We start from the raw sequence: 209,075 nt of genomic DNA on the forward strand, positions 1-209,075 counted from the left end.
TGTAGCCAAGCCTGGTAAGCTCACTAGAGAGCAGATGGGCCAAGGGGAGGTGGGTCCCCTATGCTTTGCAGAAGCAAACTCTGGAAGCTGAAGTCAGCTGGAGTGCCTGGTGGGTGGGGTGACTTCTTCAAAAGAGAGACATCAGGATGGAATTATAGTTGTTCAGTATCTGCAACTTGGTAGCTGAAATGCAGTAAGATGGCAAGCAGGACAAAATGTTTAATAAACAGGAACCATAAAGTAGGATTAGAGCCATAAATTAGGATTAGGGACTTTAGGATAGAAGGAAGCTTGAAAGTCTATTTTAGGGGGCCGGGCAGTAGCTCAGCAGGTTAAGCGCACATAGCGCAAAGCGCAAGGACTGGCATAAGGATCCCGGTTCGAGCCCCCGGCTCCCCACCTACAGGGGAGTTACTTCACAGGTGGTGAAGCAGGTCTGTAGGTGTCTATCTTTCTCTCCCCCTCTCTGTCTTCCCCTCCTCTCTCGATTTCTCTCTGTCCTATCCAACAACGAACAACATCAACAACAATAATAATAACCACAACAAGGCTACAACAACAAGGGCAACAAAAGGGAGGGAAATGGCCTCTAGGAGCAGTGTATTCATGGTGCAGGCACCGAGCCCCAGCAATAACACTGGAGGCAAAAAAAAAGTCTATTTTAGGATTTTGAGCACATATATCATAGTGTGCAAGGACCTGGGTTCAAGGCCCCAGTCCCTATCTGCGGGGAAGCGTCACAAACGGTAAAGCAGTGCTACAAGTCTCCCTCCCTCTCTCTCTCTTTTAAATGCTTTTTAATCTTTATTTAGGTATAGGATAGAGACAGAAATCAAGAGAGAAAGGAGGGGTAGAGAGGGTGAGAGACACCTGCAGCACTGCTTCACCACTTGTGAAGCTTTCCCCCTGCAGGTGGGGACTGAGGGTTCGAACATGGGTCCTTGCGCATTTTAACATGTGCGCTCAACCAGGTGCACCACCACCTGACCCCCTCTCCCTCTCTATCTCCCCCTTCCCTCTCCCTTTTTCTCTCTCTCTTTTGGATAGAGACAGAGAGAGAAAACTAGGCTGAGTAAGGCACATGAGGAGGCAGGCAGGCCTGCGCTCTGGGAAGCAGAGGCAACAGGTATATAGGCCTGAGGCAGAGAGGAGCTGGGCTTCTTCCAGGAACAGATCAGGGCTGTGTGTTAGGGTTCTCCAGAAACAACCTATAGGCCATTCTCTCTCTCTCTCTCTCTCTCTCTCTCTCTCACACACACACACACACACACACACACACACACACACACACATACACACACACACACAGCTATTCTACACACACACAGCTATTCTAGACACACACACAGAGCTATTCTAGTCATTCACACACACACAGAGCTATTCTAGACACACACAGAGCTATTCTAGACACACACACAAGCTATTCTAGTCATTCACACACACACACACAGCTATTCTAGTCATTCACACACACACAGCTATTCTAGTCATTTCACACACACATATACACACACAGCTACTCTACACACACACAGCTACTCTACACACACACACACACCTATTCTAGTCATTCACACACATACAGCTATTCTAGTCATTCACACACATACACACACACAGATATTCTAGACACACACAAACACACAGCTATTCTAGACACACACACACAAGCTATTCTAGTCATTCACACACACACACACAGCTATTCTAATCATTCACACACACACACAGCTATTCTAGTCATTCACACACACACACACACAGCTATTCTAGACACACACACCTATTCTAGTCATTCACATACATATAGCTATTCTAGACACACACACACCTAGTCATTCACACACACACACACACAGCTATTCTAGACACACACAGCTATTCTAGACACATACACACAGCTATTCTAGTCATTCACACACACACAGCTATTCTAGTCATTCACACACACACACACACACACACACAGATATTCTAGTCATTCACACACACAGCTATTCTAGACACACACACAGCTATTCTAGTCATTCACATACACACACACAGCTATTCTAGTCATTCACACACACACACACAGCTATTCTAGATACACACACACACAGCTATTCTAGTCATTCACACACACACATAGCTATTCTAGACACACACACACAGCTATTCTAGTCATTCACATACACACACACAGCTATTCTAGTCATTCACACACACACATAGCTATTCTAGACACACACACACACAGCTATTCTAGTCATTCACATACACACACAGCTATTCTAGTCATTCACACACACACACACACAGCTATTCTAGTCATTCACACACACACACACACAGCTATTCTAGATACACACACACACACAGCTTTCTAGTCATTCACACACACACATAGCTATTCTAGTCATTCACACACACACACACAGCTATTCTAGACACACACACACAGCTATTCTACACACACACAGCTATTCTAGACATAGACACACACACAGCTATTCTAGACACACACACACAGCTATTCTAGTCATTCACACACACAGCTATTCTAGACACACACACACAGCCATTCTAGACACACACACAGCTATTCTAGACATAGTCAGACACAGCTATTCTAGAGACACACACAGCTATTCTAGTCATACACACACACACAGCTATTCTAGACACACACACAGCTATTCTAGACACACACAGAGAGCTATTCTAGACACAGACACACACAGAGCTATTCTAGAGACACACACACAGCTGTTCTAGAGACACACACACAGCTATTCTAGTCATTCACACACACACACACAGAGCTATTCTAGACACACACACAGAGCTATTCTAAACACACACACAGCTATTCTAGACATATACACACACAGATATTCTAGAGACACACACAGCTATTCTAGTCATTCACACACACACACACACACAGCTATTCTAGACATAGACACACACACAGCTATTCTAGACACACACACACAGCTATTCTAGACATAGACACACACACACACAGCTGTTCTAGAGACACACACAGAGCTATTCTAGAGACACACACAGCTATTCTAGTCATTCACACACACACACACACACACACACACACAGAGCTATTCTAGACACACACACAGAGCTATTCTAAACACACACATAGCTATTCTAGACATATACACACAGATATTCTAGAGACACACACAGTTATTCTAGTCATTCACACACACACACACACACACACAGCTATTCTAGACACACACAGCTATTCTAGACACACACACACAGCTATTCTAGTAACTGGCTACTGGCTCACACAGTTTGGGGAGCTGGGAAGTCTCATGATCTGCTGACTGGCTGCAAGCTGGGGACCCAAGGGAGCTGTGGTGCAATTCAGTCTGGGCACCCGGGGAGGCTGATGGTGTGGAGAGAGGACAGGAGAGAAAGGAGAGAGAGTCTGGCTCATGGAATGAAGGGGACATGCTTCTCTTCCCTCTTCCTCTTGTTCATTTGTTTTTTGTTAATTATCTATTTAAATGATAATTGGGTGGCTAGAATAAGTAGATAGAATGAATAGAGACTCAGAAAGAGTGAAAGAGATGGGCTGCATGGTGGCATGCCTGGTTGAGTACACACGTCACCGTGCACAGAGAGCCGGGCACGCCCTGGTCCCCACCTGCACAGAGAGCCTTGCCAGTGGTGACGGTGTCTCTCTCTAGCTTCCCTTTCCCTCTCGATTTCTCTCTGTCTCTATCAACTAACTAAATATTTTTAAAACTAAATAAAATGCTTTAAAAAGAGAGAGCTGAAGAGACCACAGCACTAAAGCTTCTTTCAATGTAGTAGTGGCCGGGCTCAAACCTGGGTCTTACACGTGGCAAAGCAACGCACCATCCAAGTGAACTGTCTCATGGGTCTGATAATTGGGTGTTTGTTTACAGCTAATCAACATTCATTTATTCTCTACATGTTCTTTCTTTTTTTAATCCTTGTATTGGGGATTTACTGTGTAGTTGTTGACATGTGGGTACAACCTCTCATCTCCCTGTGACGGGCATCTGAAACCCTCTGACCCCCAGTTTAGGACCTTTCCCACCATCAGGCACCAGGCCCTCGTGCCCTCTCCAGCCCCCACCCCCCAGCTCTACTCTCTCCAGGCCCTTAGTGGAGTGGAGCAGAGCTTCCATTGGGCCCCAGACCCCGTTGTTTGGACAGACACTTTCTGGAGGTGCTGTGAAAATCCTCACGGGTGGCTCTGTCAGTTGATTACCTTGGAGGAGAAAGTGGGCCTTGGCGAACAAGTAGAAGACCTTGTAACCTAACTGAGGGCTTTTTAAGAGAGTATTTTCGGGCCCGGGTGGTGGTGCACCTGGTTAAATGCACACATTACAGTGCACAAGGACCTGAGTTCGAGCCCCTAGTCCTCACCTGCAGGGGGAAAGCTTTGCAAGTGGTGAAGCAGGGCTGCAGGTGTCTCTCTGTCTCTCTCCCTCTCTATCACCTCCTTCCCTCTTGATTTCTGGCTGTCTCTATCCAATAAATAAATAACAAAAAAAGAGAGAGAGTGTATTATCCTGGTGCCAGGTGAGAGCATAGGATACAATGCACAAGGACAGGGGTTCAAGCCTCTGGTCCCCAACTGTGAGGGCGGAGCTTCACAAGCAGTGAAGCAGTGTTGTAGGTGTCTCTCTTTCTCTCTCCTCTGTCTTCCCCTTCCATTTCAGTTTCTCTAACAAATAAATAGTATTGCCCTGAGATTCCAACACAGTGACCTCTGGGTTCCTAAGGCTGTGGGCTGCCCTAAGATTTCAGGGGTGAGTGTTTAAAATCCCCCTCCTCTCTGTCTCTCATGGATGGATGGGCCAATGGTCAGATAGAAAAGATGAAGAGGGGAGTCGGGCTGTAGCGCAGCGGGTTAAGTGCATGTGGTGCGAAGCACAAGGACCGGCGTAAGAATCCCAGTTCGAACCCCAAGCTCCCCACCTGCAGGGGAGTTACTTTACAGGCGGTGAAGCAAGTCTGCAGGTGTCTATCTTTCTCTTCCCCTCTCTGTCTTCCCCTCCTCTCTCCATTTCTCTCTGTCCTATCTAACAACGATGACAACAATAATAACTGCAACAATAAAAACAACAAGGGCAACAAAAGGGAAAATAAATAAATAAAAATTAAAAAAAAGAAAAGATGAAGAGATGGGAGCCAGGTGGTAGCACAGCTGGTTAAGCGCACATGGTGCAAAGCGCAAAGACCAGCATATGGATCCCAGCGTAAGGATCCCAGTTCGAGCCCCTGGCTCCCCACCTGTGGGTGGTGGGGGTGTCACTTCACAAGCAGTGAAGCAAGTCTGCAGGTGTCTATCTTTCTCTCTCCCTATCTGTCTTCCCCTCCTCTCTAGATTTCTCTTTGTCCAGTCCAACAACAAGGACAGCAATAACAACAATGATAAACAATAAGGGCAACAAAAGGGAAAAAATGGCCTCCAGGAGCAGTAGATTCATAGTGCAGGCACCAAGCCCCAGAATTAACCTTGGAGGCATATTTTAAAAAGAAAAAGGAAAAAAGAAAAGATAATGATAGAACTAATACATTATGGAGATATTTAGTTATATGATGATAGAGGTACTACATATTCATGTGTTTATATATTTTTTATTGTTTCTGTGAGCAGAGAATTACTCCTCCATTTATAACAGCTTATGTTTGCTTGCCCTTTTTCCTCCCACCCTTCCTCCTTCCCTTACTTCTGACAGAGAGGTAGAGGGAGAGAGTGAAAGAGACCGCAGCACTGAAGTTTTCTTCAATATATTGAGGCCCAGCTTAAACCTGGGTCATGCATATAGCAAAACAGTGCACTATGCAAGTGAACTATTTCACCAGCCCTGTCTTCCTTATTTTAATGTGGTGCAAGGGATACAATCCAGGGTGTCAGGGATGTAAGGCAGGTTCTCTGCTGTGGAGCAAGCTCTCCCGCTTTCTATTTCTAGAACTGTTGCTGTTTCTCTGGATTTTCTTACTGATACATGTTTTGTTCTAGCCCCCAGGGTCTAAGACTCTAGAGCTAAAAGGTCAGTAAACCATTCGCCAGATAAAATGTGCGCCTTACCATGTAGGAGGCCCTGGGTCAAACCCTTGGCACCACATGAATGACAACAGGGGAAACTCCACCGATGGGAGAGCAGTTATGTGGGACTTCTCCTCTCCCTCACTTCTCTCTCTAAAATAAGTAAGAGAAACATTGGGCCCAGAAGGCCGCTCAGTGGTATCACGTATAAGTGAGTCCCCAAGTTTATTTCCCTACATCACTTTAAAGAAAACAAAACTCAGGCAGGAGTAGAGAGCAAAATAGAGATGCAAAGAGACTCTTATGCATGAGTCTCTGAAGTCCCAGTTTCAATCCCCTGCACCACCATAAACCAGAATTGAGCTGTGCTCTGGTTTTTTTTTTTAAAAAAAAATCTCTAGAAAGTGGAAGGGGGGTGGTCCGGGAGGTGGCACAGTGATAAAGTTTTGGACTTTCAAGCATGAGGTCCTGAGTTCAATCCCCGGCAGCACAAGTACCAGAGTGAAGTCTGGTTCTTTCTCTCTCCTCCTTTCTCATTAATAAATAAACTCTTTTTTTTTAATTCCTAAAAAAAAAAGAAAGAAAGAAAGTGGAAGGGGGTTGACCTTTTTGTATGTCGATTCTCTTGTCATTAAAATTAAGCCTGGGGCTAGGTGGTGGCGCACCTGGTTAAGCACACGTTAACAATGCTCAAGGACCCAGGTTCGAGCCCCTGTCCCCACCTGCTTTCCAGGGGGAAAGCTTTGAGAGTGGTGAAACAGTGTTGCAGGTATCTCTGTCTCTCTTCCTCTCTATCTCTCCCTTCCCTCTTGATTTATGACTGTCTCTATCTAATAAATATAAATAATTATTTTATTTTATTTTATTTTATTTTATTTTATTTTATTTTATTTTATTTTGCCAGAGTACTGCTCAGCTCTGGTTTATGGCGGTATGGGGGATTGAACCTGGGACTTGAGAGCCTCAGACATGAAAGTCTCTTTGCATAACCATTATGCTATACCCCCACCCTAATAATTTTTTTTAATTAAGCTCCACCTCTTCTGGGCTTGAGAACACTCCCCTATTTCACTACTTACCCCTCTGTCCCCCCAAAATCAGACTGTCCCGAAGAGCCACCTCAATCACCAAGGATCAAAGGCAGAGAAGGGAGCAGCCTCTCATGGCTTGAGCGCCCCCTGATGGTCACAGGTGTGGGGCAGATTATAGGTTCCAGGGGCTTGCTTGCTGGTGGAGGCCCCAAGGTGACCTCTGTCAGGTGCTGATGGCAACCCTTTGGAGGACTTGCATGGCTCCTGCCTTCTGACTGGGCCAGGGCAGCCCAAAGTAGCAGTGATTATCTGAAAAGGCTGCTAAGGCCAGATGATAGAAGGGTTCATTGGGGCACCCCTGCTCACTCACAACAGACCACATTCCTTCTTGGGGGCCTAAAAAACTCTGGAAGTCTTAGCTTTGTACTGGAGGTGGGAAAAATTCAGCATCTTTAAATTGAACTAGAAACCTTTAAAGAGCTGTGGGTACCCCTGCCTCCACATCCCAGCAACTGGCACAAGACAGACAGACAGAATGTGTGGAGTGGATGGGATGTCTGCTGAGGAGAGAAGGAGGTGACTTCGAGGGCAGTGACAACATTGTTCTTTTTTTTATTTTTTATACATTTTTATTTTTATGCATTCAAACTTATAGGAGGAAATTGAAAATAATGCAGACAGCTCTCATAAACCTTACTTCAGCTTTTCCCATTATTACTATCTTATAGAAAGTCTGGGGACAGGGACAGGTGGTAGTGCAGTGGGTTAAAAGCGTACATAGCATGAAGCATAAGGATCCCAGTTCAAGCCCCTGGCTCCCCACCTGCAGGAGGGTCGCTGCAGGAGGGTGAAGCATGTCTGCAGGTGTCTATCTTTCTCTCTCCCTGTCTGTCTTCCCCTCCTCTCTCGATTTCTCTCTGTCCTACCCAAATAACAACGACAGCAATAAGAACAACAATAATAATAACAACAATGGCAAACAACAAGGGCCACAAAAAGGACTAAAATAGCCTCTAGGAGCCGTGGATTTGCAGTGCAAGCACTGAACACCAGTGATAACCCTGGAGGAGGAGGAAGGAAGGAAGGAAGGAAGGAAGGAAGGAAGGAAGAAAGAAAGAGGTCCGGGAGGGAGGTGGCGCAGCGGATAAAGCATTGGATTCTCAACCATGAGGTCCTGAGTTCAATCCCCGACAACACATGTACCAGAGCGATGTCTGGTCCTTTCACTCCTCCTATCTTTCTCATGAATAAATAAATAAATAAATAGAAAGGAAGAAAGAAAGAAAGAAAGTAAGTCTAAGGACAGCAGCTAGGGAGATGGCTCACATGCTAGAGCAGTGCATTTATATGCCCGAGGTCCCTGGTTTGATCCCTGGTGCTGCATGTGCCAGAGCGATGCTCTGGTTTCTTTCTTGCATGCTCATATGTAATATATAAAATAAGTATTTTAAAAGCTATTTTTAATTTTTTTTAATTTTTAAAAATATTTATGTATTTCCTTTTGTTGCCCTTGTTTTATTGTTGTAGTTATTATTGTTGCTGTTATTGATGTCGTCGTCATTGTTGGATAGGACAGAGAGAAATGGAGAGAGGAGGGGAAGACAGACAATGGAAGAGAAAGACAGACACCTGCAGACCTGCTTCACCACTTGTAAAGTGACTCCCCTGCAGGTGGGGAGCCGGGGGCTCGAACCAGGATCCTTAGGATGGTCCTTGTGTTTTGCGCCACCTGCGCTTAACCTCTTGTGCTACTGCCCGACTCCCCGAAAGTTTTAAAAACTATCTTAATGAAAAAGATGCAAAGAGAAAGAGAGGGGAAGAAAGATAAAGGAAGACCAGAACACTACTCAGCTCTGGCTTCTTGTAGTGCCAGGAATTGAACCCTGGGACCTCAGAACCTCAGGCATGAAAGACTCTTAGAGAACCATTATACTGTAGCAACATCAGCTAAAGTCTATATTCAGTGTCCCTTAGTTTGTACCTGACATCCCTTCTGGCCCAGGATCTCCCACTATGCTTATATATCACATCTCCTTAGCAACTCCTGGCTGTGACAATTTCTCTGATTTCCCTTTGTTTTGATAACCTGCTGTTTCCCTTAACTGGGCAGGGACTTTTGTAAACTCCCCTCAACCGGACCTATCTGGGTGTTTCTCTGCTGAGTAGAATGGAGCTATGGGCTCTGGGAGGAAAAACACAGAGGGGAGGTTTCATGTCTGCTGAGGGCACCCACCATTAGCAGGTCTGCTTGTGACCATTGCCCATGACCACCGGGCTGAGGTGTGTTTGTCATGCAGGTCTCCTAAGTAATGTTGTTTTCAGGGAAAAACTTGGTCAGAATAAGAAAGCTGCCTGTTCTTTAGTGAGTTAAGTCTGATCCAATTGTGATGTTTGTTCTAAGACGAGCACATGAACAGCTACAGTTTGCTTCCCCTTGCAGGAAGTGGGACTAGAACATGACCTGGAGAACAAGTGGCATTGATTTCAGCAGGCAGAGCGCAGAGTACGGGGGAAGCTGGGATATTAAAGTGGCTCCTTCATCAGCAATGCCTTCACACTTAATCGACTCCAAACAGGGGCTGCCAGGCTGGTGGCAGAGCCTGGAGGATTCAGAGGGGCTTTGTGATGGTGGCTGCAGTGAGCTCTTCCCTGACAAGTCCCGTCCTGCTTCATGGGGGAGTGAACACTGCATCTCTGAAATTAATAGGATACAACTAGACACACAGGCGAGAGACATCAGGATAGAATGTTTCACGTTGCGTATAGATGTTGAAAATCCAGCAGGAGCGTGAGCTCCATCACCAGCCTCGGAGAGCCCTGCTGTCAAGTTGAAATTCTTCTTGCAAGCACAGCTCTCTCACATAGTCTCAGTTCATATTTCCAAAGCGTGGTAGCAGAATTAAGGAGTAATTCAAGCATTTAAAAAATGTCTTTATTTTTCCAAGGAGAATGATTATTCTCATTAACAGTCTCTTGCCATTGTGGCCAAGACTTTGTGGGGGGTTTTTGTTCCTTCTTTTTTTTTTTTTTTTACCAGAGCACTGCTCAGCTCTGGTTTTTGGTGGTGCAGGAAATTGAACCTGGGACTTTGGAGCTTCAGGCATGAGAGTCTCCTTGCATAACCATTATGCTACCTACTCCTGCCCCAAGACTTTGTTAAAAAATAAGTTACCATGGGGAGTCGGGCAGTGATGCAGTGGGTTAAGCACACGTGGCACAAAGTGCAAGGATCCTGGTTCGAGCCCCCGGCTCCCCACCTGCCGGGGAGTCGCTTCACAGGCAGTGAAGCAGGTCTTCAGGTGTCTATCTTTCTCTTCCCCTCTCTGTCTTCCCCTCCTCTCCACTTCTCTCTGTCCTATCCAACAACAATGACATCAATAACCACAGTAAGTTTCAACGACAAGAGCAACAAAAGGGAAAATAATAAATTTTTTTTAAAAGTTACTATGAAACATTACTTAAGTTGGATTTTTTGTTTGTTTGTTAGTTTGTTTTTGAGGCAGAGAGAGAAAAAGAGATCACAACACCAAATTTTTCTTCAGTATTGTAGAGGCTGGGCTTGAACCTGGGTTGCATACATGGCAAAGCAGTACAATATCAAGTGAGCTATTTTGCCAGCCCTGATATATATATATATATATATATATATATATATATATATATATATATATATGTATGTATATAAAACTATTTAAAATTATCCTTAGCTTTCAGGTCACACTAGACAAACAGCAGCCCAGATATGATCTGTGGGTGTGGTTTGCTGAGCCCTCAAATTTGTGACTCTGAAGCCCAAGAACCACAAATGTAAATGGGGAACTTAGCAGTGTTTTTTTTAAATATATATATTTTCCCCCTTTTTTGCCCTTGTTTTTTTTTATTGTTGTTGTAGTTATTGATGCCTTTGTTGTTAGATAGGACAGAGAGAAATAGAGAGAGAAGGGGAAGACAGAGAGGGGAAGAGAAAGACAGACACCTGCAGACTGGCTTCACCTCCTGTGAAGCGACCCCCCTGCAAGTGGGGAGCCCGGGGCTTGAACTGGGATTCTTAAGATGGTCCTTGTGCTTTGAGCCACCTGCTCTTAACCCAGTGTGCTACCGCCCAACTCCCCTTAGCAGTGTTTTTAATTCTGCAGGCTACTCTCCACTCAGGCCAGCTGGCCAGTCATATGCGTGCACGTACACACGTGTGTGTGTGTGTGTGTGTGTGTGTGTTATCTTCTGTTCCCTAGAATGTGAAGCTGCCCTGGATTTGTTTATTGAGTAAATGAAGAAAGAAAGGGAGCCAGGGAGGGAGGGGAAGAAGAGGAAGTGGAAGCCAATGCTCTATTGCTACTCAGTGTGATAACTGATTCCAGAAGCTTCTCTGTGGATCAGAGATACTTGAAGAAGGAAGTGATCAGATGGGGCTGGGCTAGAGTCAGGTCTGAGAATGGCCTGGAGTGGGGTTCTCATGATAAGAAAATGCCCACCAGACATCAAATCATGTTTCAAAAGCCTAGGGGGCAGGGGGGGATGGAGAGGGAGGTGTGTGCAACCAGTAAAGCATACAGGTTACCATGCCCAACGGCCTGAGTTCAAGTTCCTCGCACCCACCTGTAGCGAGGAAGTTTCACAAGTGTTGAAGCAGTGTTGGAGGTCTCTCTCTTTCTTCCTCCCTTTCTCTCTCTCTCTCCTTCCATCTCTCACCCTATTTCTGTCTCTGTCATAATAGAAAAGGAAGAAAGAAAGAAAAAAGAAAAGAAAAGAAAGGAAGGAAGGAAGGAAGGAAGGAAGGAAGGAAGGAAGGAAGGGAGAAACCATGGCCCCCTAGGAGCGGTGGATTCTTGTGCAGGCACTGAGCCCCAGAGATAACCCTGGCAAAAAAAAAAACCAGCCTGGGGCGGCACTGAGCCCCAGAGATAATCCTGGCAAAAAACAGCCTGGGGCATCACCAGATGGCTCCGCTGAGACAGTCAGGACCTGGTGTAGGAGCCTGGGATGCAGAGATGGAGAGGGGAGAGAGGAGCCCACAGGCAGCCTCACTTCTCAGTCTTGGGAGCCTTTGTAGATGGGGCCAGGGAGGAGCAGGATGAGACTTAGGAGATTCTCCTGGAAGTGGTGGAACTCTATACACAGGAAGGAAGCCTGGGCTCTGCAAAAACAAACAAACCAGTCTGAGACAGTTCTGAAAACAAAGACATTGGGGGCCAGTGTGGTGTGGTGTGGTAGTGACCAGTTTTGCTCCCCTCAGGAGCTACAGATTTGGAGTCAGCACAAAGGGGCTCTGAGTGCCCTGGGCAGGTGAGCAGGCTGTGCTGGGTATTAGTTAGGGGCTGTGAGACAGCATAGTGGGGACTAAGCAGCATGGTGGCATCGGCACCAGAAACTACACAGCCTAATGAGTGCATGTTCATTCTCACAGCTTGGGGCCCAGAGGCCTGCAATCAGGGTTTCTGCAGGGCTGCACTCCCTCTTAAGATGTGGGGTGTTGCACGTGGAGCAAAGTGCAAGGACAGGCCTAAGGATCCTGGTTCGAGCCCCCGGCTCCCCGCCTGCCGGGGAGTCGCTTCACAGGTGGTGAAGCAGGTCTGCAGGTGTCTATCTTTCTCTCCCATTGTCTGTCTTCCCCTCCTCTCTCCATTTCTCTGTCCTATCCAACAGCAACGACATCAATAACAACAACAATAACTACAACAATAAAACATCAAGGACAACAAAAGGAAATAAATAAAAGTAAATAAAAAATAAAAAGATGTGGGGTGTTAGGGACTGGGGAGACAGCATCATGGTTCTCCAACTGACAGGTGCATCTGAGGCTCTGAGGTCTCAGGTTCAGTATCCAGAAGCACCACAAGCCAGAGCTGAGTAGTGCTCTGGTAATAAATAAACAAACAAACAAATAAATGCATGTATGTGTGTGTACATATACATATAAATTTAAATAAATAGTGGTCTGGGAGGTGGCGCGGTGACTAAGGCAATAGACTTTCTTTTTTTTTTTTTTTTCCTCCAGGGTTATTGGTGGGCTCAGTGCCTGCACCATGAATCCACCGCTCCTGGAGGCCATTTTTTCCCCCTTTTGTTGCCCTTGTTGTTGTAGCCTCGTTGTGGTTATTATTATTACTATTGTTGATGTTGTTCATTGTTGGATAGGACAGAGAGAAATGGAGAGAGGAGGGGAAGACAGAGAGGGGGAGAGAAAGATAGACACCTGCAGACCTGTTTCACTGTCTGTGAAGCGACTCCCCTGCAGGTGGGGAGCGGGGGGCTCGAACTGGGATCCTTATGCCGGTCCTTGCGCTTTGCACCATGTGCGCTTAACCCACTGCACCACCGCCCAACCCCAGCACTAGACTTTCAAGCAGAAGGTCCTGAGTTCAGTCTCCGGCAGCACATGTACCAGGGTGATGTTTGGTTCTTTCTCTCCTCCTATCTTTCTCATTAATAAATACATACAATCTTTTTTAAAAAAAGAAAATAAATAAATAAATAAATTTAAATAAGTAAGTAAAAATAAATATAATCTGGATGTCTCTATGGATGCCTCCCTCCATGCTACATGGGACCCAATCCCCCCTGGTGACTCTTCTGCGGCACATCTGCAGAGATCCCCTTCCAGATGAGGTTACGCTCCCAGATGTGGGGTTGGGGCTTCAACACTCTTTTCAGAGGCCTCAGGAAGGATAAAGCAGTGACAGCTGGCTTGGGAGTGTGTATGTGTGTGCTGTGTGTGTGTGCTGTGTGTGTGTGCTGTGAGTGTGTGTGTGTGCGTGCAAGCGTGCTGTGTGGGGGGGGGTCTGTGCAGCTAAAAATGGTTGAGTGGCCTCATCAAGTGCAGCATCAGAAGTGGGGGTGGGGAGAGAGGAGGAGGGAGGCAGAGAACAACACCCTTTCAAGAAAGATTATCGGGAGACACAAGGAAAGGCAGAAGGGGAGGAACCAGAGTGGGGAGACCCTCCCCCCATCCTTGGGAACCTCCATCTGGTGACAATGATCCTTTACTATAAAGAGAAGCTGGATTTTCCAGGGAGACCCAGGGTGGGGGTGATGAGCCAGCCCCCCACAATGGTCCTTCTGTGCCTTGTCTGCACAGATGACTCTCAGTCCTCCCCTCCCCAGGAGTCTGCACCTCCCTGTCCCATTGCCCCCTAGATGCTACTGGGTCTGCCTCCCAGGGAGAGTGGCCAGAATGAGATTTTATTTCCTGGGGCCAGGTGGGTAGTGCACCGGTTAGGTGGACATATTACCACGCACAAGGACCTGGGTTCAAGCACCTGCTCCTCACCTGCAGGGGGCGACGCTTCAGGACCAATGAAACAGATCTGCAGGCATCTCTCTTTATCTCTTCCTATCTCCCCCTTCACTCTCAATTTCTCTCTGTTCTGTCAAGCAAAACCACAAATGGGGGAAAAATGGAAAAGAAAATGGCTGCCTGGTAGTAACCCTGGAGGCCATAAAAATGTTTTCATTTAATTATTGTTTTTAGAAGATGTATTTATTAATGCAAGAGAAAACCAGAGTATCCTTCTGGCACATTTAATTCTAGGGATTAAACTCAGGAGCTTATGCTTGTGAGTTCATGCTGTAGCCGCTGCACTGGCCACCCCGGGCCGCCAGCATGTCATTTTTTCATTATTGGATCAAGCAGCTAGATGGTCTAAGGACTAGTCGTGAGGGCCAGAAAGCTTGGAGCTCAGTCATGGTCACTGGGGTCCACTCTGTGTCATTGCCTCTGTGCTTTGGGTTGGAGCATTCCTGCATCTCTATAAAAGCAGATGACTTAAAGTGGAGTCCTTTCTTTCTTTTTTTTTTTTAGTTGAGTCCTTTCAATGCCATTGTGAGCTTCTAGATCTTGGGGAAGACAGTGGCAACCTTGGCAGGCAGCCACTGACCCCAGAAATCCATGGTAATACTCTTATTTCTTTTATTATTATTATTATTATTATTTTAATATTTATTTATTCTCTTTTGTTGCCCTTGTTGTTTTATTGTTTCTGTAGTTATTATTGTTGTTGTTGATGTCGTTGTTGGATAGGACAGAGAGAAATGGAGAGAGGAGGGGAAGAAAGAGACGGGGAGAGAAAGACAGACACCTGCAGACCTGCTTCACCGCCTGTGAGGTGACTCCCCTGTAGGTAGGGAGCCGGGGGAGGGGGGGCTCGAACCGGGATCCTTACGCTGGTCTTTGCGCTTTGTACCACATGCGCTTAACCCACTGTGCTACCACCCGACTCCTGATACTTTCCTTTCTTGTCAAGATGTATTTATAAGTGAGGGGGAGGAGGGGCCAGGCAGTGGCACTCCCGGTTGAGCACACACATTACCATGAACAAGGATCCAGGTCTGGGTCCCCAGTGCCCACCTGCATGGGGGAAGTTTCACAAATGGTAAAACAGTGTTGTAGGTGTCTCTCTCTCTCTCTCTCTTCCTTTCTGTCTTCCCCTTCCCTCTCAGTGTCTCTTTCTCTCTATCCAATATATATATATATATATATATATATAATATTTTAAAAAGGAGTATACCTTTAAAAAAGGACAGTGGAGGCCTGGCAGTGGTACACCTGGTTGAGTACACACATTGCAATGTGTGGGGACCCAGATTCAAGCTCCTGGTCCCTGCCTGCAGAGGGGAAGATTCATGAGTGATGAAGCAGTGCTGCAGGTGTCTCTCTCTCTCTTAAAAAAAAATTCGTGGGGGTGGGGAGATTGCGCAGCAAGTCAAACACACGTGGCACAAAGCGCAAGGACTGGCGTAAGGATCCCAGTTCGAGCCCCTGGCTCCCCACCTGCAGGGGAATTGCTTCACAACTGGTGAAGCAGGTCTGCAGGTGTCTATCTTTCTTTCCCCTTCTCTATCTTCCCCACCTCTCTCCATTTCTCTCTGTCCTATCCAACAACAATGTCACCAATAATAACAATAATAACTACAAAAACAATAAAAACAACAAGGGCAACAAAAGGGAAAATTAATTAATTAATTAATTTACAAAAATTTTGTGTGTGGTCCAGGAGGTGGTGCAGTGGATAACGCATTGAATTCTCAACCATGAGGTCTCAAGTTTGATCCCTGGCAGCACGTGTACCAGAGTGACGTCTGGTTTTTTCTCTCCTCCTATCTTTCTCATGAATAAACAAATTCTTTCAAAAAATTTTTGTATTATCTTTCTTTCTTTCTTTCTTGAATAGAGACAGTCAGAAATCAAGAGAGAAGGGGTGATAGAGAGGGAGAAAGACAGACACCTGCAACATTGCTTAACCACTTGCAAAGCTTTCCTCCCTGCAGGTGGAGACTGTTGGTTTGAACCTGGCTCCTTGTGTATTGTAGCATGTATGCTCAAGCAGGTCCACCACCACATGGCCACTCTCTCTTCCACTCTATCTCCCCTTCCCCTCTCATTTTCTCTCTGTTCTGTCAAATAAATGTATGAATACGGGACCAGGCAGTGGCACACCTGGTTAAGCACATACTTTACAGTCTATAAGAACTCAGGTTCAAGCCCCTGGTCCCTACCTGCAGGGGGTAATCTTCACTAGTGGTGAAGCAGGGCTGCATGTGTCTCTCTGTATCTTTCCCTCCCTATCTACCCCTCCCTTCTCAATTTCTTTCTATCTCTATTCAATAATAAATAAATGTATGCATATTAAATGAAAATTTGAGAGAGAAAGAGAACCTCCTAGCATGTTGAGGCAAAACTTACAGTCCCAGCTTCCCAGCTGGCTGTGTGGGAGCTCCTGTATGGCTCTAGGGTAGGCAGGAAGGGTGTCATGCTGGAGCATTATGGGAGGGCTGGGTCCTGGTGTGTGTGTGTGTGTGGGGGGGTGCTTTAACTGAGTGGAGTCAAACCTCTGGTGTTTGTCCATCTCTAACATGCACACCTGGAATCTGTAGTCTGGAGTCTTGGGAAGGAAGGCTGCCCTCTGCAAGTCCAGCCCACTCCAGGCAAGGCTGGACTTCACTATTTTAGAAAACTTATCACTACAGCCTGGAATGTAGTACAGTGGATATAAAGCATTGGACATACAAGATTGCTCACCCAGCTTTGATGCTGTGGTATCTCTATGTTTCTCTCTCTCTCTCTGCCTGAAAAAGTCAGCCTGGAGCTATGAAGCCCCAGTGGCAACAACAACAACAAAAACTCCCTGATGTTTGTTTGTCAAGCTTTTGCTCTCACAGACAGCGGTGTGTGCAGGCCACTCTTTCTTCATCAGGAGTGCACAAGGAGACCTGGATAATTGTATCAATCAATAAAAACTCTTCTGTGTGGGTGCAAGTGTCACCAACCCGAGAGACTGCAGTCATGGTAGGCAATACTTACCACCTCCCTACTGTCATCCATCATTCGCCTCTCACTCATTCATTCATTCTCTCGTGGGATACTGATCACGCTGTCAGTGGGAGCGAGGCCCCGTATGGGGACAGAAACGCCTACTCGGCTTGCCTGTTGCCTGTCAGTCAGGGAGCAGAGCCAACAGGAGTAAGGGCTTTGCTGCTGCCACCTGTGCACTCCAGAGACAGGAGGGTGAGTGCCACCTGGCTTCACCTAAGGCAGGTGGGGGTGGCCAGGGCTGAGCCTTTCCCTGCCAGCAGCCACAGCAAGGCTCCACTGTGTGCTTGGCTGTCAGTGGGCCCTAGGCCTCCTACCAGACTCAGCAGGCAGCACCCACGCAGGAAGAGGATGTGCGGGTTTGCCCTTTAGTGACTGTTCCTTAGCTGGTCAGTCATCTGGCTCTGCCTATTGGATCCCCAACACTTCTCTCCAGGGAACCTTTCTGCCCTCTGGAGACCAGCATGCTCTGCTCCTCCTCCTCCTCTGATTATGGGCTCTGCGTTCCCATTTTTCTTTCTTCTTGTCCTTCCTGTCTAATGGGAAAGTCTCAAAGTTCCCCTCCATCTCTTGCTTTTATCTTTTGTGGCCCCAAGACCTCACATATGTATGGTTTCAGGGTTCCTGGAATGACTTTTTCATTTGTTTTAAAATTGCCAAGCACTAGAATTCTCTCAGGTGTTGTTACACTCCTATATGGTGCCGGGGGCAGGCCCCTGGTAGTGGGCCTGGCAAGACAGACCTGCTGAGCTGTCTGCTGAACTCCCCCCCCCCACCTTTTTTTTGCCTCCAGGGTTATCCCAGGGTCTTAGTGACCACACTATGAATCCACTGCTCCTGGTGGCCATTTTTTCCCTTTATTTATTTTTTTGATTGGATAGGAAAGAGAGAAATTGAGAGAAGAAGGAGAGAGAGAGAGAGAGAGAGAGAGACCTGCAGACCTGCTTCCCTGCTTGTGAAATATCCCTCCTGCAGGTGGGGAGCCTGGGGCTCGAACTCAAATCCTTGCTTGGGTCCTCATTTAATGGATGCACACATACTACCATGCACAAGGACCCAGGTTTGAGCCCTCACTCCCCTAATGCAGGGGAGAGGAAGGTGCAGCGTCACGAGCAATGAAGAAGGGCTGCAGGTGTCTCTCTCCCTTTCTATTTTGCCTCCCCTCTCAATTTCTCTCTGTCCTGTCAAATAAAAGAAAAAAGAAAAAAAAATAAGGAAAACAATGGCCACTAGGAGCAGTGGATTCATAGTGCCAGCACTGATCCCTGACAATAACCTTGGTGGCAATAAAAAGAAGAAGGAGGAGGAGAAGGGGAAGGAGGAGGAGGAGAAGAAGGAGAAGAAGAAGAGAGAGAAGAAAAGAGTGTTGAGTTGCAGCGTATGGGGTTGACTTTAGTAATATAGCAGATTCTGATACAGACAGCCGCATGGCCCAGTTACAGGGCCAGGCCCGAGCTAGTCCCTCCATGGGGCTTCTGAAGGAAGCACAAGCTATGTCTTAATAGTCCTTTGCAACAAATGTCTAAACGGCACTGATGATTGAATAGTCTTTTCACGCCTCGCGATTTTCTGATTTCCTCGTGAATGTGAAATTTTGACAGGCTTAAGATAATTTACCAGATGGAGCTGAGCCTCCCATTTTAATGCTCCCTTGATTCAAGAACTCAGTTTGCTTATAGCTGCTCAGCCTTTTAGTCTCCATTAGTAAAACATGGCAGAGGGTGTGGCAGGTGGAGCATCAGGGAGGGGGTCTGAGTGTGTGACTTTTGAACCCGAACGCACCATGTGCTCTGTCTCTTCTCAGCAAGGTCGTGTTTTTAACAGGCGAGCATGTTCTGCCTGTCTGTGAGTTCACTTTTTCAACCAAAATGTACTCTAATTAGTTCTGAAATCAACTATCTTTGCTCTACATAAGCATCCGTGTGTGTGTGTGTGTGTGTGTGTGTGTGTGTGTGTGTGTGTGTGTGTGTGTGTGTGTGTGTGTGCTGTACTGACAAAAAGAAAAGCAGGGTTTAGGGAAGCGGGCGGTAGCGCAACGGGTTAAGCGCACGTGGTGCAAAGCGCAAGGACCCCCGTACGAGCCCCCGGCTCCCCACCTGCAGGGAGTCGCTTCACAGGCGGTGAAGCAGGTCTGCAGGTGTCTTTTCTCTCCCCCTCTCTGTCTTCCCCTCCTCTCTCCATTTCTCTCTGTCCTAGCTGACAATGATGACATCAACAACAATAACCACAACAACAATGAAAAAAAAAAAGGGCAACAAAAAAGGGAAAATAAAAATATTTTAAAAAATTAAAAAATTAGAAAAGCAGGGTTTAAATTCAATTTTCCTCTGACAACACATTTAAAGCTTATGAGCATCTATTGGGTTATTGGAAAAGTCATGATGTATTTTTTCTATGCAAAAATGCTTTTCCAATGACTCAATATGCTGTCTCCCCAGCTCAGTCCTGGTATTTTCTTTTCTTTCTTTTTTCTTTTTGCCTCCAGAGTTATCCTGGGGCTCAGTGACTGCACTGTGAATCCACTGTTCCTGGAGGCCATTCTTCTTTCTTTCTTTTTTTTTTATTGGATGGGACAGAGAGAAATCGAGAGGGTAGGAGGAGACAGAGAAGGAGAGAGAGAGACAGACACCTACAGACTTGCTTCACAGCTTGTGAAAACACACACACACACACACATACACACACCACAGGAGGGGAGCCAGGGGCTCAAGCCAGGATCCTTGAGCTTCATATTATGTGCACTAAACCTGGTGTACCACCACCTGGCCCCAAGGAACTCTATAAGCATTAGGCTTGGGGGAAAGTATTTCTAGAAGGGGAAAATCTCTTTCATGGGGCGTAACCAGTTGTACCCCATGAAAGGTTTAAGAATCAATGACTCCACTCTTTCCTCAGCTGCAAAATATTTGAGGGAAGCAAAATGCACATGGCACTGAATTTGCCTGCTATGCAAAAAGGAAGTGCAGAGGCATTGCTAATGAGTGGGAGCCCAACTTCCCTTGTTTGAGAATTTTCTGAGGTTTCCAAGGTCCCTTGCGCAAAAGGCTGTTGGTGACCACGGTCAGTGATTCATGTCCTGCTCCACTGTGGTGCTCCAATTCCAGGCAAGTTTGATCTTTTTTTTCAAGCTCCTCACATATGCCGTGAAAATCACAGGTGACCCTCTTGCCAGATCACTAAATTAGCAAACTGATTAACCAACGCTCCTCAGAAGAGGTTATGATTACAGAACTCTCAGAAACAGCTGCCCCCCAAGTGCAGTAAGATTGTATCTCAAGTCTAGCCTGGGGGGAAATAAGGCATTTTCTCCATCACTGGATCAATTAAATGTTTCTACCTCTTCTCCGCACACGTTCCACTTCTTCTCAGATTGCTAGGATGTTTGAAAATGAGCAACACAAGGAAACATTTTACAGCCTCAGTACTCCCTCAAACTAGTTTCCTGGCCTCGCCCACAAGAACTAAAGGTGCCCTGCACTGCCATTAGCCAGAGCTGAGCAGTGGTATGGTAAAATGTTTTTAAAAATTAAATAAAAATTTTAAAAATATTTTTTAATATTTATTTATTTTCCTTTTTTTGCCCTTGGTTTTTTATTGTTGTAGTTATTATTGTTGTTATTGATGTCGTCATTGTTGGATAGGACAGAGAGAAATGGAGAGAGGAGGGGAAGACAGAGAGGGGGAGAGAAAGACACCTGCAGACCTGCTTCACTATTTGTGAAGCGACTCCCCTGCAGGCTTGGGGGGGGGCTGGAACTGGGATCCTTACGCAGGTCCTTGAGCTTTGTGCCACCTGTGCTTAACCCGCTACACTACCACCCAAATCCCTTAAATAAATTTCTTCAATTATTTATTTATTAGTGAGAAAGATAGGAGGAAAGAGAGAAAGAACCAGATATCACTTGGGTACATGTGCTGCCGGGGATTGAACTCAGGATCTCATGCTTGAGAATGCGCCACCTCCTGGACCACAATTTAAAAAAATATTTATTTATTTTCCTTTTTGTTGCCCTTGTTGCTTTATTGTTGTAGTTATTATTGTTGTTGTTATTGATGTTGGATTTCTTCCTGCTAACATTTCTCTCATCTGGGAATATGGACCAAAAATTTCTTTGGGATGCAAAAGGGAGGCATTCTGGCTTCTATCATTGCTTTTCCCCTGGACTCGAACATTGGCAGACCACTCCATATCCAGGCAGAGCATCTTCTAGAGACGTTCTTCCACGGCATTATGGCATTTTAAAAAGGAGGGCTCAGATGCTGGGAGATGGCTCCCCTGGGACAGTGCACACTTCACCATGGGTAAGGACCTGGCTTTGACCCTGGCCACCATGTGGGAGTACCATGTCCATGAAGAAGCTTCATGAATGTCAGGTAGGAAGGAGCAAGCTGTCCCTGCAATGTTCAAATGAACACTGGCCAAATACAACTCATAAATTCCCTGTATTCCAGGAAACCAGACCAGCTAATAAAATATCCAGAGCAGCCTGATGTGCTGGTGCTTGGCTGTAGAGTACAGCACCCTGGGCTTCTGGGGCACTTCCATTTTCTACTCACTTCCCTTCACTGTCCTGGGGTCTGTGGCTGTATTAAGGGCAGGGGTGTGTGTGTGTGGGGGGGGAGGGTGACAGGGTTCCCTGGTGGGCCCTCAAAGGGGCAGACCTGCGAGTCCTGCATGGTAACACTTCCGCAGCACCAAGAGATGCTGTGACCCTGCCTACCCCAGCCTGCTGGGGTCTCGAAGCTGAGTCCACGGCCTTTCCAAATTTTTTCCAGCTGAGTGACACCCCAAATCAGGCCAGAAAAGCATTAAGAGGTCTCGAGGCATCTTTGTCACTGCACCATGCCTGGTACTGGCGTCTCAGCTCTGAAAGCTGTCCATCTGTCTGTCCATCCTGCCCTCTGGCCCTGCATTTGCCTCATTGCATCCCCTACACTGACCCTGCAGCCGCAGGTCTCTGCTCCAGCCAGCTCAGTGGCCGAGGGCTCCTGGTCAGAGTCGCTGAGCTCACTGAGCCTGTTCCTTTCTCTCTCTCTGGTCCCTCCACTCGTCCACTCTGTCATGTCTCCAGTGTCTGGCTCTAGCACCTGCTCCTCCTCCTTGTCTCTCTGCTTTCACACTTGTCCCAGTCAGAGGACTGTTCTCTAGCCAGCCGTCCTGCCACCTCCTAGGGGTCCTGCCTGTGCATCCCCATCAGGTCACTTGGGGCCATGCAAGCTCTGATCACAAATTCCTGCAGGGCAGGGACTGGCCTCTTGCTCCACACATCCCTGCAGGAATGGAAGGCTGCCTCCCTCTAGGCCATATTAGTCTTGTCTTTTCTTTCCTTTGCTCTTCTTCCTCTCCCCTTCCTTCTTTCCTTCCTTCCTTCCTTCCTTCCTTCCTTCCTTCCTTCCTTCCTTTCTTTTCCCCTTATTGCAGGGACTTCCCTGATTTGGGCTGATTTCTTCATATAGAAAGAGAAAGATAGTGCAAAGCACAAGGACCGGCATAAGGATCCCAGCTTGAGGCCCCCGCTCCCCACCTGCAGGGGAGTTTCACAAGCGGTGAAGCAGGTCTGCAGGTGTCTGTCTTTTTCTCCCCCCATCTTCTCCTCCTCTCTCCATTTCTCTCTTTCCTACCCAAAAATGATGACATCAATAACTACAACAATAATAACTACAACAATAAAACAAAGGCAACAAAAGGGAATAAATAAATAAATATTAAAAAAAAAGAAAGAGAAAGATAGGGCAGGGGAGATACTGTAGTGGTTATGTAAATTCTCATGCCTGAGGCTCTGATATCCCGGCTTCAAACTCCTGTACCACTGTAAGCCATAGCTGAACGGTGCTCTGGGATTGCCCGCCCCTCCCCCCCCCCCGTATTTTTCCCTCTGTATCATTTAAATAAAACAACTAACTTATTTAAAAAAGAGTGAACCTTAACAGAAACTTGGATGGAAGGAAGGAAGGAAAGAAGGAAGGAAGGAAGGAAAAGACAGAGGCAGAGAGAAAGATACCACAGCATCAAAACTTCCTCTGGAGTAATGATGGACTAGGCTTGAATCTAGGTCATGCACATGATGAAGCAAGTACACTGTCCAGGTGAATTTAAAAGGAAAAATCCATTGGCAAAGATTGAAAGGGGAGGAGAGAATGTTGTTAAAATTCGGGAAGGCTCTGGCTGGCCGGGCTAGCTTCACGGTGGTGAACAGAGACGCGGAGACAGTGGCTGGGCAGGGAAGCTGTATTTCTTTATTCAGGAACAACGATTCATAAACTAAGACAAACTAATCACCAAACACTCTCTCTTTTACTCTGGAACTCAGGAACTCTCCAACTCTGGAACTCTGGAACTCTCATACTGGGGAACCCTCTGAAACTCTTCCACTGTGGAACTCTCTCTTACTCTGTAACCCTGAAACTCTCGAACTCAGGAACTCTGTCACTCTCGAACTCTGGCTAACTCTGGCACTCTCGAACTCAGGAACCCTCTCCCTTCCTCTCGAACTCAGACACTCTCCAACTCATGAACTCAGGAACCCTCCCTCAGGGTTCCTTGGGGCGGGGCCAAGCAGGCCCGCGAAATTAATTGGACTGATCCAATTCTCTTGGTTTGGGGAGGGCTAGAACAAACCAATGTAACGCATACGACAAGAGAAAATCACTGTGAGTGGTGGACTCTCACTTCAGCAGGTCAGCGCTCCTAGTGGATGTCTTGGAGGCCTGTAGCCAATCTGGGCACCTTGGCAGATTCTGTCCAAGCACCTTGGTGGACTCTGTGACCAATCAGCCCATGCCCTCTTACTCTTTCTTTATTTCTTTCTCTCTCTCTCTCTCTTTTTCTTTCTTTCTTTTTTTAAGATTCTATTTATTATTCGTGAGAAAGATAGGAGGAGAGAGAGAGGGAGAAAAACCAGACATCACTCTGGTACCTGTGCTGCCAGGCATTGAAATCAGGACCTCATGCTTGAGAGTTCAATGCTTTATCCACTGCACCACCTCCTGAACCACAACCCTTTCTGTCTTGTCTGTAACCAATCAGCTTGTGCTGTGCCAAGTATGGAAAGGATAAAAGGCAGAAAGTGGTTCAGGCCTGGTAGGAATTGACCCAAAACCTAAATAAACTTAACTACCTGCCCTCCACACCATCCCAGTCTCATTCTAGGCTACATTTGAGCTGTAAAACATGAGAGGTGAAACACATTTTTTTCCCTTTAACAAGCTATCTTTCTGGCCCATCAATGTTAGTGTTTGTTGCAGGGAATGCAAAGAGTTATAGTGTCTTATAGAATACTTGGTCCTAGGGGTCAGGAGGTGGCACACCTGGTTGAGTGCACATGTAACTATGTGCAAGGACCCAGGTTCAAGCCCCTGGCCCCCACCTGCATGGGGGAAGCTTCATGAGCAGTCAAACAGTGCTGTAGCTCTCTCTCTCTCTCATACTCTCTCTCTCTCTCTCATACTCTCTCTCTTCCTCTTTACCTTCCCCTTTCCTTTCGATTTCTCTCTGCCTCTATTCAAAATAAATAAATAAGAAATGAAGCCTGGTCAAAACCCTGATCCCAAAGGAACAGGGCTGTGGGTTATGGTCCTAAGGGTGGGTGAGGGGTGAGTGGGAAGAAGATAAGAAGATTGATAAGTCTGGGCTGAATTTGGGAAATAAAAGGCCAGTGGTCAGTCTCACATCCCTGCAGAGCTCCTGCTCTTCTCTGTTATTGTCTTCCTGATAACAAAGGCTAGCTGGGAAGTGACTCTGGGCTTTGTTCTGGGAGGAAGTGCCAGGAGCCCCAGCAAGATCCAGGAGGCAGGAAGCTCTGCAGAGCTGCAGCCCCACCCCCTGCTGTGCCCACCAGCTCCTGACTCCTCACTCCCCTCCCCTCTGCAAAAGTGGGGGAGGGGGTTGAAGGAACACCTTTCTTGTTTGTGCAAAAGTTGTGGTGACAGTGTCTGTCTTGTATGACACCTTACTATGTGTTCCAGTGAGGTGTCCAACTTCACCTTCACATGTGACCTAACCCCCTCCAGGACCCCTTTGCTCCTTGGCCCAGTGGGAAACAGCCTGAACTTCTATCATTCCCTTAGGTCTGGGCATTCTTTGTTTCTCTCTCATGCACTTTCCCCTCCCTCTGGGCCACTTTTCCATTCAGAGAGAGCAAGAGCCATCATCACACTAGAGCTTCCTCTGGTGCTTTAGCATCTCCCAAGTGGTGTCAGGGTTCCAAGCTGGGTGGTGAGTGCTGTGGCATGAAATGATAAGTAAGTCTTTTGCCAGGCTGAAGGAATATAAACAGTTCAGAGCTAGGCCAGTGGAAACATTTACAAGTGCAAAAACTAGTAGCCACCTTTCAGTCATTCCAAATAACAAATGAAAAGACTTCCGTTCCTGGCAGTTGACTAGGACAGAAATCTGCCTGTGCCAGGGTGGCTACTGACAAATTCCTTCATCCCAGGAAACCCAATTTCATTCTTTTTTTTCAGTATTTATTTATTTATTCCCTTTTGTTGCTCTTGTTGTAGTTGTTGTTGTTATTGACGTCATTGTTGTTGGCTAGGACAGAGAGAAATGGAGAGAGGAGGGGAAGACAGAGAGGGGGAGAGAGAGACACCTGCAGACCTGCTTCACCGCCTGTGAAGCGACTCCCCTGTAGATGGGGAGCCAGGGGCTTGAACCGGGATCCTTTTGCTGGTCCTTGTGCTTTGTGCCACCAGCGCGTAACCTGCTGCGCTACTGCCCGACTCCCAGTGACTATTTCTTAATTTGTTTATTCCAATAAACTTAAAAAAATTTTTTTCCTTTAAAAATTTTATTTATTTATTTAAATAAAATTTTATTAAAAATTTAAATATAATTAATTTTATTTAAAATATTTATTTATTTATTATTGGATAGAGACAGAGAGAAATTGAAGGGGGAGAGGGAGATACAGAGGGAAGGAGACAGAGAGACACCTGCAGCCCTGCTTCACCAATGGTGATACTTTTTCCTTGCAGGTGGGGACCAGGGGCTTGAACCCAGGTCCCTGTGCACGGTAATGTGTGCACTTAACCAAGTGCACCACCACCTGATCCCCCAATAAACTTTCTCTAACCTTAGCTATATGGCTGCCTTATGCTCTCCTGGATTGTCTGTGCATTGCTGGCCAGAAGGGCCAAATGTCTCCAGTGAGCTGGCAAGGCATGCACCCTACGTGGTGAGCTTCCCATCAGTTCCTCAGCAGAGGGCCATCAACTGGGTCCTTCTCAGGGCTTCACTGCACCTCCTGGCCACAGCACGCGGAGGGCACCTGCAGCCCTGAATCAGCCCAGGAGCTCACATCTTCACGCCCTCCAGTCTCCCCTGCCCCCTGCTTCGAGCCCCTACACTCCAATCTGGTTCTGCTCCGCTACCAGCCTGTGCAGGACCCCTCATGTCAGCGCTTCCTGCGAGAGGAGGAGATGCGGATAAGGGGCTCACTGGGGTGCTAATTCCTCAGCACAGTCCACTCTCCCAGAAGATCCTGGGTTGGGGGTACAGCATAATTGGTTTGCAAAAGACTTTTGATGCCTGAGGCTCTGAGCTCCAGGGTTCAACCACCTACACCACTTTAAGCTGAAGCGCGCGCACACACACACACACACACACACACACACACACACACACACACACACACACACACACGGTGGAAGCTCAACCAATGACCCGAGACATCTGTGCCATGGTTATTGATGTCTCTCTCTGCAAAGTGTGGGGGCTCAAACGTGAAGGCCTAAGGTGGCGAGTGCGCTCCTGGAGGCCTTCCCGGAGGCGGCGGCCCTGCCCGAGCCGGGCCGGGGCGGGGGCGGCCAGGGTGGGGGCGGTGCCCTGCGGCCACTCCCCGGCGGCGACCCGGCGGCCGCACTCGCTCCCATGTCCTCCGCTCCGCGCTCGCCCGGGCCGCGGCCGCCCAGGATGAAGAAGGACGAGTCGTTCCTGGGCAAGCTGGGCGGCACGCTGGCCAGAAAGAAGAAGGCCCGGGAAGGTGAGTGACCCGCGGCCACCTCCAAGGGGGTCCTGGGCTCCCCGGCCCAGCGCCATTCCGGCAGCAGCCGCCCCAGCAGTCACGGGGCCCGGGGAGCAGGGGTGCGGGTGGGGGGCAGGACAGCCAGGGCCGCCCAGGAAAAGGAGCCTGAGAAAGGTCCTGCCGCCTTCTGCATCTGGGGCGGTTCCCGAGTGGCTGGGGACAGGCTGCCCGCGGCTAGTTTGGCTTTGAATCTCCCGCGGTGGGGGCGGGGTGGGGCGCTGCGTTTCTGAGGGTGCTCTTTGTTTGGGCCCCAGAGTCCTCCCTGGGTCAGATTCTGGGCTAGTGGGGTTAGGGGTGGGTGGAGGGGCGTGGGAGTGCTGGGGCTAGGTCATTGACAAAGAAAGTTCTCAAGTTGAGGTGTGGAGAGTGATTTTTTAAAAAAAGTATTTTATTTATTTAAAATATTTTACTTTAATGAGATAGACACAGAGAGAAAGATAGAGTGGAGAGACCAACCAGAGCTCAGCTCTGGTTTATGATGGTGCTGGGACTGAGCCTGGATGCTTAGAGCCTCAGGCATGAGTCCTTTGCATAACTATTTTTCTGTCTTCCCAACTTATTATTTTACCAGAGCACTGCTCAGCTCTGGTTTATGGTAGTGAGGGACTGAACTGGAGACTTTGTTGCCTCAAGCATGAGTCTCTTTGTGCTATCTACCCCCGTCCTATTTGTTTTATTATTTATTTATTTAATATTTATTTATTTAATATTTATTTATTTTCCCTTTTGTTGCCCTTGTTGTATTTATTTATTTTTAATGAAAGACACACACACATACATTCAGAGCACTGTCAGCTCTGGTTTATGGTGGTGCTGGGGGATGAATTTGGGCGCTCAGAGCCTCAGGCATAAAAGCCTTTTGCAGAACCATTGTACTGTCTCCTCAGCCCAAGTAATTTCCTTAAAATATAGAAGCCTGATTAGGCCCCTGGAAAGTCAGCTTGTACCCCCAGGAGAGAGGCATGTGCTCCCTGGGTGTGAAGGAGGACCCCTACCCCCAAAGGCCCAGCCTGTAGGTATGCCCCACTTCTCTCCAGGGGGTTGTGTGGCTGGGGTCACGCACTAGGCCTGGCCCATCTGGGTCACCAGGTCCCCCCACCCCCCGCCCGGTTGCCCCTTGAGAGCAGTCTGAATTCCCAGGGAGAATGGCAGCAAAAGTCCCAAGCTCAATCCCCCATACCTCCATAAACCAGTTGAGGAGTTCTCTGGTAAGAAAAAAAAAAAATCAATGGTGGGAAGACACATAATGGTTATGCAAAGAGACTCTCATGCCTGAGGTATCAAAGGCCCCAGGTTCAATCCCCAGCACCACCATAAATCAGTGCTCTGATTTAAAAAAGGAAGAAAGAAGGAAGGAAAGAAAGAGAGAGAGAGATTCAGCCAGGAGATCAAGGACTTTTCTCTAAGTGCCCCTTTCCACTTTTTCAGATGTCCCAGTCAGTCACTATTCCATTTTTGCCACCATGTGGTGCCACTGGCCTCTCTACCATCACACGTGAGCCTTCATCATCCAGGACCACTTCCTACATTGCTCCTCTCCACCCCACCCCTGCCAGGAGATGTGCTTGACATGTGTCAGCCACACACTTCCTAAAATCAAGTCTCCCTGAGGGGACAGGACCCTCACTCCAGCAAGTCACTGGCCTGTCTGTCTGGGTGGGGCTAAATGACCCGAGTCTGCAACCTCCCCAGCTCTAGCAATCCTGTCCCTGTCCCAGCAGCCCCCATACCACCCCCCACTGCCCCTCCATCCACAGCCTGGGCTCGCTGTTGTTTTTCTTACAAACAAGGAAATGAAACCCACTGAACAGCTGCCAGTGGAGCCTCCAAGTGGCCTGGGGGTGTGTGCTTGGGGGGGTGTCAAGGGCAGTCTGGGCCAGGAGCTCCCAGCTGGTGGGTGGCAGGCTCCCCCAGGTTCCCACTTCAGATTCCTCCCCCTGTACCCCAGAAGACCAAAGGGAAGCTGCCAAGACTGGTCTTGCACCTGCACCCAATCAGTGTTTTGGGTCTTTATTTGCATGGGGAAGCCCTAAGGTCACCAGGCACTCTGACAGAGAACCGAGGAAGGGCCAGGCCTTCAGTTAACACACAGAACAGCAAGGCCAAGAGCAGCTCATTTGTCCAGCTGTTTCTGTTGTTCTAAGGGGGGTGTGTTTGTTATTTTACCAGAGTACTGCTCAAATCTTGCTTATAGGAGTTCTGAGAATTGAACCTGGAACTTCAGAGCCTCAGACATGAAAGTCTTTTGCATAACCATTATGCTGTCTCCTCCACCCACTCCTGCTGTTTTCATGTCAAGTCTAACATCATAGGACGACTGGGATTCTTGGTGAAATACACTTAGACAGTCCTCACCTTCAAAGGCACCCACTACCACGTAAAAGCAAGAACAAGAAGCACTTACTTTGGAGCCTGACAGTAGCCCATTATTTGAGGGAACATTCCAAAAGTATGTCACCTGGGGTGGAGGGAAAGCTCAACCCAGAGAGTTCTCTCTCTCTCTCTCTCGTCCATTTTATTTAATGTGTATTTATTTCATGAGCAAGAAACAGAGAGACAGACAGACACCAGAGCACTGCTCAGCTCTGGCATATAGCGGTGCCTGAGAGTGAACCTAGCGCCTCTGGGACCCACAGCACACAAGTTTAACATGCTACCACTGTGCTGTCTCCCTGACTGGTCCTAACTTTTTTTTTTTCATAGGCTGCCGCAGCAGGCACCCCTGAGCACACTGGGAAGGGAACAGTCATTTGGTCATAATGTTGGAAGGCACTAAGAGGAACAGTAATTTTGAGTGAGAGTTCCACACACCAGAGAGGCAAGGGAATAAGCAAAGAGAAGGTGATTGTCACTTATGCCTTGGAGGAGATTAAAGCAAACTAGTTTGAATTCTTAAAATGTAAAGACAAGGCTGGGGAGACAGAATGGTTATGCAAAATGTCTTTTATGCCTGAAGCACCGAAAGACCCAGGTTTAATGTCCAGCACCTCCATAAGTCAGAGCTGAGCAGTGCTCTGGTTAGTAGTAATAATAATATAGATAAAAATGTAAAGAGAAACAGAAGAGTCTTTTTTTGCAGAATCATGAAGCTATCTCCCTAGCACACTAGGTCTCTGGTTAAATAAAGGCTGTGGGTCTCTCAGGAGCAACTTACATGAACCCTGGTTTGATCTTAATCAAAATCTGAAGGACTCCATCCACCACACATGGTCCCCTTGGGATTATGGAGGAGGAGGGGCCCCGCCTGTAGACTAGGGGGCTGGGGAGGGGGGTGCCCCAGAGACATTCCAGTTGTGTGTCCCTTCCTGGTAGCCGGTCTTGACTATTGGGGCAGTTAGAGTCCATCTACCCACGTGCCCTGAAGCCCGAGTTCCGCTCCCGGACCTCCCCTGGGTCCACACTCCAGTGACCAGTATGGAAACTGCTCTGGAGCTCACCGGCTCTGAGCACCTGCCCTTGGTTTCAGAGGAAAACACGGAGGAAGCTCCTGTTTCCTGGTGAATGTATTTACAGTGCACTCTTAGACTCCCATTTCCTGCTGACTTCTGATATGGGGCAGCTTTTCTCCCCCCCCCCCACTTTTTTTTCTTTTTCTCACTAGAGCACTGCTCAACTCTGGTTTATGGTGGGGGTGGGGGTGGGGTGGCAAGGGGGGAATTGAACCTGGGGCTTTGGAGCCTCAGGCATGAGAGTCTCTGCATAACCATTATGCTATCTAACCCCCTTTTTTTTTTTTTTTTTTTTTTTTTTAATCTGTAACCAGAGAGAAACAGAAAGAGACCAGAGCATTGCTCAGCTCTGCTTGACGGTGCTGCTGGGGATTGACCTTGGAACTTCAGAGCCTCATGCCTGAAGGACTTTTGCAGAATTAGCATGCTGTCTCCCCAGCGTGTTTCACAAATCCTTGATTAGGCCAACCTTCTCCCCACACTTTCTCCCCATCTAGGGCTTGTCTGCCTGGTTGCTTTGGCCCTTGTGGTCTTCCTGGCATTTGACGCAGAGAGTGATTGTCGGCAGGGCTGTAGCCTTGTGGTGGAGAGCACAGCTCTGCGTCCAGACTGTCATGCCCCAAAATGATGAACGTGCAGGATGTTATGGAGACCTGGATCTACAGAAATCAATAGGTGGCTGTGACCTTGGACTGAAGGTTGTAGGCGCTCAGTTCCTCTGGTGAGCTCTGAATAGCTTTCCGGGGAGAAATCTCTTTTAAATGCTGAAGCTCCCTGGCTCACCCTGTGACCTCTCACCTCAGTGCTCAGCATTGCTCTATAATAAGGAGCTTGGATCCAGGCACCTGGCAATTGAGCCCTTCAAGGTAGAATTTTCCCCTCCTAGCACTTACCTGCAGGGCAGGAATCCCCTCCTTACCTCTGAGGTAGCAGTCTTACCCTGTAGTTTGTAGTCAAAGCCAGTGGTTCTGGGGACACTCTGGGTGGTCACTCAGGGGGTGGCGGGGTGCCTGGCCTTATGGATGGGGGCCGGGATGCTGAGCCAGGGAAACCTTTTCTGCTATCCCTTTCCTGTTCAACCCTCAGAGTGGAGTGACCTGCAGCTACTCCTGCCTCTCTCAGGAGTCTCATTTCTCTGACTCCACCTCTGTGAAGCCCACCTTGCCTGTCTGCTGTTGTTGTGCAGGCTGCGGAGAAGAGAGAGAGGGAGGTCCGGAGCGAAGAGGGAACACAAATCTTTATTTGCGCTGGCACCTCAGAGTTGGGGGCTAGAGAGGCAGGTTGGGCCACGTGGAGGTAGCGAAAATGGCCGCCTCACGCAGTAACCTTTCCTGCGTCTGAACACCGAAGTGAAGCGCCGGCAAGACAACGAGGTGCGGAAGAAGGAGGGCTTTTATAGGAGTAGCTTTCACGAGAATGGGAAGGGGGAGGAGTAACCATAGCACTCTAGGATAGGATGATAACTCTCGTGAGAATGGGAAGGGGGGAGGAGTGACCAAAGCACTCCAAATATCGTGGGGGGGGGGGATTGACAATGCCCTGAGGGCACAACATGGCGATGCAGGAACTAGCAGTAGCCTGAGGGGACAACATGGCAGATGTGACTGCATCTGCACAATATCCCAGCAGTATCTGCCTCTTGACACTCCTCCCCAACTAGTTCATGCTCCAGACTCTGAATGCTCTAAAGTACCAAACTTAAGGTGGGCTGTCTTGTTCTTACCCAAGCCTCCCCAGGTGCAGTGGATCTGCAAGTAAACATTTCTGCTTAAGGAGTCTTGCACAGATTAGATAAAACCTGCATTCTCCAGGGGGCTGGTGCTCCTGGATACAGGGTGGGGTGTCCTGCTTCATTAGGATACGTCCCACAGAGGCCAGAGATGGGACAGGAACAACTCCTCAGAGGTTGGACTCAGGGTCTCACACCTCCTGAGGCCCACCTGCTTTGTGTTGTTTAGAATGAGAGGGAAGGGATGGGGCGGGGGGAGAGAAGCACTTCTTACCAGCTCTAGGGTTCTCCTTGCTGATCTCCTGTGGTGCCAGGGATGGAGCCCCGCACATAGCACAGGTGCCCCAATGCTGGGCCACCTCTCCAGCCCCTGGCTGTGACTTTGAAATCACTTCCACATAGTGTTTTGCATCAGATGTCAATGGCCCCTCCGATTTACCTTAAAAAAATGAAAAGAAAAACTATTGTGTATGTCAAGATCCTCCCCGTTCCACAGGGAATACTCCTTGATGACTGGAATCGCAGGTGGCACCAACCCACACGATACAGTTTCTTTTCCCTCTCTACTTACCCATGGTAAAGTTTGTCTTTTTTTTTTTTTTTTTTTTACCAGAGCATTGTTCAGCTCTGGTTTATGGTGGTGCAGGGGATTGAACCTGGGACTTTGGAGCCTCAGGCATGAGAGTCTCTTTGCATAACCAGTATGCTATCTACCCTTGCAAAGTTTGACTTCTAAATTAGGCACCCTAAGTGCAAGGATCCAGGTTTGAGCCCCAGGTAGTGGTTTCTGTGTGTTAGCACCGTGACCCAGTGATAACCTTGGAGGCCAAAAAAAAAAAAAGTCTGTGGAAATACTCTTTGCATTCATTGGACCATAAGGTTCTGCATGCACCCTGCTGAAGAAGTCTGAAATGACTCCAGACTCCTTCCTCCTAACACCCCTTCTTTAATCTGGGGCGCTCTGCCAAGGGAAACCGCTCTCGCATGGCTCTTAATAAGCTCAGGGCCTGCAGGGTGCTCCTTATGGAGGCTGGGTGGAAATCACTGGAAATCTGTTTTGTTTCCTATCTCTGGCCAAGAGGAAATGACCTTGGGGTATGGGGTAGCTGGTGTGGCTTTGTTGCACTTCCTTTAATTATTGTTCTGACTACAATCTTAGAAGCCAGCATTTCTCATTGTTTTTTCCATTGTGGAGCTTGGGGTGGGGAGAACAATTAAGGGAGAAACCCAGAGTCAGGTCAGCTTGTACCCAGATGCTTTTTTTTTTTCCTTGACAACAGCCTATTAAGATCTCCAGAAAACTTTGCTTCAGTAGTGAGTGGGCTCAGTTGGGCCCTGGCTTTGGAGCCACTTACCTTCCTGAGCTGAGGTATCTCTGGCGGAGTACCTTGCCCTGTGGTTCCAGCACCTGGGTGCACCTGCCTGGTCCCAGGAGAGCCAGGTCACCTGGCAACCCTGCGCTCATTAGCCAGCTCTGCTTTGGATTCTGTCTCACCTGGGTGGAATTAATATTTATGGCACATCTGGGAGTTGCTTCCCTGTCCAGTCGCCAGAATAATTAAGGGATGTTTGTAAGATGTAAGTCCTGACTGAGAGCCTGCTGAGAGCTGGTTTAAAGTGCTACTTTGATCGACTCCCCCCTGCTGTGGTAGCCTCAGGCCCCTGTGCCTTCACCCTGCCATCTTCTTGTTTCAGAATGTATGCTTCCAGCACATAAAAGATGTACTGCAAGGATACATCAGAGGTACCCCAGTAAGATCGCATGTTTTCTTTCTGCATGGATACACTTTACTTTTTTAGGTTTCCTATAGAAAGAAATGGTTTACTGCCTAATGAGTGTTTCTGTTACTTATTATATTACGTTGAGAGACAAACAACATGCTAGCAGTGCACTATAAACTGTTATTGCTGCTAGGTGCTCATCTGTGTGTCTGTAGAGGTTGTTGTTGGGGCAAGAGCCTATAGCCAGGAATGCAGTCAACAAATTCTAGGACTTGGGGTGTTGGTTGTTTCACTGACATACATTGCTGTTTGGTGAGAAAGATTCAAAGGAGAGACTTTGTGGCTCTGAGAAGAAATGAAGTGAGTTAGGGGCTGGATGGGGGCACACCCAGATGAGCACACTCATCATCATCCTCCAGGATCTGAGTTTGAGCCCCCACTCCCCACCTACAGGGGAAATACTTCATGAGTGGTGAAGCTGGTCTGCAGGTGCCCATTTTTCCTCTCTCCCTATCTTTCCCTCCCCTCTCAGCTTCTTTCTGTTCTATATAATAAAATAGGGGGGAAAAAAAAGGTTGAACACAGCTTTAGAATAACGGCTTAAAGACTATACTTTCAGGGATCATTTCTATAGTTTGTTACTAGAATAACAGCTTAGACACTTGAAGCCATTGAGAAAATCGAAATAAAGCACAGATGTGGAGTGAGTAGCTGGCAGGCCTTGTGCTCCTGGATGTGGGGTTGAGGGCTGTCTGAGGTGGAGCTCTGTACCAGGTTTGGACTCTGGATCCTTGAATTGCCGTGTCATCTCTCTAGGCATCTCTCACGTTCCTTGGGGACTCCAGTGGATCCTGGTAGTTCTTGCCCTTAAGTGATATGAGGATGGTCTTTCTTTCTTTCTTTCTTTCTTCCCTCCTTCCTTCCTTCCTTCCTTTTTTTTTTTTAATTTATTTATGAGTTTCAGTTGGAGCGAGAAGCAGAGCATCACTCTGGTACATTCAATACTGGGGAGCAAACTTGGGACTTTGTATTCCGTAGTCTAATGCTTTATCCACTGTACCACCTCCCAGGCCATGTGAGGATGAAATCTGAGGCAGGATATGAGACCATCAGCAGCTTCCAGGGACCACTCAGGTGTTGGTTATTGATGCAGAAAGGGAAGGGGCCTCTGGACTTTATAGTGGCTGTGGGGGAGTAGGAAGGCAAGGTGGCTTTCAGCTGAATTCTTGGCCCTAGATTGCTCTCAGCCACTAAGCAGGGAGGTTGCTCCTTTAGGGCTTGAGTCCACTGCATCTGATCAGAATGTGGGGTTTTGCCGTGCGAAGTGCACAGGGCAGACATATCTCAGTGCATGATTTGAATAGCAGCACAGTGTGTGTGTGTGTGTGTGTGTGTGTGTGTGTGTGTGTGTGTGTGTGTGTGTGTGTGTGTGTACCAGAACCATCTGAGGCAGCTCAGAAGACTGCAGCCCTGTTAGTGACTGAGAGAGGCAGCATGTCCCAAGCTGGAGTGCCTGGCAGTCTTTGCTGGGGAGGGAAGGTCTTCATGGGTGTGGTGTCCATCACTCAAGCTGGCCCAGTTCTCAAGCTGTGTTTGTACTTTGTTGCCAACGCATGTTATCAGGTCTACTTGTGAATTTGAATTTAGGTGGGGCCTCTCACTGAGGCTTTTATCTGTTCATGTCTTATGCTTGTCTGCGTATCAGCATTTTTTTCCCCCCTGTTAGAGACAGAGCAGAGCAGAGGGAAATATACCACCACAGCACTGAAACTTCCTCTGGGCTTGAACCGGGGTTACTCACATGGCAAAGCAGGTGCACTGTCTGCTGAGCTGTTTTGCCAGACTGTCTGTGTCTTCGTCACCAGGTGGTTGCTTTCGACTGATAACTTACATCTCTCTGTTGCTTCCACACTTCGTTGAGTCAGGGCTACCACTCCTTCTCATGTCAGTGCATGTCATATCTGTCTGGGTCATTATAGTATCAGTAAATAGAATAGCAGTTCTGATCTGAGAACCAACTCATCTTCCCCTTTCCTTCCTTCCCCCTTCCTTCCTTCCTTCCTTCCTTCCTTCCTTCCTTCCTTCCTTCCTTCCTTCCTTCCTTCCTTCCTTCCTTTCTATCTATCTATCTATTACCAGAGCACTGCTCAGCTCTGGCTTATGGTGATGTGGAGGATTGAACCTGGGACTTGAGAGCCTTAGGTATGAAAGTCTCTTTGCATAACCATTATGCTATACCCCCACCCTCATATTGATTTCTAATTCCAGTCCTTTGTTAAGAAGGAATCTTTTTTGGGGGGCGGGGTAGATAGCATAATGGCTATGCAAAGAGACTCTCATGCCTGAGGCTCTGAAGTCCCAGGTTCAATCCTACACACCACCATTAGCCAGAGCTGTGCAGTGCTCTGGTATTTCTCTCTGTGTCTTTCTCTGCATCTCTCTCAAAAATAAAATAAATAAAATATTTAAAAAATACAATGAAAAAAGGAATTTTTTCAATCTATATTTTTAAATATTTATTTCTTTATTTCCTTTTTTGTTGCCCTTGTTGTTTTTTATTGTTTAGTTATTGATGTCATTGTTGTTGGATAGGACAGAGAGAAATGGAGAGAGGAAGGGAAGACAGAGGGGGAAGAGAAAGACAGACACCTGCAGACCTGCTTCACTGCCAGTGGAGCGACCCCCCTGCAGGTGGGGAGCTGGGGGCTCGAACCAGGATTCTTACATCGGTCCTTGCGCTTTGTGCCACATGCGCTTAACCCACTGAGCTAACGCCCGATTCCCAAGAAGGAATCTTAACAGTGCCAGGCAGTGGCACACTAGGTAAAATGCACATTTACTATGAACAAGGACCTGGAGTCAAGCTTCTGGTCCCCACCTTTTAGGGAGGAAGTTTCATGGGTGGTGAAGCAGTGCTGAAGGTGTCTCCTTCACTTTTGCTCGTAATTTTTCTCTCTCGTTTAAAAAAATTTTAATCAATTAATTTTTTGCCTCCAGGGTTATTGCTGGGGCTTGGTGCCTATACTATGAATCCATGGCTCCTAGAGGCCATTTTTTTCCCCCCATTTTACTGGATAGGACAGAGAGAAATTGAGAGGGGAGGGGGAGATAGAGAGGGAGAAAGACAGACACCTGAAGCTCTGCTTCACCGCTTGTGAAGTGCCCCCTCCCATCCCCCCTGCAGGTGGGGCTCGAACTGGGATCCTTGTGCGGGTCCTTGCATTTCATACTATGTGTGCTTAACCGGTGTGCCACTGCTTGGCTCCCTTAATCTTTTCTGTCTCTATCCAGTATATTTATATTTTATCATATTATATTATGACCACCAATATAAACACTAGCGGGGATTAAATTATGTGGAAAACTGAGAAATGTTACGCATGTACAAACTATTGTATTTACTGTCTAATGTCAAACATTAATGCCCCAGTAAAGAAGTTAAACAGAAAAGAGGGAGGAGGAGGAGGAGGATGACTCTGGGCTGGGAGGGAAAGAATGCTGAGACCAGCCAAGCCTGCAGGGTGTCTGGGGGTGCTAATTCTTAGTGATTGCCAGCTCTTGAGTAGAAGCCTCTTCTCCATCTGCTCCTGCTTTTACTCAGTGTGTCGCTGAGCTGGCGGTTGGCAGTGAGACTACAGACACCCTTTAAGTGGGCCCCAGAAGTGGAGTGACATCAGGTTGACCTTTGGACTTGGCACACACGGGTCCAGAGTTCAGTCCCTGTCACCGTGTGGGCCGGAGTGCTTCTCTGATCTCTTATTCTCCTCTCTGTCTCATGAAATATATCTTACATCCTTTTAAATACTTGCATTTGCAGTCTTGGAGGTGGTACAGTGGACTGGGTATTGAACTCTCAAGTGTGAGGTTCCTGGATGATACTCTGGTTCTTTCTCTCTCCTGTTCCTCTCTCATGCAGACATAAATAAATATTAAAATATTTGTATTGGAGGAGTGTTGATGTCTTATTTCTCCAGGCCAGGCCAAGTAGCTTGCTCGTGGAGGTGTTCAGTGCTAATAGAGCCTGTCTCTGCTAGCAGAGACTAACACGGATGGGGAGGTTGTCTTTGGGGCTGTTCTTCCCCTTCCTGGCTCAGATAGTGTCTGAGGGGTGAGAACACCAGGCAGACTCAGGATTTTTTTTTCTTTTTTGCTTGCACATTGGTAGTTTAAATGTATGCTTGGTTAAGCTTAGGCCCTGTGAAGTGACGGTCTTTGGGTTTGGGCCTTTAAGCCCTTACTTGCTTGGTTACCCAGCAGTGACTGGAAATGTGAGCTTCCCCAGGTGAGATCTTCGAAGTTTCCACCTGATGTTTGGCGGTTATGCAGTGTCATCCTTTTCCCCATCTGGGAAATTACCATCCCAAAGGATCTAGGAGTAAGGACAGTTGCCAGAGAAGATGTGGAGTGAAAGGGACCCTCTACACTGTTAATGGGAAGATAAATTGCTGCAGCCATGATGGAGGTCTGTGTGCAGACTCCTAATAAAATTAAAAATAAATAAATAAATAAATAGCAGCCGAGGAGGCTGCTCAGAGTGGGTAGTGCATGGGATTTGCAGATGGGTTTGCTTCCTAGTATCATGTATGTTGCAGCAGAGAAGTACTCTGGTGTCCCTCTCATGAAAATGAATGCATAAAGCTTAAAAAAATAAATAATGGGGCTGGGGAGATAGCATAATGTTTATGCAAGACTTTCATACCTGAAGCTCTGAGGTTCCATGTTCAGTCCCCAGCACCACCACAAGCCAGAGCTGAGCAGTGCTCTAGTCTCTCCCTCACATTCTCTCTGTATCTCCCTCATTAAAAAAATAATAATATAAGGGACCAGGCGGTGGCACACCTGGTTGAGGGCATACATTACAATGCACAGGGACCTGAGTTCAAGCCCCTGGTCCCCCACCTGCAGGGGGAAAGGGCTGTAGGTGTCTGTCTCTTTCCCTCTCTATCTCCCTCTCCCTTCTCAATATCTTTCTATTCAATAATAAATAAAAAATAAAAATATGTAAAAAATTTAAAAGAGCTCTATGCAAAGGATCTAGGTTCCACTTTAACATTCAGTTATTACAAAGTGGAAGAGGGTACAAAAGGTTCTTATCTCCTAGAGCTTGTTGCATCGATGACTAACACACGCCTCACCCAGAAGCAGCTGGCAGGTTCTGGGAACTGTGCGGCTGGCTCTCTTATTCTGCATCTCCAGTTACTGGGGCTCAGGGGAGCTTTAAATATGCTGAAAGGGCACCCATACAGCTCCCCAAGGCCAGGAGACATCTGCTTTGTTATTTACCAGTCTAAGTAAGGCTGGAGGGCAGTCTTTGTCACAGCTTAATTCCAAGTCTCTTTATCTTCCAATTTTGTTCTTTGTCTCCCTTCAAATTATTATTTTACTATTATTATTATTTGCCTCCAGGGTTATTGCTGGGGCTCAGTGCCTGCACTATGAATCCCTGCTCCTGGAAGCCATTTTTTTCTCTTTTGTTGCCCTTGTTATTTATCAGTGTTGCTGTTACTATTATTGTTGTCATTGTTGTTGGATAGTGTTGTCAGAGTTCGGGGCGCCAGTAGGCCGGGCTAGCTTCTCGGCGGTAGACAGAGACTGGATGATTATAATTGGTTTAAGTATCTTTATAAATTTGGAAGGTCTTTTTTGTTTCATTTTAAGGCTCCTAACCAATCTAAGTGCAATAAAATGTGGTAAGTCAAAGAACCACTGCTAGAGCCTCAGGCCTGAGAATCATTAGCATGACCACTGTGCAATCCACTGTTTCTAATTGAGAAGGTATCTGAGAGTTTTACATATCAACAACATCTTATTTAACCTTTTGTTACACCCATTCAAGATGGAGACACACCCTAGGTGAGCTGAGAACGCAGTTTAATCTTTATTCACGAGCGGGCAATGTGCTCCTCCATCTTTCTCCTCCAGCGGCAGCATGGAACTCAGGAAGTACGTAGGTTAGGGGGCAGGGGCCAGGGAGAAGGGAGAAGCGGGAAAAGGCAGACTAAACCACAATCTCCTGGAGGTGGGGGAGTGAGACCAAACCAATGTGAAGCATACCAACAGGATAGGACAGAGAGAAATCAAGAGAGGAGGGGAAGACAGAGATGGGGAGAGACAGATAGACATCTGCAGACCTGCTTCGCCGCCCATGAAACGACTCTCCTGCAGGTGGGGAGCCGGGGGCTCCAACGGGGATCCACGTGCGCTTTACCCACTGTGCTACCGCCCAGCCCCCATATTATTATTATTTTTAATACTACTTATTTAATTTTATATTTTTTGTTTACTACCAGAGCATGCTCAGCTTTGGCTTATGGTGGTGCTGGGCATTGAACCTGGGACTTTGGTGTCTCAGGCATGGGAAGTCTTTTTGCATTACCATTCTGCTAACTCACCAGCCATATTTTATTATTATTTAAGATATGTATATACACACACACACACACACATTTTTTTGCCTCTAGTTACTGGGGCTCAGCGTTAGCACTATGGACCCACCACTTTTGATGGCCTTTTTTTTTTTTTTAAACTTTTCATTTGATAGGAGAAAGGGAAATTGAGAGGGGAGGGGAAGATAGGGAGTAGGGAGAGAGAAAGATAGATACCTGCTTCACTACTTGTGAAGTGTCCCCCGTGCAGGTGGGGAGCCAGGGGCTCAAGCCAGGATCCATGTGCTGGTCCTTGCTGGTCCTTGTACTATGTGTGCTTAACCCAGTGTGCCACTGCCCAGCCCCCAATTTTTTAAATATATATGTATTTTTTTTCAAGATGAATTTTGTCTTTCAAAGTGAGACCAGAATGAATCCCTTCTTGATGACATACAAGCAGAAGAGGAGATAGCCTGAGAAAATGGTGAAAGACAAAATAAATTTAGCTCAGTGGTGTAACATGTGTCTTGCATGTGTGAGGTTGTAGGTTCAAACCGCAGTACCAAAACAAGTGAATTAGAAAATATGCAGCTCTGAGGGGCCCAGGTAGTGGCACACACAGTGGAGCAGGCAGATTACCATATGCAAGGATCCAGGTTCAAGCTCCTCCTCCCCACTATTCGGGGGTGGGGATCTTCATGAGTGGTGAAACAGGGCTGTGGGTGTCTCTCTCCCTCCTCTATCTCCCCCTTCCCTCTTAGTTTCTGTTTCTATCCAATAAAACAAATAAAAAACCAGCCCTGGGCCGGGTGCTGGTGCACCCAGTCGAGAGCACCTGTCAACCAGTCAAGAACCTGGCTTCAACCTTCTGGTTCCCACTTGCAGGGGGAAGCTTCATGGACAGTGAAGCAGTGCTGTGGGTCTCTCTCTCTCTCTCTCTCTCGTCTTTTTAAAAATATTTATTTATTGGGAGTCAGACAGTGGCGCAGCGGGTTAAGCGCATGTGGCGCAAAGCGCAAGGACTGCCTTAAGGATCCCGGTTCGAGCCCCTAGCTCCCCACCTGCAGGGGAGTCGCTTCACAGGTGGTGAAGCAGGTCTGCAGGTGTCTGTCTCTCCCCCTCTCTGTCTTCCCTCCTCTCTCCATTTCTCTCTGTCCTGTCCAACAACAACGACATCACTAACAGCAACAATAATAGCTATGACAATAAAAAAACAAGGACAACAAAAGAGAATAAATCAAATATAAAAATTAAAAAAATATATTTATTTATTCCCTTTTGTTGCCCTTTTTTTATTGTTGTAGTTATTGATGTTGTCGTTTTTGGATAGGACAGAGAGAAATGGAGAGAGGGGGAAAGACAGGGGGAAAGATAGACACCTGTAGACCTGCTTCACTTCCTGTGAAGCGACTCCCCTGCAGGTGGGGAGCTGGGGGTTCAAACCGGGATCCTTATGGCTGTCCTTGCACTTTGCACCACCTGCGCTTAACCTGCTGCGTTACCTCCTGCCCCCTCCCCTTTTAAAATCTTTTGTCTGTCTCCCCCTTCCCTCTTCAATCTCTGTCTCTATCAACAAAAAATAAAGAAAACGTAAAGATGGTCACTGGGAGCAGTGGAGTTATTGTGCAGGCACTGAACCCTTCTGATAACTTTGGTGTCAATAAAATAAACAAATAAATAAATATGAAAAATAGAAGTATATACCCTGAACAGATACACAAACAAGCAAAGACCATCAGAATAGCGTCTCAGCAGTCATGGTGTCACCTGCCCCATTTGGTCTCATGCCAGAGTCAGAGCTAGTGTTTATTCCTGACCTACTGAGAATTCCTTTTCTCCTTTCTTTCTTTCTTTCTTTCTTTCTTTCTTTCTTTCTTTCTTTCTCTCTCTCTCTCTCTCTCTCTCTCTCTCTCTCTCTCTTTCTTTCTTTCTTTCTTTCTTTTTTTGCCTCCAGGGTTATCACTGGGGCTCGGTCCCTGCACTATGAATCCACTGCTCCTGGAGGCCATTTTTCCCATTTTGCTGCCCTTGTAGTTGTTACTGTTACTGTTGTCATACCTGTTGTATTTGTTGGATAGGACAGAGAGAAATCGAGAGAAGAGGGGAAGACAGAGAGGGGAGAGAAAGATAGACACCTGCAGACCTGCTTCACCGCTTGCAAAGCGACCCCCCCCTGCAGGTGGGGAGCTGAGGACTTGAACTGGGATCCTTATGCCTGCACCATGTGCACTTAACCCGCTGTGCTACCACCCAGCCCCTTACTGATAATTCTTTACTCTGAACGGAGGTTCAGAGACCTAGGGCCCTCGTCTCCAACCCCCAGGAGTCTAGGTTTTTATTGCCACCCGCTGTGCTGAGCAGGGGGGAGGGGACAGTGACTCAGGGCCACACTGCTGCCAGGCCAGTGCAGTTAGTCCCCTGGCCTCTGGCATGCTCTCAGTCGGGTGGAAGGAGAGGCCTCGTGGAGATCAGCCTGGTGCGAAGCTCTTACAGCAAAAAGCCTGGATGTGTGGAGCTGCTGCAGGACTAAGAGCAGACACTCGCTGCCCCTGGTCTTCTCCTGCTCCCCTCCATCTCTGCTCTGGCCCAACGTGTTGTTCTGTGCTGTTCTCCAGAGTGACCGTGACAGCTGTGCTCCTTGTGTGCTTGTTTCTGCCAGAGGCGGCAGGCTGCCATCTCGCTGTAGACTTGGGCCCTCAGGAGGTTGTGTTGGGCAGTGTTCTCTGTGTGCGGTGAGCACGAGGCGGCCGGTGGGGTTAGGGCTGTGCCATGGTCCTGCTGGGCTCTGAGGCTCCCAGCCTGGGAAAGGTACTTCCCTGTCCAGTACTTCTGATTCCACTTCTGAGTACCTTTTTTTTTTTCTCCTCAGAACACTGCTCAGCTCTGACTTACGGTGGGGGATTGAACCTTGGACTTTGGGGCCTCAGGCCTGAGAGTCTCTTTGCATAACCATAAAGCTATCTACCCCTGCCCCTGATTCCACTTCTGTAAAGGATATTCATGGAGAGGACTGGGGGAAATAAGTGAGTTCTTAAATGAATTGATGCAGTTTAAATTTTTTAAAAATATTTTATTTATTTATTTGTTTTCTTATGAAAAAGATAAGAGGAGAGAAAGAACCAGACATCACTCAAGTACATGTGCTGCCGGGGATTGAACTCCGGACCTCATGTTTTAGAGTCCTTATCTACTGCACCATCTCCCTAATCACGCACTTTAATTTAAAAAATCTGTTTATTGGATAGAGACAGAGAATTGAGAGGGAAGGGAGAGATACGGAGAGAGATACCTGCAGACTTGCTTCACCACTCATGAAGTTTCCCTCTGCATGTGGGGACCAGAGACTTGAACCCAGGTCCTTTCCCTTTGTAATGTGTGCTCTGGGTGTGTACCACCTGATCCCTGAAATGAACACTTTAAACTGGTCCCAATGACACCAGTGAGTGGAAGAAAATGTCCTATGGTTCAGGTACCAATTCTACTTCCAGTAAACTAGAATCCCTTCCTCCCTCCCTTCTTTCCTTCCTTCCTCCCTCCCTCCCTCCCTTCCTTCCTTCCTTCCTTCCTCCTCTACCTGTTCTTCCTCCTCTTCCACAGTGCCCTCATGCACATGCAATTCCATTACTTTCATTCTTTTAATTTCAGAGACAGACACAAAGAGAGAGGGAGAAACCATAGCATAGCTTGATCATCAGTTGAGCTTCCCCCAGTGCCATAATGTTCCCATGTGGTGCCAGGGCTCCAACCCTGCACATGTTAAAGTGTTCACCATACTGAGCAAGGTGCTTCCTGGCCTCACTGTTAGGTTCTTTATGCATTTCTGTTTGAGAATTGACTGGTTGCTTTTATTTATTTAATTTAAAAATATTTTTTATTTACTTATGGGATAGAGACAGAGAAATTGAGATGAGGGGGGAGATAGAGAGGGAGAGAGAGATACCTGTAGCACTGCTTCACTGCTCCTGAAGCCTCCTCCCTGCAGGTAGGGACCAGGACTTGAACCTGGGTCCTTGTGCATGGTAACGTGCACTTTACTGGGTGCATCTCTGGCCTCCTCAGTTGAGAATTCTAGCGGTAAAATTCTAGAGCCAGGCAGGTTACACACCCTGTGGGTGTCTATCATCGTCCTCCCCAGAATCACTTTGTCACTTCCCACTTTGGCCATCACATATGGAAGATGTTTAGCAAGAGAGAAGCGGGGCTTGCTGATTCCCCTTGCACAGATAGGTTAAAATGCAACAAAACCGACTTGTTTGGAGAGGCCTTTCTTTTGAAGAAGCCATCAGAACCTAAAGGAAGGATGAGAGCTCTGGGGCAGGGGACTCAGTCCTGCAGCCTGCTGTCATTTCTGCCCGTCACCCTCGTGGTCCCCACTGTCAACAGAGACAGGAAGGAGGACACAGTGCCCTGGAGCTGCGTCTCCATCAGTTTCCAGAATGATCCTGCTGCTTCCAAGAATGTCTGCACTCGGTTCAGGGTAGAGCGTGTTGTAGTTAAGTCTATCTAGAAAACATCTTATTAGCATAATGAGATTTTAATGATTTGGAATTTGGCTGGAGCTGCACACAGAATTGCAATCTTATTGTGCGCAGCTGGGCTTTGCTTGTGCTTATTTATTTATTTATTTATCTATTTCTGCTTAGGCCTCACTGCAAGGACATGTTAAAATAATTATTATGTCGTTTCTCTTCCTTTGGGCTGCTCTTAATTTTCTTGTTTAGGAATTCCCTTTGGAGAAATAAAAAAGCATATCCTTTTGGTAAACATTTTGTGGGCTGGGTTCGGAGGTCGGGTCTGAGTGTGGAGATGGGAGGAGAGGTGTGTTTGGCTCATGCTTAGGCTGATCTGCTCTTGGTTTGTAGTTGCTACTATGTGGGAACAGCCAGATGTCAGTCAGTAGTGAGCAGATAAAGTATGTGATATAACCATAGCAGTGCGGAATACTATGTGGACATAAAAAGGGCCGAGGTGCTGACAAATGCTACTGTTTGGCCCAACCTTGGGAGTTTAGTGTTCACTTAGCCTTCTAGGCATGTGTCCTTTGTCAATATGTTTGTTCAGCTTGCAGAGACCAGCTTAGTGGAGTGGCCCTGCCCTGCCCTCCCCTTTTCCAGCCTCAGACAGCAGGTCTGATCCTCTGCCCATCAGCTTTTCACCCCTGCTGTCCGTGTTTATCCCAGTAGACCATCCGTGTGTGGGTTTCTTTCTGACCTCTCTGATTTGTTCCATTGTTCTGTGTGTCTGTTCTTATGCAATAACTTGCAATTTTTGTCTTCTTTTTGAAGACTGTTATGGTTTTTCTTTTCTTTCTTTTTTTAATTCCCTCTTGTTGCCCTTGTTGTTTTATTGTTGTAGTTATTGTTGTTATTGATGCCATTGTTGTTGGATAGGACAGAGAGAAATGGAGAGAGGAGGGGAAGACATGGGGAGAGAAAGATAGACACCTGCAGATCTGCTTCACCGCCTGTGAAGTGTCTCCCCTGCAGGTGGGGAGCTGGGGCCTCGAACTGGGATCCTTACTCTGGTCCTTGTGCTTTGCGCCACCTGCGCTTAATCCACTGCGCTACAGCCCGACTCCCTGTTAATGGTTTTTTTGGGTCCTTTGGGCCTTTCTGCTTCTTTTATTTTCTTTGCTTAAATAGAGTTTATTTAAATGAAAGAGATACAGTGAGAAGAGGGAGAGAGACAGAGGCAGAGACAGAGACAGAAGCTAGAGCCCTGCTCAGCTTTGGTTTATGGTGGTGCTAGGGTTTGAATCAGGGACCTCAGGGCCTCAGGCATTAAAGCTTTTTGCAGAACCATCATACTATTTCACCAGCTCTGGTCTTCCTATTTCTTGCATTGTTTTTTTCTTCAACTTTTTGGATAGGACAGAGAGAAATTGAGTGGGGAGGGGAAGATAGTGAGGGAGAGATAGAAAGAGATAGAGATAGATAGAGATAGAGAGAGAGACACCTGCAGACCTGCTTCACTACTTGTGAAGCTACCTCCCTGCCAGGTGGGGAGCCGGGATTCTTCTGTTTCTGTAGATTGTGTTAGCTATTGCACTGAGTTTGAAGAGCGCCTTGGCAGTTTCCTGCATGTCCTGTTTGTGGAGTCTCCCCTCTCCTCCCCTCCCCTCGTGCTCTGCAGCTCTCTCTGTGCAGATCCCTTTCCCCTATGTCAGATTCACCCGGAGTCTCTCAGCGGAAGCTGTTGGGAGCACATGCCTCTGTGTCTGGTGTTTGTTGTTTGAGCAGCTGGTCCCCGTGGGAAGGTGGCTGTCTGCTGTGCACAGCTTGGCTCTTGTCACTTTTCACTGCTGGCCTGTGACCCTGAGGTTAGAAACCCTTGGGGGAGGCCATGCTCTTGGCTGGGCCAGACTGAAGGGGGTGGGGGCCCCTGGTGATGGCGGTTCCCCTGTTGTGTGGAAAGCACAGTGCAGGGGTTGATGGGTGAGCTATAGGCTCTTGGCTACACACAGCCTCTGAGTAGGTCCAATCACAGGAGGTAGAGGGTGCTCACTGCTGTGGTAGGATGGCCTGATGGTGTGCTTGTCACAGGAAGCTATGCTTCAGAACAGGGTGGGGGGGATGCCACTAAGACTTGGGGGTTTAATCTGCTGACCCTACAGAGAAGCCTGGGGTCTTTGTGGTGGGGGCTGCAACTGAATCCCACAGTTCTGAGGATCAGGTGGGTCTGGCTGAGTCGGACTGAGCTCCAGGTTGGCATGGGGGAGGCCCAGGGCTGGGCCAGGAGCTGGGAGCTGACCTTGCCCTTGTGAGTCCTTCTGCTGAGCCTGTGCTGCCTTCCCAGATCTCAGGAAGGTCATGGCCATGATCCATGGCACAGACGACGAGCCACAAGGTATTTCTGCCTCTCCATGGCTTGTCCGAACAGGACCTGGCACCCATTGAGCTTTATGAGAGGTGAAGCAGTGCTCCCCACCCCTTCCTCTCCTCTCAATTTCTCTGTACTATCAAACTGAATAAAAGGAAAAAAAGGGCTGCTTAGGAGTGGTAGATTTCTTGACAGGCCATTGTCCTACTTTGCCTGGGCTTCCTTCTGATTTGATCTCCTATACTACATATACAGGGGATCAATTCACACCAGAATGTCTGTCTGTCTCTCTTTGACTCAGGTGAAACTCTCTCATTTGTAATAAATAAAACAAATCTTTAAAGAAATAAATGAAAGCTATGTTTGAGTCCCAGTCCCTGGAGGCTCATTTAGAAATTGAGTATTTGCTTAAGCGGTTAAGAGCTCAGTGAGAGGACGTTCTTCTGGGCGGTGGGGTGAGAGATGGTGCCCTAACCCAGTATGACTGGGGCTTTGTAAGAGAGGGAAAGACTGTTTCTCCAGGGAGACCATCATGTAAAGACAGAAGCAGACAAGTGAGGCAGCTGGTGGCTGTGACCAGAAGGTAGGGGAGCGGGGAGGATCCCTACCCACCCCTGGAGTTGTCAGAGTGTCCATTTGTGACTCAGAATCTCCAAGAAACAATAAAGGATTACTCAGACTTAGTCACCTACTGTCTCATTCACATAGGTGTCAGAATAGGCTATGGCCTGACGCTCTGGCATCCGCTCTGGTATCCGCGCTTTGGCTTCTATCGACACCTACTCGTGTTTGAGAAGTTACTGATACTTGTTAGCCACGCAGAGTAATGAAGCTGTGAGCTGTACAAGCCTGTGGCAAGTACAAGCCTAGCATTTTGAGATATCTCCCCGGACATTTCCCCACCTCAGAGGGAGGGTTTCTCTCTGCCGACACTTGGGACTCAGTCATCTGGCTTCCAGGACCGTGTGACAGGGTGAATGTGTGGTGTTTGCCACCCCCTGTGTGGCCATTTGATGGAGCAGCCCCAGGACACTGGCACAGTTTATGAGTGGCTTCTGCCTGTTGTGTCTGTGCTGCCTGAGATGAGGAGTTTGGGAGTGGAACTGGAGCTGTGTTAAAGAAGGTGTTTCCCAAAGGCCCCAGAACCCGAGACAGGTGGCACAAAGGCCACATCCTTCCAGCAGGCAGAAACTGGACCTGCCCTGGACCCAGGAGAACCAGAAGACTTCAGTGTCTTCTCCTTTCCTGGTTCTGAGGAGCCTGGAAAAACCTGTGTGCCTGCCATCACTTATCCCATCTTAAGCCCTTGCCCCCTTGAAAGTATGAAGCTAGTGTTATGGATTCTAATCATCGGAAATTTGGCAGTCTTTCTGTGAAGGGCCAGAGAACACACCTGTATTTTAGACCTTTGGAGCCATCTGGTTTTGTCCCTGACTGGTGGCTGCCTATGTAGAACATGTGTGCAGACGGCTAGATGTGGCAGTGTGCCCATCCAAAACGGGTGTCAGCCAGATCTGACACATTGCCAGTTCCTGGTTTAGCCCAATTATTTAAAAAAAAGGGGGTGGTTTGTGCACCTGGTTGAGCTCACACATTACATACAGGACTCAAGGATCAGGGTACAAGCCTCTGATCCCCGCCTGCAGGGGGAAAGCTTTGCGAGTGGTGAAGCAGGGCTGTAGGTGTCTCTCTGTCTCTCTCCCTCTCTGTCTCCCCTCCTCTCAATTTCTGTTTCTATCCAATAAATAAATAAAGATAATAAAAAAGACAGTGGATAAGACTTTGGACTCTCAAGCATGAGGTCCCGAGTTCAATCCCCAGCAGCACATGAGTGATGCACCAGAGTGATGTCTGGTTCTTTCTCTCTCTCCTATCATTTCTCATGAATAAATAAATAAAATCTTAAAAAAAAAAGAAAGAAAAGTACATTTGAGTTGCCCTACTTCCCAAGATGTTCTCGGGAAGGCACTCACGATAAGTACCCTGTTACTGCTGCTTGCACCTTCCCCAGTGGCCTCCTGAAATGCATCACAGAGCGTAACGTGGACAGTGTAGACCAGTGTCATGATTGCTTTCCATTCTGGAGGACTGTGGGGCCTGAATCTGGTGGGTTCTCACTGGTTCCTTTTATCAAGCTGAGGTACATGGTCATAAAAAAACCTGCTGCGGGCAGTTGGGCGGTAGCACAGTGGGTTAAGTGCACATGGCGCAAAGCGCAAGGACGGGTGTAAAGATCCTGGTTCGAGCCCTGGCTCCCCACCTGTAGGGGAGTCGCTTCACAAGCGGTGAAGCTGGTCTACAGGTATCTTTCTCTCCCCTTCTCTGTCTTCCCCTTCTCTCTCCATTTCTCTCTGTTCTATCCAACAACAATGACATCAGTAACAACAACAATAATAACTGTAACAACAATAAAAAAGCAACAAGGGCAACAAAAGGGAAAATAAATAAATAAATATATTTTTTTAAAGCCTACTCTGACAGTACTATTAGTAGTGGCCCAAAGGTGGAGGCAGTGCCTGTGTCCATGAGCAGTTGGGGATCAGATCAACACAGTACACATATATGTACAGTAGAATATGATGCAGCCTTAAAAAAGGAAGATTCTAATACGGGCTATAGGATGTGAACGCTGAGAACAGTATGTTCAGTAAAATTAACCAGATAGAAGAGGACAACTACTGTATGATTCCACTTAAATGAGGCTCTTGGAGGGGTGAGATTCAGAAGTCGAAAGTAGTACTGTGGGGTGGGGGTGGGGGTGGGGGTGGGGAGGTAGCATAATGGTTATGCAAAAGATTTTCAAGCCTGAGGCTCCAAAGTCCCAGGTTCAGTGTCAAGCACCACCATAAGCCAGAGCTGAGCAGTGCTCTGGTAGCTCTCTCTGTGTATCTTCCTCTTTGTATCCCTCTTTCACTAAATAAACAAACAAACAAATAAATAAAAAAAATGTTAAAAAAACCCTCTCATGCCTGAGGCTCCAAAGTCCCAAGTTCACTTCTCTGTACCTCCATAAACCAAAGCTGGGTAGTGCTGGTAAAAACAGTAATTGCCAGACTAGCATGGGGGTGCCTCTTCCTGGGCGCGTACTCACTGGGTTGGAGAGAACGCAACTGGAACCAGCCTGGGCTGCTACTCACTCAGTGACTCGAGGGAGATGACTCAGGAACTAAACACGTGGCATGAGGCAATACAATACTTCTATTGATCAGAGAGCCAATGCTTTTAAAGAGTAGAACCGGAAGTGGCAAGTCGGAAATGAAAATGGCTAGGCAAGGGGTGGAGAAAGGCAAAAGATAGCTGGAAAAGTAGGAACTTCCTTAGCAGCTGTTGCGAGGATTTTAACTGGTAGGATTAATAATACCCTGGAGGAAGGGAGGGTCTTGAGGGTAGAAAGAAGATAGATCAAAGGAATGGAATGGGTGGGGATTTTCCAGGCAAAACAATGATTATGTAGATAGGCCATATTATCAGGAATGCAGGGTGGAGCAGGGGGAGTTGGCTTAATGCTTTGTGAGGCTCCTCACAATTTCCCGACAAGTAACAACAACAGGAGTCGGAGTTGGGTGGTAGCACATGTGGCACGAAGCGCAAGGACCCGTGTAAGGATCCCGAATTGAGTCTCCTGCTTCCCTTCTGCAGGGGAGTCACTTCATAAGTGGTGAAGCAAGTGTCTATCTTTCTCTCCCCCTCTCTGTCTTGTTTCTTTGACATCGCCCACAAGATGGCATGACAACAACGCACCCCCAGAAAACCAATGATGTGACCTGGCACAACCTGAAGAAACAGATTCATAGACTCCAAAGCTCACTCTCTACAGAAAAGCGGAATTCCAGTGGCTTCCCTTTACACTGCTGGGTTTCTCAAAGACTGACTGCACCCAGCTGCCTTGGGACTCTATAGGATACACCCCCTCTCCTGCAGGCCCTGTCCCCAGAGGCAGAAAACTCTCCCTCCTTACTAAGTCATGCCCACAGAGGCAGGAAATGCCCTTTGAGGCAAGAGATGCCCACAGAGGTATGAAGCACCCCCAGAGGCAGTAGATGCCCCCAGAGGCAAGAAATGCCCTTTTGCCTGCTAGGCCTTGCCCTTTGAGTCAGGAAACGCCCCCCTCAGGCCTCCCCTTGGCATCACACTGGTTCTTGCTGCTCTCCTATTTTGTTCCTCCATGTCTTGTGCCAGTTCTTTTGAAAATGCCTGTATTATATAGGTTTCTGTTCACCCCACACTCCTGAAACTATGGCCATTAGTTAAAAAGAAAGGGGGAATTGTTGGTATGCTTCTAATTCTGCTTCTAAAAACCACTCCTGTTTCATTGGTTTAATCCCCCCTGATTAACACTGTATTCTATTTACATAACCCCCTGATTAACACTATATTCTATTTACATAACCCCCTGATTAACACTGTATTCTATTTACATAACCCCCTGATTAACACTGTATTCTATTTACATAACCACTGTTAACTAAGCACCGGCATGCCTGCAGGGCATTGGTTTAATCCCCACTAGTTCATGATGTCTTTTTGCTCCACCCCCTCTCGTAGTACACCCTGATTCGCACCAGTCACTTTTCGCTCCACCCTCTACATCACATCCTGTTTATACCCTACTTGGCAAGTATATTAGTTTAGTTTATTTTTAATCCCCACTAGTTCATGATGTCTTTTTGCTCCACCCCCTCTCGTAGTACACCCTGATTCGCACCAGTCACTTTTCGCTCCACCCTCTCTACATCACATCCTGTTTATACCCTACTTGGCAAGTATATTAGTTTAGTTTATTTTGGTTTTTAGATGGCTTAGATTGTGCTGCGTTCCGCATGAATAAAGACTGATCTGCGTACCACTCAGCTATGAGTCCCTGGTCGTCTGTCTCCCGTCAGTGATGCTCAGTCTGGCAGGCAGTAGTGCAGTGGGTTAAGCGCTCATGGTGCAAAGTGCAAGAGCTCGAGTGAGTATCCTGGTTCGAGCCCCCAGCCAGCTCCCCTCCTGCAGGGGCATCACTTCACAAGTGGTGAAGCAGGTCTGCAGGTGTCTTATCTTCCCCCCCCCCATCTTCCCCTCCTCTCTCTATTTCTGTCTGTCCTAAAAAAAATGAGTAATTTATATTTGTTTCATATGAAGAGGACACATAGGCCTAGTTGAGAGAATGACTTTAATTATTGCCTGTGGTAGGCTGGGGAGAAAGCTCAGCCTATTAGAATACCAGCTTGCATACCTGAGGTCTCAGGGCTCAGGTTCAATCCCTGGCACCACCTTCTGTCACAATGAAGCTGTGCTCAGGTCAGGTCTCTCAGTTATTTTTTTATTTTTGGTTTTGATTTATTTATTTTGCCTCCAGGGTTATTGCTAGGGCTAGGTGCCTGCACCACTAATCGAATCCTCTGCTTCTAGAGGCTTTCCCCTTCCCCCTTTTGTTGCCCTTGTTGTTTTATGGTTGTTGTGGTTATTATTATTGTTATTGATGTCGTGGTTGCTGGCTAGGACAGAGAGAAATGGAGAGAGGAGGGGAAGACAGAGAGAGGGAGAGAAAGATAGACACCTGCAGACCCTGCTTCACTGTCTGTGAAGTGACCTCCCTGCAGGTGGGGAGCCGGGGGCTCGAACTAGGATCTTTGCACCGGTCCTTGCACTTTGCGCCATGTGTGCTTAACCTGCTGTGCTACCGCCTGGCCCCTATTTTATTTTTATTCTTACTCTTTTTTACCAAAGCACTGTTCAGCTCTGTCTTATGGTAGATCTGGGGATTGAACCTGAGGATCTTGGAGAGCCTCAGGCATGAGAGTTTCTTTTGCATAACCATTTGCTGTCTCCCCCATCTTGATTCTCTCTTTCATAATAAATAAATGAATCTTTTCATTTTCCTCTTTTATGTCTGTTTTGCTTTTGGTAGGACAGAGAGAAATTAACAGGGAAAGACAGAGATAGAGAAGGAGAGGGAAAGATAGACACTTGCAGACCACTTCACTGCTCAGGAAGCCCCCCCTGCAGGCGGGGAGCTGGAGACTCAAACCCTGTTCCTTGTGCTTGGTAATGTGTGTGTTTACTGGGGTGCGCCACTACCCCCCCACATAAATCTTTTTTAAAAAAGAGATGACCATGATGTCTGGGCTGTGGCTCAGTTGTGAGACTGCAGGGCTTGTAGATCTGGGATTTCAGGGTTCATCTCCAGGCACTGCAAATATTGGCTCTCTCATAGCAAATATCTGGTCTCTCTCATAAATAAATCAATCTTTATTCCTTGAGGGACACTTGAACCGCTTGGAAATGGCACTGTCATGTCCAGAAAGGGGGTGTAGCTGGCCTGGCCTCTTTCCCACAAAAGCTTTGGGGAGACCTGGCTGTGGAGCCTTGTCGGAAATAACCTGGATGCTGATACTGTCTCTTCACCTGTTGCTTTCTCTGTCTCTCTCTTTCTCCTGCTTCCCCCCTCCCCCTGCCCTGCTCATCTCCACCCAGCAAACATGCTCGGTGTGTGAGCTGGTAGCTCCATTTGTGGGGAAATTAAACACATTTAAGAGTAAATTAAATTAGAGGGATCTGTGATCGTTAGCTAAGTAAATTAATTTCTGAAAACTCGTAATGTACCAAGGATACAGCACACGGTGGCATGCTCAATAAATATTTGTTAGAAGGAAGGATGATTTTATGAGCCAATCAAGTCATCTAGAACGGGCTTATTTGGTTCTGAAACTAATGAAGTGACTGTAGACAGTAACAGCTGCTAAAAATAATGTGCTTGTGAAAAAAAAAGCAAACCAGCAACCCAAATGCAGGAGAAGAGATTCTTGGTGGATTTCAACCGTACTGTGGCCTGGGCCAATGGTGCTGTGTCCCTGGAGGTGTCTGCCTCGGGGGTAGGGGGGTGGGGGTGGGGGTGGGGCTGTGACTGACTGTGGTTCCTATTATTCCATAGTCTTGAGGCTCTGAGGCCTGCACATGCCTGTGTTTGGAGCTAGCTCTGAGTGATAGCAGGTGCTGCTGGTGGGGAGGAGGCTCCGGAGACCAGAGGCTTAGCCTGGGCACCTACTTGGTATTATTTATTTATTCATTTATTTATTTATGCCTTCAGGGTTATCACTGGGGGTTAGTTTTGGCACTACGAATCCACTGCTTGTAGCTGTCCTCTCCCTCCCACCCTCCCTTCCTCCCTCCCTCCCTTCTTTCCTCCCTTCTTCCCTCCTTCCCTGCCTGCTTCTCTGCCTTCCTGCCTTCCTTTTCTTTCACCAGAGCACTGCTCAGCTTGGCTTATGGTGGTGTGGGGGATTGAACTTGAGACCTGAGAGCCTCAGGCCTGAGAGTCTATTTGCATAACCATTATGCTATCTACCCCCACTTGTGGCTTTTTTTCTTCCCTATTTTATTGGATAGGGCAGAGAGAAATTGAGAGGGGGGATAGAGAGGGAGAGAGAAAGATAGACACTTGCAGACCTGCTTCACTGCTTGTGAAGCTTCCCTCCTGTAGGCAGGGAGCCAGATCCATGCATGGGTCCTTGTGCTTAGTACTATGTGCACTTAACTAGGTGTGCCACCTCCCGCCCCCCTATTTAATTTTATTTAATTTTAATGAGAGGGAAATACAGAGGAAAAGATAGAGTGAGAGACAGACAGAGACAAACAGACCACTGCTCGGCTCTGGCTGATGGTGGTGCTGGGGATTGAACCTGGGGCCTTAGAACCTCAGGCATGAAAGCCTTTTGAAGAACCATTATGCTGTCTTTCCAATCTCCTCTTGGTATTTGTGCTGTGTCTGGATTGCTTCCAGACTTGCCTGTGTGTCCTAGACCTTTGAACCTGGGGGGCTATGTAGGGATAACTCTTTTCCTTGCCTTCCCCAAGTCTGGTGATCTGGCAGTCCTTGGAGTCCTTGGCTTATGGGGAGACCAACCTCCTCTCTGCTACTCTCCTCATGCGAACTTTTCCCATGTGTCTCTCTGTCCACATTCCCCTGGTTCTGTGAGTTGTTCTTTTAGCCCATGTACTGGGTTACTGTGGGCAAGCTCTGAACCAGGGCAGCTTCATCTTGATCAAGTCTACAGAGACTCTTTCTCCAAGCTAGGCCCCACTCACTAGTTCCTGGAGGATGTGAATGGGGGGTGGGGGTGGGGGCACACACCACATAGTCCATGGTACCCTGCCATGAGCAAGTGCCTAGAACCAGTTAGGTATTACTGTTGTTGTTGTTGTTACCGTCGATATGATTTTCCTAAGTTAGGAAGTGATAGAGATGAGCTATGAGCTATGAGCCCATAGCTGATCCTGTTTTATCTTGGTTCCACATGCTCTTTATCATCTGGGAGACTCTTAATTTTGAAGGGGGCAGAGGAGAAGGGTTAATCTTTCTTTTGTCATTGGGAAAGGCATGGAAGGCTGTTTGCCCAGCTCCCAGAGCACACACCTGGTTCTGCCCTTACAGGTTGTCTTCTACTTTATAATTTCATTCCCTATCATTTTCTTAGCCATCTGATAAAAAACAAACAAAAATTTTTGTGGAAACACATCTTTTTTTTGGTTGTTGTTTATTCACTTTTGTAAGACAAAAACTAGGAGGGGAGGCTAATTGAGAGGGAGAGAGAAAAAGACACACATGCAGCACTATTTCACTATGTATGAAGCTTCCCCTTGCAAGTGGGGACCAAGGCTTGAACCTGAGACCTTGCACAAGGTAACACATGCACTCAACCAGATATGCCACAATCTGGCCAAGGACACTTCTTTCTTTATTTTTATTTTTAAATACTTTTAAAAAATATTCCCTTTTGTTGCCCTTGTTTTATTGTTGTAGTCACTATTGTTGTTATTGATGTTGTCATTGTTGGATAGGGCAGAGAGAAATGGAGAGGGAAAGGGAAGGCAGAGAGGGGGAGAAAAAGACACCTGCAGACCTGCTTCACCGCTTGTGAAGCGACTTCCCTGCAGGTGGGGAGCCGGGGGCTCAAACCGGGATTCTTATGCCAGTCTTTGTGTTTTGTGCCACATGCGCTTAACCTGCTATGCTACCACCCAACTCCCCACTTCCTTCTTTAGAATACATTCACTGCAGTCAGTGTTGGGTCACTTAATGAGGGAGCATAATATCTTGCTCCTTTCTGACGAATGACCATTGTCCCAAAATGTGGGTGTTGGGTATAAATTTAGAATGTCATGTACTTGGTGTCAAGTATATTGGCAGGGATAAAACGATATTCTCTTTCTTTTAAAAGTCTCACTTAGCTTGTTTGACAGGTACAGAAGATGTGTTGTTAAACAGATGCAAAGACTGCTGTTATTTGGTTTTAAATAGCACTTGTCACTCTACTCGTGCTGTTTGCTTGGCATAATGGAGGGGTGGGTGTGATAGTCTCGCGATGCTTTCTCTACTTGCCATCAGAGGGAACCTTGATTAAGTTCTGACAAGGTGGCAGGGGCATTGAGAGATGTCCTTCTTGCATTAGGATGTTTGGGGGTGGGCATCTTTTTAATAACTGGGTGAGAGCACTATTTCTTTTCTTTTTTTTTTTTTTTGAAGATTTTCTTTTTTTTTAATTACAGAATTACATGTTGACAGGGGTTTGAATCCACACCATTCCCACTACCAGAGTTCTGAATCTTCACTCTCCCCACTGCAATCCGCCACGGTTCCCCTAAAGTTGTAGACATGGACCAACTATCTGTCCACATTTATACATAGTTGCCCCTTCTTTTTCTGACCCAATCCTCTCCCTCTAAGCCACTCATCACATCATAACTACCTCCATATGTCCCTCTCCATTTCTTTCTCTCTCTGGGTGCTGATGGAGCTCGAGTGCAGAGTCCCCTTATCTTCATTCTATCACTTCTACCCTGCTGGGAATATGGATCAAGGTTGTTTATGGGGAGCAGAAGGTAGGAGGTCTGGCTTCTGTAGCTGCTTCTCCGCTCAGCAGGAGCGTTGACAGGTCGATCCATACCCCCAGCCTGTTTCTGTCTTTCCCTAGTGGACCAGTGCTCTGGAGACACGAGGGTCCAGGACATGGTGAGGTCGTCTGCCCACAGAAGTCAGGATGGAGTCATGGTAGTAGCATCAGCAGCTTGGTGTCAGGAAGGTGGCAAGACCTAAGTTTGAGACAAGATGGTTAATAATGGGAACCAGAATGTAGGATCAGAGCAGATGAGATTAGGGATTTTAGGTTAGAAGAAAGCTAGGAGAATCATTTTAGACGTGTTCCTGGGGGCACACAACTATAGTAGTTTTGTTTGAGTTTGGTAGCTAGCCTGAGGTTGGATGAGAATATTGTCTGAGGGAATGGTGTTAGAGTGGAGAAAAGGGCTAGAAAGTTGGATTAGGAAAGGGAGTAGCTCCCATTCTTATTAAAAAAAATTCTGTGGCTAAAATTAACTATTTACCTCCATCCACCTGCTCCAGGGCCCATATGTTAATATTTAGTGCCAGGGCCTGTGTGACCTCTGAGACCCTGTTGGTCTGAGCTTATAGCTCATGGTCACTTCTGAGAAACATTGTAGGCTGCACTCATTTTAGGAGAGAACAATATTTTCAATCGATAACATTAAAAAAAAACATTTTTCAAGAGAGAAATTGAGAGGGAAGGGGGAACTAGCGAGGGGGAGAAGGAGAGACACCGGCAACACTGTTTCACCACTTGTGAAACTTCCTTCTTGTAGGTGGGGCCCAGGGGCTTGAACCTGGGTCCTTTCACACTCAATCAGATGCACCACCACACGGCTCCTTTTTTTTTTTTTTTAATATTTATTTGTTTTTCCTTTTGTTACCCATGTTGTTTTAATTGTTGTAGTTATTATTGTTATTGATGTCATCATTGTTGGATAGGACAGAGAGAAATGGAGAGAGGAGGGGAAGACAGAGGGGGGAGAGAAAGATAGACACCTGCAGACCTGTGAAGCGACTTCCCTGCAGGTGGGGAGCTGGGGGCTCGAACCGGGATCCTTATACTGGTCCTTGCGCTTTGCGCCACATACACTTAACCCACTGCACTACCGCCGACTTACCCTTTTTTTTTTTTTTTTAAAGATTCTATTGGGAGTTGGGTGGTAGTGCAGCGGGTTAAGTGCAAGTGGTGCAAAGCGCAAGGGCCAGCTTAAGGACCCTGGTTTTAGCCCCCGCCTCCCTACCTGCAGGGGAGTCGCTTCACAGCTGGTGAAGCAGGTCTGTAGGTGTCTGTCTTTCTCTCCCCCTCTCTACCCTCCCCTCCTCTCTCCATTTCTCTCTGTCCTAACAACAACATCAATAACAACAACAATATCTACAACAATAATGAAAAACAACAAGGGCAACAAAAGGGAAAATAAATAAATATTAAAAAAAAAGATTCTATTAATAGGCGGGGGGGGGTGGAGGGAGAGAATGAACTAGAACATCACGCTGGCATATGTGATGCTGGGGGATCAGACTCAGGCCTCATGCTTGTTCAGCACTTAGCTACTTTGCCACCTCCAGGACCACCAACAGGGAGCCAACTTCCCTTCCATCCTTCCTCACCGTGTATTTATTTTTATTTTTTAAAGATTTAGACTTTTACTAATGAGACAAAGAGGGAGGGAGGTGTTGGTATGCTTCTAAATTCTGCTTCTAAGACCCCTTCTGTTGCTTTGCTTGAGGCTGTGGTCTATTTACATCATCACTGTTTTCACTGGTTTAATCCCCATTGGTTCCCGTGTTATTTTCCTTCTCCCCACCCCCTATCCTACGTACTTCCTCTTCCTGACACTTCCACCTCAGGAGACATAAAAGACAGGGCTTTCGAATGAAAAAAGATTAGATTAGAAGAGGTCAGATTGTTGAACTGCATCCCTGCTCGTCAATAAAGATTGAATTGCGTTCCCAGCTCAGCCATGAGTCCCTGGTCGTCTGTCTCTCACCCGTGAAGCTAGCCCTGCAAATGGCGCCCGAACAGGGACTGGCAGGGAGGGAGGGAAGGAAAGAGGACAGGAGGGAGAGAGAGAAAGGGAGAGAGAGAAAGAGGGAGAGAGAACACCAGAGCACCACTCTGGTACATGTGATACTGGGGATTGAACTTGGGACCTCATGCCTGTGAGTTCATCTCCTGGATCACAACAGGAAGCTTTTCAGCATTGGAGCAGGAGGAATGGGATGAGCGAGAAGGAGTAGGTGGTGATGATGGTGGTTGCAGCCAGGAGTTTCAGGAGTTTGAACCCCTCAGTGTTTCAGGTGTGGGGACACTGCTGCTAAGTGTGTGTTACACTCAGTGGGACTTACCTTTGTAAACCCACCTGAGACTCAGTGTCTCTACAGAGCTGGGGTAAGCCTGGGTCCTTTGGCCACAAGCCAAAGGTGGGGTGACATCTGATGCCTCTGAGTCCTGAAGAAGGGAATTGGTGGAGGATCAGAAGGGTAATTTGAGCTGCTGGGCGGGGAGGTCCTGGGGTGAGAGCTTTCCTTTTAGAACGTGTTCCCTCACTCATGGTAGTTATGCTCTGCACAGTTACCATAGACTCAAACTTAGCAGCCACTCAGCCACTGCCCAGTGGGGAAACATGGGTTAGGTTTCGTTGAGCCTCTATTAATTATTTGCTTGTTTGTTTATTTGTTTTTTTCTAGATAAAGAAATTGAGAGGGGAGGGGGAGATAGAGAGGGAGAGACACCAGTAGCACTGCTTCACTGCTCGTGAAGTTTCCCCCATGTAGGTGGGGACCGGAAGCTTGAACCGGGCTCCTTGTGCCCTGTAACATGCTCTTCGAGGGGTATCACCATCCAGTCCCCCTTTGAGTGTGCGCTCATGATGTTTTTCTTCTTTTTTAAACTGTTATTTATTATTTCTTATTTTGACAGAGCACTACTTAGTTCTCGTTTTAGGTGGTGTGGGGGATTGAATCTGGGACCTTAGAGCCTCAGGTAGGAGAGTCTCTTTGCTTAAATGTTATGCTGTATTCCTCACCCCTCCTCTTCCTCCTCCTTTTCTTTTAAAATATTTTATTTAGTTATTGGATAGAGACAGAGAGAAGTTGAGAGAGAAGTGGGGGGGGGAGAGAGAGAGAGACAGACCTACAGCACTGCTTCACCACTCATGAAGCTTCCCCTTGTATCAGGGGACTAGGGTTTGAACCTAGGTCCTTGAGCATGGTTTACCAGGTGCACCACTGCCCAGCCTCCGATACTGTTCCTATCTGAATAATACGTCACCTGCAGACCAGTCAGGATAGCGGGGGCAGCTTTACTGGGGGGTATTCCTGTGCAAAGGTGCTTTTGAAAATATAGTAGTTTTGCTTTTTCACATAATTTTGATTTGCAAGACCATAAATGTTTTAGAAGTGCAATTTCTCACTTGTGCAAAACATGGTACCAGACCCTACCCCCCAGAGCACCTACTGTCCTGGAAATCATCTCCCCATCCCCACAGATAACCTGTTCTGAAATTCACAACCAGAGAGTTAGAAACTTTTGATAGTATAGTAATAATTATTAATACTTGGCTACCAGAGTTTTGATTTCATTGTTCTCACTGGACTCAATTTCCCCCCAGATAATGACAGAGGAGGAGAGACAGAGGGAGAAACACCACAGCACTGCTCCACCACTCATGAAACTTGCCCTTTGCATGGTGCTCCCACATGGTGACTGGGGGGCTAGACCCTGGGTCCTGACACATGGTAATGTGTGCACTCTACAGAGTGAGCCATCTCCTGGCCCCTGTCGTGTACTATTGATTCACTAGCATTGGACTCAAGGCCTTGTGCATCAGTGAAGCTTCTGTAACACACATTATTTATATTTGGAATACTCGTCAGTACTTGGCTCCACTGCGGGGTGTTTTAAAGAGCAAAATCACCAACAGAAAGCACAAGATGTGAACCTGGGCCTAAATAGGCTGTGGGAAGGACACTTTCTTATAAACTGAATTAAAGGAAGAGGTCAGTTCAGTCAAAGCTGTGAGCACGCAGCCTGACGTCTGCACATGCACGTGCATGTGGCCAGGTTTGTGCATGAGTGTTGACTCAAGGGGCTATAGGGGCATTTTAGTGGGCCAGGGCGTTTGCAAGTTCAGTCTCCATGAGACCCCACTGTCAAGTGTACTTGGCTAACTGTCCGTGTGTCTTTCCTAGTCCACCTTCAGCATCGTGGCTCAGAGCTGGTAGACAGATGGGCGGGCTGGGGAAGGAAGGCCCGCTGGGGCATGCATGCATGGTGGTCACTCCCCAGGAGCTGGTAGTTGCAGGCCAATGGTCACTGCTGGCCTTTGGGGCTTCCTCGGGGGCTGGTTCTCTCTGGTCTGGAGGCTGGGGCAGCCAGCCACTTCTTGCCTAGATGAGTTGCAGCCAGCTCGCTCAAGGTCACTGTGTTCAAAGGTGTCATGCACAAGCCAGCTCAGATTTCCCAGGTCCGGTGGAGCCAGTGTGTTTGCTCTGTCACCAGATTCCATTCCTCTTCCCAGACTTTTCTTCCTGTGCTTCCTGGTCTGTGGGAGGCACCCAGCGACTGAGCTCCTGCCTTCCCAGGTGTCAGGGTGCTGCCTGTGACAGGACAGGCCTGAGTGCTTGTGTGGACCCTGCCACTGTTGGGCAGAGTGCTGGTCTGGGGCGTGGGGCTGGGCTAGGGCTGTCCTCTCTGTTCAGCATCCTGGGGGTCCCTGTGTGGTGCTGGCTACATCCACACGTCTCCCATCTGCTCCCCAAGGGGGACCCTCTTTTCCCTTGGGAACAGGAACATGAGTTATGTTGGGGAGCACAGAGCTCTGCCCCCTTGGGCTCCTGTTCCTGTGTGGCCACAAGGACATGACCGAGGCTGGCAGTCCCTGCAGGGTGATGCTTCCCAAGCAAAGAGCGACAGCTGCTTCCCCAGCATTTGTGGCTGTGCCTTTTTTAAAAATTTTGTTGGGGGGGATTATGGTTTACAGTCAACGGTAAAATAGTAGTTGGTGTGACTTTTCTGTTTTCCTCATAACACTCTAGCCCCTACCTAGGTCCTCCTCTGTCATCTTGTTCCAGGACCTGAACACTACACCCCTCCCCCAGAGTTCATTTTTAAAAATATTTATTTATTTTCCCTTTTGTTGCCCTTGTTTTTCATTGTTGTTGTAGTTATTATTGTTGTCGATGTCATTGTTGTTAGATAGGACAGAGAGAAATGGAGAGAGGAGGGGAAGACAGAGAGGAGGAGAGAAAGATAGACACCTGCAGACCTGCCTTAGCGCCTGTGAAGCGACTCCCCTGTAGGTGGGGAGCTGAGGACTCAGACCGGGATCCTTACTTCAGTCCTTGCGCTTTGCGCCACATACGCTTAACCTGCCGTGCTATGGCCTGACGTACCCCCCCCCCCCCGCCCCCAGAGTTCTTTACCCAGTTCAAGTTCTGCTTTGTGTTTTCCTTCTGTTCTTATTTCTTAACTTCTGTCTATGAATGGGATCATCCCATATTCATCCTTCTCTTTCTGCCTTATCTCACTCAAGCTGCTTCCAAGATGAAGTGAAGAAAGTGAATTTACCATTTTTATAGCTGAGTAGTACTCCATTGTGTTTATAGACCACAACTTTGTGGCGGTGCCTTTGCTGGAGGTCCAGATGAGTGTTCTAGAGGCTGGGATTTGTGTTCAACAATGTTCTGGACCCTCTGATATCTGCCTTTGGAGGTGGACAGGTGTGTGTGACCTTGAAGAGGGGCTGGGCCTTACTGTAGGGCCAGGAGGGGTCTCTGGCTTTGAGACACTTGCTTGAACAGCTCCATTCAGCTACTCCCGGTATGGGGGTGCTCAGATCCCAGGGGCCTTTGCAGCTTGTTCTTTCCCTCAGTGTCTGGGTTGGGTGGGTAGTTGGAACTGGCTGGAGCTTTGGTGGAGGAATGGCATTTATTGGCTTTGACCTTGAAAAGGGCTGGGTCAGGGCCCATCCATGTTGCCCCCAGAACATATGTGGGGGGAGGCGGGGGAGCCTCTCCTTTCCTGTCTGCTGGCAGGACCCCCTGGAGACGGCTGAATTGCATCCTAGCTGAACTTCATCCTGAGAAATGATTTGGCAGTGTTCACTGACTGCCTGCTGTGTACAGGCGGGCAGAATCCGCTCCTTCTGAGTCACGATCCAGGTCATACTTCCTCCTGAAATCTTTAGCCCTTCTACTTGGTGCTTTGCTTTTAGGAACTCAGTATTTTAGGGTTTGCCAGTGAAGCTTCCCAGATCCCAGCAGAACAAGGGTGTGTAGAAGTACTTTTCCTCCATGGAAAGAAACGTTTAGTAAAAGAATAGAGTTTGACTTTCTCTCTCTTCCTTTCTCTCTTTCTCTCCAAAGTACTGCTCAGTGCTGGCTGTGGTGCTGCCAAGGACTGGACATGAGATCTCCAGTTCCAGGCATGAAATCTTTTTTGCATAATCATTCTGTTATCTCCTTGTGTCCATTCTTTTTTAAAAAAGACATATGTATATGTATTCTCTTACCCCCTCCCCCACAGCGAGAGAGAGAGAGAGAGAGAGAGAGAGAGAGAGAGAGAGAGAGACACCAGAGCACTGCCCAGCTCTGGTTTATGGTGATGCTGTGGATTGAACCTGGGACCTCAGAGCCTCAGGCATGAAAGTCTTTTTCAGATCCCCTGGCCCTCTTCTTTAGATCTTAGCAGGCGGTGCTGAGGCAGATTTAAGGTGTCTGTGACAGAAAGAAATGGTCTGTTTGCACTTGGGTCCATTGTGATAAGCCTGCCTTCTCTGAAGTACCATGTTCACTCGCCACTGGCTTTCCTCCCCTCTCCGACACTGGTGCCTGAAAGCCGGGACCTTTGCCTTTTTTGCTGCTGAGCCCCAGAGACCATCACTGTGTCTCCAGTTGTGAGATCTGCTTTGGCAGCGGTTGTCAGGGTGGCTGCATAGCTCTCCCCTTTCCATTCTCCGTGACCTTTGGCTTAGCTCGCTCGGGGAGGGTATTGTGTGGAGGGGGCAGGGCTACTGAGAGGGGACTGAGGAGCCTCTGTGCTGGTGATACTTTGCCTGGGTAGGTGGGTCAGCCGAGCCAGGGGCCGGGCAGGTGGATGTGTCTCATGCCCCCTCTTCTCATGAGAGGGCCAACGTGGGGTGCCAGGCCTCTGAGGGGCTCATGTCCTCCGTGGCAGGCAAGCCTGGGAGACAGTGAGCTGGTCCAGCATCCCCTTTGAGAGGAATACATTTTCTGGGGTAGTTTGCTGTTGTATGCTTTACATTGGGTTGTTGTAGCTCTCCCCCGCCAAGAAAATTGGATCAGTCCTGCTAATTTCGCGGGCCCGCTTGGCCCCGCCCCAAAGAACCCCGGGAGGGTTCCAGAGTTGCAGAGTTAGAGAGTTCTTGGCGCTGTCGCGGGGGGGAAAGAGGCAACAGAGTTCTGTTTGGTGATTAGTTTGGGTTAGTTTATGAATCGTTGTTCTTGAATAAAGAAATACAGCTTTCCTGCCCAGCCGTATGTCTCTGGTCGTCTCTGTTACCCGCCCGTGAAGCTAGCCCGGCCAGCTAGAGCATCCGAATTTTAACAACAGTTTGCCACTTGATAATAATAATGACCTTGCATGAGAGTGGGCCTGTGCACACTAACAATCCCTGGGGTGACCTGCCTGTGACCCTGCTCTACAGCAAGGACACCCAGGCACAATAAGCAGGCTACTGGCTCATGTCCCTGGCTGAGAGGTGGCTGGGTCCTGCTTTGACACCAGGCAGTGTGCCCATAGCCCCAAGGAGTTTAGCAGAAAGGTGGGTCCAGAAGTTCCTCTGCCTCGCTCCTGACTTTCTAGCCTCTTCTCTGGCCCTTCCTCCCTGAGAAACGAGGGCTTCCAGAAGCAGATCTGTCAGCCTCCACAGATTGGGCAGCCCTGGCTTTTATTTGGGCTCTGTTCTTGTGATTTGATTTCTGTTGTCGTGGAAACCGGGTGACAAGTGTTCCTCGGGTGCTGATCCTCTGAGTGTGGGCACCTCCCTCACTGCCTGGCTCCACACTGGGCAGGGACAGGGCATAGACCCTGTGCCACCTTGGAGACCCTGCCCTGTCTTTGGGCTTGTGGGCAGGCAGAGGTGAAAGGGCTGTCAGAGGCCCAAGCCTATTGTTCAGCTCCTGAGTGTGTGTGTGGGGTGTGGGGGCTGATAAACATGCCTGAAGTCACCCTGCAGGAGCTGGGCCTCCCTTCCTTCCTTCTGGGCCCTGTGGCTTTGTTTCCGAGGCCGTTGGCAGTGGAGACAGAAATAATATTTTGTGGTTTGCAGAGTTCTATCATTTAAGAACATCCCGGTCCTTCTGCAGCGTGGCCTCCCTCAAAGTCTCCCTAAAGGGGCCCTGTTTCTTGAACTGCAAGTCACGGCGGCATCCGGACACTGTACTTATATGAAAGTCATGCATCCCTGTGTCCCCACTGTGTGCCCACTGGCCTCCTCCTTCCCTCTGTGTGGAACGCCACCTCCAGCCGCGGCCCCTCATCAGTGAGTGTCTGTTCCCACTTGCTCTCCCTCTCACCTCGTCCCCAGCCCTGGCTCAGTCTCTGCTCTGTGGGTGGCCCATGGCTGGCCCTGTGCCAGTCCCCAGGAGGTGATGGGGGAGCCCTTGGGTGCATCTGTGGACTACACAGGGGAGTCTCTGGCTGGGTCACTTGGGCTCAGGGCCTGGAGCATTTTCAGGGGACAGTCGGTGGGGGTGTCTGTAGTGGGAGTCCCCTTGAGTGCATTTGGCTCTGTCTTTCCCTTTGAACTGACTTCTCTTGACTGGCACCTGGCCCCTCCGTCACTCTGCCTGAGAGGTGGTGCTGACTTATGTTCCAGGAGTAGTTGGGGGTTGGGGGGGGTGAAGTTGTGTTCCCAGCAGTCTGGGATGAGCCTGGATCTGCTGCCATGGGCAATGCTGGTGGCAGTTGGTGCTGTCACCTTTCTGTTCAGTCTTGTATATGTATTTAAAAATCCTTTTAATTTTAATATGAGAGAGAGAGAGGGAGAACAAGCCTGCATAAGTCTGCATATAGCACTATAGCGCTGTTTAGCTCTGGCTTACGTTGCTGTGGGGGATTTGGCCTGGGACTTTGGGGCCTCAGGCATGAGAGTCTTTTTGCAGAACCATTATGGTATCCTCTCCCCCCCCAACATTAAATTTTTAAAAAAATTTTATTGCCACCAGCATTATTGCTGGGGCTTGGTGCCTGCACAAACCTACTGCTTCTGGCAGCTTTTTCTTCCCTTCCCTTCCCTTCCCTTCCCTTCCCTTCCCTTCCCTTCCCTTCCCTTCCCTTCCCTTCCCTTCCCTTCCCTTCCTTTTTCTCTTTCCTTTTCTTCTCTTTTATAAGACAGAAATTGAGAGGGGAGGGGGAGGTAGGGGCAGAGAGAAGTTGTGAAGCTTCCTCCTGCAGGTGGGAATGTGGGTGGTGTTGAACTCAGGTCCTTGCACATGGTAAACGTGCCACTGCCCGGCCCCCAGACTTCCTGCCTGTGATGTGGGAACAGTCCAGAGCCCTGGGGACACTCCAGTCTTTTAAGTGTTTCACCTCAAGCAGCGCTTGCAGCATCTTTGTCTTGGGCGTGAGGAAAGCTGAGCTCGGGGCAACTGAGTCTTGGTCTTCAGGTCTCCTGGGTAGTGGGGGCTGGAGACAGTGGCTGCATTGGTGTTGGCACCTCAGACTGGAAGACTGTGCCTCTGGCATCTGCTCAGTGAGCTGGGGTGGTGCTCTCCACAATGTCTGTCCTGTGAGGGGTTACTCTCGTTTGTCAGAGGCCTCTTGCAAATGCTCTTTCCCCTCTGTTGGGGGGAAGAGACACTGTTTCCCTGGGTGCTGCCCGCAATGTGCTGAGTCCGGATCCTCAGGTGACTGAACTGACAGTCCTTCCTCCCCAAGGCCACACACTGCCATCCCCTCAATGGCTGACATTCTTGAGTGGGACAACGGGTCTGATAGTAACAGATGAGCCTGGCTGGGTCTGGGGGGGGGGACAGTGCTGGCCGTTGGAATCAAAGTCTGGTCCCCCCCTCTTTTAATAAAATTTTATTTATTTATTGGATAGAGACAGCCAGAAATTGTAGAGGAAACGGTGAGATAGAGTGTGAGAGAGACAGAGAGACACCTGTAGCATTCCTTCACCACTCATAAAGCTTTCCCCCCACAGGTGGGGACCAGGGGCTTGAACCTGGGTTCTTGTGAATTGGAACACAGGTGTGCCACCCCCGCCCCCATCCCCGGCCTCCTCTACCAGAGTACTGCTCAGCTCTGGCTAGTGGTGGTATAGGGGACTGAACCTGGGGCCTTGGAGTCCCAGGCATGAGAGTGTTTTGCCTAACCGTTATGCTGTCTCCCTGAGAGGGACTGGACTCACCATCTTCTCAGTGAGTACCTCCCCCCTATTCACTGCTCCCCCAACTAAACCTGCTTCCTAGTCATGAACCACCCTATGCCCCAAGCCAGATCCCACAGTCATGACCGTGTGTGTGTGTGTGTGTGTGTGTGTGTGTGTGTGTGTGTAAGGAAGAGTCCCTGTAGGGTCCTTCCTGTGGAGCAGGAGGGAAGCACTGAACACCCTTCCTAGGGCCCAGCATTGGCCCCACAAGCATCTTCAGGGCCCCCAGTAGTTGTTCAGGAAAAAGCACCTGCATGCTTGTTGGGCTGAGCTTCATTGACGGGAGACAGACGACCTGGGTGGGACTCATGGCTGGGTTGTACACAGTATCTCTTTATTCATGCAGGACGCAGCGCAATCTATACCAAGCTAAGCTAAACTAACAACTAACTAAAACGAACAATGTTGTCTTTATATATACTTCCCAAGTAGGGTGTGAACAGGATGTGACGCAGAGAGGGTGGAGAGAAAAGTGACTGGTGAAAATCAGGGTGTGACAAGGAGAGGATCAGGGTGTGACAAGGAGAGGGGGTGGAGCAGGTGAGAATTCTACCACTAAACCACCAATGCCCTGGAGGGAAGGTGGTGCTTTATGTAAATATAAAAGTGATTTATGTAAATAGACGGCAGTGGTTATGTAAATAGAATACAGTGGTTATGTAAATAGAATAGTGTTAAGCAGGGGGGATTAAACTAATGAAACAGAAGGGGTTTTTAGAAGCATACCAACAGTGCTGAGTCCACAGCCTGGCCTTACTCCTGACGCTGCTTTACAAGGCCTTGCGCTGCCATGCCCCGAGACTCACTGGGGAAAGGTGGGAGTGGGGCTGGGGGTGGTGAATAGGCACTGGCCACTAGTGCACTATAGTCCTCATGGTCCCCAGGCTCTGTTGGAAGTCTCCAAGGGCAACTAGTTGAGATGGCACTTGGGATGCACTTTCTCTGGCTGAAAGGCACGAGTGCTGCTGTGAGCAGAGTTTCGGTCAATGCTATTTCAGGAGACTGGAGCCCAGAGAGACCCCTACCCCCACCTGTAGCTCTGTGGCACCTGCCTCTCTTCCCAACCCTCCCCGACTTTGCGTTTGTTCCCAGTGTCTTTGTCACCTGCTTCTAGGCCTGGCGTCTACTTGAGGACCTGGAGTGATGAATGGGGTCCTGTTACTTAGTGCATTTATTCCAGGTCTTCTGCTAGGAGGGTGGGGAAGACTTCAGTTCTATCTCTGAAGACAGAGAGAGAGAGAGAGAGAGAGAGAGAGAGCCAGCCAGAGTTCTACTCCAATACATGCAGGGTCAGGGATTGAACTGGGAGCCTCAGGTGTTCTGGAAAGCCTAGGAATGCAAGCCCTGAGCTCCACCTGCTGAGCCATTTCCCCAGCCTCTTCTTGTTCCAGCACCTTCCTCGTCTGTTCTGGGGACCCTCTTGAGACCACCTTCGAGGTGCAGAAGAAGCCCCCAGGGTTTGATGTGGCCGCTCTCTACATCACTGTCACCTTTGAATGGTGTCCTGCCCTCCCTGGCCCCACTTCCACTCCTTATTGCTCCCCTTCTCCCCTTTCTGTTCCCCGCCCCCTTCCCTGGACTCTGAGAGCTCTCCAGAATTTCTTTAATGTCTGTGACCTTCCTGGGCCTGTTGTTTTGCTGTGAGGACTTTGTAGTGGGACAGACTTGGCTCCCATGTGAATGCCACCACTGGGCCATCTCTCCTTGGACAAGTCACCTGCCTGTGGAGTTTCTAGTCGCTGGGCTGTGGGGGCTCCTTCCTGGCCACTAGGAGCAGACAGGAGCCTGTGTCAGTGGATGTGGGAGGGCGGGCTCCCCCCAAGGTAGGCTTCCTTCATCCATGGCACAAGCCAGAAGCCTGTCCCAACCCTAAGGCCATCTCACTGTCTTTCAGGTTGGGCCTGGACAGGGGCAAGAGTAGGGCACCCAGGACTAAAGAGCTGGCAGTTTGTGGCTGAGCAGGGCTCTCTAACTCTTCCCTGGCTTATCAGCCAAATCCTGGGACAGGGTGACTCAGATAGAAAGGACACACATCCCACCCCCACGGGGAATCCAGGGATGGAGGACTGGCACCCTCTCCCTCCTCCTGGCTTCGAGGCTTGGCTCTAAGTTGCATTCTCCAGAAAGCTTGCCTGACTTTCCTTCCACCCACCCCCTTCCAGGTCCCTGGCATTCTCAACTACTATTATTCTATCGTTACCATTTGCCTCTTGTGAAGCTTTGCCCCCCCTGCAGGTGGATGGGGAGCCGGGGGGCTTGAACTGGGTTCCTTACACTGGTCCTTGCACTTTGCTCGCTTAACCCGCTGTGATACCGTCCGCCCCCCCCCTTTTTAAAGAAAAAATATTTATTTATTTATTGGATAGAGACAGAGAAGTTGAAGGGAGAGGAAGAGATATAGGAGAAAGACAGAGAGACATCTGCAGACCTACTTCAACCACTTGTGAAGCTTCCCCTCTACAGGTGGGGACTGAGGGCTCGAACCTGGGTCCTTGTGCACTATAACACATGCGCTCAACCAGGTGTGCCACCAGCCAGTCGCATGCCCTTGAGGCTTTGCTGAGCATTAGTGGAGAGCTTAACTGCGGCTCAGGCTTGCATTCTTAGAAGCTGCAGAATCCCAGTAGGGGACTTGATGCCATTGTACTCATGTAGTCAGCACACACCTGTGCTCCAGAGCTGTGGTGGACTCAAGAATCCAGACTCCAAAAGTTAGAGACACTGAAACATGAAATAGCCAGTAAGTAGGTGCTGGGAGGTGGCACACTCAGTTGAGCGCACATGTCACCATATGCAAGGACCCAGGTTCTAGTCCCCGCTCCCTACCTGCAGGAGGTGAAGCTATCTCTCTCTCTTTCTCTCTCTCTCTGTGACTCCCCCTCCCCTCTCAATTTCTCTCTCTCCTATCAAATAAAACAGAAAAAAAAAGGGGAAAAAATGGCTGCTGGGAGGGGTGGATGATTCATAGTGTCAGCATTGAGCCCCAGTGATAACCATGGTGACAATAAAATAGTAATCATAAAGAACATATAATGAGTGAGTATCCTGGGCAGGAGGGAAGTAGAGTGCGGTTCTAATCACCTAGAGTGGTGGCTGGTCTGGAAGAACATTCCAGAAGCCTGAGAAGGGGTCATCGACCTACTGCTAGGACGAGTATTCCAGAAGACACACAGGCAGATGGAGAGGAGCCTGGCTGCTTGGCAGAAGCCCCTCAGAGTAGAGCCCCCCCCTTCCACCTCCACCTGTGGCCCCCACGGCCTCCTGGGTTGAAGAGCATGACAGAGGAAGGTCCCTCAGCCTCATGACCTGGGTTGGGGCTGGTGACACTTCCAGCAGTGGCTGTCCAGGCTGCACACTTGGCTGGCCCCGTCATCTCCTCCTGGTCCAAGCTGTCACCACTGTCCAGAATGTCCCCACTGCTTGAAGCCCAGTGGCTTCCTTGGGGAGGGAGGATGCCCAGTTGCCAGGGAAACTCAAGGTAAACACCCAGGGCCTTGGTCGAGAGGCCGAGCTCCTTGCAGCCCCTGAAGCAATGCCCCCCACCCCACAGCACCTCACCCCCCAGGAATGAGGGTGTGTGGGCTGAGGGGCCGTGGCATCTTTCTCTCTCTTCCCCTTCATCTGTGCTTGCTGCAGCCCCTGGCCCTGTGGTGCAGGCATGCAGGGCTTTGAGGTGACTCTGGGGGGGGCACTCACTGTGAGGAGGAGGATGGGCAAGGGGGCTGCAAAGCTGGCTTCTGCCCTTGGACCCCCGTTCAGGTTCATGCCTGCCCAGCAAGCACTGGCAAGGAGGTGTCCTTTCTGCTGTGGTGAACAGCCACTAGGGGGCGCCATCCTTCTGGTGTTACTCACACACCCTTTCCCCAGGGTTCCCCTAGCTGAGCCTTGCTGTGACCCGGTTGTGTTGCGTTAGGTTTTGCCTAATAACTTAATGATTTAATCTTATTTTCTCAGCAGCCTACACTCTAGACTTACCGGGATGAGAAAGGATTACCGTTTAGATTAATTTTATGCAAGTTTTGCTGCATGAGGGACCAGCAGTCTGTGCCTCACTGGCCTTATTGTCCCCCAACTCCCCATTTCTGATTTCCTTCTCTGTTTATTAAGAACATTTCTCTTCTGCCTTTGCCTTCTCGGGCTTGTCCCCAGGCAGCTTTGTTCCCTCCTCACCAGTGGCGCACATCACAGACCCTGGCTTACCACCAGGGGAGATGGCATGTGGCTTTTTGGGGGTGATTTTGGGTTTCTTTGGGATTTTACAATCCCTCTGCTCCACTTCTGACTCTTCCTCTCTTGGTGACTAATGACAGATTTTCATGACCGGTGACTGAAATGGCTTTCAAGTTCTGGCTAAGCAGGGGCAGCATTGATTGGTGGAGTTGGGCAGGGTGCACCCCCAAATGCATCAAGGCAGTGAAGCTGAGATCCTAGCACTTTGGTTTTGTTAGGAGGAGTCCTGGCCATTTGGGCTGAGAGGTGGCTGGAGGCCGGATTGGATGGTCCTTTTAGGGATGGGTGGAGGGCACCGGCATTTGGGGTTTGGGTCCAGCTATTCATCAGAGGGGTGGGGGCACTGGACAGGAGAACACACTAATTGATGGCCAGAGCCCAGGCCCCATGGGAGATCCACCCCACCCCCTTCTGCCCAGATATACACACTTGCCAAATGTGGCCTGCTTTTGGGTCTTAGTACGCAGCTGCATTTTGACTTCATTCAGAGTCACCAGAGTATTATTTCCTGGTCCCTGCAGATCCCCAGCTTCCTCCTCCTGGTTACTGCTCCCCGCTGCTGGCGGCTGGGTCCGGCTTGTTGCTGGTGGACTTGGGGTGGGGGTAGGGACCTTGCATTTTGCACAGTTAGTGTGGGCGGCAGAGCGGGCAGGGCTGGGCTGTTGCTGCGTCTTCCAGCTGCCATCCTGGTGTTTTCTGGAGAGTTGAGGCTCTGCTAGAATGCAGCCTCATTAGCTAGTCCGTTTTCAGTGTTCCTATTGATCAGCAGTAAATGCAGGAGCGTCTGGAGGAGCTTGTGTCTGGTTTATGGTGGATGTTTCAGTGCTAGATTCTTGGGGGATTGGAGGCCTGAAGGCACTCAGCTCTCTGAGTCATCAGAACAGTTACTGATGGAGGCTGTTCCACACCTGGGCCCTGGCAGCTGACATGGAGGCTTTGGGAATTGGGTTGAATCTGGTTCTGATGTACAAGCCCACCTTTGTGGGGTCTCCTTTGGGTGCTGGGACATGGCTGACAGAATTTGACCTCTGCCGGCTGGGGGTCTGTAACTCAGCAGTGAGACCCTTTGTGCACCCCCAGGTGGGAAACCGGAGGTTAGGACTGTGTGTGTGAGTCCGTGATTGAATCGGGCCTGGTGCCACATGGTGTGGGCTGGTGACTTTCCACAGTGTCAAGCCCTCTCTGTCCCTAGCACAGGTGGGGACAATAGGGGAGGCGAGGCCAAAGCTTAGTTAAGCTCCTTGACTACTTTTTTTTTAAAAATATTTTTTAACATTGATTTCCTTTTGTTGCCCTTGTTGTTTTATTGTTGTAGTTATTGATGTAGTCGTTGTTGGATAGGACAGCGAGAAATGGAGAGAGAAGAGGAAGACAGAGAGAGGGAGAGAAAGATAGACACTTGCAGACCTGTTTCACCGCTTGTGAAATGATCCCGCTGCAGGTGCGGAGCTGGGGGCTCAAATAGGGATCCTTACACCTGTCCTTGTGCTTCGCGCCACCTGCGCTTAACCCGCTGTGCTACCGCCTGGCGCCCCCTTGACTACTTCTATCGTCATTATTATTACTATTATTATGTATTAAGGCTTCACACCTGCTTAGTTTTTTTTTTTTTTTTTTAGTCTTCACCAGAGTTTCACTGCTCTGGGCTGACTTTTTTGGGCAGAAAGAGAGAGGGACAGAGACAGAGAGGGAAAGGTGCCATAGCACCAAAGCTTCAAGCAGTGCAGGGGACTCTGGACTTGAACCTGATTTGTGCATGTGGCAAAGCAGACACACTGTCCAGGTGAGCTATCTTGGCGGTCCTCTTGTTCTCTCTCTTTTTTTAAAAAAAGAATTTTTTTTTTCCCTCCAGGGTTATTGCTGGGCTCCTTGCCTGCACCATGAATCCACTGCTCCTGGAGGCCATTTTTTCCCCCTTTTTCGTTGTAGCCACGTTGTGGTTATTATTATTGCCATTGTTGATGTTGTTCATTGTTGGATAGGATAGAGAGAAACGGAGAGAGGAAGGGAAGACAGACAGGGGGAGAGAAAGAGAGACAGCTGCAGACCTGCTTCACCGCCTGTGAAGCGACCCCCCTGCAGGTGGGGAGCCGGGGGCTCGAACTGGGATCCTTACATTGGTCCCTGCGCTTTGTGCCACATGCGCTTAGCCCAACCCCCAGAATATTTTTATTATCGTTATTTATTAGATAGAACAACCAGAAATCGAGAGGACTGGGGGAGCTAGAGAGGGAGAGAAAAAGAGACACCTCACCACTTGCAAAGCTTTCCTTCCCCCTGCAGGTGGGGACCAGGGGGCTTGAACTTGGATCCTTGAACTGTAGTGTGTGTGCTTAACCAGGTGCACCACCACCTGGCCCCTCTTATTCTCTTTTAATTTTAGGTAGAGACAGGTAGAGAACGAGAGGGTGGAGAAGAGGAGAGACACCACCACACCTGTTGTCCGTGGTACTCCCACGTGGTGCTGGGGGTTTGAACCCATGTCTTTGGGCATGGTACAATGTGCACTCCACTGGGTGAGCCATCTCCCAGCCCTCTCCATGACTGCTTGCTGCGCCCTCTTGTTGAATTAACTGTCACAACAGCCCTGGGGATGGGCCTGCTGCTTCAGGGGGGAGCTGCTATAAGATGGGAAGAGTTTAAGCCCTCCACTCCCCGAGATCACAGGCCTTTGCGTGCTGAGTGTATTCCCTGTCCACCGTCCTGCCCACACTCACCCCAACCCAGGGCTGGGGGCCTTGTGGCAGAGAGTGAAGGGTGCCTTCTGAGCAGCACCCATCTGAACATGGGGGGATGTTTGGGGGCAGATTTCAAAAGAGCAGCTCGTTAGGCCACCCTGTGCCACTGTAGGGTGTGGTGCTCCCGGGAGGACCAGCTCACGTCAAGGCTCTGGACTTGAACCTGGTTCAACCTCCCTGCCTGGCCCTGAGCAACTCAGTGCAGGGGGGGGGGGCACGCAGTGGGGAGATGTTTCAGCCTTGTCTGGGGAGGCCAGCGAGGTGGGCCTGTCACCATTTTGTTCTGGGCACGGGGTCTGTGAAGGGCAGACTGGAAGAGGATGCTGACCAGAGGTTTAAGCACCTCGGCTTCCCTGCCCCCCCTCCCCCAGTCCTGAGCCCCTCAGGAGTCTCCCACTTGCTCTGGGAGAGGCACCTTGACCAGCCAACACACTTGCTTTCCAGCTGAAAAACCACACCCAAGGGTGGCTTGACCTCAGAGGCTCCGGCATCCCTTTTGCATTGGAAGCCCATGTGGTCCTGGTCCCTCTTGTCCTGCTTTCTACTGGCTGGGCGTACAGGCTGGGGGTGGGGTGGTCCGTGGTAACCCTGACGTTATTTTTAAAAAATACTGTATTTATTTGTTTATTTCTGCATAGAGACAGAGAAAAACAGAGAGGGAAGAGGGTGCAGAGAGAAAGAGAGACACCTGCAGCCCTGCTTCACTGCTTGTGAAGCTTTCCCCCCTGTGGGTGGGGACTGGGGACTTGAACCCGGGTCCTTGTGCATAGTAACCTGCATGTTCTATTAGGTGCACCACTGCTTGGCCCAGGTATCCCTGACATTTAAAGTCCACCTGGGGAGGCCGGGTAGTGCACCTGGTACTATGTACAAGAACCTGGGTTCAAGCTCCCCCATAAGGGACCCCCCCGGGGGGGCGGTTGGAGATACCTTCAAGGTGATGAAGCAGGTCTGCAGGAGTCTTTCTTTCCCCCTGTCTGCCTCCCCCTCCCCTCTCAATTTCTTTGTTCTATCAGACAAAATAGAAAGGAAAAAGGAAAACACTGCTGCCAGAAGCCTTGGGTTCATAGAGCCCCACTGAGCCCCAGCTCACACCTGGGATCCTTTCTTCTTGCTTTTTCTCACAGGCAGTTCTTTTTTTTTTTTTTTTTTTTTTAACCAGAGCTCTGCTCAGCTTTGGCTTCTGGCTTCTGGCTTCTGGCTTCTGGCTTCTCGCTTATGGAGGTGCAGGGGGTGGGAGGGCTAACAGGGGACTGAACCTGAGACTTTGGAGCCTCAGACGTGAGAGTCTCTTTGCATAACCATTGTGCTACCTACCCTTGCCCTTTTTCTGCATTTTTTAAAACAATTATTTATGAAATGGAAATATTGACAAGACCATAGGATAAGAAGGGTACAGTTCCCACCACAGAAGTCCATATCTTGCCCTCTCCCTTGGTAGCTTTCCTCTTTTCCCCTTTGGGAGCATGGACCTTGTGCAGGGCAGGGTCATTATGAGGGTTGCAGAAGGTGGGAGGTCTGGCATCTGTAATTGCTTCCCCACTGAACATGGGCGTTTACAGGTTGATCCATATTCCCAGCCTGCCTCTCTCTTTCCCTGGTGCGGTGGGGGTCTGGGGAGGCGGGGCTCCATGACACATGGTGGGGTCGTTTGCCCAGGGAAGTCAGGCTGGTGTCTGATCCTCTGGGGTGAAGAGTTGGCAAGGACAGTCTTCTCAGTGAGGACATTATCTGTCTGTCACCGTGCTCCAGGTGCTGTGCTGCAGTTTCCTCTCTGTGCAGCTGCTGCGGGTCCGCCCACCAGACCTACTTTCTAGGACCAGCTCTCTCTGACCCTCCCCCCCTCCAGTACTACAACAAGTGTTCAAGCCCTGTGCCCACAGTGGGGGCTCTGGGAATGGAGCTCCAGGGGCCGCTTGGCCCAGTAAGCCCCTAATTGTAGGGCAGAATCCCCCTCTGGAGTCCTCACCCTCTGCATGGCCACGCCGCCGTTATTGGGATCTTGGTGGCCCATGGCAGCGGCTAATGTGAACCTTAATGGAAACTTGCTTTTTCTGTCCAATTAAATGCCTGGAAGGGGCCTGTTTGCCAGAGCAGCCTGTCCCTGGCTCCCCCGACACTACTGAGCTAACCTAAATGCTCCATTCAGTTTTGGAAACCCACTGACCTGCTTGCTATTTGCCCTGTGCCAGCCCTGTGCAGGGTAGGGAGTCAGGGTCACAGGCAGCACCAGTCCTCTGCACTCTGGGGCTGGGGTGGTCCGAGTTCATGACTGTCAGACACACATGGAGCTGTGGGTACCCAGAAGGGGGACCCTGACTGCCTGGGTGATCAGAGACTGCTTCCTGATGAAGCTGGGGGGCGGGTGGTAGAGGTGATCAGGTATAAAATGAAGGGCATTGCAGTTAGTGAGGTGATGGGTGTGGTGGTTTGGGCTGGGCCTATTGGAAGCCTGGTAACTGCAGCTGCAAGGATAAAAGAGGGGTCTTGGGCACCATTCTGAAGGGGTTGTGTTTTATCCTAGAGCTGGTGGAAGCCACGAGCTACTTCCTCTCCCCCCAACTCCTCTCCGCCTCTGATCTCTCCCCAGAGTGGGCAACATGGCCAGCTTGAGTGCCAGAAGCACTGCTGCATCTGAGGGCTCTCAACCTTTAAATGGATAGAAAGCATCCAAAATATCAGGCTTCAGGTCAAGCTTGATCCAGTCAAGTGGAACGTGGGCCCAATGTCACGCTGCACAGAATGCTAAATACCATCACAGCAGCCTTTTAAGGGAGGAAAAGGCTCTTTGTTGCCACTGGGACACTCTGGAGGCAGGAACACCTGCTCAGAAGAGTCTTTGCTCCTTTGCTCAGGTTGAAGGAGGGGCTGGAAAACCAGGAGGTGGATTGAGGGAAAATCAGATGGGGAGTGAGGCCATCATATCCCTGAGCCTCCTGGGTCACTTCGTGACTTCTGCATGATGGCAGGCTTTCTCTGCATTTCCTCTTAAAACAACCTTGTAACAGGTCTGAACTCTTCCCATTGTCCTGAGGGACCAAGGGAAGCTGGACTAGGATGGGGCTGTGCCTGTCTGATCCTTAGCCCTTCTCAGCAAATAAGGTTTTAACATTTTGCCTGTTCCTCACAGAGCAGTTCCTGGGAACTGAGTGTTGAGAGTCACTATCTTTGGTTTGTCCTGGTTTATCAATGTGTCCCGATAGGTTCGCATTGAGTCTTTGGCTCAAATGGACACGGGGTTCACAGAGCAGGAATGACACTGATTCTCTCCACAGGCAGGAAGTGGGCTGTGATTGTCTTTGTTCCTGCTGGAAGCTAGGGTGTGTGTGTGTGTCGGGGGGGTGGGGGTCCTGTGGGCTTGTCCGGCCCATTATTCACTGGCTGGGCCAGCTGCGGCAGGTAACATGAAGGAGCACAGTCACTCACCAGTTTGGATAAGAGTCCAGGCTGGATGCAATGATATCTGCTGGGTTCTTGCTGCTCCAGTGAGCTCCCTGCACCAGTGCCACCTGGGAGCCATGGAGCCTGTCCCTGTCCCTCTGGCCTTCTGCTAGCCCTGAGCATCCTTCCTGCACAACCATTTGGGGTGCTCAGGAGGGCTGAGGGTTATCAAAGGCTCCCCACAGACTCTGGCTGATGGCAGCAAGAGAGATGATCCCAGGTGGGACAGGGCCATTCATGGGGGCTGTGTCAGAGCCAGTCCTGGTCCCCTTCAGCCCTCAGTGCCCCTGCCATCTTTCCCCTTTTGACAAGTGCTGTGCTTGTGTGAGGGAATAGGGGCCTGATGAGGCACGAGGAAAGGTGCCCCTGGGTGCTAAGCTCTGGGGGTGCCCTGCTCAGTTCAGCAGAAGGGGTGTTTCTTGATTGTGGAGTGAATGTGGGAGTTGTCTGGGGAGGTCAGCTGCTCTACCCCAAAAACTTTGGGTGTCTCTCCTGGTCCCCACACCAGGGCCCGTGCTCTCTGTGAATTACTGGGGGCTCTGCACACACACACACACAGAGTTCCCCTTTGGACCACCTGCAAGTAAGCTCGGGCTCTTGAGGTCCTGTGAACCTCACCCAAGGCACTGGGGGCCTCCTGCAGGTAGCTTGGGCCCTGCATGGCTGCTCCCCAAGTCTCCTCATCCCAGCAGAGAGCTTTGAGTCAGCTGCCCTCGTTCCCCACCAGTCCCCTTCCCTGCAGAATCTATTGCCACCTGCTCTGGACCCCTCGACGGTACCCTGAACCCCACCAGATCAGTCCGTTGTGTTATTCTTTTCTTTTTGCCTCCAGGGCTATTGTTGGGGCCGGCACTGAATCTATGACTCCTAGTGGGCCACTTTTTTTTCTTTTTCTTTCTAATTTTTTTATTAGAACAGAGAGAAATTGAGAGGGGAGGGGAAGATTGAGAGAGGGAGAGAAAGATTAGACACATGCAAACCAGCTTCACCACTAGTGAAGTGAACCCCCTGCAGGTGGGGAGCGGGGCCTCGCACCTGGGTCCTTGTTCTTGATGATAGGTGTGCTTAACTGGATGCACCACTCCATGACCCCCTCATTATATATTCTTTTTATTTTAAATATTTATTTCCTTTTGTTGCCCTTGTTTTATTGTTGTAGTTATTGATGTCGTCATTGTTGGATAGGGCAGAGAGAAATGGAGAGAGGAGGGGAAGACAGAGAGGGGGACAGAAAGATAGACACTTGCAGACCTGCTTCACCACCTGTGAAACGACTCCACTGCAGGTGGGGAGCCGGGGGCTTAAACTGGGATCCTTATGCAGTTCCTTGCACTTTGAGCCACGTGCACTTAACCCACTGAGCTAACACCTGACTCCCCCTCATTATATATTCTTTTCACTTCATTTTAAAAATTGATTTAATAATGATCAACAAGACCGTAGGGTAAGAGGGGTACAATTCCACACAACTTCCACCACCAGAGTTCCGTATCCCATTCTCTCCATTGGAAGCTTTCCTATTCTTGATCCCTTTAGCAGTATGGACCCAGGATCATTATGTGGTACAGAAGGTGGGAGGTCTGGCTTCTTTGATTACTTCTCCGCTGGATATGGGCATTGTCAGGTTGATCCATACTTCCAGCCTGTTTCTATGTTTCCCTAGTGGGGCAGGGCTCCGGGGAAGTGGGTCTCCTGGACACATCGGTGAGGTCATCCATCCAGGGAAGTCCAGTTGGCATCCTGGTACCATCTGGAACCTGATGGCTGAAAAATCATTAAGATATAAAGCAGAACAAGTTGTTTAATAATCAGGAATTAAAGGTAAGACTACAGCCGATGAGATTTAGGGTCTCCACTTTGGAAAAAGCTAGTAGGTCTATTTTAGGTATATTCCAAGGGGCCCATAACTTTACCAAATTTTGCCTGAGCCTGACAGCTAACATGCAGGTGGCCCAAAGGTGCTGTCGGGGAGATGGTGTCAGAGTTGGAAACAGGCCTAGAAATAACTATCAGGGAAAAGAGTAGCTCCCAATTATGGGAAAAAGTATAGAAATAATGTTAATTTTAAATCCTATCGATTTGATTTGGGGTCCATTCACTTCATTTTTTAAAAAAAATTTATTTATTCCCTTTTGTTGCCCTTGTTGTTTTATTGTTGTAGTTATTATTTTTGTTATTGTCGTTGTTGGATAGGACAGAGAGAAATGGAAAGAGGAGGGGAAGAGAGAGAAGGGGAGAGAAAGACAGACACCTGCAGACCTGCTTCACCACCTGTGAAGTGACTCCCCTGCAGGTGGGGAGCCAGGGTCTCGAACCAGGATCCTTAAGCCAGTCCTTGCGCTTTGCGCCACCTGCGCTTAACCCGCTGCGCTACCGCCCAACTCCCTTTTTTTCCCTTCATTTTAAAAAAAATACTTATTTATTCCCTTGTGTTGCCCCATTGTTTTATTTTGTAGTTATTATAGTTATTATAGTTGTTGTTATTGGTGTCATCATTGTTGTCATCATTGTTGGATAGGACAGAGAGAAATGGAGAGAGGAGGGGAAGACAGAGAGGGAGAGAGAAAGACACCTGCAGACCTGTTTCATCACTTGAGAAGCGGCTATCCTGCAGGTGGGGAGCCGGCTATCCTGCAGGTGGGGAGCCAGGGGCTCGAGCCAGGATTCTTTCGCCGGTCCTTGGGCTTTGCACCACCTGCGCTTAACCTGCTGCACTACCACCTGACTCTCCCCCTTTTTTTTTTCATTCACTTCAATTGCTCAAGTACTACACAGATGTGGGCTAGCGGTAGAGCCTCCTCTTCCCTTCCCCCTCCCCTTCCCCCTTCTCCTCTCCTTTCCCTTCTCCCCTCCCCTTCCCTCTTCCCCTCTGTCATTCCACTCCAGAGGCAATGCTGCCCTTGTCCTTTTGAAACAGCCTTTTATTCTGGCTGTTTTAGTTTCGTAGCCACAGGTTTGAGCTCTGTCTCACTGTTTTGAAATCCACTCATCAGAATGCCACACTTTGAGGTGCACTGCAGCTAAGTAATTGGCCATCTGTCCCTTTCGTGCCTTCTCTGTGGCAGGCGCCAGGCTAGGCTGCAGGGTGCAGGTGATCTCAGTGCACCCTCCTGCTGGGCCTGCTCTTGGCAGAAGGGCAAGCCCTGTGCTCCTTCACCTGCCGTCCTCCTAGTGCCTGCTCAAGTGCCCAGTGGTGTTGGCCGTGGTGCCTGCAGCTCACTCGCTGCCTGGGTAGGACGCTTGTCTGGCTGTGAGCTCTTGATGTGGGCTCAGCACCGCCGGTTGCCCTCTTTTGACTTTTGCCAGATTGAAAGGCTTACACATTTATTCTGGCCTTGATGCTTATTTCATCTCGAAAACGAGAACCTCGCGCCCCAACACAGCAAACCCCATAAATCAGCCGTTCACCATCAGGCAGCTGCCACGGTACACTCTCATGCCTAGGCTGGTCAGTTCAGAAAACCACCACCCTCCGCTGAGAAGTGACAACAAATTCAAGGGTTGTAAACAGGCTGAGCTCATGACAAAGGGCTGAGCTCTGCTCTTAAGCACAAGCCCACGGACCTCCGCAGACATAGAGGTGGTCCTTCTTGCGTGGCTGATGTGTGGGTCCCTGAGGTAAATTTCCCTCTTCCCCCATCTTCTGGTCAGCAAGAGTGGCAGCTGTCACTGCTGTCACCTTGATGGGGTGCTCTGTCCACTTGTCACCCTGATAGGCCTAAACATCCAGTCCAGATCTTAGGACCTCCAGGAAGGCCAAGGGTGCAGTGTCAAGGCCTTTAAAAGCATGATATGCACTCAGGTGTCCAACAACAGATGAGTGATTGAGAAAGCTGTGATCTGTATACACAACAGGATACAACTCAGCTGTTAAGAATGATGAATTTGGGGAGTCGGGCAGTAGCCCAGTGGGTTAATCACACGTGGCACAGAGCGCAAGGACCGGTGTAAGGATCCCAGTTTGAGCCCCCGGCTCCCCACCTGCAGGGGAGTCGCTTCACAAGCAGTGAAGCAGGTCTGCAGGTGTCTGTCTATCTTTCTCTCCCCCTCTCTGTCTTCCCCTCCCTCTCCATTTCTCTCTGTCCTATATCTAACAACATCCATAACAACAACAATAACAACTACAACAATAAAGCAACAAGGGCAATGAAAGGGAATAAATAAATAAATAAATATTTAATAATAATTTAAAAAGAATGAATTCACCTTCATCGCAACTTGGACAGTTTGAAGGAATCATGTTACATGAGATAAGCCATATAGAGAAGGATCACAAAGTTGGGTTTGGTGTATTGTACTGAAGCAAAGTACTCGGAGCGGGGCTGGGGGTGTATCAGGGCCTGGTGCATGATGGTGGAGGAGGACCTAGGCTGGAGGTTAGAGTGTTTTGCAGAAAGTTGAGAAAATTTACCCGTTAACCCCTCAATAGAAAAAAAAAAAAAAAGTAAATAAAAAAGTTTCAACTTAAGGGCAGGGGAGACAGCAGAATGGTTTTGGAGAAAACTCTCATGCCAGAGGTTCCGAAGTCCAGGTTCTATCCCCCGCACCACCATAAGCCAGAGCTGACCAGTGCTCTGGTGTTTGTTTTTTCCTTTCTGCATCTCTCTCAAAAATAAGATAAATTGGGTGGGTGGGGTAGATAGCATAATGATTATGCTAAGAGACTCTCATGCCTGAGGTTCCAATGTCTCAGACTCAATCCTCTGCACCACCATAAGCCAGAACTGAGCAGTGTAAAAAAAAAAAATTCAACTTATATATGAAAAAATATGTGTGATATGACCCAAATAACTCTCCACTTTGAGCTGGGACCAGTAACTCTCCCTGGTCCCCATATCTTTGGCTGTCCTCAAGCGTTGTCCCCAACACAGCTCCTCCATGTGGGGTCTGTGGCCGTAGTGACTCTAGTCAAATCTCACTTGGGGCTCCTTCTAACTCCCTGAGCTGTCCACACAGGGCATCACTGGATTTATTCTTAGAATAAGAAAACCTCCAGGATAACTGATTCAATTCAGATAAATTATAACTTCTGCCCAAGGGACAGACCCCTCTGAGGATAGATGGAAGCTGAAGGATTCATAGAAAGCTCTCCTTCCCGCACCGGGCCTGGAGATTCATTGGGGTTCCTGTTTAAGCATGTGCATGTTAGCACTGGGTCACACACCCTTGCCCTCCCCATCGGGTGTGGGATGTGGGATGTCTCAGTGTCTCAGAAGCTGGCAGGTGCAATTAAGAGAGATGTGCTTTCTTCATCTGCCTTCATTTCTCCCGGCGGCTCTGAAGATCCCTGGGCTTCTCTGTGCTGGATCAGTGGTTACTAGGAGCAGGTCCAGCTTGAAAGGGGCCAGCAGAGTGCCCCAAATCAAGGCACCGTGCCTGCCACTTTGCAGCTCTTTTAGACATGGCTCAGCTGAGGATTGGCTGTTTCTGTTGAAGCTTTTCTTTTTGATCCCGGTTCAGACGGAGACCCACTGACAATTCTGCCCCCTGATCTTTTGTTCTCCATGAAACAGGATGTGTGTACATGGGGTAAAAAGGCCCCACAGGTGGCTTAGCAGCCCCACGGTGCTGAAATGACACACTTAGAGAGGTGCCAGGGGGTGGCGTGGGGAGTCAGCTTCGAGCCCTGGCCACCCAGCCCTCCTCCGCTCCAACTGGGTCTTTGGATCCTTCCCAGACCCCCACCTCCCACTCGTAAGCCTGCAGCACCTCATTTTTCAGAGTGTGTCCTCGTGGCCCCCACTTCTCCCAGGGTCCCTCAGGCGTCAGGGAGTGTTCTGCCCTCCCTCACGTAACCCACACAGCAGGCCAGCCTGCTCTCAAAGTGATGCTTTGCTCATAATATCAAAAGAAAAAAATAAATAAAGTTGCCTAAAAGCCCTTTTTTGGGAGGGAGGGATGCAGAAAGGGAGAGCTTGGCTAAAAATAAAGGAAACCCATACACAAAAAGGAAGTCAAAGATAGAGCTGTAGAATTTGGCCCGAGGTATAAAGGACTGGCTCTTCATCGGATGTTTCATCCGGGAGAAGGTTCAGTGTTTGGGTCTCTCTCCTCCTTTGATGCGCTTCTGTGTCCAATCAGGAGAGGTCAGTGCTTTTATTGATTTTGGTTTTCTTTCCTTTTCAAACCTGTCCTACTCTTTGAAGGATGTGATGGACAAGGGATAGACTTTGTATACATGCGTGCAGCACATTCTATCAGTGGGGAGTCATAGCTGGCTCTTTTATTTTCCTCCAATTTTTGCAAAAAAAAAAAAAAAAAATCCCCCCAGTGTTATCTCTGGAGCTTGGTGCCAGCAAGATGAATCCACTGTTCTCTGTGGCCATTTTTCCTTTTTTGTTTTATTTGTTAGTACAGAGAGAAATTGAGAGGGCAGTGGATATAGAGGGGGACACACACACACACACACACACACACACACACCTGTAGCCTTGCTACACTACTTGTGAAACTTCCCCCTGCAAGTGGGAGCCCTGGGCTTGAACCTGGGTCTTTGCACCTGGTAATGTGTGTGCTTAACTGGGTGCACCACCTCTTGCCCCCACAACTGGCTTTCATTGAACCCTCGCTACAGTTAAGAAACTGTTCTGAGCTCTTTTCCTTGAACAGTTCCTGTCTCTCTGGGAGCTGGAAGCTGAGGTCCAGAGCAGTTCAGGAACCTGCCCAGAATCACCTAGTTCATCCCTGGCCAAGCTGGAATCTGAAACCATCTGACTGGTTCCAGGGTTCCAAGTTCTTCTTCCTGCTGTTCCTTAAATGTACTTAAGGACCTACTATGTGCAGGAGTTGGGTTAGCTCCAGTCTGGGCAGACAGCCCAGGAAAGAGACAGGGCTTTGTGATCAGAGCAGGGCAGAGGAGAACTGCAGAGGTGGGGCATAGCCAGAAGGACTTTCTGGAGGAGGTGGTCGGTTTGATTCAACTGGGAGGAGAAGGAGGTTCCAGAGCAGGTAGCACTGGGCCCAGTGCTGACATGGGGGCTCACTGTTGGGGTACTTATTGTAGGTGCCTTCCCGTCAAATGGGTGCCTGTGCCCGGGACTGCGCCTGTGCAGACTTATCAAGAGATGTGACAAGTGGGTGGCTTTGCACGTAGTAGGTGTTCAGGAAATCACCATTATTCCCCTGCTGCTGAGTGGAATGGGGGTGGGGCATTTGCTGCTAAGCCTAGTGCTCCTGGCTGCCCTGTAGAAGTAGGGAGACTTGCTTTTATTTATTTATTTATTCCCTTTTGTTGCCCTTGTTGTTTTATTGTTGTTATTATTGATGTCATTGTTGTTGGATAGGACAGAGAGAAATGGAGAGAGGTGGGGAAGACAGAGAGGGGTAGAGAAAGATAGACACCTGCAGACCTGCTTCAACACCTGTGAAGCGATTTCCCTGCAGGTGGGGAGCCAGGGGCTTGAACCAGGATCTTTACACCAGTCCTTGCTTTGTGCCACGTGTGCTTAACCTGCTGCACTACCGCCCGGCTCCCTCATTTATTTATTTTAAAAAATTATTTTAATTTTTTATCATGAAGATTATCTATCTTTCAATCAATCAATCTATCTATCTATCTATCTATCTATCTATCTACCTATTTATTAGAAAGGTAGGAGGAGAGAGAGAAGGAACCAGGCTTCACTCTGGTACATGTGCTGCCAGGAATCAAACTTGGGACCTCATGTTTGAGAGTCTAATGCTTTATCCACTATGCCACCTCTTGGGCCACACTTGCTCACATTTATAAGCTGGGAGAGTCCACACAATGCCCCAAATCTCAGCATTTTGGAAAGCTCCTAAGATCTTGACTACACCCAACACGTACCCCCAGGGGGCTCTCTCCATGCTCCTGCCATTGCCTGTGCCCCCTGTTGGCCTCTGTGCTCCATGAGGCCGCCTTGGTCCCCAGCCCTTTGAGGTCGCTGTGGCGCCGAGCGTGGAAGAGGCATTGGTCTCTTCCTGGACACGCACCTTGGCACAACCGTGCTGATCTGCACATGTGGCCTCCTGACTGGCCCTGCTCCTCGTGACTCAGGACAGCTGGCCGGCAGTTCCATCTTTGAAGTGCAGGGGTTCCTCGCCAATGGACCCAAACTTGAAAAACCAGAACATTCCTGGGATGCATGGAAGGCCACCGAGCTGGCGGGGCCCTCCACCTCTTCCCGCCATCATGTCTGACTGATCCCCAGAAGACCATAATCAGATTGGGAACACCAGCTCCCCTGCCAGGAGTTCCTGAGACAATGTTCCAATCTTGTGGGGGGAAAAAAAGCAGCAAAAGAGGCAGGTAGTGGCCTTGGGCCAGCGTAGCGCTCAGGCTGGTTTCCACAATCCCAGCTCTGATTTGTCACCCACATACTTTGCCCAGATGTCCCTTTTCTGGATTCTTGCCTTCTTTTTTTAAGACCTCTTTTAAATGCCTCTAGGGAGGCTTCTATGGTTCTCCCTTGCAAGAGGGAGGGACCCATCTAACTACCCTTCATAAGAACCACACTTTCTCTCTCTCTCTGTTGTCGAGTTATCTTTTAAAGCCAAATTTGTGACCTGTCCCATCTGCAGAGCTTGTACCCTCACCCAGGAACTAAGCGATTTACACATCACTCCAAACATCACCACCTCCCAGGTACAACTGTTGTCCTGTGTCACAGGTGGAGAAACTGAGGAACATCCAGGGGAAGGGGCTTGCTCTAGGCCTCCCAAGAGCACATGGCAAGATGAGATTTGAACCCCCGTCTCATTGGTTGTAGATCCTCACGCAGAATCTCTGTCTGCCCGCCTCGTCGACCACAGCTGCCTCTGGCCACCCTCCCTCCTTCCTCTCCACCCTAGTTTCTCTCAAGGCTTAAGATCATAAGATCTGGAATGTGCTTTTGAGCCTGAGCCCAGCCTGGGAGAGCATTGTTCTCTGCTAAGGCCACACACGCCTTGCCCTGCTGAGTGTTATCTTTGCTGTTTAAGGGCAGTGTGGAAATTCCTCTGTATGTGGTCCAATTCTTGTGCTTTGAGAAGGCTCTCCCTATCCACCACACCCCTCCAAACCCTGAGATGTGGAAACCTTTTGTGTTGCCCCTCCCCTGCCCCGTCTGCCTTCCCCACCTCTCTCCGGAGCCCCATGTCCCTGTGAGCAGGTGAGCAGGTGACCTGTGTGTAAAGTCTCACCCGCTGGCCCACCTGTGCCCTAAACTCCGTCTGCTGGCCCTCTGTTTATATGAAACCAGGGTCTTTCTTCACGTGTTGCCCCTTCCACATCTGGGGGTGGCCTGGATGGGGAGAGGGTCTCTGACTCTGGGAGGGAAGTGTCTGCTTTGCACACAGTACAGCTATGGACTTGAGAAGGAAAATATACCTGAGGGCTTCCAGCAGCAGGATCTAGGGTAGGGCCCTCCAGATGCTGGACCCAGCCCCCCACCCTCCCAATCCTGCGCCCCCCAGCAGCCCCCAAGATGAATGAGGAGATGGATGGGGAAGGCAGAGCCCTCCCACAGAGATAGAAAGGAGAGCAAAAAGGAACTGGAGATGCTGAAAGTGGGGTCACAGATGAAATTCAGAAAGACGGAGTGGGGGGCCCACATGCAGGGCGCTGGCATCTGCCATTCTGCCTCTGTGACCTTGATATTTCTGTGCCTCACAGGAGTGGAATCATGCCATGTTTATCCTTCACTGCGCAGAACCTCCTTAAGGCTTATCCATGCTCTTGGCTCCTGCTTTTTTTTTTTTTTTTTTCAGGATGTCTTTGTCCCATTGTGTGCACTGGTCTGCTTGCTTATCTGTCCTCCCACCAGCAAACTCGGGATTCTTCCCACCACTTGTGAATGTTGCTGGTCTAGAGCACGGCTGTCTAAGAGAGCCCACTATTTTGAGAGAGAGAGGGAGGAATTGAGAGGGAAGTGGGAGATACAGAGAGCCTGGGGACTGGGCGGTTGTGCATCAGGTTAAGTGCACATAGTATGAAGTGCAAGGACCCATACAAGGATCCCAGTTTGAGCCCCTGGGTCCCCACCTGCAAGGGGGGTTTCTTCACAAGCGGTGAAGCAGGTCTGCAGGTGTCTATCAATTCTCTTCCTCTCTGTTTCCCCATCTCTTTCAATTTCTCTTTGTCCTATCCAATAAAAAGAAAATGGAAAAAATGGCTGCCAGGAGCGGTGAATTCTTCGTGCCAGCACCAAGCCCTGGAGGAAAAAAAATTACCTGCAGCACTACTTCATGGTTTGTGAAATTCTTTCCTACAGGTGGGGACCCGGGTCTTGAACCCAGGTCCTTGTGCACTATAGCATGTGTGCTTAACCAGGTGCCCCACAAGAGAGCCAGCCCACTTTTGAAGGAGCCCTGTAGCAGGGTTTCTCTGCTCTTAGATGCCTGCCCTGGGAACCTAACTGCCATCGTCCTTCACCCTCCCCACCCCTCCCCTCCCCTCCCCTCCCCTCCCCTCCCCTCCCTTCTCCATCACTCCCCTCTCCCTCCTCCTCCCCTTCCCCCCTTCTTTTTCTCCCTCCCCAAAAGCACCGCTCAGCTCAGCCTTATGGTGGTTTGGGGGATTGAAGCCTCAGGCATGAATCACTTTGCATAACTATTGTGCTCCCCACTCCCCACACTGAATTCTGGACTTGTCTGGGATGCCTTTCTGCCTGGAGTCCATGGTGGACTCAGCTGTCTAGGGAAGGGAGGGGGATGGTGGGAAGAGGGGAGCTCCACCTTTCCAGGCCCTGGGATCCAAGCTGTGTCCATCTCAGTCATCTGGGGCAGATCTGGAAGCATCCAGAAGCTGCCACATCTTAGTCACGTGGCCCAAAAAGCAGAGAAAACTGATGGGCAGAGCTCCATGGGAATGGGGGAGCCACTGATGAGGAAGTGGGGAGAACTTCAGAATGTTGGTTTCCTGGTTCATTCTGGGTCTCTGGGCACCCGGCCAACAGGGAATACTTGTCGAATGCTTGGGAGGCAGGGGCTGAGGTCTGTGTTTCAGCCATCAGCATGTGAGGTCACAGCGTCCCTCCACTCCTAACCTGGTTTCTTCTTTTTCTCTGCTCCACAGTGAGTGACCTGCAGGAAGAAGGCAAAAATGCCATCAACTCACCCATGGCCCCTGCCTTGGTGGATATTCAGCCTGAAGACACCCTGCTAGGTACTGTGGGCTCCATCACCTCCCCGTCACCTCATAGCTAAGCTTCTAGCTGCCGTCGGGTCTGGGGGTGGCTGAAAAAGAAATGACAGTCATAGCCTTTTCAGCACCAGCTGGCATTTGGGGTTCTGGGTATGTGTGCATTGAGGGGGTGTGTGTGGGGTGGGGCAGGTCACTTTCAGCTTCTCTGTTGGGAAATATAAATTGCCCCACTTTTTAAGGATGATGAGGCTGACAGGTAAGGGGGTGACAACCACTGGAAGGTGACACAAGTTTCCAGGGAAGCCCAGGGCTTTAATGGGAGGTGTGTATGTGCACGCATATGCCCGGGGCGGGGGTGGGGGGGGTGGGGTGGGGGCAGGCAGGCTCCTTGCTTGTGGTTTTTCACTTGTGGGCATGGGAGAGACGAGGAAAAGCAGGAATGGTTTGAATATTTTGGGGGAGATTTCATGGCTCTGGGAGTTGAGGTCTCTTCCCCCATTTTCTGTCCTTGGCTCAGGGTGACTGGGGAAGGGGGTTGGTGTTGGCATGGCTAGTAGACCCCTGTGAAGTGGCAGAGGGAGCTGGCAGGGGGTGGAGCACACTGGGGGCTCTGGGTGGTTGGTTTGCACTTGGGGACACACACTGGGGAGCCGTATCCTGTCCAGGGAGTTAGCCGGCTCAGGAGGGGTGAGTTCTCTAGGGTCCAGGGCTCAGAAGCTCTTCAAGCCATAGAAAATACAAGTATAGGCTGGGTAGGTAGCATAATGGTTCTGCAAAAGTCTCTCATGTCTGAGGCTCTGAAGTCACAGGTTCAATCCCCTGCACCAACATAAGCCAGAGTTGATAAAAAAGTAATAATAATAATAAAAATACAAACATAGGACACAGAATCTGCACGTCCTGCCCAAAGCCTGAGGCTTGCTAAGCAGGTGCCCCAAGAGTCAGAGGTTGCTTTACCCACCTTCCTCAGACATGGAAGTGGTGGCCTGGACACGTTTCCTTAGAGCATGTTTTGGGAGTCTATCAATCTGGAAGGCAGCCTTGGAACATTCCTCTTGTTTCCAGACACCGGATCAAAGAGAAGTCTCAGTTGATCTCTCTCTCTTGCGGTTTTTCCACCGTGAGTCCAGGCCAGCAGGAGTCCAAGGAGAGGAAACGCAGTACAGGTCCAGCCGTGCCAGAGGGAATGCTGGCCAGCCACGCCCCGGGGTCCTGTGGGGTCACTGTGCCTCTTGCTCTCTCTCAAGAGCGTCTTTTGCCATGGTGGCTCTCACCAAGCGTCTTCACTGGCTGAAGTTGCTGTCCAGGCCTGAGTTCTAGTGGGGCATTCTACAAGGGAAACTGAGGACTGGCTGTGGGCCTGCAATGCTTATCTGCCTTTCCCATTTAAATTCCTTCCTTCCTTCCTTCCTTCCTTCCTTCCTTCCTTCCTTCCTTCCTTCCTTCCTCTCTCTCTTTCATTTCTTTCTTTCATTCCTTAATTTCCTTTTTCCTTCCTTTTTTTCTTTTCAGAACACTGCTCAGCTCTGGCTTATGGTGTGAACCTGGCATGTTAGAGCCTCAGCCTCGAGAGTCATTTATTTATTTATTTTTGCTACCAGGGTTACTGCTGGGACGCAACAAATCCACCACTCTCAGGAAACCACTTCTATCCTTTTGCTTTTCTTTCTTTTTTCTTTTTGGTAGAGACAGAAAGAAATTGAGAGGGGAGGGTGTGGAGAGAGAGAGAGGGACAGAAACACCTACAGACCTGCTTTGCTTCTTGTGAAGCCTTCCTGCTACAGGTGGGGACTGAGGGCTTGAACCCTGGTTCTTATGCATGATAATGTGTGTGCTCTACCAGGGGACACCACCCCTGGTCCCCATGCTTATCTGTTTTAAATTTTTTATTATTATAAATTTTGTTATTATTTATTTATTTATTTATTTATTTTTGGCGCACCCCCCCCCCAGGGTTACTGCTGGGGCTTGGTGCCTGCACTATGCATCCACTGCTCTGGAGGGTATTTTTTCCCTTTTGTTGGCCTTGTTGTTTTTTGTTGTTATTATTATTGTTGTTATTGCTGTCATTGTTGTTGAATAGGACAGAGAGAAATTGAGAGAGGAAGGGGAGGCAGAGGGAGGGAGAAAGACAGACACCTGCAGACCTGCTTCACCACTTGTGAAGTGACCCCCCTGCAGGTGGGGAGTCGGGGGCTCGAACCGGGATCCTTGAGCTCTGGTCCTTACTCTTTGCGCCATGTGCACTTAACCTGCTGCACTACCGCCGGCCCCCAGTTATACATTTATTGTTATTCATGGCTCACAGAATTGTAAGACTTCAGGAGTCTGGCTTCACGTCCGTGGATATGGGAGCAGCTCACCACACGCACCACCCGGCGCCTGTGCCCTCGGCTTTGACAGCCACCACAGTTCTCAAGGAGCCCAGGAGATGATTCAGTTTCCTCCTCCTCCTCCTCCTCCTCCTCCTCCTCCTCCTCCTCTCCCTCTTTGTTTTCTTCTTCTCCTCCTCCTCCTCCTCTTCTTCTTTTCTTCCAAGTTTTCTCTAGTCTCTCACAGGTGAGCAAAACTACCTGATAATTCTTTCACCCGTATCTTATTAACATAATCACCCCCAGCTCTGCCCCCATTTCCCCAAACGGTACTGTACAGCCTTTGCGATGGCAGAGTAGTAGTCCACTGAACATATACCCCATAACTGCGTGACCCGGTCATCTGTGGATGGGCATCCAGCTGCTTCCAGTTTGCATGGGTCCTTTCTAACGAGTGTTTCCATGCCCTTAGCACATGTGTCTGAGAGTCTTATTGCTGGATCAGAAGGCATCTCCAGTTTATTTGAGGGCTTTCCATACTGCTTTCCGCAGGGGTTGCACCAGCTTGCATTCCCACCAGTGGTGTCGCAGAATTCTTTTAAAAAGTTTTTTTATTGGGGCATTGATGGTTTATAGTCGACAGTAAAATACAACAGTTTGTACATGGGTAGCATTTCTCAGTTTTCCACATAACAGTTCAACCCCCACTAGGTCCTTCTCTGCCGTCATGTTCCAGGACCTGAATTCCCCCAGCCCCTACCCTTTGCTAAAGCACACCAACTCCAGTCCTGACCCTCCTCTTCCACCCCTGCTTTAGAAACAGCTGCTCTGGGGCCTGGGAGCTGGGTCCTTCAGCTCGGCAGGCCCTCACTAGTCAGCACCTTGAGCTGGGTCTGCAGTATCAAGGGGACGCTGGTGGGGGAAGGTGCTGAGCAAGGAGCAGCATGTGCCAAGGCCCTGGGGCTGGCGGTGGTGAGGAGCTAGGGAAGGCCAGAGAGATGGAGCAGAGAATGCCGGGGAACGCAGGGGAACGCAGGGGAAGTGAACCCTTGAGGGGCACCTTCTGTCACTTGTGAGGTGCTGGCCTGTTCACAGGCGACATGGGCTGCTGTTGAGGGTTGTGGCAGGAATATCAGGGGCCCTCGTCATGGTCTCTGCATGTGTATGAGTGGCCCTTTCTTGATGCAGGTTTATGCAGCCGCCAGAAGAGCTTTTTCCATTTTGTCAGGTTTTAACACCGCTGCAGAGGAGTCCAGGTCCCTCAGGCTGTTTCATCCCGGCTCCTTGGGCACCTGTCTGGGCCTCAGGTTCTTGGTTTCTTCTGTTTCCTGGGCATCTTCACCTGCCCCTTGCCTTTAGCCTCTGTACATCTGTTTTTTCTTTTCGTTTCTCTTTTCTCTCCCTTCCTCTCCCTGCCCTTTCCTTCCTTCCTTCCTTCCTTCCTTCCTTCCTTCCTTCCTTCCTTCCTGCCACCAGGGTTATCACTGGAGCTTGGTGCCTTTGTGATGACTTCATTGCTTCTGCTGACCTTTCTTTTCCCTAATAAGGAGAGAAAGAGAGACACCTACAGCACTGCTCCACTGCTTGTGAAGCCCCACCCCCACCCCTTGCAGATGGGGACATGAGATCTGAGCTCTGGTCCTTGAGCATTGTAACGCATGTGCTCTACTGGGTGCAACACCATCCAACCCCTCTTACTGTCTCTTTAATTTTTAAAAATTTTACGTAATTGGTGATTTAATAATGATCGATAAGGTTGCGGGACAAGAGGGGTACACTTTCATACAACTCCCACTACCAGAATCTTCTATCCTGTCCCCTCCATTGGAAGCTTTCCTACTCTTTATCCCTCTGGAAATATGGACCAAAGATCTTTATGAGGTGCAGAAGGTGGGAGGTTTGGGTTCTGTAATTGCTTCTCCACTGGACATGGGCGTTGACAGGTTGATCCATACTCCCAGCCTGTTTCTATCTTTCCCTAGCCGGGTAGAAAGTCTCTTTAATTTAAGAATGAGGCCTTGCTCCATCCTCCCAGCAGGGGACATGGGCCTTGCTACTACCCTGCCAGGCCAGTGAGGGCAGCCTGGGGCCTTTTCTTCTGTTTTTTGAACCTCCTCCCCTCTGGTTAGCTGTCTCAGCCTTTGTGACAGTGAGGTTCCCACTCACTGTCATTCTCTTGTGACAAAGTCTCAGGCAAGGCTGCAACATGGAAAGAAAAAAGAAAAAGAAAAACGAAAAAGAAAAAAGAAAAAGCCGACCAGAAACAGAACATAGATGAACACATGTTTCTCTAAACCATCATTTCCCCCTCTAGTTTCTAGTGTTTCAAGTCCCTTCCCTGTGACCCAGGGGCGAATCGTCTCTGCGTCTGGCTGCGTCCCTGAGTCATGGCAGTGACTGCAGGGAGCCTGTGTCAGGCCTGCCTCTGGGGCTGTGTGCATGCCCCTCATGTTCTCTGCTGGGTGCTGTGCTGTCACCATGCCATGTCCCTTATGCAGTGGGCTCCCTTGGCTCATCCTTACTGGGGAAGCAGTGGGCACTCTGCTCTCAAGCTCTCTCTCTGTCCGGTGTCCCTGCTGTTGTCACCACCTGACACTACCTTTTCTTTGGCCCCTTAGAGGAGAACGAGGAGCGCCGGATGATTGACCCCACTTCCAAGGAAGATCCCAAGTTCAAGGAGCTGGTCAAGGTGAGGTGGAGAGACCCTGCTGGGAAGCTTCAGAGGTTCAGCTTCCCTTATGGCTTTGGGGGTGTGGTCAGATATTGGTGCAGCTGGCAAGTGGGGTGCAGGGGGCCCAGATTCATAGCTCACAGCCTCCCCCCAGGTGGAGGGATGCCTTGGGGGGGTTCTCTGAACCTCGGGCTCACCTTCTGTACCCAGCAACTCCTGCAGGGGGAGTTTATTATTTATTTATTCCCTTTTGTTGCCCTTGTTGTTTTATTGTTGTAGTTATTATTATTGTTGTTGTTGGATAGGACAGAGAGAAATGGAGAGAGGAGGGGAAGACAGAGAGGAGGAGAGATAGACACCTGCAGACCTGTTTCACCGCTTGTGAAGTGACTCCCCTGCAGGTGGGGAGCCGGGGGCTTGAACCGGGATCCTTATACCGGTCCTTGTGCTTCGAGCCACCCGCACTTAGCCTGACTCCCCAGGATTCGGAGCAAGTGGCCAAGTGGTGAAATAGCACAGCCCCTTGAAAATTGAGCTCTGATTCTCTGGAGCCTGGTGGGGGTTCCAGGTTTATGAGAGCCCTCTAGCTGCTCCTGCTGAGGGGAGCCAGCATTCTGTTTGTGTGAGCAGAAAGGGATCACTTGGCCAGCGAAGCCTGTTGCAGGCAGGGCTGGGGTCCTGAGCTGGCTCCTCCGCCCCAGCTCGCTTATCCAGTGCCACAAGCTTACACCCCCGAGGCTTTTCTGACAGCTGCCTCTGAGGACATGATGGGAGGATGGCATAGCCTTGACCCCAGTTCTCTCCCCTGAGGGCCAGGTGTGGTGAACTGAACTGGGGCCTGGAGAGGCTCACAGCCTCTTTCCTGTGAAGGTCACCGCCCTGCGTGTTCCATGACACTTTGCAGGTGTGTTTCAGTTAAAGAGTCTTGATTCGAGGAGACGCTGGTGTCTGGGAGGACCCTGGTGTCGTCACAGGAGACAGTAAGAGGGGGATTGACCCTCCATGTCTGCTCCCTCGGCCGCAACTCCAGCCTGGAGCTCTAGTGTCTGGAGACGGGGCTTTCCAGAAGGTTCTGCTGGTCCCATCCAGACAAATATAAGTGTGAGGAGTGGGAGAGCAGCATCAAGCCAGCTGCCTGCCTTGTTCATTACATGAGGGTGCTCACGCTCCTGCTTCCTTACACTAACTACAGACTTTTAGACAGAGTTGCCCAGGGTTGCCCAGGGTGGTGGTGTGGGAGGACCTTGTGTTGAGCTCTGGATGCACTTGGTGGGGATGGGGGGTACTGATAGTGAGCCCCTGGAGGTGTCCCCAGTCAGGCTCATTCAGGTCCTGACATGAGGAGGGACTATCTCCAGGCCAGAGCAGCAGGTGCAGTCTGCTGGGCCGGTCAGCTCTGCGCTTTGTGTACTTTCTTTGACATTGGTCAGTTCTCTTGTATTTTATGCATTCATCAACTTTATGAGAGAGATGTCGGTGCACTGCTCCATCATGTGCGGTGGCAGGGTCCAGCCCTGGGCAGGGCCTGTGTGCTGCCCCTAAGCCCTTTAGCCAGCCCTCATCTGTAGGCTGTACCTCCCCACTTGTCCCTGTCCCCTCTCCCTCTCTGCATTGACCTCTGCTGACCAAGCTGGCAGGACTGTCACTGGTTAAAACATTGTGAATGCCCCCCAGGCAGTGGCATAGAGGATAAAGTGTTGGACCTTCAAATAGGTTACAAGTTTAACTCTCAGCAGTGAATATGCCAGAGTGATGCTCTGGCTCTCTGTCCCCCCTGTCTTGCTCATTAATGGGTAAATAAGTCTCCTTCCTTCCCTCCCTCCCTCCCTCCCTCCCTCCCTCCCTCCCTCTCTCTCTTTTCCCTCCCTCCCTTTCTCCCTCCCTGCCTTTCTTTCTTCCTTCCTTCCTTCCTCTCTCTCCCTTTCCCCCTCTCCCTTTCTTCTAATTTTTAAAAATATTTATTTATTCCCTTTTGATGCCCTAGTTGTTTTATTGTTGTAATTATTGTTGTTGTAATTGATGTTGTCGTTGTTAGATAGGACAGAGAGAAATGGAGAGAGGAGGGGAAGACAGAGAGGGGGAGAGAAAGAGAGACACCTGCAGACCTGCTTCACTGCCTGGGAAGCGACTCCCCTGCAGATGGGAAGCTGGGGGCTCAAACTGAGATCCTTACGCCTGTCCTTGTGCTTTGCTCCACCTGTGCTTAACCAGCCGCACTACCGCCCGAGCCCGACTCCCCCTTCCTTCCTCCCTCCCTCTCTCTCTCTCTCTTTTCTCCCTCTGTTGTTAAAATTTCGGAGGCTCTTGCCGGCCGGCTTGCTTCACGGGCGGGTAACAGAGACGCGGAGACAACGGCTGGGCAGGGAAGCTGTATTTCTTTATTCAGGAACAACGATTCACAAACTAAGACAAACTAATCACCAAACAGAACTCTGCTGTCTCTTTGCGGCGGCGCAAGCACTCTCTCTCTTACTCTGGAACTCAGGAACTCTCCAACTCTGGCACTCTGGAACTCTCGTACTTGAGAGCCCTCTGAAACTCTGGCACACTGGAACTCTCTCTTACTCTGTAACCCTGAAACTCTCGAACTCAGGAACTCCGGAACTCTGGAACTCTCGGACTCAGGAACCCTCTCTCGGGGTTCCTTGGGGCGGGGCCAAGCAGGCCCGCGAAATTAACAGGACTGATCCAATTCTCTTGGCGGGGGGGAGGGCTAGGACAAACCAATGTAAAGCATACGACATCCCTCCTTCCTTCCTTCCTCCCTCCCTCCCTCCCTCCCCTCTCTCTCTCTCTTTCCTCCCTCCCTCCCTCCCTCCCTCCCTCCCTCCTTCCTTCCTTCCTTCTTTCCTTCCTTCCTTCCTTCCTTCCTTTTTCTCTTACAGGTCTTATTTACCAAATAAGCCACCCCTGGCCTGGGGGATGGGTTTGGGAGATACAGTGGGGGACTCACCACTCAGCTCTCCTTTGTCCTTTCCAGCACCCTTTTGCCAATTCATTGATGGGTTATAATCTTCCTCTGTGGTTTCTCTTCTACTGGCATGGAAATCCTGCTTCCACTTAGAACTGCCAGCATTTGAAGAGGTTTTTTTTTTTTTTTTTTTTAAGGAGCCTAGGCGCTATCTTCATGCAGCCATCTTGACTCAGCTCCCATTCATTCATTCATTCCTTTTGTTCTTCTTTTTTAAATATTTATTTATTTATTCCTGTTTGTTGTCTTTGTTTTTTATTGCTGTAGTTATTATTAATGTCTTCGTTGTTAGAGAGGATAGAGAGAAATGGAGAGAGGAGGGGAAGAGATGGACAGAGAGGGGGAGAGAAAGATAGACGCCTGCAGACCTGCTTCACCACCTGTGAATCGACTCCCCTGCAGGTGGGGAGCCAGGGGCTCGAACCGGGATCCTTATGCCGATCTTTGCGCCACGTGCACTTAACCCGCTGTGCTACCACCAGACTCCCTTCTTTTTTTTTTTTTTCCTAATTGTCAGCTGCACTTTGTTCATAGAGGTATGGGGGCAGGGAGGAACTCAGCCTTTGGCCAATAACTCAGGCCTAAAAGTGAGGCTGCTGATTCTGATCCTCTCCTCAAGTATCTGCTGGGTCTCTGAAGGAGAGGAAGGCTGGTGGGCTCTAGATCCAGCCTCCTGGACTCAGACCCCAGCTCACAGCAAAGTGGGAGATAAGGACCATGTCCCTGGGAGGGTGGGGTGGGACCTGAGGCCCTGGTGACTGCTGTGCTCAGTATTGAGGGGTCAGCCTCAGGAGGGGCCTACGGGAGGGAGCCTTGCGGCAGGAATGGAACAGAGAGCTAGGTGTGCAGGAGTCCTATGGACTCAGGAGCCCCAAAGACATCCTGTGGCCTGTGCTGGTGTTTCTTCCTGGGGAGTCACTTTCTTTCCCTCCCTCCCTCTCTCCCTTCATGCCTTTCTTCCTTTTTTCATAGAGGGTGAGAGACAGAGAGGGAAAGAGAGACAGCAGAGAGACACCACAGCACTGCTCCACCACTCATGAGGCCTCCCCGTGTGGGTGCTCCTGTGTGATGGCAGGGGACTCGAATCTGTGTTCCGTGGGAGGCCTCTCTTCCCTGCTCATCGTGTTCACACTTTAAAAAAATATATATTTATTTATTTATTCATTTATTCCCTTTTGTTGCCCTAGTTGTCGTCTTCTTGTAGTTATTATTGTTGTTGTTGTTGTTGGATAGGACAGAGAGAAATGGAGAGAGGAGGGGAAGACAGAGAGGGGGAGAGAAAGACAGACACCTGCAGACCTGCTTCACCGCCTGTGAAGCGACTCCTCTGCAGGTGGGGAGCCGGGGGCTCAAACTGGGATTCTTATGCCGGTCCTTGCGCTTTGTGCCACGTGTGCTTAACTCGTTGTGCTACCACCTGACTCCCATGTTCACACTTTTTGTTTCTGTGTGAGCTTGGCTTCTGTCTCATTTTTTGCATCTCTGGTGCCTCACGCATATGCAATGTCACCACTCCAGGATTAGTTTATCAGATAGGGTGAGAGAGACAGAGACAGAGAGAGGGAGAGACCACAGCATTGAAGCTCTTTCCCCAGTGCTGGAATACGCCCAGGTTCCACAGCCAGTCCCCTGTGTACTGGACAAGGCTGTTTCTGGTCATACTCGCTTATGCTTTTTTTTTTAAATTCTTTATTTTATTTTATTTTATTTATTTATTCCCTTTTGTTGCCCTTGTTGTTTTATTGTTGTAGTTATTATTGATGTCGTTGTTGTTGGATAGGACAGAGAGAAATGGAGAGAGGAGGGGAAGACAGAGAGGGGGAGAGAAAGACAGACACCTGCAGACCTGCTTCACCGCCTGTGAAGGGACCTGCCTGCAGGTGGGGGGCCGGGGGCTCGAACCGGGATCCTGACGCCGGTCCTTGAGCTTAGCGCCACCTGCGCTTAACCCGCTGCGCTACAGCCCGACTCCCCTCGCTTCTGCTTTTGACCTTCTTGTATCTCTAGGTGGAAAAATCAGCCATGTGTGAAGGGCTCCCAGGGCAGAAAGTGACACTATGGTAGCCTCAGAGACACTCCAGGTGCTGCTTGGGCCAACTGGTCCCCCACCCCCTGCAATGAGCTGCATTCCAGGGGTATCCGAGACAAGTCTGTTGGGAAGTGATTGAAACATCACTGTTGGGGTTGGGTGGTGGTGGAGAGGGTTAAGTGCACATGGCGCGTAGTACAAGGACCAGTGTAAGGATACTGATTCGAGACCCTGGCTCCCCACTTGCACTGTGTGTGTGGGGGTCATTTCACAAGCAGTTAAACAGGTCTGCAGGTGTCTATCCTTCTGTCTTTCCCATCTCTCTTGATTTCTCTCTGTCCTATCCAACAACAACGACATCAGTAACAACAATAATAATCACCACAACAATGATAAAACAACAAGGACAACAAAATGGAAAATAAACAAATAAATATATATATAAAAAGAAACATCACTGTCACAGCTTGGGGAAGACAGGCAGCAGGTCCCAGGCAGCATTCAGAAGGACCTTAAAGGAAGGCTGGGCCGTGGTGCACATAGTGTGAAGTGCAAGGATCTGGGTTCGAGCCCCTGACTCCTCACCTGCAGGGTCGCTTCACATGTGGCAGAGCAGATCTGCAGGCATCTATCTTATGCTCTCTCCCTCTCTCTCTCTCCTTCTCCAATCACGGTTTCTATCTGTCCTGTCCAATAATAAAAAGGCTGCCAGGAGTGGTGGATTTAGTGCCGACACCGAGCCCAGCAATAACCCTGGAGGGAAAAACAAACAAACAAACAAACAAACAGAAAAAGCCCTGGGAGTCTGGCAGTAGTGCAGCGGGTTAAGCGCAGGTGGTGCATAGCGCAAGGACCGGCTTAAGTGTCCTGGTTCAAGCCCCCCCGGCTCCCCACCTGCAGGGAAATCACTTCACAAGCGTTGAAGCAGGTCTGCAGGTGTCTATCTTTCTCTCCCCGTCTCTGTCTTCCCCTCCTTTCTCCATTTCTTTCTGTCCTATCCAACAACAACGATAGCAATGACTACAACAATAAAACAGCAAGCACAACAAAAGGGAATAAATAAATAAATAAATATCAAAAAAATTAAAAAAAAAAAACACCCCTAAAGGGAGAGGGAGCCCTGCTCAGTCTGGTGAGCACCAGCTTGTGCAGAGAGCAGGCACCCGGGGCATGGTGGTTTTCTATCCTAGAAACCATTTGCCCATGGATCCTGGCATTAGTCACCCGTGCTGCTGTTAACAAGATTCTGAGGGAGAAGAGGATTAGGGTAATGATGGGGGGCTGGGGGTGTCCGGGAATGGGGTACTTCCTTGGCTGGTTGTGGGGATTTTTTCTCCCTGTCAGTCTTTTCTGCCTTGACAGGACTGAGGATACGTCCCAGCTCATCAGCGGGTCACGGAGCCAGATGGGGATTTGCAAGAGGCTTTGCTGCCTGCCCCATAGCAGAAACAGGATCTTGCCTGGGCTTTCCAGCAGGATTGAGCTCCGGCCCAGGCTGCTTCTGGCGCTGAGTGTCTGCATGCCTGAGAGGTTTTTCAGAAGCTCTGCAGCTTGCTTGTGTGTCCTCTGTCAGTCAGGGTCTACTTTAGCCCCTGGGGATGTGGCATTGAGCAGAGTGAATACTGAGCTCTTGTGGAGCTGATCACCCAGCTGGAGAGACAGCTTTGTCACAGGACCCATGTAACTGGGCATCCCCGGCTACTTAGAAGAAAACTAAAACCACCGGCAGGCTGTGTCCTCACCCCTCTATTTCAGTTGAGGTTGTCTGGGAGGGAGTGTTTGAGCAGACACCTATGTGGGCAAACTGTGACCAGCAGAAGTGGTGGCATGTGCAAAGGTCCTGTGGTCATGCACTCATATCCCTGGCATGTGGAGGACCAGTGAAGAAGGCAGTATGGTTGAAGCCCAGTGAGCAGGAGGAGAGTGTCACAGAGAGGACCAGAGAGGTGGCAGGGTGCAGGGTGGTGGTTGGAGGTGGGGACCAGCTCTATCTAATGTCACAGGAAGACCATGAGGGCCCACTTTTTGTGTCACCAAATCCTCACCCAGTCCCACAGGGCAGGTGACCCCTGTGCTTTCTGTGAGCTCTTGTCCCGACAGCATAACTGTCCACGGACTGAGCAACCCAGTATGTTCATCACCTACATGAAGCCCCAGGCGCTCCCTCACCTCCACTTCCTGCTTCCGGCATCCCCGTATCTGTTGTCTGTATGTGTAGACTTGCCTTTTCTAGACAGTTGATGAGGGTGGGAGGCACCTCACACATGATGTGGCTCTTTATGCTGCCTTCTCTACTCAGCACATTGTATTGAAGGTTCCTGCATGACAGAACCCCATTCCTTTTTATGGCTGTGTGCTATTCCATTGTTTGGAAAGACCACATTGCATTTATCCAGTATTATGAACACTAGGCTGCTGGTTTAGAAATTTATTTATTCATCATTATTGTTTATTTGTGATTAACAGTGGATTACAAGATTATAAGGCTTCAGGATTATCCTTCCACACTGCACCCACCACCACCAAAGTTCTCTGTCCCCACTTCCCTACCTCCCGAAGTTCTCAAAAAGTCTCAGAAACAGTTTGCTTCTGTTCCCCCCCCCCCGCCAAGTTCATGTGTATCAGTTTTTTAGATTCCACCTATGAGTGGAATCATCCAGTCATTGTCTTTCATCTCTTCACTTATTTTGCTAAGCATAATCACCTCCACTTCCTTCCATTTTTGTTCCAAAAGACACAGTATTGTCTTTTTCTGGCTACAGAGTAATAGTTCATGGAATATATACCCCCATACTGTTTTGAAGGTTTCTGAATGTCATAACTTTATTTCTTGTTATGGCTGTGTGCTGTTCCACTGTTTGGAGAGACCATATTGCATTTATTCAATGGCATGAACATTGGACCATTTTTCTTTTAAAAATTATTATTATAATAATTTTAATAAAAAATAATAAAAATATTATTATTATTGTTGTTATTATTACCAGAGCACTGCTCAGCTCTGGTTTATGGTAGTGCAGGGGTTTGAACCTGGGACTTTGGAGCCTCAGGCACAAGAGTCTGTTTGCATAACCACTATACTATCTACCCTCACCCTACTTAATTATTTTTATGAGAGAAATAGAAAGCCCCTGGTCCCCACCTGCAGGGGGAAAGCTTCACAAGTGGTGAAACAGGGCTGCAGCTGTCTTTCTGTCTCTCTCCCTCTCTGTCTCCCCTTCCCTCTCAATTTCTGACTATCTATCCAATAAATAAGTAAAATAAAATAAACATTAAAATATTTTTTTAAAAAAGAAAAGAAATAGAGATTAGCATGTCACTCAGATCAGCATATACAATGCCTGGAACAAAACCTGGGTCCATTTCCTGGTAATTGTTTTTGCCAGTTAGGTTTATCACTGGAGCACAGTGCCTCCATGAAGCCAGTGTTCCGGAATGGGACCATTTTTGCCTTTGTTTCTGATAGAGGGTGTGAGACAGAAAAAGAGAGATAAGAGGGGGAGGGACAGAGAGGAGAAACACCTGACCACTGCTCCACTATCTGCCCCCCACCCCCGACTCCCTTCCGATGGGGATCAGGGTCCTCACACATATGGTACCGAGTGCTCTCTGCTGGGTGCACCCACTCAGCCCAAGACGATTTTGAGTCGCGCCGCTGTGAATAGCCATGTCTGAGATTTTGTGTGTACTTGTGCTTTCAGTGCTTTTCAGTTTCCACCTAGGGGAGGAGTCACTTGATTATGTGGCGATTCTGCAGTTTAGCTCTTGAATGGCTGCCAGACATTATTTATTTATTTATTTATTTTTTTTGGTAGAGGCTGCACCATTTATAATCATCTCAGCAAGGGATGAAGGCTTCAATCCCTCCTCATTCTTGTGACACTTTTTAAAACGATTCGGTTTTGATGTTCAGCTCGCCTAGTGGGTATGGCGTCCTGCTGACTGATGCTTCCTCTCATATTTCTTTTCAGAAGTGATGGCTGCTCAGAGCTTTTGTCCATCTCTCAATCGGCGTCTTTACTACTGGGTTGTAGGAGTGCTTTTCATGTCAGCCAGAGGCTGTCATTTGCTTTCTGGGTATTATCTCTCTTGAAGTGGACCTATCTTATTTTATTAGATAGGTCAGAGCGAAATTGAGGGGGGTGGTGTAGAGAAAGGAAGAGAGAGACAAATAGACATTTGCAGTACTTGCTTCATCGCTTAGGAAGCTTCCCCCTGTCAGTGGTGACTGGGGGCTCAAACCCAGGTCCCTGCTCATGATAATGTGTGTGCTCAACCGGTTCCACCACCTTTTTATTTTTGTTATTGTTACTGGGAATTAATGGTTTACAATAAATACAGTTGTTTGTATACTTGTGAAATTTCTCAGTTTTCTGCAGAACATTGAGAATACCCAGTCTAGGCCCTCCTCCACCATCATGCACCAGGAACTGAGTGCATGCTCCCCTGCTCCCATTCGAGCACCCTCTCCCCCAAAGTCCTTTACTTTGGTGCAATACACCAACTCAAAGTCTTAAATTCTACTTTGTATTTCCCCTTTTGTTCTTATTTCTCAACTTCTGGCCATAGTCATCCTTCTTCTGGCTTCTCTCAAGATGATTCCTGCAAGCTCCATCCAAGATGAGGTAAAGAAGGTGACTTAATCATTCTTTTTTTTTTTTTTGCCTCCTCCAGGGTTATCGTTGGGACTCGGTGCCCATATCACAAATACATTGCTCCTGGTGGCCATCTTTTTTCCATTGTTGTTACTGCTGTTGTTATTGCTGTTGTTGGATAGGACAGAGAAAAAGTAAGAGAGGAAGGGAAGACAGAGAGGGGGAGAGAAAGATAGACATCTGCACACCTGTTTCACTGCTTGTGAAGTGACTCCCCTGCAGGTGGGGAGCCGGGGATCCTTGCACAGTGGGTTTTGCACTGTGTGCACTTAACCTGGTGCACCACCACCCAGCCCCCAACTTCATCATTCTTAATAGCTCAATGGTATTTTTTTATAAAGTTATTCTGCTAGATATTTACTGAAACTATGGTGAAAAGTTTTTTTTTTTTTAAATAATTGTTATTTATAAAAGGACAACACTGACAAAAACCATAGGATAAGAAGGGTACAACTCCACACAATTCCCACCACCAGAACTCCATATCCCATCCCCTCCCCTGAAAGCTTTCCTATTTTTTATCCCTCTGGAAACATGGACCCAGGGCCATTATGGGGTGCAGAAGGTGGAAGGTCTGGCTTCTGTAATTGCTTCCCCTCTATTGGCAGGTCGATCCATATTCCCAGCCTCTCTCTTTCCCTAGTGGGGCGGGGCTCTGGGAAAGCGGGACTCCAGGACACATTGGTGGGGTCATCTGCCCAGGGAAGTTCGGTTGGCATCATGGTAGTATCTGGAACCTGGTGGCTGAAAGAAGAGTTGCTGAGTAGTTTTCTATTGTGCATATAGAGCACAATTTTCTTAGCCACTCATCTGTTGTTGGACACCTGGGTTGCTTCCATGTTTGGCTATTACAAATTGTGCTGCTCTGAACATAGGAAGACACAGATATTTTTGGATGAGTGTGTTTGATTCCTTAGGATATATCCCCAAGAGAAGAATTGCAGGATCATAGGGTAGGTCCACTATTAGGCTTGTGAGAGTTCTTCAGACTGCTCTCCACAGGGGTTGCCCAGTTGACATTTCCACCAGCAGAGCAGGAGGGTTCCTTTGACCCCACAACCTTGCCAGCATTTGCTGCTGCTGCCTTTTCCGATGTATGAAATTCTCACAGGAGTGAAGTGGCATTTCACTGTTGTCTTTATTTGCATTTCTCTTGACAAGCAATGACTTGAAGCATTTTTCATATGTCTGTTGGCTGTTTGGATCTCTTTTGTAGTGAATATTCTGTTCATATCCTCTCCCCATTTTTGGATGGGGGTCATTTGTGTGTTTTGTTGTTGGTGGTGGTGAGTTTGGTGAGCTCTTTATATATTTTGGTTATTAGCCTTTTGTCTGATGTATGACTTCTCCCATCCTGTAAGAGTTCTGTTTGTTTGGGTGTTGATTTCTTTTCCTGTGCAGAAGCTGTTCAATTTGATGGAGTCTCATTGGTTTATTTTTGGCTTTTTGTCATCCTTGAAATAGAATTTATGTCATTTAAGATGCCTATAAAATTTAGATGGAAAAGAGGGCTGCCAATAATTTTCTCTAAATATTTGATAGTTTTTGGTCTAACATCCAAGTCCGTGATCCATCTGAAGTTTACTTATGTGTGTGGTTAAATGCAGTGGTTCAGTTTCACTCTTCTGAATGTTTCAACCCAGTTTTTAAAATTAAAAAAAAAATCTTTATCTATTTATTGGATAGACACAGGCAGAAATTGAGAGGGAAGGGGGTGATCGAGAGGGAGAGAGACAGAGACACCTGCAATACAGCTTCACCACTCGTGAAGCTTTCCCCCTGTAGGTGGGGACTGGGGACTCCAACCTGGGTCCTTTTGCATTGTAACATGTGTACTCAACCAGGTATGCCACCACCCAGTCCCTTTCAACCCAGTTTTCCCAACACTATTTGCTGAAGAGACTTTCCTATTTCCATTTAATAGTCCCCTCCTCCGTCAAAAATTAGGTGTTCATAGTTGTGTTTTTTCTCTTTAAGTTGCACCTATAAATTCAGCCATAAGATATTTGTCTTTCTGATTTATTTCATTTTACATAGTACTGTCTAGGTCCATCCATGTTGTCACAAATAGCAAGTTTTCAGTCTTGTTTATAGCTGCATTGTATTCCAGCCATGCACACAGCTCACATCCTCCACTCTTGCACTGATGGCGTTTCCACATCTTGGCTACTATGAGCAATGCTGGAGGCCTGGTTCTCCTGTGAATTTCCACCCACCACAGCAGGTGGGTGGGTGAGTCCCTCCTGCCTTCTCTAGAAGGGGAGAAACTTTCCTTCTCTCCTCCTCATCAGCCCCCGAGTGCCCTCTGACTCACCTGGCCCTGTCTTCTGGCCCTGTGGGACCCTGACGCTGGTGGCTGGTGTGGCCTGCAGGTTCTCATCGACTGGATCAACGAGGTCCTGGTGGAGGAGCGCATCATCGTGAAGCAGCTGGAGGAGGACCTGTACGATGGCCAAGTGCTGCAGAAGCTCCTGGGTAAGTCCCTGACCCTGGGTCCGAGCGGCAGGAAACTGCCACCCATCCACAGCCCCAGGCTGCATGCGGCTGCCCTGGGCCCCAGGGTGGATCAGGCACAGCTTCTCGAACTGTCTGTAGCAACCGATGTTGGGTGTACATGCCCTGGGGGAGCCCAGAGATGGGGCTCTCACCAGCCGCACTCCCGCCCTGAGGCCGTTGTCCAGTGTGAGTGCTTCAGGCGTGCGCAGACTTACCCAGGAGGAAGGGGCTGGAGTGGGCCGTGGGGACTGTGTCTGAGGGGCAGCGCTTGGTGGGGAGGTGAAGCAGGTGGCCTGGTGTGTACTTTAGGTTATAAGTGTAAGTTCTCAGGCAAAGAAGTAAAAAGAATAGAGGGAGGGGGCTGGGCCGTGGCGCATCCAGTATCACCACATGTTAGCATGTACAAGGACCCTGGTGTGAACCCCCACTCCCCATCTGTGGAGGGGATGCTTCCAGGGCCGTGAGGTAGGTCTGCAGGTGTCTCTGTCTCTCTTCCTCTCAGTCTCCCCCTCCTCTCTCAATTTCTCTCTGTCCCATCAAATAAAATAGAAAAAAAAAAAAGGGAAAAATGACTGCCAGGAGTGGTTGGTTCATAATGCTAGCACTGAGCCCCAGCAGTAACCCTGGTGACTAAAAAGAAAAAAGAAAGATAAAGAAAAAGAACAGAGAGTGGTGAGCCCCCTGACCCCATCTATCTTGGTGACAGGTGCCTCTGAGTCCCCTTTGTAGGAAGTGGAGAGAGACTAGGGGTAGAGGGGAATGCAGGCACTGACTGAGGTCTGCAGGTCCCTGGGTACCCACCAGAGACTTCAGAAAGGAGGAGCTGTTGGCTGGACTCTTTTTCTACTACAGTGAAGCTAGAATGGATTTTCAGGATTCAATATGCCATGGGAGGCTGACATTGGAGACTCAGTGTCCCCTCCCCTGGCGCCTTAAACACACCTCCCTCCTAGGTGCCCCCTGTCCTGTCTCGCTCCCCCACAGTGGGCAGGGTTGGCAGATTTGCTCTCTGGACTTCTCACCCTTCAGTCACCTCCATAGACAAGTGCTAACCTGGTGGAAGGGGGTCCCCAAGAGGCCACTGGAAGGTGACTCCTCATTTTCTCTGTAGATGTAGCAGTGGGGTGACCATGGGAAGAAGGCAGGTAGACACCCAAGCTGTACAGTGCTGCATTGTATGTGCTGTGGGGTGCTGGGTTGGGGACCAGGGTTTGAGGGGAGGGTAAGTTAGGAGAGAGAGGTTGAAGGGCACAGACCAGCAAACCAGGCAGGGGGGGGAGAGAGCGCTGGGACATGAGCCGTGGCTGTGTGACCACTGCTCCAGCATCTGGGGCCCTCTCAGACCTGGGGTCTTGGGCATGGCAGGCCCACTCAGCCCTACCCCCGTTTCTCCTCCCTGGCATCTTGTCTCACTGTCTGAGTGACTTCATGACTGATTGTTGGTATGCTTCTAAATTCTGCTTATAAGACCTTCTGTTTTGATCATCACGTTAGGTTCGCTTGTATTGTTTAACGCTGTGGTCTATTTACATAATCATTGTTTTCATTGGTTTAATCCCCACTGGTTCATGTGCTTTTTCCTTCTCCCCACCCCCTATCCTACGTACTTCCTCTTCCTGACACTTCCGCCTCAGGAGATATAAAGGAGAGTATTTTCTAATGAATAGAGATTAGATTGTTGAACTGCATTCCCGCTCGTCAATAAAGATTGCATTGCATCCCAGCTCAGCCATGAGTCCCTGGTCGTCTGTCTCCCGCCTGCAGAGCTAGCCCAGCATCTGGTGCCCTGAACAGAGACTGGCAACTGATGGCCTGGCCAGTCCTCAGAACATACACTTGGAGGGGACAAAATCTGTGCCAGTTGCCAGTTCTGTCACTTATTAAGCCCACTGTCCTGCTCTGTGCCAGCCTCTGGAGACACTGTGATAACACACAGTGCCCCCCCCCCCCCCGGCTTACATCCTGGTAGAGGGGAGGAGAGAGGAGCACTGTGGGCTCTTTCATCCCCACACCCAGACAGAGGCTCTAAGAGGTGCCAGGGACTAGAGGGACAGTCACAGGTTGTGGTGGAAGCTGGCCAGAGAGGGGAGGGCGGTCGAGCAGCCTCTGGTGACCTGTGGAGTTAGCATCAGAGAGCATTTTAGGCTGAGACTCCAGTGTCAAAGGAGAGTCTGCGGCGTCCTGAGAACGGGTTTTTCTGGAGGGGGCGGAGGGGAAGAAAAGCTGACAAGAGAGATGAGGCCAGAGTACATCCAGCTCTGGTGACAAGTGCTTTTATTGCAGCTGACAGGAATTCAGTAGAGGTTTTGAGCCAGGCCTTGACGTGATCTGAGCTAGAGTTTTTAAAGGTCACTTGATGTCTGGGTGTGAGTTGGAGGGAGGGAATGTCAGAGCAGGACAATACAATGGCTCTGAGGGGCATGGACACGGGGATTTGGGAGTGGGTGGGGGCATTTAGTGGGTTAAAACTGCTGGAGGCTTTGTCCTCACTGACAGTTGTGAGTAAGGAAGCAAGGGAGGTGGGGGTTACCTAATGCCAGGGGACTGAGTGGCCTCCCTGGATAGTGGCCAAGAAGGCGTATCTATACCACAGAGTCCAGAAACCCTTGTCCAGTGAAGACTAGAAATGAGCTTCCTTCCTCGGTGAGAAACTAAGTCTGGAATGTGATGAAGGCAGCGCCATAGTTTTATTATTAAAAACACCAACCAGAGTTTTGATGTCTCCTGGAGTTGTGTTGGCACAGTCACTCTTAGCAGCGTATCAGACCATGGGTAGCTGTGAGGTCATGGAACGGGACATGTGTGACTGTAAGGCATTGCTTTCAGTGGAGCAGGGGTGGAAATGTCTTGCTTTCATGCCGTCTGTAGGGGCTCAGAGTGTCCAGCTATGTAAAAGTTTTGCTTCTGTTCGTATGCGAACTTGAAGAGTTGCCAGTTGGTGCAAATACTCTTTTACTTTTTATTTATTATTTGATAGGACAGAGAGAGAAATGGAGAGGGAAGGGGGTGATAGAGAAGGAGAGAGACAGACATCTGTAGCACTATGTCACTGCTAATGAAACTTCCTCCCCTGCAGGTGGGAACTGGGGCTTGAACCCGGGTCCTTGCGCACGGTAATGTATGCATTCTACCAAGTGCACCACCACTCTTGTCCCCCTCTCCGTGCTCTTTTAGTAACACAGTCTCTCAAGCACGTGTTTTGCTCACTGCTACAGGAGAAACAGAGACCTCTGCACAGTGAGGGGATGAGGGGTACCGGCTTTGTGCACAGTGGGAAATTGACATCTCACTTCTGACTGCCCCAAATGTCACTATTAATTGCTTGCTGCTTAGTGGAACCCTTCCCAACAACATAAATGGTTGACAGCCATGTGCTTTTCTTTTCTCTTCTTTCCTTTCCTTTCCTTTCCTTTCCTTTCCTTTCCTTTCCTTTCCTTTTCTTTTCTTTTAAAATGTTCCTATTTATTTATAACTGGATAGAGATAGAGGAAAATTAAGAGGGGAGAATAGAGAAGGAAAGAGACAGAGAGAGACCTGCAGATGTGCTTCACCACTCGTGAAGCTTTCTTCCTGCAGCTGGGGAACAGGGGCTTGAACCTGGGTCCCTGTGCACTGTAATGTGTGCGCTTAACCAGGTGTGCCACCGCCTGGCCCTTGCTTTGTTTTTACTGTCCACTCGTTGGAAGGGGCTCATCATAAAGGCCTTTATCTTCAGCACCTGGATTGACTGTGTCTCGGAGACAGGGTAGCAGAAGGTGGTGTTGGTTGAGTCTCACAGCTGCAGAGGTAAGAGGCGCCCTGTACATCCTTTGTCACAGCGTGGAAACACATCGTCATTCCTGTCTACCCTCTTTACTTTTATTCCTCTAAAAATGTCTCTTCTCAGCGCCAATCCCTCCCCTAGTGTTTGCTTTAGTTTCAGTGCCCCTAACTTAGAAACATCTGTGTCACAGTGAGTCCAAAGCAGTCTTGAGTCACTGAACACTCCTGCCAGATTGTCTGATGCCCACTTGTTTGTTGGCTCTGCTCCTGCTAAGTCTCCCTTCTGGTCCTGGCAGGGAAGGGCTCATGCCCCTAGGGCTTGTCATGTTGTCTTTTGCAGGGTGTGGCGAGTTGAATTCCCAAGTCCAAGTCACATGCATGGGTCAGCTGTACCTTTGGACATTTTCACAATGAATCTAAGGGCTTTGGGCTCACATATTTCATTTCCAAATTCTTAAAAATAAAACATGTACGTTGTTGATTTAAGAAGAGAGTTTTGCATGAGAGAGAAACAGACTAAGACCATTTTGTATGAGACAGACAGAGAGGAGACAGCATCTCTGACCCAAGGAGTGAGGCCTCAGCAGAAGTGAGCTTCTGTGGACACCTTGATGCTGGGCTTCCAGTGTCCAGGCCTTGGAGGGATGCATCCCCTCTGCTCAGGACCCCATCTCAGCATTTGTTATGGAGGCTCTGACAGGCTAATCCAGTTTCTTCTTGCTTCCTCCTTCTCCCCCCTGCTAATGTGGTGGTGTTACCCTTCGGGGTTGGCTGATGGAAGGAAGGGCTGAATCCCCCACCTCCCCGAGGGCCAGGTACAGGCCCCTCTACCTTTCCCCGGGGGCTCCATCCTATACCTGCTGTTTATTCTCAGGCGTTTTTTCATTTGGAGTGGACAAGGTGGAAAGCCCAATCTCTCAGTGGGAGCATTGCCTCTCTTCTGTGGGCTGTCTCTGGGCAGGCAGGTCTGTTCTGTATCTGGTTTACTGCAGACTTGGAGCCGTCCAGGTGTGGCTCTCAGCCCACTAGGGACCTTTCTCTCCCGTGCTCCATCCAGCCTGCAATCAGGATCTCTTCTGTGTGGAAGTGAATGTCTGGGTTGAATGGAGTAGCCCAAGCCCAACAGGCATCGTTGTATAATTGCAGTTTCCTGAAAGGAACACCAGAGTGTTCATTCTTGTTCTAATTGAGAGTAAAGAGAAATGCAGACACCTCAACTCCAGTTTGGCTGGAGATCGCTCCTGAATAGCCTGGGTGTGGAAGATTGTTTTCATATGCCTGTTTGCTGTCTGAATTTCTTCTTTAGTGAAGTATGTTCCTATATTTTCTCTATTTATAGTGCATTACATTGTATTATATTATACATTACTATGTATGTTTTTTTTCTTTATTTGTTGATAGAGACAGAGGGAAAATAAAAGGGAGAGAGAGGGAGAGAAAAAGTTAGACACCTGCAGCACTGCCTCATTGCTTGTGAAGCTTCTCCCTTGCTGGTGGGGACTGGGGGCTTAAACCCCAGTGAGCTTTACCATATGCTGGTGGCCATAAATAAATAAATAAATAAATAAATAAATAAATGGAAGTTCATTGTAATTTTGCATTGAATTTATATATTGGCTTGGACAGTGCTATTTTTAACAATGTGAATTCTTCCAATGCACAAGCTTGGACTCTCTTTCCATATTTTGTGTATTCTTTCATCTCTTTTTTTTTTTTTTTTGTACTAATAACTCAGTAGTTCTCAGTATACAGTTTTTTGTTCTTTTTTTTTACCTCCTCTGTTAAAACGATTCCTGGACAGCAGATCATTCTGAGCGTTCTTGTAAGTGGGGCTGACTTCTTCCTGTTTCACTGCCTGCATGCAAGAGCCGTCGGCTTCTGTGTGTCTTGTTAGCCTACTGCCGTACTACCTTGACTGCTGTTTTTTTGTTTTTTACTGGAGCCTCAGGATTTCCTGTGTATTGTACTATCATGTCCCCTCTAAATTAGTGACACTTGTACTTTTTCTCTTCTCATTTGGATCCATTTTATCACTTTTTCTTGCCTAATTGCTCATGGTCAGAACTTCCAGAACTATGTTGAATAGTAGTGGAGACAGTGAACAACCTTGTCTTGTTCTTGAACTGAGAGGGAAAGCTTTCAGTTTCTCCCTGTGCAGGGCAAGCTCTGGAAGGCCTGCTCTGTCCACCCCATGCCCACCACTCTGTTGGCCACCAGAGAGGTGTTGTAGAGAACAGGACACAGGGGGTGAGTGTGCACAGTGACAACTCTGGACACTATGGCAGGAGGATATAGTGTGTTTACTGAAGAAAAAGGCAGGGTTTATATGGGGTAAAAAGAAGCCAGGTGCTAGGGCAGGGTGCCGGGGCAACAAGCCAAATAGGGGCAAAAGTTTGACAGCAAGAACCAATCAGATATTTTAGACTCTAGCTCCCTTCTGATGACTCCGGCTCTCGACTTCCTTTACCTGGGGCATGGGACTTAAGGATGAGGAAGGGGTTCTTCGGGTTTATCCACATTCTATTGAGCAAATCAGCTTTATTCAGACCAGGTGGAGGGGGAAGGGTTGCAGCCTCTGGGTCTAAGAGAATGGAGGTCAGGGAGGGGTGGGGAGGCTTATAGGTGAACGCCTTCCGTCCTCACTAAGAGGTATTAGGGGTTCCAGCCAGGCTCACTCAACCCACTGTGTCCCCACATCCCTGTTCAGTATGAGTGGTTTCTCCTCCCCACCCCCTCCGTTATCATTAGGGCTTTGCCTGCACAATGAATCCAACCGCTCCTGATAGCTGTCCCCCCCTTTTTATTGGATAAGACAGAGAGAAATTGAGAGGGTTAGGGAGATAGAGAGAAAGAGAGATAATTGCAGACCTGCTTCGCCGTTTGCGAAGCATCCTCCTTGCGGGTGAGGCTGAAGATTCGACCCTGGATTATTGTCCATGGTAACGTACAAGCAACTGGGACTTCCACTTTTGTTTTTGTTCCTATCCAATAAATAAATAAAATGTTAAAAATAAAAAGAGGCGGCTTTTGTATTAGGTTAGCCCGGATTTCAGAGCTTTGCCTGGGACAGTCGGCACTTTTGTCTTATTTGGGAATCACCTGCCACAACTTTGCTTTTTTTTTTTTTTTTCTTCTTCACACCTTAGAGCTTTATTAAGTAATGGTTTACAAGATGGTATTTTTTTTTTTCCCCTCACAGCTCTCATCACCAAAGCTCTGTGTCCCCATTCCCACCCCCATAGACAACCACTCTAGTTATCCCAGAGTCTTAGATATAGATTGACTTTTTCCTCCACATTCATATGTTCAATTCTCTATATTCTGCACATGAGCGAAACCATTTTGTAGATGTCCTTCACCTCCTTACTTGCTTCACTGAGCTTAATTTTCTCCAATTCCATCCACTTTATCCCCAAGGACACAATGTCATCTTTTTGGGACTTAACACTTTTAACCTTTAACCCGCTTCATTCTGGATCAGTTTTCCAGGGACTATAAATAACCTGGCACTACAGAGTCCTGAGGTTCCACATCCTGGCTGCTTTGCCTGACATTCTGCCTTCGCTCGTGTCTTTCTCTTTGCAGAAAAGCTGGCCCATTGCAAGCTGCATGTGGCCGAGGTGACGCAGTCAGAAATCGGGCAGAAGCAGAAGCTGCAGACGGTGTTGGACGCAGTGCAGGAGCTCCTGAGGCCCCATGGCTGGCCACTCCAGTGGAACGTGGACTGTGAGTGCAGGGCCCAGCCTCAGTGACCCTGGGGGCATTTCCAGTGCCTGTCAGAGTGCTGAGAGGGCCTTGACTGGGGGAAGACAACTGGGAGAGGAACAAGCCTGTGTCCCCCCCTCTCAGGAGCTCAGCATTGGGAACAGTCCTGCCTGCTGTGCGCAAAGCAGAGGAGCAGTTTCTGTTTGGCTGAGTTAAGGGAGACTCCAAAGAAAAAGGAAAGGCAGGGGGCCAGACGGTGGCACACCTGGTTAAGCACACATATTACCAGGTGTAAGGACCCTGGTTTTAGAGCCCCTGCTTCCCACCTGCAGGGGGTCCGCTTCACTAGCTGTGAAGCAGGTCTGCAGGTGTCTTTTTCTCCCTATCTCCATGTCTTCTCGCAATTTCTTTCTACCATATCTAATAAAATGGGGTGGGATGGCTTCCAGGAGTGGTGGATTCCTGGTGCCAGCACTGAGCCCCAGCAACTAGAGGCAAAAAAATAAAAGAAGAAAGAAGGAAATAGAAATGGCTACTGGGAGTGGTGGATTCATAGTGCTGGTGGCAATACAATATAATAAAATAAAAAAAGAAAAAGGGGAAACAGCTTTGTGGGGGGGGGTCCTTGGAAGGGATCCCCTATCCCCACAGCACCAATGCCACATAATTGTACTTTTAGTGACCTACCAAAACAGGTCCTCAGGACACCTGTCCCACTGGCCTCTGGAATGTCTCCAACGATGGCAACACCAGGGACTCATGATGCCAGTCTTTTTAGCCAAGACAGGAGCCTGGGAGGTGAAGAGCTAACCCAGGGGAAGCTGAAGCCTTCTCTGTGCTAGTTCCCCCTCCCCAGCGAGGGTGGGCTCCTCCGTGGTGAGGAGACATGCCTGCCCCTGCTTTCTCAGCACCGAAGTTTGGGGCAGACACAATCCAGCCTTTTGGGTTTCCAGGGCTGTGGGTGGGTGTGCTTTGTGATCTTGAACCCCTGCACAGCAAGGGTTATAACCAAGTCTCAGCTCAGGTACTGAGGAGGAACTGGCGGGGCCGGAGATGGCCGCTGGGGGCGGAGGCAGGGCAGGGTTGTTGGCCATCTTCTCCCGAGCCATTGATTACATCCCAGGAGGGCTCATAGGTACCAAAAGTGGGGACACTGGGGCACTCTCCGTGGGCAGGTGACCTGCTTGTTATGACCTTCTCTGTCCTCCTGGGCTTATTTTATCATGCTGCCCATCTTTTCTCCTTATCGTGCTATGTGCGCTTAACCCTCTGCACCCCCACCCGGCCCCTTCTGCGCCTTATTACCTAGTTGAGTCGTTTTTTCTTTTCCTTCCTTCTCTCTTTTTTCTCTTTTCTTTCTTTCTTTCTTTCTTTCTTTCTTTCTTTCTTTCTTTCTTTCTTTCTTTCTTTCTTCTCTTTCTCTCTCTGATAAGACAGAGAAATTGAGAGGGGAAAGGGAAATAGGGAGAAAGAAAGACAGTGAAGCACTATTTCACCACTCGCGAAGCTTGCCCCTGCAGGTGGGGGTCTGAGGCCATGAACCCAGGTCCCCTTTTCTTTTCTGAAATCATGATTTTAAAAGTGACCACATGGGGGGGGGGAGTACAGGTCCTGGAAAAGGATGACAAAAGACCTAGTGGGGGTTGTATTGTTTTGTGGAAAACTGAGAAATGTTATGCATGTACAAACTATTATATTCACTGTCAAGTGTAAAACATTAATCCCTCAATAAAGGGAAAATAAATAAATAAATAAATAAATAAATAAATAAATAAATGTGACCATACAAGTTACCTTAGGCCAATCTCTATCCTTTTCTTTCTTTCTCTTTCCCTTTCTTTCTTTCTCTTTCAGAGAGAGAGAGAGAGAGAGAGAAAGAAAGAGAGAGATTGAAAATATGAGACCACAAGAATGAAATTTCCTTCAACACAGTGGGGGCCAGCTCACACTAGGGTCACACACATGGAAATGCTCAGAGGGAGCAATACTGCTACCCTTCCCCCCTTCTTTGAAGGCCATTTTTTTCTTAGGAAATAAAACTGAGAAACTTGAGCTTAAAACCTCAAAGGCTATACCACTCTCTTCCTGTGCTTCCCTCTGGTTCTCCTCCAATGTCTGTGGGCTCAGGGCTCCTGCCTGCCCTGCCTAAAGAGCCTCCCCCCCCCCCCCCAGCAATCCACGGCAAGAGCCTGGTGGCCATCCTGCACCTGCTCGTCTCTCTGGCCGCTCACTTCAGGGCCCCTATCCGTCTCCCTGAGCATGTCTCCGTGCAGGTGGTGGTGGTGCGGGTGAGTACTGGGCGAGGAGGGCTGGGTGGAAGCAATACCATGGGGCACCCCGATTTTCCCCACCTCCCTTTTCCTTCTTTTCTCTTGCTAGCCCACCTACCACCTCCCCTGGGCCCTGGAAAAGCTATTCCCTGCACAAGCCCCCTCCCCTCCCTCCCTCCCTCCCTCCCTCCCTCCCTCTCCAAGATGTGGGTTCTGTGCCGGCCTCCAGATCAGGGGTTTGAGGCTTAGTTTCACATTTTTAACAATAACATTTGCTTCTCTCTGAAACCAGCGAGTAGGAAGCCAGCCAGCTTTGTTGAGGGTGCCTGTGACTGGAGTGTGTGGCCAACAGGTGAAACAGACACCCCACTTGGGCCTGCTCTGCATGCTGCCCCTACAGCCCTTGCCCTTTGCCTCTTTTTCAAGATTGGTTTCTCCCCGTCCCACCCCTCCCAGCAGAGATGCTAGCAAGAGCCAGGAACCAGGAGCCAAGAACCTCCTGTGGGCAGGTGACAGAGATGCCTAGCCAGCCACTCTGCCTGCATCGAGGGCACAGCTCCTGCCTGGCTTTGGGGCAGCCTAGTCCCTAGATGTGTGCTGAGCACCTGCTGTATGCCTGCATGCGGTGCTGCGGCTACTGGGGATGCTGACTGAGGGCGCTGGCGACCCAGCAGCCTCTGCTGGTGTTGACGTTACCCTGGAAGCTGGAAGGGTCTCCCTGAGGGTTTGCTGCTTGAACATCAGCTCCACACCACTCTCCTTTTGTTAAGTAAATAATAATTTATTTATCTTCATTAGAGAGTGAGAGAAACCAGAGCGCTCCTTCATTGTGACAGAAGGTGATGCTGAGGGTTGAACCTGTGACCTCTGATCAGCTATCCGTGTGCTTTCTCCCCAGCGTATAGAAAATCATTTTGGGGGCTAGGTGGTGGTACTCCTGGTTAAGCGCACATAGTACTAAGTGCAAGGACCCATGCAAGGATCTGGGTTTGAGCCCTTGCTCCCCACCTATGGGGGACACTTCACAAATAGTAAAGCAGGTCTGCTGGTGTCTGTCTCTCTCTCTGTCTCCCCGTCCTCTTTCAGTTTCTCTCTGTTCTAGTGAATAAAGTGGAAAAATATATTTGTATTTATTTTGGGTAGAGACAGAAAAATCAAGAGTGAAAGGGAAGGTAGAGAGACCGCAAACTGCAACATTACTTCACCACTTATCAAGACTGTTCCCTTAAGGTGGGGACTGGGGGTTTGACCTGAGGTTCTTCCACATGGCAGCCTGTGTTCTCAACTGGGTATAGCGCCATCCAGCCCCTTACCGGCACCCAGACACAAGCATACGCACATGCACAGACACACAATGTATTTTTGGAGGGGAAGGGTGATGGGGAGAGACATCTGTGGACCTGTTTCTCTACTCAGGAATCTTCCCCCCTGCAAGTGGAGGTCCGGGGCTTGAACCTGTCTTTGAGCATGGTAACATGCACTCTGTTGAGTGCACCACTGCCTGGCCCCCTTACTATTTTTGTTGTTGTCATTGGGGCTTCATGGCCCCTGTGTGGAGATAGATAGATAGATAGATAGATAGATAGATAGATAGATAGATAGATAGATGATAGATAGAGTCGGGCAGTAGCGTAGCGGTTAAGCGCAGGTGGTGCAAAGTGCAAGGACCAGTGTAAGGATCCTGGTTCGAGCCCCCGGCTCCCCACCTGCAGGGGAGTCACTTCACAGGCAGTGAGGCAGGTCTGCAGGTGTCACTCTTTCTCTCCCCCTCTGTTTTCCCCTCCTCTCTCCATTTCTCTCTGTCCTATCCAACAACGACATCATCAACAACAACAATAATAACTACAACAACAAGGGCAACAAAAGGGAATAAATAAATAAATAAATAAATAAAATAAATAAATTTTTTTTAAAAAAGATAGACAGGCAGGCAGTAAGGCAGGCAGACAAAAGGACTGAGGGACAGAGGGGAAGACACCAGGCAGGAGCTTCAGCCACTCCAGTTGAGGTGTCTTTCTGCCTTTCCCCCCTCCCCTTCCCTCCTCTGCAGTCTGCAGGGCTCTGACTAGTGCTCTGTTGTTTGCCCTCTGGAGCCACCTGCCTCCTCTGTTGTCTCAGGTGCTTGGCTGTGACACACTCTAATGTAGGAGGGCCCCACAGAGGGTCCTGCTTCCTAAGGAGGAGTGTCTGTGTTTGGGGTGGTGGGGGCAGGGGGCTATTCCAAGAGCCCCTGGATGCTTCCTGGCATGGATTCCCTAAGGACACATGGGAATGTACTTTCCAAACCCATGTACGTCAGCTGTAGCCCCAGAAGTCATGCAGCCTGGGTAATTGGGGTATTTCCTTTCAGACCTGTGCTTTGGCCAAGAAAAATCTTTTGAGTCTGCAGAAGGTTTTACTGACCTGGGCAAGCACTTGCTGGCACGCCCTGCCTTGACTAGAGTTAGTTACAAAGTGGAATTCCAATCAGGGAGAGGAGGGTCCGAGAGCTGGCAGGGTCATCGCTGGGGCTTGGTGCCTGCACTATAAATCCACTGCTCCTGGAGGCCATTTTATCCATTTTGTTTCCCTTGTGGTTGCCCTTGTTGTAGCTGTTATTGTTATTGTTGTTATAGCTGTTGTTATTGTTGGATAGGGCAGAGAAATCAAGAGAGGAGGAGAAGACAGAAAGGGGGAGAGAAAGATAGACACCTGCAGACCTGCTTCACTGCTTGTGAAGTGACCCCCCCACACACATGTAGGGAGCTGGGGGCTTGAACCGGGATCCTTATGCTGGCCCTTGCACTTTGCGCCATGTGTGCTTAACCCGCTGCGCTACTGCCCAGCCCCCTCACTCACTCTTAAGCAGTGTGTGCAGGGCAGATAACCTCAATGATTTTCCAATAAAGCTGAGATCCACCTATATGCCTGTAAATACACAGCCTGGGCTGGAGAGATTCTTCACCATGGCAGGGTGGGTGGGGGTTTGGGGGGGCAGTGGTAGCTGGGAGGTGGTGAGTGTATACCTTGAGGGGCCCAGGTTTGAATCCCCAGAAACATGAGGGAGGAGTTGTGGTATTGGGGTGGGGCAGCTCTGGTGCTTTGTTCTCTCTTGCTTTGTCTATATCTGAACTTAAAAGGTGCTTCAGAGCTGTGAACTCAGGCATACACACACACACATACACACACACACACACACACACACACACACACACACACACACACACACACACGCACGTTGTTTTCGATGGGCTGGCTTCATGGGCGGGTAACAGATGACCCAGGACTCATGGCTGGGTTGTACGCAGTATCTCTTTATTCATGCAGGACGCAGCACAATCTATACCAAGCTAAGCTAAACTAAACACTACAAACAATCTTGTCCTTATAAATATACTAGCCCAGTAGGGTGGGAACAGGATGCGATGCAGAGAGGGTGGAGAGAAAAGTGACTGGTGAAAATCAGGGTGTGACAAGGAGAGGGGGCGGAGCAGGTAAGAATTCTACCACTGAACCACCAATGCCCTGGAGGGAGGGTGGTGCTTGTTAACAGAGGTTATGTAAATAGAATACAGTGGTTATGTAAATAGAATGCAGTGTTAAGCAGGGGGGATTTAAACCAAATGAAACAGAAGAGGTTTTTAGAAGCATACCACACACACACACACACACACACACACACACACACACACACACACACACACACACACACACACACACACCTTTCCAGCACCCAGTAAGTGCCTAGTGCACATCAGATCCTCCTACAAACCTTTAAGACACACAGCCTGGGCCAGAGAGCTCTGTGTGGCAGGAGGTGGGTGGGAGGATGGGGTAGGGGTGAGCACCCCACAGTGGAGTCTCTGAGAGACATTTCAAAGTGTGTGTGTGTGTGTGTGGGGGCTATTTCCAAGATCTTACTGTAAGGGTCCCCAGGAGGACTAGGACCCAGAAAGGTTGGGAGCCTGAGGACCAGCCGAAAGTGCACCGGGCTAAGTGCACATAGTGTGAGGCACAAGGACTGGGGTTCAAGTCCCTGGCTCCCCACCTGCAGTGGGGATGCTTCACAAGTAGTGAAGCAGGTCTTCAGGTATCTGTCTTTCTCTCTCCCTCTCAGTTTCTCTCTGTCCTACCCAATAAAGTGGAAAAAAATGGCCACCCGGAGCAGTGGATTCATAATGCTAGTACAGGGTTGGGAACATCGCTCTGGAGAGGTGTCCACAGGGGTCTACAGAATAGGAAGTGAGTTTATGTTCCTTGAGGGGTTGGGTAGTGGGGCCTCAAGCCCCACTTGGAGCTCCTGTGACATACAGACTGCTCCCCCCCACATATCACTGCCCCCTCCCCACTGCCACTCCTCTTCTGCCTGCCTAGCCCTGGAACAAGTGTCACTTGGCTTGGTGTCCTTTGCTACCTTTACTGTAGCCAAGCCACAGTGGGTGCCTTAAAGCACCAGCTATTTCAGGGGCAAAGATGGCTCACCTGCTGGAGCGCACACCTCTTGTGCAAGGGACAGTGCTTGAGCCTCTAGCACCCTGCAGGAGCACCTGCTGGGTGGGGGGCAGGGGAGCTTCAGGAGTGGTGAAGTGGGGATGTGCTAGCGTTCCTTCTCTCTCTGTCTCTAAATAAACAAGGAGCCTGGCGGGGCTTGTGGAGAAGTGCACGTGGGCAACAGCAGTGGAAAACCCTAGAGACAAAGGAAAAAAAAAGGACAAAACAAACAAGAAAACAATGAGGCATTTCTTCATTACCTTTGCTGGGGGTGGGCAGAGGTTCAGATCAAGGAGCCAGCAGGGCTGGGGCTCCCAGAAGACAGGGGCAGGGGTGGGCGTGGGAGAGGGTGTGGCAGGACTCTTCCTTCCCTTTGCTGGCCCTTGTGTTCCTTAGCTGTCCCTTCACCTGTGCCCGGGGCCTCTCCCCTCCCTGTTTGGTTTTCTCTGCCTCTGTTTTCTCTTCTTGTCAGGACACCCAGCCTTTTAGGTCAGCACTCTCCCCCCATCCCTGTGGCCTCCTCTCCTCCCCCCGTTCTGCACGATGCCAGTGCTGAGGAGTAGTGGGTTGGCTGCCCACCCTCATCATCAGCCCAGAGCACACACACAGTTCCCTGTGCTGCTTCTGCTGTTGCTATCTCTACCGCGGGCCCCCCCCCACCCCTGTCCCGGCCTCGGGACACTTCTCCTGAGACATCTTCCTCCCCTCCCTTGCCAGCTGCCCATCTCAGAGGCATGTGGGGAATAGTAGGGAATATAGGGACAGTGAGTGTGCCTCTATATATAGGGGGCTACTACCCCCTGCCCCCAATTCAGATCTGGCTTGGGGATTGACAGGTGTCTCTTTACTGGGATGGGTTACTCTGCCCATATGGCTTCCTGGTCCTACCCAGTCGTCCCTGCCCCTGCACTCACTGCTTCCTTTGACTTCCAGAAGCGGGAGGGGCTGCTGCACTCCAGCCACATCACGGAGGAGCTGACCACCACCACCGAGTAAGTACTACCCTGGCTCAGCCCTGCAAATCCTGCACTGTGCCACTCAGCTGCCTCCCTCCCTGGCAACAGCCGTCCAGAAGCCTGGAAGATGTGGCGTCTGTGCAGAGGGCTGGGCCAGGTGGTCAGTCTGTCTGTGTAAGGCCTTCCGGAGGGGGAGAGGTGATTCCCCAGTGTTGTGTGCTTGTGCCATGGGGCAAACCCATTTCAGCTGACACTGAACAGGCCATCATCTCAGTGCCACCCTTGTCTTCCCCGCTCACCAGGCATGAGTCACTGGTGAATGACAGTGCCATGAATGCCTGAGTGGGCTCCCAGAAGCGGGAGCTGACCTAGCTGCTGCTGCAGCATGCTGTCAGGTGGCGGGGGGCGGAGAGGCTGACGGGACCCTGCTGGGTGTGTGCACCTACTCCCAACCTGCAGGGTGAGGGGCGTGGGGACACGGTGCTGTCCCTGGTGTGGGAGCCGATCAGTTGGCTTGCCCCGTTTAGGAGTGAGAGAGGGGCAGTTTGAGAGGAGTCAGGTGTGGGGGGCATCTGTTTTCACCCCGCCCCCCCCACACACATGTGAATGGTCTAAAAGGACAGCCAAGCTGCCTGCTGATCGTAGGTCAGCCGTCTGGGCAGGTGGTTATTAGGCTAGTGGAGGGGAGCAGACATCCGAGGGTGTGGTTGGGTCAAGGTGGCCCAAGACACTCCTCTCCCATGCACACATGTACGTGGTTCTGGCTGCTGGCAGGCCTCTGTCCCTCTAACTGTCTGTCATCCTGTGGAAATAGATTCAGGGCTCTGAGGGGCTAGGAGGGCAGCTGCAGGTCCCCTGCACATGCTGTGTCCTGTCCTGGTATTCTGACGATCAGAGCATATGTCATGAGGCCAGTTTGATGGGGATGGTGGGTCGCCAGGCCAGTTCTTCCTGCCTGTGCCTGTGCCTGTGTGTGTGTATGTTCCGGGTGGTGGGGGACAGTGGCAAGGGCATACAAACAGGTGTGCAGCCGTGGGGAGAAGGTGTGGATTGATTAGAGATCTCCAGTGGGATGAGAACTATAAGTAGGCAACAGGGTGGGGAGGGGGGGGTTAGCGTCTCTGTAGTCTCTGTATCGGGGCAGGGGAGAGTGGCCTTACCAAGTGACAGCAGCCACCAGAGGGCCTACTGTGTGTGCTCATGAAAGGACTGAGGTGGGTCAGATGAGGCTCCTGTCTTGGAGTGGGGATGGGGGTAGCATCTAACTGGCAAGAGACCAGGAGAAGTGAACTGTGTCTATGGAGACATGAGCCCTGGCTTCAGCATCCTCTCTCTCCCTTCTCTTCCCCTCTGTGTGGCCACAGCAGCTCTGCTAGAGCATCTAACTGGGCCTCTGCCTGCCACAGCCTCTCAGTGCTGGCTTGCCTACCTCTGCTTATCCTGGCTGCATCCCTTCAGAGCTCATCACCCTGCAGAGCAAGATCTACATTTAGAACCCTAAGCTGCTTTCCTCACCTCCCATCTAGCTACCACATCTTCCCATTTCACTTTGTAGAGGCAGTTCTGAGGTCACTGCCTCCAGGAAGTCCTCTGTGTTTGCCCACAGGAATTGTTGGCTTGCTTGTCAGTTCTGCTAGCATCTCTGGACCCTTAAACTACGTAATTCCCTGACAGAGCTTCCTGCACAGTCAGTAGGACCTCACTCGCGATGGGCAGAAGACCTACTTTCTGCCCAAATGTCCTTGACTGTGGTAACCTGCCCACTGGTCCTATAGGAGTGGTTTAAGTGAAGACAGAGATGACCTGTTGGTGTCATACCGGCACCCATGTAACTGTGTCTCCCCTGTGGGTAGAGCAGGGCAGAGTTGATGGGAATGGGACTTGGGGTGTGTATGTGTGTGTATGCATGCTTTTATTGTTATTTTTAAAAAATATTTATTTATTTCCTTTTGTTGCCTTTGTTTTTTTAGTGTTGTAGTTCTTATTGTTGTTGTTATTGATGTCGTTGTTGTTGGATAGGACAGAGAGAAATGGAGAGAGGAGGGGAAGACAGAGAAGGGGAGAGAAAGATAGACACCTGCAGACCTGCTTCACCGCCTGTGAAGCGACCCCCCTGCAGGTGGGGAGCCGGGGGCTCGAACTGGGATCCTTACACTGGTCTGTGCGCTTTGCACCACCTGTGCTTAACCTGCTGTGCTACTGCCGACTTATTTATTATTATTTATTTATTTATTTTTATATAGAAACAGAAATTGAGAGAGAAGGGGGAGATAGAGAGAGGAGAGACGCCTGCAGCACTGCTTCACTACTTGTGAAGCTTACCACCACCACACCCCCTGCCCCCGCAAGTGGAGATGGGACTTGAACCCCAGATCCTTGAGCATCATAGCATGGGCACTTAAACAGGTGTGCCACCACCTGGCCCTGGGACTTGGGTCTTTGTGAACAGCCCTCTCACTGGGCAGATAAGGGCTTTCAGTTTTCACTCCCAGCCGTGAATTCATGCTGCTTATTATGTCAGGCTGTTCCAGGCCACTCTGACTGCTCTCTGCTTGTTTGCAGGATGATGGTGGGACGCTTTGGTGAGTAACTTCTTGGGTATGGGCAGGAGGGACTCTGAGGACATGGCACTTTGGGGCAGCCTGGGAAGCTCTGAGGATCACCAGCCACTTGGGGACAGCAGGGCCTGGTGGAGGGGCTGGGACTTATTCCCACATCTCTGGGACCGTGGCAGAAGTGTGTCATCTCCCTGCACCTGTACTCTGGGTTTGCACCTCAGAGCTGGGTGCTCAGGGGAGACATGGAGGACAGGGACATGACAGGGCTGTGACACTGGCTTCTGCCTGGGCAGGGAGTAAAGCCAGGACAGGGCAAGAGAAGGTAGTGGCTTGATTTGAGGGCATGGTGGGCCCTTCTGGACTGAATGGGAGATTCTGTCTCAGATGCCCCCCCCCCCCCATCACCACCTTTAAAGTCTCTGGCTTAATGAGCTCTGTGGAGTTAGGCAGTCTTGGTGCTGGGCCCCTCTGGGCCTGCTTTCACCTACCCCTTCACCTCCCTGCTCTCCACCTGGGTACTGTGGCATGCTGTCCATAGTGCTGCATCTGTTCTCCAGGCCCTGCTTGCTTAGTGCTGCTCATTGTCAGCCATCCTCCCACAGAAGGATTGATCTCCCCCCCCACACACACACACATCCTCACATGCCCACTCAATGAGGGTCTAGCTAGCAGCCTATGGCTGTGTTTAAACCCTTGGGTGGTGGAAAACCAGCTCAGCTACCTCACTGCTTTGAGAAATAGTTTAACACAGAAAGCCAGGAGCTCTCCCCCACTGCATTCTCCTCTGAGCAGGGAGGGGGTCTTCTGTGAGCCATGTTGGGGGTGGTTAAGAGTGTGAGAGCGGAACCCAAGTTCCCTGTGGGAGGGAGCTGCTCCCTGGCTTCAGAATACTCAGGAGAGGGAGCCCAGCCCCAGTCATGCCCTGGCTTCACCATCGTCTGTGGCATTTCCTGGTGACTGTGGGGTCGGCACTGCAGCCTGTGTTGAAAGAGGGGCTGTAGCCCTCCGTTGTAGGTGGTGTTCATCATGAGCAGACACAGCCCTTAGAGGTCCTTACGCTTTCCCAAGCAGGCCTGGAGCTGTGCTGGGGAAAGTCCCTCTTTATTGTTTTTTTTTTTTTTTCTTTTCTCTCTCAAGTTGCAATTCAGTTTTTTTTAAAAATGTCTTTATTATTTAAAAACCCAACAGTCCCATTGAGAACCAGGGAGAGGGGTGGGAGCCTCCTGTGGAGCACCAAGCAGCAGTGAGGGGCCCTGCAGGGCTGGTGTCTGACTCTGGGGGGCTTCCAGGAGGGGAGGGGACAGCCAGCCAGGGGCACTCTGGTCCTGTCCAGTGTGGGACACCCAAGGGACTGCGTTTAGGGCAGCCCAGCCCTGCTAGTAGGGGCCACCCAGAAGGGACAGGTATCCAGATACTGTGTCCTTGGTGACCTGCTTGTCCCCACAGGAATGCCCCCTGAAGCCATAGAGGTGATGAGACAGGGGCTCAGAGCATTATTGAGGGGTGGTGTGGGGGTCTCAATAGGCCTCATGCTCATGTGATCCCACTGTTCTTGGTGAACTCTCCCCACCCCTTTAAACTTCAGACAGAGAGAGACAGAGCAGGAGAGAGCAAAGGAGACCTCACCACAACACCACTCCACCGTTCGTGGAGCTTCTTCTAGGATTTACCCGTGTGGTGTTCGGGGGCGGGGATTGAACCTGGATCCTTACTCATGGGTGAGCTATCTCCCACTCTTTGTTTTCCTGTGGAGCTGTCATTTCTGTGCTTGGGATCGTTGGAGGTTTGGGGACTTAAAAGAATTGACTCAGTTTGAGCTGTGCAGCACCCCAGAACCAGGAAACCCCACAGCCTCAGGCAGAAGTGCTCAGACAGTGCCCCGAGCTGTGGAGGTTGGGGCCTGGGCTCAGAATCAAGGGCAGCCATGGAGCTGTGGAGCTGTTTCTTTTTCCCATGCAGGCGCCTGTGTTTGTGACATGCAAACAGGCTATTAGTGGGTGACAGGCAATTAGTTCCGCCTTGGCTGGGCTCTTCCTGATGACATAAACCCAGCTCCTGCTTACTCAGACCTGCGGCTGTAGGGCACAGCCAGGCCGCCAGGCCTCCGCCCAGCCTGTCCTTCCCTCCTTTCCTGTCTCCCCTGGTGCTGCTGCTGCTTCCTCTGCACCCTTGCTGGGGTGAGAACTCCTCAAGCAGCCCTTTACCTCCACTCCTCCCTACCTCCCATCTTGGCTTATGCCAACACCTCGGCCTTGCAGGGGCCTCTGAGTCCCTTCAGATGCCCCTCAATTGATTCCCTTGTAGCCCTCCTCCCCCTCATATGCACTTCCTGCTTTCAGAACACCTCGGGTGTTTGTGTCTTTTTCCAGAGTACTGTTCAGCTCTGGCGTATGGTAGTGTACGAGATTGAACCTGGGACATTTGGAGCCTCAGACATGAAAGTCTTTTTGCAGAACCATTATGCTGCCTCCCTAGCCCAGAAAGAATGAATCAGAGTGTCACTGGCTTGTGGGATGCAGGAGATTGAGTACTGGACCTCATGCTTCCGAGTTCAGCACCTTACTCACTGTGCCACCTTCTACCCTCCGTCCCTCCTGCCCGCCCCATCAGGACTCTAGGACGTCTATTCTTCTTGCACTATCTTCCTGCTGAATTGCTCTCCCTCCAAAGTCCTCCATGGCTCACTTCTGCTCCTCCAAGCCTTGCCTAAATGTCACTTTCTTGGGAGAGTCTCTGTGACCCCTGTATCATAATTTTCATCTTCTGGTTTGCCCTGTCCTGCCTGGCTTGCATCAACCCTTCCACGTGCCTGGCAGAACGGGCAGTGCCAGGGCATTCATTCCATCACCCCCAGAGCACTTCCTACTTTCCTTTTGCATGAGGTTCCTTGTACTGCTTCCAGGGCCTGCAGCCATTTCTCCCTCTTCGTGCTGCAGCCAGCCCTGGGCTGTGGATGTTCCAGAAGTGTCCAGAATAGCAGGTAGATTCCCACCCTGCTTGGCTCATGTCTGCTCATGGACGTCCTCATCTGTTTTCACCTGAGTTTGGGATGGGAGCACGCTGAGATGGGTGTGTGTGTGGGGGGGGAGGGGGTGCCCAGTTTGCCTCCAGCCCCCTCCTCAGCCTCCACTATCTTGGCAGTAGTAGGATGGGAGGCCCTCCTCTACCCCGAAAAGCTGGGGAGCTGTAGCCTGGTTTCCATGGCAACAAGTGCAGTGGCTGCCTCTCCTATGCAGGCACCCCTCCTGTCTCCCCCTTTCTGTCTGGAACCCCTTCCTGAGTTTCTCGGGTCTGCCAACAGAGATTGTTGGGGACACTCCCCTGGCATACCCCACTCTCTGCCACAGCTCTTACCCCCTGGGTAGAGCCCCTCTCAGTGCCCCTACAGACTCCAGCAGGTGGGCGCCACCCTGGGTTTCCATGCTCTTTGCACCCTCTGTTCCCTCCTCCTGGAATGCTCTGCAAGAAGACTGGCTACACACCAGGTCTCCTTTCTGAGGTCTTCCTTATGGGTCCTCCCATCCTTTTTCCCAAAGTTGGATGCCATCAGGGACCAAACAGATAAAATGACAAGAGGGTTGGGAGCTGAGACAGCATAGCAGTTATGCAGAAAATTGCTTTCATGCCTGAGGCTCTGAGGCCCCAGGTTCAGTCCCCTGTACCACCGAAGCAAGAGCCGAGCAGTGCTCTGGCATAAATAAATAGATATATAAAAATAAAATTAAATGACACAAGTGGCTGGAATATAGGATGACATGTAAGTTAAACTGCCTCTGGACGGGAGTTGGGCGGTAGAGCAGTGGGTTAAGCAAACATGGTGCGAAGTGCAAGCACCAGCGTAAGGATCCTAGTTCCAGCCCCCGGCTTTCCACCTGCAGGGGAGTCACTTCACAGGCAGTGAAGCAGATCTGCAGGTGTCTATATGTTTCTCTCCCCCCCGTCTTCCCCTCCTCTCTCCATTTCTCTCTGTCCTAGCCAACAACGACATCAATAAGAACAACAATAATAATAACTACAACAATAAAAAACAAGGGCATCAAAAAAGGAATAAATAAATAAAAATATTTAAAAAAAACTGTCTCTGGACATGTGTGCTGAGTGACAGTGGAAATTGGGGGGGGGTCTGGGGCAAACAGGAGCTTCCCCCACCCCCATTCCGTGGACAGCTCCTTTACCCTGTGAAAGCTTCACTTTCATTGTCTCTCACAGCTCCTCCAGAGCAGAGAGACATTCAGAATTTTTTTAAAAATTAAAAAAATTTTATATTACAGAATTACAGGGGTTTAAATCCATACCATTCCCACCACCAAAGCTCTGAGTCTTCACTCTCCCCACTGCAATTCACCACAGTTCCCCTCAAGTTGTAGACATGGGCCAACCATCTTTTCTACAAGTATCTGTCCACATTTATACATAGTTGCCCCTTCTTATTCAGATTCAATCCTCTCTTCCCCTGTAATCGTAGCTACCTCCATATGACATTCAAAAATTTTGAGCAGTTTCCAGTTTTTTTTTTTTTTCTCCAGGGTTATTGCTGGGGTTTGGTGCCTACACTATGAATCCACTGCTCCTGGAGGCCATTTTTTCCATTTTGTTGCCCTTGTTATTGTTGTTGTTATTGTTTTATTGCTGTTGGTTAGGACAGAGAGAAATTGAAAGAGGAGGGGAAGACAAAGAGGAAGAGAGAAAGATAGACACCGGGGCCAGGTGGTGGCACACCTGGTTGAGTGCACATGTCGTAATGCGCAAGGACCTGGGTTCGAGCCCCTAGTCCCCACCTGCAGGGGGAAAGCTTTGCAAGTGGTGAAGCAGGATTATAGGTGTCTCTCTGTCTCTCTCCCATCTCTACCACCCCCTTACCTCTCCATTTCTGACTGTCTCTATCTAATAAATAAATAAAGATAATTAAAAAATTAAAAAACAACAAGTAACTTAAAAACAAAAAGATACATAGACACCTGCAGATCTCCTTCACCGCCCATGAAACAACTCCCCTGCAGGTGGAGAGCCAGGGGCTTGAACCAGGATCCTTAAGCCAGTCCTTGCACTTCATGCCATGTGTGCTTAACCTGCTGTGCTACCGCCCATCCCCCAGCTTCCAGTTTCAAAGGCCTGGACTCAGATTGTATTTGGACGCCAACCCAGCATCTATGGATGTTGAACCAGGGCAGATGTGGTACATGCTGGTTGATTTGCCCCTCTCTCCCACTTCCTCCCCGTGTCTTCTGAGACACCTTTCCTCTTTGTGCTGCCTTGATTTACCCAGCTGCCTTCTGCCCGCCTGCACCCCTCCCTGGGGGCTCAGCTGCTTCTTGTTTCTTTGTTTGTTTCTTGTTTGTTCCTGTGACCATCCTTGGGGACTGAGGAGGGAGACCAGGCATGGAGATGCCAGGGAGCCAGCGAACTGTGTAGACAAGTCATGTCCCTGAGTCACCATGTTCTTCCATTCTTAGGCCGCTGGTGATGTGGGGCTATTTTTACCTGGCTGTACAGAGGAGGAGGCAAGGCAGGGAGAGCAGCTACGGCCTGAAGCTGTGGGGCTTGGAATCTGGGTCTATTTTGGTTCCAGAGGTCAAGGCTTTCCCCAGATGTAGAGGGTTGGAAGTGGGGCCTCCGACCCTCTGTGCCCCCTTACGCCCAGCCAACCTAACTGTGAGGTTAATGGGGACTTTGCTAAGTATTCCCATTGGCTAAACACTTGTCACAGTGCACAAGTACCCAGGTACAAGCCCCAGGGGGTCTCTACCTGCAGAAGGGAAGCTTTGTGAATGGGTGAAGCAGTGCTGTGGATGTCTCTCTTTCTCCCATTCTATCTCCCCCCCTTATTTCTCTCTGTCTCTATCCAGTAATATATATATATATGTATACACACATACATATATTTTAACCCATTGGTGCGGGTGAGGGTAGATAACATAATGGTTGTGCAAAGAGACTATCATACCCAAGGCTTCAAAGTCCCAGTTCAGTTCCCTGCAGCACCATAAGCCAGAGCTAGAAACAGTGCCCTGGTAATAAATGAATAAATCCCTGTGTGCACACCATTGCACATGCACACACATGCACACATGCATCTTCCTCCCCTCCCCAGTTCCTGAGTCCCAGGAGGAGATGGCCTGGCCTGGGCTGGGCTGGACTGGGCTGGGCATGGCAGAGCAGGGCAGGGTGTGAGCTGCCTCCCAGGGCCTAGACTTCTAGCATCCACTGGTCTCTCCTGGCCACCTGCCGGGGGAGCTGGCTGCTTCTTGCAGGAGACCCAGCCCTCCCACTTCCTCAGGCCCACAGCCTGCCTTGTCTTTCTCATCGCTCCCTGTGCCCTGCTTCTGCCAGGTCTGTGGTCCTGAGGCAGTCTTTGGGCCACTTCAGACTGGCAAAGGAGAAGGTCACTGTCCCTGCAGGTGTTCCCAGTGTGGGGCACCTGTCAGGGAGGCTGTGGGGAGAGCCTGGAGCAGGTGCTCAGGGGCACTCCTGCCTTCTGTTCTGGGGACAGCCAAGCAGAGGCCCCTGCCCTCAGGAAGCTGACAGTCTGATACTCTGAGAGTAAAATGTGCTGACAGGTCATCACTAGAGCCATATAAAGGTGCCCCAGGCCAGGGGCCAGAGCCCAAGGGCAGAGAGCAGGCTTCCTGGGAACAATACCCTTCACTCAATCCCCAGCACCAAGACAAACGAACGGGTAAAAGTGTCCCAGGAAAATGGACAGATGGGGGGGGGTCTAGACACTGATGGTGAACAGGGCCCCCTCAGAGGAGGGGACATCTACCAGCGGCCTGAAGGAAAATGAGACAAGTGAATGGTAGGTGCAAAGGCCCTGTGGTCATCTTGTGCCACGAGAACAGCTGGGAAACTGGAGGGAGAGTGAAGTGCTGGGGTGTTGATTACTCAGAGTCTGTTAGGTCTGATGGGCTCTTGGGAGGGAGAAAGGCTGGGCGGAGATTAGAGGTGGCACATCCACAAACTCTTCTCCCTGTGTCTGTACAGAACGTGATGCCTTCGACACCCTTTTCGACCACGCCCCAGACAAGCTCAACTTGGTGAAGAAGGTGAGCTCTCCTGAGTTCCTGCCTGCCCCTCCCACCCAGCCTTTTTTTTTTTTTTCCCCCAGCTTGAACTCCACACTGGGCAGAAGGTGGGAAAGTGTTTGAAATCTCTGACATGTTTGCTGTGTGGATGGAAGTGTAATTATAGTCAAACCCTTAACGACGGTGCATACCATTAGCACCTTGTAACTTTGCTCTCTGGGCATCTTCCTGGGGCCCCTCCTACCCCCATGCCATGGAGTGAATTAGCCAGCCTGCCTGCAGGCACCTTGTGACAGCTGGTTCCCACTCAGGGCCTTTTTCCCAGGTGGAAATATTTCTAAGTGTGTCAGTCTGCAGGGAACCCCCGCCTGTTTGCTGTGGCACTGCATTCACAGCCTGCAGGGGTTTGGGGGTGGGGTGGAGCGCTGACTGTGTGCGTGTGGCATTGGCATCTGTACCCTCCAGAGGCTGGTGCATGGCGCACAGACCCTCCAGCTTCATCCAAGCAGTCTGCTGGCAAATCCATGAATGGAAAACCTCCATGAATCTAGGCTGTAGTGGGGCACTGGGGAGTGATGCATGTCTAGGGAGTTATCTGCCAGGAGGGTCTGTTCCCCACCCCCCTTAAGGAATCAAGGTTCAGACCTAGGGGACAATGCTCTTTTGCCTGGTAGAGCCCCCAGACTGGGTTTGGATGCAGGCTTCTCAGGGCCCGGGGTGAGCCAGCTGCAATCTTATTCTTCCTTTGGGGGCTTGGTGGGAATCCTTTTTTAAATTTTTATTTATTTTTATTTTATTTAAGAAAAGATAAATTAACAACTCCATAGGGTAGGAGGGTTACAACTCCACACAGTTCCCACCACCCAATCTCCATATCCCACTCCCTCCCCTGATAGCTTTCCCATTCTCTATCCCTCTGGGAGCATGGACCCAGGGTCATTGTGGGTTGCAGAAGGTAGAAGGTCTGGCTTCTGTAATTGCTTCCCCGCTGAACATGAGCATTGACTGGTCGGTCCATTCTCCCAGTCTGCCTCTCTCTTTCCCTAGTAGGGTGGGTCTCTGGGGAAGCGGAGCTCCAGGACATATTGGTGGGGTCTTCAGTCCAGGGAAGCCTGGCCGGCATCCTGATGGCATCTGAAACCTGGCGACTGAAAAGAGAGTTAACATACAAAGCCAAACAAATTGTTGAGAAATCATGGACCCAAAGCTTGGAATAGTGGAGAGGAAGTGTTAGGGGGGTACTCACTGAAAACTCTAGTGTACTTCTGCTTTCAGGTATATATTTTGAAGTAGTTTATGGATACGTGTGAACATATGCTCTCTCTCACTGAAACTGGTGTATATCTAGGTTTTGGGACTTTGTTAGAAAGTGAACCACCTGGGATGGAATTAGAGAATACTATGAAAGGAAAGGTCTCACCCAAGTAATGAAGCTGAAGGGTTGTCATTCCACACGTGAAGTCTCTGGACACAGTCTGAGCTGAAGCATGTTGAGGTGGCAGTCGTTGCGTTGATTAGGTTGCGATCGGCAGATGCAATATTATTTGATATGAATTGGGAGAGGCATACGGGAAAGTGGGCCCTATCCAAAGGTTCCAGGACTAGGGGAAGTAGAGGCTCTCTAGTGGAGATGTGAGATTCCTGCTGTAATTTAGTCAGGTCCTGCTTTTAGTTTCGGTGGGAATCCTTTCTCAAATGAGTTTGTCCAGAGTGAAAATTGACTTACTGCTATTATTTCTGAGCAGCACCAGTTAGGTTCCCATGACCCTCACTCCAGAAAAGGGCTGGTTCAGTCTGGGACAGTGAGATTGGTAGTTCTTGAAAGCGCTTTGCAGAAGTGGAACCCTCCCAGTGGTTCTTCCAGATGCGGCTGCCGTCTCATCTTTGTGGCTGTTTTAGCATCCTTGGAGCCATCACACCATCCTTGGGGCTGTCTTGGCATCCTCTTGCTTAAGCTAGTGCTAGGGATTGAGCCTGGGACCTCTAAACTTCAGGTATGAAAGCCTTTTCAGAACCACCGTGCTTGTCTCCCTGGCCTCCAGCTTGCTCACTCACTGCATCCTCTCTCCTCTCCCATCTGCTGCTCCCCTCGGGGCCAGAGCTAATGCCCCCCCCATGTCTTTAGAGGCTCCCTGCTTATTCTCTGTGCTCACCCAGCCTCCATTCTGATGCACACTCTGTGTGCTTTTATGTTGTTCTGGGTTTCTCTGGGCCCCTGCTGCTCGCTGCCCTGTGCAGTTGTATATGGTGACTTAGTGAACTCCACCCCAGAATCTTCCTGGGCCCAGAGTGCCTGCTACACACTAGCTTCTGGGGCTGCTTGAGGAGCAGGAATAAGGAAATGACACTGTGCCCTTTGTTGGGGTGGCAGGATGAAGCTGGTACTTAGTGTTCCTTCGGGAAGAGAGGGGGAAGCGGGGGAAGAGGGACACTTCCGGAACACTAAGTTGAGTTTTCTGGCTAAGCTTTAACCTCTTGTCAGAGAGGAGAAGCTGGTGACCCTGGGTCCCTAGGTAACAGGGCTTAGAAACTTCCTGCTTTGGGACCATGGCATACATGGTTGAGTGTATGTATACATTACAGTGCATAAGGATTTGGATTCAAGCCCCTGGTCCCCACCAGCAGGGAGGAAATTTTACAAGAGGCGAAGCAGGGCTGCAGGTGTCTCTGTACCTCCCCTTCCCCTCTTGATTTCTTTTTGTCTTGTCAAAAGAAAAAAAAATATGGGAGAGAGAGAGAGGAAGAGAGGGAGAGAGAGAGAGAGAGAGAGATTGAGAGAGAGAGAGAGAGAGAGATTGAGAGAGAAATGGAGGAGGGAGAAACTTCCTGCTTCTCTGAAAAAAAGCCTGGCTGGAATCTCAGTTCATGGAAACCATGACAAGTATGATTCTCTCTCTCTCTCTCTCTCTCTCTCTCCCTATATATATATATATATATATATATATATATATATATATATCTCCAAGGTTGCATCTAGATACATGTAAAATAATGTAATTCTTTTTTAAAAAAAATTAAAAAATATATATTTAATTTATTTATCAATGAGAGGGATAGGAAGAGAGAGACAGAAAGAACCAGACATCACTCTGGTACATGTGCTGCCGGGGATCAAACTCCAGACCTCATGCTTGAGAGTCCAATGCTTTATACACTACACCACTTTCCAGACCACTTTAAAATTTTATTTATTTATTTATTTATTTTCCCTTTTGTTGCCCTTGTTGTTTTTTTACTGTTGTAGTAGTTATTGTTGTTGTTATTGTTGTCGTCGTTGTTAGATAGGACAGAGAGAAATGGAGAGAGGAGGGGAAGACAGAGGGGGAGAGAAAGATAGACACCTGCAGACCTGCTTCACTGCCTGTGAAGCGACTCCCCTGTAGGTAGGGGAGCCGGGGGCTGCAACTGGGATCCTGGCTCTTGCGGTTTGCGCCACCTGCGCTTAACCGGCTGCGCTACCACCTGACTCCCCTGTAATTGTTTTACCCAGAACTCACTGGGTAGGGTGCCATATGTACAGCTCAAGCTTGAGCTCCAGCACCACACTGGGAGTAATATGGAAGCAGGGGAAGCTCTGGTGCCGTGTTTTCTATCCTTTTCTCTCTGCCTCTATTTGAATGGAAGAAAGTTAGCCCTGGGGTGGTGAAACAGCAGTCACATTTGTGGGAATAACCACCTTTCCCCTGACTCCTTTTCCCTCTTACATACACTGAGCCATCTTCTCTGGGATGGTTAAACCTGGTACTGTGTCCTCCTCCTCCCAGTGGGACCAATGCCAGTGTCACCCTCTGTGTGTAAGCTGAGGAAGGGCTGGTATGACGGCATTCCATGTCTGGTGATGTGAGCCTTGTATTGCACCTGGGAGAGGCCCGGGCAGCCTCCCCTGGGTGGGCTGCTTGAGTGCTCACACTCCCGTCTGCTCGCCTTCACAGTCCCTCATCACATTTGTGAACACTCACCTCAACAAGCTGAATCTGGAGGTGACAGACCTGGAGACCCAGGTAAGCAGTGCTCTGGGGCGGAGCCTCCTTTGTCCCTGGAGGTGGGCAGGGATGTTCTAGCAGGAGTGAAGCAGGGCTGCGGGTCTCTCTCTCTCTCTCTCTCTCTGTTTCCTCAACTCCCCATTCTCTTTTAGTTTCTCTCTGTGTCTATCCAGAAAAGGAAATAAACTTCCATTTCCAAATAAAGTCACTTGCACAAGTAGTAGGGGTTAGACTCTGACACATTTTTTTTTAAAATTCTTTATTGGATTAATGGTTTACAGTCAATAGTATAATACAGTGGTTTGTACATGTCTTAACATTTCTCAGTATTCCACATTTCCATTCGACTCCTACTAGGTCTGCCATCATGTTCCAGTGCCTAAAATCACCCCCACCACCACCCCAGAGTCTTTTACTTTGGTACAATCTGGCACTTATTATTATTATTTTTTTCCTTTGGGTGGTGGTGGGAGTGGGATGCAGGTTCAGTTCAACCCCTGATGCTCAGCTAGGAGCAGACCATGCCTGCTTTTGTATGTGCAAGTCCCTGAGTCTAGATGTGCTAGAATATTCTGGCCCCCTCTTTCTTGGCTCTCCACCAGGGTCCTCATGCTTGGCACTAGCACTGTAGCCGGCACCTAGCAAATCTTCCTGAATATTCTGCTCATAAGTGTACACAAGTTCTGCCCTGAGGATAGAAATTGTGTGTCCCCCAACCCTACACACACACACACACGCACACGCACACACACACACACACACGCACACACGCACGCACACACACACACGCACATGCAGCTTAAGTAGCATTATAAAAAATATTCTGAGCACTAGGCAACCGTTCAAGATGAAATATAATTTCCCCAGGATTAGCCGGGTGCTCGCGTCTGGCATCCTTGGCGTCCTTAGCGTCCTCGGTACAGATCTCCCCCTCGCTTGTGGCTGAGGCTCCTTAAATCCCTGGATGGTGGCGTTCTTTCCTCCCTTTTGTGAGTCTCATTTGCTTTTCTAATTAAAAATATGATTCTGTGGAAATGCCTGAAGTGGCAGATAAGCAAAACAAATGAAAGCCATTTGTAATCCCTCCCCTTGCCTGGGGGTACCCGCGCTAAGGGCTTGTCTGGCCCTCGGCTGGGCCATCTGTGCTGCGGACCGCTGAAAACAGTCCAGCTCCACGTGGGGATGCTCCACGGCCCATTTCATGTGCTCTTTATGGACAGGTTGTTTGCATTTATTTTTCGTGCTTCACTGACATCGCACGTTTCATTTTTGATTGTTTGGTCCAAAAGTGTACTAATTGAAAAGTCAACCCTCCTCTTCAACTCATTTTATATGCAAAACTGGATTATTTATTTAAAAGTGAGCGAGCAGCCAAAGCCCTAAAGCTTAGGACAGCCAGCAACCTCTGAGTTAGTCAGATCACAGCTGATGCCGGTGGAGTGCCTACTCCCTGGATCCTGGGTGTTTCCACCGGAGAAGCCTCCGAGAGGGAGCCCTTGTTGACCCCAAAGTCAGCAGCAGGAGGCCGGGCCTGAGGCCACACTGGTCCCAGAGTCTCGACCCTGTGCTCCAGCACTCTCCACCGCTGCACACGTGAGTGCCACACCTGGTCCCCGGCCTGTTGGCCTGCCGCTGGGCCCCTGGCTGGACAAGGTGGGCCATTGTCCTTTACAGGGATTTGGGGCACCGGCCAGCTCCACTCGGAACCTAGGACTATGACAGTGTGTGTGTCTCTGGTAGTTTGCAGATGGTGTATACCTGGTCCTGCTCATGGGCCTCCTGGAAGACTACTTCGTCCCCCTGCACAACTTCTACCTGACCCCTGAAAGCTTTGATCAAAAGGTACGTGCACGGGCATTTTTTGTTGACCCTGGCGCTTCAGCACTCTGTTCTGACTTTTCTCAAGAGAGAGGCCAAGGGAGAGAGAGAGAGAGAGAGACACTGCAGCACTGAAGCTTCCCCACAGTGAGATGGGGCCTGGGCTTGATCCTGGGTCGTGCACATGGTCAAACAAGCACCCGCCCAGGTGAGCTGTCCTGCCAACCCTATGTATGGTGCTGATATCAGTAAAAGGAACCCAGTATGGGGTCTGCTGGTGGTTCACCTGGTTGAGTACATGTTACCATGCACGAGGACCCAGGTTCAAGACACCAGTCTCCACGGGGGGGGGGGGGGGGGGAGTGCAGAGGATGAGCAGTGGAAAACAAAACACCAGGAATGGCAGAGTCAGACAGACACTAAGCTCTAGCAATAATGCCAGTGACAAAGAAAAGAAAAGGACAGGGTCAGGTGGTGGCACACCTGGTTGATTGTACACATTACCACATTCAAGGACTGAGTTTTAGCTTCTGCTTCCCACCCGCAGTGGGAATGCTTAATGAGCAGGTGAAGCAGGTCTGCAGGTTTTCTATCTTCCGCTCTCCTTCTCTGTTTTCCCCTTCCCTCTTAATTTCGCTCTGTCCTATCAAAAAATAGAAAGAGAAAAAAGGAAAAAATGGATTCATGGTGCTGGCACCAAGCCCCAGTGATAACCCTGGTGGCAATAAAAATATATAAATAAGTAATAAGACTTATAAAAAAGGACAACAAACCTAGTAGTCCTCCCTGACACTTTCAAGAATCCTATGCTGTACTCTCTTCTGGTCTGTTCAGAGGGACTCTAGTCATTTATTTATTTATTTATTTATTTTTGATAGAGACAGATAGAGGTAGAGAGAGAGAGAGAGACCACAGCACCAAAGCTTTCTTCAGTGAGGTGGGGGCCAGGCTCGAACGTAGGTTGCTCTATCCAAGTAAGATAATTCACTATTCCTCTGTCATTTTGAACAATGTCCAGTGTCAGTGGTCTGTAGACCCTTCCATTGTCTGTGACATGCCTGTGTCGTCTCTGTCCTTTGCTGCCTTACCGGCTGTCCAAAACATTTTTAGTGGTGGCACCAAGTCCCCAGGGGGTGGCCTGTCGCTGTCTGCCCCTTGTTCCTGCGACTTTCCCTGGTGGAAATAGTAGACAATAAGGGCTCTTCTTGAGGATGCAGCTTTGACTCCTGTGGACATATTCTTGGCAAGTCCCCCATGTCAGTGTGCAGGGACCAAGCATGACACATGGAGTGCAGTTTTCCCTGTGATAGGGCGGTTCCCCACCTGGCTGTCAGGCAGGTTATGGTGTCTTATTCGGCTTATGGACATCCATACTGCCTTGTCATAAAAAAGGGGGGGGGAGTCGGGCAGTAGCACAGCAGGTTAAGCACACATGGTGCAAAGCCCAAGGACCAACGTAAGGATCCTGGTTTGAGCCCCCGCTCCCCACCTGCAGGGGAGTCGCTTCACAAGTGGTGAAAGAGGTCTGCAGGTGTCTATCTTTCTCTCTCTCTCTCTGTCTTCTCCCCCTCTCTCCATTTCTCTCTGTTCTATCCAACAACAATGACATCAGTAACAACAACAGTAATAACTACAACAATAAAATAACAAGGGCAACAAAAGGGAATACATAAATAAATATTTAAAAATATATATTTGAAGGGGGCTGGGCGGTAGCACACAGCACAAAGCGCAAGGACTGGTGTAAGGATCCTAGTTCCGAGGCCCCAGCTCCCCACCTGCAGGGGGTCACTTCACTAGCGGTAAAGCAGGTCTGCAGGTGTCTATTTTTCTCTCCCCTTTTCTGTCTTCCCCATCTTTTTCCATTTCTCTCTGTCCTATCTGGCAATAACAATAAAAATGACAACAACAACAACAAGGGCAACAAAATGGAAAAATGACCTCCAGGAGCAGTGGATTTGTAGTTCAGGCACAGAGTCCCCAGCAATTACCCTGGAGGCAAAAAAAAATTGTACTCTTTATTTATTTGATAGGGACATCTAGAAAGGGAGATTGGGAAGGAGACAGAAGGGCACCTACAGCTTTGCCACTTGTGAAGCTTTCCTCCTATGAGTGACGCCAGGGGGGTTGAACTTGGATCCTTCTGCATTGTGGCATGTGTGCTCAACCAGGTGTGCCACCACTCCAGCCCCCTGCCCTGTCATTTTTTTTAAATCAATTGGAGAGGCTTATTTCAGATTTTGTCCATTAGTTTTCTTGAAAAGTTTTTTTAAGGCTGCCTTTTAAAAATCTTTTTAATATTTTTATTTATTCAGTTTTTTGCATTTAGAGAGGAACTGAAAGGAAAGGGAGAAAGAGAGACACCTGCAGCACTGCTTCACCAGTCATGAAGCTTCCCCCCTGCAGGTGGGAATCAGGGTTTTGACCCTGGGTCCTTGTGCACTGTAATGTGTGTGCTCAACCAGGTGCACCACTGCCTGGACCCCTGCCCTGTTGTTTTATTTTCGTAGAGACCCGGATGTGGGTCAGGAGCAGCCGTGGAGTATGGCCAGTGCTGCTTGGTGGGTCTACTTGCTGCTTCTGGCTTTGTTTGCTCCTGGCTGAAGCTTGGCCCTGACTGCTGAGGTGGAAAGGTCAGAGATCTGGCTGCCTTACAGTTCATGTCAGCCTTCATCTCAGGGATTGGGGGAACTTTAGACACAGTGAGGAAGGCTCTGCTTGAGAGTCCTTTGCAGTCATTAGCAGGACTCTAACTTCCCATGGGCCCCTGGTGCCTTTCTTTCAGGGAGGACTTCATGGGGATGGGGCCTGTTCATCTTCCTGTGGCACCTGACAGTTCAGGTCCCTTCCGTGGCATCTGATAGGACCAGGGCCCTTCTGCCCAACACAGGGAGCCATATTGGCTTATTGCCAGGCCTAGCAGGGTCCAGAGTGCCTGCCCTGAGCCAGGTCACCACAGTCCCTGGCACACTCAGCCCCTTGAGACTGTCCCTGCATGTGGCCAGTGTCTGCTTAGTGCACAGGGCAGCGGTAAGGGTCTGGGTCTCGGTTTCTGCTCCTTCGTTTATAAAATGGGGTCACGGTTACTTCCCATTGCAGGAAAACTGGGGCCACAGGCAGAGTGACAGACTCTGTGGGTCCTGTGTTGACTGTCCTCTCTCGGCAGGTGCACAATGTGGCCTTTGCCTTTGAGCTGATGCTGGATGGAGGACTCGCTAAGCCCAAAGCTCGCCCTGAAGGTAAGGTGTTCCTCAGGAACTCGGGGAGCAGGGGCCCAGGAAGGGCTGAGCACCAGGTCTTAGAGGAAGTTTGAAGGTCAGGTGTGCTCTCGGGCTGTTCCCCTTCAGGCCCTGCAGCCTCTGTTCCTGCACTGGAGGCTCTAGCTAATGCCCACGTGACTAGGTAGGGAGGGTGCCTCTCTCTTGAAGGCTGCCAGAGGCTCAGCACTTCAGGGACTATTGGGCTCACGTGCCCAGCACTCATTCAGCATGCCCATGCCCACGGGACCCCCAGAAGCTGTGGGAGCCAGGAGTGAGATTCGGAGTCCTTCCTACTCCTGTGTTAGCTGGGGGTGTGTGAGCCCCAGCACCCCTACAAGCCCAGGCTGGCCCAGGTTCTGCGGGCTGGTCTGGCAGGCCCAGTCTCGCACAGATTCCCGGGTGCTGCTCCAGGACCCCACTTGGGGCCTTACCATCTCAACAGCATGGATGGGGGGGTACTCTCTACCTTCCAGACACCCACTCCCCCTGCCCAGGAAGTCTCAGCAGCCTCCCTTCACCCCTCCTCACCCACGGCCAGGGAAATGGGGTCCCCTGTGTCCCCAGATGGCCACTCGGCCAGCCTGCTCTTGCATTTGGCTCTGAAGACCAGTGAAGGACACAGCTGTCTCCCAGCACAGGTTGAGGGGCCTCCATTTGGGCTCTTCCAGCCTCCCCTCTTCTCCCCAGGAAGCTGGAGAGCCAGGCGCAGGCCTGCTCAGCCCCTGTGCCCCTCCTTAGAGCTGCCTCAGGGTGTCTGAGCCCAAGGCTGATTCTGGCATCCTAGGCAGGTGTCTAAGAGGCCTGTTTGTGCTCAGCTGGGGGTCACTCACCTCTCTCCCCAACGTCTGCCTGGCACCTTGGTATCAGGTCCAGGGACCTGAGAAGTGGAGCTCAGCTTCTGAGGTTTGGATTGTGGCCTTCACATGAAGCTAGTGGGCAGGCCATCTCTCCCCTGTGCTTCTCTTCCCTGTTAGCCTCTGCCCTCTGCTCTGTCTGATGAGGGGTGGGAGGGGGCATGTCAGGCCTCTGTGCTTCCCTCCTGCCCTGCAGGACTAGTTCCAGCATCCCAGGGCTGATATGGGGATGGCTGTGATCACTTTGCCTCTCAGTCCACTCTCCCAAAAGAGATGCCTTTCCTACTCTATGATTTACCTGCTGGAGGGAGGCATGCAAGTCTCAAAGTGGGTCCTTAGGTTAGTGTCAGGGGCTTCCTGTGAGCCAGGACCTGAGAGCTCCAAGATCTGAGCTCCTTACTGTCCCCTGGTCCTCTTAGCTGATCCCACAGATCATCTGTGGGGGGACTTGGGGCACATGAAGTTAAGAACCAAATGGCAGACTCCTGGGAGGACAGGCCGCCTTTCTGGCCAAGAAGGTGGCTGGGCTGTACTGAGCCCCAGAGGGAGTTCCTGGGACCCCTGTGTGTCCTGCTGTGACTGCCTCATGTTGCTGGCATGTGACCTGAAGGTCAGGATGGCCTGGCAGCCCCAGGAGGCCCAGCCAAGGGTGCAGACATGGGTTGACCCAAGGGTGTCTGGCACCTTGTAAACGCCCTACTGCTGTGTCACCACACCTGGTACAGATCCTGGAAGAGCTGGTGGTTGTCCCTGTCCTTGCCATTCTAGGTGGCATTCCAGGTCTGGAGTTGGCACCGCCACTGCCTCTTGCATGGTGGCCAAGTGTGATCCCTGTGAACACAGCTGCCATCCCCCTACTGCCCACATAGGCCTGACCTTGGCCTCCAGTCCCACCAACAGCTTCTCTGTTTCCTCCTGCAGATGTGGTGAACCTGGACCTCAAGTCCACGCTGAGGGTCCTGTACAACCTCTTCACCAAGTATAAGAATGTGGAGTGAGCCGGGGCTGCACCCCCTATGGGGGCCAGTGCTGATGTGATGCCTGCCGGAAGGGGGGACACCGGCCTCCATTCCCACCCCCAGCTCTTCAGCCCCCTCCCTCCCCCCACTTACCCTGCTGGTTTTGCACCTTCCTCTCTCCCTGTAATTCTGTGCTGGGCAGTAGCCTTTGGAAGGAGGGTCCCAGCCCCTCACGTTGTGTTCCAGGCCTCAATTCCTCTGAGACACAAGGGTTGCTCGGTCAGTTGTTGGCCTTGATGCAAGAATGAGAAAGGGGATGAGCCCTGCGTGCCCCTGATGGAGTAGCCGCCCTCACCTGCTGCCAGAAGCACATGTTAGCTATTCTGGGCACCGCCTGGGAGGGGCTGTGTTAGAATGCAAGGCCTTTAAGGAAAAAGCCTTTTGCAGTTTTCAGAACTCCCCTCTCAAGCCCTAGAAGTTCACAATGCTGGAGTATCCACCCCACTGTCCTGACTTCTCCTTGGCCACTTTAGTGGTGCTTCCCATCAGCCTTTGCACAGGTAGCTGATGCTCAGGACAGTATTTGTTGCTGCTGCCACCACAATGGAAAGGGCTGGGTAGTGGGGGGCAGCTACCACTTGAAGGAGAGACCCAGTTGGGGGAATAGATGCGGTTTTTTTTAGAAACTTTGAAAAAAGTGGGTCTTCTTGGGAGACGATAACAGAGTGCCACCGACCAGGCAGCTAGAACCCCAGAAATTCATGTTCACCCAGTGCTGGAGTCTGGATGGCTTCCCTGCAGTCTTTCTCCCTCTATCCTCTCCTGCTCTCCTGTCCTCTAACATGGTCATTGCTCTGTGTGTGTTTCCTACCCAGCTTGAAGTAGGACCGCCCCCAATGACCTTACACTCACTTCATCTCCCCATCACAGACCCCAGTCTTCAAGTCCACAGTCCTATTTGCAGGTGCTCACTTTGGGGTGATGGTGTTCACCCAGTGGGATGTGCCCATCTCAGGCCTTGTTGGGGCATCCCACTGAAAGAGGAAATATATGTCACTCACTCAGACACCCACCCACCTTGGCTCAGAGGCACAAGGACCCTCCTGCCAGTTGGGTTTTCCAGGCTGGTTCATGGGGTTCTGCTCTGTGTCACCCTCTCCCCACCTCCTCACAGTGCACCAGGTGGGGGTTCATCCATGTCAGTCCCTGGGGGGTCCCTGCTTGCCATCCCCACCCTCCTTCCCTGAGCTCCCTGGGCATTTGCTGCCTGCCCCCTGCCCCCCTCTCATTCCCACCTGCTTGCCTTAGATCGGAGCTGTTGCACGAGTTGTTAATGCAAAATTGAATGCCAGTGCTCACGTTTTAGAAAACAGTTTAATATTCTGTTTCAGGCTGCCAGGCTGGGGACGGGTTCAGAACAGCCGTTCCGATGGAGGTGGTTTCCCAGCAGGGGAAAGAAATAATTAAAACGGCATTAAGGTGTCTCCTGCGGGAAGCAATGACATTAAAGAGGCATGATGACAAAGTAGCCCAGGCTGGGATGTACTGAGCCGCCTTCATCCCTGGTGGCGAGGCATTGCAGCGACCTGGAGCTGGTGGAGGTGCAGCCACCTGCCTTGCTTACAGATGGGCATCTCCTCTGTTCTTAGAGGGACGGGGATGGGGGTGGGGGCAGGGAGGAGCAGAGAAGGCAGAGATGGGAAGGACAGCCTTAGGGGTTTCAGCCCATTAGGCAGCTCAAGGAGACATTCTGGAAGGTGAGGCTGGACTCCCAGGCACTAAGCCATGAACTGCATATAGAGGGAACCGTAAGGGGGGGACTGAGCCATGATGCACCCATCAGAGCATAGACGTTAACCATGCACAAAGACCTGGGCTCAAGGCCCTGGCTCCCACCTGCAAGGGGGAAACTTGACTAGTGGTGAAGCAGTGCTGCAGGTGTTTCTCCTTCTCTATTCCTTCCTTCTCAATTTCTCTTTGTCCTGTCAAATAAAAGAAGAGGAGATGGTCACTGAGAGTGGTGGATTCCTTGTGCTGGTACTGAACCCCAGTGATAACCCTTGTGGCAAGAAAAGGAAGGAAGGAAGGAAGGAAGGAAGGAAGGAAGGAAGGAAGGAAGGAAGGGTGAATGATAAGGTGAATGGCGAGACTATAGCAGGCACTTCAGCCTTTAATGGTGACTGTTTGAGGTCATGGTTCCAGCAGAGGCTGTGATCATTCATCCAAATTTCTGTTGCCCAGCTGAGGGAAAGGTATAGAGAGATGTGCTTTCCTCGCAGTGGGGCCGCCTCACACCCAGCTGCCCGCACTTCCACTTCCCCTTTGCTGTCCAGTGAGAACCACCATGTGCCTGGAAGGCTGGGTGGGCCATTTCCAGCTGGAGTTGGGTCACTCTGTGGAGGGACTCACCCTCTTGCCAACAGCCTATGATCCCTGTTGAACTGGGGGACAGTCATGGTTGGGCATGAATTTCAGGGCTTGGGGTGCCTCCTTGGAAGTCTGCCATGTGTCGGGATATCTTTGGGTAACATGGACAGGAGAAGCAGCCTTCCTGATGGCAGGAGAGCTCTGGGATCCTTCTTCCTCTACTGACACATACCTTCAGTGACTCGTTCTTCTCAGAAGAGGGATCCTAGTCCCCAGGAGCTACCTGAAAGCGAGGTCACGTCTTCCCAGCCCTGCCTGCTATCCCAGCACAGGGCTGCCTCAGTGAACAACCACATGGTTACACCACAATGAGCAACCACATGGTCTCCTGTAAGCCTCGAACCTTAAGACCCCAGTCCCCTGCTGTCCTCACTGGATATGACAAAATGTTTTGTCATTTGAAAGCCACTGAGAATCCTTTATCACCTCCCCTCATCCCCCTGTGTGCTGATGTTTTATTGTCTCTCTTTTTTAAAAGCTGTATTTACTTTGAATATCTGGATAGTCAATAAAAGCCACCAAAACCCCAAGTGGTGTTGACCAGACCTGTCTGGGGGTGTGTCTCTTGCAAACAGCATTTCTGGAGTCTCGGCACAAATTCTGTGCTTGTCATAGTGTTCTGTCACTTACTCCCTCCAGTGCACCTGGTAGAGCTTATACATGACAGTGTGCAAGGACCCAAGTTCAAGCGTACTGGTTTCCACCTGCAGGGGGAGAGCTTCATGAGCGGTGAAACTATGCTGCAGGTCTCCCTCTATGCCTCTCAGTCTCTTTCCTCCTCCCCTCTCAATTTCTCTCTTTCTCTATCCAAAATGAATAAATAATAAACAACAGACATTGGGTCCATACTCCCAGAGGGATAAATAATAGGAAAGCTATCAGGGGAGGGGAGGGGATACGGAGATCTGGTGGTGGGAATTGTGTGGAGTTATACCCCTCTTATCCTATGGTTTTGTTAATGTCTCCTTTTTTAAATAAAAAAAATTTAAAAAAAGAGAAAAGAAACAAAATAAAACAAAATGGGCATGTGGGTGCAGCTGCCATTCCCAGTCTTTTCTAGCATCAGATTTAAAATACAAGCCTCTGGGTAGAGAACACTTTTTTTTTTAAATGACAGTCTTTTTTAAAAAAAAAATTTTGTTATTGGATAGACACAGAGAAATTGAGAGAGAAGAGGGAGATAGAGAGGAAGAGAGACAGATGCCTGCAGACCTGCTTCACCACTTGTGAAGTGACTCCCCTGCGGGTGGGGAGCCGGGGGCGGTAGAGAACACTTTAAAACAGCCAAACGGATGCTGGAGTGATTGGTGCAGTGTGGTTAATATGGCAAGTGATGGATGCTACAAAGCTGCTGCTGAAATCCAATGGCTTCTTTCCAGGTGTCAAAGGGGTGACCTGTTGTGCCTGTCCCAGTCTGGGTGATGGCTCCCTTATGCCTGCTGTAGCTGCTCCCCAGAAACTGACAACTGGGTGAGGGAGGGCAGAGGGCCCAGCTCATAGCCCTGAGTGGGGAAGAGGGGCTCGGCTGGCAGAAGCCATGTTTGGGGACCACAAGGAAGAGGGGGTGACAGCCCGTCAGATATGTGTCCTTCTGAGCTGACACCCTGCCATCATCAGGAAAGCTGCTCAATCCAGTCAGCCCCCCTACTGTTGGGGGGACCTTCTGCTGGGCTGCGGGGTGGGGCAGGAGCTCTCAGCTTCTCTCTGACTCCCTCCCTTGCAGCCACCCCCCAGGGATCTGCGATGTGATCTGTCTTGGGCTCAGCAGAGTGTGTAGAATCTGAGAAATGGGACCCTCAAGGGACGGGGAGCTCACTGTTCCTTTTGCAGGGACAGCCTGGTATTGGGGAAGCTCAGGTGTGGGGGAATCAGGGTGCATTTTGAAGTGGACGCCTACTCCAGGTGGGGGTGGGAGAGGTGTTAGATTTGACCCGACAATTTAGGAATGCCATGAGCTCCTGGTGAGGCTTTGCACTGGGTGGGTACCGTGGGGATCCCTGCCCCCTGGGCCCAGCTCTGTTGAACATTGGCTTGGTGCATATTTACTGAGGGCTGAGCTGGGGAAGCCAGAGGGATTGAGGTTGGCAAGCCCTGCACTGCCTTGGGAGCCAGAGAAGGGCGGGCAGACAGGCAGTAGCTATTGTAAGGCAGGCATGTTCGGGCAGATGGGGCAAGTCTGGGAAAGAAAGGAAGCAGTAAGTGACCTGGCAGGTGGCTCAGTGGCTAGAGCACTGGACTTGAGGGCACAAGGTCCTGAGTTCTATCCCTTGTATCACATGTACTGAAATGCTACTCTGGTCCTCTCTCCTGAATAAATGAATCTTTCAAATGGAATAAAACCATGAGGTTCTAAGTAAATAGAGTCAGAGTAGGGAGATGGACTTGCACTAAGGCCTAGGGTTCACAGCCCGTTCGTTACCTGCTATACTCGGGAAGACATGGAGGCTCATTCTAGCAATGGGTGCTGGGCACTTGAGTTAGGGTCATGACAGTATCTATGTCGAATCACAAATATCAAATAATATGTCAAAATGATTTAAAAATTTTAAGTTTATTTTTTATTGCTACCAGGGTTATTGCTGGGGTTCAGTGCCTGTATGATGAATCCACTGCTCCTGGTGATGGCATCTCCCCCTTTTTAAAATTATTTTTTGGGGGATAGAAACAGCAATTGAGCGAGGAGAGAGAGACCTGCAGCCCTGCTTCACTGCTCGTGAAACCCCCATTGCAGGTGGGGCACAGAGGCTCCAACCCATGTCCTCGTGCTTTGTAAAATGTGAATTCTACCAGGTGTGCTACCATCCAGCCCCAATCACATTTATTTTTATTTATTAAAATGGTTTTACTATGAAAAAGTCTTGGTAGCATATGCAGTGCTGGGGATCAAACCTTCGGCCTCGTGCATGAAGTCCTGTTCCCCACTACTGAGCCACCTCCCAGGCTGCAAATCTCAAGAAATTTTTTTATTTTTATGGGAGAGAGAACAGAGAGCTCTGCTCTGTCATACAGGGCTGGGAGCCCCTGGCCTGGGACTTGCAAGTCCTGTGTTCTGTAGCCCTCACTGCAGCTCACTCTGGATCTCCTTGCTGACACTTCCCAGAAAACCTGCGTTGGAGTCGATGCTCTATCCACACGTGGAATACAGGTCTGGGTCCGTCACACACCCACTTGAATGGTTTAGCTGTATGGGATGACAAGGTGAGCCTGAACTATCATCTGCAAGAATCAGGAAAAGGAAGACGAGGCTGGCATAAGGATGGGGTTTTAGTCCCCCAGCAAGACAGCACCCCACACACAGCTCCAGGACACACTTCATGGTGGAGTGGTGCTGTGGTGTCCTCTCTTTCACTCTCTATGTGCATTTAAAAAGCAAAAGAAGAGAGGCTGCTGGAAGTGGTGGAATTGCACAGGTACAAAGTCCTGGCACCCCCTTCCTGGCTTCCTCCATCCCTAAAGAAAAGACATGTTGAATTTAGGGACGGTTCTCTGGAGGAGGCATGTTAGGTAATGACTCAGCCATTTTGAAAGCTAGGACAGGGAGAACTAGGTGGAGGGAGCAGTGGGTATGAAGCTTCTGAAGAGGAAGGGATGGGAGCAGTTCAGGAGGCCGGGGGCACCCACAGAGGAGGAGGATGTCCATGGTGATGGGCAGATGTTCCCAGCAGGCCATCTTGGCTCTTTTTATTTTTTATTACCACCAAGTTTGTTGCCGGGGCTCAGTGCTGGCACTACAAATCCACCAATCCTGGTAGCCATTTTTCTGTTGTTTTTTTTTTTTCCCACCTCCAGGGTTATCGCTGGGGTTCAGTGCTTACACTACAAGTCCACTACTCCTGGAGGCTATTTTTTCCCTTTTGTTGTTTATCGTTGTTATAGTTGTTATTGCTATCATTGCTATCATTGGATAGGACAGAGAGAAATTGAGAGGGATGGGGGAAACAGAGAAGACAGACACCTGCAGACCTGCTTCATCACTTGTGAAGCGACCCCCCTGCAGGTGGGGAGCCGAGGGGCTCAAACTGGGATCCTTACACGGGTCCTTGCATTTCGCACCATTTGCTCTTAACCCTCTGTGCTACTGCCCGGTCCCCTCTGTTCTGTTTTTTCATTTGACAGGACAGAAAGAAATTGAGAAGGGAGGAGGAGTCAGAGGGAGAAAGACAGACACTGCAGCCCTGCTTCACTGTTTGTGAAGCTTTCTCCCTGCAGGTGGGGAGTGGGCGCTGAACCCATTTCCTTGCACACTGTAATGTGTGCAGTTAACTGGGTGTGCCGCCACCTGACCCCCCAGCAGGCTATCTGAGAAGATACAGGCCAAGACAACTGGGCTTGTTTTCAGGAGCTTCTGGATGCCACCACAAGGCTTTGTTTGAGTGCACTATGGCGTGAAGTGGGGTTTCTGCTTGCTCATGGGCAAGAGCCCAGGAAGGAGCTGGGGGCTAGCATTGGGGTAGGAGTGGGGGGTCCGGGGAGGAGGATCTGGCTGGGGCTGAGAGGAGGCGTTTGGACGTGGGGGGAAAGCCTGGGGACTCTGTCACTGCTGTGTCACAGCCTGTCACTGCTGATGGGGACATGGGGTCTCCATCTCCAGTGTCTGGGAGGAGATGGCCTGGTTTCCAGGAGAGGGAAGAGAGGAGGAAGGTACAAGAGATGGTGAGGTTGAGTGGCCTGTGAGGTTGCTGGCCAGGCTCTGGCTGGGTGCTCTGGGTGGGCCGGGGCTCCTGAGGGCTTTCTGGTAGGTTCTTGGTGGCATCATCACACTGGTAGCACCCGGCCCCACAGCCTGGGAGGAGGAAGCACACTGTTGCCTCAGCTCAGTCGGCCCTGCAGAAACCACAGCCTCAGAGGAAGTGAACTGTTTGAGCCAGCCTCCTCCAGCACCAGGGAACCGGAACATGCTTTTCTTTGGGACTGGGAACACAGTTTGAGCCCCGGGGTCTTCATTTCCTTGGAAGGAAGGAATAGCCAGGTAAGTGTGTCTAGCACCTGGGCCCACCATTTCTCAGGTCATACATGGCCCAAGGGGCCTGATATCCCTGGAACCCACTCTCCTCACCCCCCTCGCCCCCCACGCCATTAGAATCTGGGCTTCCTACCTGGGGAAGGGCACAGCAGCCAGGTGGAAACAGGGCTAGGTGCAGCCCTGGCTGAGACCTGCCTAACAGGCTGCCCTCACCAGACGGCAGGTCTATCTTGCTGCCCCCCTCTGCCAACACACAGCCAGGGGACCAGTGTTCTCTTCCCCACCAAACCATCTTCATGGGTAGGAAAGGCCATCCTCTCACGTGAGGCAGCTCCCAACTCCACTGGGCTGCCTTTGGAGAGTGCGGACTCCAACTCGTTTGTGTCAGGACTAGAGAGGGCAGGGGCTTTGCCCAAAGTCAGCCAGAGGGAGGAAGAATCACTCAGGGCTCCTAACCAGTCAGACTGGCTTCTTGCTGTCTTCTAGAAGCTCTCATCCCTAGTGTGGAGTCCTGGTGTCCAGAGGAGGTCTGAAAGTTCAGGGGACAGGGCCTGGCCTGGTGGCTGTGTCCCTGTTCTCCCATCCCCACCACATCAGGGCAGGATGGAGCTGGGGGATCCCCCACGCTAGCTTGGTCCCCGTGCCCCTGTGAGCACTTTCATCACGCTTTAGATGTGGGGGATCCCAGGGGCTGTGGCTGATCTCCACCTTTTGTTTTGTGGTGCCTGCCCCTGTGTCTAGTTGGGGAGCCCTGGGGTTGTGGGGGTGGGGTGGGGTGGGGAACCAGGCTGCAGTCGTGCAGGAAGTAAGTGGGACCGGAAGGAGGTTGCAGCAGGCTTGAATCTGCTGTTCCTGCCGAGGCAGAGCAGCTCCTTGCTTGTAACAAGGACCTCGACAGGAAGAAGGGTAATGGTATCAGGAGCTGTGTGGTTCCCAAAACTACCCCATACCACATCTGAGAGCCCCATTAGGAATTAGGTGGCAAGCCAGCCTCTGAGAGTCAAATCAGTGGGCACGAGGGGTTGTGGGGGTTGGGAAGGCTGGCATTGTTGCTCTGGGCCTGCCTGACTTGGACTTGATATGCGGGCGTTGGGGGTGGGCCTGGAGCTGTCCCTGCAGGATCCCACAGTTCTGGGGTGCCCACAGGCATGTGTACCTCAAATGAACTCCTACCACCCACCTGCTTCCACAGACCCAGCTCTGCTTCCTCCTGAGCTCGGCCTGAGGGCTTCTGGGGCCTCTTTGCTCCGATGGGTTCTGTGTCCTGATGTCCTTGGTGGCATATGGGGATTTTGGGGGGTAGAAGCTCTGCCCTGAGTGGATGCTGTGGGCAGAAACCCCCCACCCCCACCCCCCCTCCACTTGCCCTGGGTGTCTGGGGCCCCTTCATCAGGCTTCTGTCCCCTGCATCCCTCAGGTCATCTAGGAGAAGATGGAGACCGAATCCCTCTACAATCTGCTGCAGCTCCCCAAGGAAGTGAGCCCTCCTGTGGAGGAGCTTCCACAAGGTACCTGCCACCAGGCAGGGGTGGGGTGGGTCCTACGAGGCTGGGGGGCAGGGTCTGCAGGGCTCGGCATGCAGGCATGCCAAGCCTGGCCCTGCTTTCCACGCAGTGAGCTCAGCCCCCAGTTCTGCTCAGCCCCCAGCTGGGCCCTCTTGTGTATACCTGACTTCCCTGCCTTCTGGAATCTTCCACAGTGACCCCTATATTCCTCACAGCAGAATCTCATGGGTCACTCAGGGACTGGGCATTGTTACCCTCTTTAATTATGGGGGAGCGAGGCATGGGAAAAGAGTGGAACAGAGTGACAGGTGATTCTGTTGTGAAGTCACGAGGCCTCCAGACCTTGGGCTCTTCAGCCTCTTTGTAGCATGGCAGAGTCTGCCACCTCTGAGGTGATGGTCTGCTCACCTGCTCCCTTCATGCTTGTGGGCTTCTTGGGCTGGCCAGATAGCTCACCTGGATAGTGCATCTGCTTTGCCTTGTGCCTGACTCAGGTTCAAGCCTGGCCCCCACTGCACTGGGGAGAACTTTGGTGCTGTGGTGTCTTTCTCCTTTCTATCTGGGGAAACAACAGTCTGTATGATATTGTATTCTTTGGGACAAAAATGAATGGAACTGCGGGTGTGTATACTTAGTGAAGTAAGGAGGTGAAAGACAACTACTGGGTAGTCTCACTCATATGTGGAGTGCAGAGAATGGGAAATGAGGGGCTGGGAGGTGGCTCACCTGGTTGAGCGCACATGTTACACTGTGCAAGGACCTGGGTTTGAGCCCCCAGTGCCCACCTGCAGGGGGAAAGCTTCACGAGTGGTGAAGCAGTGCTGCAGATGTCTCTGTCTCTCCCTATCACTCCCTTCCCTCTCTATTTCTGGCTGTCTCTAACCAATAAATAAATATGATAAAAATAAACAACAACAACAACAAAAAATGAGCTTGTGAAAGAAAAAGAAGGGAGGAAGGAAGGAAAGAAAGAAAATAAAGAAAGGGGAAAAAAAAAACTGGAGAAAGCCATCCTGTCTCTAAGGCTTTGGGAGGACTCTAGTGGTTATCACTGGGGGTGGGGGCACAGAGCGTTGGTAATGGGAGTGATGTAGAACTGTACTGTAATTACCTTGCTAGTAGTGTAAAGCACTCATTCCAAAGATTAGGGAAATTAAAATCAGACTGGGTGGTGGCGCACCCTGTTGAGTGCAAATGTTACCATGTGCAAGGTTCACATTCAAGCACCTGCTCCCACCTGCAGGAGGGGCTGCTGTGTAAGCGGTGAAGCAGGTCTACAGGCAGCTCTTATTTTCTCTCCCTTTCTCACCCGCCTTCCTCTCAATTTCTCTCTGTCTCTACTCCAAAAGAAAGAAAATTAAAAATATATATATTGTATATGTATACATACACACACTCACATATAATTTATTTATTAGAAACAGAGAGGAATTTAGAGGGTGGCAGAGATAGCCAGGGAGAGAGACAGGGAGACACCTGCAGCCCTGCTTCACCACTTGTGAAGCTTTTCCCTTGCAGGTGGGGGCCGGGGGCTTGAACAATGGGTCCTTGTGCACTGCAATGTGTGCGCTTAACCAAATGTGCTACCACCTGTTCCCAAAAGAAAGACATTTTTCAAATAAAGGGAGAAAAAGTCAGTCTGGAGTCGTGAAACCCCAAGGACAACAGCAATAAGAGCAACAAATGTATAGCTGCCTAAAACATGGATGGACATCAGTTTGAGCAATTCACTGGGTGTGGGTCCCCGTTTCAGGAAGTCTGTTTGCTGAGCTAGGGGAGTCTGTGGCCACTGCCCCCCAAATCTCCTTTCTGGGAACTGGTGTGACAAAAGGGAGAAAGCAGGTACCCAAGGTTGTCATCAGCATAGGATAGAACCCAATAAACAACAGACCAGAAAGCTCCCACGGGTCCAGCTAGGCAAAGCCTCAGAATGAGTTCCCAGGAGCTCCTGCGACAGTGAGAGAGTGATCATGGTGGCAGGGAGGAAGTGTGAACTCATTTCAGTAAGAGAGCAGAATGCAGCTTCACCTCGATGCTTCGGACACAGCCTTTGAAAGTGGCTGTTAGGGGAGTGAGGCCCCAGGGTGATGTGGGCTGGGTCTGAAGGGCTGAGTTCTCTGCCAGGGGCTTAGTGGACTAGAAAATACTTTTATTTGTTTGTTTTATTGTTGGTTTAGAGACACTTGAAGTTCGGCCAAACAGCTGTAACGGGAGACTTCTGAGTGCCAAGGAATCATGTCTAGGAAAAGGGGGGAGGTTACCATTAGATTAATTAATTAATTAATTAATTAATTAATTCATTCATTCACACACTCCACAAGCATCTTCTCTTCTATTTTGTTGGGGAAATGTTGATTGCCATGACTGTTCTTGTCATTGGTGTACAGTTTCACATTTCACCCCCGTCCCAACCTTCACAGGGAACTGGGCCTCCAAACCTCCTTCACCCCTCTCCCTCTGCCCCCATTTTAGCCCTTGGCTCTGTTGCATAGGCCACAGTGTGTTAATGATTCTCCCTGCATTTTGTCTTGTTTTAGCCCTTAACTCTCACCCATGAGTGAAGTCATCTGGCAGCTATCCTTCTCTCTTTGCAGCCCTGCTTCACCACTCTTGAAGTGTCTCCTTTGCAGGTGGAGACCTGGGGCTTGAACCTTCTGAATGATAATGCGTTATGTTCTGCCAGGTGCCCCACCACCTGGCTGCCCCTTCCCCTGGGCTTCTTTCCGTAGGCTGCCTGCCTCCTTAGGTGGCCTGCTTTTGAAACAAGGCCAAGTGGGCAGCACAGGGAAATTTCTAGAACAACTAGGAAGTGTCCATCTGGGTCACATGAAGACAGAGGTGACTGAGGCCAAGGATAGCCCTGCATGGTGACTCAGTTTCCCCAGTGTCCATTGGGATGATCTAATAGTTCCCTCTGACATTGTAGGTGATGTGAGTCTATCATGAAGGAGCTGCTGACCAGGGCTCCCAGAACAGAAGCTGCTGGGCTCAGAGAGTGAGCCAGGGTGGGCATGGGGGCCCTCCCCAGGGTAGGGAGCCAGGCAGCTGGAGAGGGAGCCTGAGACTGCTGTACCAGGGATGGTGGCCAGACAGAGACAGGCAGGCAGCAGTCTCAGACAGAAAGAAGTGGTTGCGGGGTTTCGCAGTCCTGTCTGTATACATCTCAGTGCCTGGGAATGGGACTGAGGGGAAGGTGCCAGGGCTTGGTGGGCACAGCCTGGGGGAAGCCAGAAACTTCCAGAAACATGGGTCATCTTGGATGCTTGGTGTACAGAATGTGTGTGTGTGCGTGCATGCATATGTGAATGTGTGCACACATGTGTTGTATGTGGACCTATGTGCAAACATGTGTGTATGCATCTGTGTCTTTATGTGTGTGCATGTACATGTTGTGTGGTTGTGTGTCTGCCTGTCTGCATGTGTGTGTTTGTGTGTGTGTGTGTGTGTGTGTGTGTGTGTGTGTATAGTGGGAGGGTCAACCTCCATGCCTGGCTCTGCTTCTCTGTAGGAGAAAAGAAGAAATTCCTGCCACCCACTTCCCGCAAAGAGCCCAAGTTTGAAGAACTGCAAAAGGTAGGGTGGCCTTCTTCTTCTGGGGGGTTGCAGAAAACCCCTGCCTCCTGCCCTTCTGACCTTGAGCTGTATGAGTGGTGATCCTGCAGGTGCCTTGGAGGTTTGTTGAATGACTGTATGAGAACTGCTATTGAGTGCTGACTTTGTTTTTAATACCTGGCGAGAAAGAACCAGACATGACTCTGGTACATGTGCTGCCAGGGATTGGACTCGGGACCTCATGCTTGAGAGTCCAGTGCTTTATCCACTGCGCCACCTTCCGGACCACCTCCGTCACTTCTTTATTTAGTCTTCTGTTCATGGGCATTTAGGCTGCTTCCACTCTTTTACTACTGGAAATAATGTAGCTGTAAACATAGGAGTGCATATATTGGACCTCTGTTTCCTCTACTCTATTTATCTAAGCCTTTCTGTTGCCTTCTCCAGGGAGACCTCCAAGTCTGCACCACTTCCTTCCTCCCTCCCTCCCTCTCTTCTTTCCTTACAATTGAGTTGGGAGGTTATGGCAGGAGATGAGGAAGGGATGTGGGAGAGTGAGTGGGAAAGGCAGGAGACCCCCAGGATGAGTGATAGAGGAGAGGATAGCTCTGGGACTTTAAGCTGCCTCTGAGAGCCAGTGTGAGGCAGCCCTTCTGAGTTGTCCTGCCTGGGGTGGGGTAGTGGGGTGTCTGTACCCCATCCCATGCGGTCAAGGCTTCTCTCTTAGAGAAGGAAGTGCTTCTCCACCACCCCCAGCCAATGAGCTCTCAGGAGGAGTTGACTCCTGCCCGGGCATGGTTCCAGGCAGCAGAGTTAGCTGGTGTGCCCACAGAAGGGCAGGTTGGTGACACAGCAACCCCTGGTGTGGACAGATGACAGCACCCTAAGGTTGGGACTGTGATGGGCAGATGTGTGTGTGTGGAGGGGTTTCCAGAAGTTTACAGCAGATACCTCACTTAGTCTGGGAGATCCTGGGGGGCTTCCTGGAGAAGGTGACATGCAATGAATGGGGCTGGGAAGGATGAGTCGAAGTTGGTAGGTAGGAAGAGGGCCTTCTGGGCTGTGGCAGAGCTCAGGCAGTCAAGGGGTCTAGTGAGGAGTGACCCCCATCCCTCCTGCACCCCGGGCTCTGCTCCAGGTGCTGATGGAGTGGATCAATACCCAGCTTCTGCCCGAGCACATTGTGGTCCGCAGCCTGGAGGAAGACATATTCGATGGGCTCATCCTGCACCACCTTTTCCGTAAGTGGCTGCTTGCAGGGAGCTTCCTCCAGCTCCACCCCCTGCCACACCAGCCCTCCAGGAGGGCTACTTACTCCCCTCCTTCTCATCTCACTGAGCACGGGTTGGGGGGCACCATGCTTGTCTTCTCTCTGCCAGACTGTGGGTTCTGCCCTGCTTGCCGGCCTCTGGGGCATTTGTGGGGTGCCTGCTGTTTGTGGGTGCTAGGCAGCTAGAGATACCTTCCCCTGCTCTTGGGCTGCTCTGGAAACAGCTGGGAAGACTGACCTTTGTGGGTGCCCCAGGCACCTGGAGGAGGGCTCTCCTGTGTCTGTTGGGGTGCTCCTCCTCAGGGTCTCCTCTTGGCCTGCAGCCCCCTCTTTCCCAGCTCAACAGCCCGCCACCTCTCCCTCCATTGCTGGGAGATGCTGTTTGGCCTGCTGTGTGCACAGAGCTGTGAAGTCTCCCAGGGCAGGGATGGGCTTGGGCCGGAGAGCTTCAGACCTGCTGCAGAGCAGCCCTGGTTGCCTCCCTGAGGGAGCAGAGGGCCCCTGAGAACAGCTCTCTATGCTGCCACAGTTCCCAAGTTACAGATGACAAATCTGAGGCTCTGAGGGATTTAGTGCCGAGTCCTGGGATTGAGGATGAAGAAGGTGGGGAGTCAGGACATGGGCCCAGGAGTCAGGGTTCAGCCACTAGCAGTGCCAGCCTGCAGAGAGGAAGGCCCACATATGTGCTCAGACTCAGGGATGGGCATGGTGTGAGCAAGGTGGAGGGCAGCTTGGGGACCTGGGCTGTGTCAGGCTGTCACTAACTTCCTGTGGATCACATAGGCCTGTGGGTTCCCCTAGTCTGGGACCCCACTGCCCTGAAGCCTTTCTCCCCTATACCCCCTCTCTTTTTTCCTCCTTCCCTCCCCTAGAGAGACTGGCAGGGCTAAAGCTGGAAGTGGAGGACATAGCCCTGACAGCGGGGAGCCAGAGGCGCAAGCTGGCGCAGGTCTTGGAGGCTGTCAACCAGAGCCTGCAGGTGGAGGGGCCTGGCGTCCGGTGGAGCGTGGACAGTATGTGGTGACTCAGGCCAGCACAGATGCCGGGAAGCAGGGGGAGCTGTGTTCTCTGGCACCTAGCCTTGTCTCCCCAGCTGTGTGTCTGGGCTGTGGGGCTTGGGAGGAGGTTGGAGTTAGGCCCATTCCCTCTACCCTGCTTCTGAGGCACCCAGCAAGAAACACAGTCTATCTACACGCAGAGTTATTGGGCACCAGGATGAATGCCCTCTGCCTTGTCACCCACTGCCACCCAGACACTGGCAGTCCCATGCCACTTGTCTATTCAAATGATGTCAGTGGTGCCTGTTTGCAAAACACGAGTGTGTGCAACGCCTGACCCTCCCTGCTGACCTCTGCTCTGAATTCCCGGCCCTTCCAAGCTCTCGCTCCCATGTTTCAGAGACTGCAAGATCTAAGTCGCTTCTCTGAGGCTGGGGGTGGGGTTGATGATGGGACAGTTTGTGGGGACGCCTGCCGTCATCACAAGGTTTAAAGTTTCATGTTCAGTACCGGTGTTGTTAGCACTGCCCATAAATGAAGCCACAATTAACTTGTTCAGCTGGTCAAATTGGAGAGACCTCCCATGGCAGACTGCACATGTTACCATGCATGAGGACCCAGGTTCAAGCCTCAGGCACTTGGGAACACCGTGCAAACGGGGGAACTTCACGAGTGGGGCAGTGCTGTGGTGTCTCTTGTCTTTCTTTCTCTCATCTTATAGTAAAGCAAACAGCGAAAGAGTCCACTGGGGGTGGTGACATTCAGCAGACGCAAGGCCCTGGTGAGAAGGGAAAAGAACAAAACCAGCTTGTCTCCAACCATGCACAGCCCTGCAGCTGGCCTCTCTCTCAGCCTAAAGCCCCATGCACAGCACACAGGGCTACACCCCAGGCTAGTTTAGAAGTGGGGCAAAGTGTGACTGTTTGTGGTTTTTAAAAAATATTTGCTTATATTTATTTTTCCTTTTTTGTTGCCCTTGTTGTTTTCTATTGTTGTAGTTATTATTGTTGTTTATGTCGTCGTTGTTAGGACAGAGAGAAATGGAGAGAGGAGGGGAAGACAGAGGGGAGAGAAAGAAAGACACCTGCAGACCTGCTTCACAGCCTGTCAAGCGACTCCCCTGCAGGTGGGGAGCTGGAGGCTTGAACCGGGATCCTTATGCTGGTTCTTGCACTTTGCACCACATGCGCTTAACCTGCTGTGCTACCGCCACCTCCCTGTTTGTGGTTTGAATGTGTCTCTCTAGACCCCAATTTCCCAGAAGAGCCGGAGTGTTTCTTCCTCTTCCTCTTCTCCCTCCTCCTTTCTCCTCCGCCATCACCTCTGCCTCCACCTCCCCTTCCTCCCCTTCTTCCTTCTTCTCCCACTTACCCATCTCATCCACTTCTTTTTAAAATATTTTTTCTTTATATTTGATCTGATAGGACAGAGAGAAATTGAGAGGGGAGGGGGAGACAGAGGGAGAGAGAGGGATGAGGCAGTGGCACACCTGGTTAAGTGCACATAGTACTAAGTGCACATAGTACTAAGTGCACATAGTACTAAGTGCAAGAACCTGCACAAGGACCTGGGTTCAAGCCCCCAGTCTCTACACATAGCAGGGATGCTTCTTCAGTGGTGAAGCAGGTCTGCAGGTGTTTATCTTTCTCTCACCTTCTCTGTCTCCCCTTCCCTCTCAATTTCTCTCTGTCCTATCCAATAAAGTGAAAAAAGAAAAAAGAAAAGGCCACCAGGAGCAGTGGATTCATAGTGCAGGCACTATGCCCCAGCGATAACCCTGGAAGAAAAGAGAGTGAGGGAGAGAGAGAAAAATAGACACCTACAGAACTGCTTCACCACTCATAAAGCTTCCCCTCTTGCAGGTGGGGAGTGGGGACTTGAACCTAGGTCCTTGCACTTGGTAAAGAGTGTGCCACTGAACCTTCATTTTAAAAAATATTTCTGAACAGTGAGGCAGAGAGAGGTGGGGCACTGCCCTGGCATATGCAGTGTCGGCAAGAGGGTCAGGGGTCACAGCTCCACAAGGCAAGGCTCTTCCTGCTGAGCCATTTCTCCTACAGGCATCTAGCTTCCTGGTCTGCAGAAGTTCACTCTTCCATCTCAGGAGGGTCTCAGGTTTGGCAGGGTGGGGTGGGGGTGGGGGTGTCTCCCTCTCTCTGAGTTTTGCTCCCTCCATTCCCAGCCATCTTCAACAAGGACCTGCTGGCCACCCTCCATCTCCTCGTGGCCCTGGCCACACGCTTCCAGCCGGACCTGCCCCTCCCACCTAATGTCCAGGTGGAGGTGATCTTCATGGAGGTGAGGGGCTGGCATGGGGCTTCCTGCCCAAGAGTACCCAGGGTCCCCACCACCCTACATGGAGCTGGGGGTGGGCACAGGGTGGTGGTAGAACCAGGCTGTGTTCTCAGGAGCTGTGAGAAATGCCAGATCCCTCCAGGTCAGCGTGGGGGGCTGGTTTGGTGTTGTGTGGGGAAAGGCTGGATACGTGGGCCCTTCAGGGCTGGGCTGACTGGCCCAGCTTACACTGCGGATGAGCCTGGGTATTCCCAACGTCCTGCTGTGCCTCTTACTCGCCAGTGGGTCCAGGGACCCTTAGGGTGGATGGGTTCTCCAACCCGCAGGGTTGTCTTTTTCTGCCTGTGCACAGTTTACTGCTTCTCCCTCAGGCAGACCCTGGGCACCACAAATGGGAACCCCACTTGCTCCTTCACTGCTCCCTGCACCAACCTTTAGGCACCTGAGGAGCAATGGGCTTTGGTCCTGTTTTTACAACTCACCCAGTCTGACAGAGTGAGCCAAGTCTAGCCAAGTCTGGGTGAATTCATGGTTACTTTTTCAAACCACTGGTTAAAGTTCTCCGCAGAGCAGTTTCTTGGCTTTGTTTTTACTTCTCATGTAAGTCACAGGTGGCTGCATTCCTTTGCTCATTCACTTACCCATCCATCATCCACTCATTCATCCAACTATCCATCCATCCATGCAAACATCCATCACTGATATAGACTTATATACATTCAACTATCAGTTCACCCACTATCCATACATCTGACCACTCCTCATTCAGCCATATAAATGCATATCCAACTATCTATCCTTTCATCCTTCCATCCATTGCATTAGCCATCACCCATCCATTCATCCATACATACTTATGTGGATCCAACCACCCATCCACCTATCGTCTATCCACCCATCAAACCATTCCTCATCCATCCATCATTTCAACCATCTGTCATCCACTCACTCACTCATCATCCATTCATCCATCAGACTATTCCCCATCCATCCATCCATCCATCCATCATTCCGACCACCTGTCCATCCACCCATCCATTCACCCACTCATTATTCAGACCAGCACATGCCTACCAACTGTGAGACTCTGGAGATATGTGGACAACAAGTTAGACAGAGTCATCTTCCTCTTGAGTTTCAAGGAAGAAAGAAAATTAAGCTGGACCACAGTGGTGAGGGCTTCTCAGGAGGCTTCCTGGAGGAGGGAGTGGGGGATAAACTTTGTTTAGCATCAGGCCTGATTCTCAGAGACTACAGGGTTGTTCAATTCCTCCTCTGTCCTTTTGTTGTATAGAGACAGAATAATTGAAAGGGAAGGGGGAGACAGAGAGGAAGAGAAAAAGAGAGCCACCTGCAACACTGCTTTGTTCCTTGTGAAGCTTTTAGCTCTGCAAGTGGGGACCAGGGGCTTGAGCCAGATTCTTGTGAATGGTAACATAACATGTACACTTGACTACATGGCATTTTTTTTTTTTTTACCAGAGCACTGCTCAGTTCTGGCTTATGGTGGTGCTGGGAATTGAAATAGAGTCTTTTGGTACCTCAGGCACAAAAATCTGTCTCTTTTGTATAACCATAATGCTGTTTCCCCTGTCCTCATTACTCTGTTCTTTTTTAGAGCACCAAGAGTGGGTTGAAGTCTGAGAAACTGGTGGAACAGCTCACTGAATGCAGGTGAGGGAGGGCCAGGGGCTATGTCTCCAGGGGTGAGCTGTGGTTTTGTAAGAGTGGATGACAGCAGGACTGGGTCGGGACCTGGTCACTGAGGGAGAGTCCTCCCCAGGTTCCAGGTTCTCTCAGACCCACGGGTAGCCTTCCACCTTGCTGGTCCTACCAGGTGTGGCCTTGTCTGTGAAGATTATAAATGATGGGGTGGGTGGTGGAGGGAAGGGCTCCCCCAGCTGCACAGCTAAACCCTGAGCTTCCTGGGCTGGTGGATCTTGGAGCTGTACTGGATTGAGGCCTGGGGCCTCATACTGATGGTGTCAGTGACAAATGAAGACTGTGTCCCACACTTGAACTGTGTCTGGCAAAGCGTGGAAGGACCCTCCTGCACCTTGGTCCATAGGACCTGCCCACGCCCACTTTGCTGCTCTCAGCCAGAAGTGACCTCCCAGCCCCCCAGGCACAGAGGGTTTTGAACTGGCATTTGGGTGCTGAAACTCCAGTGCCTGATGCTGAGTTTGGGGAGGCTGAGCAGGCAGGTATGGGTGGGCTTCCTTCTCACTTCCTGACCCTGATATCACTCTTCAACCACCCTTTTCCTCCCATGAGCTTGGAAGGCTCTGTGTCAGCTCCTGGCTGGCTCTCAGCTTGTGGCGTGGATGGGGATCGTGCAGGGTCTTCCCTCCAGCCATCTGTATCTGTGCTGAGCCCTGGCTTTCTTCCCCACATCCCTCTCAGGCCCAGCTCCACACTGGCACATGGCAGAAGCCCTCGTTAGCAAAACACAGTGTGTTTCTGGGCTTGAACTCTGGCTTCTGCAGGGTGGGGCTGGGCTGGAAACCTGGAACAGCACGAAGGAACACCAGTTGGGAATCATAAAAGCAGAATGAAAGAAGCCAGACACATGAGAGTGAGCTCTGAGTGATTCCACTTGCAGGGATTTCTAGGACAGACAAAACTGAGGCTGGAAAGACCACAGCAAGGCTCATGTTTGCCAGGGTGGAGGTTGGGGGGGTTGGGAAGTGGGAGAGTCTTTTGGGGGGATGCTAAGAAGCTCTTGTCCCTCATTGGGGGTGGTGATCACACAGGGGTTTATGGGTATGGAAGCAGACAGGCTGTAAACTTAGAATTTGTGTGTTTTATGGTGTGTATAATAACCCCCGCCCCATCCCTGACTAAAATAGCAACCGTGCAAACAAGAAGATCCAGACAGTTCCAGGTAGGGAGCCTCCTCCGGGAAGGGCATGGACATCTCTTGCATTTGTTTTCCACGGCTCCTGCCTGCTTGCAGAGCCGCTAGGAACACAAAGCAGCATCCAGTTTCTCTATCAGCCTTGCCAACCAGCCTTTGTCATCTTAAGAAACAATAACTCAGTAGACTTTTTTTTTTTTTTTAACCATTTGTCTGTTCTTTTCTTTCTTGACTTTTCCCTTCAGCACAGAAAAGGACCAGTCCTCACGTGAGTATTGTAACAGGGTGAACTTTTGTGGGGTGGAGGGTGAGACAGATACGGGATGGTGAGGTTGCTGGGGGGCTAGAGCACCTTTCCTTGCAGGTCTGCTGTTTGTAACTCTAGACTCCTGCTTGTCCATTTGTCTGTTTGCCTATGCATCTGGCTGTCCCATCTCCTGGTATTGCTCCCACGGGTGGAGGGATTTATGCTTGCCATATGCTGGAGTTGTTTGAAGTCTGTAAGTTCTGGGTTCAAACACTAGTTCCCCCATCCATCAGCTACTGAACTAGTTGGGGCAGGTGCCTTAGCCCATCTGGGCTTCCCTTTCCTTGTTGAACAGGTGGGATGAATGATGGCACCTGTCTCTCCGTTGGTGATGAGGGTTAGGGAGAATGTGTGAGTGTGATTAGTAGCAAGTGCTCAATAATGACTGTTTCACACTGTGGCTTTTGCTTTTGTGACAGAGCTTGTCACCAGTCAACTCAGTGATCTGGCCACTTTCTATTCATTCATTCCCCAGTCAGTTGGCATAGATGATTGCTGACCCATTCATCCATCCATCATCCATCTATCCATCCATCATCCATCCATCCATCCATCATCCATCCATCCATCCATCCATCCATCCATCCATCCATCCATCCACATATCTACCAGTCCATCCACCCACACATTCATTCACACCATTCACCTACTCAGCAGCTCATTCAGCTGTCCATTTTAGCATTACTACCCCCTCCCAAACCCTCCCCACTAGGAACACAGAGCTATATGGCTAGAGGGTCCTATAAGAGGCACCACCACACCTGCAGAATAAAGGCTGACTGGGTTGTACATGTGTGTGAGTGCATGCACATGTGTGTGTGTGTACACACATGAGTGGGTATGATATATGGGGGTGGAATTCTAGTGGGTCACAGGTGAGGGTGAGCAGACTCTCCTCATCATCTTTCTAGCTTATTCCTTCTGCTCTGGCCTGTGTCATCTGAGCACCTCATTTCCTGGGTCCCATGGGGACACAGTTCCCTGGTCACAAGCCTAGAGGTCTGGAAGGGACCCAGATGCTTCTATCATTGATCCCTGGGGTGCTGGACATTGTATCATATGTAACCTTGTATCATATGTAACCTTGTACCATGTGGGCTGCTTTCCCCTGGGATAATAAGGACAGGGAGGTGAAGTAACTTGCTCAGAATCCCCCAAGTGACTGGTTGGCAGGAGAGGCAGGTAGATTCTGCCACACAGTTCTGTGGGCTGTCTGTGCCTAAGGACTGTCTCCCCACAGTGGCCATGGCATTACCTGAAGCCACTTCTGACCTTTGCCAAGGCCCCACCTAGGTGGTGCCATCAGCCTCAGTGACAGATGAGGGAATAAACCCAGACACAGAGATGGAGGCTGTTTTCCCTTCTCTCCACCCCTGCACCCATACACCCCACCTTGGGCCACACAACCAGAACAGCAGTGACTTGAACCCAGACCCATTTGTTCAATTAAAAAAAAAAAAAGCCTGGAGATAAAATATCAGCCCCCACCAACAGACTGGTTCCTCTGAGAACTTTTGTGAAAAGACTTCCCTGTTGGGCATGGAAATAATAGCATTGTAATGAGGTGTCTGTTGGATCTGTCTTCAGAGGATGCATTTGATGAATTATTTAAGGTGGCTCCAGAGAAAGTGGGTGCAGTGAAAGAGGTAAGAGACATCAAAGTTCCTGCCACCCTTCCCTCTACCTGGGGGACAAAGGGAAGGACCCTCAATTGTTGGGACTTGCTGTTCATCCAGGGGCCTTGGCCCCCAGCATGGCGGCCACCAACCAGAGCCCGGGCCTGGGGCTTTGTCTTCTCTGGGCAGGCCATCGTGCAGTTCGTCAACCAGAAGATAGACCGCTTGGGGCTGTCAGTGCAGAATCTGGATACCCAGGTAGGAGGCAGGGCTGCTGGGGTGCCGGGCAGGGAAGGACCACAGCAGGAAGGGGTACAGGCTCTGCAGGGAAACCACAGCTCCTTATGCAGCCTGGGGTATGTCACCTCTCTGGACCTTGAGGCTCCCCACCCCCGATGATGATGGCATCATCTTTGGGGCTACTGGGGGTACCCTGTGATCTGGGAACCATGGGAGCACTTACGAAGGGGCCCATCTATGCCATGACCACTTAACTTTTGTTGCTGTGAATTCAGCACCATCAGTTCTCTTTTCATCTTTTCCACAATAAACGGAGGAGCAGCCATCACACTGTCAGAGTGACAGCATGTGCACTGGCCCTGTGTACCCTACTCAGTGGGGGTCCTGACTGGGTGTGTGCCCTGTGCCCGGGGCTGTGGTAGGATCTGGTGGGCATGGTGCAGTGGGTCCTGGTCAGGCCCCGTGCACCCCTCAACATGAAGAGCTGGGAGGCAAGTGCCAGTGCCAGGTCTCCGGGACAGTGATGGAACCCTTTAGACGCCAGGCTCTGCCCACAGTGTAGCAGGGCTGTGAGGTCAGGCCCTGTCCCTGTGGGCCACGGCTGACAATGGCCTCAGCTGTGAGACTCAATTCCTTGTGCCTCATCATTCACACTGGCAAAGCCCCTACTGTGTACCAGGCTTGAGCAAAATGCTTTGTGTACACAGACTTGTGGAATTCTTCCCACAGCCCCTCATGGTGGGCACCGACACTCCCCTCTATGATAGAGGCAGATATCAAGGCTTGGAGAGGTCGTTTGTTTTCTTCAGTCCTCACAGCATCTGAACTCTGGCTGTAGAGGCCTCAGAGCTGGTGCTCCTTGCTGGCTCACAGTGGCCACTGGGGACATTTGTGTGTGTGCTGTGGGGTGACAGTATAGCAAAGTGGAGCTCCTGAAGCCTGGAGTCTGATGCACACCCCTTGCTTTGACTGTGTGGCCTCAGTCCTCTCTGAACTTCAGGCTCCTTTTCTAAGGAAGCAGGTACAGGAGAACTATGAGCTATAAAATGAGGTGAGGAACGTCTGATGTTTGGTATACCACCCGCCACTCCTATGGGCATAAGCAGGATCGTTCCTGAGGTTTACATTCTACCTGCTTCATCTTTGCTTCTTTCTTTCTTTCTTTCTTTCTTTCTTTCTTTCTTTCTTTCTTTCTTTCTTTTCTTTTTCATTTTTATTGCCATCAGGGTTGTCACTGCAACTTAGAGCCAGCACTATGAATCTACTGCTCCTAGAGGCCAGAGGCCATTTTTTCCTTTTTTTTTTTTCCTAATTTATTTGATAGGCAGAGAGAAGTTGAGAGGGGAGAGGAAGCTAGAGAAGAGAGGAAGAGAGACACCTGAAAAACTGCTTCGCTACTCATGAATCACCCCCTCTGCAGATGGGGAACAGGGGCTTAAGCCTGGGTCCTTGCACCTGATGTTATGTGTACTCTGCCAGATGCACTGCCACCCAACCCTCTGCCTCTGCTTTGCTAAGATAATGGCAGGTGTATGACTGATATTTAGAGCCGATGGGTTAAAAGGTGGGGCATCTTAAAATTCCTGGTATTTTGTTGGTGTTACCAGGCAATATCAGTAGAAAAGATTGCAGGGAAAAACTAATAACGTCAGGAGAGACCTAATAGGAAGAAATTCCATTAAGGACTTCAAGTGGGTTTTTTTTCTGCCAGTATCCAATCTTGTGTTTCGTATCTTTGAAGAGATTGAACAGGATTACATTAGCATACGAGATGCTGGTGGTGGCGGAGGACGACTTTATCTCTGAACACACAGACAGAAATATTAATGTGGTGGTGGGCAAGATGGGCCTGGGGTGCCACTCCCCCTTTCCTGGTAGAATATTGTCCCTCTCTGTCCCATGTGCAGGCAGCAGGATGTGGTCTTTCAGAGGCAATGGTGGGGGAGATCCTTCGCAGTAAACTGCCCAAAGTGCTCATTTTATTGAGCATATAATATGTGCCAGGTGTTCTAGAACTGTTTCACAGCTATTGCTGCTGCTTCCAATGTCCACAATAACCCGATTCTCAGCAGAGAGTTCAAGGCTTCTTGAACCTTCTTGAAGGGAGGCTTCTTCTTCTAGCGTTTGCCCTTCTTCCGTAGCCAGTCAACAGCGTCAGGTTGAGCCTGATGTAAAGTTTCGAGACCTCCTTTGAATCTGGAGAGGTGGCAGTCGTTGACTATGTGGGTCATAGTCTGTCTGTAGCCGCAGGGGCAGTTCGGGTCGTCTCTGGCTCCCCAGCCATGGGACATAGCGGTGCACCGGCCATGGTCTGTTCGATAGCAATTGAGGAGGGCCCAGTCATAACATGCTAGGTCAAAGCCGGGTTGACGTTTGTAGGGGTCTGTGATGAGGTGTTTGTTCTTTACCTCAGCTGACTGCCAACTCTGTTTCCAAGAGTCTGGAACAGAGAAGTTCAGTGTAGGCGTAGGGGACCAGATTGGGTGACGAGACATCAAGTATTGGACAGGGTGGGCAAAGATATCCGCGTATATTGGCAGGTCCGGTCGAGAGTAGACGTGGGAAATGAACTTAGATGATGCCAAATCCCAATGAATATCTGGCGGGGCGATGTTGCTAAGAACTGGAAGCCATGGAACCGGGGTGGAATGGATGGGAGGCTGTGTGAGTTCCACAGGGAAGTCAGCCTGTGAAAGGCAGAGGGGAGCCCCAGGCTCTTTGCTCCCCATCTCCTCTTTTGCAGTTTGCAGATGGGGTCATCTTACTTTTGCTGATTGGTCAGCTGGAAGGCTTCTTCCTGCACCTGAAGGAATTCTACCTCACCCCTAGCTCTCCTGCAGAAATGGTAAGTCTCCCAGACATATCTAAGACATCGGCATTATCCATCTATGTTCACTTCCAGGTGGAGTGAATGATGGAGGGGAAGTTTGTACATATATCTGCCATTCACCCACCCTTACATTTGACTTGACCATTCACTTGTTCACTCAGTATCTGCTTACCTGCCAATTCATCCTTTTATCCTCTCACCTGTTTATTCATCCATCCATCCATCCATCCATCCATCCATCCATCCGTCTGCCATATAGCTATCTCCTGTCTGTGTATTTGCTCACCCATCCATCTATCCAATGCACCACCTACCAAAGCATCTGGTTGCTCCTTTCCTGAGGTCCTTCCTGATGTTACTGTGTATGGGGCCCATCAGGGCAATCTGTCATGGCTCCTGCTTTTGAGAAGCTTACGTCACACCCACTGAACATTCAGTGATGTGTGGTCTTCAAGGGCCAGCAGGAAGTATGTTGGTTCATGGTGGGTTGGCCCTTGAATTTTCCCGGATTGTTCAAAAGTCAGATAGGAAAAATAGCATAAGATTTTGTGCAAACAGACTCTCATGCCTGAGGCTCCAAAGTCCCAGGTTCAGTCCCTTGCACCACCACAAGCCAGAGTTAAACAGTGCTCTAGTTAAAAAAAAACAAAAACAGAACTGCCTCCTATTTCCTTCCAGGGAGCTCCTGTTTTTTCCCCTTTATTTTAAAATTTTGAATTATATTTGATTAGACAGTGGGAAATTAACAGGGGTGCGGAGATAGAGGGGAGAAACAGAGACACCAGTATTACTGCTTCACTACTTGTAAAACTTCCCGCCTGCAGACGGGGACCAGATATTTGAACCCAGGTCCCTGTGCATGGTAACATGTGTGCTTAGCTGGGTTTGCCACTGCCCTGCCCCTGTGCTCAGTGTTTATTAATTAATTAATTATTTTTTTAGCCAGAGCACTGATCAGTGCTGACTGATGGTGGTACAGGGGATTGAACCTGAGACTTTAGAGCCTCTGGCATGAGAGAGTCTCTTTGCATAACTATTATGCTATCTATCCCTGCCCGTGCTCAGTGTTTTTGCACACTTCCAAATACTGTTTAGAAGCCAGGGACAAAATTCAGGCTTCCAGCAGCTCTGCATGCAACTAGCTTGCTGAGCCTATGGACTTTAGAAACCTCTTAACAGGAGGCAGCTTATAGTGGGACAAATGCAATAGCTCTTAGTTCAAGCCCTGAGAAGGAATTATTATGATATATTGTTGACATCTTGGCTACAGGGACATGTAATAGAAATGCTGAAGTGGTCATTAGCTGAAGAGGGTGGAAACAAGTCCTTTCCGGAGGAGGGCTGCCCGCAGAATTATCTTGGCAGAATGGCCTCGAAAAATTGGATTTCTCATTATCAGAACTTCCTTGCCAAGCATGTTTACGCGAGATTGCCATTCGTAGCGGGCAGAGAAGCTAGGGGTGGAGGAGAGGGGGAGCTCATCAGCTCTGTGAAAACCCAAACACCGGAGCCAGAAACCTCTGGTTTCTTCCCACATTCAATTATTTCGCCTCACGAGGATCTGCCCGCATCCTCCCGGGTCTTAACCTTCTCTCGGCTCTGTGGAACACTGTGCTTTTACCTTCATCATCTCAAACCGTGCATGGAAGAAAAATGATGCTTTGGGTAGGCCCTGCTGCGAGAGTTCCTGAGCCTGGGCATCCACTCCCGATTCAGCTGAATGTTGTGGAGCAAAGTGTGACAAATAGAAGCCAGTTTGATCATTTCTAGGGTGTTGAAAGAGGTCATTCTCAAAACACACACTCCCTGCAGAGGGCACAGCCGTGCCTGAGAAGTGCATAGTCGGTGCCCAATAAAAAATTCTTTTGCGAGAGTCAGGCGGTAGCACAAAAGGTGGTGGAAAGTGCAAGGATTGGTGTAAGGATCCCGGTTTGAGTCCCCGGCTCCCCACCTGCAGGGGAGTCACTTCACAGGTGGTGAAGCAGGTCTGCAGGTATCTATCTTTCTCTCTCCTTCTCTTTCTTCCCCTCGTCTCTCCATTTCTCTCTGTCCTATCCAACAACAACAGCAATAATTGCTACAACAATAAAACAAGGGCAACAAAAAGGGAATAACTAAATAAACATAAGAAAATTAAAACATAAGAAAATTTAAAAAATTCTTTTATTCCTCTTCTTCCTTCACTGCTTAGCTCTAGCTGTCCTGGGACTGGACATGGGGCTTTTTGCATGTAAGACTCTGTGCTACCACTATGCATCACCCCCGCCCCCACTTAAGAAATATTTAAAAATAAATGAAGTAAGAGCTACCTAAATATTGGCCCCATTAGATGCCCTGTGACACATGGATGCTGTGGTCAAATATAGGGGGGTGGGGGGGACACAGGATTTTGAAGGCTCATGAGACTCCACAACTGGTTTGAGATTTGCAGAAGGCATTTTGTTGTTGTCTTTTTTTTAAAGAGCTGGGGTCTCATGCATTCAGTCCTTCCATTCCCCAATTGCTTCTTCAGTCTATGGAAACACACACACACACACACACACACACACACACACACAGAGAGAGAGAGAGAGAGAGAGAGAGAGAGAAATGGAGGGAGAGAGAGAGACTAGAGCACCTTCTATATGGTACCAGAGTTCAAACCTTGCTCACTCACTTGGCAAGGCATGTACCCTACCCAGTGACTTCTCTCTCTAACCCCTATGAACTTGTTGAAACCAGCTTTCCCGGTCACAGACAATCTTCTTTTCACACTTTGGATAGTGTTTCGGGAGTCTCTGGCTTGAAACTCACATCCAGGGCAGGAGAACACCATGCAGAGTGAAGAGCTGGGTTCTTGCCCCTCTGACACTGACTCTGTGTCACTCCATGACTTGTGTTCATGATGAGAAGATCATGGTGACCATGGGAACAATAGCCCTTGTTTCCGGAATTGGCAGGAAGCAGCCGTTGAGTCCTCTTCTTCTGTTGAGACCTGCTTCTCCATCTTGGTCTGGGCATCTGTAGAGGCACAGCCCACCTGATTGGCAGCAGTGTCACCCTGTGACAGCCTCTTGTTCCAGCTGTAGAAGGGACAGTCCTGGGGCCAGGTGGTGATGCACCTGGTGAAGCGCTCAAATTACAGTGCACAAGGACCCAGGTTCAAGCCCCTGGTCCTCACCTGCAGGGAGAAAGCTTTTAAGTGGTGAAGCCGGGTTTCAGGTGTCTCTCTGTCGCTTTCCCTCTCTATCCCCCCTCCCTTCTCAGTTTCTCTCTCTATCAAATTAATTAATTAATTAATAATTAAATTTAGAAAAAAGGGGGAGACAGTCCTCAACACACTCTGCCTTCCCCACCCCTCCCCTGAACCTTTTTGTTGTCAGGGTTTCAGTGGTCCAGGCTAACTTTTTCAGAAAGTGAAAGATAGACAGGGCCAGGCAAAGGCCCACTAGGCTGAGCACACATGCTACCAAGCACTAGGACCTAGGTTCAAGTTTCCTCCTTCCACCTGTAGGGGGATGCTTCATAAGTGGTGAAGCAGTGCTACAAAGGCCTCCCTTTCTCTCTCTCTCTCTCTCTCTCTCTCTCCTTTCTCTCTAGAGTTTTGTTTGGCTGTATCCAATGAAGTAAAAAAGTAAACAGAAAATATAAACAGAAAAATATGAATGACGGAAAGAAAGAAAGAAAGAAAGATACCACAGCAGAGATGGTTTCTCCAGCGTGGTGGGGGCTGGGCTTGAACCCAGGTCTTGTGCATGGCAGAGCAGGTGCGCTACCCTGCTGGCCCTCCCTGGCATCTGGGTGCAAGCACAATGCAGTTGCTGGTGCTCCCGTGAGAGTGCTCCCTCTGCAACCTCCATATGGGCATGTGTACAGTCCAGGCTTGGGCTGGGGAGGCCTCACCCGCAGTTACGGGGTCCTGTCATTGTAGCTGCACAATGTCACCCTGGCCCTGGAGCTGCTGAAGGATCAAGGCCTGCTGAGCCACCCCGTCAGCCCTGAGGGTGAGTGTGCACAGGCTGGGTGCCCTGGCCTGCCTGACCCCCGCCCCCACAGCCTGCCTCAAACTCAGCAATGCTGGTAGATAAAATCTGGCTAAGACTTCCACCTTCTGCAGGGTGCAGAGGGCCCAGAGAGAGGAGATGGGGTTCAGGGACCCTGGGGTTAGGCTGTCCAGAGACCTTGAGGTGCTGCTGTGTTGCGTGCAGGGAGCTGTGATGGGGTGGGAGAGGGGCTGACCCAGGCAATGGGTCCTGGAAGTCTGAGTGGGTGCTGGCTTCCCTGCGGTGGTGGGTCAACCCCCCACCCAGACCTTCTCTCTGCTGCCCACAGACATCGTCAACAAGGACACCAAGAGCACGCTGCGGGTACTCTACAGCCTGTTTCACAAGCACAAGCTGAAAGGAACCATGGACGGGATGCCCCGAGGATCCCCAAACTAACTATCTGCGTCCCACCCAACAGCTGATGCTCTGAGCCACCTGCATCCCAGCGGGGGGGGGTGGGGGGGACACTGAGCCACTCTTCCTGCCTGCCCACTCTGTCTGTCTCCTATTTCTGTCCTTCTCCATGTCTTGGGACCCAAGAGACCCAGATCTGTTTTGAGCCTTGTTGGGTTTCTTTGAATGAATGCATTTCTGATGGGATTTGGGGCTTGTTGGAGTCCTTCCTGGGAGGGCTGTCTCACATGCAGAAGCATGAGTGAGCCTTCCTTTGCCATCTGCCTCCCTTCTCGCAGGGCTGGGTTCTGCACCCCAGCTCTCTGGGCACTCCTGGGAGATTTGGAACTTTATGCTGCTCTTGGCTCCAACTTGAGGGCCTGGCAGGGAAGCAGAGCCGCCCTGGGGTGTAGGGGCTGATGAGCAGCGACCTCTCCACTCCGTTCCTGCTGTCTGCCTCTCACTGGTGGAGGAGCCCCAGAATCACCTTCCAGAAGCATGAGCTACCTCCCTTTGGGGCCTCCAGAACTTCTCAGGGAGTTAATGGGTTACCTGTGAGCAGGCCTCCTGCCCAGATTCACCCCTGTGATGTGATGATGGGCTTTGCCCAAAAGCCACAGAGAAGAAATCTGGGGCTGAGGAGAAAGCATAATGGTGATACAAGAAGACTTTCATGCCTGAGGCTGTAAGGTTCCAGGTTCAATCTCAGCACCACCGTAAACCAGAGTTGAGCAGTGTGTTGGTGAGAGAGAGGGAGAGAGCGAGAGAGAACAAAGAAAGAATGAAGGGAGGGAGGGAGAGAGGGAGAGAGGAAGAGAGGGAGAGGGAGGGAGGGAGAGAGGGAGGAAGGAAGGAAGGAAGGAAAGTCTTCATGGTTGATGACAGAGTTAGAGTATCTCCCCACCTGTGTGTGTGGGGAGTATAACCACTGTCTCTAAAGACATTTGGCCCCCTTTCTGCACCCATTTCTCAGAGAGGAAGACCCAGTGGGAGATCTCCGGGAGCTGGCATCTGATCAAGCCCTTTAGAAGGTTAACTTTGAAAAGACTACCAACACCCGGTGGTGGCAAGGGTGTGGCATCCTTTGGATATGCCTGCTGTGCATATGCAAAATGGTCCACTCACTTTGAAGACAACTTGACTTTGTCTTATACAGCTCAACATCTGTTTACTACAAGACCTAGACACTCCCTGCTGGGATTCACCCAAGAAAGAGGGCAGCGTAAGGGTACTGGCAATGCTGTTGAGAAATCCCCTTACTGGGAGAAGCCCACATGTCCATCACTGAGAAAACGGAGACATCTTACTGTATCCCTATGATGGGGCTTAGCAATAAGGATGGAAGGGGTGGGAGCATATCAGTAGCCAAGGGCTAAAGGAAAGACAGAAACACAAAAGGATGCTGTATTATAGCACTTATAAGCCATTCTAGAAAAGGGCAAACTATGAGGGAAGAAGCTAGGTTTCCCCAGTAAGGGGCTGGAGAAGGAGACTGGCAGCACAAGGAGATTTCTAGGCGTGGGGGTGGGGGTGCCTTACCATCACTGTCCACACTCACCCTGACTCACAAAACTACACACTTAAAATTGATGACAGTTGCCATTTGCAAAGTCCTCCTTGATAAATCCACTAACTCAACTGAAAGAAGGTTTGGATTCTCTGCCAACTGAGGGAGGGTGGGGCCTATGTTAGGGTGAGTGATAGACATCACTAGATGGGCATCACTTTCAAGCAGTCTGGTGTGCAGAGGAGGAGAAGGCTGGGGATGTCGTGACCTAGGAATGCAGTTTAATTATTCCAAGGAAGATTCCAGGAGAGAAGATGAAGCAAAATAAGGAGTATCTTAGTGATGGAGGGGTATCTGAGCAGGTAAAGAAGGGGCTTCAAGTACAGGGAGGATGTGCCTGGGAAAGGAGGGAGCCTCCCTGAGGCTGTCAGGAGAGGGCTGGGACAGATATAGAGATGCACACCGAGGGCTCCCCACCCCCAGAACAAGCCTGTCAAGGTTATTGAAGTCTTTCTGATGTTTGAGTGATCTTTTGTAAGTAAGCTCTTGCTCTGAAATTGACTTTGCTGTTAATACAGCCACTCAGTCTTCCTCCTGGTGCTTCTGTTCTTTTGTCTCCTAACTGTTGTCTTCATGGTTAAAGTGGGGTTCTTTAGACATAATACGTAAGTCCTCATGGCTGTTAATTTGATCTGGATGCCTCTGCCTTTTCATTGGGGAATTTAGTCCATGGGGAAAAATGTTCTTAATTGTGGTAAAATATAGATAAAACCAAATTTGCCATTTTAAAGTGTACAGCCAGTCTTTAAAAAATGTGGTTCTGTTTAATGTTATTTCCTGAAAATGTTAATCATATAAAAGAAAAAAGAAAAAACAGCAATCCAGGTCAACTGCCAAGGACAAGAGATGTTACCGGCATCTGTACGACTGTTGGAATAATCCTGAGATAATGCAGTCGGCGGGAAGGCAGAAGATGAAGAAGAGGGAGAAGGAGATGATGCCAATGGCTGAGAGGCAGAAGATGCAGAAGAGGGAGAAGGAGATGATGGAGATGGAGGGTGGCAGAAGATGCAAGGAGGGAGAAGGAGATGATGGAGATGGCAGGGAGTGAGAAGATGCAGAAGAGAGAGAAGGAGATGATGGAGATGGCGGGGAGTGAAAAGATGCAGAGAGAGAAGGAGATGATGGAGATGGCAGGGAATGAGAAGATGCAGAAGCGAGAGAAGGAAATGATGGAGATGGCGGGGAGTGAGGAGAGGCAGAAGAGGGAGAACTACATCTTCAGCTTCCCAGCCATCTCCATCATCCCCTTCTCCCTCTTCTGCGTCTTCTCATTTCCCGCCATCTCCATCATCTCCTTCTCCGTCTTCTGCCTCCTGGTCATCTCCATCATCTTCTTCTCCTTTTCTGCATCTTCTGCCTCCCCGCCGTCTCCATCATCTTCTCCCTCTTCTGCATCTTCTGCCTCCCCGCCGTCTCCATCATCTTCTCCTTCTTCTGCATCTTCTGCCTCTCAGCCATCTCCATCATCTTCTTCTCCCTCTTCTGCTCTCTGCCATCGGCATCATCTCCTTCTCTGTCTTTTGCACCTTCTGCCTTGTCTAACTCTATTTTTTAAAAACTTTTTAAAGTTATTGATTATTGCGTAGAGACAGCCAAATTGGGATGGAGGGAAGGCCTAGAGGTTGATACTAAGGTTCACATTTCTGTAAGTGACTGGGCCCTGAGTATGTCGCTGGGAGCAGAGCAGAGGCAGAAAGCTGATGGTTCATGCTTCCTCTGTGACACTATAGACCCACATATCTCACACCACAGAAGTTTCCCTCTTTCCCATCCATCCGCATTCTCTCTCTCTTTTCATATTTTTTAAACCGTTCATTAAGAAATTATTTATTTGGGGTGTAGGTCCATCAAGTCTGTGTGGGAATCTCAGGACTCCACAGCTAGGGCCCCAGCTGATGGGGTGGTCCGGTAGTGACTAAAGAGTCCTCATTAAAGTATGCCAGTCTCTTGCCCTTATTCAGCTTTTGCAGTCCTTGCTTTGCTAAGGTTAGCTTTGGAGTGAGTGAGAGAACTGTAATAGGAAGTAGGTGAGGAGGGTGTCTAGGTCTAAATAGAAACTTTCCTTAGGAACTTTCATTTATGGTGTCTTTATTTTATTTTATTTTTTGTTGTCTTTATTTATTTATTGGATAGAGACAGCCAGAAATTGAGAGGGCCTGGGTGATAGAGAGGAGACAGAGAGACAGAGAGACACCTGCAGACCTGCTTCACCACTTGTGAAGCTTTCCCCCTGCAGGTGGGGGCCAGGGGCTTGAACCTGGGTCCTTGCACACTATAACAGGTGCGCTCAATCAGATGCGCCACCACCCGGCCCTTATGGTGTCTTTTTAGGTCTTTCTACTTGCTTGCTTCATTTAGTAACTCACTATTGTGCAATTTTACTTCAGGTATATGTTTTGTCCTAATTTATGGACACATGTTCATATGCCCTATCTCCCGGGACCTGTCACTGGTCATCTCCATCAGGAACAACACAATAGACCCCTTTGTGAGCCCATATAGGACCTTGCCCTCAACGAGAATCAACAATGGTCGAGAATGTTCCATCCTCTGAAGGAAGGCTGGACAACATACTCCAGGCTACACCTGAGGAAGATGGGTCCTGATATTGGGGCAGCTTGGAACGTTCCTACTGATGACCACAGAATGTGAGCTCAGACCCACAGGGATGCGATGGTCACATGGGCTCCTAAGGTGAATATGGGCACCAGGACAAATCGATGGGGTCTACAGTCAACAATATCTATACAACTTTCCCATATTTGGGAGGTAAACTCTTCCCTGATCCAGCTTTCAGGTTCTTTTTTCCAGGCGTGACACCATCTCCTCTGACAATAATGTAGGTCCACCTGCATATAAGAGGTTAGGCTAAACTAACTAATGTAGTAATGTGTCCTTTGGAATATAACTAAAACAAGCCTACTAGCGATCTTCAAAAAGAGCATGCCAAAGGTCATGGGATGATGTTGATAGCGGTGAGGCAGAAGACGCAGAAGAGGGAGAAGGAGAAGATGCCAATGGCGAGGAGGCAGAAGACACAGGAGGGAGAAGGAGATGATGTTGATGGCAGGGAGGCAGAAGATACAGGAGAGGGCGAAGGAGATGATGGAGATGGCGGGAGGGAGAAGATACAGAAGAGGGCGACGGAGATGATGGAGATGATGGGGAGGCTTAAGATTCAGAAGACGGAGAAGGAGATGATGGTGATGGCAGGGAGTGAGAAGATGCAGAAGAGGGAGAAGGTGATGGCGGGGAGAGAGAAGATGCAGAAGAGGGAGAAGGAGATGATCGAGATGGTGCGGAGTGAGAAGATCCAGAAGATGTAGAAGGAGATGATGGAGATGGCGGGGAAAGAGAAGATGCAGAAGAGAGAGAACTTCATCTTCCGCTTCCCAGCCATCTCCATCATCGTCTTCTCCCTCTTCTGTGTCTTCTTACTACCCGCCACCTCCATCATCTCCTTCTCCCTCTTCTGCATCTTCTGCCTCCCTGCCGTCTCCATCATCTCCTTCTCCCTCTTCTGCATCTTCTGCCTCCCCGCCGTCTCCATCATCTTCTTCTCCTTCTTCTGCATCTTCTGCCTCTCAGCCATCTCCATCATCTTCTTCTCCCTCTTCTGCATCTTCTGCTCTCTGCCATCGGCATCATCTCCTTCTCTGTCTTGCACCTTCTGCCTAGTCTAACTCTATTTTTTAAAAACGTTTTAAAGTTATTGATTATTGCGTAGAGACAGCCAAATTGGGATGGAGGGAAGGCCTAGAGGTTGATGCTGAGATTCACATTTCTGTAAGTGTCCGGGCCCTGAGTATGTCCCTGGGAGCAGAGCAGAGGCAGAAAGCTGATGGTTCATGCTTCCTCTGTGACACTATAGACCCACATATCTCACACCACAGAAGTTTCCCTCTTTCCCATCCATCCGCATTCTCTCTCTCTTTTCATATTTTTTAAACCGTTCATTAAGAAATTATTTATTTGAGAGACTTATGGATGTGGAGCTATGAGCAGCAGCAGATCTCTTTCTCTCCTCTCCTGTCCTGGATCAACTAGGAATATTTAAAGAGACCACCTGGGATTGAAACAATCCAGGACTAGAATGACTATAGGAACCCACTAAAACACCGGTGAGTACAAACACGTGTGGCTGGTGATGGAGAGGAGCCTAAGGAGATGTTAAGTGGCTGGTAACAGCCCAGCAGTCTGTCAGTTGAGACACCACCTCCAGTCTATTCCACCTACAAGGGAACAGCTGAAGGGAGGAGAGGACTCCTCAGAGACTCACCAAGTGCAACTCTGAGTCTCCATTGCTACTGCCCTCAGAATCTGGAGCAGCAGCAGGGAGGGACACTACGGGACAGAGATCTAACCAGGAAACTCAGGAAAAGACCTATACCTAGGTGGCATACCTGTGGGGCTGTGAAAGTCTCTTTGCATAAGCACTGGATTATCTCTGCCACACCCTGCTTTATGTCTTGGTCAGGAGTCAGTGATTAAGCTAAGAAGCCTACATATAGTTTAAAAGCCCTCAGGCTCCCATAGCCTACAGGGAAGAAAAAAAAAAGAGGCTTTTAAACCACTGAACTCCAACTCAGGAATTAAAATACTATTGAAACAACTGTTAACTTCCACCACTGTGAACCCTTTAATTAACTTACTTAGACACAAGTCAATCCAGGCAATAGTGATCAGTAATTTGAGAAGTACTGAGAGAGGGGACTCACAACATAATATATAAAATGGTTAAAACAAGGAGAAATATTGGAGAAACAAACCAGGACAAGATTCCAGCTAAAAGCCCCCCAGAGGGTGATGCACAAAATAAGGAGTTCAACATCCAAACACTAGCTAAGGAAATAATCACAGGAGTGAGTGAAGAATTTGAAAGAATTGTAATCAGAAATACAGGAAAAACAAATGAGACTATGGAAGAAAACACTAATTATCTCAAGGTTATTAGAGAGCTGAAAGCTGAAATCGCTGAGCTAAGAACACAACTAGCTGAACAAGCTAAAACAGTATCAGAACAGGGAACAAAATAGATGAACTCCAGAAAACAGTAGAGGGCAGAGAGAATAGAATAAATGTGGCTGAAGACAGAATTAGCAAGATTGAGGACGAATTAGAGACAACTAAAAAGGAAGTAAGAGATCTCAAAAAGATATTAAGAGTTGCTGAAAACAACAACAGAGTCCTATGGGATGACTTCAAAAGAAACAATATATGCATTATTGGCCTACCAGAGGAAGAAAGAGAGGGAGAGGAAGAAAGCATTCTCCAGGCCATAATAGCTGAAAACTTCTCTAGTCTAGACAACATCAAAGACATAAAGATTGAAGAATCCCAGAGGGTCCCAAACAGAATTAACCCAGACTTAAAGACACCAAGACATATCATACTTAGAATGGAAAGGAATAAGGATAAAGAAAGGATCCGGAAGGCTACAAGAGAAAAACAAAGAGTCACCTACAAAGAAAATCCATAAGATTAGCAGCAGACTTCTCCATACAAACACTACAGGCTAGAAGAGAATGACAAGATATATATCGAGTACTCAATGAGAAAGGCTTTCAACCAAGAATACCATATTCTGCTAGACTGCCATTCAGACTAGATGGAGGCATCAAAACCTTCAGACAAGCAACAGTTGAATGAATCAACCAAGCCTGGCCTGAAAGAAGTTCTGAAAGGTCTCCTATAAACAATGAGACCACCATAAATAGGACATATATCAGAACACTCTAAAACTCTATAAGAATGGCATTAACATATCTTCAATCTTTGATATCAATAAATGTCAGTGACCTGAATTCACCTATTAAAAGACACAGAGTAGGAAGATGGATCAGAAAATACAACCCAACAATATGCTGTCTACAGAAAACTCACCTAACTCAACTAGACAAACACAGACTTAAAGTGAAAGGATGGAAAACTATCATATAAGCCAATGGCCCACAAAAAAGGGCAGGAACAGTTATTCTCATATCTGACATGATAGACTTTAAAATAGATAAGATTAAAAAAGATAGGAATGGACACTACTTAATGCTCAGAGGATCAGTCAATCAAGAGGACTTAACAATTATTAACATCTATGCACCCAATGAGAAGCCATCCAAATACATCAAACTTCTACTGAAAGAGCTACAGCAATATATTAACAGCAACACATCATAGTAGGGGATTTCAACACCCCACTCTCTCAACTTGACAGATCATCCAGGCAGAAAATCAATAAAGACATAAGGGAGCTAAACGAAGAGATAGATAAACTAGAACTATTGGACATTTTCAGAGTCATTCATCCCAAGAAACTGGAATACACATTTTACTCAAATCCATATGGGTCATTCTCAAGGATAGACCATATGTTAGGCCACAAAGACAGCATCAGCCAAACCAAGAGCATTGAAATCATCCCAAGCATCTTCTCAGACCACAGTGGAAATAAACTAACACTTAACACTCAACAAAAGATTACTAACAGTCCCAAAATGTGGAAGCTCAACAGTACACTTCTTAACAACTTCTGGGTCAAAGAGGAAATCAAGGAAGAAATCAAAATGTTTAGAGAGTTCAATGAAAATGAAAACACAAGCTATCAAAATATTTGGGACACATCTAAGGCAGAACTAAGAGGGAAGCTCATAGCTATACAAGCACACATTAGGAAACAAGAAAAAGCACTAATAAACAGCCTGATCGCACACCTTAAAGACGTAGAAGAAGAAGAACAAAGGAACCCTAAGCAACTAGGAGGGAAATCACTAAAGTTAGGGCAGATATAAAGAACATTGAGAATAAGAAAACCATACAAAAGATCAACGAAAGTAAATGTTGGTTCTTCAAAAGAGTGAATAAAATCAACAAACCTTTAACCAGATTCACAAAAAAGGGAGAAGACCCAGATAAATTGGATACTAAATGAAAGAGGATTTATCACAACAGACACTGCAGAAATTCAACATGTCATGCGAGGCTTCTATGAACAACTATATGCCACCAAGCTAGAGAACCTGGAAGAAATGGACGATTTTCTAGTTACCCACCAACTTCCAAAACTAAGTAAACAGGAAGTAGATAACATGAACAGGCCAATCAGAGCTAATGAAATTGAAAGTTATCAAAAATCTTCCCAAAAATAAAAGTCCTGGAACAGATGGTTTTACAAATGAATTCTACAAAACCTTCAAAGAAGAACTAATACCTCTACTTTTAAAAGTCTTCCAGAAGATTGAAGACACTGGAGTACTCCCTGGCAGCTTCTATGAAGCCAACATCACTCTGATACCAAAAGCAGACAGGGACACAACCAAAAAAGAAAACTACAGACCAATATCTCTGATAAACATAGATGCGAAAATATTGAACAAAATTCTAGCCAACCGGATACAGCAGTATATTAAAAAGATTGTTCATCATGACTAAGTAGGGTATATCCCAGGCATGCCAGGTTGATTGAATATACGTATATCAATCAATGTGACCCACCACATCAAGAAAAGCAAGACCAAAACCCACATGGTCATATCAATAGATGCAAAGAAAGCCTTTGACAAAATACAACATCCCTTTATGTTCAAAACATTACAAAAAAGTGGAAATAGATGGAAAATTCCTGAGGATAGTGGAGTCTATATATAGCAAACCTACAGCCAACATCATACTCAATGGTGAAAAACTGGAAGCATTTCCACTCAGATCAGGTACTAGACAGGGCTGCCCACTATCACCATTACTATTCAACATAGTGTTGGAAGTTCTTGCCATAGCAATCAGGCAGGAGCAAGGAATTAAAGAGATACAGGTTGGAAGAGAAGAAGTCAAACTCTCCTTATTTGCAGATGACATGATAGTATACATAGAAAAACCTAAGGAATCCAGCAAGAAGCTTTTGGAAATCATCAGGCAATACAGTAAGGTGTCAAGCTACAAAATTAACATTCAAAAGTCAGTGGCATTCCTCTATGCAAACACTAAGTTAGAAGAAATTGAAATCCAGAAATCAATTCCTTTACTATAGCAACAAAAACAATAAAATATCTAGAAGTAAACCTAACCAAAGAAGTGAAAGACTTGTATACTGAAAATTATGAGTCACTACTGAAGTAAACTGAAAAAGACACAAAAAAGTGGAAAGATATTCCATGTTCATGGGTTGGAAGAATTAACATCATCAAAATAAATATACTACCCAGAGCCATCTACAAATTAATTGCTATCCCCATCAAGATCCCAAGCACATTTTTTAGGAGAATAGAACAAATGCTACAAATGTTTATCTGGAACCAGAAAAGACCTAGAATTGCCAAAACAATCTTGAGAAGAAAGAACAGAATTGGAGGCATCACACTCCCAGATCTCAAATTGTATTATAGGGCCATTGTCATCAAAACTGCTTGGTACTGGAACGTGAATAGACACACTGACCAGTGGAATAGAATTGAGAGCCCAGAAGTGAGCCCCCACACCTATGGACATCTAATCTTTGATAAAGGGGCTCAGACTATTAAATGGGGAAAGCAGAGTCTCTTCAACAAATGGTGTTGGAAACAATGGGTTGAAACATGCAGAAGAACGAAACTGAACCACTGTATTTCACCAAATACAAAAGTAAATTCCAAGTGCATCAAGGACTTGGATGTTAGACCAGAAACTATCAGATACTTAGAGGAAAATATTGGCAGAACTCTTTTCTGCATACATTTTAAAGACATCGTCAATGAAAAGAATCCAATTACAAAGAAGATTAAGGTAAGTATAAACCTATGGGACGGGAGTCGGGCTGTAGCGCAGCGGGTTAAGTGCAGGTGGCGCAAAGCACAAGGACCGGCATAAGGATCCCGGTTCGAACCCCGGCTCCCCACCTGCAGGGGAGTCGCTTCACAGGCGTTGAAGCAGGTCTGCAGGTGTCTATCTTTCTCTCCTCCTCTCTGTCTTCCCCTCCTCTCTCCATTTCTCTCTGTCCTATCCAACAACGACAACAACAATAATAACTACAACAGTAAAACAACAAGGGCAACAAAAGGGAATAAATAAATAAAATATTTTAAAAAATTAAAAAAAATAAACCTATGGGACTACATCAAATTAAAAAGCTTCTGCACAGCAAAAGAAACCACTACCCAAACCAAGAGATCCCTCACAGAATGGGAGATGATCTTTACATGCCATACATCAGACAAGAGTTTGATAACCAGCATATATAAAGAGCTTGCCAAACTCAACAACAAAACAACAAATAACCCCATCCAAAAATGGAGGGAGGACTTGGACAGAATATTCACCACAGAAGAGATCCAAAAGGCTGAGAAACACATGAAAAAATCCACCAAGTCTCTGATTGTCAGAGGAATGCAAATAAAGACAACAATGAGATACCACTTCACTCCTGTGAGAATGTCATACATCAGAAAAGGGAACAGCAGCAAATGCTGGACAGGGTGTGGGGTCAAAGGAACCCTCCTACACTGCTGGTGGGAATGTCAATTGGTCCAGCCTCTGTGGAGAACAGTCTGGAGAACTCTCAGAAGGCTAGAAATGGACCTACCCTACGATCCTGCAATTCCTCTCCTTGGGATATATTCTAAAGAACACAACACATCCATCCAAAAAGATCTGTGTACACATATGTTCTTGGCAGCACAATTTGTAATAGCCAAAACCTGGAAGCAACCCAGGTGTTCAACAACAGATGAGTGGCTGAGCAAGTTGTGGTATATATATACTATGGAATACTACCCAGCTGTAAAAAATGGTGACTTCACCATTTTCAGCTGATCTTGGATGGTCCTTGAAAAATTCATGTTAAGTTAAATAAGTCAGAAACAGAAGGATGAATATGGGATGATCTCACCTTCAGGCAGAAGTTGAAAAACAAGATCAGAAAAGAAAACACAAGTAGAACCTGAAATGGAATTGGCATATTGCACCAAAGTGAGACTCTGGGGTGTGTGGGTGGGGAGAATACAGATCCAAGAAGGATGACAGAAGACCTAGTGGGGGTTGTATTGTTATATGGAAAACTGGGAATGTTATGCATGTACAAACTATTGTATTTACTGTTGAATGTAAAACATTAATTCCCCAATAAAGAAATAAAAAAAGGGAAAGAAACAGAGAGACACTTGCAGCTCTGCTTTAGCACTCATGAAGTTTTCCTCCTGTAGGTGGGGACCAAGGGCTTGAGTCCAGGTCTTTGCACACTGTAAAGTAAGCCCTTTACTAGGTGCACCACTGCCTGGCCTCCCATAAATCTCTTTTTCTTTCTTTCTTTCTTTCTTTCTTTCTTTCTTTCTTTCTTTCTTTCTTTCTTTCTTTCTTTCTCTCTTTCTCTCTTTCTTTTTTTTTTTACCAGAGTACTGCTCAGCTCTGACTTATGGTGGTGTGGGGGATTGAACCTGGGACTCGAGAGCTTCAGGCATGAAAGTCTCTTTGCATAACCATTATGCTATAACCCCACCCCGTAAATATTTATAATCTATACTTTTGGTAAAATTTTTTGTAACATGATCCAAAGAGAAGTGAGTTTACTGTTTTTTAAAAAATTGCACCAGGCCAGCACCTGGATGATAGTCCACCAGGTAGAGCACATATTTTATCATACTTGAGGCCCCTGGTTCAGCTGAGCCCTGGCACTAACTGGGAGCACCATGCAAAGGGGAAACTTTAAATTGGTGGAGCAGTGCTGTGGTGTCTTCCCTGCTCTTTCTCTCTCTCTCACCCTCTATCTGGAAAAGAGAGACAGAGAGAGAAACAGAGAGTGGGAGATTCCTGTGAGCAGTGGAGCTGTACAGGTGTGAAACTCAATTGCTAGAATAAAATAGAAACTAGGGGCTTACCTGGTCAAGTTCACACATTAAAGTGCACAAGGACCTGGGTTCAAGGCCCAGTCCCCACTGGATATGGAGAAGCTCTATAAGCAGTGAAGAAAGTCTGCAGATATCTTTCTCTCTCCCTCTCTATCCCCTCCCAATGTCTCTGTCTCTATAGAAATAAACAACAGCCATATGTAGTTGGACAGCTCTCTGGGTAGGCTTTGTGCTTTGCCATGGTGTGGCCCACAGGTTTGAGCCCTGACAGCATAGTAGTTGTCAGAGTACATAAAAAAAATAATCCTGATGGATCAAAATATTCCGTGCACGATCCCAGCTGGCGAGAATGTAAGGCCCCCTGAGACGGAGTGCCACCTCAGTGATGCAGATGTCAGGAGAGGAGTAGAAAGACTCACTTGTCAATACTGAGCAGACATGTGAAAGGCACGAACAAATGAGACCCAGCTGTGCCAGAGCCCCCCTCCCCACCTGATGAAAGACTGGCAGGTGGTCCTGAAATGTGTAAAGAGAGAGAGAGACCACAGCACAGGGGTTTCCTCTGTCACTATAGCACCTCCCACATAGTGCCAGGGCACAGACCCAGAACACACACACACACACACACACACACACACACACACACACACAGCAGGTACCCTACTTGGTGAACTATTGCTGTGGCCTGTGTGCCTCATTTCCAGTCTTCTTCATTTTCCCCCCTCACCTAGTGCGATTTTCTTTCTTCCTGAGTGGTTTCCGTTAACACTGTGTGCAGTGGGCCGTCAATGTGCTTCATATGTCTGGAAACACCCTCACTTTCACTTTTGAAAGATATTTTCACTGAAGTGTCATTTTTTTTTACCGCCCTTTCAGTGCTTTATACCTGATGCTCCCATGTGTTCTGGCTCATGGGATTTTCAATTAGAAGTCAACTTTCACTTTTATTTTTATTTATCTATGTCATCTTTGGGAGATGCTTCTAAGATTTTTCAGTTTATTGTTTTTCAGCAATATGACTATGATGGTCTTTTTTTTTTTTAACTTCTTTTTGTTTTTTCATAGAGACTGAGAGAAACTGGGGGCCAGGCTGTGGCACATCTGGTTAAATGTATGCACTACAGTGCCCAAGGATCCAGGTTCAAGCCCCTGTCCCCAACTGCAGGGGGAAAGCTTCATGAGTGATGAAGTGCTGGAGGTGTCTGTTTCTCTTCTTCTCTATCTTCCCTTCCTCTCTTAATTTTTCTGTCTGTACCCAATAATAAATAAAAATTTAAAAAGATAGAAATTGAAAGGGAAAGGGGAGAAAAAGAGAGACCTATAGTGCTGCTTCACTGCTCAAAACTCCCCCCACATCCCACAGATGGGGACTGGGGCCTTGAACCCGGGTCCTTACGCATGGTAATATGTGCGCTCAACTGGGTGTGCCACCACCTAGCTCCATGTTATGTGTCTGAGTATGGGATTGTTAATGTTTCTTCTGTTTTGTGTTTGTAGAACCTTTGGTATCTGTGATCAGTTTCCATCAAAATTGGGGACACTTGGCTATTTAAAAAAATTTTTAATATTTATTTATTTTCTCTTTTGCTGCCCTTGTTTTTTATTGTTGTAGTTATATTGCTGTTGTTGTCATCGTTGTTGGATAGGACAGAGAGAAATGGAGAGAGGAGGGGAAGACAGAGAGGGGGAGAGAAAGACAGACACCTGCAGACCTGCCTCACTGCTTGTGAAGCGACTCCCCTGCAGGTGGGGAGCCTGGGGCTCGAACCCGGATCCTTATGTTGGTCCTTGTGCTTCGCACCATGTGCGCTTAACCCACTGCACTACTGCCCTACTCCTGGCTATTATTTTTTTAGACTTTTTTTTCTGTCCTATTTACCTCCTCCTTCCTCAGACCTATGTACATACATGTTAAGCTGCTCATTACTGTCCCCTGGGTTGTTTTATTATATGTTTTTTCTTCCTACAACTCATTCTTTTTTTATTATTAGTGATTTGTAAGATTGGAGGATAAAAGGGATACAATTCTACACAACTTCCACCACCAGAGTTCCATGTCCCATCCCCTCCATTGGAAGCTTCCTTATTCTTTATCCCTCTGGGAGTATGGACCAAAATTCATTATGGGGTACAGAAGGTGGGAGGTCTGGCTTCTGTAATTGCTTCTCTGCTGGACATGGGCATTGGCAGGTCCATCCATACTCCCAGCCTGCTTCTGTCTTTCCCTAGTGGGACAGCGCTCTGGAGAGATGCAGTTCCAGGACACTTTGGTGAGACTGGCTGCAACTCCTTTTGTGATGGTTACCTTGCTATGGTTTCAGATTCACAGATCTAGTCTCAGGTGGTGCTTTTGTTGTTAATTTTATCTGTTGTACTTTTCGTGTCAGAGTGTTATTGTTCATCTTAAGAAGTTTATTTTGGGTCTTCTGAAATATCTTTCATTTCTCTCCTTGTACTTTCTTCCACCGTTGTAAACATATGGAGTACACATATAACAGTATTTTAACATTTTTGTTTACTATTGCTATCATCTGTGTTGTTTCTTTTGCTTGATTTGTCTCTTAGTTGTGAATTATGGGTTTGTTTGTTTTTTGCTGCTTGATAATTTTTAATTGGAGGTTGGATAATATGGAAATTTATGCTGTTGAACATTGATTTTTTAAAAACTTCCTTTAGATGTTGTCGGTGTCCATCTGATACACAATGTGTTTCCTTAGAATTGATTTCATCCCTTTGGGGGCTTGTTTACATTTTGTTAGCCTGAGTCCAGAGTGCACTATAGTCTAGGGCCACTTTGACCCATCCCCAAGGCAATAGCTACCAAAAGACCCTCCCCATGCCCTGTGTGTTGGGAAGCATTTCCTCTGTGGCTGGTGGGTTACACACTTCCCTGCATGAGCCCAAGGGACTGTCTTTGCTCCTCTTCTGCCACTCTTCCCCCAGGATGACAGGCGAGGAAACTCTATCACATCCTTGACCAGAAACTCCAGGTGTGTGTGGTGGCAGCAGGGAATTCTTGCAGATCTCTGGAGTTCTCTCCCACTACCATGTCCTCTTCTCTGGTCCCTTGTTCCATCCCCCCATCCACAGTCCTAGCTGTCTCCTCAAGCCCAGGCTGTACTGAGGCCTCCTCACATACCCCCTTTCCCCCAACTCCCAATCCCCCACCCAGATGGCAGAAGGCAGGGAGCAGAGCCCCACCCACCTCCTCCCCTGGCTCAGGGCCTGTCTACATATGTCTTGTCTGGAAGGCAGGAAGGTAAATCTAAACCTTGTTATTCCACTGTGACTGGAAGAGGGGTCTGTTTATTTATTTATTCATTCATTTATTTTTAATGTAGTTCTGGGGAGTGAATCCAGGACCTTATATATTTGTAATACCCTGAGCTACCTCCCAGCCCATTTTTCATTTTCTGTTTTGAGAGAAAGACACTAAAACCCCACTCCTTCACCCTAGTATGCTTAATGGTGCTGTCCCTGGTGCTCTCACATAATGCTAGGGCTTGAACCAGGGCTTGAAGTATGGTAAGCCATGCACTTTGGCTCCCAGTCCTCAACATAGACCCCGTTAGTTGCCTGAGTTGAGGGTGCCATTTCAGCCTCAGCCTCTGCAGGCAGCACAGACTCAGGATGCCTTGAGTTTGCAGGGCCAGGATTCCCTGTTTCTTCTTCCCTTGGGATTCCTTGGGCTCCTTCCTCTCTGCCTTCCTGGAAGATCCTTATGTGAGAGCTCTTCCCACCTCACCACACACTCTTTTCTTGGTGATATCTTCTGTACCTCAAACTTCTCTCTCTCCTCTCTGAGAATCCTTCCCTGGTCCTTCCTTTAATTTTGTTTTGTGCTAGAATACACAGGATATAAAAATCTAGCCTTGTAAGCATGTCCAAGCACACACAATTCAGTAGTGTCAGGACCTTCACATTACTGATTGGCTATGGCTACTGTCCATCTCCAGATACAAAACTGAAGTCTTGCACCTGCTAGGCTGTAACTCCTATCCTCCTCCCTCTAGCTTTGGACCGACTGTTCTCCTGCCTGGGCAGACCCATGTGGCTGACTGCCTAGGGCACAGCTTCCTGTAAGAACCCTTCTCTTCTCCTACCCCCAGGCTCTCCATCTCCTAACTGCCCCTCCCTTCAGCCTCCTGGCCATCAGACCTGGGATGGGAAGCTCATGTGGATCCTCTGCCTTCTCCCTTCTGGACACTGAGTCCTGCCTTTCTGTACCTCCCCCCCCCCCCCCGCCCCTTGCCTGCCTCTCTAATGCATGCCCTTCTCCCCTCTGCCTTGAGGACAGCATAGGCCTCTGGTCCAGCAGGGCTCCAGGCCTGTCTCCTCTCACCCAGATTCCACACCAAAGGGACATTTTTCTGTCCTAGATACCTGGTCACAGCCCCATCCTGCTGGATCTTGGCCCATTTTCCAGCCTCTTCAGTGTGGTGGCCAGACCTTGTCTTCTAGCCTCACAGCCTTTCCCAAGCCAGTTCCCCAAGAGCCCTGGGTTCCTCCCACTCCTTTCAATAATTATTTTTTTGCCTCAGTTTCTGGGGCTTGGTGTCTGTACTATTAACCCACCACTCAGGCAGCCATTTTTCATATATATAATTTTATTTGATAAGACAGAGAGAAATTGAGAGGGGAAGGGGATATAGAGAGGGGAGAGAAAGACAGACACCTGAACACCTGTTTCACTGCTTGTGAAGCATCCCCCCTGCAGGTGGGGAGTGGGGGTTCAAACCCAAATCCTTGTGCGGGTCCTTAGTACTATGTGCACTTAACACATAGTACTGCCACCTCCTGGCCCTTTTCAGTTCTTTCCAAAGTGTGAATTGCCTCGAACCCACCTAGGAGCTTGTCATCACAAAGGAGACACAGAAGGAGGAGACAAAGGAGGTTGTACCAGGCCTGGGCACCAGTGGTGAGTGGAGGGACAGAAAGGGCAGGGAGCCCCTGAATCCAGCCTCTCTGTCTCTCCTTCTGCTCATATCAGCTGGCTCTGGAGACAGGGTAGCTGCAGTGGACTGGGCTGGAAGGCGGCCAGAGCCTGAGAGGGAACTGGCAGCCTGGGGCTGGGTGTGCATACAGCTTCACAGTGGTGGGAAATGCCTCGAAGGCTGGGGTGCCTGGGAGTTGAGCCTCTTCCCAAAATAATCCAGGGGGGCAGCTGTCTCCGGTTCTGAAACTGGGTCTGGCTGCTGGAGCTGCAGGAAGCCCCAAGCCCCACCCTGGCCCCGTGCTGGGAACAGATGGCTCCAGGAATAGTTCTTTCTTTGCCCAGAGTCAGCTGGGAAGCCAACAGCTTGTCTGAAAAAAGTATGTCCTCCCCTTTTCCCGTCTGGCAACAGATCAAAGCTACCACCCCAGCCCCTGTCCCATCCCTGCCCCAAAGGCCCCCTCTGCCTGTGAGATTTGGGCCAGAGGTGCCCTCACATCAGGGCCTATGGGGTCCTTACCACTGGTGGGCTAGCTTCAGAGAGCTTGGGCTAAGCTGTGCATGAGATTGCCTGCTTGAAGAATGGACAACAGAGAACAACTGGGCAACCCAGTTGAAGACACAAGTTATCATGCTCAAGGACCTAGGTTCAAGCCTCAGATCCCCACCTGCTGGGGGAAGCTTCACTAATGGTGAAGCAATGATGCAGGTGCCTTTTTCTCTTTCCCTCTCTAGCTCCTGTTCCCCTGTCAATTTCTCTCTGCCTATCAAATAGATAAACAAACAAATAAATAAAACTAAAATAAAAATTGAGTCTTCCAAGAAAATCTACTCAGGTTTGACCCTAGGTCCTGGTGCACTGGAGAAAGCTTAGCTGCTGTGGTTTCTTTTCCTCTGTTTCTGTTTCTAGCTCTATCTCTTGTTCTCTGAAAAAGTCAGCCCAGAGTGAAGAAACCCTAGTGATGAAAACATAAAGACCTGGCCTGGGAAGGTACTTGGTAGCAGGGCACATGTGTGAGAGCTTGTGTTCAGTCTTCAGGGCTGCAGCAAGCACTGGCAAACAAACCACCACTCCTGCTACCTGCACTTGGGTTTGCTTGGCTGGGCATTCTGAGCACTGGTGCAGGGTCATGCAGGGGCCAGGCTAGGGTACGGAGAGTGACCACTATGCAATCCAAGCTCCATTCTTGAGTTGCTGGTCTCACTGCCAGCCTGCACCCCACAGGCCCTGGGCTAGATGTGTGGGCCCATCAGCTCTGTGGTAAGTGGAGGGGCTCTGGTTCTGATGGCGTTTAGCCTGCCCCTCATGGTCTGGGCTGAGAGGGGGGTGGCCTGGGGTGCCCATGGGGGAAGCCCTAGCCTCTCTCTCATCTGGCTTTCTCAGCAGCTGTCTGCTTTGAGCAGGTCACCACTCCTTCTCTGTGGGTTCTGTATGCGTGTATTAGCCCAGAGACAGGGGCATAGAGAGCTATCAGCTGAAACCAGAGTAGGACGAACAGTTATGGACTCTCTTCACCTCTTGCCTGCCCTTCTCTCCTTTCCTTTTCCAGAGCCAGGGCCTCATACTTGCTCAGCTTTTCAACTCAGAGACGAGTGGATTTGTGTGCGGAGGAGAAACCACCACACCAGAGCTTCCCTGGATGTGGATGCCATGACACTCTCAGGTGGTGCGGGGACTCAAACTTGGGCTGTACTCATAGGCAGGTAGGTAGGTGCCCTGCCTGGTGAACTGTTTCTCTGACCCCATCCATAGGTTTGATTTCTTCTTTTATTTCTTCCTAAGCTTTCAGCATATTATTTATAGACAGAGAAGGCAGAGAGGAAAGGAGAGAGAGAGAGAGAGAGAGAGAGAGAAGATAGTTTTGAAGCTTCCTTGCCAGACTTGAACCTGGGTTGCACACATGGCAATGCAGCTCATTAGCCAAGTGAGATATTTCTTTGGTCCTTGATTTTTTTTTTTTTGTCTCCAGGGTTATTGCTGGGGCTGGTGCTTGCACCATGAATTCACTGCTCATGGAGACTATTTTTTTCCCTTTTGTTGCCCTTTTTTTTTTTTTATTATCATTGCTGTGGTTATTATTGTTGTTGTTATTGCTGTCATTGTTGTTGGATAGGACAGAGAGAAATCGAGGAGGTAGGGAATACAGAGAGAAGGGAGAAAAAGATAGAAACCTGCAGACCTGCTTCACCACTTGTGAAGTGACTCCCTGCAAGTGGGGAACCGGGGGCTTGAACTGGGATCCTTAAGCTGGTCCTTGCACTTCTTGCTGTGTGTGCTTAACCCACTGCACTACTGCCTGACCCCCTGGTCCTTGATTTTTTTCCCCTTCCCCTTCTCTACCTGTTCCCCTCCTCTTTTTTTTTTTTTTTTTTTCCCTTACCAGAGCATTGCTCAGCTCTGGCTTTATTATTATTATTATTTCTTTATTGGGGAATTAATGTTTTACATTCAACAGTAAATACAATAGTTTGTACATGCATAACATTCCCCAGTTTCCCATAAACAATACAACCCCCACTAGGTCCACTGTCATCCTTCTTGGACCTGTATTCTCCCCACCCACACACCCCCACCCCAGAGTCTTACTTTGGTGCAATATGCCAATTCCATTTCAGGTTCTACTTGTGTGTTTTTTGTTTTTTTTTTTCTGATCTTGTTTTTCAACTTCTGCCTGAAGGTGAGATCATCCCATATTCATCCTTCTGTTTCTGACTTATTTAACTTAACATGAATTTTTCAAGGACCATCCAAGATTGGCTGAAAACGGTGAAGTCACCGTTTTTTACAGCTGGGTAGTATTCCATTGTGTATATATACCACAACTTGCTCAGCCACTCATCTGTTGTTGGACACCTGGGTTGCTTCCAGGTTTTGGCTATTACAAATTGTGCTGCCAAGAACATATGTGTACACAGATCTTTTTGGATGGATGTGTTGTGTTCCTTAGGATATATCTCCAGGAGAGGAATTGCAGGATCATAGGCTAGGTCCATTTCTAGCCTGAAAGTTCTCCAGACTGTTCTCCACAAAGGCTGGACCAATTGACATTCCCACCAGCAGTGTAGGAGGGTTCCTTTGACCCCACACCCTGTCCAGCATTTGCTGCTGTTCCCTTTTCTGATGTATGACATTCTCACAGGAGTGAAGTGGTATCTCATTGTTGTCTTTATTTGCATTCCTCTGACAATCAGAGACTTGGTGGATTTTTTCATGTGTTTCTCAGCCTTTTGGATCTCTTCTGTGGTGAATATTCTGTCCAAGTCCTCCCTCCATTTTTGGATGGGGTTATTTGTTGTTTTGTTGTTGAGTTTGGCAAGCTCTTTATATATGCTGGTTATCAAACTCTTGTCTGATGTATGGCATGTAAAGATCATCTCCCATTCTGTGAGGGATCTCTTGGTTTGGGTAGTGGTTTCTTTTGCTGTGCAGAAGCTTTTTAATTTGATGTAGTCCCATAGGTTTATACTTACCTTAGTCTTCTTTGTAATTGGATTCTTTTCATTGAAGATGTCTTTAAAATGTATGCGGAAAAGAGTTCTGCCAATATTTTCCTCTAAGTATCTGATAGTTTCTGGTCTAACATCCAAGTCCTTGATCCACTTGGAATTTACTTTTGTATTTGGTGAAATACAGTGGTTCAGTTTCGTTCTTCTGCATGTTTCAACCCATTGTTTCCAACACCATTTGTTGAAGAGACTCTGCTTTCCCCATTTAATAGTCTGAGCCCCTTTGTCAAAGATTAGATGTCCATAGGTGTGGGGGCTCACTTCTGGGCTCTCAATTCTATTCCACTGGTCAGTGTGTCTATTTAATAGTCTGAGCCCCTTTGTCAAAGATTAGATGTCCATAGGTGTGGGGGCTCACTTCTGGGCTCTCAATTCTATTCCACTGGTCAGTGTGTCTATTCATGTTCCAGTACCAAGCAGTTTTGATGACAATGGCCCTATAATACAATTTGAGATCTGGGAGTGTGATGCCTCCGGTTCTGTTCTTTCTTCTCAAGATTGTTTTGGCAGTTCTAGGTCTTTTCTGGTTCCAGATAAACATTTGTAGCATTTGTTCTATTCTCCTAAAAAATGTGCTTGGGATCTTGATAGGGATAGCATTAAATTTGTAGATGGCTCTGGGCAGTATATTTATTTTGATGATGTTAATTCTTCCAACCCATGAACATGGAATATCTTTCCACTTCTTTGTGTCTTTTTCAGTTTCCTTCAGTAGTGACTCATAATTTTCAGTACACAAGTTTTTCACTTCTTTGGTTAGGTTTACTTCTAGATATTTTATTGTTTTTGTTGCTATAGTAAAGGAATTGATTTCTGGATTTCAATTTCTTCTAACTTAGTGTTTGCATAGAGGAATGCCACTGACTTTTGAATGTTAATTTTGTAGCCTGACACCTTACTGTATTGCCTGATGATTTCCAAAAGCTTCTTGCTGGATTCCTTAGGTTTTTCTATGTATACTATCATGTCATTTGCAAATAGGGAGAGTTTGACTTCTTCTCTTCCAACCTGTATCCCTTTAATTCCTTGCTCCTGCTTGATTGCTATGGCAAGAACTTCCAACACTATGTTGAATAGTAATGGTGACAGTGGGCAGCCCTGTCTAGTACCTGATCTGAGTGGAAATGCTTCCAGTTTTTCACCATTGAGTATGATGTTGGCTGTAGGTTTGCTATATATAGACTCCACTATCTTCAGGAAGTTTTCATCTATTCCCATTTTTTGTAGTGTTTTGAACATAAAGGGATGTTGTATTTTGTCAAAGGCTTTCTTTGCATCTATTGATATGACCATGTGGGTTTTGGTCTTGCTTTTGTTGATGTGGTGGATCACTTGATTGATTTACGTATATTAACCAACCTTGCATGCCTGGGATAAACCCCACTTGGTCATGATGAACAATCTTTTTAATATACTGCTGTATCCGGTTGGCTAGAATTTTGTTCAATATTTTCGCATCTATGTTCATCGGAGATATTGGTCTGTAGTTTTCTTTTTTGGTTGTGTCCTTGTCTGCTTTTGGTATCAGAGTGATGTTGGCTTCATAGAAGCTGGCAGGGAGTACTCCAGTGTCTTCAGTCTTCTGGAAGACTTTTAAAAGTAGAGGTATTAGTTCTTCTTTGAAGGTTTTCTAGAATTCATTTGTAAAACTATCTGGTCCAGGACTTTTATTTTTAGGGATTTTTTTGATAACTGTTTCAATCTCATTAGCTGTGATGGGTCTGTTCATGTTATCCACTTCCTCTTTACTTAGTTTTGGAAGTTTGTAGGTATCTAGGAAATTGTCCATTTCTTCCAGGTTCTCTAGCTTGGTGGCATATAGTTGTTCATAGAAGCCTTGCATGATATGTTGAATTGCTGCGGTGTCTGTTGTCATATCTCCTCTTTCATTTAGTATCCAATTTATTTGGGTCTTCTCCCTTTTTTGTTTTGTGAGTCTGGCTAAAGGTTTTTCAATTTTGTTCATTCTTTCGAAGAGCCAACATTTACTTTCATTGATCTTTTGTTTGGTTTTCTTATTCTCAATGTTGTTTATTTCTGCCCCAACTTTAGTGATTTCTGTCCTTCTGGTTGCTTTAGGGTCCCCTCCTCTTTTTCTTCTCTTCTTCCTCCACCTTCTTCTCTCTCTCTCTTTTTTTTTTTAAGTTGCCATTAGAAGTATTGCTGGGACTTGGTGACTGCCTAGTGAATCCACTGTTCCTAGAGCACACCCGCCTTTTTAAACTTTCTTTTCCATTAGACAGGACAGAGAGAAATTGAGAGGAAAGAGGAAGATAGACAGTAAGAGAAAGATGGACACTTGCAGACTTCCCTGCAGTTGGGGAGCAGGTGCTTGAACCTGGGTCCTTGCACACCACAAAGTATAAGCTCAATTGAGTGTGCCACCACCCAGCCTCATTTTTTTTTCATTCCTAAGGATTTACATATTTACTTTTGTGAGTGAGAAAGAGAGCCAGAGGGCAGAGCACCACTCCATATCACTTAGTTCCAGGAGTCACATGCAGTGTCTCAGCCCCCCAAGTCCTGCACTCTACTCCAGGAACCATCTCCCCGCCTTTTATCCTATGCCCCGCCACTGCTGCTCTCATGCCTGCAGTGTGGCTCTGAGGTTGAGTCTGCTACATGTGCTGAGTTTTTCTCAGGAGGCTTCTGTGTTGTGAATCTCCTGTGCCCTGCCCTTCCCACCCATCACTGAAAACCCCCTGCAGCCTGCACTGGAAGTGGGTGTCTCCCCAAGGGGTCTCCAGAATCTCTGCTGGCTGTGAAGGGGCTCCTTGGGCTCCCTTGAAATGAATGCCTTGGTCTGAGGCTGGTGGGGTTCCCCCAGACCCCAGTGCTATTGCTGACACAGCTGGCTCCCCACTTCCCCCTCTCAGGTGTGCTCCCCCTAACTTATGAAGTGACAACACAGCACTTTGAGGAGCCCAACTACTTGGGGCTCCTTAGCTGACTTCCATGCAGGTCAGATCTGGAGTTGCCCTGCACCCAGAGCCTTGGGGGCGAGTGTCCTGGTCAATGTCTCTGGGGTGAATTCGTCTGCTGCTTGCCTCTGGGATATCTGTGTCTCTCCTGCATATCTCAGTGCTGTGACTCCAAGGATTTTCCTTGTTCCCACTAGCCTAATGCAATGCATGTTAATGCAGAGATTATACAGATTTCTATACAAATATGCACAGAGATGAAGGTACTCCAGCACGCTTATGTGTGTATCTCAGGTTTTTTCATTGTGTGCAGTGGGGATTTGCTCATGAAATCCACCTGTTGTCAATGGGAGCTTCTGGCTGCACAAGGCTTTATTGCTCTCTCTACCTCTGCTAATTCCCACCTCTGCATGTGGAGGTGGGTGGCTGCCCTCCATCCCTTCGACTTCACTCTTTACTCCTCTTCAGGACTTCCCACCCCCATCCTGTCTTCTCCTGATCCTTGATGTAGTCAGATTATGGAGGAGGGCAGGGGCACTTATCCAGAGATAGCCTTCCTGTCACTCCAGTATATGCTACCAGCAAAAATCTGTTAAAGAACAGGATTAGTGTGGGTGAAACTGGAGGAAGAATGGAATCTCTTGGAGCTTTTTAGGATCCTGGATGTTTTGCAGGGATGGGACCTGCCTGGAGGACAGAGTGGGCTGTGGTAGAATCTCCAGGAGGAAGGAACCAGCCTGAGATCTCTGAAGGGGGAAAGAGACAGGTGTAGCCACTAAGCTTACCTACAGGAGGTGAGTCTCAGGTGTCACTGGCCAGGGCCTATGGGGAAGACTCCACAGCAGCCTCAGATAGAACATTCCAACAGGTGGGGCTGGCTGGGCTGGGATGCTGGGGCTACCTAGAGGGTGGAGGGAGGACAGTCAGCTCTTGGGTCCCAGCACCCCTGGGTAAAATGCGAACCCAGGGCAGGGGAGGATCTGGATAGGCTAGCAGGTGTATCCTGAACCAGGTGCTTTGCTCAGACCACCTGAGCCATCCAAGTCTGGGCTGCAGTGGTTAAGGAGCCACCAGCAGATATCCATCTACTGCTGGGACCCTTGAGGACTGGCAGGATGTCATGTGTAGTGACCAAGGAAATGTCTGGGTAGCACAGCATGCATCAAGCACAGTTTTCAAGCCTAGTCACACCTTGCCTGCAAGTAGCTTCCCTGGGTGAGAAATGTAGGGCCTGCTTTGCTGGTGAGCTTGGCAGTTGGCACTGTGGGCCCGTGGACCACCCTCTGAGCAGCAGCTCCAGGGCAGTGGTCCTCACCTAGCTTGCATACTGGACCAACCTGGTCCCAGTTCCAGCTGGAGACAGGCTCTCACCTCCCTCATACGAGCAGGGTGGGGGCACCTTGAAGTTCTGACCCTGTCCAGGCCATTTCACTATGATTTTCATCAGGCTGGGGGTATGGATTGACCTACCAATGCCCCGGTCTGGCAAAGAAGCAATTACAGAAGCCAAAACTCCCACCTTCTACACCCCCAAAAGAATTTTGATCCATACACCCAGTGGGGAAGAAATGATGGGGGGAAGATGAGCAGAGGGCTCTGAACTCCAACTCCGTCAGGACCTGGAGAGAGAAGTGGAAAAAGGGAGGGACATTTGGATGTAGTGATAGATGTAGATGTGACCTGGAAAGGAAAAGAAGATGGGCCCATGGGGAAAAACTGGGGGGGACAAATATATAAAAATATAGAAAGATCGTTGTAGAAATAATAGTTAACCCATTATCTGCAACCTTAAGAGAACTGCTGTAGCTTACAGTGGAGGGATTGGGGGTTCAGAACTCTGGTGGTAGGAATGGTGCCTAGTTTTACCCTATGATCTTGTAATTTTGTAAGTCAATATTAAATTATTAATTAAAAAACAAACAAACAAAACATGAGTTTTAGAACCACAGTTCTAGACCACCAGGAAAGAGGAGAACATCATTTTCCTCACCCTCCTTCCTGTTCCATAGACAAAATACACAGAGAGGCAGCAGGTGACAGGGACCCAGTGGACTAGGTCACTGGGGTGTACTGGTCACCTGATCTTCAATGTTGGTATGAGGTGTGACATCCTGACAGGTGCACCCACCTGATGCTGACAGTGGGGCAGTGTCTGCTTACACTGTGCTAGGAGCTGAAGAGAGCAAGTTCCCCAGGGAACTTGCAGGGAACCAGATCTAGGGCTCCACTGGCTCCCTGATGCCAGCCAGAGCTCAGTGACCCCAGGAGAAGGGTTCCCTGTCTCAGACACCCCCGGGGCCTGGGCTCCTGTGTCCAGAGGCATCCACTGCCTTGACCCAAGTTATCCTGATGGTTGGAAGAAAGTCAGAAAATTCCAGTCAGCAAAAAGGAAACCATAGCCTGATTTCAGATTCCCTGCTAGGTTGGGAACCCCCCATCAATTTTCCTTGCACAGCTGTGTCAGCACCTTGGCTCAGTGTGAGCTGGTCTGAAGGGTTCTCACCACCTCTCACCCACATCTCCCCCAGCTTCCTCCACTCCCCTCCGACTCCCAGCTGGGTCTGGAAGACCCAGGAACAGCACCTGTGGTGGTGGTGGGGGTGGGTAGAAATGGAGTTTGGAGGGAATAAATCTCTTCTTCCTTTGGGAATATTTCCACTTCAAGATATAGTCAACTGTAGAATTCACTCAACGGCAGAACATAGTGCATACTCATAACCTATTTATAGGGCGAGTCACCTCTCAGCAACATCATGAACTCATAGTTCTAAACTAAACAATCTCTTCTTCCTCCCTCCTCACTATATCCTTCCCCACCCCTCTCTTCTCCTTCCTGCCCCTCCTCCTTCCTCTCCTCCTCCCTCAGCCACTTCCACTCCTTCTCTCCTTTCTCTGCTCCCTCTCTTCTCTCTTTTCTGAACTCCTGTTCTTCAGCAAACCCACAGCCATGAAGCTGTAGAACCCCAAAGTGCACTGATGGCCCCTTCCCTTCTGGGTGCAGACCTGTCCCTCTGGCTGCCTCAGTCTTCCTGCCTTGGCTGCTTGGACCTGGGGACTCCAGTGAGGCCCCCTGATCTGACATCTCAGAGGGGCTCCTGCCCATCTCCCCAGCCCCCACGCTCCATCAGTGGCCTTGTCTCTTAGACCCAGTATTGCGGGGAGTGGCTGGCAGGCTGTGTGCGGCTTCCGGGACGTAGTGTGGGCTGTGGCACGTTGGGGCAGCACAGCGATGGCTTCTGAAATGAGAGGCTGAAGGAAGTAACAGAATGGACAATCGGGGTGAGGGGCACAGGGCACCAGGATGCTGGTCTCTGTCTCCCAAAGGGTGCTGGGAAACCCTGTGACTCTGCATGGTTTCCAAGAAGAAAGGGTTGTCGTGCTCCTTTTGTCAAACCCCACCCCCCCAAACTGTGCACCCCATGCTTCTGAGAAGGGGCTGCTCTGTGGCAGTAGAAATTGGGGCCCTTAATCACCAGGCAGGTGGCTCTGAGCTCTTGCCTGGGAGCCCCTCCAAGTTCCACTCCTGAGCCATCTGCCCAGTCCACCTTTCCTGTGTTCCCACAAGGTGGGGTCCCCATACCCTCATCGAACCACACCTATGGGCTCAACCATGGAAGCTCCTCTTTATTTCAGTGGGAACTGTCAGGGCCATGGCTGGGGGAGGGGACCCTTAAAGGTAGAACACCCCACTTGAACCCTCACTCATCCTTTTTTTTTTTGTCACAGCAGGGCCTCATATGTGCATGATTTTATCCCCCCCACCCCTCTGGGGGGACCAATTTCCCTGGTGTCTTCATGCTCCCACCAGGTGGTACAGAGTCTCCATCCTGGCCATGCGCATGGCAAGGCAGGCACCTACCTACTGAACTATCTCTCCAGCCTTCTGCTGCCTGTGATTCTGGATGGAAGATTAGAGTTTTGAAGTTGATACTTTGGCATTGTGGGGGGTGAGGAGGACTGCTAATTCCCTCCATCTTCTTTGGCTGCTGGACACCCCCTGAGGCAGCAGCCTGAAGGCCCCTGGTGTTGGGTCTTCCTCTGGTCCTTACTGGGCTTGCAGGGTGCTGTGTATGCCCCAGCCTTTCTCAACAGTGCAGTCAGACTTCAAGTGCCCAGGAGGAAGCTGGCAGACAGACAGACACACTGCAGGGCTCAACTTGCTCTGTAGCTGACACGGTTTCAAATTGCATAGGACTCGGCTATGCTGAGATGGAGATTGAGGTACGCACTAGGCAGACACCTCTGATGAGAGCCTGTGGAACAAGTGTGGTGAGAGTCCAGGCCCAGAGATGTGAACCCAGCCGGAAGGCGCCTTGGGCGGTTCCCAGGGGTAGCACGTGGTGTTGGCTTGTTCTCTGTTGGGTGGACACTTAGCTCCAGATCTTGGTTGAAGACAAAGGCTTTTAAATGCAGTTTTTCTGGATGGCACAGTTTCTCCCAGGTCAACATGGCCCTCCCAGGAGAAGCCAGGAGGAAGGTGGCTGGGTGCTGGCTCTCTGGCAGATGCATGGGCAGAGGGCAAGGGCTATGCCTTCCAGGTAGGGGCAGCGGGGCCAGCATCTCCAGTGTGTGTGGTCTGCCGGAGGTTGTCCCCATGGGCTTGTGACTGTGTCCAGGTGACCTTTCACATGGTGGGAAACCCTTTGCACGCATGTGGCTACTCACTTTCAGATTGCCTCTGACGGCAGGAATAAGACGGTGAGCAAGGAGCATTGGCTTCAGGCACAAGTGCCTTGTGATTGGTATCTGTCACTGTGGTTACTGTTGAGACTGAAGGTACATGAAAGTGTTTATATTCTGTAACTACCTCATGAGTTCCTACTAGGTGCCGGCCTGAGCAGTGCTGCTAGCATATACTATTGCTTATTATCATTATTATTGTTACTATTTACTGCTAGGGCTTTTGCTAGGACTTGGTGCCTGCACAGGTCTACTGCTCCCAGCTTTTTTTCTCTTTCTTTCTAGAGACGAAGGTGAAGCCTAGGTGCTGGAGCAACTGGCTTGGCACACACAGTACAGTGTACAAGGACTTAGATTCAAGTCCTGGGTCTCTGCCTGTAGGGGGAAAGTTTCATGAGTGGTGAAGCAGGACTGCAAATTGTTTCTTTCTCTCCCCATTTCCTCCTTCCCTCTTGATTTCTCTCTGTGTCTCTATCCAATAAGAAAATATTAAAAAAATAAATAAATCTTTAAAAAAAAAGGATGAAGGTTAAAGCAAGGAGCAGGGCTAGATAGCATAATAGTTATGCAAAGGGACTCTCATGCCTTCAGCTCCAAAAGTCTCGGGTTCAATCCCCTGCACCACCATAAACCAGAGTTGAGCAGTGCTCTGGTAAAAAATAAAATAAAATAAAATAACATTCTAGTTTAAGGTTAAAGGCAGGAATGAAAGGAGAGACAGAGAGAGAGGTGTGAGCGCCCCAGCACAGCTCTACCATTTGGTGCTTCTTCTTTGCCTGGTGCTCCCATGTGGTGGCTGAGAACTCAAACTTGGGTCTTTGCACATGGTAAGATCACGGGGGGAGATGGAGAGCAGGTGGTGGGTGCAGCAAGGGGTGAGGAGATGGGGGGACACAGCCCTAGCCCATTCTCCCCAGACTCAGAGGAAGCCTCTACTTGCTGCTTAGTCACCATGCTGCAGTTTCTGATCCTGGGACCCCCAGGATATCAGGATGCTGTTCACTCTAGGGGTGAAGTCAGCAGGAACCCCAGAACTCCACACTGCCTCCTGCTGTCCAGAATGTTGAGTTGTCCTCTCTGATGTCCATAGGCCTGGCTCATTCTGTAGGTGTCAGCTTGGTAACACCAGGTCACCAATGGGAATCAGCCAGGACTATGTTCCCTCTCCCCCCATAGTCTTTACGTCAGCCACAGTCAATGTATACTTGCTGCAGAAGACATAGGTGGTATTTCCTCTTTGCTTTCCTTTTGCTGTCAGCATAAGTTTTCCTCTCTCTCTTTTAATAAAGAGAACTGTGTTTCATTTTTAAAAATTATCTTTATTTATTGCTTAGAGCCAGCCAGAAATTGAGAGGGAAGGAGAAGATAAAGAGACAGAGAGACACCTGCAGCTGTGCTTCACCACTTGCAATGCTTTCCCCCTGCAGGTGGGGACGGGGGCTCAAACCCAGTTCCTTATACATAGTAATATGTGTGCTCAACACCCAGCCCCTTTTCTTTCCCTCGTTGTCAGGCTCAGAGACCCTGCGGGTCTCACTGTGCTCCAAAACTACAACAGTAGATTCCAGGGATTCAAGTCTGAAATGTGGCAAATGGAAGACTTTTCTAATGTTCCAAACCATGCGACAGTGGAACCAACCACTTGGCAGTAGAAAGCTCCCCATCAGGGGTGGCATCCAAGCAGTGGCCAAACAAGGACTTGTGGGAGCGTTGAAGAGACAAAAGCAGCTGTGTGTGTGTGGGGGGGGGTGTGGGTGGGGGTGACTCTGCCCTTCCCATCTGGCGCCCACCTTTCTGTGAGATGCCAGGTAGTGCCCTTTCGTTCCCCGGGCCCCGTCTCTCCATGGTTGCAGAATACGAGAGGTGACAGCATCTACTCGGTTCAACTGCCGCCCAGATGGAAAAGGCTGCAGGAGGAAAGACCAATATTTATTCATCCTCATATTCAGAAATTAAACCGGGGAGCCACAAATAGACATCTCAAGCGAGAGCCCGTCTGTCCCTGCCTTGCAGGCTCCTGCGGCAGATTCCTCGTTCATGTCACGTCTTGCCGCCTCCTGCACTGGAGTTAGGCTTGAACGTTTGCCAGGCCCTTGGTTCTTTTCTGAGCAATTAACGGGAAGGCGGGGTGCCTGCCCCCGCAGCGTTCAGGATGTTCTTTTAAAAGGACTTGCATTGCTTCTGACGAAGACTGTGCCTCCCTGTGCTCCTACCCTTTTTTTTTTTCTGCACGGGGCAAGCAGGGGCACGGCGTGGTCCCCACCAGAGGCTGCCAGGCACAGGTCACGCTGGGCCTTGTTCCCTGCCCTGCACTTGGCCCCTGTCCACCAAGGCTAGTCTCAGGACATCCCCGGCTTGGCGTCCTCGTCTTCACAAAGGCTCCTCTTCTCCACTGCCGTGGTGCTCTCCCCTCCTCTGGAAGGCAAATCTCCTGCCCGTGTTCCCTGGCTCCTTCTCCCCCATAAAAGGCTCCTGACTCCACAGCCTCCTGAAACACTGCTCTGAATGAAGTCATCAGTGATCCCCCTACTTGAGACTGAGTGCCAGACCTCAGCTAGTGTCAGTAGCGTCTGGGACACCAGTGGCCTCTGCCTTTACCAGTGGGTCCCTGTCTTCTTCTGGTCACATGTGCTTCTTTCATCCCTAGGGTCCCCTCACCCCATGCCACAACTTCCTCTTGCCTTTCTGCTAGTCCCTCCTCACTCTGCCACCTCCTCTTCCTCTCTCTTTGGCCTTAAACACTTTGGTGAATCCCAGGACTCAATTCCTGGATTTTGTTTCATCTTATTAACTGCCACTGCTTTGGTGACCCTGTCTATAAACACCGTTGAGAGGCCAATGAACCCCATAATATAACCTCAAACTGGACCTCTGTCCTTACCTCCAGTCAGGATGACTTCCTTCTTTCTTTTCTTCCTTCCTTCCATCCATCCTTCCTTCCTTCCTTCCTTCCTTCCTTCCTTCCTTCCTTCCTTCCTTTCTCTTTCTTTCTTTCTTTCTTTCTTTCTTCTTGCTTTCTCTCTCTTTTTTCTTTCTTCTCTCTCTTTCTTTCTTTCTTCCTTTCCTTCCCTTTCCTTTCCCTTCCTTCCTTCCTACCTTCCTCCTTTCCTTCCTTCCTTCCTTCCTTCCTTCCATCCATCCCTTTTCTTTCACAGTATTCCCAACCTACTAGGAGTTGTTGTTGCTATTTTTAAAAGTATTTATTTTATTTTAATGAGAGAGACAGAGGGAAACACACACACACAGTGGGGGGGGGAAGAGGGAGAGTGAGAGAGAGAGAGGGAAGAGCAAAGCACTGCTCAGTTTTGGCTTGCGGTGGTGCCAGGGACAGAACCCAAGACCTTGAAGATTCAGGCAGCATGTTGCTGCCTCCCTGATCCTTTAGCAAGATTTCTGGCTGCTTCCATTCTGACAATTCCCTTTGGATGGCAAAGCCCCTCTTCTCAAGCTCACTGCATATGCCATAGAACACCCTCTCTCCCAGCCTCCCTTGGAAGCAACCTCACCCTGAAGTTGCTCCAGCCATGAGTCCCTGTCCAGCTGCCTCTTCCTCATGTCTGCATCCAGTCCACTGGGGAGTCACACTGGCCATGTCTGCACAGCTTGTGCAGGAAGGGACCACTAGTGCCCGGTTTCCTCACTGGTGCTGTCATCCTGGTCCCCACCCCACAGCCATTTCTCTGCAGAGCTCAGAACTGTCCTTTAAAGGAGTGTGTCACTCTGCTCATAATCTGGCAAAGGCTCTGCCTTTCAACTAACATGCAAGCCCACATCTTCACCGTGTATGGTCGCCTACAGGGCCACTCCTAATCTGACCTCCTGTCTCCTCTCTTCATGTTACTGACTCTGTCACTTCTTTCCTTGCTCAACTGTTCCTCACACCCAATCAGCAGGCCTTGGGGAAGCCCAGGCAGCCACATGCAGAGCACCCCCATGAGGAAAACTATGCTCCTAACTTGATAGCCCCTCTGCCATACAGCCCCATCCCTCCTGTGGTCACTCTTGATCATGCACCAGATCCCAGCCTGCAGCCTGTGTCCACACTGCCACATAGTGTATGTGTTGAGGAGACACCTCCCTCCAGCCATCCCCACCCTTGTCACCCTGGTCCCTCCAGCAGCGCCACACGAAACTGAGCAAGCCATATGTTCAACCCAGTGGGAAATGGTCTTTTAGGCAACTAAGTTGTGTGTTTGTGTGTATATACGTGTGTGTGGGGGGGGGGCTGTTACACGACAATTGATAGCCTAAACAACTGTCCACTGAGGCCCTGGCTTGAAACTCATTTTAATGACGTGCACACATGCGCACTCATCATACCTCAATGCCAAGATGTGTTCACGTCTGTGCAGGCTGTCTCCTTGGCAGTGTTCTCTTCTTCTGTTTGACTTGGCTCCTTTTCCTCCTTCCCACACAGCACACCCCATGCTCCCAAGCCTCGCCACCTTATTTACCCGAATACCCGTGCACTCATTTATCAAAAGGGATTGACACAGACGTGGAGGTTTTGTTTGGGGGTGGGGGTTGGTCATGTGGCACAAAAATGGTTCTAGTATTTTACTTTCTTGTATGTGTTTTGCTTTTTCTGTGTTTCATATTTTTTTGTTATTTTTAATTTAATAGGACTGAGAGAGATTGAGGGAGAGAGAAAGAGAGAGAGAGAGAGAGAGAGATGGAGAGACAGGGAGAGAGGGAGAGAGAGAGAGAGGGAGGGAGAGAGGGAGAGAGAGAGAAAGAGAGAGAGAGATGGAGAGACAGGGAGAGGGAGAGAGAGAGAGAGTGAGAGAGAGACAGGGAGGGAGGGAGAGAGAGAGAGAGAAAGAGAGAGAGAGAGAGATGGACCTATAACACTGCGTCACTGCTTGTGATGCTTCAGTCCTGCAGGTGGGGAGCAGGGCCATGAACCATGAATTGTGAATGGTAATGTATGTGTTCAACCAGGTGCACCACTGCCCATCCTGTGTTTTGCTTTTCTTCTTCAGCAATTTCATGTGAAAACTCCCCCAAACCCCCAGGAAAGCTCCAATTTTGTCTTTTCAATAGTTGCATAAAAAGCCACATTGTGGCCATTTCCTATTAGTTAGTCATTCCCAGAGGCACTGGAGCCTGCACAGACAATCTTGTGGAAAGTTATTGTGAGCGTTTCAGGAATTTTACAAGCTGGTTATTAAATGCAGCCAGTATAAGAATAATTATTTTATAAATGTATGATTAAGCACAGCCTATTAAAACAAAAATAATAAAATACTCAAAGTCAATTACTTCCTGGTTACTTCACTGTTGTTGGTGCTTTCCAAGTTATTTAAATTAATTGTAAATAGTATTAGAAGTCTGCTTCTATGTATCACTCCCCAAGTCAGTGACCACACGCATTATGTAGGAGACAATAGGGAAAAGGCACAGACCATAGAAATGGACACACATTACAAATCAGGGCTCAGCTTTCTGTTTTGCTGGCTGTCTAGACTTAAAAACATCAACTCTTTTCTTTTTTTTTTAATTTTTAAGTGTTTTCAATTTAACGTAATTGTATTAGTGATTTGATCATTGTTTGCAAGAATATAAGATTACAATGATATAGCTCCATATCACACCCACCATAAGGTTTTGTGACCCCAACCCTCTGCTATAATCACCATAGATCTCATAAAGTACAGAGACAATTTGGTTCTCTTATCTTCCTCCTTTTCTTCAGTCTCTTCCTTTTTTTTTTCTGTTTATTTGCAAATTCATTTGTTTCAATTCTTTGAAGAGGTCCTGTTTGCATTTTGTTGAGTTTTTGGATGATTTCCATCGCTTTTTCTCTTTTTAAAACTTGTTGTCAACACGACCGACCATGCTTAGAGAAAATTCATTCATATTGATAAACAGATTGCAGCTTAGGTTTGACTTATCCTATACAATTTGGACTAAAACCTTTGCACACAGTTTAAGCTTTTTTAAAAACAAGGCTTTGTAGGCTGGTTTATTTTCCATCTATTATAATTGTATATAAAAGATCTTCCATTATACTCGGCTAAAGCAGGTAGCAATAACCTTGATAAATTAACCTTTGGTCTGTCTCAGGTAAATGGCACATATTTCACTGCAAAAGTATATGGTTGCACTAGTTCAATGTTGGTTTACACAGCTGAGTGTCTAATGGGTGTTGAAAAGGAGTAGGGGGAGAATCTGTAAGTTACAGCACTTGCAGTGACTTAGTCACTGTTGCTCACAGATTATAATTCTACATAAACCAAGATGCACATGAATTTTTTGAACCTGACTTGACACTATCAGATCAGTTCATTGGCTGAGGTCAACAAAGAAATGCCACATAGTTTTTCCATTTATGCAAAGAGAAAAAAAAATTTAAAAATATTTATTTATTCTCTTTTGTTGCCCTTGTTTTATTGTTGTAGTTATTGTTGTCGTCATTGTTGGATAGGACAGAGAGAAATGGAGAGAAGAGGTGAAGACAGAGAGGGAGAGAGAAAGATAGACACCTACAGACCTGCTTCACCGCCTGTGAAGTGACTCCCCTGCAGGTGGGGAGCTGGGAGCTTGAACTGGGATCCTTTTGCTGATCCTTGCGCTTTGCGCCACGTGTGCTTAACCCACAACTCCCAGGAAAATTTTTTTCTAAGGCAGGATAGAAAAAATAGAAATATGCCACAGAAGGGCTTATATATTTAAATATAGATAGGTAGTCATAGAAATAATAGTTAATCTATTTCTATGATCTTAGGAGAACTAATACAGTCTCCAGTGGAGGGAGTGGGGACACAGAACTCTGGTGGTGGGGAGGTGTGGAATTATACTCCTGTTATAATTTTATAAATCAATATTAAATCAATAATAAAAATGAAAAAAAAAGAATAAAGGACAGTAAGGGAGGACATAAGTTAGAGTTGGATGTGTGTGTCATATTGCACCCAAGCAAAGTGCTCTGGGCAAGGGACAGGCTGAAGGAACATTGGGGTCCTGGTATGTCTCCTAGACACCAGTCAAGGGGAGATGTGCTTATATGCTAAAGACTATTCTGTAAACCATTAACCCCCAAAACAAAAATTTAAAAGTAAAAAGAGTTGATTTTTTTTTTAGCATTTTAATTTTTTTCCCTTTTGTTGCTCTTGTTGTTATTGTTGTCACCCTTGTTTGATAGGACAGAGAGAAATTGAGGGGGGGGAACAAAGAAGGGGAGAAAAATATAGACACATACAGACCTGCTTCACTGCCTTTGAAGCAACTCCCCTGCAAGTGGGGAGCGGGGGCTTGAACCAGGATCCTTACACTGGTCCTTGTGCTTTGCGCCCTGTGTGCTTAACCTGCTGCACTACCACCCAACCCCCATAGTTGATGTTTCTTTTTAAGTCTAGACAGCCAACAAAAGAGAAATCTGAGCCTTGATATATTTACACAATGGAATCCCTGATATATTTACACAATGGAATACTACACAGCTATTAAGAACAATTAGCCCACCTTCTCTGACCCATCTTGGATGGAGCTAGAGGAATTATGTTAAGTGAGATAAGTCAGACAGACAAGTTGAATTTGGGATGATCCCTTTCATAAACAGAAGTTGAGAAAGAAGAATAGGAAGGGAAACTGAAAGCAGAATCTGACCGAGTTTGGAGTATGGCACCAAAGTAAAAATCTCTGGGTGGAGGGTGAGGGTAGATGTTCAGCTCCACTGGGGGGGTGGGGTGGCAGAGGGACACAGGCCTTTAGTGGTGGGAATGGTGTTAATATACACTCCTATTAACTTACAGTCTCACAAATAACTATTTAATTAATATGAGGGGAAAATGGATTGAATGTCTCAAACTTTTGATAGACTGAGCATATGTTCTTTCAGTCTAAGCACTTAAGACTTAAAATTGGTAACCAGATTGAATTTTAACAGTGGGCTCACATTGCTAATACATTTCTAATAATGGCTTGTTCTTTGACATATTAAATCTCCTAAAAGCTTAGACCAGGGAGAACAGAAGTAACTGGTGGCGTTACTTTATAAGATACAGTTATACATAAATAGCATAAAAGGACATAAATTATGGTGAGGTCTTGTATGATAAAGTAAATCCTAACAATGGGACTTTCAAAGTTAGCACAATTGCCAAATATTTTGGTTATAGCAATAACTATCTATTGCCTTCTTAAACTTTAATACATCTCCCAGTCCTGGAACCTCTAGGGCAGGGCTCACTTTCCTGCATGCTTATCTCAATTCATACAAACTGATACTGCATCTGCTGATCCCAGCCTAATCAATGCAGTCAGTACCACCTCAGCATGTGTTACTTCAGACTGTGTCCAGAGACTTCAGGCAGGGATTGTCAACCCTTCAGTTTAATAACTCTGGTAAGACCTTTCTTAGCTCATAGGACTCCTTAATTCCATTTCAGGTGGTGTGCTTCTTAACAAACCTCAAAACCTAGATATAGACAAGGGCCCATGAGATAGGGCATATGTACATGTCTCCATAAGTTAGGAGAAAATATGTACCTTAAAGCAAAAGTGCACAATAATTTGCAGTGAGTCAATAAATGAAGCAAGCAAGCAGAAAGACCTAAAAAGACACCATAGAGTACCTAATGAAACAGTTTCTACTTAGACCTAGATACCCTCCTCACCTACCTCCTACTACACTTCCCTGAATCACTCTAAAGCTAACCTTGTCAGACAAAGCAAGGGCTACAAAAGCTAAATAAGGGTCAAGAGACTGGCATACTTTAATGATGACTCTTTAGTCACTACCAGGCCATGCCATCATGTGGGGCCCTAGTCAGGGATTCCCACACAGACTAGATCTCTAACAGATCCCTCTCTCCACTGTCACTGGTCATTTCCATCAGGAACAACATAATGGACCCCTTTGAGGGCTCCTATAGGAGCCCTCAATGTAGATCAATAATGCTAGGGAATGTTCCATTCTCCAAAGGGAGGTTGGACAATACATTCTACCTACTACCCGAGGAAGATGAGTCCTGAAATTAGTGCAGCCTAGAATGTTCCTAGCTGTGACCACAGAATGCGAGCTCAGACTTACTGGGATGCAGAGGTTACATAGGCTCCTGTGCTGAATATGGACTCCAGATCAAATCGATGGGATTTACAGTTACTATGTATATACTTTCCCCATATTTGGGAGCTATTCTCTTCCCTGATCCAGCTTTCTGGCCCTTTTTTCAACTATGACACCATTTCCCCAGACAATAACCTGGGTTCATCTGCATATTAGATGTCAGGCGCAGGCAAGAACTAGTAAAGTCATAAGCCCTTTGGGACATACCTAAAACAGACCTATTAGCTTTTTCCATAACGGAGACCCCAAATCTTCATCTGCAATATTCTTGCCTTTAGGTTCATGATTAGTTAACAATTTGTTCTGCTTTA

General features: G+C 49.1%; 2 protein-coding genes, 1 long non-coding RNA gene and 1 pseudogene across 8 annotated transcripts; 3 read left to right on the top strand and 1 right to left on the bottom strand.

Moving 5' to 3' along the window:
* The first annotated feature begins 27,204 nt into the window (after positions 1–27,204).
* PARVB (parvin beta) lies at positions 27,205–144,954 on the top strand. Of its 3 annotated transcripts, XR_009549428.1 has the most exons (14): positions 27,205–27,363; positions 89,178–89,267; positions 94,177–94,247; positions 106,257–106,359; positions 113,728–113,868; positions 116,020–116,135; positions 121,521–121,579; positions 124,106–124,125; positions 131,083–131,144; positions 135,056–135,124; positions 136,847–136,948; positions 139,435–139,557; positions 140,091–140,163; positions 141,960–142,001. XR_009549428.1 is itself a non-coding variant. In XM_060189127.1 (13 exons), the coding sequence occupies exons 1-13, from the start codon at positions 27,252–27,254 to the stop codon at positions 142,034–142,036; spliced, it is 1,095 nt and encodes a 364-aa protein (XP_060045110.1). In that variant the 5' UTR covers positions 27,205–27,251; the 3' UTR covers positions 142,037–144,954. The 3 variants fall into 3 exon arrangements, 2 of the variants coding, with proteins under 2 accessions (XP_060045110.1, XP_060045111.1); XM_060189127.1 differs by lacking the exon at positions 139,435–139,557 and having other exon boundaries at positions 141,960–144,954; XM_060189128.1 differs by lacking the exons at positions 27,205–27,363; positions 139,435–139,557 and adding an exon at positions 65,837–65,861 and having other exon boundaries at positions 141,960–144,954.
* Positions 34,909–35,066, top strand: LOC132538378 (small nucleolar RNA U3; annotated as a pseudogene).
* Positions 144,955–149,061: 4,107 nt separating the features above from the next.
* PARVG (parvin gamma) lies at positions 149,062–173,376 on the top strand. 4 transcript variants are annotated; one of them, XM_060189129.1, is made up of 13 exons: positions 149,066–149,393; positions 150,805–150,895; positions 154,401–154,465; positions 155,583–155,685; positions 156,587–156,727; positions 158,895–159,010; positions 160,626–160,681; positions 162,110–162,132; positions 163,759–163,817; positions 163,908–164,045; positions 166,771–166,872; positions 170,768–170,840; positions 171,169–173,376. In XM_060189129.1, the coding sequence occupies exons 2-13, from the start codon at positions 150,820–150,822 to the stop codon at positions 171,276–171,278; spliced, it is 1,062 nt and encodes a 353-aa protein (XP_060045112.1). In that variant the 5' UTR covers positions 149,066–149,393; positions 150,805–150,819; the 3' UTR covers positions 171,279–173,376. The 4 variants fall into 4 exon arrangements, with proteins under 4 accessions (XP_060045114.1, XP_060045112.1, XP_060045113.1 ...); XM_007522212.3 differs by having other exon boundaries at positions 149,070–149,393; positions 163,977–164,045; XM_060189131.1 differs by lacking the exon at positions 156,587–156,727 and having other exon boundaries at positions 149,062–149,393.
* Positions 169,807–203,349, bottom strand: LOC132538020 (uncharacterized). Its single transcript, XR_009549429.1, has 3 exons — positions 203,201–203,349; positions 195,800–195,915; positions 169,807–170,017 (listed from the first exon to the last, which is right to left on the bottom strand). It is a non-coding gene; the product is annotated as an uncharacterized LOC132538020 (long non-coding RNA).
* Positions 203,350–209,075: the final 5,726 nt, after the last annotated feature.

This window comes from Erinaceus europaeus, chromosome 4 (genome assembly GCF_950295315.1).
Source record: "Erinaceus europaeus chromosome 4, mEriEur2.1, whole genome shotgun sequence".
In the NCBI taxonomy this organism is placed as follows: Eukaryota; Metazoa; Chordata; class Mammalia; order Eulipotyphla; family Erinaceidae; genus Erinaceus; species Erinaceus europaeus.

Bases quoted from the DNA above. Each gene is read 5' to 3' on its own strand.
- PARVG (XM_060189129.1), top strand. From the start codon at position 150,820: ATGGAGACCGAATCCCTCTACAATCTGCTGCAGCTCCCCAAGGAAGTG. The intron at 160,682-162,109 runs GTGAGGGAGGGC...TTTTCCCTTCAG, and splicing joins GAACAGCTCACTGAATGCAG to CACAGAAAAGGACCAGTCCT. The intron at 170,841-171,168 runs GTGAGTGTGCAC...TGCTGCCCACAG, and splicing joins CCACCCCGTCAGCCCTGAGG to ACATCGTCAACAAGGACACC.
- PARVB (XM_060189127.1), top strand. From the start codon at position 27,252: ATGTCCTCCGCTCCGCGCTCGCCCGGGCCGCGGCCGCCCAGGATGAAG. The intron at 89,268-94,176 runs GTACTGTGGGCT...TTGGCCCCTTAG, and splicing joins GCCTGAAGACACCCTGCTAG to AGGAGAACGAGGAGCGCCGG. The intron at 140,164-141,959 runs GTAAGGTGTTCC...TTCCTCCTGCAG, and splicing joins GCCCAAAGCTCGCCCTGAAG to ATGTGGTGAACCTGGACCTC.